The sequence below is a fragment of the Vanessa atalanta genome, chromosome Z (assembly GCF_905147765.1).
Source record: "Vanessa atalanta chromosome Z, ilVanAtal1.2, whole genome shotgun sequence".
In the NCBI taxonomy this organism is placed as follows: Eukaryota; Metazoa; Arthropoda; class Insecta; order Lepidoptera; family Nymphalidae; genus Vanessa; species Vanessa atalanta.
Window position 1 is genome coordinate 1334339 of NC_061902.1, and position 277615 is coordinate 1611953.

The 277615-nt window shown below is 32.2% G+C and overlaps 4 protein-coding genes and 1 long non-coding RNA gene across 14 annotated transcripts; 3 read left to right on the plus strand and 2 right to left on the minus strand.

Annotated features, from left to right (window-relative positions):
- Window positions 1-44133: 44133 nt before the first annotated feature.
- LOC125075900 (cyclic nucleotide-gated cation channel subunit A-like) lies at window positions 44134-69679 on the plus strand. Of its 2 annotated transcripts, XM_047687749.1 has the most exons (9): window positions 44134-44187; window positions 46584-46767; window positions 64856-65089; window positions 65416-65575; window positions 66555-66700; window positions 67194-67316; window positions 67405-68310; window positions 68649-68830; window positions 68988-69679. In XM_047687749.1, exons 2-9 carry the CDS (start codon window positions 46729-46731, stop codon window positions 69247-69249), a joined length of 2052 nt encoding a protein of 683 aa, XP_047543705.1. In that variant the 5' UTR covers window positions 44134-44187; window positions 46584-46728; the 3' UTR covers window positions 69250-69679. The 2 variants fall into 2 exon arrangements, with proteins under 2 accessions (XP_047543705.1, XP_047543703.1); XM_047687747.1 differs by lacking the exons at window positions 44134-44187; window positions 46584-46767 and adding an exon at window positions 55841-56180.
- A 15110-nt stretch (window positions 69680-84789) lies between these two features.
- Window positions 84790-190542, minus strand: LOC125076134 (forkhead box protein L2-like). 3 transcript variants are annotated; one of them, XM_047688108.1, is made up of 11 exons: window positions 190246-190542; window positions 180543-180685; window positions 145111-145219; window positions 114576-114726; window positions 114021-114352; window positions 113173-113389; window positions 99533-99680; window positions 90129-90201; window positions 89400-89516; window positions 87710-87823; window positions 84790-87029 (listed from the first exon to the last, which is right to left on the minus strand). In XM_047688108.1, coding segments are annotated over exons 1-11 (1476 nt in total). In that variant the 5' UTR covers window positions 190247-190542; the 3' UTR covers window positions 84790-86958. The 3 variants fall into 3 exon arrangements, with proteins under 3 accessions (XP_047544064.1, XP_047544063.1, XP_047544065.1); XM_047688107.1 differs by having other exon boundaries at window positions 114021-114355; XM_047688109.1 differs by having other exon boundaries at window positions 114021-114355; window positions 190242-190542.
- Window positions 190543-200835: 10293 nt separating this feature from the next.
- Window positions 200836-221766, plus strand: LOC125076135 (major facilitator superfamily domain-containing protein 6). Of its 2 annotated transcripts, none has more exons than XM_047688110.1 (14): window positions 200836-200880; window positions 201600-201677; window positions 203296-203434; window positions 209880-210099; window positions 210615-210786; window positions 210990-211210; window positions 211638-211839; window positions 212019-212116; window positions 212588-212741; window positions 213635-213819; window positions 214625-214880; window positions 215193-215404; window positions 215913-216105; window positions 221407-221765. In XM_047688110.1, the coding sequence occupies exons 2-14, from the start codon at window positions 201620-201622 to the stop codon at window positions 221508-221510; spliced, it is 2214 nt and encodes a 737-aa protein (XP_047544066.1). In that variant the 5' UTR covers window positions 200836-200880; window positions 201600-201619; the 3' UTR covers window positions 221511-221765. The 2 variants fall into 2 exon arrangements, with proteins under 2 accessions (XP_047544066.1, XP_047544067.1); XM_047688111.1 differs by lacking the exon at window positions 200836-200880 and adding an exon at window positions 200960-201058 and having other exon boundaries at window positions 221407-221766.
- A 15548-nt stretch (window positions 221767-237314) lies between these two features.
- LOC125076020 lies at window positions 237315-243688 on the minus strand. The gene is made up of 4 exons (XR_007120274.1): window positions 243564-243688; window positions 242083-242120; window positions 239888-239974; window positions 237315-237648 (listed from the first exon to the last, which is right to left on the minus strand). It is a non-coding gene; the product is annotated as an uncharacterized LOC125076020 (long non-coding RNA).
- Window positions 243689-245118: 1430 nt separating this feature from the next.
- Window positions 245119-275120, plus strand: LOC125075977 (DENN domain-containing protein 1A). Of its 6 annotated transcripts, XM_047687884.1 has the most exons (15): window positions 247034-247306; window positions 247958-248113; window positions 248708-248845; window positions 250239-250422; window positions 251045-251302; window positions 251867-251968; window positions 253047-253159; window positions 257323-257431; window positions 259702-259890; window positions 264035-264067; window positions 266772-266878; window positions 267541-267739; window positions 268317-268706; window positions 272955-273059; window positions 273295-273432. In XM_047687884.1, exons 1-14 carry the CDS (start codon window positions 247290-247292, stop codon window positions 273009-273011), a joined length of 2052 nt encoding a protein of 683 aa, XP_047543840.1. In that variant the 5' UTR covers window positions 247034-247289; the 3' UTR covers window positions 273012-273059; window positions 273295-273432. The 6 variants fall into 6 exon arrangements, with proteins under 6 accessions (XP_047543837.1, XP_047543840.1, XP_047543836.1 ...); XM_047687881.1 differs by lacking the exons at window positions 247034-247306; window positions 272955-273059 and adding an exon at window positions 245119-245150 and having other exon boundaries at window positions 273295-275112; XM_047687880.1 differs by lacking the exon at window positions 272955-273059 and having other exon boundaries at window positions 273295-275112.
- The last annotated feature ends 2495 nt before the right edge of the window (window positions 275121-277615 follow it).

Here is a 277615-nt window from a genome sequence, read left to right on the forward strand (position 1 = left end):
CTCTCCCAAAGGCTTCTCGGTTCTCTGACTTCCATCTTAAGCCGGGTCCCTACGCTGGGTGACTTACGCTAAGTTTATCGATCCGTGGTCCCCACTCTAGTAGTCGTCTACTCTTACTCGCGAAATACGAAAACCAGCCTACTATAGATTCAGTCTGCCAATCATACAAGCTATGTCGGTAACATCTGGTCTTCCCGAGAAAACCTTATTTCTGATTTTATCCTTCAATGATACCCCTAACATGAAATTCGCTCCACGACAATAACAAAGACAGACTAAAGATAAGATACACAAAAGGCCCGGACATGTTGTCCGTGAGGATACAAAAGTAACATAAAAAGTGAGCGCAAAGATCAAACCTTCACGTAATGTGCAACCGAAAACTCTGCGTATTAATGTCTGTACAATTTTATATTTGTGAATAAAAATTATCATTTTCTAAAATTGCTTGTATGAAGAACACATTTACCTACATTCTTAGTAGTTACGTTACTTGAAGAATGATATAGGTGGTACAGTACTGTGCGATTAAGGGTCTCTTAATCCCTTTTTAAACGCGATAAATAGATGACGAAGAATAATGAGGTCCATTATCGTTTGTTTGCTAAAGGGAAACTAGCGACTTTATAAATTATAGCACGTCTAGGGCATGTAACGATTGCCTTCAGTGCTGGTCAAATAAAAATATAAAAGTATTCAAAGTCTGTTAACAATGATCAGTAAACATTAAAAAAAATGCTATGTATTTCTAAATCGTTTCTCTCAGGTCCTAGGTAATCTTTCTGTCTAATCTAACAATTTTATATCCACGTTTTTATATTACACGAAACATTGACGAAATAATGGCGAATTAAACATCTAAAAGTTATTATTAAAAAGGTTTGGCAGGCGATCTACGACAAATCGATTCTAATTGTTCTTTCACTAACACTAATTCTTAAAACATAAATGTTCCGGTAGTGCAAGCGACCATAAGTCACACAATAGTGCCACGCCCAATTGTGTCATTATCGTAGGCAAAAGTAAGTCTAGCAATATTTGATGCGATAAACAGTTTTACGCTCCTGCGACAATGAGCGTCCTTTATACTTCCAATACATCTATACAAATGGCATTGCATACATAATTTACATCAATGTGACAATGATAGACTTATGACATGACATGACATTACACAAGCTATATTCAGACTAAATATCAATATTAGTTTACAGCAGGTTAAATATGAAAACATTTGTACATCTAAATAAGAAGACAAAAGGAACTAATCTATAAAACTTAAACCGCTATTTTGCAGGACTGTATGAGTGATGAATATTTCGAAAAATAAATTCCGTTTTTGCTACGAGACCCTAACTGTGTATCAGTCGAAATGTTCAAAATCAATTACGCTCAGAGGCCATTCATTTTAATGTGTGTACCCATATTTTAAGTTCAATAATTAGTCGTTTTGCTTATCATTTACTGATATTTCTAATATATGATTATATTGAAACGAATTGATAGGATTTGAACGAGGGTTTTATTAATATAAAAAGTAGGAACTCTGACGATGTTATAGTTATATTATGTTTTGTATTTTTCAAACTATGTTTCACAGGAAACTACATTAAATAGGTCGTATAACATTCTCAGAGTTCAGTACAATAATGTCCAACGTATTTAATTAAACATGTCGAAGTAAAATTAGGAGCGCATCGGGCTTGATCCGCCTGCATCGGCGAACCAAACTACTTTACCATATTACCTCGTCAGTGTAATATCAGGTTTGTTGGGGAACTATTCGCTATTCTAAAAACGAATTACTTTATATCCTCGCTCAGGTATTCCCGGACAATATATTAGAGAAATGTTTTCAGTTCGTAAAACATATTTTATATATGTTTTTTATACCTTTTATAGTTTGAGTTTTAATTTGTATTGTTGTCATGAGATTTAAATGTAACAGACATTTAAATCCCATGACAACAATACAATGATCAAACAGGCTTATTATTCAACAAATGACTATACTGATAAAAAGCTTGGAGGTGGTCGATTTTCATGCAAGATGAATAATAAGTTTCTTGTTAGTTCTGCTAGGTTGAAACTATATTCTGGTCGTATACAAACGGGTTTTGCGGCAAAAGATCGGCTGTGGATAGGTTTGGGTATAGACACGTAGAAAGACGACAATAGGTAGTCTGGGTACGGTTGAAACAAAGGACGGTTGAAATGCGGGGAGTGAAGGGTTCAAAGGGGAAACGGAGTGGACAGTAGGTCCAAATATGAAATCAGTGCCACGCCGGTTCCCACACGTTGTTGTTATGTGCAGGATGCCACCTTGTTTTTATCACTCAAAAGTAAGTTTTTTTCTTCTGACATTAACGCTTATATTATTTGTTCAATAAGGGACAGTGACTATTCTTAATTTAGTATTATTAGTGTCGTAATTATAAAGTATATTTTACCAAAAGTGGGGAAACATTTTTTGTGGGTACGATTGAAAGAGGAAATATATTAATATTTATCTTTTGTAGATGCCCAAGGTTAGGGCGAGGAAGACTTTCAGAGGTAAAATTCACTTGTCGAGCTATAGTAACTTTTATGAGGAGGTAAAAGCTGAAGATTCACTATGAAAAGCGACTGATCATGTCAATCGACAATATACCGAAGATTGTAGCGTCTGCTATAAAGCCCCTCCCTATGACATCTGCTAATATTCAAGCCGGCTTTCGCAAAACGGGCATTCATCCATTTAACCGGAATCTGTTTACTGAGATCGACCTAATCCGGAAAATAATATTGTGTCTGCACTTGTTTCTATATCTAATGAAAGTCCAACTGAAAATAGAACACTACCGTTATCGCCTTCTCATTTAACTGAAAAAAGCACCCCAAAATGTAATAAAGATATACCAGAGATTTACAACACGTCAAAGACTGATAAATGTTTTAGGATTACATATAATGTAATCCTAAATAAAACATGTTTAATTAATATTTATTGTATCATTTGTATGTTACAAACGCCCATGCCATGGGGACGGTTGAAAAAAAAATGTATATATCTGAAATTTTATATATTTCTAAAAATAGTAATCCGGCAACTATAATGATACCTGTACGAACAAGCGCGTATAATGAAGTACTTAGGTTGCATTTTCGTTGTGACCTAATCACATCACTTTATAATTTACGCTTATATTTTATAAATCAGTTCGCTATCGGTCATCAAGAGTACCTACTCCGCGTAACTCACCATTCGCATTCCGCCATTAAATTCATTACAGAGTAGTTTCTTTTATAAATCTTACAGTTTTATATAATAATTTTATTTCTACACATACGTACGGACAGCCCGTACACAACTATATAGTAAGTAAAAGTATAACTTTGAATTTCACGTGTCATAATCGTAATTTGGTTAATAAATAACAACACTGTAAGCGATACAAGCTAAATTGTTTCAGCCGTACTCAGTAACCCTACGGCTACGCCAAGCATACATACGTATGATAAAAGTAAGGAAGGAAGAAAACAACAAATAATATTTTTAATACTACACTACTTTACGCGGTTATGATTGATACAGTATTTTAATATTTTTTATATATAAATATATATAATTAAGGCCTTAATCTAAGTAGCTCTTAAATAAATAAGTATTTTTTTTAAATATTATAAATACTTATATTTTTTGTACTTTATACTTTGATCTTGAAATATAAGCATCCGCTGCGTGTTTTGTAAATTACGGGTTCAACCTGGGCTCGTAGCGCTGTTTCTTAGTGTATGTAAGTTTCTTTGTAAGATTGAGGTATAAGTCATTATGTAAACATAAAAATTTACCTTTAATTAACAATTAAAACATCGAACCGGATGGAAGCATAGCCAACCCTACTCTAAAAAATTGGGTATTAGAGATATACTAAAAAAAGAAAGGAAGATTAGTAAATCTTGAAAAAATTTAATAGAAATGTGAGTGATAGTTTATATGTGTCTTTGTGTGAAAACTTTCCTTTCAAAAACTCTATAAAAAAATTTCAACTTTAGTATAATTTAATTGTGATAGAGTATCATTCATTATTAAAATAAACGATAGTAAATGCTTATGAATTTTTTTAATAAGCATCTATTATCGTTGGACTCAAATTGTCCTTATCTCATTTATTTAGGGCGCATTGCATTTTATAACGCTCCAAGGATAAAGAATTGCCGGACTACAGTGCTAGTCGCGTCCCAGACGCCAACGCTTCCTCGGAAGCGTATGAGTAAGTCTTCCGCTAGCATACAGGATGTTGAGACGCTATAAATAAATCAAAGTTAAAGTTAAACATATACCAAATAAAACTGGACTAAATCGATTCCTATCTGAACTTGCACGAATAATATAGCAAAGTTGAATTAAAACCAACACCTTCTACTCCATAATAACATAATAACTGCGTAGAGTTGGAATTTTACATGTTCAAATTCGATGACAATTAATAATTATGACCTAATTCTTCATTCAAGGGTCATGACTATAATCCAATGGTCATGACTATAAGCACAAAATTACGTAACTATTAACTAATTTATTTCAATGATGATGCTGTTGATAAATGATCCCTTGGAGGGATCTAACGACACCCACCTCTAATAGTGTACACTTTCTATTTTGTATCTATGCATGCATCACCAGATTACGGAATTCAGGCGAGATAAATATTCGCTCAGAATAAATAGGGACATGCTGTAAAGATATTCGCCGCAGCGGACACTCGGACGGCTAGATTAATTAACAGAGTACCGTATGCCCGAGAGCGTTGAATCTGTGTCGCAATTTTTGAAAGGGCTTTATAGTTACGACGAGATTTTATAGGTTTCTATATATGTATGCGTTTTATTAACATTGAGATCAAAATGAAGTATTCATTGTAGAAAAGTTTCGTAGTTAGTTCGTTGTTTTAACTTAGCGCTGAATGCTATGGGATTATCAAATTGGAGGTTCTAGTTCGACGTCTAACGTAGGCGATAATGTAAGGTTTCATGTTGTGCTTTTTAGATATATAGTTTATTATTTCAACACAGCAGAAAGACAAATTGTCGGTTCGAACGCTGTCGAAACTTTAACAAATATAAAAAATAATGATATAATGATTTTTTTTTATACTTATTAGATTAATTTACACATTCAATGTCCACAATAATTGTCCTGTAATTTTAGAAATTTAATCAGTTATTGAATTGTAAAACAATGTGATTTGAATAATGAAATCATAACATCATTAATATGATTATAATGCATTAGTTTATTATAATAAATTTTAATTAGCGCATGAATAAAACATTTGTGGCGTGCATGGGCTTTGGGGGGAGGGATAAAAGAGGGTGCTTTTAAACCTCCTACCTTTTGTTATGAAAGTCAATCATTTCGAAGAAAATCAACGGTTGTCCGAAATTATTCAAAACATGACCGATTTCAGCGCTCCAGTACCAGTTTCCTGTAAGTACATGTACAGGCCGCTTAGCCTCGCGTTTTCCATCGTTGACTGATTCCAAGTTATCCGCTGGAATAGTTAGGCCAATCTCGCATACCGCTGGATAAACGTATTATCAATAATTCGCTTTACCGCTGGTAGATTATCTGCGTCGTTCGCTGGCGTTTCAGAGACATTTTCAAATATCCACATGATTTGAATTTACCGTTAATTTTAATGACGAATACTTTTATATACCTACCGAAATGATAAAGATGCACTGTTCTGAGTATTTATCGGTGAAGACGCCGGTGCACGTCGGTGAATATAATCCTGTCGGCGCCCACTCGCGTGTGTAAGATGCACTATTAGCATACTACGTCAGTATGTATTTATTAGTACAGTAAGATATTCATTTAGTTCGTTCATATCGATATGCATTTACTAGTTTCCGTCCTCAGCTTTACCCGCGTATTATCGGGAGGAAAGATCAGGTATTTGACCTTTTATGTGCCAATGTAAACGTGTATGAAACATCATCATGTACGTGACGTACAATCATAATGAGTTAAGACGTGAAGTATAACAAACAAATAAATAAACTTATTTTCTCATTAACACGCTTATATTAAGATTCACTTGTAACTATGTATGTAAGAAAATCTTGGAATATTAATTTGACCCACTTCCCGGTCTTCGATTAGGATAAAATTTTGCACACACTCTGAGTTCTGATGACAATACATGACTATCTAAGGAACGTCATTACAAATCCAATATGGCGGCCTCCCCAAGATGGCAGACTGGCTGTTTGAAATCCACTCCCATGATATGGATATCAAATGAAAGGGTTTGCTGTCAGGAATACGAAAAAAATAGTCACGTGACTTAAATCCAACATGGCGAACATCCAAGATGGCGGATTGGCTATTTGAAATGCACCCCCATGATATGGGTATTATATGAAAGGTATGCTTTTGTAATTTTTAGTGCGTGCTTAAAGCGTGTTTGACGATTTGAAAAAGAGTAGCTAATGAGTTTCTTGCCGGTTCTTCTCGGGAAAATCTACGTTCCAAGCTGGTAGCTTCACTTGATATAGGTTTTAAAAAGACGATTCAAAAGTGATTATAAAAGTCTACTTGAAAAAAGTATATTTTGATTTCGGTTGTTAAATATATAAATATCGATAATATTTAAAATTACTGTACTGTAGTCATCTACGTGCGTAATGTTGAAATGCAATTATGAACTTAATATGAACAATAATGAATTTGACATCATTGTAAAAATAACAGCGGTGTCCTTGAACTTCATAGGTAGGTGAATTTGGTAGTAATTGACGACATTTAGTGTTTTAAAAATATATTAAAAATTAAAGATTAAAAAATTAAACACATATTATTCAATAATGATAATGACAATAATATCAATAATTTCGACCACAGGATTGAAGAGAAAAAAAAATTTTTCTTCAGCGTTTTCATTCCGAAATATTTTTTATCCGTCATAATATTGTATATGTGTAAAAAGATTATATATGATTAGGGGGAATTAATATATTTTGTAGCGACGTTTTAAGAATAAAAAATATTACTTTATTTTTGTATAGTAATTCCATTTACATATGTAATAGCTTGCTCGCAGTACCATCATCAAAAGAAGCTAAGCTATTATTTAATATATGTGAATAGCAGTTTTTTAATAATCCCTTATATAAGAAGAAAGGAACAGATTATTGATGTATAATATTATTATATTAAGGAAGTCATATTAAGTTAATTAGATTCTAAGCTGGTTTGATTTTTATTATTGTAAATAATAATAATAAATAAATATTGGACAACATCACATACATTACTCTGATCCCAATGTAAGTAGCTAAAGCACTTGTGTTATAGAAATCAGAAGTAACGACGGTACCACAAACACCCAGACCCAAGACAACATAGAAAAGTAATGAACTTTTTCTACATCGACTCGGCCGGGAATTGAACCCTCGGAGTGGCGTACCCATGAAAACCGGTGTACACACTACTCGACCACGGAGGTCGTCGTATTGTGTTTTGCTTTTATGGGGGTAACATAGTCAATCTGATGACTATACGCCCAGGTATAATAAAAGATAATATATATATATATATATATATATATATATATAACTCATTATATATTCATACACATCAGATATAAAACACTGCCGAACATATTTCATATCTACATAACATTTATAACTTTTAAGCTTTCCCAGCGTGGAATTTAATAGTTTCAAAACTATTAAATTCCCTGTAACAACGGGAATATTGAATAATGCACGAACTTATTGTAATGCATGATTATATTACCAGCACTGACGAATATTAAAATATTAGTTTTTGGTAATTATGTAGTTTTTTTTTAATTAAAAGCTTCTATTTTGATACACTGATTGATAAAAAAAAAAACATCGGTTATCCACAAAGCATATGAAACGTTACTCTCAAACAAGGCTTAACGTAATGTATTAAGAAATCTTTCTGAAACAGGTCTTTACTTCTTGTGACCCAAGTGGCGCTCACATAGCTCAAAGGTTCGCAGGGATAATAGTGCCAGCTTGGGAACAAGACGCCGTCTCAGTTTCTGGACTTCGTATTTTTACAGTATAATTCAATTTTATTCTGTTTTTTCATTGTAAAATTAATGCAATAACGGCTATGCGTTCAGATATAAATTGATCCCTTCACTTATTATAAATAATATAGTCTGATAAGTATATGTCTCGAAAAATCTTAATATTTCTCTTTATAAATGGTTTCCAATATAAGACGATTGACGTCTACTGACATTGCACTACACATGTAGACCTATTCACAAAGAGGCGCACCACGTTAAGTCATATTACTGGCATGCATTGGTTGAGTGAGTGACGCTCATTCTCACAAGAGTGTTAGTTGGGTGAGACGACAAAGAATAAAAAAAATACAAATTAGATTATATACCAGCTTGCAGTAAGGCTTTCGACTAAAATATTATATACGTAAAAATATTGAGCACTCGTGTGGTTATCTTGAGCAGTAAATGGTTTAATAGTAGACCAGATCGTATGTGTACATTTGGTTACTGTGGTTTTTTCAGATACGTAAACTTTCAATCTGTAAAGTTTCAAAGCTCTGGTCTGTTTTTGTCACCTCTACTACAAACATTTGTTTTTGCTCGGGTACGTAACAACGACAAATTCGTAATACGTTTATGAATAAATAGTAACTATATTTTCATATAATTTATTTTAACGTTTTAGCGCCAGCACTAATAAGCACCTCAAGCACTACTTAGTGTTTTTGTGTTCCGGTTTTAAGAGTGAGTAAGATAATGTAAATTTTTCTGACAAGAGACGTTTTTGTAACTTCTTAGTTTCCAAGGTTAGTTGTGGTACATGGCAGTGGTAACTCTTTCAAACCATCGGGTAGAGCATTTTTCAATCCACCAACTAAAATTAAATAAATATAAGGCTGGTACGAGACCCCTGGTAGATGAGAAATATCGAAAGTGATGGTTATAAATCTGTAAATAATCATACTTTTTATTTAATAACATAAATACATTGCATTGGGAGCCCAAATAGAGCTGACGATGCGTCCTGTGAGGCTTGCCCTTTAGGGGCAAGTAGGTAGGTAGGGAAGCATTCGCGTCACGGCAAAGGAGTAGTGCAAAGATAACTGAGCAGATTTTTATTCTTCTAGAGCCTCAACACGCATCGGTGCGGCTTAAGGATAGTTTCAGCGTTAGCATTCGCTACAAGTAGATCGACTGAGATTTCTTCAGGGGGTTCCCCTAAACACCTCACTGCTCCAGTGATAAAGATAAAATCGTAAACCTTATCTGTATAAAGAGTATATGACTGGCGTCCGGTTCTGTTTTTAAAATTTCAATACTTGCTTTTAATTATTATGTAACTTTAATAAATTGGAACCGTTTAAATATTTGAATAGCGAAGTTAAAACATCAACTACCATGTTTATAGTGCACAAAAAAACTTAAATTGAAAAGTACGCACTTTACATTTTAATATTAAATAGTTAAACAAATAGAAATTCTGTTAAAAGGTTTCCGTTGAACAGGCTAGTCTGTTTTGAGCTTGCTACATAAAGATTAATTAGTTGTTCAAATAAATCGATCAAAATTTCACATCACACTGCATCTAGTTTCACAATCAGATAAACAGATATTTTAAACGATTTTAAAGGAATATTTCTCACGCTATGTTAGTAACTAACGTTACTGTGTACTGGCTTTCGATAAAAGAATATCTCATATATTCTTTTATAAAAAAGCCAATCTTTTAACAATAGCATCAGTGCAACACTGTTGTTATTGTTAAAAATATATACAAGAAAAGAAAGATTTTGGGTTCATTAATTCATTACGATTATGAACGCTGATAGGAGCTGTTTTACTCGAAAATACTATGAAAATAGAATGAGATAATTTTTATTGATTATTTTAGAAAAATCATCTACATTTGAAGAGCTTTTGCGCTGTCTCGGAGCGGACTAACGTGGCGTCAACAAGTGTGACGTCATATCGCCGGAATGCGCGATGCGACTCAGATCGGATATTCTTGAGTTGCATTCATGCGAGCTCACAGATATTTGCGATGCATTGCGGATTTGCATTTATGTTATAGCCCATAATCCAACATAAGATGGAATACGATCTCCGTGGTCGAGTAGTGTGTACATCGATATTCATGGGTACGCCACTCCGAGTTTCGATTCCCGGCCGAGTCGATGTAGAAAAAGTTCATTAGTTTTCTATATTGTCTTGGGTCTTGGTGTATGCGGTGCCGTCATTACTTCCGATTTTCCATAACACAAGGGCTTTAGCTACTTACATTGGGATCAGAATAATGACAAAGACAAAAATTATATAAAGTTATAATTTTATCTTTATATTGAGAGGACGATTGGAGGTACAGAAAGAAAAAAAAAAATTTCCTCTTTTTTTTTCCTTTTGTTTATGGCTTTTATTTTTGTTTGCTTTTAATGTCATGTGCGAATTTTAAAACATCAATGATCATTGAAAACCAAGAAGTAAATTAATAACACTCCACTCCATAACTAGTATTTTAATATTAAAAAACTAACAAGATTTAAAAATCTTTAAAAAATAATTCAAAATAGCTGTCAGCGTAGCGGATTGACAGAACGAAAAAAAGACAGACAGAGTTCCTTTTGGATTTATAACATTAAGTATAGATATAGAACGTAGTTGTTTCAGTATAAATATAAGATACCGTCCAAATCGACCGCTATTTTACTGTTTAACTAAACGAGTTAAGCTTAAGGAAAGTTTAATGAGATACTATAAAAGTACAGTGATCTAAAACGAGTGGGTCAAGGTATTAACCGTAATCTTGACGTTGAGGACGACCACGAAACTAATAACATCTTTAATATTATAGCAAATAACGTAATCGAGATTTTCTCTATCATATTTGTATATACAATCAAATCAAAATATACTTTATTCAAGTGGGCGTTTATATTTTATAGTTTTTATATTATTGTTTGAGGCTTTATCCTCGTGAAATTTACAAAACTTTTCCTATAGCACACACGTCACAGAAATATCCACATTGCCAGACGACTGTTTTGTAATATGTCCTTTGTGCATGTCGTTACACTGGCTCACCCTTCAAACCGAAACAACAATATTAAGTACATACTGCGGTTTGACGTTATAATAAATATTATAAACCATACCTCAAACACATTCCGCTTAATCAACAAAATGTATCGATGTAAATAATTCTTATGTAAATAAATAATTCCATTTATTCAAATAAATATATCCACGAATGTTGTTATATAGCGAAATGATTTTCGATTTGGTTATTCCAGTATCAACTAATGTGTAATAAAAATAATACCGTTGAAGCATTTTTTTTCTCAATAATTTTTACTTTAATTGATTTTTGTTTTTAATTCTTAAAGTTGCGTAAAAAGATGTAATGCACGTCTTAGTGTACGTCTGCGTGTTTTGTGATAGTATATTTTTATTATTATTTATGGCAAACCGATACTTAAACTAAATTTGATATTTGGCTTAACAAAAGTTGCATGAGGTACAACAGGCGGCATTGTCACTAAAGCAGCGATCACCAGGTAATCTTTGGGCAGAAATGTGTTTGTAAAATACATGTGGGAAGGGGTACAATTACCCTTGGGCTACTGTCGTCCCCACTCCTAACACATGTGATAAGCCTAAAAGGAGGCATTAATAGGAATATTATTAACGCCTCTCTTACTAATCTTTTCTGAAATAAAAACAATACAGTAATACACAAGAATATGTGCGTAAACTTGATTGGTTTTAGAGTAAATGTTTGAAATATTTATTTGATGTCTTCCTTGATAATAAAACTTTTTTTTTTTTTACATATTACTTAAATCGTGAATACGTCAAAGGTCAAATGCTGAAAGTGACGAAAATAAAAAACGCATGTAACATTTCCTCTTTGAATTGCAATTTCGATTTCAGTTCATAGAAGCGTAAAATAAACTACATTCGGTCATATATAAAAAAGCGGCTAAGTGCGAGTCGGACTCGCCCGTGAAGGGTTCCGTACCAGCAAGTAACAACGGCTTATGTTTATGAAATTCAATTTTTTATTTTTATATTTGAGTTGATTCAATGAAAGGTAAATTGCAGTTACGAGTTATGACGTATTAAAAAAAAATTGAGTTTCAGTTGAAGTATGGACCCCCAAAATTTATTGTATTTTTTTCTATTTTTGTGTGAAAATCTTAATTCAGTTTACAGAATACATCTACCTACATAGTTTCAACAGTATACTTTGTATGGTTTCGGAAAAAAGTGGCTGTGACATACGGACGGACAGACAGACAGACATGACGAATCTATAAGGGTTCCGATTTTTGCCATTTGGCTACGGAGCCCTATAAAAAGCGTATTTGAAAATTGCGGTCTGTTTTAATGGGTCGTTTTTTTATTATTTACTATTGAAATGAGTTATACTATTATTAAGTTTTTATACGGTACAAACAAATGAGAGGCAATTCTACCGTCAACCAATTTTCTTCCGTCGATGTAACGGTGAAGGGTCAGTGAGCAGTGTAATAAGACACTTACAATTATTATTATACAAATCTATTATATAAATATATATTAAATTAATTCAATTCAACAATTCATTTAATTCTGGTCAATGATCAAACCATTAATTTTTTTTTTAGCATTAGCAGCCCGTAAATGTCCCACTGCTGGGATAAAGGCCTCCTCTCCCTTGAGGAGAAGGTTTGGAGCATATTCCACCACGCTGCTCCAATGCGGGTTGGCGGAATACACATGTGGCAGAATTTCATTGAAATTAGACACATGCAGGTTTCCTCACGATGTTTTCCTTCACCGCTGAGCACGAGATGAATTATAAACACAAATTAAGCACATGAAATTTCAGTGGTGCCTGCCTGGGTTTGAACCCGAAATCATAGGTTAAGATGCACGCGTTCTAACCACTGGGCCATCTCGGCTCATTAATTTATAAAATTATAATTACCCGAGTAATTAGGAAAAAAACACCAGTTTAAGTTATAATTGCCGCACCATGAATAAACTAATGAATCGATCGAAATCAAATTTGATGATAAAAACATAAAAAAACAACAGCCTGTAAATGTCCCATTCGCTTCGATTTCGGACGATTAACGCTCAGAGACGCTAAGACGTAGTCATGGTCTCTCATATCATCTGTTGGCATGGCAAATTAAGAATACTTCTGTCTGTCTGTCAGGCTGCTGCAATAAACGTTGACATTCTGCGATTTGTTCCAGGGGATCGAGATTTACTTATCTCGATCAATAGTGTTGTGGATCTAGTTAAACAGGATGATTCTACTATCTATCCAGTTGAGTTTTTGGATTCCCTGAGCGCTTCTAGCCCGTCAGCTCATAAGATTAATTTGAAAATTGGCGTACCTATAAAATAACTCCTTAGAAATTTAAGACCCCCATCTCTGTGTAACCGTACTAGTTTAAAAGCGAAGTACAACGCAACGTGATAGAAGCAGAGATTTTAGGAAGATCTTTTTCATTCCAATAAACTTTACATTTAGTTTTCAATGAGTTCAGTTTATAAAAATATACGTGACAAATTTTAACTAACAAGATTACATAATAAGTTTAAGACATTCGATTGTCATTACTATAATTTTTAAATCGATAAACCGCTTTTTATTGTTTATGGCGAAGAATATGCTAAAATCAGTCAACAACAAACACAAAAAATCATAATCGGTTCATCCATTTGGGAACTAAGATGCCACGACAAACACACATATATGTCAAAAATATAATACCCCTATTTTGAGTTGGGGCTTAAAGTCACGCGAATAGAGTCGCGGACACCAGCTAATTTTTATAAACAATTGCAATAATAACAAAAATGCTTTAAAATACCTATTAGGTATTCGTTTATATGCAAGACTTGATCGATTTTAATATATATAAATAATAAGCAAACAATGTAAAAACTTTCGCGACGTTTCGCATGAGAATGTATGACATAAGTTGAGAAGTATGATTGATAATACCTAAACTAAAAACCTACACGTGACGTCACCTGATTGTAAATGAAAATGCCTCGTTTTTATTACTTATTCCTCGTTCAATCCCGTTGTATAAGGGAAAATCACGTTCAATTAAAACAACAAACAATCAATTCGTATTTACACTCTGGCCTTTGTTCAAAACAATGTGCTCGATTTTAATCCTTTTAAAATTCAATTACAACAACATTGTTTACATAGCATAGAAAACCTAGAGAAGTCCTGACTTGTGAAAAGGAAATTAACATTAAATATTGCATTTCTCTCGCGAATCGTTCACGATTCGCAACATAACTGACAGTCGCACCAAGATGTCGTCGTAAACTATGGAGGTCGTAAAGTGCAGCAGGGCTGTCTTATATCGAGTTGACATATTGCGACGGAAATTAAAAAGCCCTGAGCGTAGAAACATGGTTAGACTATGAAGGAATTTATTATCTCAATCTTATTTACTTTTATAAAGAATGACGTTTAAATTGTGTTATATTCACAAGTCGAGAAATTCAATAATCGTGTTCTTGGAGTAAATTTCCTCGAGATTGTTTTGCTATTCATGTTTACATGACACAAAGCTCCGTCACTTCATATGTATCTTACGTGATGAGAACTGTATGACAATTCGGTACTCTATATGTTATAAACCGCATTTAAATCCAACTTCTGGAGCAGTGAGTCGGAAAATGAGCTGGAAAGTGGTCAGCGCTGTATATGTCTTGGGCGATGCAACGATGTATGTATGTAGTTGTAAAGTTAGTATGAAATACATTAGAAGTTTAGACGGTACTGCGTAATCCTTTGATGTAATATATTCTCAAACCAAAACTACGAATAGAATTTAACTAAATTATTTAACTAAGAATATCGTTTGACGAATATATTCTTTATAAATATTACTCATAAAGAACGGTTTCTGATGATATTTCAATGATCTATCAATATGCGGACGCATTGACCGGTCTGAGGATAGATTTTCCGTGGCATTTTTTCACGAGAAAAAGTTAAAAACAACTCATAGAATCAAAGCGCTTCGCTATCCTATAGAAAGTTACAGCAAAATGTGGAAAAACTTGATAAATCAGTTCGTCATCAATCCATGTACTAACTACTTCGCTTTATCCATTAGTTCATACATTAACATATAATGTAGGATTTATAATTGGTATACACGACGAAATAATTCAATAAAAAAACTCTATTACTATGAAAAATGATATGCATGTTTGTCAATACGCAGTCGTGGAACGAGACTGAACAATAATTAAAAATATCAAGAAAAACATCCAGTAAATATTATACGTGTTACAAAGATTGCATTGAATCATTCGATCGTGATAAAAGTCTGAAGAATTCGCATTTTACTCGGAATACGCCCGCTTCGTTGAAAAGAAATAAGATCTTTAACGTTTACTTTACTTGAATCCTTGTATTTATTTCATCTTAGTTTCCTTTCTCGTAAGATATTTTCCGTCAACAATGTTCAAACAACACTCTCTAAGAAGTTGGTACTTATAAAATTTCCTATTAAATCGATAAAAGAAAAGAATATACGACGTGCATATTAACTGAAGAATGGAAATTCAAGCATCACTGAACTTTTCAAGTGATAAGTATTCACAGTTCATTCGTGTTTGCTTCAAAGAAATGTATCGCGAAGAACTTCCATAGCTTACATATTCCAACATAAATGTTCCGCACGTGCAAACTATATTTTTTCTTATCTTTGAATTGCGTCATCATCATCATATTAACGCCCTATTATCGAAAATGAATTTGGCATCTTAAACATAAAGACATCCGATTGGTAAGACATTGTTACAAAATTTTACCAAATGACGTCATGATGGTATCATCCTGACAGATTTCGGCCATGGCAAACAATCTTTAGGGAGACACTGACAGGTGCGCTCTTCATCCCATCACTGTCATTATTCGATAGGACGGCAAATTTGTCACGATCGGAAAGATTTCAGGTACAGGACCATTGACTTTTGCTTTCCGAGGCTCGGGAGTGTACTCACAACTTACTGAGAAGTTCTATAGAAAAAAATCAATTACTATTTTACTGGCGTGACTTGGGGTCCGAGACCACAATCTCGGGATTTGCGGCCTTAAATCTAACGAAGCACTGATTTTAAGAGTAGGTAAGAAGAAAAATATATATATGTATGTAATGTAATGTAATGTAGGTTTCACAAGCACCTTCAAATAATTATTTTCAATCAAATGAATCGATTTAAATAAATATAAGTAAAGGTTAACATATAGATAATAACCGGTAAGAGGTTGAGCTTCAATCTCAATTGAAATTATATAAGTAGATACCAATTTTACGCTGTTTTTCGCGTGAAACTTCGTTTGGCGCGCGTTGGGGTAAGATTGACTCATGCATCCTGTCTGACGCCTCTACCCCTCGCGCGTATACTTACAACATTTTGTATATTTCGTTACTATAAATATTATTATTTTATATAATGTTTTTATTATATTAGCGAAATAGTTTTTACACCTTATTATTTATTTATTGTTTTTTAAGCAGTCTAATATTATCCAACAGAATCGTAAAAAAAAAGTTTGGTCGCGATTTTTATTTATTACAGTTTTAATACTATTAGGGCTGTAGTTAATATGTTTCTTTCCTTCTTACTTTTATTTCAAAGAATATAATTTTTAAATGAAAATAATGTATAGCTTCTGAAAAAAATATTTAATCTTTGTCTGAAATATTATCAGCCATTAAGTTGTTTACTGCTATGATATATAAATATAATAATATCTATTACGACACCGTGAGTCTGTCCATTGTGCAAGTATTGTGCTGCCTGACGTGGAAACTGATTGATATTGTGTATGGATTACAGTGTGGGAGGAAAGGATTTTTCATTATTTCTAGAACATTCATGAATACTTGTATTGTATTAACGCTTTTATTAGAAGAATGTCCCATTGTTTTGCTTCAGAATTTCACTCAACAACAAACAATACGTGTTACGTGTGACGTGAAAGTCTAAAGGCGATGTGAATGGTTAACAGCTGAAACGTTATCTTAATGTCTTTCCCATATTATTTTAAAACATTATACTCAATAGTTTTTATACCAGAAAATAGGAGGGAGAAAGGTACTCAGAAATAATACGTCATAAAATTTACAATTTCCTGCGTATTTTTCGTGAGAACTTCTACAAAATATTAGAAAACTTAAATAAATATATGTAGTATAAGTTAATGCGTGGAATATAAATTGCGCCAACCCGCATTGGAGCAGCGTGGTGGAATATGCTCCAAACCTTCTCCTCAATGGGAGAGGAGGCCTTTAGCCCAGTAGTGGGAAAATTTAGAGGCTGCTAATACTAATAAAAAAAAATGTATCTGTAAAACAAATCATATAAAAATCATTGCTTTCTACCCTGATGCTCCATAAAATGTTTATCAATGACAAATCTCACAGTCACTGCGTACTGTATAGGAAACATATAAAAGTCGTATTAAAATGTAACAATGCTAAGTAAACTTAGGAGTCGTTTTACTAATTTTCAGTTAAACGAGACAAAGGCATAAAAAATAAAGCTCACAAATCGATCGCTTCCCTGATTATTCTAAGTGGCAGGCTTCGTAGCAATCGACCGCAAACCTGCGGCCGCATCAATGCAATCAAAACGATTATCACGAAACTCAACGCTCTCAGCTTACCTTAATACATACATTTTATTTCTAACATCATCTATTTTAATGTATTTCATAAAATGTTGCTTTTTGTTGTACATATTAGCAGCCCGTAAATGTCCCACTGCTGGGATAAAGGCCTCCTCTCCTTTGAGGAGAAGGTTTGGAGCATATTCCACCACGCTGCTCCAATGCGGGTTGGCGGAATACACATGTGGCAGAATTTCGTTGAAATTAGACACATGCAGGTTTCCTCACGATGTTTTCCTTCACCGCCGAGCACGAGATGAATTATAATCACAAATTAAGCACATGAAATTTCAGTGGTGCCTGCCTGGGTTTGAACCCGAAATCATCGGTTAAGATGCACGCGTTCTAACCACTGGGCCATCTCGACTCGTTGTACATATAAGTGGATTAAATTGTAATATAAGCTAATGATTTATAAACAAATTTATATCTATTCTAATATTATGAATGAGAAAGTAACTCTGTCACGCTTAAACCGCTGAACCGAGTTAGATGAAATTTGTTGTAATGATAGTTTGAGGCCAAGAATAGGACATAATCTATTTTTTTAATTCACCTCTCGAGGGGGTAAATTTAGGGTGACTTTTTGTGTGCTAAAGTTTTATAAATTTTGCTCATGTAAAGTTTAGGTTTTTAGCTAGTTTTTTTTTTACGTTATAGGTGGCAAACGAGCAGGAGGTTCACCTGATGGAAAGTGACTACCGCCGCCCATGGACATCTGCAAAACCAGGTTTAATTAGTTTTACAATAAAAGTAATATCAACGTGCAGCAACGTGCACGAGCCTTTGGTGTGAATTTTGTAATTTATATTTCGTCTAGGTCTCGGATTAACTACTTTGTTACCCGTGGGCCCAATCGATCATGATAGGTAACCATAGAAATTGGCAATTTGATTTAATCACCAATGCAAATGCTCGGTGCGTTGGAGCCTTGGAAACTAAATCATGCCTCTTGTATATTCGAATTTCAAACTGGAACACGGGAATACATCACTAGACGAAAACCCGGCTTCGCTCAGGTAAAATTAATAAAACTTAACGGTTTATCATTTACTTTTCATGTAACATATAACTTTTTCATTAACGCTGTGATCATCTAATGATGATACTAACTAATAGTAACTATTAGTTAGTGAAAAAAAGGAAGATTTTCCGATCAAGCCCTTTCCGATCTGCTTGATCCTTTGGCTTTGCGTAGAGATGTTGGATCGCTCTGCATCTTCTACAGAATTTATCACGGGGAATGTTCCGAGGAATTGTTCGGATTAATCCCGGCTGCTGAATTTCACCTTCGGACATCTCGTCAAAATTCCAAATATCACCCGCACCACCTAGATGTCCGAAAATCCACAACAGCGCGATTTTTAAGACATTTTCTGCCTCGCACAACCACTCTGTGGAACCAGCTTTCGCCGGCGGTTTTTCCGAACCGATACGACTTGGGAACCTTCAAGAAAAGAGCGTACTCTTTCCTGAAAGGCCGGCAACGCACCTGCAAGCCCCCCTGTGTTGCAGATGTCCATGGGCGGTGGTAGTCACTTTCCATCAGGTGAGCCACGTTTGCCACCTTATGACATAAAAAAAAAAATGTTGTTTTTCCTATTCACATAACGTTAAAATGTAGGAAGTATTCGAAAAGTTCATTTAGTCAAACATGGCCGCCCGTTGAACTGTCATGTCATTGAATTTCACAAATTTAATATCTCGATTATACGAATTTAGATGTATGTTGTCGACTAAAGTCATTATTTTATGATTTAACGACGTATAAAATTGTGGATAGGTTTCTTATTATATAATATTTATAAATATAATTATTACTATATATTGTTATTTTATGCATGTATAATTAACAAACAGATACCCAAGTTGGATAAGCCCTTTTTACGCAGCTATCCACTGCGTGAAAAAAGTGGGGCGAAATAAACGCTGTGATGGCGTTTCGGTATATCTTCTAGTCGTATGGCAGCACGAGGCCAGGCCGACTGCTATTCTCAGGACCGTCTGAGATAGGAAATTATGACGGTCTCTCAGAAGGACATACGGCCCAGCACACCGATTTCCTGTGGAGCATCGTTGTCGCGATTTCTACTTAATTTCTTAAAAGCCACACACTTGTAAGATTGTTGAGTCTCCTGTTCGATTGCCACTTAAAAAAACCGAGAGGTGTCATTGGACGAAGTTGCTTTTACTATCGATTATGTATTAAATAACAGACTCAATAAAATTAACATAACAACAATTAATAACGTTTGAGAATAATTAAATGATGACTGACTGAATAAAAAATAGGTTTAAATATTACTTAAAACCTTAAACAATAGAAAGAGATAGAAAGAATAATAGGAAGAGATAGAGAGAAATGTCACCTGGGCATAACTCTTTTTCCTCATGTGACGTATAACAAATTCGTTTCATAAATATATTAAAATGTATATCCATGTCTCAACCTTGACGTATAATTTTTCACCGATTATTAAACAGTCTCTATTTAGGCAATGGAAAAGTATTTAATTTAAATTATAAACTATAAAACTTGAAACAAATATCATAAAAAAATGCAGTACTGTAACTAAATGTCTGAAATTCAATTTTATCATAAACTTACCACCCTTGACACAGACCTTTCCTGTTTATATTTTCTGGATAATTTGCATCAGGACCTAGATTTTATTACGTTTTATAATAAACGTACTCTAATGCTATATAAATATGCCGGTAGTAGAGCTTGGCTAGGCACTTGGTTGTATGGCTTTGTGCAAGCCCGTCCGGGTAGGTACCACCCACTCATCAGATATTCTATCGCTAAATAACAGTACTCAGTATTGTTGTATTCCAGTTTGAAAGGTGAGTTAGCCAGTGTACCTACAGTCGCAAGGGACATAACATCTTGGTTCCCAAGATTAGTGGAGCATTGGCCATGTAAGGATTGGTTAATATTTCTCACAGCGCTATTATCTGTAGACGGCGGTGACCACTAACCATCAAGTGGCCCATATTCTCGTTCGTCAAGCAATGCTATAAAAAAATGCGATAGTTACTCTGTTACCTCTTCATGCATAAACTACTAAAACAATTTAGATGAGATTTGCTGTGAAGATAGCTTGAGACCCGAAAAAAGACTTGGATTACTTTATTAAATCCACTCCTCTTAATAATTATAACAAGGAAAAAAGTATTTATTAATACTGAAGACTGATAATGATACAGGAGAAAATGTGGAGGGAATTAGAGTATATGTCGGTAAAATTGCTTGACCGCAACTAAATGTTTGCAAGCGACAAAAATAAACACATAATCCCATTGTTCAAAATTGGTTGATTTTTGAACTATTTAACAATAAATACATTTTTGAAATTAAGTATACATATACATATATATGTAAATCAATCAAATATAAATCTCCCATTTCCCAAATTCACGCAGTATTCTTTTCTACATCCAAACTCAAACTCAAATTCTTTTATTCAATATTGCATTGCATTTACTTATTGATAGTCAAGTTAAACACTTCAACCGGTTCGGAAAAGGAAACACCCTGACCTGAGAAGAACCGGCGAACGAAACTCAGCGGGTCCGAAGCATTAACCTTCAAAATTGAGAAATGAGAGCCGCTTAAGCATTCAGAACATGATATTGCCAGTTAAAAGTTAAAACCTATTCAACACTCTATAGTTAAAGCTTAGACGTCTTAAAAATATGTAGTCATAAATTTTACAACTTTAATGAGTAACACGTGTCACACATTGGACTAGACTTCAAACCCAAAAAAAATGCAAGGTTCTATGCAAGCCTACCTGGGTAGGTTACTTATGCCTTTTTAAATTTGCTTGTATTATATTTTCCGACACAAATTCATCTAAAATTCGTAGAATGATATGGACGTTGATTTGGTGTGTCATGTGTGACTGGCTATAAAAAAGTCGATAGTATAAAAATCTTCTCCACTAAAAAATAAATAGGTTTATAATTACTTATTTACTTACCGGCTTTATGATTTTTAATAGGCAAACGTGAAATTGGGTCATGTGATGTAAGTGGTCACCATCGCCCATGAACACACTCAGAAATATCAAAAATCATACATCACTAATGATTCACCAAGCTTGCAGACTAAGATATTACATCCCTTGTGCCTGTGATGACATTTTCTCACTTACCGTGCAAACCGTCCGTGTGATTCGCCCAATAATACTAAGTATTGCTGTATGACGGAAGAACATCTAATAAGTGGTATGATGGTACCTACCCGGAAGGGCTCGCGCAAAGACCTACCATCTAGTAAATACTTCTACAACCAGTAATAAATATTAATTAATTTCGATCATAAAATATTTCAATAATTATCAGTTACGATTTTTTTCATTTGATGACTATGTAAATACTTAAGACATATCATAATATGTTAACTGTACACCAGTTACCCATATTTAATGTAAGCAGATCGCATGTATCTTATAGTGTTAAACAATTAGCATTTCAACAAAGTTTATCAGTGAACCGTCCAAAAATATACGGACTTCATTAAAAGGTATTGATGTTTGGGGAGGTTGTAATTGAGTTGTACAAAACCAAATACATCCTGACACTGGAAAACACAGGAGAATGACAATAAATCCGCCTATTGTAGAGTCATTCATTAATAGTTCACAATATGGCTCAGGCATAGTAGCGATGTTTTGTGTTACGCGGTATATTCGTCAGTTAAAATAAAAATAAATATTATATTTATATAATAGAAAAGAAGAAGAAAAAAAACAATACATAATTAATTAGCTACGGAAAATTTGATAACTATGATAAAAGTCTACGATGTGCGCCCCTCGTTAGTGCTACGCAGGGCAGAGCGAGCTACATAGACTACCTCCGTCGTCGTCAGATGAGTTCCGCGCTCCGTGAAAGGACGACGCGCGCTCATGACCAGCCGCTTAAAAACTTAACTTGTAATATTTCAGTGTTTGGACAATATATTTTTTTTTAATTTTTTTTTATTGCGGCTTTGTGTCGAGCTGTTTCGTATCGATATTAAAAATCCAGCCGTGGCAGAGCAGTGCAGAGCGGAGGGTGGTAAGTATAATAACTGGTTGCATTTTCAGATATTCGAGTTCGGAAAACTTTTCGAGTAATACAGATGCATCTCGAACTTTGTACTGGAAGAACGATTGCGTACGGAATTTAATAGATATCGTCTGCACACGCCAGCCTAAATAACAAAAAATAAATAACGCTTTTGAGTATTTAAAAAAAGAAGCGTATATAAAGAAATAAATTAAATAAGGCTTGGTTCTCGTTTCTAACTGAAAAAATTTAAGTTTCTATTCCGACGGACTTTCATTTGAAATTGAACTAGTTACGCGATTTTTTTTAAATAGTATGACACACGTAGTTTATTTGTAACGTTTAATTTAAATTATATTTAAATAGATTAAAATTAATTTCGTTTTTGCGGCGGGAATTCGCGTTAAAAACTTGTGTAATTGAATTAAAATATTCATATTGAACGCACAGCGTGTGTATAATGAAATCAAATAATTTTTCATTACAATTTTTTCTCGTGTCCGTTAATTCCAGTAAAACGTCTATTAAGTAACAAAAATGTACCCAAGTGTACTTACATAATTGCCACAATTCCATCTCTCACTCGCCGGGAAAGAATTGAACCCGTAATTAATGAAAATTACCTCAGCTGGGGCGTTTAGCCGTGGCCAATGAGTTTCCAATTTATTCTACCGTCGGACCTATTTCTATTAACAATTATAAATATCTTTCGAAAAATTTTTAACGAACATAACACTAATAGTCGATTTACATATGTAAAAACGATAAATTGTAATTCCAAAAACATTCTTTCAACAATAATTCTAAAAATTTAAGCAATTAATTACACTTTAATATTTTCGGTAATATTTCTTGTGTTAGAAATCATAGAATGAAATAAAATTGATCCTCGCGGCAAGTAATGCTGGTCTGAATATGAAAAAAGTACCATTTTTCTAGTTATAAAATGTAATGCTTTGAAATATCATAGGGATATTCATCCGCTAGGGCTAACATGCATGCCTCCGACGGCGGCACGTCATCACACTGTAAACAAAAAAAATAATAATCATAGTCAGTAAAAGATACTTTGAAAATAAAATGGAGGCTCATACATTTTCAAAAAGTCATTTTACAAAATTATAATAAATTTAAAGCTACCGAGTCTAATCGGCAAGAAACTCAGTCGTTAAACTTTTCGACGAATTAAATTACAATTTTTTTTATTAAACTAATCCAAATTAAATTATTAAAGGATACAGGATAGGATTTTCACGAAAATCAACGGATACTAGATTTTTTTATCATCGTTAATTGTTTATACTTATGAAATAAATAGACAAATTTCTTTTTAATAACAAACATACAAAAAAAAGGGAAAAATTATAAAAAAGACGAGGATTCATTAAAAGGATAATCGTAATTATAATATTATCCTACTGCACCGCACTTTGCCGTTTGGCTTAATGTGCGTTTGGAACTGAGTGACAGCGCACCGCGCAGACGTATCCTTCAGCATAATGTTATTGTCCATGTGCTCAGAGGCCAAACAGATTCAAATATTTCGATACGTTACGCGCGTGGCGGATTCCGCGAGTGCGGTTAGCGGTCCCTCGAAACGTTTTTTATCTATTACAGAAAGTTGCAGTTTATATGCGATTCCGGTGCGGCTGTGGTGCGGCCGACGTGCGATTTTAATAATTAATATTCAAGTATTCTAGTCTAGAGTAGGTTCTGCTGCAGCGTGATGACATATGATACTCATGAAGTCAAATGAGAGAACTTTTTTATGTATATCAACTCCCACCAAGGAGTGCAAGGTGCACGTGAGGCTGTTTAAAAAAAAACAGCATGTTCTTATCTCCTATATATTTGAACCTTGTGGACGATGATCTTTACGAAACATATTTATAATTTTTATCCGTATGCGGGTTGATCAAATAATTGAAGTTTGATTTTCTTATGACATAGTATTGAATTGGGCTTGCAATTTTGCAATATATTGTTGAAAGAAATACAAATTTTTGGATGTTTTTTTTTTTTTTAATAAGTCACAAAAATCATAATAAATTGAGAAAGTATTATTAATAAGTAGAAACATATACATTTTGCAGTACTTCTTTGTGAGCGTTCCGAAATATTTGATTTCAAAAAAATTCTTTTAAATTTCTCTCGCATTAATAAGAAGTCTTTATAATTGGTACAAATTTTGCTGAGCACATATACATATTTATATCAATGACAAAAACCCATCGAGGTTGTACAGATATCAACTCCCACGAGGGTCGTTCACATAATATTCATTAAAGTAAATAAATACAGTATTTCCAAACTTTAAGATATAATTCTTATTAATTTTATATTTATAATATTTTTCTATCTTTGATAAATCGAATAATGAGAACTTAGCCATTCAAGTTTCAATTTTGTCAGACTAATATCTTCTTAAATAATATTCCTGGAATAAGCGTTTATCTTCAATAATATTGGTGATAATGCGTCTTGACGGGTTAACATATTCTCTGATACACATATCATTAAATATTAACAAGAACAACACACACCACTGGAGCAAGCTTGTTTAATCGAATAAGTCAACGATTCAAGATTTAAAATATCTATTTTATGAAACTCAGCTTTTTCGTAATTTTGATCTCTAATTGAGGAAACATAATAAAAGTAACTATTTAAAGTTTCGAACATGTAAGAGGAGGTGAGAGGAGTCTAGGTAAGGATAGTGCGCCACCTTTGGGCCCATGAATTCGTGAGGTGGCCTCGGATGTCCTATTTTAGACGGCCCAGAATCTTTTAAACGGTAACTTGGACAGCCTCGCACTAACCATAAGCCGCGAATACGTTCCAGTTGCTAAGAAACCCACATAACCTGGTTTTAGCTTCTGGACAAATAAATGTACCCGTTCTGCACTTTCCACTTCTGGTAAAAAGAGACAAGATCATAGTGCACTATGATCTTAAGATAGAGGTATCAACTCTGGACAAGTCACTGATCGCTGAGCTTTTATTTGCATACCTAATTTGTTTATTATCGTGCTTAGTGGTGAACTTTCAAATAAACAGTTATGATTAATAATCTCTTATAAGAAGAGATTATTAAATTATAAGAATTCTAAAATTTATATACATCTTAAACTTTTATTAAACTTACATTTAAAATCGTGAGAAGATTTTTTTATCTCTTTTAAAATATAACTTTAAAACATACTGTTCCAAGAACCTATTACAGAACCAAGGGTTCTTTAACACGAATCAGGGTGCGCACATTTAAGATTTTTCAAGTGCGTATTAAGTATGCTCGGATTGCGTTGAGAAAACGTTGCAAAGTTTCTATGCTATCGGTTGTAAAATATTTTTTTAAATCTTGTATTTCATGTTTAACATATAAAATTTTAAGACCACCCCAAACAAAGGATGACCTTGCTCACTCCCACACCTGACGTTACTTAACTTTTGTTTTCGATATATGTTTTTATTGTTGGTTAAGCTCTTTTTTTTTAAATCTTAGCCAAAGATATTCAAATGAACTAAAATAGTAGAAATAAATTTCAGCAAATATTTTTGGAACAAACGATTTATATTCCAATAGTTTGTTGTATAACGTCGGTGTTTTACAATATGATGATTATGTGCTAATCCGGCTAATAGAGATATTCCTACTCTATTCTCTCTCTATTATAATCCAATGGGATGACAATCTGAAGCGATCGGAGAAAGTTCAGGTACACGACCAAGGCTTTGCTTTCTCACATTTATAATTGCGGGACTAAGAAGGTCAAGTTGGTGCATTTGTCACATCTGCTAAGTGGGATCAGTCCCTTCTCAATATCAAGACACCGACTTCTCCTTGAACACAATTGTCTCACAAAGGGTGATACTGACCTCCAAGCTGATTTTCTCCGAAGCAAACCCGACTTATAACGATTTCATATACCAGAGTCTGCTTCTTTGCATCCCACAAAGAGAGTGACAGCGTTTATTGGGCATCAAATTAGTCGGCACTAATTTGATGCCCCATCGGGTAGTGGCACACCGTTGTCGATTCATGTACACCTACTCGAATAAATTAGTACGCGACTTGCCGCTTTCATCATATTCAGGCTTTAAAGATTGGTGGATGGCTTCAAGGATGAGTTTACTTGCGTTTAGTTCCTGGAGGAGACGGCTTCGCTATCCAATGCTGCCGCTGCTTTAAAGCTTCGAGCGCAGTCGAAGAAGAAATGTTTTTGCCGTTCTGACGGAGACGATCTTGTCTGCTGATCTTGCCGAAATGGATACCTTCAATCATTTGTAAAAAAATATTTGGATTTTAATAATTTCCATATTTACTATCATGACATTCTACTACTCTCTAAATAGATACTACTCATACTAAATAGTTCAACTTAACAAAATACAATGAAAAAAAAATCCAAGGCGAAAGAACAGGTATTCAAAACGCGACATCTGGATTTACGATTGAACATGGAATATGGAATCAGATTCGCATTCTAATGCGGCTCTCCGCCAGGTCTGAGAGCTGTTTAATATTCAACTCGAAGATTCAGGCTTGTACTCTCAATAAGAGTTATACTTAAAAATACTCGAAGGGCCTTGATATTACTTAATAGAGACTAATTGGTCATTGAATCGCTAATAGAAAATTGTTGTTCACACTTATCGAGCTAACATTTTCCAAGGGAGATTTTAAGCTTAGCAGAACATTCAGTTCTTTGTAGTCATTTCTAATTTTGCATCAGTATTTTCATAGATGAACTAAGCATAGTAAGAAAAGATCCTCGAATTTAAATATATTTTGCGAGTATTTAATGATCTTTCTTGAATTTGAATGGCATTGTCAACTGACACTCGAATAATGGACACGTCAATCGCGAAGATGTTATATTCAAATCAAAAGTTATCGTTAGTGTAAATTGAGCTTAGTTAAATTCACATCATATAGGACTTTAGAGAACGCGCAAACGTTTCTGTAAAATCTCGCATTAACCGAAGTATCAGAATACAAAGGCCAAATTAACGGAGCATAGCAGAACACAGCTCACGGGATACGAACAAATTTATAACGTGGCTTAGTTAATATTTTATTACGTAGTTAATCTTCGAAGGCGTTATCCAGTTACTCAGTATTGCAATTCAGTGAAATATTTTTTATAACCATAAATACTCTACCAAGCTTTTATTTGCATTAAAATATTATTTCTATTTTTACCGGCAAAATAATTAAAGTTATTGAGTCTTTGATGTGGAAATTTATTGGAACGACTTGGGGTTATAATTTCCACGCTAGGCAGCAAGATGTGCTATATTGAAAATGTCGCTTTTTGGAAAAGTGTCATATAACAGAAGAAGGCCGTGGGAGGTCTGTAGACCTTCGCTTACCGAAGAAGACCAGGAAGAAGACATGACGCTATGCGCACCTTCTCCCGCCCTGTACTTATATCTACTATATCGTTCGTATGTATTATAATACAAATACTGGCTTTAATCGCGCGAAATTTATAAAACTTTATTCACACAAACATTTATTGAGTCCTCATACCAACTTTTTTTCACACCCTTTGGGATTCGGGTCTTATGAAAATAACGAGATTTTTTACTTGGTGGTGGGATTTTGTGCAAGCCCGTCTGGATAGGTACCACCCACTCATCAGAAATTCTACTACCAAACCACAATACTTAGCATTGTTGTGTTCCGGTTTCAAGGCCGAGTGACCCAGTATAACTACAGGCACCAGGGACATAACATCTTAGCTCCATTTTCCCTTTCGTCAACAAATTACAAAAAAAAATGTGCATCCGGTAAGAAAGGATTTATGGAAATCTCAACATTAAATAGGAGACATGAGAATGAAAAAAAATTACCTGATATATTGACCGATAATGTGATGAAATAGAATCAGCTATAGTAATGATCTCTCATATAAAAGAACTGCTAGAACGGGTGAAAAATATGTACGAATAAAAGAAGGATCCAATATGAGTATTCAAGGAATAAGTAAAAAAAAAAGTGTAATCTATTTAATTATTCTGTTTCTATTTATATTTATTTAAGATTTAACTTTAACTCGTGATAAGTAAATTACACAAAGAATCAATTAGAAACAATGGCATGGCAATTGACTAAAATTAAAAAAATATACGAAGCATTTATATTTAACGATAACGTTGAGACTGACTTTATAATAACCGTCCATTGTATTATGCGCAGGAGGCACAATACTGCACAGGTGTGAACATAAAGACATATCCCGTCTTTCTCACCTACATACTTCGATACGACTATGTATCGACTCCATCGATGACAGATCAGGCACAGCACGTAAAGTCGTTTCTTTAAGTTGTTATGCCACAGACTTCGTAAGGAATTGGATCGTTTCTTGAATTCTGTAACCATTAGTCTGTAAGCAAATAATGCGATCAATGCTACATGACATTAATCAGTTTGTTCAGTTCAGTTCAGTTTGTTTGATTTTTCGAAATGTATTTTCATGAACATTTAGGCATATTATATAACTTGGTAAATAACCGCTAAACGTGATTGAAAACGTTTAATATAAATATTAGTATTTCGTATTTCATAAAGGGCATCTATTTCATATTTAGTAATTTGAATGTCATCGATACATAAAATACGAACGCTGATTTTGGTCGACGTCAAACGCAGTATTGGTTTTTCCTGTAAAATCATATTCTCTAAAATCCAGTTATTGAATTTGGTAAAGCCTTTAATCATTATCATTTTAGTTTATGAAACATATTTCGACTAAAACTAGCTCGGTCAGAGTGTTCGTATTTGAAGAGAGATTAAATTGGGAAATATTGGGTGTTTGATGTTACGCAACTTTAAATTGAATCGAATTTATTTATAAATGTCTCGACTTTGTACGGATAAGATTAAAAAAAAACTATTTTAAAATAGGAGCAATAGGTAATCCAGAGTATGCAACAAAACCTATTTTATCTTTAATCTTTATAGATTAAATAAAAGCTGAAGATTTGTATGGAGAGAGAGAGAATAAGAGAAATAAAAAAAAGAATGATTATGTTGCATGCTCTGTAAGAGGCCCTCGTCCAACCTGGGTTGATAGCACGTATTTTGATACCACAAAAAGATTAGAATCTTTTTATGTCATCACGCTGAAACAATTTTTTTTCCTTGGAAGATCAGGTTAGTGCAGTAGTGGGGTATTATTGGCTATCGAGATAATAATACCAATATATACTAACTATTTGCCGGATCTTCGATATAATCTACGTTATGAATCGCTGGGTACTAAATTTAAATGAATCTTGTATAATTTATAAATATATTTCGATTTTGATAACAAAACAATAAGCAAAAATGTGTTCCTTAGAGCGAAATTCTTTCGAATTCAGAAATCGTAATTTCACTATTTTAATAACAAAATTGCAACTAGATGATAAAGGGAAGGTCCTCCATTTGATTTTAATTCGGATTTGTCCTATTTGAAGCGCATCCGATTTAATTATTTTTACTTTATAACGGATTGTTGTTTGAATAGTTGAATATTACGGTAACATTAAAGGTAATGTTCTGTATAATATTGATCATTCCCCTTTTAACCGTTTTTAATGAACGGCTTACGTGAGATCAATCGTATCCACGTAGGCGATACATATCTCGACAATATAGCTTATTATAATGTATAGTGAAGATGAAAATATACTTTTTTTTTAAAGATTAATTCCGAATTTCGTAGAAAAGCTTAACAAAGCATTGAGCACTTTGTAAACTTTTTCGAGGTTAAGAAATGGCCTTAACGAACCTCATACACCCAAGTAATACCTACCATAGTGATATTAAATCCGGATACATTTCTAACGGCCTACAAGTTTAAAAAAGTATATTCTGATACAAACAGATAAGATAGTTATATAAAAAAGTATCAAAATTCATCAATTTCTTTATAGTCTTATAAAAACAAACACTGTAACAAAAAGCAACAGTATTGTATTAAAAATAAGCTTAAGCCTATGCGAAAGTTCGCATCAATGCTACTGTAAATCCTTTTTCCGTCGAAAAACCAATATATTGTTCGAATGCTAACAATATTACGCTTCATTTGTGCTCAATATTTCAATTCTCATTTATATCCAGCGCAGTACAACAGTATCAATGTACTTAACTCCGTTAATGACGATGGCTTTTAATACGCACGTGATTTTAATATATTTTCACCTTATTTGATGTAAACAAATCTCTTTTATGGTTTTACTAATTATTTTGAACGATAACGAACATTGTGTGCGATTAATTGAATATAACATCATTTCAGTATTGACGACCTCCGTGGTCGAGTAGTGTGTACACCGGTTTTCATGGGTACGCCACTCCGAGGTCCCGAGGGTTCGACTCCCGAGTCGATGTAGAAAATGTAAATTAGTTTTCTATGTTGTCTCGGTTTGTGTTTGTGCTACCGTCGTTACTTCTGATTTTCCATAACACAAGTGCCTTACCTACTTAGGTTCGGATCAGATTAATATATGTGATGTTGTCCAATATTTATATTTATTATATTTAAGAGCATTTGACATTTATATCCGACGTCCGTAGAGATTCTTAGAAACTCGTAAAGACGTATGATTTCTCGATCGGATTATATGATATTGCAATTAGATAATATCGGTGGCGAGCGTGGGATGCATATTTTTATTGAAATATATCATAAATTTTATGTATATGACTTATTAGATTTAGACTTATACTTGGTGGTAGGGCTTTGTGCAAACCCGTCTCGGAAGATACCACCCACTCATCAGATATTCTACCGCCAAGCAGCAGTACTCAGTATTGTGAGCCAGTGTAACTACGAGCGATATAACATCTTAGTTCCCGAGGTTGGTGGCGCATTGGTGATGTAAGGTATGGTTAATATTCTCACAGCGCCATTGTCTATGTGCGGTGGTGACCACTCACCATCAGGTGGCCCATTTGCTCGTCCGCCTACCGGTACCATAAAAAAAAAGAAAATACTTTGAAAAAAAAAAAACAGATAGACAATGGTAAAAAATATAAGGTTGACATACCCGTTGGAGTTCTTATCAAATTCGTCTGTTATCAGCCATTGTTGTCGAAATCAATCAGTGGTATCAATACTCACTTTGAATTATCTGATTTATTTATTACTATATACGATAGTTCATTATCATTTTTGAAATCCCACATGAGTTTTTTATTAAACAAAACGGATACATATATTTATTTAGTATCAGTAACGAATTAACAAATGAAATAACGTTACAATAATTTAAATAAAAAATATAAATACTCATGCCGTAACAAGTCAGTCTTGCCTTCAAAGATGAAGCTATTACAGTAACGTTGTTATTAACTCGCTTGTTTGTAAGTAACGGTTTCTTTGCTTACTGGTCGGTACAAATACAATCGATTTGGTACATACTCCCCTATGAGCTACAGACAAACGGTAGGTGTAACTCAGAAAAGGTATGTCAATTCAATACTAACTTTATTTCTTGCTTGGGTGTCTGTGAGTATTTTCAGTAGAAATTGAATCGATTTTTTATATTCCTTGTCTTTACAAGGAAGATAAAAAATCGATTCAAGACTCTTTAGTCTTGAAGCTTTTATCACAAATCAGAATTTGACTATCAAACTATTTCTTTATTTGTTTGTTAGCTTGTTTATTCAACAAAAATCAATCGATTTTTAATTACCTCAACACTGATCTGAAACTTTTATCACTGAATAGAACTGAAAGACAAATCTATATTGACCTGCTTCCTTGTCTGTTTGTTTGTTAGTCTCGTTGGTACAAACATCATTAATATCAAACTTAACCTTTGATGTTTGAAAGCTTAGGAACAAAATAGAACTGGATGTCAAAGAAACATTGAGCCGCTTCTTTGTCTGTGTGTTTGTTTGTTTGACAGTTAGGTTCAAAGACGTTCGATTACTTCCCCGTGAGAAAAATACTCGAAACTTACATTTGGAAATCGTTTCCTAGTTTAAACTCACTCAAACAACCGGACAGATTTATCTGAAATTTAATTATTCTGTATTTTAATAGCTATGTAAAATTTGACTCAAAAAAGTGGGGTGCAGGCAATGGGTAATAGATTATAGTATTCACGGAAAGAAGAAATTATTTGATTAGTCAGTTTTAAAAAGTCTTGTAGAAATATTCAAATTTTGAAGACTCAAAAGTGTATATGATGGCTCATAGCCAGTTGGATTAGCGAAAGGGTGACAAAAATATAACAGAACACCGAATATTTTAAAAATTTTGTCCAAAATGCAATCGCATTTTTACCGGCAGAGGCCGGTCAGAACAAAGGCTGCTGTAGAATGATCCGTTGATAACATTACAGTCCATATCACTCGCTGCTAAGCTGATTTCATCCACATATTTCTCTTTGATAAAAAAACCTGTCAAGACTCGTTTATGTTACCTTATGGAAATAGTTTTTTAAAAAAACGTTACTTAAAAAAAAAAATGAGTGTGAATGAGATAAATTAATCTACCATTAAATATCAGCATAATCTTTATTGCTGTGCTAGGTCCTAAGAAAGAGTGAGCCAGTGTAATTACAAGACATAACATTTTAGTTCCCATTCCTGAAGAATTGAAGGCCCAAGAAGTGAATTATAATTTAAGAAGTTAAAATATGGCGACGATGACACTTATTATAACTAGTACATAGACTAGTCTACCTTTCTGAAATATAACAAACACAATTTTTGTATATTGTTATGAAAAGACAGATTCTAATTATTTAAAAATGGCTCTTTCTGAAAACTCTGTGACTAAAAATTAATTAACTAATTTCTTAAGACTCGCTTGAATTTAACGGCAAATAATATTACAACTTAGTAATATAATAAAAGTACATAAAATAAATCTTCAACTGGGGTATGTTTATATCCGGAGTTCTTTTCAAAACATTATTCTTCATATAACTTAGTAACCTTTTCATGATTGTACGAAGAAATCCTTGGTCCCGATAAACAAGACTTCCAAAGGAAATCAAGATTAAAGTTTTCTCTTAAGTAAATACTAGAAATAAATAGAACTATTCGCTTTATATTTAATTCCTAGAATTTAACTAGCAGCATTTCCTATTTACACAATGAAAAATCTTCTGAAAGGTACGGTATTAATCTTTAAGTAAGGATCTGCCGTTGAACTTAACTTCATCACAAGTTCACTTCTAACTTTCTGTTTAACTTTGATCTTGAAATTGATTACCATTTCGAATACAGAGATCAAAGGAACTATTATATTTTCTATAAAAACTTACTTGATGCTATTTCACTCGAGGTGGCTTTGTGCTCTGGATATTCACCACTGACTTACCGTAGTCTAGCACCAAACAGGAATACTTAGTTCTTGTGTTTCATTTTGACGGGTGAGTGAATTAGTGCAACTACAGGCACAAAAGACATACTAAATAACATCTTAGTTCCCAAGGTTAGTGATGCATTGTCAGGGTGAGAATGGTTCAAATTATTTATTGCAACAATATCTATGGATAGTTATGGCCACTCACAATCAGGTTAACCATTTTCTAACCCACCTATTTACACCACACAAAAACAGCGTAAGGTTTGAAAGTGTAAAGAGGGTTTAGGTAGAAGAGTCGGACTGGTGGTTACGATCTAAGACTATTATTATAAAAACCATTAGTAACCTTGTCTATAAAGCTTGTTAACTAAATCAAAACTAAACTACTATCCTTCGTAATAAAATTTGATAAAGAGGTATGCCAATGCAACTACATGCACCAGATACATAGCATATTAGACCCCAATTTTAATGGTGCAGTGAAGATGTTAATATTTCCAGTTCCATGTTTCCATGTTTGCGACGGTGATGATCATCATTCAGATGATCCAATTTTCTATCCGCCCACCAATTTTATAAATATTAATATTTTTCTCGGATACTTTTACAAGTAAATTTGAGTTGACCTTAAATTTGGAAACAAATATTTGATAACCATACTAATTTGACGATGATAAATATTTCGATTTTTTGTCGTTTTGTATGTCTTGGAAAACGAAAGAGAACTTTATTTTATTTAATTAATAAAACAAAAATTTACTACATTACTATTAGTGGACGGCTATCTGCCAATCATAAAAGTAATAACTTAAAGACCTAATTGAGGTTAAATATAAATTATTTTTTCCTATCGTAAGGATGTGTTTTATCCCGAATAATGAAAATACTTGCTTTCAACAACATCCAGCTCAAAAATTGTTTTTTTTTTGTAACGCTACCTTGGAAAATAGTTATTAAAAATGTATCGGATATTTTTATCGGACGTAAGGTTATCTTGATATTTTAGCTTGATGTTTTCATCACTATTCTGTATAAAAAATGCGTTTTTGATGAAAATAAAAATTGTAAAAATATTGCTTGTGAAAATTTTTCCCTTCGTGGTAATAACTTTATTAAGGTTATACCGTGTGCTACCTAACATGGAGGTTTTTTGACTTATTTTAATTTGAAGCCAGGCAACTCAGTTATCGGTTATCGGGAAATAGAAAAAGATTTTTTCCCAATTTATCTCTGATATGCGAAGCATTGGTACACTCCTGGTGGCATCCTGGGGATATGTGCTGATAAGTTTGATATCAAATACCACGCGTGACAAAGTTATTTTACTCATAATTTTAGACCGCTGATTATTTAAATAAGGTACCAGTAATGTGGGCTAGCTGGGAATTACAATGTGAGCCATGATAGAACAGTGTTTTGGATGCGTAAGGAAGTAAGGAAAATTGTACATTGTGGGTAAAACTCCAGGCTAGCACCATTGCAGTCTCGTCTTCGGCGCTGGGGTAAGCCATCTGAAAGCTGTTTGTGAATTGGTGCAGTGTGTTGGAATAGGCTCCAAATTCCCTTCAGGAGTGGGACATTTAGAGGCCATACTTTATTACTTTATTTTTTCACTTGAACGAAATTTGGCTAAGTTTCATTTAATATAAATGTGTAAAACTTTGTTAAAAACTCGTTTCAAATATTTGAAAAAATCGAGCGTAGTATGATATCTCGTGGAAAATGTTTTAATAAAAAGTATTTTGGTCTAGGATTTTTCAGTTTTACGTGGACGTTACGATAAACTTAATTATAATCTCTCTTCCGTCGCCGGCGTTCGGATAGTACATTAAGCTGTCAACATCCTTTACAATCAATTTTATCAAAATACGAATATACTAGGAAAAATGTATTCGTGTTAAAGTCTTCCCGTTAAAATTTAAATATATGGACCAAATATATGTACTAGAAAACTTTAGTTACATTTGATATGATGATTAAAAATATATCGAATTATTCCATAATTTTGTAATTAAAATAAAGCGAGCCATACCAAAAAAAAATTCCTTCCTTTATTATGTCTTGACAAATGATAGATGTCCGAAAAAGGCACTCCCATAATGCAGTACTAAAACTGTGTTTACGTGTTAATCAATACTCATCTTCAACGAGCGGCAATTTGTTAGCGACACTAATAAATGAATACATGGACTTATCACCAGTTCTAGATATTTTAAGACTTTAATTTTCTTTCTAGTTTAGTAAGGTTTAAAAAATCGAACTTCTGTAGAAACATAACAGTTGATTTTTAATTAAGTCAGGTTTTTTCATTATTATTAAAACGTGTTTTTCAAGATACGATTTAAATTTAATGTAATATAGATTGTACTGAGTGAACCGACAACAAACTTAATTACTTTTTTATACCATGACATATATCGATTAAATTCCAATAATATATAGCAGTACAGCCATTATTTCATTCAAAGTGAAATTATGCCATGAACGGATTTTTAACCGTTTCGTTTGTCTAGTGGCTACTAAATACTAATAGTCTCAGTCGAATAATTTTGTTTTATACTTCACCGTTGAGCATAAGAATTATTATTATAAACACTAATGAAGCAGACAACCTCTCCCGAGCTTACTCATTCGAACTCTGAATCTTCAATGAAGTTCACTTCTTCCAAAAATCAAACCAATTACTCAAACTCAAATTTCTTTATTCAATATTATTATTGTAGAAGCATTACACAAATTTATTGATAGTCAAATGAAATACTACCACCGATTCGGAAAAGAAAACACCCTGACCTGAGAAGAACTGGCGAAAGAAACTCAGCGGGTCTTTTTTAGTCTATTTTATTATTTACACATTTGAATATGAATAGAAATAGCCAGGAGGCGATCGCTTCATTCCCATGGTGTGTGTCAATCATAAATTCACGAATTGTATTATTGCCTTTCGCACACAAGCTGTCTTTAAGATTTTTTTTTTAATTTGGCCACAAAGAAATTTTGAACGCTTTCTCGGATACTGTTGAACCGTATACATTGCCCCACAAAGGAGTTACAGACTCTATGTGGTCGAGTAACGGGAGTAACAAGTTTGTTGCTATAAGTATCACATTTTCTCATAAAATCATTAATATTTTTCCGTACCTACATAACATTACAGAATATGTATTGAGAAGCAACAGTTAATATCTTGATTTCTTTAAATTTATACCTGAACTATTCTTTCCTAGGTTATAGATTACTATAAACTTTACGCTCTATTTTATATTTTGGAAAGATAAACATATTAAATAATTATAATTACCGAATAATTATTATATTATTTAAGCAATTTGATAGATATTAAAAAAACAATGTTTATAAATGTAGCAGTATTATAAAATTAAAAAACTATAAAAAATTTATCGGCAAATGTTTAACATTTAGGTGACTTCACCTTTAATATAACCTCTTGTCTAGAACTTATTCTGGGTCAGTTAAAATCTAAATATAATCAATTCTATCGAATCTAGAATATTTTAAATAAAATCACTTGACCCGATTTCTCTATTAAAAGTCACAGGCACTTAGCCACACTGGTCATCTTCTAAATTTAATTTAGTTCTTGAATAAGTTATTGGCTTTGTATCTTTTGTCTAGTGTATCTACTGTTTGGTATTGAGAATTTCGATAAAATCTTACAAATCTTTCTAAATAGCTAGCATACATGCAGCTGGTATAATAAGCTCAGTAAGAGACCAGCTGATTACGAGTACCAGTACGGTTTTCATCGGGTTGGCTCACTCGGTGATCTTCTAGTTTTCCTTATAAGAAAAAACAGCTGTTTCAGTTTAAATCTGACATTTACAATACAATGACCATAAAATAGATTTAGGTAGTCTCAATACTTGAATACATTGTGTAGTAAAGTATCAACTTTTTAAACTCAAAAAATGACATCAAATAAACTGTACAGATAAAATTATTACTTATAAAACGACACATACAGATATCTTGTAAGATCTAACACATATATCAAATTGTATGCTTGAGAAAGCTAACTAAGGAGCCAATCCTACAATACAATATAAATTGGATAGCACATAGAATAGTTCACTGCGTTTATATTCAAGGAACGTTGCTTCCTGACATCGGATACAAGAAATTGACCTACGAGACATGCTCACAAGCACAATAATCAAATTGACAAAGACAACATAGCTATGAATGGAGAAACGATTGCCTATATGGTTTTCGTATATTAGACCACAAACATGGACAAGAATAGAATCTTGGTGGGCAAGGCAAGTTAAGTTTGAAGTTCGTAATTATTAATCATTTAGAACAACATAATTATGTCAACGACTTCATTTTATTTAAGCCACTTGATCAAGCTTTTATAAAATCGGATCATCAATTTTGTTGTTAAATCAAGCCCCGAAATGTCAATGAATGTCAAGGTTGACTGGTAGAGAATGCCTTCAGGCATTAAGTCCGCCTTTTGTTCCAACTTTTGTTGTTGGTCAATAAAGTTTTTAAATAAATAAATAAATAAATAAATGTTGTAGGTAGTGGTGGCGTAATAGCTTGGGTAGATCAAATCTGGTCATCAATCAAATTTAGTCTACAAATCACACAAAGCGGTTTATTATTTAAATAAATCGACGAAAGGTAACTTTGTTTAAGAAAACTGACAATTTAAGTAAACATTTGGGTGATAAACTTAGCTTTCAGCATTTTGTTAGCAAACTTACTAGGAAGGAAGTAGTCGTTGACACTATAACAAATAAAGATCATCATTACGGTTTTAAAAACGTCTTTGACTCCAGATCACAGATGAATAAAATTTTATCTATGATTTGGAGTCAAAGATCATATTCAAAGTAACGAATTCTCAGTTCAAGTGCTCGGACTATAACTGCTTGATAGATTGTTAGTCTCTTTTCAATACGTCATATTTTATTTATTTATAGTTAAAAAACTTTTATTAAAGATATTCCTCTTATTGCCTCAAATGGTGACATATGCATGCTTCTAGCGTCGTCTAATCTTGTAACCTTTCCACTTGGTCATGATTTTTATTAAAATTGGTTTTAATTAAATTCGTATTAGTATTTTAATGAATACGAACTTCTTTTCAAATCTTTGTGATAAAATTCTAATCGTAATAGTAGGGTATAATTTTTTTATTTTTATTTATTCATTCATCGTTCTATTTTCTACTGATCGACTGGACTGACTTCGTCTTCGGTATCTCTCTATTACTTTTTTAAGGTTAGTAGTTTTTATTTGCCTCGATGTTTTAATTTCCAAATAGTATTGAAATCAAAAGGTCAGGGTTGCAATTTCCTTTCAATTTTAAATATGAAATATGAATGATTTCGTTATTACTATATATAGCATCAGCTTAAGACTTATGAACATAATCAGAGCGCAATGCTAATTGAAGGAATGTGCATTTGATGAAAAATTTAATCAATATGAAATGTTAGTTCCTTCAATATGGAATTAGTCTCTAGCATACATAACTATTATGTACTAGTCTTTACATAGTCTTTACATAGTCGGATTAACGAATACATTTACATGGGTACACAAAAAATAGCTTTTAATAGTATTAGCATGGGTCTGCTTGCTCTTATTGTATTTAAAACATTTTAATATCTTCACGTGGATACGTTTAAGAATTTACCCTGATTATTATGTATATCGATATTAAATAATACAATTAGTATCATAAACGGTATCTTCGCTCGTACTCAGCTGACAATCAGCGCAATGGCTCGTTAGCGAAAAAGATTTCGGCTTAGACCGATTTTCTAAAATAAGTTTAACATCTATGGTTATCTTGTAATAAATACTTATTTGGTGGTAAGTCGTCTATCACCTACTCAACGGATATTTTGCCACCAAACACTGAGTATTTCATTGTTCCGGTTTGAATGATTTTAATATACAGCGCTAATGGTTTTATTGGCGGTGTTGATCAATTACTATCCGGTTGTCCAATGTTTCACATCTGTTTTATAAAAAAAATTGACCCTACTTAAGCTAGAAAAGGATCTACTGAAAATGCTGTTTATTTGAATTAATTAAATTTCTTGTAAAATATTTAATTAGCATTAAAATTTTGTAACTCAAAAAAATAATTCTGCTACTTTTTTAATTATAATTTAATCGGCTAAGAACAAATATATCAAAGTAAATTGAGCTATATGCTCGCTCATTATAAGATAAATTATCGCATAAGCGCTCTATTTCATTGTTAAAAATGAATAGAGGCCTACTTTAATGATGCCTAGAATTTTGTGCACAGTATAACCAGGCATAATTATTCTGGTTGATTGAATTTCCGAATATTCTACAATGCCTCATTGTTCTCATTATTAAATTTACAGCAAATTATTTTATTGGATCATCTCTTTGAAAAAAAGGCCAAGTTCTATTTTTATTTTATTTTATTTTTATTTTTATTTTAAAACGATCTCCAACAGAAATTACAATTGTATTACATAGGTACTTAATATATAATTTACACTCATGATAATTGTATTTCTTTTTATAGGTAATCACAGCATGCATCAAATATTCATTAATTAAAATTAGATATTAAATTTATTAATCATTATTAAAAAGAAATTAAATTAATTTACATTATTATTACAAAATTAGCAAATATAAAACGAAAAGAAAAAAATGATAATATTGAAAAACAAATTTGAAGCATTCATATAACATAATAATTATTATTAAAGAATTTTAATAATTTAGATTTAAAAACAGTTAGACTATCACAAGCTATATCAAGGCCAGAAATCTTCGAGGACAGATCATTGTAGGTGCGAGCTAGTCTGGCTAATGGGGAATACTTTCCTAAGTTTGACTTATATAATGGTATGTGAAATAAGCCGACTGGTTTACTGGTCACTTTTACTGGAATGTTAAAATAGTTGTAATACAATTATATTATATTATCATCATATTTTTTATATATAAAAAAAAAATCATTATTACATTATTTGTTGATACTTCCAATGTCAATTATTGTTTTACTAAATCATCGTACATTAGTATATTCATTTTCAAAAATAATTATTATTTTGTAATAATCTAATTAAACTAATGATTAATTTGTTTCCATTTTATTAAATGAGAATATTAGTCGACACGACATCCTAACAAAAACAGCATAAAAAGCACAAGAAAACAATTCTGCCCGTTCTAATATAATTCTATAAATACTAAATCTATAAAAATCTAATTACATGTTTTTATTTCTGATTCACAAAAAAAACTTACCACTTTAAGAGATTAGGTTCCATTACAAGGGTCTGCTGCATGCTTGCTCTTATTGCATTTAAAACATTTTAATATGTTCGCAAGCTCCTTTTTCCTGTAATCCGTCGGATATATCCCTTTTATCCATCCGATATTATGGAAACGACTTCATAATATCGGATGACAATATAAAAATCAATAGTGATTAAAACGTTGCAGTGGAATAAGATATATGAAAAAAAGTGAAATAAATAAATTTTAAGCCTTAATAATTTCAATAGAAAATAATGATGCTATTGTTTCCTTATAAAGTGATTCTTTTCGTTTTGCAGTTATAGTAACAATAATGTATTCAAAAAGTGCCTCTTTTGAATCGTATTTATATGATCCTACATTATTCATTCGATCCAATTAAAATTATTAATAATTTTTGCGTGCACAAGGAACTCTATGTAGAGAGCCAGTTGTATCGAAAAATAATCCCGTATTGTGTTATTTTATGTCATTTTTTATTTTTTTAAATACATTAATCATTTTATACTGTATCTTATTTTATTTTCTCGAATAATTCAATGATTACTTATTACAAAAGCGTATATATACAACAGATAATGAATGTACTAAGTAATGTAAATTTGGAAATTTGAAAAAACTTTCACAAAACATTGAATTACAATTTATAAGGCTGAGCTAGCAATCATTTGAATTATAATTGATGTGTTTTATATTCATGAATAGAGGTAAATTTGGAGATAAACGCCATGTATTTCACAGAACTTGACGCTGCACTACCGTGCGCTCAAAGGACTTATACCTATATTCCACGAAAATCGCTCAAATGGAAATTAATATGAAATGCTAGTTTCGGGAAAGCATAATTAATAATGATTTTCGGTAGCCAGTTTCGAATGTTAATTTTGAATATTATACATAAATTGAATGTTCATTTATTTAAAATAAGTAAAGGTTACATTGAAATGCATATTCGTATACCACATATTCCAATTATTGTTTATTGGACCGAAAACATGGACCGCATAGAAATTGTAGGTATCTTCCTGAGAAATATTAAAAATTCTCCGCGAATCAAATAAAACGGTTAGCTGAAGTCTTTTATATTTATTCGTCTCGGCATTGCGCGGCTAACATCACATTATAATATTTATTTCGTTGGACAAATACATAAAGATTTATTTTTTAGCAATCTTAGCGTGAATACTCTGACTTCACTCAAGTTACTCAAAGTTTAATCACGATCAAATGAATTAGGAAAGCTTGGAGGAGAAACAAATAAATAAATAATTATTTTTATTTGTATAAAATTATAAACAGTATAAGTAATACCCTTTATCAAAGCCGAGAAACGGGTCCTCATCTCTTGAGGGGTTCTAGAGATTACTTCTATGATGTGCGAACATTCGAAATACTAGTTGCCCGGCCCGACTTTCTAAGATTATTTTCTTACTGAGCGTCTACGTCGCGTAAGAACTATGATAAATGTCAAGTCGATAAGACACGTAGTTTCCAAAATTTCGTGGTATTTTATATGGATTTCAAAATAAAGTAAATATTCAATATATCTCTCGGATTTTTTGTTTTTATATGAGATTAAAGCTTTTCCAGTGCTTTTTTGTTGAAAATACTATAAACACATGAAATGTATTTGCTAAAGTCAAGTTTCATTTGATACTGTTATAGGCTTCGTGTTTAAATGTTATTTATAAAATACTTTTAACGAACCATATATCTGAAATAGGTGTAAGGTAAAATTTTAACGTCCGTAATACTTTTAGTACTTCCTATATATTTAAAAAAAAAAACGGATTAAAAAAGAAAGTTACACTCTATTGCTCACTTATGAGCTAAGTCCTCTTCTTCCAAATTAAGAATCATCCGCTAGGATTCACTAACTTCAACTACTGGGCAATATGCCGTTATTGATCATATCAGAGGAAGAAAAGTCTTAAGCGCCGAATGGTACTTTTGAGAAATGAGGTTTAAAGTTAAATTAGTACATCTAATTTCCAAAAATTATCGTCTCCTCGCTTTAGCAATTCGTCCTTTTCTTTCATTTCGAAAAATATTTGATGTTCATCCTAACTTTACTTTCAATAACTAGTTTCAGTGAATCCGTTTTATAAATTCAAGTATCTCACGCGTAGAATAAAACTACTTTGATTTTATCTAAAAGTTTTCGGATATCAACTTCACACTAAATTTAAGTTACAAGGCTTACACCGGATCGCTATTTCGTTCACGTGAATTACGGAAATGTGAAATAAAAAAACATTGATTTCGACTCATGTATTTTTTTTTGTTTTTCAAATTTATTCGTTATTATATATCAATATATGTTATTAGAGTACATAGATTACGCCAAGAAATTAAATGATTTTTTTTAAAGCAAACACACATCAAAATAATGATAAAATAGTGAAGTGAGTTTTTACAGAATAACACTAATAACTCTACAGAAACACTAGACTTCAATGAGCTGCGCTGTTATTGAGAAACGAGTTTATTTTGCGTTTTACTGATTTCATAAAACAACCTATGAGTAAGTCAAATAATTATTCTATCGAGATTTATATACGATCACGAAATTCCTTTCGTTCGATGGACAAACGGAAATGAAATCTCCCTTAATCATATGTAAAAAGCAGTAAGATACTTAATATATATTTTGTTCACAGGAATCGATGCTGATGCTGTAGTTTGCCAATACTATGTATAAATATGTGGCACCGCAAGGACGTAACACCCGGAATCCTCGTCCCCAGCAGCGAAGATCAACATCAACACCCAATGAACGACAGCACCCGTAATTTTTTTATTTTTATTCTATCGAAAATATATTTACTAGTAATGCGCTCGTTTGATATTCATATTTAAGTCGACGAAGAGCGAGGCCATACGGGTTGTATTGTGTTGCGTCGACTTAGCGTTGACTGTCCGTCCTCATACAAATATCCATGGTATGCCACATGGTGTGATGCAGTGTTCAAACGAAGCTTGGGTCACGGACAAAGAGACCAGATAAAGCAGGTATATTGGATTGTTACATCAGATTGGCAATGCAAAATAATGTAGATACGGTTTTAGTAGCAGCAACAGAATACTCCATTTTACTCCAATGTCGTTCAAAGACAGACATGATTTACCTATACCAGAACATGCGACGCTCCAGTACGGCAGTACTACGTCGCAACGTCGAAATGCTGATGTGGCACTCAATGCGTTGAAATCATAATGTACAGCCAATGCTCATATGGCCTCACTCTTACCCGACGTCTAATACATAAGAAGACTCCGAGCTCAAGTCCAGACAAACCACCCTGTTTTCTAGTGCTTAATTTTTCTATATAATTTATCTCCTGTTCGAAAAAATGCTCCAAACATAAGGCCAAACATAACATTCAGTTAATATTATTGCCGGAATAAGAGCCATCATATTAATAGGGCGTGACTTTTAACAAGTTGCCTAGAATAAAAAGGTCCTTAGCACAATTCAAATTATATATCTTTTATTCCCTTCTTTAAGACACCAAATCGTATAAGAATTTTTTGGATTTCATATTATCCGCTTATTTTACTATAAAAATATCTTCTCTTCCCACTGAGATGGATTGGAGTTTGTTCCATCAAGCTGCTATACGATTTGATAAACACACATTTGGCTAAGCTACGTTCGACACGTGCATGTTTCCCGGGTTTGAACCTGCAATCATCACGATAAGTTTCACATGATTTTGCTATTGGGTAATATCAGATCCATTATTGTAATTACCGCTAATCGATCATTAATACTTCGTATTGCTATGTTCTGAGTTGAAGGGTGAGCTTGATTAATTACAATTAATAATCGCTAAATTGGTAGCCGTAATAGTAAGGAACGATATATATTTTTCATAGTGATATAGATTTGTTCACGAAAACTCACGAAAGCGCGCATCTCCATATTAAATTATAAACGGCGTGCATTAGTATGAGTGAGTTACGCTCGTGCTTAAAAGATTTATCTTAGTGTGCGTGAGATGATTAAGGGTAAATAAAATTGTATTCGTTAAATTTATTTTATCAAAAAATAGTTTAGGTCTTTGGCGACGATGGTGATGACTTACAGTCAGGTGTTCTGTTGGCTCCGTTGCCTTCATGTGATTAGTAAAATAATTCAAAAATATTAGTATAATTATATATGATTGTGGAAGATTTCTATACAAACAAACGCAATCATAGCGTGTAACGATAAATAATTCAAATGCATTCTACATTTATAGATAAAGGCAAAAAAAACGTGACCAATTATTTATTACGCGCTTTGTCATTAACATTGTTTACCGGAGTTTTTATAAGATCATTAGAATTACGTGTAAATAATGTGTTATAAAATTTAATTGAAATAGTATTGGGATTTATTTTTTAATTATAGTCCGTATAATCATGAAAAAAGTTATTTTAAATTGAGAACATTAGTGACTGTTTTAAATTTAGAACTTTGTCGCCAAGTCTACTAAAAAAGTATTACTATAGCGATCGAATCTAAAATGTATCGTTGGCTTTAAATCGTTTTCATATTCATCTAACACAATAATTCAGTTGTACTTATGTCGCCGTTTGATTGGATTATGCTCGGGATCGTATCATTACTGATATAAGAAAGTATAGACACTCAGTTACGATTAAACCGAGTTTTATTTTTGTGAGGAATAGAAAAGTCGAGTCGAGTCGATTCTAGTTGTATTTTAAGCCCGCGTCATCAATAGCAGCCAAGCCAAGCAGATCTAAGATCAGGTACATTAAGATCATAAGTTACCTCTTACGTCATTTCTTTCAATAAATCGGTTTGATGGTTCACTTTTTGCCATATTTGAATAGTCCTTACATATATTAATGGCTTGTAAAAAACAAACACTTCGACTATATAATACGCAATCGCAAGGATATATTGCATTACTTGTCCTACACAGCTTACTGGTCTCATAAAATTTAAAAAGAAAGAAAATAGGAGATTAAATAAAAGTTCCTTTTGGCAATTATTGAGTTTCTTGTATTTTTTTTTTATTCATAAACAATGGATATGCGATGTTCATATTTTTGTGTTTTGAACAAACAATTGTTCTATAAAGCACGTTGATAATAGTTATGTATTTATGATTATTATTATTATTATTTTGACTTTGACTTAACAAATCATTATACAAATTTATTTTGTTACAGTTTACGCAATGGTAAAGTGTTTACGATCACAAAAGTATCTTCTACCAAACCTACATCGTTAAATTCCGGGGAACAGCCTAGGAATTCGAGCTCCCACACTAGAAGAGTTATCCCTCCGAGACAGAGTCGACACAATCGCTCCAATATGATGATCGAAGAGCGCATCAACCCTTTTGATGATGAAGTAAGTGAACATTTTCATTTATTATAAGTAAGTTAGGAAGAGCCTGTAAATGTCCAACTACTGGGGTAAGGCCTCCTCTCCATCTGAGAACAAATTCATGCTGCTTTATAATATAATATAATAGATGCAGATGTATGGATGTGGCAGAATTTCATTGAATTTAGACAAATGCAGGTTGACTCACGTTTCCTTCACCGCCGAGCACGAATTGAATCATCAGGAACCAAGCACATGAAAATTCAGTGGTTAAAAACTTGCCTGGCTCTGAACCCGTAATCTTCGGTTACAGTGCACAATTTCTCACGACTTTTCTCGGCTCTTAATTTATTAGGCCATAAAAAAATCAATGTGCAAGCCCATTTTTGAAGGTACCAACCACTAGCAGTAATACTCACTATTGTTGTGTTCCGGCTTAAAGGGTGACTGAGCCGTTGTAACTACAGGCAAAACATAAATAACATCTCAGTTGTCAAAGTTGGGGATGCAAATTTTGTAATGTAAAATCAACTCAATTAAACAATAATTAACCAAAAATTTAACTAAATGATACTAATTACGCTCACTCAGTTTGATTATTTGTAAACAGACTTACGACTTGTCGAGTAAGTCGATCCGAGCACTCGTTCCGGATCTAAGTAAGAATTGGAAATTGTTCTTACGTATGTAACTAAATACAATGGATTTCAGTATCATTACTGAACACTTAGGTTTGTTCATACATTTTGTGACATATAGTTTATTGCAACTTAGCCGAAGAGATTTTCTGGGTATTGCCTGAAAAAAATATAAGAACTTCGTATAATAGTATCGATTTCACAACTACAGATAGTGATATTTCATAATTAGTGATTTAGGACACGTGAATCTCAAACGAAGAGCGTAGATTCAAAGACGGGCCGTTGTCAATGAATTGAAATAATCTTTATATCAATTTAACTCCTGTATTGTATCAGTATAATGATATAAACTACAAAAACCTCAAAAGGAGATCATACGTTAACCAACACTGGGCTATCTGGTTATCCAAAACATATAACTATTAAATATTTGGTGCTATTTTACTTATATCATTTTGTTTATTATTATTTTTTTTTTTTTGTCTTAGAACATTTTCTAATAGTAACTGCACGTGCCAACGTCAATTTTAATACTGTCGGAGAACTTAGTTCCAAAGTCGAAAGCCTCATTCGTCTGGTGCTGGCGTCCCAACTTCAGTACACAATGTCAGCTTTACAACTCACTGACAAGTCACTTCTGAAACTTTACCAGTAAGCTTGTAAATACGAACAGAAGTGTTAGTACTTTGTAGTGCCTCTGCATCGGAATTTAACAAACATATTATAAACATATATTATTATACATTTTGTGTGAATAACGGATCGTCTTAAATAAAATTGTTACCTTAAAGGATCTAAAAAATTTCATTATAATGCATCTATATTTGAAATTGATTTATAGATTGGGTTTTCATTAAAAAACAGTACTTACGATTTTATTGTCAAGTGTAAATAAATAAATCGTCAGTGGCGCTTCGTTGTTTGAGAGCGGTTTGACCCCGCTGAGGTTAGAAACAGTAAACTTTAATCAAGCATAAAATATTTCATTTTTATTTCGTTAATGTAAAGATCGCTGAATTTAAGTAGAATGATAATTATCAAGTTCATTTAAAATTTGTTACGGATGAAATCAGAGGTTCTTTTGGTTTCTTGAGCTGCTTGACTTCTTAAGCTCGCCACTGGGTAACAATTTATACAAAAATAGCCAAAGTTCAAAGTTAATATTTACGAAGTTTGCTTTCAATATAAACTGAATTTTAGCTTTATAATAAATAATCACGTTTTTTTGTACATATTCTGAGTAGAATTAAATTCATCGATATTTATATTAATAAATCAAAACATATCAAATTATATAAATTAATTAGTTTACATGACTTATATTACAAATTACAAACATGAAAATGTTTATTGAAAACATTCGAAAACAACACAAATGTAGAATTCGTTTGTTATTGACATTTCAATCTCTGAACCCGAACTAGAAATTCTGAATCGCATTACTAGGTACTACGCGATAGAATCCACGCGCACAAACTACTTACGTACAAACTAGTTCAAACTGGTTCATTAATTTGGTAGCTACATAGCAAAATGAACAAATAATTTTTCGAACTATTTATTAACTCGAAAACGCTGAATTCTATGCAATAATGAAATCCGGTTAAACTCTCTTTCGCTTATATTTGAACATACGATGGAATTCGAAAAAGGAAAACTTGTCAGGAATTTTTAATTACATTTATTTTCACGGCATAAAGATGATTTTATTAAATAAATATTAAAATATTGGAAAACATCATATACATTACTCTGATCCCAATGTAAGTTGCTAAATCACTCATGTTATGGAAAATCAGAAATAACGACGGTACCAAAACACTCAGACCCAAGACAACATAGAAAACTAATGAACTTTATCTACATCGACTCGGCCGGGAATTAAACCCGGGACCTCGGAGTGGCGTACCCATGAAAACCGGTACTACTCGACCACGGAGGTCGTCGAATTTTAACACACTTGTATAAAGTGATCTGATATGAATATATATTTGTGCTTATCATTTTTTATCGAGTTTATTTTCACAGTTTTTTTTTAGCATTAGCTGCCTGTAAATTTCCCACTGCTGGGCTAAAGGCCTCCTCTCCCTTGACAAGAATGTTTGGAGCATATTCCACCACGCTGCTCAATAATGAAAAAGTTTCAGGATCTTTGTTTCAATAGGTTCTAGGTCCTTGGAAGTAGAACAAGTACTTATAGTGGCTATAATAACGCAACTATTATGCTTATGCCTGTTGGCTAGGACGAGGGAAGCTAAAACTAATATTCTGAGTTCAAATACATGGATGCATCTTCTTTTCGGCGTTATAATCCATTTCACGCTTATTGTTAAAACAACACGTCATATGGACATTTCGTCGAATGAAAATCTGCCAGATATAGTGCACTCTGTATTAAAGCAGCATTGTAAATAATCTCCAAGCCTTCTTTAGAAACTTTTTTTTCTTGCAATGAAAACCTTTAGAAACCCCTTGAACCGGGTTATGTGATATTCCTACCATTACCTGCGTATGTCAGAAGTCCTGTAGAGCAACCTCACTTAAGCCTGGTAATGGTTTATTTATGAGCTGTTACTTTACTTTTGCTCTTTTAATATCGAAAATCATTCGTTCCTTTAATTCCTGACCGACTTCGTATGAAGTTTCTATTTTGTTCTCGAAGAATAGCCCCTCAGGATCAATTCGGCTGCCAATGTCTTTAAAAACAAATCCACGCCACTGACTACACTACATCACTAACGCGTGTTACGTTGAAATTTTAGTCAGCTCTATGTCGAACTACGAAAACATATTACAGATGGTATTCTGTCAATTAGGCGACGTATCCAAACAAATGTCTGTATCGAAATTTTAGATGTGATGTATCTGTTCTGCAACGGCCAAGGCACTATCGCCTAACGAACGTCAAAATACTACCAAACATTTCAATATTTATCTTGGTGGTAGGGCTTTTTGCAGGCCTGTCTGGTTAGGTAGTACCTACTTATATATATATATATATATATATATATATATATATATATATATATATATATATATATATATATTCTACCGCCAAGCAGGTGAAAAGGTGAAAGGTGAGTAAGCCAGTGCAACTATAGGCACAAACGACATAATATTTTAGGTACAATATATTATTTATAATAATAAAATGCTATAATAAAATTAATCAATACAGCTAAATATAGTTTTATGTTTATAAAAGATCGTGCACTTAACTGGAGGTAGAAATATTGAGTGTTCGTCGGAAGGAGCGTGTTAGGCGACGTCAGAAGCGCATCCGCAACGGCCGACTCTTTATTGAAAAAAAGTATTGAAGTACTCATTCAGCAAATTAATACTCATTTAGAAATCGGTAACGATGAACATTTTAAATACTTTATTTGATAAACATTTTTAAATAATAATGTTTGTATGAAATATTTTTATGTTATTTATCTGGTCGTTAGGATTTTAATGTAACTTATGCAGAATTCCTCGCATAAATTATAACCACAAATTAACCATTTGGAAATGTTTAGTTCATGGTTTGAATAGTTACATCACAATCTTCTTTAAAGATTCAGATGTTCTTAACACTTTCCCACCACGACTAGGAATAAAGTCCTCATTGAATTATTAGTTAAATTCGCCTAATATAATTCGGCTATACTGTCGAGATTCGAAGTTCAGAACTACCAAAGTACCCTTAACAGATTCAGCTGTATGCAACTAATTTTGGTCTCACACGAAACGAAATATTAGCACAAACAATCATTTAATTTGGCTTTTTCAAATGCGTCCAAGATCGCTAATTCTTAATTTGAATTTCTTTAAAATTGTACAACACTCTTTTTATTGTATACATTTAAATTGAATTATAAATACAAAGCGTTCCTAGCGCTAAAAAGCGAGCATATCCAGACAATATTTGGACATATCACTCAACGAACAGGCACCGGCCTAAACGAGTAAGTGTGCTCTACGAAATTACTAAGAAAGTATATTGAATAAATAAACGTATTTTTTATAATTATAATTATTACTAATATCATGCGCTAGTTAAGTAGCAGACATAGTGTCTGTCAGCCTGTCTGTTGCTTTTCGCGGACAAAACACTGAACCAAATTAAACTAAACGCGGTTTGAAGCAAACCTGAATTCCAAGGAAACCATACTCTACTTTTTATACACCTAACACCTAACGACCAATCCCCAAAATGTGCGTGAGGCCTGCAGCTAGTATCGAATAAAACTGCCTAATTTTTTCTGCGTTTAAACCAAGCATATTGTGAAATATTATGTAGTTTTTTCTGAGATGCAGTCGGTTCTAAACGCTTAAAATTTTTAACTTGAGAAGGTCTTAATGTAATTACTGTAAGCGAGGCCTCCTTAATTTTTGCTGTATTTAATGCTTTTCATCTTTTTTGTACTCTTTAGACAAGTATGGTTTTAAATTTCAGAATTCCATACCTAAATATTTGAGCATACAAAATATATATATATTTATTAGGTCAAATATATATATTGTAAAACACAATTTGAATGTATTACCGATATATATTATATATATGATATATTATATTATCACTTTGTATATTAATCATTACAAAATTATTTATAATTAAATATGCAAGAAAAACTAAGCAACATCGTTTTGATTCTGAGTTATAGAATTCCTTCAATATCGACATTTACGCACGAAATCACATGATTTGTAATAAACCAAAACCGTGTAACATCGATTGACTTTAGAATTTAGATTAGACCAATCATTTCGTATGCATACATTATGCGTAAGAGAAATTGCTCTTTATAATATTGTGTTTTAGGGTCCGACTATTTCCGCACGACAAAGCGAAGCGAAGGATATTCTCAAGGTTGTATGGTCACATTTTTACTGCTTCGCTGATTCTGTTTTTAGCTAGTTTATAAGGGCACAGATCTTAATTTCCTGTAATGAAACTCTGGGTAGGCCATTAATAAGTTGTTGGTTTTTTTTTTATCAAAAAAATCTCATTAGCTGCCAGAACTTCGTTTAGATCTTAATATTGTTGTTTTCCGATTTGAAGGGTAAGTTAGTCAAAGCAGGCACTTGTAGTCAAAACAGTTACATGGTGGTAGGGCTTTGTGCAAGCCCGTCTGGGTAGGTACCATCCACTCATCAGATATTCTACCGCCAAATAACTGTATTGTTGTGTTCCGGTTAGAAGGGTGAGTGAGCCAGTGTAATCACAGGCACAAGGGACATAACATCTTAGTTCCCAAGGTTGGTGGCGCATAGGTGATGTAAGGAATGGTTAATATTTCTTACAGCGCCTTTGTCTATGGGCGGTGGTGACCACTTACCATCAGGTGGCCCTTATGCTCGTCCGTCAACCAATGCCATAAAGAAAAAAATTCTTACAGCAAAAATGTATGTGTGTATTGGTGACCATTTGGCAGTTGGCCCATATCTTCGACCTATATAAAAAAAAACACTTTTGTTTGCACACACACTTGTGATTATATGCCTATGATTTACGATACGTAGTTGGTCAGTCTCCCTTAGGAATTGCTTCAGTGCAACAATATATACAACGAGTCTTTCATACAAATGCATACACAATGACGGCCTCAGTTTCAACGCATACAGATACGGCCTCCACTCCACAGATTATCATCATAGATCGAAACGCTTCACTTATCACACGAGTGTGCTCAATCCTTTTTACGTGAACGATCTTGAACCTAAAACTTTTCCGTTCCCTAACTGTTACATTCTCGTCTAAAATTAAACCTTCAATGTATGTATCCCTATTTCTATTAATACTGAGATTATATTTAATCAAAATGATGAGATTGGTGCTTCGTTTTTTTTAAATATATAAGAACTATTACTATTGAACCGAGATGGCCCAGTGGCTAGAACGCGTGCATCTTAACCGATGATTTCGGGTTCAAACCCAGGCAGGCACCACTGAAATTTCATGTGCTTAATTTGTGTTTATAATTCATCTCGTGCTCGGCGGTGAAGGAGAACATCGTGAGGAAACCTGCATGTGTCTAATTTCAACGAAATTCTGCCACATGTGTATTCCGCCAACCCGCATTGGAGCAGCGTGGTGGAATATGCTCCAAACCTTCTCCTCAAAGGGAGAGGAGGCCTTTATCCCAGCAGTGGGACATTTACGGGCTGTTAATGCTAAAAAAAAAAAGAACTATGGGTCGTCCCCGAAACGTATGAATTTCAGATACAATTCCATAAATTATATGTCTATAATGCGTATAGTTTAGCAGTGTGATGTTAAGCAAACTGTTTAATAAGTGGAAAGTATTTCTTACAAACCCAATAAATGTAATCGGTTGTCACCACTTACCATTAGGTGTCCAGTATTGTCACCGGCCGAGAGAACAATCTTTTATATCCCTGGCAGTATTATGTTTATCTATGTTTTTTTTTTTTAACTTTTGGAAGATACTTAATTTGTAAATGCAACTTGCAAATTCACAGATACATACAACGTCACTTCTTCACACGTAATGTTTAAAGATAACAGTTTCATAATAATTTACGAAATAAATTTGTACGACCGACAACCCTAATCTTACTATTCGAATAGTACTAAAAATGATGTATATTAATGGCAAAACTTTCATCAGTTGACAACCCTATTCTCAATATTAGGATACCAGCCTTACTGGACTCAACTATGACAAATTACTATTTGATGAGTGTGCACAAAACCGCCAAACATGGAATTCTAGATCAATTTGAATTAACAGCTTATCAGTTATTATTTCTTAAAAGTAATTTATTAATGTAAACATTATGATATGTCTGATGTGGAAATCAGGTTTAGGTGTTATACTTTAAGTGATAATTAGAAAATCGAATAGATTTATCGCTATTATTAAGCAATGGGGGTGGTTAAATTTCCGGAGCCTATGTGTGTATGTACGTTCCGGCGTAGATATCATACGTTGACAAATGAGGCATCGTTAACTTCGTCGTTGAATCCCACGTATCCATAGGCTGTGACGTCATGTTAAATTCAATATGGCTGATATGTCTTTCATAATATTACATATTACACTAATTCATTATAAATTATATGAAAATAAATTATATTGAAGAACGTAGAATAATTAAAACTTGGAAATAATTAACTTATTGAATTCCATTTAAGCGTGTCAATACTTACAGTGAAATTACTTAGAACTAAGTAGTAAACAGGAACACGGGGTTAATGCATATAAGTTTTCAATCTATTGATCGAGTAAACTTAAATCAGAGCTTTAAAGGACTTGAGGCGTGACTTCCAAACGGTTAATTATCAGCAATACTGCATACTGCGAACTATCTAACTGAGTATGTAAACTAACGTAACTGTCATAGGGAAGAATTTATTAAAATTTGATACGGCTTCAAAATCTTCGGCAGTGGTGACCACTTACCATCAGGTGGCCCATTTGCGAAACTCCAATCGATGTCAAAAAAAATTACGCTTTTTCGCGCACTGGCACGTATAGAAAGAGTTTTTTTTTTTACAAAATTCATATTTTTATAAATATGATGTTAATATGCAGAGGGCTAATATTTTCTCAATGCAACGCTCACTTATCGGACCTTATACGTCCAGTTTAACCACTACAGTACACAACCACAGTATTGCAAGTTAACTTTGTTCGCTATACATATGTGACTGACTTAAATAAAAACAGTAAAACAACAGCTCCTCAATTACCTACTGACCTTTTGAGTATAAAATTTGAAGTATAATCGACCACGCAGCGTCAGTACCAGTCATTTTTATCAGTCCATAACGATTATTTCTTTCATTTGCAACTGAATTAAGAACACAAACTAAGCACATGAAAATTCAGTGCTGCTTGCTAGGGTTTGAACACGTATTCTTTGGTTAAAATTAAAATTTTCTGAAAGTAAAAAGTGTTGAATCGAGCGGTTGAGATATATTTAACATTAAATTATTTCTAAACAAGAAATAATTTCTTATAAATGATTATTAAAGTGTCATTATTCTACGATTCAATTCTTTTTTTATCCATAACTTTTGATATTATAATTATAAAGAAATTCCAATAGCATATCAACTTGAATATCAAATAAAATGTAATATTTGAACGACTTCGACATACTTACGTATTGACTCAAAAAAAATTGAAAAATTAAATAATTTGATAACTTTCCACAAAAAATATACAAATAGTTAATTTATTCCGAAATTTGCGGAAGAATTCAAGCAATTTACATAAAAAGTCCGAACGTATGGCATCGAAACTGATCAACTTAATGCATACTGTTTTAAAAGGGCAATTACACTTGCGACGGCCTACAGCGCGCCATCACTATTTACAACGGACGGCGAACGCATCATAAACCGTCAGGGAAGTCGGTACACATCATGGCCTATTGTTCAACTACCTTGAACACGCATAGACTTTGTTAATCTTTAAAGTTGCTGCTCATTTCGCCCGTGAGAGCGCTAGTCTTCGGAACTCCAGCGTCGCACATAGTGAGCTACGATAAGGCCGTTCTGTCCATTCGAGAACACCTCGATGGTGACATCGTATCAGTAATTACTAGTGCTGACTAAATTTACTTTAATTGGAGTTAGTGGCGAGGCGGTGTCGTGACCCAACCTTCTACCAATTACAGATAAAGGATCTTTCATTTCACGAAGGTTTTAATTACTCAATGTCTTATAAGAACTGCAATGTGAATGTGTAAGAATTAGTCGAGTGAGTAAGTCAGTTTAGCAACATGAGTCCGGTTTTTACTATACAGAAAATTGGACTCGGGATGTCTACGGGACAGGTGAGTTAAATTTTATGTAGATATGATACTATAATATTAAAAAAAAAAATTATAATTGATTTAAATTAAAAAGTATTATATATATATTTAAAATAAGTATTTCTTAATTACATTGTCATTGAATGCCAGTGTTGACGAATTTGAAAATAACAGTTTTTTTTTCACAGAGCTTAGTATATATATATGTCAATGATTATTTCTATGAGAAATTTTTCGTTTTAAACTCATCTGCTGTTTTGATAGATTATCAATGTTCGGTTAATATTTCTCCTAGTAAAGCCACGTACAGCTTCATAATAAGCCGTAGGTCTCGTAGCAGTCGATTAAGAGTTAATGAATCCTAAGTATTTTTCGCAAGCAAACGGCTGATCATAAACATCTATCCGTCACTTTCAATGTAATAAAAAATATGGGGAGGAATGACGATTTCATTAACATGTTTTTATTTTTATTAATCATATATTTTATTGAATACGATATACAATTAAGTTGTTTATTAATTCCATAGTCGATTTTTTTTTAATAAATAAAGCAATAAAACTACAAAACGGATCGACTTAAAGTACATGCTAAGAACTTCAGATGTATGTTTCGAAAATCGATAGTACTTGACAATCAGTAACCTCAAGCGACTAAGGAAAGTGCGCGACTAATCGCCCGGTTTAATAGCTGAGCAAATGAAGGTTCGTGTCTGCCGTTCATATAAACGAGTTGGAATAACAATTGATATATATTGCGCAGGAATTGATCTGTTAGACGGAGATAGTTTATTTCACCACGAGTTACACTGTCCACGACTTCGATGAATTTAAATATAGAATTAAGTTTACCTCGTAGGGAAATTAAAACGTAATATCCACACGTCAATTCATGATTATCAATGGAGTTGACACTTGCTGGACCACCCTTAGGAAACGTAGGGAATGCCCTATGGCGAGGTGGCTAAAGGGCTTAAAAAAGGTGACATGTACATAATGAATGCATGACTGCCCAAGATCAGGATTGTTGGCGTTCTATCTGAAAAACGCCAATTCAATCCGTTCATATGTATACATGATAAGTATAAATTCCATACTGGTAGTTTCACTAACTTTACCTTGGGGCAAATCCTTAATCAGTTATTCTGTAAAAGTAAAATACATTTCAGTGCTGTTCCAGTATCTGTTGTAGTATCATACGCAACGACAAATTTGATTCCATTGTACAAGAATTAGTTGATATTTTTTATAGTGATAATATCAAAGATCACTTGAGACGTTGATCATGTGTCTGGTTGGAATAACAAGGAAATGAAAAGACTGGCACACAAAGAACTATTTCCACATATTAAATGTACAGACACGACCAATTACGGCTCTATATAGACAAACGTTATTGAGCTTAACAGCAGTCTGATAAGAATGTCACCAGTAACATAGTGGTCAAGTAAAGTTTTGTAAATTGTACGAGAAAATAATTTTATATATAAAAATTGTGGCATCTATAAATGTACTTTGATCGTGATAATTTATCGTACTATAATATCTAAAACCGACCATTATAATATTTAATTGTATAAATTTCACAAGTCTCCACAATACGCATTTGAAAAATATTCGACTGACACACACAGGTGTCCTCGAGCTGTTGTCCTTTGCCAAAGAACACGAGGTGAATTAAGAACCCAAACTAAGCACATGTTAACAATGATTGTTGTACTTGGATGCACCCTCTGGATCAACTCACGTGGATTATAATCAACTCCTTATACTGTTAAAGAGAAATATTGAAGAGTATAATTCCAAAGTGGGCGGTTCCGACTAATATTTAGGCTCGTCTTAAGCTGGAGTGCTATATAATACTTCTCCTATGATAATCAATTCTTGGAACATCAATAATATGGTCTCTTAAACATATTTTGAGGCGAAGAGAAGATCGCCATAATACTTGTTGTGCTAAAGCTTATGTCACTTTATGTCACTAGACTTGTTTACTCGGTAAATTTTCATATTTATCGAGCTAAAACATTTAACGTTGTTTACAATATTATCTCTGAACGTTGCAGTTAGGTCACCTTAATAACATTACTATAAAATTGATGTTTATAAGTGGTGTGTCGGGCAACGATTAATTTAGTTTCTTCCGTGCAAGGTTTACCTCAATTTTTAAATCTAAATCCACGTTCATTTGAGAATCTCAAAAATCAAAATATACTTAATTCAAGTAGCTACCAACCTGGATCAAACCAGACGAAAATTAATATAAAGAGCACTATATTACGCGCCACTTATTAATTAGTTGAATATTTTAATTAAAATAATAATAATAATAAAACTATAACCTGTAAAATTAACAAATACAAAAATCTAATGTTTAAATTTATTAGCTTCAAAGTTACATATTCTTGGAAGGTAATTCAAAAAGCTTCAAGTTCAAATAGCGCCTATGAAGCTTGGGGTGTTCCTTTTTAATAAGTTCCACCTGCACCTTGTGGACTTTAGCCATAGAAATAGGTTTCGAACAAAGAACTATATATTTCGTGCTTTTTTAGTGTTGCCATATATAAAAACACTGAAATTGAAATGAAAAGATGTGGAACATAATGTACATATAAAAAGTCCATTGTGACGAATATTTAATGTTAACATATTATAACACCCACGTCTGCCAGATTCTGCTAGTTTAAATATAAAAAGACTTCTGCTTTAAAATAACATTTTGATATTTCAGCCGAGCGTGAATAATAAAATAACATAAAATTAAAGGGAACTGCAACCGAACGTATGAAAATGTAATTGCTTTGACATCGTCAAAGGCATCATACTTTTAATTAATTTAAATTTTTGTTCGAATCACTTTGAACAAACAGCCAATTTAATTTATTGAATCCGACAGCCTGTTCGTCCGTGGCTGTCTTCGTCACGATTCATTGCTCTTTGTTAATGAGGCAATTGTCAATCACGCGGCGTTATTACGATCGGTATACGTCGTTAATAATACACCCTTCGGACTTATTCTGATGTCATATTATATGTATTTGCATTTTTATTACGCGAGATCAGTTTCGCATTGTTTTTTTTTTTAGATAGTATTTAAGTACTTGGTTTTAATTTCGAGTAGACTTTGAATATGAAATCGTGATAGGCTGTATGTCAGTTATGACGTTATATAATATGTTTGTTTGATTGCATCGTTGGTATTGTGAATAGCGTATTAGGAAGCAAATTGGTTCTGGGCTCGAACATCGGATCAATCCAGTTTTATGTCGAGATATCCTTAATAGCAACCTGGAATTTGAATTATGGGATTTGCAATCGTATTGGATTACAAGCAACCCGTTCCAGCCTCCCACAGATGCAATTTAATACATACAATAAATAATAATAAAATTATATGATATATCATATGTAACAAGTCTATTTATAAATATAAATTTTAATACTCGTGAACTATGTAGATTTCTACCAGTAAACATATATTAGCTTAGCTCCCACGTCCAAAATAACAAATGTCATCTTCTTATTATATTAGTATCGATGAAAATCAGACGATAGATACTTTTTTGGTTGTTGATTTTCATTTTAATATATTATAGTACTAACAAGATTTATCAAGATCTCATTTATATGTGCATTGTTCCGTCTACATTTGCAATATAATATTAGAAAATAATTAAATTAAATTTATTACCAATCGTTAGCGAATTCTAAAATATTTTATCATTATTAATAAATTTCTCGACGTTGTTACGTGTATAGTGTCGCTCGTCGTTTTCAATTTGTAATGATTGTAAACTTTTCTTCATATTAATCACAAGGACTTATATGGTTTTTACAGTTAATTTATTTTACAAGTCAAATGAAAAATATTAAAACGCTCAACTAAACAAACACAAACGTTTCACTCAAACTTTAGAGATAGCAACGCTGCAATCATTCATCATCATGTTTTTATTTTAAAATTAATGTAAGTCCGGTTGAAGTTTAAAAAATTGTTAATTGTTTAATACTTCATGACTTCTTCGCAAAACGTAAATGACATCTATTTCTTTAATCACGATATATTATAATCGTGATGAAATAGTCGTCGGACACTTTTTAAATCTATTCGTTTTACTTGGCATAATTTATTTTACAAAAACGTAAAACATCAATAAAATTTATCTATCTATTTATTTGGACGTAATTCATTTCTAATATACTAATTATGGAACATGGAATACGCACAGATAAAAAAAATATGTATGCATACCAAATATTTTTTACATCGAAGTCGATTTATTCAATTAATATAATTAATTTATTATCATTATTATAATTTTTATTTCATTTTAACGCGAGCGATCAAATAAACCGTCGTAATAAATTACGCTAACAAGCATTGCATTGTAAAAAAGGGATTTGTCAAACCTGGTATAACCGACGCGTCCATTTGTAGAGTTTAGCTTTTATATCCCTTTTTACAATATCCAATACGCCCGGAGCTATTCAAAGTATTAACCATTCGACGACAGAACAATCAGCTAATGGCTACCTTACCACACGTGAATTTAAAATTGTCAATATCTTAAAACACAATAAATTACTCGCTTAACTCTTACACGTGGAAATGTTTAGGCTTATTTATATTCAGAGAGCATATCCATCGCCATGACACCGCCATGGTCTTGATGACAATGGCGAATAGTTTCAAAACTACAAGGAAAATTACATAAGATAACTCTTTCGAGGAAGCTATATTTAAATAGTGCGTGTATCGAATTGCTATTGTACTTTAAAAGTGCCAAGGTTCAAATTCGATGGTTGCATTTTAAACTTTAAATTATGATACGTAAACTATAAGTAAAATGTGTAAATGACGTCACAGGCGCTCCGTCAACTGTCAAATACTTAACATTATAAAATCGAAAGTAATTCTACACGTTTCTCTGTCTGTTACGTTTTCGCTGCTTAACCTTTGAATGATAACTAGTTAATAATAATTAAAGAATACTATTAAATAAATAAAGTGTAAAATTAATAAAAATATTAAGAAGTATATTTTAGTAAAGGCGCCACGTATAGAAAAGACGGGGGGGGCGGTATAAGGTGGCGGAGGAGATGAAATGATCGTCATGCCGTTTGCCGTCATGGCATACGAATATATCTTAACCACAGGGCGCACCAATAGATGCTTCACATTGATTAGCATCGGGGAATTTTACGCTTGACTAAATAGATGCTCATAGATGTACCCACTGTAGTGTAGGCTTTGCTCACATTTTAAGGGTTTGTCGTCAGGCGTCAGTCGACGTTAGTCTAGGGCCGAATTTCTTTAAATTCGTTTATTGGCTTAACTGTGAAAGAGCAACAGACAGACAACGTAACTTTCACTTTTTTAATATTAGTATAGGTTATGTCTGTATAAAAATATGCATGGCTGATCTGTTTTGTGATTCTAGCTTATAAGGCTCCAGTTCCTTAAGTCCTAGGGTCAAATCTTAAATCGGACCAAGAATAATGATGTTCTGTCATGAAATCTGTAGCAATCTATTGTTGGGAAGTTGACAATGCTCGGCAGTGCACGTGAAGTTATTAGTCTCTAAAGTCCTTTCGACCAGTGTCAATAAAAAAAATTTATCGTACTTATTCCTATACTTAGTAGACTTTAGTCTCTGTCTCCATTTTTAAGTTTTACATAATATATAACGTACACTATGTTTGTTTCCTTTAAAATTCATATTATTATACAAACTAAAATGATTTTAACGGTTCGTTTGGATAATCTAGATGGATGCAGCCGGCTTGCAATTTAAAATTGAAAATAATCTTTTTTGTTTTTGTAATTCAACGTGTAACCTCGCTAGGAATATAGATTTTAGAAATATCGGATACGAGCCTACTTTTAAAATTTTTTGCTAATGCTCTTAGTTTCGGATTATTTCATTCACGCCCAGTTAAAAATCTATCCTATAGAATATTTAATGAAACCTAAAATCACGATAAGCTATGTACGAAACCATTTTAATTTGAACCGACACACAGACACACAATAGCTTAACCAAATATCCCTTAATGTAAGCGGTTACATGGAGGGTAGACTGTTCAATATAGGCCATTAATCTGACAATATAAGATTTTAAATTAACATGGTTATTTTTATTACTATCAGTATCCAAAACGGGATATTTACCATGTTTTTTTATTTTTGTTTGATGGAGTTCGATATTTCGACATTATCTACGAATGTCTTCTTCACGAGACTCAGTGTCTTGTGTACGAATGTCTTGTTCTCGAGACTCAGTGTCTTGTGTACGAATGTCTAGTTCTTGAGACTCAGTGTCTTGTTCTCGAGCTCCACCAAACATTATTAAAAACACAGTTACCAATATTTCAACTCGTTCCTATTATGACTTTTTATGGTGATTTGTTTATTATTATGGCTTATTTCTTAATTAAACGCAACAGTTTGAAAAAAAAAACATCCCAGGACAGAGAACTTACAACTTTAAATCATACTTATTTAAGACATAGTATTATCATTTCACCTTGAAACTTGACACTAGTTCGATCTGAAATTTCCATATATATCAGAACAATATCCAATTTCTATGTATTTACTTGTGAAATTTGGAATACAGACTTACATTGATACTTTTTTTACATCCTTAAGCCGTTTTAATTATAACAGTGATTGTCGCTTATCTCCTACTGACAATTCACGAAAAAGTTCTTCAGTAAGTTACATATTCGTTTTTATAAAAAAATAATTATTGAGCTTCCGTGTGAATCTGAATTTTCGAAACAAATTAAAACAATACAATGCAATTGAATTTCTCTTTTCATTCATCAAGTTAAACTACTGAATTGTTCGAGATAAATTGAAATTTCATCACGACTTCCAAGTGGCATGCCTGCCTTTTTAATTTCGATAATATAACTTTTTAACATTATATTTAATGATATATGATATAAATATATGTGTATATATATATTAATATATGTTGTGTAATTTTTCTTCTTCTATATTAATAATTTCGTGCAGGTCTGCGACAGACCCGATCTAAATCTATTTTCTATTATAGAGCGTTCATATACAATGATTTTTAGTCGACAAAATATAATCGCAAAATTCGTATTATCGAGATATTATCCATGAATTTCAATGACATGACAGTTCAACGGGCGGCCGTGTTTGACGTTTGCAGGTGCGTCCAGAAAGCTGTGTAGCGAATGATTATTGTTAGTTTTCACCACCTAAATATAAAATAGAGATGTTTGATACTCAAAATGTTTATAAAAAAGTTATATTAAAAGTAAATGATAAACCGTATTTGTTTAATTTTATATATTTCACCAGAGCGAAGCCGGGTTTTCATCTAGTATGCGTTATAATTACTAACAAATGTGTATTAAATTTTAGTTACTGCATATATAACTACAGCAATTATTTCATTATCTCGATTCCTTATATTTTCCTATTTGAAAGTTTGTAAGATATTATTTAAAATAACAAGACGGTCTATATACTCCCTAAACTAAATAAATTACAGTGTATTTAACTTTCCTTTTAAATATTGTTGTGGTAACGAAAATATTTTTCTTTCTTTTCTTTTCTTAACTTTAATCTCACAAAAACGATGAATATTTTTCTTTTATAAAATTATATAATACCTATACTAAAATTAATACATTAATTTATTATTCATTACAAATAATAATAACTAATTATTAACATGAACATAGAACGTTTATCACTGGAACTAAAACTAAAACCATCTTCCACTCTATTTCTATCATGTATATATGTGTATGTAATATATATATGTTATACGTCTCGCGATTGTTGGATGATTAAATAGCTATATTTTATGGTCGTCATAAACCTCCCTCGATGGCTAGATGCTCAATACTAGAACTTTGCCTAACGTTTTTAAACTACCGTGACGTTTGAGTTATAAAAGCTTTATGGTATTTACGAAGCTGAAGAATGTGTACTCGTCAATTGCACATAACGAGAATTCGGGTCATATTCCTCACAGTTTCGACAATATTAAAAGCCAAATTTTTAAAGCCTCCTCGATAATTCAGCATCGATTTTAGCAGATTTATCATAATGTACTGTTTTTTTTATGATATAAGGCGGATATACGATTGGGTTACCTTATGGTCACCAATTCCGATACATTGACGCCGTAAAAATTATGGGCGATGTAATCATGCTTATATCGTTACATCGCCTATGAGCCACCAAACTACTGGGAGCTAAGATGTTATGACACTTGTCTCTGTAGTTACCTACATAGTTACCTATCATCAGCGTATAAGTATAATATTATTAAACGTGTAAATGTCCCGGAAGACAATCTTCATTCATTTATTGATTTAACTTAAATTATGGTTTTGGCTGGTAATAAAAAAATAGGCACAGAAAGTAAATTTACAAATTAAGGATAGACCATAGGAATGGACAAAATGTAAAGGTACCATTGATAAGTTACAATTGATGACGTAGTAGATGGACATTAACTTCTTGTAACAGTATTCAGTTCGAAGTGACTGATTGTCTAAAATAAATCTTAATTTTACTTAGCATTAAAAATATTCGGAAATCTTGTTCAATATTTTTTTTTCGCTACATCGTAGTCTACCGTTTTTTTTTATGATGACAGAAATGTTGATAAGGTAGCAATTAACGTTTTATTAATTTTATAACAGCCGCCTAAAGATGATGAGCCAGGATGTTTTCGACGGCAGTTTCACCGGATTACTCGCAATGTCCGCCAACGGATTAGTGGCGAGGGTCGATCGAAACCACCCGATTGGTTCCTTGATAAGTTTTCGACTCAAACCTTCACCGACCCCGAAGAACCACTGTACCAGGCAAAACGATCCAAGTTCCTTTGTGGACTTAAACTGGCATTCGATCCAACTGAACAAGCGCATTATCGGGTACGTAGAAGAGGTTTTATTGTAAATAATTTCTTATTTAATTTTGTATTTAATTTTATAGATTACTTTATTTGTAACATAACCAACATAAGTATGGCCGCTTAAGTATACAATTAATAGCTTATTAACATCAATCATAATTACATCGGCCGGCCTTAACTAAGTATCGTCGAGATATTCGCAGAACAGTAGAAAATATCAATGGTGAACAACTTACGCAATTATAACCATCCTGTACTGTGACTAATTTCTGACCGGTCAACTTAGATGGCAAATATGATAATTTGATTTCTTCTTATCTAATTTGTTTACTATATCTCTGCTAGTGGCTCACTATCGTCTCCCTGGCCATACTGTATAACGTCATATTCGTTATTGGACGAGCGGTTTTCTGGAAGCTGGACGAACTCACCACCATGTGGTTCGCGGTCGATTACCTCTGTGACATCATTTACTTCATCGATACGATTATACATGCGCATGAAGGTACGTTTACTATCTTATTAATTATTATAATCTTGAGAACAATATTGAATTAATAAGCTTATTTTTATATAAACATAGTATATTATTTAAGATGACTATGCGACATTATGCGAATTTCTAATGAAATATGGATTTTAGTTATTTAATAGCAAGCGAATGGAACGTCTTTCGTTGTTGAAAATTTTCCAGGAAAATGCGCTCGTGCTTACAATTATATTGATATCTTGTGTGAGAAATACGATTTGAAATAAATTCCAATCAGTTCATGTTATTTATCATTTGAAGTTCATTCCTTTCTGTTCAAACGGACGCTGCATAAGCAACCTTAAACTTGACTATTTCTTATGACTTATTATTCATAGATTTAAATCGAGTGTAGTATTCGACATAAGGTCGTAACTCAACTATTTGACATCCACATACATTGGGCCGCGCCTTGCGTCATCAAATTTAGCTAACGCGTGGACAAACAACTCACCCCGCCCTCACTTTCCGCACAAATACTCTGAATCGAATGATCTTGATATCAAAGGACTATTCGATATGGTGAACTAAAAAAAATACGTAATTTCTAAATTTTTCAAAATATGCTTATTCGGTAATTTGACAGATGAGTATATAATATTTAATTTTAATAAAATTATGAAGCTCAGAAGACAATAATTTAATTTTACCATTCGAATTGAACGGATCCCGGTCACTAGGATTTTTAAAATTCAATCGTGAAGATTCAACGACTGTAGCTAATGTCACTAGTTTCCGAGAAATTTTCATTTCGTATCTATTATTTGTTTCCACTTAGACATAAATTGTGTTTATTGCATAACGAAGTGTTGAAGTAAATATGTGACATATAAAAAACTCTGAAAGATTAAATGTTTGATTTAAATAAGCTCGATTTAAATTTATTGATACATTTTTAATGGACTGAATGAACGTTGAAGTCTACATATTGAAAATGGTAAGATGTAAATTTCAGGTTATTTAGAACAAGGACTCATGGTAAAGGATTCTCATTACCTTAGGAAAAATTATATGAAATCCGACGCATGGCCCTACGATGTTCTCTCCCTTTTACCGACGGACATAGCTTACTGCTGGTGGACTCCAGGATCCTGCAGCTACGTGAGTCGATCATGTCATTAAAATAATAATGTATTTCGTTTGTATGTATTTCATCTAACACTTTGGACTAAAACAAATGTTTCGCCAATAATTCTGTATTAATGATGAAAAGATAGGCAAGCTTCATAAAATGTATGGCTTTGTTTCACAAAGATAATTCAGATTTCTACTGTGGATTTAACACTATTTTGAACAGATCAGACTTTCAATACATTTCTATTGTGCACTCTTGTTTCTTATGGTTTTACAATGATGAGTATATTTATCATTGTATAAGCGTACTACACTTCGGTTGATAAAAACTTAGGGTCAATATAAATTATCGCATATAGCACAACCAGATTTACAATTAAAGTCATCTCGTATTTTAGATTTGGTAAATAAGTTCAGGGTACCTACAAGGTGAGATAAATCGAACTACAATAAACATTCCAACCAAACACATTCTTTAGCTTTGTTATTACTGAAAGTGTCAATATTGGTTGTGTTCCAGGATCGTTTGCCGTGCCCTGTTATTGTGCGACTTAATCGGATATTTCGCCTGCCTCGAATGTGGGAGTGGTTCGACCGCACCGAGACCGCGACTAGTTTTCCGAACGCTTTTAGAATTTGCAAGGTCAACTAAAATTAGTAACAACAAACTAATTAATGATTATTTATCATTCATCTAAATAATATAAAAAAACTTTATTTTGATATTCTAGGTCGTAATGGCAATCTTAGTCCTGATTCACTGGAACGCATGCCTCTACTTTGCGATCAGCTACGCTATTGGATTTGGCACTGACAATTGGGTATATAACATCACCGGAGTTCAGAATGAAACGTTGGCACACCAATATATTTACAGCTTTTATTGGTCAACGTTGACGTTGACCACTATTGGCGAGACTCCCCAACCAGAAATTGATGTCGAGTATGCATTTGTAGTGGCAGACTTTCTGGCAGGAGTTCTTATTTTTGCAACTATAGTAGGCAATATTGGTTCCATGATCTCTAACATGAACGTGGCGAGAGTTGAATTTCAAAACAAGATGGACAGTGTGAAACAATATATGGCTTTTCGAAAAATAACTGGTGACTTAGAGGCAAGAGTGATCCGCTGGTTTTCCTACACATGGGCGGAGAGTGGAGCTTTGGATGAAGAAAACGTATTATCATCTTTACCGGACAAACTGAAAGCCGAAATCGCTATTCGGGTTCACCTCGAGACACTGCGCAAAGTACGGATTTTTCAAGATTGCGAGCCCGGTTTGCTTGAAGCTTTGGTGCTGAAATTGAGGCTGCAAGTATTCAGCCCTGGTGACTATATATGCCGCAAAGGCGACGTTGGCAAGGAAATGTATATCGTGAAGCGGGGTAGGCTTCAAGTGGTAGCCGATGACGGTACAACTGTCCTTGCTACTCTAAGTGCAGGATCAGTTTTCGGAGAAGTTAGTGTTTTGGAGATTGCTGGTAACCGCACTGGTAACAGACGCACAGCTAACGTCAGGTCATTGGGCTATTCCGATTTATTCTGTCTGGCTAAGAAAGATTTATGGGAAGCTCTTGCAGACTATCCAGATGCCAGGGCTACTTTAACTGCACGCGGTTGTCAATTACTGCGTAAGGTTTGTAAGTTGATCTCACCTAGTCCGATCGTGTGTTTACACCGAATTAAAAGTTGTAAGTTTTGCATATAAAAAAAATATTTTTATAGTCTGATGAAATTAATATTTTTAACATTTATTAATCTTTATTAAGACTATTTTATTCATTTTTATAATATCATTGCATTAGTTTTCGTTTAAATATAATTATTTGCCGATATATATCATATAGATCTTTTTAGTTAGTAGGTAGTACAAGTAGGAGTAATACTAGTACTAGAAGTTGTCGTTGTTTATTTATCTCAAAGTTTAACTCAATCAATTTTTCGACACATATTAATATAAAACAAATTTTATAGGACGGACTACTCGATGAAACTATATTCGAAAACGCTCAAACGACCCAGCAAAGCCTAGAGGATACCGTTCGCAAATTGGAATCTACTGTTATTAGTTTGCAAAATCGTTTGCAAGTATTACTGGCTGACGTTGGAGAAAAACAAGCATTGTTGAAGCAGAGATTAAATAGACTTGAGACAAGGTAATTCTAATATTAAACCGTTTACATTTAAGACATTTGCACTGTTTCCATTTGTATTTGGCAAAGCGAACTTTTAAATTGCGACATCAGTTTTGCCTGGCGAATTATAAAAATCACTTTGATTCAAATCGATCTATTTCAAATGAGCATATTTCAGGGCAATCGAAGCTGAAAAAAAAATGAACTCTCTTGATCCAGAGGAATTACGCCATCAGATTGTCAGGTCATGTGAAGAGACAGAAACCATTGGAAATGCACAAGGGGGTTCTTTCAGGAGCTTGAACCAGCCAGCCGGTCCAGCTAGGGAACGAGGACACTCCCTGAGTGTTGAGCGTAGCCCAGGTCTATTGAATGTCAAAACTGAGCCGAGAAGCAAGTCATTACGACTGAAGCGGATTCAAATTGATGCTTCAAAGTGAATCTGTACAATCGTAAAGTTTGATTAATTTAGAAATGTTATTGTTGGTTTAGGAGAGAGTTTTCGAAAATTTACGTATTTGTAAATTATTTTTGATACCTGGAAAAGGCTTTATATGAAAACGTTTGGACTCTAAATTTAAGAGATGATTGTGAATTATACTTTCGTGATGGAACACGGCTTGTGTTGGTGCTGAAGGGATATGTTAGAAACGTATTTGATTATATATTTTTTTTTTAATTTTGATTGTTTTCATACCAAACAAATGTTATGGTATGAAAATAAATGTCAAATAAATGTCAGCCAGTGGTTTTGAAAACGTATTAATCGTTCGATATTCATCGAGATTTATTTAAACCTATGTTGTTTTAGAGCTCTATTCAAAATTCGATGGTAGTGAAGATTATTCCTGAAAGTAATTTTAGCTGATCGATATTTTGCTCATAGTTTAAACTATTTATTGTATATCTTTTCTATGTATACATGTATTTTTCATATGGATTTATACTATATATCACAGTCAATGGTGCGTGGCTTTAAATTACATGGACGTAATTAATATTATATTTCCTATCCTAATATACACTTCTTTTACATTATATATAACTATATACATATATATATAAAGTTATACTTGTGTATGTTTAGGAATAGAATTCCACTTATAATCGTCTAGTAAAATAACTACATAGTCTCTATTGCCAAATATATTACCAAAGGTTTAATGGTTATAATTAAAAAATATTAAAAATGGTAAAAAAAATTACAATTTTAAATGTTCTAGTTACTTAAGTTATGATTCAGTAATAATGCTCTAAGTCTGCGATAATCGAAAGAATACCTTTTAAGTTTATAGAAGTTTTATTACAGCTAGGTTACGCTACATATTATTTCAGGTATATAATCGTTCTATATAAGGTTAATTTTATGCCAGTTTGTTATTTTATTATTAATTAGTAAAATGATCTCAATTATTTAGATATATTTTTTTAAATATATTATATCCGATTTGAGCGTTTGATTTGAATTCAATTACTTGCGAATTAAAAGTACTTACGTTATATTTTTATTATTTCAATTACATAATATGTTAGTTATCACTTAATCAATATTGATAGGATAAATATTTACTCAAAACATAGGATTATTATTCAATTTCCTTAGCGGTTAAGATTATAAGAAATTAAAAAAAATATAAAAGCACAAAAAAATTCTCTTTATATTCCATATTTTAGAAATATATTCCAGTTTTTTAGAAATATATTCCATATTTTAGAAATATATTCCAGTTTTTAGAAATATATTCCAATTTTTAGATATATATTCCACTTTTTAGAATTATATTCCGCTTATATCGACAAAACTTGGGCATTGTGGACTTTGACCGATGAATTTTCCATTGAATCACGCTTGTTTTACGTTTATGAGTTTGTGACAATTGTTTTGAAATATTCATTTTTTCTTACCGACACTGTGACACAGTAAATGAAGCGTGAATGTATTTAATGCAATTGAGGTATTATATAACTTAATCTATTATTATATTCCTGAATTTTATGTCATAGATATACTGTTCCGCTAGTTTAAGTATTATGTGTTTGTTGTGAAGTTGGAACCCGTTGAAGATTTCATATGTCTGACATCGCTCGGCGCGCATAAAATTGTTTCTTTGATTTTTTATGTAACTATAAATTATTCGATTAGTTATATTTCATCTTTAGGCCGAATGATGAAATTTAATTAAATAAATAATTTAAAGTTAACGATAGTCAAATCAAAGTGACAATATTTATGTAAAGATGAAGCGTGTGTAATCTTTAAAAGGAGCTAGCTGTATAACGACAAACATCGTATATTTCTATATTATATAATATTATTATATTTAGTGATATGTAGTGGTAGAATTCAGTGTCTATTATTACTCAAATAAATGTTAGATAGCAATATGACTTTCATTTCTGATTCCAACTCCTCTTAGTTAAAACATAGAATATACAATCGCTAACACTAACTTTTCTTTGTGTATATATCAATGAATCAATTACATACATGCAGTGTTTATATATATATATATATATATAAAACACTGCATATATGTATATTTATATAATAAATGAAATTCAAAATCGATTGCAATTGAATCAGTGTCAACGTGAGTTTGATTGTTAGTTTAAATATGTAGGAGATTATCATTCGAAAAACATTGCCAAGAATTACATTAAAAAGTCAATTAATTTTTTTAATCAATTAAATTAATAGTTAATTGTATTAACATCAATATAATATAAACTACATAGCCGGCTTCGATCGGATATAATATGGACAGAATAATGGGTAAAAGGTTTCATCTTTAAAATTTATATTTAAAAATAAACAAAGACAACTTTGGGCTTCTTCAGGCTTACGTCATGAAGACACACAGTTAATAGAACAGTGGCAATTTTTATCTTATTAAAGTATATCTCATATAAAAAATAAAATCGTTTAATTTTTATCAATCAATAAAAATCGTTATAGTTTAAAAAAAATTGTATTATATTATTTATTGTGTCATAGTCACTATGCAAAGTTTCATAAACTTCAGTTTTAACAAATTGAAACTTTTAGAGCCTCGATTGAAATGTTATGATTTTGCACTTTGGTCCATGTATATAGCATCTACCGATAGATAAAAAAAGGATTGAAACATTAAGGGTGCAATATTCATGTGTTTGCGCGACACAATCCAAGCACTTTATTTACGCACTACAATCGTGTGCCTTTAACAAAAACAAATACTCTGAAGGTACAACTTCGAAAGAAATTAATAAAATAATAACCCAAGGAGCAGTGCCAGGTGAGCGGCATTCACCTCATAAACGTGCATCGAAACCGTAACTGCATTGAGCTAGCACTGAGCCCAAATAAAAGGCTTGTATCTGTACAAACTTAGTAACTGAGACTGTATTTTGTCATATCTACATTCGGGTAGGCAGACGAGCAAATGATCCTGATGGTAAGTGATCACCATAGGTGGCCGTAGACGTTAAAATGGTATTGTAAGAAACGAACCCTTCCCCACATCACTGTTTATGTATAATATGTGGTGATGGGATGTGATCACCACTGCCCATAGATAACACCAAATTCCGGAACCAAGATTTTAATTCCCTTATGCTAGTAGTAAAACTAGCTTACATCCGACCGAAATAAAAGATGTATATAATAATTGTAATATATTTTGCGGATAAAATCTTGTAAAATTCGACATTGAGAGACTTTATATTTAAATCTCAATATCGACTTGTTTTTTAATATTTACATATGTAGTTTGAAGTACTTACATATGTAGTCTGAAGCATATGTAGTTTGTTTTGTTAACTGTACAAGGCGGAAATTTGGCCTCACGAGGAAAACTGCTTCGGACATCGCGACAGAATTCCAAGTTTAGTACATAGATTTTTATGTCATTTTTATGTCATTTTTAATTTTGATTGGAACCTTCAAGAAAATAGCCTACACATTCCTTTTGGCCCGGGAAATGCAAGACCCCTCGTTGTTGCAGATTTCCATGGGCGCTGGTAATCAATTTCCATCAGGTGAGCCTTCTGGTCTTTTGTCATGTATGCCATAAAAATAAATGAGAGAATATGAATATAACATTATTATAATCGTATTATAAGGAACGAGCTTTTCCTATTCTGGTTTGAAGGACCTACGAGGGGAAAAGTGTGAGGGAGACATAACGATTATGCGGGCAGCTGTCTGCCCTAGTCATTACAGACCCACAAAACTGAGACTGATGACCGTAAAATTGTTTTGTCTCTTTCTAGATAGTGGTGAATTGTTGCGGCTATTACTCAATCAATTATCTCCTTACAATATTCTAGTTTTATTACTGGTAATCATTTAACTGAGGCTAATAATACAGTGGTTCTAGTGATATTGAAGATTAAGTAACGTGCGTTGCACATTCTTCTGTGGAATTATTAAAATGCTAGAATGCGTTTATACGCACGGCACACAGAACAAAACAAAGTAATTGACTTAATACTTCTCTTATAATTTATTATTTTAGCCTTTGATTCGAATTGATGAGAAAAAAAATACAAAACTCGCATTGGTCAAACACTTCATATACATTTCTTTCTTCTTGAATTCTAAATTAACTAATATTTTATAGTCCATACTTATAAGAGATTCGTGTGACGGTACAGGTTCGAAGCCTAACGTTTTGCAAACTTTGCACAACCGAATGAGTCAGTTGATGTGTTGTTCCCTTAAGGGAATATAAAATATTTGGAAATTACTGTAAGTGAATATACTTACAGTACATCGGCAGATGAATTGGCAGAATTTATCCGATTATTCAACCAAATAAATATGTCCACTAATTACTATATTATTATGTGCCTTGTGGAAAACACAGCATCGCATTATGAAGAAGCAGTGTTAACTCACCTTTATATTTTTACTTACGCCTGTGTGTTTTAAGCTGAATCACATTAACCCTTTGCCTTATTTGTATGCTCTGTCACCGCAAGGCGGGAACCGGCCTGTCAAAGTCATTGCGTGTGTTACTCGCCGCCTAGTTGTTTGTGTTTTTTAATTTTAATAGTTTTTAATTGAAATTAAAATGAATGAAAACGAGAGTTTCGTTCCAAATGATAAGGAAAATAATCCGAATGTAATAGTTTCGAACGAAGACGGTTCGGACTCGGATTCGTCGTCAGGGTCTTCAGTAACGGAGAGTGAGAGACCGTCTTTTAAAAGGAGAGTTTCAAAAGAAGACCCACGCTTAGAAGCTCTCATTAATCAGGTAGGATTTTTATCGAATATTTATATGCAAAGTCTCGGCGGCTCGCAAAATAACCATCCTATTAGTTCACAGAGTATAGGTAATCAGATTGCAAATGAATCATTTTTAGTTCTTCCACAAGAAAAAGAGACAGTTCTTAATTTAGGCCAGGTAGCAATTGATATAGATGCAACTAAATTAATAAAACCAGCGCTTCCGGAAAGGGTTGACAAGATAAAGTTACTTCAAAATTTTGGCTTACCTACCTGGCGTAATGTGAGATACTGTAAAACATTACAATCATTTGCTGCCACACCCGGCTTTACTGACTTAATAATAAATGATGAATTGTGCCACCTCAGTAAAACAAAAGATTATTTAGCGGGCACTGAGAATGTTATGGCTGCATTGTCAAATGCAATATTTGAAAGCAATGAGTTGCTTCGGACTGGTTTGCAGTCTGTAGTTGATTGGGCTTTTAAATCTCCGGAAGAATTAAAAGCATCAACTCTTGTAGAAAAGATTACCTCAGCGGTTGGTAAAGGAACACCATTTTTTAAAAATTCTGAGGACATATTACAAGTTGTATGTGGTAAGCGGGCTGAGTGTATAGAGACTAGAAGGGAAAGGTTGATTAAGGAAATTCCTAACAAATGCATACAGTTGGCACTTAGAAATATTCCTCCTTCAGAAACATCCTTATTTGATCAGATTAAATTAAATACCTTAATTCAAAATTTTGGTGGGCCACAGCATTGGTTAAGTTCTCTTGTCTTAACAGACAAAAATACAGTGACTCCCTTTAAAAGGAAGGCTTCTTACTCAGCCTCAAACTCATTCCCCAGCACAGCCCCAAAGAAACCCAAATATGAGGCTCCTCGGAGGAACTTTAATTTTCAGGGTAATGACTTCAAGGCCAGAGGCAAAGGTAAGGGGAGAGGTAAAAAATCTTCCTTTCGTGCCTTTGATCAGTCAAGACAGTGACGCCAAACTGGGGTTCAAAGGGGGCCAATTAAAGAATTTCAGGAAAAGGTGGGAGGAGCTCGAAGCAACTCCCTTTATCCTGAAGGTTATATCAGGGTCTCGGATACCCTTTGTTCAAAGACCTCCTTTAGTGTACCCTTCACCAGCAGTAGCAAAGAATTATGCTACAAAGCCATCTGTGCAGATGACTTTACAGATCGAGGAATTGAAGAGCTTGGGAATATTGGAAAAACCAGTTTCTTTGACTCCCGGTTTCTTCTCCCGGGTATTTCTAGTAAAGAAGAGCGATGGTGGCTTCAGACCCATTTTCGACCTTCGCGAGCTGAACAGATTTGTGAAAACCAAACATTTCCAACTTATCAGCCACGTAACAGTACCCGAGTTCCTTCAACCAGGCGACTGGTTGATAAAAGCAGACATATCTCAAGCTTACTTTCATCTGCCTATAACTGCCTCCCACAGACCATTTCTGCGCCTCTTTTACAAACAAGAAATGCTCCAGATGACCTCACTGCCTTTCGGCCTATCATCAGCTCCAAGGCTTTTTTCAGCAGTCACTTGCTGGGTCGCGGAGACTCTACGCAAGAGAGGGATGCGGATTCTGGTGTACCTCGACGATTTTCTCCTGGTACACCAGAATCCCTCCAAATTGGCATCACAGGCCGCGGAGGCTGTGGACCTTTTGGAGTCCCTAGGATGGAAAGTAAATTACTCGAAGTCAGCTCTGACTCCTGTGAGGTCACTAGACTTTCTGGGCATCAATTGGGATACAGAACAAAATATCATGTCACTTCCAATCAAGAAAAAGATGTCAATTTCTACTGCCTTAACAAGTATGTTAACCAAGAAGACTTGCAATCTTCGGGAGCTACAGCGCCTCTTAGGGCAGTTGAATTTCGCATGTTTCGTGATACCGAGAGGCCGACTTCATTGTCGGCACCTGCAGATTTTTTTACGTCAATTTCCTCGCAATCTGCCAAAAGTAAAATTGGACATCCCGCGGAGGGTGATGAGAAATTTACATTGGTGGCTCGGAGCCGTAGACCTAACAACTCCTATTCATTCGGTAGGAGTATCCCATTTTCTGACCACCGACGCTTCAGACATCGGTTGGGGTGTAGTACTGGACAAGACGACAATGTCGGGCTCTTGGACAACTCAGCAGAAACTATGGCATTGCAACAAAAAAGAGACGCTCGCAGTATTGTCTGCAGTAAGAGGCCACGCGAAGAGTCTCAGGAACTCACACGTGTTGCTACAGATAGACAACAAAACAATTATTGCGTACATTCGCAAGGAAGGAGGCACTCACTCGATAGGCTTGCTGTCTCTGACGTTTCAACTCTTGACCCTTCTAGACAAATGGAACATAATTCTATCTGCACAGTATCTCCCAGGCAGATACAACGCCATAGCAGACAGACTGTCAAGGAGACGCCCAATACCCGAGTGGCATCTACTGCCTCTAGCTACCCGGGAGATCTTCAGGCGTTGGGGAAAACCAGACGTAGACATTTTTGCGTCCAGAAGGTCGGCAATAGTACCAGACTACGTAACTCTCGATTCACGAGACTGTTTCGCCATATTCGTAGACGCTTTTTCAAGAGACTGGAATTATCGGTTGGGGTGGATATTTCCTCCACCAAATCTAATACCAAGGGTACTATGTCATCTCAACAGGGCGAGAGGCACCTACCTACTGGTGGCTCCGGATTGGAATCAACCCTTTTGGAAAGCAGATCTCCAGGCTCGAGCCCTGGACCAACCCATGATTGTACCCAACTTGCACAGAGCGCTAGTGGACCTGACAACAGGGCGTCCACCTCCACAGATAGACCAGTTAGCTCTGAAGGTTTGGAAAATTGGGGGTGGGCGGACAAGATAGCCACATGGTCGCAGGCTGAAAAAGACCTTCTCAAAAAGAGTTGGCGTCGTTCGACTCTTGACACATATGAACCAGCCATTAAGAGATGGATAACTTGGTGTAGCGCTAGAAGCTCAGACCCGAAATCGCCCAGACCAGAAGAGGTAGCTCAATTTCTTGCTGACACCTTTCTAAAAGAAGGTTTAGCTTATGGCACGATGCTGGTTCATAAATCAGCAGTGGCAACATTTTGTGGACAAAATAGTGTAATATCTTCTAACTTTATGGTGAAACAAGTGTTGAAGGCCATCAACAATTCTAAACCACCATCATTTAAACCACCAATTTGGGATGCCAGACAAGTGATAGAGTGGCTAAAAAATAACCCCAACAATAGTTCATTATTTGAAATTGCAAGAAGAACTGCAACAATCTTACTCCTAACGTCAGGGCGTAGGATACACGACCTAACTTTATTAAGAATATCAAAACAACATTTTACTGATGATGGACAAGATATTTGTTTTTGGCCAGTATTCGGAGCTAAAACTGATAGTGGATCTAGACGCCAATCTGGTTGGAGACTTCTACCTAATCAAGAAATTAATTTATGTCCAGTTCGTTGGATTCGTCTTTTGATTCAAGCATCTGAAAGTAGGCGGACAGAAGATATAAAGCATCTGTTCATAACAATAAGAGGTATACCAAAGTCAGCTTCTAAGACTTTAATAGGAGGATGGGTGCGGTCTGTACTGAAGGATGCAGGAATTGATGCCTCACCTGGTTCATGTCGATCAGCAGTAGCTTCTTTGGCTTGGCTAGAGAATAGGCCCGTAGAGGAAATTTTAGAAAGAGGTAATTGGAAAGCTATAAATACTCTAAGAAAGCATTATTGCCGAGAGATTGATACACAGGAACGCGAATATGATTATAATTTATTTGATAATTTTAAAACTATTTAATGTGATGACTTCATTGTGATTGTTTTGATCTCAGGTAGATTTATAAGGCATTATATAATTAAAATTTAGATTCTGCTTCGGAGGCTTTGTATGTTAAATTTTATAGTTAATGTTTTTTATCTTTAATTGTTGCAGAGAATTTATTATGTTGTTTTTTATTATTTGTAATAATAGATAAAGACTATTCTGTTTTTAATTAATTATTATTATTTTTTCTTTTGTTTTTGTTTGGGTCAAATTTCTACAATTGCATTGAATAGAAATTGACTAAATTAGGTATATTCCTAATATTGTAGAAATAAGATAGAGTCAGATATTGGAATTTTATTTGCAGGAGGATAGCAAATAATAATTAATAAAAGTTATATCTTTTATTTATTTATTTTTTATTTAATGAAGATAATAAGACTGACTGTAGGTTTTATTAGTATCTACTCTTATGTTCGAGACATGTAATTTTTAACACATTAATTATTCTGCTTAACTCAACATTGCGTGTGTTTATTTGTCACCAGCAGATATCAAACACGTCGTCTTCATAATGCGATGCTGTGTTTTCCACAAGGCACATAATATAAACGTTTTACATAACAATAAAACGGTTATTATGTGCCGAAAGAAAACACAGCATCGCAGGAACGCTCTTCCTGGTGAATACTCCAATGACTTTGACAGGCCGGTTCCCGCCTTGCGGTGACAGAGCATACAAATAAGGCAAAGGGTTAATGTGATTCAGCTTAAAACACACAGGCGTAAGTAAAAATATAAAGGTGAGTTAACACTGCTTCTTCATAATGCGATGCTGTGTTTTCTTTCGGCACATAATAACCGTTTTATTGTTATGTAAAACGTTTATATTTTCTAATATATATTATCACTTCTCATTTATCTTTTCAAAAATATGCTGCCAGGCCTAAGTTACATAGGTGAGTTCACACACTTGGTTTGTTCTCCCTTCGAGGAGAAGGTGGCCCAAAACATTCTCGTAATTCAACTTATAACTACTTATGAAGATTTACGTTGATACATGACAATAAAAGTAAAGTTTCATTTGAACTTTTTCCTGAAAATTTGGACATCCTTAGCGATGACCATGTTAGAAGATTACACCCGGACACTTTGAATTTAGAAAAACAATATCAAAGCGATAGGGCTACGTAATGCAATAGAGTTCGTGTATGCTTGTGGATTGTTGTAAGATATTTAAAATGGAAAAAAAACTGGGACAAAATACAGAAGAAATTATCGAGGCAGCATTTTACCAATACTAATAATAATAACCTCATTTTTGTAGAAAAGTTCTATATGGAAAAATGTTTTTTATTGAAAACAGTGTAGATTATATGGATTATATGATTATAGGTGTTATTTATTTATTTCATTCATTAGGACAACCAACAGTAGATACAATAGTACATTAAAATATACTACTACTTACAGGTAGTCTCACCATGAACTATAACATTGCACAATTTGTATTAAAAATATAAATTAAATATAAGCAATAATTAGAGATAAGAAGTATAATACATTTAACTATTATATAATTACTAAAACCAATAAGATTCTGTTAATATGCAATTTTTGACACGGTGACCAAATTAAGTAACAATATTCTAATCTGCTACGTACGAAATAATTAAAGAGGCTTAAGACAGTTGCACTCCTTTCCAAGTCTTTGGAACATGTTTGATCGAAGCCTAGTGATGTATTTGCTAAATCAAGAAGGTTGAAATTTAATTGACTATCCAATATGATGCCTAAGTCACGAATCCTGTCAACTTCCTTTAATTCTATATTTGTTACATAATATTTGTATGGTATAATTTTCTTTTTACGAGTAAATTTTATGTGATAACATTTGTCAATATTCAGAATCATTTTATTGTATTATTAACATGATAAACAAGACCAGACAGAGATTAAAGTCACTGGTTCAGAAATAAAACGACTTACGTACTTGTTGCCCGGTCTTTGTTACTTGCTGACTTCGTAGAACTTGTTTCTGATATTTTTTTCCATACAGTATTCATAAAATGATTTCTTCGGAGTACACGTGTACTATTGTTGGTGCGATTTGTTGCGTAACTGTTTATAATAAGTTATTGAAACACACATAAATATAAGTACGAACACACTAAGGGTATTATTATTGAATAAAAATTGTTTCAAAGTGCAAAATACAGAGCAAAATGTTATTCCTTATTACAACCAATTAAAAACTAAACTGTTCCGTTTTAAACTCCTTTTTAATGAATAGAGATTTATTATATATATTTTTAAGAACGGCGTTGTTGTTTAAAAGTGCAATAAAACAGAGCTGTGTAACATAAATGATTTTTTTAAAGGATGTATTGGCAAATGAACCACCAGAAAGTCATCATCATATCAGTCCACAGAAATTGGCACTGTATGATACGTGTGAAGTGGCGTGTTATTTATCTGTAGAACATGCGATGAGTGGAGGATATCTACATAGACTTACATCAAAATCTTCATCATTAAAAAGCGCGCTGTTGTGGATTTTGTGTCAAACATTGTGGCACAGTAACAAGTTGGCGCAATCGAAAGTAAACCAAATTGAAATAAGACCCCACTGTGAAGTATGGCGTTATTTGCTGCTACCGTTTTTTGAGCGACGCGTTATGTAGTGTTATTGTTGATTGGTGATTTTTAGGTGATGAATAAATGGGCCACCCAAAGGTAAATGGTCACCACCGCCAATAGACAATGGGAACCGTCAGAGATTTTAACTATTCTAATACGAAACAAACCTTGGGACGATGTTACGTATGTCCACGTATTTTTATCATCAACATAATCTTCTTTTGAATAATATACCTTAGCTATTAATATTTTTTTTAATATTTGCCTTTTTTTTTAATAGAAACGAATACGCAATGAGGATTTATTGTCTTTGCGGAGTTGGAAACTTGGCATTATAAACTTAGATCACATGTCGTACGATGATTATCACTGATTCTATCTATCGAACTAAAAAGCGTGGAGTTGATACTTGTTGACTTCCAGCCCTGATTTATTACATACATATTATATTTTTAAATATTGAAAAAGAGTAACTACTGAGTTTCTTGCCGGTTCTTCTCGGTATAATCTACATTTCAAACCGGTGGTAGCTTCAGTTAATTTAGTTTGTTAAATTAAGATTCAAAAGTGCTTATAAAAGCCTTCTTTAATAAAGTATAATTTGATTTTGATTTTATCAAAGTGATCAATAATTCTTTGAATATACATAATATTGCTGTAAATATGTAATACAACACTTTATTAAAAACATCCCGAAGGGAGTTAACATTGAGTTATCTACGCATGCTGATACACCACTCGTCTTGGATAAAAATGTTGGTATCTTATATTTGCACAAGCGACCTACATGTGTTTAAAATCCACGTGTCTTCAATAGGAAAAACACAGCTGTTTATCTGCCGAGAGATCTTCCCTTAATTCAAATTAGTGTTCATGATTAGTCTTGTAAACGTTTATACAATAGAAATGGGCTTGATTCTATCGCTGATTGTTTATTCTGACGGTCTAGTCTTGCTCAATTACTAATTAGACATCACATATATCAGCTCTTAAAGAAATATTATATATATTAATTTATATTATGTAAAAACATATTTGAGTAAGTATTATAATAGATATAAATATATATCTATTATATCTTGTCGCGTAATAACCTTGTGTAAATTAACTAGTACCATATCATTTAGTAATTTAATCTGCTAAGTTTATTTTTTCTTTAATTTCAGTTTAATTAAATACTTCTATGTATGCACTTACGAACAACCTCGCTACAAACTTTTATGATTAAAGAAATTTTGTATAATGAGGTTATAAAATTAGTTTAAGAATACGAATAGTATGGTGTAATTTTTATCTGCTCATTAATCTCCTTAATATAATAAAAACTATGCGCTTTCGTAATGATTAAAGCGGTAAAAAATCTGAGCGCTTTTTAAGCCGCAGCTATTAAACGGTGCTCTATATTTGACTGCCAATGGTTATCCTATTAGAAATATATATTCATATCCGATATCTAAATAAGTTTTATCTTATTTAACTGGAATAAGTTTACGATCTCAAGGGATTTTTATAATAATAAAAAATACCATATTTCCCTACTCATATATTCCAATCCCCATATATACGTATAAGTATTACTATATTTTCATATATTCTTACTTAATACTAAATCTAAGTCAATCTCAACACAAAGCTAAACAACTATTCGTTAACATTACAATTACATTAACAACATAAGTGTTCGCACTTTGTATAAATCTCAATGAACTCATTAAACCGTTTATTATTAAAATCAAATGAACTAATATAACAAATAGGTAAAATACAGTGTCACACTAAAACTTTTACTGTTAAATTATACCGTCATTTCACATTTGACACATATGACACAATTTATATCATATAAAAGCTTGTCAAACTTGCATTGTCATTTAAACTGAACGTGTATTCAAAATTAATTTATTTATATATATCGGTATCGGATATCGGTATAAGAGAATTAAGTGAGGTCACGTTATTTTTCGAGTTATTCATAGCAAGCCCTTTTATTTGATGCAGCATGAGAGCATTCATAATGATTGGTCCGCCATTTTGGGTAAGCCGCCATGTTGGATATAGAATGACGTCACTCAGTTAATATGCATCGTCATCCAAGTTGAACATGAATACAAAATTACAGCTCAATCGGTTTAAGGTATCTGCTTCAAAATCGAGTTGCAAGATTTCACCCGTAGGTACATATTTTATTAGTATCTTTAATATTATGTGAACTACATGCATGGAACTTACTTTTAACTAAGCAAAGTATCAGTTAACATCACGGATTGCAGATAAAGTTCCGCAAACTAAAGATTGTACAATAACAGTTCGAGATTCATATTAACGTTAAATTAGTTAGCAGTCCCGACGTTTTACATAAAGTACTATTTAACCAGAAATATCTACGACAATTGTTAGCAAACATTCAAAAACGACACAATTAGAAGTTAATCACGAGCGATAATCCATATATATACATATATAGTAAGTAGTAAGCAGACAAAATTGAGAAATACAAAAAACGAAAAAGGTATATTGTATTATGAAGCAAATAAACTACATTCTATTTTATTACATTGTTCAAAGAGCAATGTACTATTGTGAACGTATTCCATAAAATTGACTAGCTTTGTCCCGTAGTTGTACATACTATTAATTTTTATTAAAAATAATACTAATATTTAATTTTGAGTCGTTATATTATAATTCATGATATCCTCAATCGTTTTAATGGAATAAAACTAATTAGTAACTTGGATTTTTTTTTGGATACTATCATTTTTTTTTTATTATAAGTTAGACGAATAACTCAATATTTATTTATCTAACTTATAATTAAAAAAAACAAAAGCCGTTTTGATAATTACACCGGACAAACAGGCTTAACCGGTACTTATTAATATTGTTGTTTTGGTAACACATCTTAACATAAAAACTAAATTTTAAATCACAGACAAACGCTTTCATTTTATTTATTTGTATAGATAAAATTATTTTATATATAGTAAACCGTACCGGACGTCGAGTATCCGTCCTGTAGCAACGGCATCTTCCAGACCAGTTCAAGGTATTGATTTGTGCAAACAAGACTGTAAATTTAATATAGATAACGCAATTATCTAAATACAATTAATATACTTCGACTAGTTATAGAAACGACTAGTTATAGAATCAATGAGCTGAAATTGGTTAGAACGTCTACATCTTAACTGACGAAAGCGCGTCATCTCGGCGGTGAAGGAATATATCGTGCGGAAATCTGTATGGGTCTAATTTCAACGAAACGCATCTGCCACATCTGCCAAATTTACTAGGCTAGGAGGCCTTAGCCCAGCAGTGGGAAATTTACAGATTAGTGTATTAATTTATATTTTTTTATATGTAATACACTAATCCACTTAACTACTTATATCCACTTTAATTTTAATTTCGTCGACGATCAAAATGCCATTTATTTCGAAAATCCGTACTAAAAATCATATATACAATTCAATGGTACCGCAACAATTCAATTTAAAAAGTTGTTTATTTGACTATCCTTTTGCGGTGAGAATAGAATATACTTAAGTACTTAAATTATTAACTCCGCAGCGATTTTTAGCGATTTGTATCATAAACAGTTTTTTATTATATATTATTTGGCAGTAACTATGTTTATTTAAATTAGAATTATTCCGAAACCGGTCCAATTTACAACTGATGACGTATTTAATATATCTTATTTATTAATAATATCGACTGTATTTAAAGTTTTAATGAAATCTAAATAAAAAAGATGCAATCATTCTTTGCAACTAAATGTTAATAAATTAGTAGTTTGTACAGTTGACATCAAAAACTGTCACAAGGTTTGCTTCAATTCGATTTAGTCCACTGTACAATGTCTTTTAGTGAATAATCTTTTTTATTGTATTAAGCGTTAGTTGTCGCTTTTGACTTCGGTCATGGCTTGGTTGTCTGGTTTTAGGTATAAAAAATAGCCTATATCCTTCCTTGGGCTCCAGCTTGCTTCGTACCAAATTTCAGCATATTCGGATCATCAGTTTCCTCATGAAAGAGCAACAGATAGACTATATATTATATTTTTTCAAAAACAATAGAAGAATCACTATTTAAGTAAAATAATCAACGATCACAAGTTTTATAGAATTACTCCAAAATTAAAACACTATTCCGATAAAATGCTACATTTTTTATGTTATCTGAGAAATGGTACAATTAGTGCAAAGGTTCGTTGAAAGTTATGAAGATGTAGTCATATTTTATAATGGTTCAGTTATTATATAATACTACAGAAGTATGATATACAAACTTCACTTTCATTAAAACTCAATCTACTCAACAAAAGTACACAACGTCATTTTTCAATTCACTTTATTAAGATCTTGAATAATATTAGCGCACAATAATTTTATAATTAAGCTGATCAACAGACTTATCATAAAAAAAAAAATCTTGACAGAACAACAAAAATCACATTGACTTACAATAACTATAAAATCTATTGCACCGAGGACGCCGATACACCAAGAATTATTGTCAAGATATGACTACACGGTAATAACATCAAGAATTCAAAAATCTTACACATTGACTGAACTATCACTAACAGCAATCTGAACAGGATTAAGTAAATCAATGGACTAAGTCCAAAAAGTAATATAATAGTCATATTATGATAAAATAAAACAAGAATCAAATCGAATTTGTCATAGTTAAAAAGTGCGACCACGCATGGATGACTATCACACTTTAACGTACTATAATATGGATACAAATAAGAAATAAAATACGACTGTATTCTCAAATAAAAAAAGAAAACAATAAAAACTGGATAAGACAAACATATCTATACAAAGTTTATAATTAAAAAAAAATAACCACTTACTATCGAAATATTAATTTACCTAATTATAAATTACAAACATCTACATACATTTATAACGTCGATCTCTAGAAATTGACGTTCACTACGAAAGCACAATAATTGACGAAATTAACTAATATTACCATTCTTATCAGTACAGAAACGAAATTCAGCAAAAAATTAAGGAATGCTTGATCATTTTGTTTGTTAGAGATCGTCCGAAACAGCGACTGAGGTAAATGTATACAGATTCAAAATATACGATAACATTACATTATCGATAAATAGTTATGACATATACAAAGGTCATAAGACAGAAGGGGGTCCCATAGAGTAACTATATCACGTCATATCTGTGTAAATTACTTTTGAAATTCACTCGTACAAATTATGAAAAGTTAAACTTCCAAATTATCTAAATTTTTTATTTTTATGACTTATAAAATTTTTCCTTAACATTTGTAAACTTTTAGCAAATTTTACTTTGTTACCAATTTAACCTAATGGACCCACAATGGCTACTTTTTGGCATTCGCTTACATTTGTACGAACTAGATGAAAGGTGCTGAAAATAAATAAGTTAATAATAAATATACTTACGGATTGAACATGTATTTGCACAATTACACATAGAGATTCAAAAATTTTTAAACTACTAGAACTCTCTTACGAGCGACCCTGTATCCGCCTTCCTACGAAAATAATTTTAACGCCATGACATATTAATAACATGATTTAAATGCCCCTCGATATTATTTTTATCGGTGGGATGTTTTGAACGATTTGTTTATAATTTTAAACTTTTACATTTCATAGGGTCAACTCTGTTTTAGAGCTAGCTTTAACAATGACTTGGAGGTTAATATTTGTAAATACATACGTTTGGTGTATTTAATTGGAATTTTATCATTTATACAAATAGCTGCCTTAAGACGTGGGTATACGTCGTTGACTTCGCTCGATAAGCAGTTACCGATAAATAACAAAGTCTTGTCCCGCACTGAATTATTAGGTAACATAAGAATTGAATCGCGATTGGCGCATATCAATCATGTAAAAAAAATATATTTAAAAGTTATTCAGCAAAAATAAGTCGAAGGTTCCCAGATTATCGTGTTAAGTAATATTCTAATGTGAATAACAAAATTACGTTACAGATATCTTAGGATAAAAAAGCTAATAACAACAAATTCAGAGGGTACTTTACATATTTATTTCTACTTCTGTTGTTTCGTTTATATATATTTTTTAAGTAATAAAACCGAAAAAAAAAGAATCATTGTGTTCACGTTTATCCACGCCTTAATCAGAAATTAATCGTCCACAATTTCATTATTCAGTAACTTTATCTATATATGATCGTATAATACCTACGACCGCGAACATTGTCCGTCTAGTGACGCCAGAACAACATGTGGGATCGTTATAATTTGTAATGTTCATTAATATACATTACAATCGTTTAATTTTTAATTTAATAATAAATCATTCAAAATGTACCTAAAGTATCAACCAGGTTTTTTTAAAGCTAGCTCTCGTCATCATCTTTATAACTAACTTATACCTATACACCGACCACATAACATAATATTATAAGCTGTCTACTAACAATATTAATGCAATAGATTGATTAAGTTAAATAGCCTCGGTCTTGGATACGTTCGTAGGATTTACATGAAGCATTTGGAGTAGGAGGTCGCGTTGGAGAGGATGCTGGATGACGATTCTTCTTTGACTCCAACTGAAAAGTGATAATATAGCTGTAATCTAATACCTTATTCAATATATTGTACATTGTTTGTAAGAAATACTGTAAATCCGCAATATGAATATTTTTTTTTGATTCAATACGATAAGTTGTGTCTTCACAAAATAATAGTGTAATTTTTTGTACTGTCAGTTTATTTGACGAATAAAGTTTCAATGAGATCTTTAATAAACAATTTCACCGATTCAACCACTTGGAAAGAAATTTGTACAAATTTTTGTGTTGATGTCATAGTATTTTTTTTTTTTTGTATAATATCAACATTGGAGCGGATGGACGAACGATGGGTCACCTGAAGTGATTACCACCGCCCATGGACATTGGCTCTGCAAGAAATATTAACAATTTCGTATATTGAGCTTGTGAGCTCAAATGTTAAGTCCCTTGTGAGTGTACACTGGTACGTTCACCCTTCAAACTGATCGGATATATGGATATGGATGAATATCGGATGAGTGAATGGCCACCACCCACGAGCTTGCACAAATCCCTACCATTTAAATATATCGGCGTATTTAGGTGATAGAGATTTGTGGTACATACTAATGAATTGTTTAATCCGTGTATGATCAAATGCGACGTAATAAGTTGCGATTAAAGTATTTTATTTAGTCTTAATTAAAATAATATTTTAATCATTAAAGTGATCTCACCTTCTGGCCAGAAAGTAAATCGTCCAGCTGTGTCTGATGATGTGACTGCATCATGACGCCGAGGAGAAAAGCTGCTTGTAGACACGTAACCAGCATTGGGGCTTGGAGAGCCTCCTGAAAAAACGGTTTATAAAACTTTATTATCGTAATAATATCAATAGTAGTTAATAATACGCGTAATCGTTCGCTTTTTCTTTTAAGAAGTAATAAAACATATGTGCGTATCTGTGAAAACATTTAAGTGTATTTCATGGTTTCGACGTCGAAAGTAAATCAACGCCATCTATTGGAATTTTCATCAACAAATAGCAGTCTGGTTCGCATCGAAGGGTTGGTAATGGTGTTTGTTCTTGAAAGATGGCGCTAGTAGTAACTGTTGACGATAACATACACCAATGTTATAAATGCGTTGGTATTAAGAAGGCTTGAACATCAAAGAAGGACATGGGCTACTCTTTATAACCTAACCTTACAGGTTTGCCAAACCTCGGAAACCTGCATGTGTTTAATTTCAACGAAATTCTGCCACATGTGAATCCGCATTAGAGCAGCGTGGCATGTTGCTAACCTTCTCCTCAAAGGGAGAGGAGGCCTTGGCCCACCAATGGGAAATTTACAGGCTGTTACTATTATTGTATTCATGTGTAAATATCGCTCTGAATAATTTCAGTTACGGCGGATTTTCAACGGAAGACTGAGCATTAGTGAACAGGTGTGCAAACACACAGATTCTCTGTTATCTTACTCCTGAGAGTATCTACGAAGGTAAGCGGCTTAACGTGGTTTCTGTGGCACGGGAGAGTGTAAAATGACCATTTAAAAGTGCTTGTTTGATAACGTGTATTTTGATTTTAATTTTGAAAGCTGCTTCGAAACTCCGCTAAATGAAAATATAAAAAGAAATCAACCAGTTTTTACTAGCCCAGGCCGGAGTTTGAATCTATTAGGACGGATGCATCGGCAGCCTTTAGTCAGACTTCATATATTACGATAAAACTATTCATACATTGACTATGTAATTTTTATTTCCATTTAAAAATATACATTATATTTTACATGCATTTAATAGTTTTGTTTTCCTCGAGATTCTAAAAATCCAGGTATTGCTTTTAAAACCGCTGAGAGGCGCAAACAACGGTTTTTATTACTTTATTGATGTTTTATTAGTGAGAAATGGTTAAGCACTTATGACTTATTTGTTGCCCCAATAGATCTGTTGTTTTAGTATTATTATACACTCCTGTTGTAATTTTTTTTTTATAAATAAAATAAAATTTGATGAAAACGCACTCGGTTATTTTCTTTACATAGTATACAAATATCGAAAGGAATTTTTGATATGACAACGATATATGAAAAAAAAGCTTAGAACGTTTTATTTAAATTAAAATAAACACTTTTATTTTTATTTCGAAATATTAGTGTTTATTTAAAATAAAAGGGGCCCTGGGCTTACACTACTTAGGGGGCCACCTAAGACATATCCGAACATAGACTTGAAACCATACGATCTGTTTATTTTAATAACGTTATGGATTCTTTCGCATTATCGTCTATTTTTAACTTTGACAAGTCAAGACTTAGCTGGGCCCCCTTGAACCCACGAGGACATGGGCTGAAGCCCAAAAAGCCATATGGTAGATCCGGCCCTGCTTTCAATCGGTGACTAATACTGTGAAAGTGAAGTTACCTTCAGGCCAGAAGGAGAAACGTGAGACGGCGTCTGAAGATGTCACGATGTCGTGATGGCGGTTCGGTGAAAAGCCACCGGTGGCTGCGTAGCCAGATCCTGGACTAGATGATCCATCTGTAATAAAAAAAATAATTACTTTAGTAGCATACAAATGACTCAATCCTAATGTTAACAATATTATAAATTAGGAAGTCGAACGATTGGAAGAATTATTATTAAATGAATAGAAGTCGACACGTCATGAATTAGTACAGAGGGCGGTTATTATTTATTTATGTTAAATTTGAAATAAAATGGTATGATCCTAATTTATACCTAACGGAGCGGAAAGCTTCTAAATATATGGTACTTATAATTAAACATTAGTAACTCTGATACTCCAAGAAACTTACAAAAGTATTTTTGTTTGATCACAAATTAATAAAAAACTATTCGTTTGTTGTTTACTGAACAAACAGTTATAGGTTGGTTGGATTTTTTCAAAATAAAATAAAGTTGAGAGGGTGTTTCGATTGTTTTATTATTTTAGAATTCATTTAGTAAGTATTCATTTCCAGTTAACATTATTAACACAAATAATATTGTAACGGTTTTTGCAGGCTCGTCTAATTGTGAGAGTATTTTACAGAATCATCGCGATCACATCCATTCAGTAAAACTTTGACTAAGGTTTTTTTACTAAAATTATCTTATCTCTCGTCTGCTATATACTTTTCAACATCTTACCAAGAGGTGGAACGTTGATCGCGTTGTAACTATTCATGGGCATCGGCTGCATCGACTGCAGCTGGTTCTGGAGCTGAAATAAATGACGGATACATTATTAATATACATTATTATACATTTATCACTTTTCACTTGGCATTTGTATATTTTAATTATCAGGTTACTATTCAATCTCATCCTCACACAGTTTTAATAGACCAGAAGCTGGTGATAGAATATCTTAAATACCTTATTGCGTGTGTATTCAATATTCCTAAACACATAAAATAGTTCTAATTTTTGTTTATTGATTTTTGTCAGTTGACAGTATTCTGCTAAAAATAATATTTATATATAAACGAAATCTTCAAGTTAGTTTGAGCCACGCCCTAGCTATTTCAATGATGAATAATTATGTTAATTGCACTGGTCGAGTCGAGGTGTCGAACTTTTATAAATTACTTTAAATTTTCCGGCACTATCTCCCCGTCTATAATGAAACTGCCTATAATAGATCTAACACAATTTATGCTTAAAAATTTGATCATAATATTTGAAATAATTTTCAATCTAATTTTACTAAATGTTTTGCACTCATAACAAATTTGCGTCGTTTTTTTTTAATTTTTTTTTTTTATCCAAACTTGCAGTTCGTTTGATAAATGGTAACCACTGCAAGAAATATTAACCATTCCTCACATCGCCTATGCGCCACCAACCTTGGGAACTGAGATGTTATCCAGCACAACAAGTATTGCTTCTTGGCGGTAGAATATCTGATGAGGGTGTTTGTTACCTATCCGGCCTGGCTTACACAAAGCTCTACCATGAAGTAAATAATACATGTACTTCATGATTTCAATGACCAGACTAGAACGCTTGTTAGCTTGGCAATGACGAACAAACCACATTATTGAACAACTATGTAAACTATGTAACAGATAGTCGATAGTTCAAATATTTACCATAGAGTTAAACATTTGGAAATGCATTGTTTATTACGTCAAAAACGTATTGTCAACACTACAATACACCGCGAATTTCAGTTCTAGCACGTTTCATAATAGCCAGTTGTTTAATTATTCTATCTTTGTTCATTTGAAACACTTGGACTTTGGAGTAAGAGCGCAAAAACCTTTATGAAACAAAAAACACGACGTCCATTGCCAGCATTCTATTTTGATATCGGTGTTAATAAAAATATTTCCATACAAGTATCCGAATTCTAGAAATCACTTTGTATGGATATGTCCCGACGGACGTCGGACGACGGTACGGGCCAATTATAAAGTTTTAAAATATCTGTCAAAAAATTCACAACAGTGAAAATCCCAAGAAGTCAGTACTGCATCTGATATAATAAAGATTATTTAATATCTGGAACTTTTTTTTATTGATTATATTTACAATAAAGTATAAATGTTCTTTTATTGTATATCAATTTTCACAATAAAAAAAATCTAAATTAAAGTAGCACGTGAATTTTATATGTATGCTTGATGATTAGGTTAAAAAAAAAATGCCCCCTTCTTTTCTTAAAATTATATGACTATAATAATGTATATGTGATAGAATATATAGATCATTCTTGGTAAATGAACCAAGAATGATCTATTTTGTTCATTGGATAGCTTCACTTAATATAATTTGTTGAATAGCGATTCAAAAGTGTAAAAGGCTACTTTAATAAAGTATATTTTGATTTTGATTTTGATTATTCAGCGGAATATTCAGCTATCCGAACGAATTAGAATTGATCTCTAGTCACTAGTAGCAAGCACTAACAACATGGACTCTTGTATCTAATATTTTAAACGCAATTGGTTTTTTACCGCCGGGCCTATCCATAACAACCTTTTGCATTAAATAGTTTGTTTATTGAGATAATTTTGAAGTTGTAACCATACGATACGACTAAATACGCAAAGTGATATCTACAAAATCCCGTCCGATCAGGCGACTTTGATGCTTTAGAGGCGGCGCGCGGGGTTAATATTAAAACGTGAAAAGCCAAGTCTAAACTAAATTTTAAATCGAATGAAATCGAGAGGCTGTTGTTCTTTATTTACATTTAATATACTGAATACACAGGTTATACAAAGATTGACATTTACAATAAAATTTTCATGGAAATATTTGAACTCGTAATCAAATAGAAATTTCTGTCGTATTTAACTGTTTTTTATTTTTGTACGAAAATAAATATCGATATACAAATTTTGTTATGATTTTCCTGTGAATTATAAATAAAATAGATTTGAATTAAATATATCATATATTTAATAGAGAGTTTGAAACAAAGTGGCTTGAAATTTACGGGTACACTGTTTGTTTACCCAAAGCCTATGAATGTTCATAATTATATTTAAGTTGAAAAATCCCAGAATATTCTTTAATAGATTTCGGTATCTGTTTGAGTTTTGCAAACTTCGACACTACCTGATTGCTTATCATCAAAGTTGCATCATAATAATAGTATATATTTTTCATGAGATACGATTTTTTCATATACAATTTGTTCGCAATGCATATCATCAACTTGTATACAGTTTGGTTGAACGTATCGTATTCGGGGTCCAGATGAGTATTCAGTGATATTTAGCTCAGTTTTGTAATACTGATAAACAGATTAACTTTAAAATTTACATCATAACTCACACACTAAATAGATACGACTAATTAATACGAAAACTTAACAATCAATATGAACTCCAATTAATTTTTATTGTGATATTTTATATTATTTGATATAGACATAACTTCAACATAAAACGTTCATGTTAAAAGTCCAATTATAATTTAGTCGAGGGCATCACTCCTGTTCAGCGTAATAAAACTACTATTTTTTAATAGAATATTCACACTTTCAAGGACCTAATAATTCCAAAGAAACATTTATAATGTTCTGAGTCGAAAACAAAATAACAGATAAATTAAAAATATATATATATAATAAATTACTTTAGCGTCTGTGCTGTCGTCATACGGTTGTTATCATTTCCAATAAATTTTATTCTAAGCCGTAACTAACGGCAACCGTTGCAGTATAAAGAATTTGTCGAAACAGTCATTGTGCCAATTTGCAAGCACTTCGGTTTTATAGCGTGTTGATACGCAAATAAAATTTTAATCTCATTTTGATTACAGCCATAAAAATAATATGCGTTTGATACTTGATATCGTACAGTGCATTATTAGGTTTGCATTTTGTCTGGGAATAAAGACACGATCTAGTATCAGGACCAAAATGGCTTTAGAGCGTTAATTACTCATTGACTTTGATGCCTTTTTCACTTATGTTGATGATGACAACCATTTTCAACGAAGCATAGCAATACCAATGTTATTTTGAGTAATTAATAAATATCAAATAGGCCACCAATGGTTAGAACGCGTGCAATGGCCCAGTGGTTAGAACGCGTACACCTTAACCGACGATTTCGGGTTCAACCCCAGGCAGGTGCCACTGAATTGTCATGTGCTTAATTTGTGTTTACAATTCATCTCGTGCTCGGTGTTGAACGAAAACGCGAGGAAACCTGCATGTGTCTAATTTCAACGAAATTTTGCCACTTGTGTATTCCACCAACCCGCATTGAAGCAGCGTGGTGGAATATGCACCAAACCTTCTCCTCAAAGGGAGAGGAGGCCTTAGCCCAGCAGTGGGAAATTTACAGGCTGCTAATTTAATGTAAAAAAATAGGCCACCATGTCATATTCTCCTAGTGCCATTGCATAGCGGATTCCAAGAAATAAAGACAACTTTTTGAATCGTAAATGTATTGCAAAATACCGGATCTCGATACAATACACTAACTCACCTTTCACACCGAACATAGAACTGCAGAGTAAAAAAAAGGAAAAGTTAAAGTTTGGAGGAAGAATAATAGGGTAGGCACACCTACCGCGGTCACCGTTTGAATTCTGAATTTTCATATATTCAAAGCCTTTCCGGTGACTTCTATTCAATTAAAATGTATTTTAAATTATATATGAAATAGCCAGAAGAACGAATCAGTAATAGAACTAAACCGGCATTTATTAAAAAATTAGCACACGCATCATTAGGGAAATTTTCCGATTTTCCTGATCCGGGATGTTCAAAGCAGTTCCGTTAATGATATGTAAAATTTATTTGAAATACATAAATACCTTAATTGAGACCGCATAATTATTTGAATAGGCTCGCTGATAAAATTTAATTACGAAAGCGAAATAAATTAATAAAATTCCACCAACGTTAATTTTTACATAAACCGTGTTTCGTACATACGCTATAATATATAATGTCTAGTTATTTCAAAATATATTTAATTTGGTTTCAAAGAACTGTTTTTAAATTTAAATCTGTTTTTAAGTAGTGAGTAGGTACTCTTAATAAATATTTAGATCACCCGAGCTCACCCTCAAAGTATTGACGACAAAAATTGGCTTTGAAACTACGCAAATTGCAAAAAGAATGAAGAGAGTTCGTTAGCTACGGAACCACAGACACTCAAATATAGGCAATCTAACACCCAGCCCTAAAATTATAACGCTCAAATAGTTTGAAATAAAATGAAATCAAACACTATGAAAACAACGAGTTCTGAAATAATTAATGAAATATTATTTAGATCATTTTGAATGAAATTCATAAAATAATTGATATCAAATTATACAGAGAACAAATCCGTTTATGTTGTACATATCGATACAATACCATTAAACTTCATAGACATTAAGTTCGTTGCAAATATGAATACGTAATTATCCAAAATGAACATCTGCTTGAAACATTTTTGAAATTCCTGACTAATATGCAGCAAATTTTGCACAGGAATTCCTTATGGAACCAAACATACATATGTATCATATACAATCACGATTTTTCAAAATTAATTTACTCGGGGAGTTGCATGGGGGAAGTTTATGAATCAATAAAAACAAATGAAAGTACAAACAGTAAAAGTGATAACTTCACACGGGAGAGTAAACCGCTTCGTTACGTAACGCGTTACGGTGCCAGTCTATCTTCTTTTCCTCTTAATTACAATTCATAAATATGTTCAAGATTTGTAAATAAGCATAAAATATATTAATCAATAAAATATTTTATTAATAAATAACCTTTACTTTCATATAAAATTTAAGTAATAACTTAAGCTTTTCTCAAGTTAAGCAATTTCAATATGTAATAGTTCAACTTAGATTAGCTTAAGTTATCACTTCTGTCGGGCGTCGCGAGACACACACAGATTTTTTATTATCAATTAATCGCCCACGAGGCTCAAATTGTGGATGCAAGTCTTATTCGAAGTTTGCCTTATTCAAAATACGCTTGAGTTAAAAAATCAATTAAGGAGGTAAAATTTGGCTATGGAAGCTAGGCATAATCTTCACATTGGTTCCTGTTGAAAAATGTAAGGTTACGTTTAGTTTTCCGATAGGTTTAGTTCATTATGAAGAAAGTTATCTCGTAATATAAAAAGATAAAAATGGTTGTTTACGTTATTCAATGATTTACTTCGCTTAGTAGTTTCGTAACGATTTAATTTCATTCATCTTCTGAAAAAGTAGGTCAGTCAAGAGATTAGTAATATAAATTAAGAACAGGATTTATTCTTAAGAAAATAGAGTTTTACAAATTAAATTTATACGTCGATATTTCGAATCTAAGCAAGTTAGTAAGCCGGGATTATAAAATAATTAAATTAATACGTAAGTAATGATTTCGTGTATGAAAAAAAGTTGTTTTTTTTTTTAAATAAAATATTATATACACTAGTTTCTGCCCGCGGCTTCGCTTATATTTAAGGGGTCAGTCGTCAGGTACTAGATATAAAAAATAGCCTATTAAGCCCGTTAACTTATGTTCTACCCTGGAGTTCAGCCTTGCTTCTTAAACACTCATCAAATTCGATTCAGTGGTTTGGCAGATAAGAGCAGTTACGTTCGCCTTTATAATTTTAGTGTATATTTAATAGATGCGCCATTTCAGTCTCGTAGTAAATATGATAATTCTTTATTTTCAACAATGAGAATAGTACCCCTTTTCTTAACAGTAGTGATCAATACTTAAGCAGTTTTATCTGAACGGAAGATCGCGGCTTCATATCCAGTTCAGGAAAAAAAGCTTCGACGGTAATTTTACTGAACGAAGTCATTATTTATACCATAAATAACTAATAAGGCGAGACATATCTAAGTACATAGTTCAACTGTTTTTTTATCGCTGATGCTATTTCGATCAGTTTTTATGTAAGTCCTCCTTTCCTAGTCGTGGTTGGGAGACCCAATGTTACGAGTAGTACATGAGAACACATTATTTTTGATAAAAAAATTACTAGCTATTCATGTGAGTTATTGAAAACCCCTCTCAAAATGACCATATCGTTTAAGTACATTGCTAAGTTGATCGTTGTAGATTGGCACCGAATTCGAATTCGGCAATTAACCACCAATCCTGTGTTAAAATCGACATATCAGAGGGAACTCGAGAACGCAAAGCTATAATAGCTAGACGGCAGAAAAAGCAAAAAATGAGGTGTTAGCGATTCGGCAGGCCACACTATCAACTTTCTATTTAACGCCTCGTGGACAATATTCACCTTATTTTTTAGGAGTGCTGTTCTGTTATCAAAAAAATATTCTCAGGCGATTTTATTGGATTAGTTTTATTATGCTATTTAGCCGACGACTCTAATTGCTTAGTAGTTGATATAGAAGATAAAAGTACCTTATATCTAAGTTTTGAGACTGTATATTCGCATTTAAAAGTGTTATAGCATCTTCAATCCTTGGAGCATTTGACACTATGAGAAGTCGTTCATACTTCCTGCTCAACGGTTAAAGCGACTACTAACTGTCGAACATCGCGTGTTCTGTCTTCATAAAATAAAATAAAATAAATAAAAGGAAAATAATTACCTTGTACATGTCCTATGACTGAGCTGATAATTACTCATCAAGATTTCACCTGACACCTGCAGATTCCCTTACAATGATTTCGTTCACCGCCAAACACGACTTCAATTTATAAAACAAATGAAGGACATGAGAAGCATTGAGGCTCAGAAACAGCAATCTTCTTTAAACATTCAGGTGTTCTAATATTTTTTAATATAACCATTTATATTAAAAAATATATAATAATATCTCCTTACAGAGTTTATCTAATTGCCTAACGTTTTCTGTTCGGGCGACCGCCTACCTGGCGCCAGCGTTCCTTGGGAATGTTTTTGCTGGTGAGTGTTAATGTTATCTAATATATAAAAAAAAAACGAATATATACATTGACTGTTATGCAATTTTCAGTAAGGTTACCTGATATTTTAAATTTGGAACCGAAATTAATTTCATGGCTATACGAGGAGAAGAAATGTCATCGCTGTGGTCTTGTTGGTTTGTTGTCTCATGGAACTGTGACGGTAAGAGTGCCTCTAGCCTTACACTAATTGCTCCATAACATTTTATTTTTATTTGTAATTACATATTATATTTACAGTATTTGTGATGAGACATAAACATAAAAAACATAAGCAGCCCGTAAATGTCCCACTGCTGGGATAAAGGCCTCCTCTCCCTTTGAGGAGAAGGTTTGGAGCATATTCCACCACGCTGCTCCAATGCGGGTTGGCGGAATACACCTTTGGCTGAATTTCGTTGAAATTAGACACATGCAGGTTTCCTCACGATGTTTTCCTTCACCGACGAGCACGAGATGAATTATAAACACAAATTAAGCACATGAAATTTCAGTGGTGCCTGCCTGGGTTTGAACCCGAAATCATCGGTTAAGATGCACGCGTTCTAACCACTGGGCCATCTCGGCTCGGTGATGAGAGTTCGTTACAAAAATTTGATTAGGAGGACATTATTTCTGTACCATCAGATCAATTCAAATCATCATAATCATATAACAGATTCCAGATTTGAAATCCTTCATCAATTTAATAAAAAAAAAAACAATTGACAATCGAAATTTCCAATTTATTAAACGAGTCGATAAACTAAAAATGCTATTTTTGAATTAGCGGTGTAATCTTGGTACGTTTGGAAAGTCAACGTTTCCTAATAGTGTGTCTACGTTCCTGACCTTGTTGTCAACACAAATGTCGCTTCATTTAATCAGCAAACTACAGTCAAAGCCAAATACTTTGAGAATTAAAGCGTATGGTTGAATGGTAGATGTAAATTATAATACATTCTTTGACATAATTCATTAAAAGAAGTTATTACAGAGGTATTAACCCTTATTATGAACCCTTAACAAGTCCTCCAATGTTGAAAATCGAATAGGTGTATATAATAATGTCTGTCTACGGCTTCTTAGCTTCAAGCAGATTACAATGCCGTTGTTGTCGTAATTGACTTTTTAATCAGGGTAGTTTATACGTGAATTTAATTATAGGTATATAAAATGTTTCCGACTTTTTAAAGGTTTAGCTCAATATGGTATAGTCGCACGACTCTTTTACAATGGGCATTGACTAAAACATCTTTTTTTAATTTTATAATGTCAATTTTTATAAATAAAAAAAAAATGCTTGTTTTTTTTTTGTTCGTACTTGTTCTATGCATTTTAACATTGTCATCCGATTGCGTTGAAACTTTGTACAGATGTTGGGGACTTATACTGATTGATCCTTAGTCTATCTGGCTACAGGCATCGAGATTAGCTGTCTATTAGACGTCTATTAGACGTCAAATTTAGTACCGCGAAAGGATTATTCTCGTAGTATCGTCGATAGTTGCAAACTAAATAACGACTTTGCAATGCTGGCTAATAGCTAGTATTTGCAGCGAACCAATCAAATAAACTTAAAATAAATCGAGTTTACGAAATATTATGTAATATATATTCACACGATGCAACGCGTCTTTGTAAATGTTTGTAAGTAATTTAAATGCTGTAATTGCGTCATAAATTAGTATACAGTCAACATTGACTGTACAATACAATTCTTACTAATGTCCGGTTACTATATTCGAGAAACGATAAATTTTGCTTACGCGTCGTGCAACCTACGTCGCGTTATTCAAAAGCATCTCTACAAAAAACGTTGCGCAATTTTCGAAAGAGAGTTTCGATGCTCGTATCGCAAAAATGATCTGTTGTTGTTTATAAAATAACGCTTAATTAAATATTATATAGGAAACCCGTATTTTCAGTGCAAAATATTCATTACCAAGTTATAGGTTCTACGAATAAACGTAATTTAATTAATTAATTAACGTAAATATTTATTTTTTTAATATTATTTTAGTTTGTCCTACTAAAATATTAAGTTACAATAAAATTAATAAGATAAATTTATTCTTAAATAAATTTTAATCTTTCGAGCACTGCTTATTTCGCACTAGTCGTGATCATATTTATTTTTCAGCTACAATTAAAATTAAATAAAATTTAATATTTATTATAAAAATAAATTCCGTCTTACCTGTCCCTGTATCTGATGTGTAGCAAAAGGGTTGACTGACGGCGACTGGTGAGACAGTGCGCTGTGAGGAGAGCAACCAGGAGGGCTCCGACCCATGGTGCATCCACTGCTATAACCCAGTCCGCCAGTGGGCTGAGCGAGCCAAGATCTGTTTAAGAGATTTTTTATGGTACCGAATTATATTATTATACAAAAGAAAATGAGTGTATGTTGTAGATATTTTAGACATGTTTATATTTATTTTACAATAATTAATTAAACATAATAAAATTATCATGAAATAAAACCAATAAGGAGTAAAATAAATACTAAAATAGTTTCATTAATACTATAAATATGTGTGACTACGAATACGAAGAACGCACGGCTGACAGCAGCAAGATTACCTACGAATTTATCTTACCCCCAAGACGCGCCAATAGATGTTTAATATCAAAAACTTATCCAAAGTGAAACGAATTAATGGCAGAATGTCTTTATTTAAAACCTTAAATCTATAAAAATATGTAACATCTGAAATAGAACGATTCCATCATTGACAGGCGGATCGAATACCATCCATCAAAAATGCCACCAAGATTGATTACACAAAGACAGAAAGATATCCATAGAAGTAAACTATAAGTGTAATCCTGAATTTAGACTGTGTTGCTAACAAGAAAGTATATGAAACTTCTAGAATTCATTTCATAGCGGATGGCCTACGAATTAAATTAAGCATATGTTCCAAATTTTAGTATCAATAGTTTTGACTGTGGCAGTCAGCACAAACGATTTAAGGAGCACAAGCCAATTACGTAATGATAAAAATAATTACGTCGTTTTATTCATAACTGAGCTTTGCTTTTATAAATAATGGTTATTTGGCAAATAACAGTGAAAACATTTTTAAATAATCAAAAATTATACGTGCATTGGAATATTTCATTGCTCATTATATTTATACTAGGCGTGTATGGGGATATCCCACCTGAAAACAGGGGAACATTGTTTTTTTACTTTTAAACATATTGCGAAAATTATTTCCATTTGTCTAAGATCGCAAAATTGTGAAATTTGGTTGGCCAACCGACCCAAGGTTGGTAGCACGTTGGTGATGTAAAGAATGGTAATATTTCTTACAACGCCAATGGCTATTGGTGGTGGTGACCTTGTGGCACATTATTCCATCCGACTACGTACTTCATAAAAAGGCAAGAAAATAGACAAGTAATTGTATAACATAGATAGTATAGTTATAGGATATATTCCTTTTTTATATAGCAAAGGTAGACGGGCGGGTAAATGGGCCTGTAGATGGTAGAATCAGTTAATTTCTCAATTTATCAAAAGAAAAATAAATCATTGCTTACTTCACCAATCCGCCACCAACCTAATTATGGCCAATTAGCCTATATGCTACAATACAAAGTAGATCTGTAATTGGTAGAAAGCTGAAAAAGACTTTTGTAGTATTTGGCCAAGTTATAAAGATGATTAAACATATATTAATGATATTCAATTAAGTTTTAGGCTTTGAAATAGGAGGAGTTTTTTTATAAAAAGCAATATTTATATAAATATTGTAGTCAACAATATTGTGACCGAAAACAGCGAAAATGTAATCAACGGATATATTCTAATAATTTGAATAAGTTGATCACAGCATCAGATTACTGAAAAAAAAAAACACGACTCTTTAAGTTTAAGGTTCATCAATTAAATCAGCGCTGTGGTTTTGACGTCATTTTTGTCCGATAAAGAATATAAAACATTGATCAATAGAGGGACATAAATGTCCGAAACAAATATTAAAAAAAAACTATATATAAACATGAAAACTATGTAAAAAATATTTCAATAAAAATGATAAAATATTTTTTTACAAATAAAATGAAAGTAATCTTTCATGAAATTTGTTTTTAAAAACCCGATACAAAAATGTTTTGATAAATTTAGGATTCCAAAACGGTGAACTCTATTACAAATCATATGCCGTCTGTCTGTCACAAAAGGAGAGCAGGACATATAAAAATAAAAGGTTCTCCATTTGATCTGTATATTTGTGTTTATGTATGTTCGTATATCCGTGTACGTTTTCTAAAAGACTACTGATCTGATTTGAATTTGATTTCTTTTTCAGGGTAGATTATAGTGTATAATGTTAGGGTCTGATGAAGATGATTGGAGATATTCAAGGTAACTATAACAAACAGAAAATATCGAACTATTGCACGCTTCTCAGTTAAATTTTATTCCATTAATTTTGAAGTTTTGGGACGAAGTTGATTTGCACGCCTGACAATTGAGTGAACTGTCAGAAATCGTTACGTGAGGAAAACGCGTTAAACCCAGACGAAGGTCGTCTCTCCTCTATCTATTGTATCTAGCTTAATGTAACATTTATATTCTCAAACATTTTTCATTCATTCCATTTTTTCTGTTATTCAATACATCATATAAATCGAAGGTAATCTTTGTTCAAACGAGGTGTCCCAAAAAATATTATTCTTATTATTCATTAGAATTAATCGTTCAAGCTTAGGAATAACTTTTGAGTTTTCTAATTGTATTTGCTCGATAGTCGCTAGCTGGATATATCAATCACATTCCAATAGTACTTCTAAACGCCTCCTAGAAAATTATAATTTTCATTTAATTCATAGAGTATCAAAATTCAAGTGATTGTTAGTGATAACTTTAAAATGACTCGTAATTTTTTTTTTCTTTTGTACTTCGTGATAGTAAAGCACGACACACACATCCAAATATCGTATCTGTGTCGTAAACGCGTCCATGTAAATGGCGCATTTATTCCAAAGCCGCAGGCAACGGCTCGTTACGGATGAATACCGCAACGTAAAATGTGGGTTTACTCTAGATTAACGTAAGAAATGGTGACGTAACCCCGCCTCCTACAATTCTCGACCAATAAGAACACGTCACAGTAACCGACTATTATCCAATAATATAGTATCATTATTATAAGAAGATATACAATGTAGATTTTGTACAACGTGTACATATGAGTGAAACAATTGTTTCAATGCTGAGCTAGTTTCAAACCTATTCTAATTTATTTCTAATATTTGTTTATTAATTTTTGTTAAGGTGCAAAATTTGACAACAGTTTGGCATGATAGTTTTTACATTTGGACCAAGGAAATGTTTAACAACAAATAATTAATATTAAGTTTGGCGTGTACGTTGATAGTAAATATAAGTCCAAAAACTAACATGATTTATAAAACACATATTTATATATAAGTTTTTAAATTTTAATGTCAAATGACATCCACGTTTTCAAGACGCGTGAAATTTTGACATTTCATAAGAAGTTAAAAGCACGATAAACAACGATCGGTATGATTTTTGGCCAATAACGCGACCGCGTTACGAACTCATTTGTGTTTTCGATGGCCTCCAGAATCGAGGCCCAGATTATGAAACAGAAGGTAGATTGTGGCTTCACTATAATATTCCGTGCGTTCTATCTGCCTTTTGTATTTTATTATCTGTGGTTAATACTATGAATTTTTGACAAATATTACATGTAAAGTTTTACTTTCTGCACTGCTTCTCCGCTTAATCAATATATAATAGTGTTTAAAGACATTACAGTATAGTATGTGCTGTACTATAATATTCTAGTTTTAATATTCTTGACGATGATGATTTTCTCCTGAGCGATTACTGCCAGACCAATCTCAAGGAACTATGTACGACATTTTATAGGGCACAATAGTGTGTGCGCAAAGTTACTTCACTCATTATTCCCTGATTCTTATGGCACGGCAAATCCGAGCGGAAAGAGTTCAGGCGCAGGACCAACATCTTTCCGTGTTTTTAGTGGCCACCTAGCAGGCTGTTATAAGAATGTGTCGTCAAAATAACCTAAGATTTTTAAGTGGCATTTGTCGAGGCAAATAAATCTTGATGTGAACCCATTATATCTCGCCACTAGACCAACGAGGCTTTTTCCATTCCTAACAATATGATAAAAATATAGAATTACTATAAAGCACAACTATAACTATTATTCAAAATAAAGTAATTCTAAATGAAGGACGTTATTTAATCTGACACCTATGCGGCGTGGCCGAGCCGCGAATAATTTTGGGTTGACAAAATGTTGGTGTGGTGTTGACTATGAGAAAAAATTATTAATATCACTTTTCAACTTTTATTTGATCCATCATTGGATCTGACCAATTAGATGTCGTATCAATTAGATATCGTAAAGTTTTATATTATGAACGTTCTGGATATTAAGTATTAAATTTCTTTTAGTTTATCTATAAAACTTTTACATAATGGCCTATAGGTATAAATAGTATACAAAATACTGAATCGATGACTTCGTCTGCGTAGAATCCCAGGATTATTATTGATTGATGGCAAAATCCTTAAAGTAAATAAATTGAGTGATAAATTGAAAGAAATTGTTCAAAATTTTAATTAAATCTATATGTGATGTGAAATGTAAAATTTTGATCTTAAAAAATCAAGAATACATAATTTATCAAGTTTCATCCTCTAATTTAATCAATGGAGGCTACTTCCGACATGCCTCATTATGAGTTCACATTTATATCGTGAAACTATTGCCTCACTATTGGTCCTTACAGTTTTAACCCTTGTTACTAGTTCTATTATAAATGGAAATTCCACAAACCCCTTTTAAACAAATGTAGTAATTTTTTTCAAAAGTCTGTAATGAAAATCCCTATTGATATGAAAATTTACCAGAACTTTTAATTATAAAACGTATATACAAACCTTCAATTGGTCTTTCCTTTCCAGGAGTTCAAACCTACTGCGTCGAATTTAATCGAAATGTTTTGAAACAATATTAATAATACTTTTTACATACTGAATATTATTAAATAATGTTTATTAATAAAAAACAATTTTACCTATTTCAATATAATTATTGATTAAAATATAAATATCAAACCCGGATTATCATTTCAATAAATAAAATTATTACTTAACCGAATAAAAACATTGTCGATTATGGCGTTCGAGGTAAGACAATTACATCACTTTATTATACGAAGCAGATATATAATTGAGATATATAAAAAAAGGAACATTAAAAAATACTCAATATTAAAAACATGCATATCCCTTCCAGAACTTCTTCCAGCACATCCAAGAAGCATTTAAATAGATAAATATATAAGAAATGGAATCATACAAAAACTATATTATCATCTTTAGTATGTCTTTATTTCTGATTACAGTACAATAGTTAGTAGTAGTAAAACATATATATATATAATAACATGTCCTGATCGAATGGTTTATCATCGATGAGCGTAAAATATTAAAGTTAGGATTCAATTTGGCGAGTAGTATTGTAGTGTATAGTATAGTAGTAGTGGGTAGTATTGAGTAGACACTCGCTAAGGAAGGAATTTTGGAAATTCTACCTCTAAGAGTGATATATTCCGTATTTAAGTTCGGACGTGAAAGTTAATTTTTGGGATACGAATTGAAAATAAAACGTTATGTTTTTAAGTGTTTCTGGATATTGTAGTCCAAAGGGGGTGAAATAAGGGGTTGAAAGTTAGTATAGAAGTCCGTCTATGCCATAATATGTATGAATGACTGGTGAGGAAGGTTTAGGCATACAATTCGTTAATATTTTGTTTAAAATATGATAGTGATAATCAATAATTTTACCATATTTCTTTCTTAGCACACTTATAAAAATCAATATTTATGCAAATAAAAATCGTAGAACCATTGGTTTTTTTTATTTATTTATTTTAACGGCGTCAGACAGGTAAATGAGCGAGGGTATCAACCTGCGCCCACCGACATCTACACTGTGGGATATAAAACTCACAAAGTCAAAGCGCTCTCAAGCTTTTTAGCTAACACATTATTTCCTTTGTACCAGACCAGCCCACACATCAGAATAAATTATTACTAAGTGTTATAAATTGACAACTGAATTATTGGCATGTAAGGGATCCAACCTAGAAAGGACTAATATACATCTAGTGGATACGAGCGTTCAGTGCATTTAATAATCATTATATGTATAAAATATGAGAAAATATTTTTTTTATTATATAGGACAGGCAAATGGACCACCTGATGTAAGCGGTTATCTTATACAGACATTGGCAGTATTGCTGCTTAGCCATAGAATATCCGATGAGTGGGTGATACCTACCTAGAGAGGCTTGCACAACGCCCTACAACCAAGCGAAGGTTACGAGCGTTCAGCGCCTTTAGAAATAATGATTGTAAAATTGAGATTAATTCATACATGAATTTGGATGTTTCGAACATATTTTCCAATTTTATTTCCATTATTTTTAGTCATGGTTCTGAAGTTCGTCAGCAATAATTATACAAAAAAGATTGCTTTAAAAATACAAGTGAAAAAGTTTCTGAACCGTTTCCTTTTTGCCTATTTATGTATATATAGATTATTCCGTTGCAGAAACCAATATGAAATAAATTGATAACGAAATAAAGAGTATCGTTTAAAAAAATGTCAGCATAAGCTGATAACTGAATCATAGTTTTGCAGCGCTATTTGACCTCCTTGCATCGGTTATCAGGGAATATCAGTCACGTGTATGCAATCTGTTGCCAACCGTCCAAACGACCTTATAAAAAATAAGGTCATATACCTGATCGATTATAATATCTTTTATAATTATATAATAAAGTTAAAAACATGTTTTAGTAAATAATAATAACTTTGAGATTTATGTCACTAGACTTTTAAATAATCACATAAGTAGCTATACCCTGTTCAAGTTAGTTTGATCTTTTTGACATCGTTTGAACTGTTTTTGGGCCGCGTATCGCTATAAAAAACAGGGTTAATCTAGACCTACCGTTCAAACTCGAAGGAAAAACAAGAATATTAGTAATTCCTTATCGTAACTGTTAAACATTTTCGATGTACCGATTGATTTAAAACGTATTGAATAATAGCTATAATATAATTGTATCGGCTAGTGAAAGGAGTTCTGGTTTGTTTTACGTCCTGTTAATCGGTAATCATCACAGAACTGCTGCAAATATTATTGGAACCATTCCTTCCATGTAGTGAAATTAAACATTAAAGCCTTATTCATGTAAAAATAAAAAATTAAAATAGTTACTGTACAAATTACCGCGTGGAATGACAGCAAGATTGAAAACAACATTTCCCATTCGAATCGCAACTCCGATACACAAATAAAAATAAGCCTATTTATGTTTCGTATTAAAAAACACTCTAAATCAAACTAAAAACTGTAAAAAATAATAGGTAATGGACATTCTACCGCCAAATAACAGTAATCTGTATCGTTGTGTTCCGATTAGAAGGGTGAGTGAGCCAGTGTAATAAAACAAATCCCAAGGTTGGTGGCGCGTAGGTGATGTAAGGTATGGTTAATATTTCTTACAGCGCCTTTGTCTGTGGGCGGCGGCCCATATGCTCGTCCGCCAACCAATGCCGTACGAAAAAAAAGATAAAATTTAATTTTATAAACACAGTTAATTTAATAGCTAAATAAGTATCAATTTCGCATTCGTATAGTGCCAGATTACAAATGGTTAGGGTACCATCAATAATCACGAGTACATTAGTGAGCCAATTTTGATCCTCTGAATTAAATTCAAATAGTTTGCGAATAACAGAAATAGCAGTGTTATAATTGAAACAAATTAACAATAGCTAGTCTGTAAATTCTATGTTACATAATTTCTGACAGCAATTGTTATATTTGAAATTATCATCATTTTCAACCATCGTACAGCATGTACCTACATGAAAACAGTTGAATGTCAAAAGAAAAAGCAAATAACGTATTTTGCAATGACCGAGAAATTTGGAATTTTCGGCTGCTTTCAACGCATTACGTTCGCACGTAATTACATATGTTACACTGCTGTTAATTATATTGAACAATGAACAATCCTCTTATAATCCGATCGAATGACAAATTCAATAAATCTGAAAAGGGAACTCTAATTAAAAGCTAGTTGGATTGTCAAATACAATTTTCGAACCAAGAAAACAATCGATATAATTTCTACGATAATAATACAAACATACATTGACTTAACATTGCCGATAATATTCGGGGTTTTTTTTATCTGTCTCGAGTGACCTTTGCGTAATTTTTTTGTGATACAAGTGATCAAACCATCACTGATATATATTTGATTCCCAAGTGACTACTTATACTTTAAGCTTAATCATGTATTTTGTATTATAGTATATGATTATTTGTGTGAAAAATACAAAATATTTGACGCCCTCCGTGGTCGAGTACTGTGTACTGTGGTCGAGTACTGTGTACACCGGTTTTTATGTGTACGCCACTCCGAGCTCCCGGGTTCGATGTAGAAAAAGTTCATTAGTTTTTTACGTTGTCTTTTTTACTTCTGATTTTCCCTAACACACGTGCTTTAGCTACTTACATTGGGATCATAGTAATGTATGTGACGTTGTCCTATATTTATATTTAAGCTACATATTATAATATACCACAATTCCACACTTCAAAGCTTGACCAATTAAAATTAAAAATGTATTATATTGAAAACAATGAGCGGTGACACTGATTCAAATCATTCTAAGCACCACTGAGCTTAAACGTAAACACGTAAACTAAATTTGTGCTTATGTAACTAATGCTCAAAGTTGGACGATAACGACATGAAAATCTGTGTGCCAATACGTATGAAAGTCATTATGCATCTGATTTTAATATAATAACCATAAGGAAAACGTAATACTTTAACTTTAGGCGTTCTTGTTTTAAAAAAAATGTCAAAAATCTTTTTAAACAAACATTTATATATTTTTGGGTGCAGTACATTTTTTGCCGCTTCACAGTGAACCTGGCGCTCAAACGCACAATTGCTTTCGGTATTTAAAAAACGCTACCGGTTTTTGTCGTTCGATTTCATCAACATTCAACTTTATCCCTTTCATTGTGTTCTCCTCTTCCATTCATCTCCATGTCTTCTCGTCTTCTTGCTCTTTAGTTATATCACTACATAGTATAAAACAAAGTCGCTGTCTGTCCCTATGTATGCTTAGATCCTAAAAACTACGCAACGGATTTTGGTGCGGTTTGTTTTATTGATATAGTGATTCGAGAGGAAGTTTTATATGTATAACATGCATTATGTAGTTGAGAAATACTGATAATTTTTGTTTCTAACGTGATGTCGTAAATAGACACATTTTTTGCGCTTAAATTGCAAACTCTGGCTGAACCCTACGAGATAGAGCAAAATAATGTATTACAGTATTGTACACCTTAAAACGGTCCGTGATGGTATGTGTCTTAGGGACAACCCACATTGCACCCGTACGAAGCCGGGGCGGTTCGCTAGTATATGTATAAATTACTTTCATCTTTTAATGGTCATTACTTGGCTAAAATTAATATCTTGTAGAACAAGTGTAGGAAAAATACTGAAAACTTTGTTGTTACATTAGTTTGTCTATTTGTCTGATGGTACGGAACACTCAGAGCGCAAGTCCGAATCGCATTTTGCCATATGCATAACGAAAACTTTTATTCCTCCGCGTTACATGACCAATGACCATATAATGACAAATAATAATCTGTTTTCGTTGAAGTTATTATTGCTGTAACGTCTTATTATTTTATCATCATACAAAGTGGAATAACTTTGAATATTTAATTTTAATTATTTAATTATTTATAAAGACAAACCAAGTGAGCATTAGCTACATATCATGTTAGTCAAATAAAATTATTGCTTTAACGAGGACGCAACGCTGACTCCATTTTTTAAGGGCGAAGCAATCGCCTATAATGGTCGTTGATAAAGGTAAGTGTCTGTAAGTCGAAGACTATATTGAATATCGATTGATTAAGTTTAACAAATTATATATATATATAAAGATATATATATCTTAAATATTTTATCGATGCATATATATATATATATATATATATACATCGATAAAATATTTAAGAATTAATTGGTACAAAATCAGTTACATATTTTTTTTAAATTAGTAATAGTGTTAATAATTTCTAAATAAACGATTCTTAAGTTAGCTAAGTTGGATTTTAAAAATAAATGATCTTATTCTCGTTTAGGAAACAGATTTCGAAATAGACTGTGTTCCAGATTAGCGAATAATAAACAATTTGCGTAAAGAGATAAATCAAATAACTAATCTGTTTATTGCCATGAATTAATTCATTTAATTAAAAAATTTTTATAAAGTATTTCAAGAATATGTTATTATTTAATCGATTAAATTCATTCGATTTTATCTTTATTTTGCACTTATATATATAAACGGTTACGATGTTCGTTTGTTTATTAAATATAATAACGCACATATGTAAATATTTTCGTAATTAATCAATTTATCTTGACGTGTTAACTAATTAAATAATTACAATTTTATTGCTCTACGTACAAATTGTGTAAGTACAATTATTTTTTGAAGAAACGTTTGTGATTTTTTTTTTTTAACTAATAAATTTGTTTAATTTTGTTTTAACAAATGTTTGAGTCCGTTTGGTACCACCCCCTCAACAGCAGTAATCTAGCCAGTGTAACATAACATCTTAGTTCCAAATGACTAATATCTCTAACAGCGCTACCGTGTATATGGCGGTGGGGACTACTTACCATCAGGCGATTTTCGCGTTCGCCTCATAAAAATATCATACAAAAACAATCATGAATGATCATCCATTCTAATATTATGATAAAGTCTACTGTACGCTCTCACAGCTAAACCACAGAAGCTATTTCGTACGGAGTAAGCTTGAAACCCAGGAAAGCAGAGGCTAATCGTTCAATTCACCTTTAGAAGGAATACAAGCGTTGAAATTTAGTATGTGAAGTCATCCTACCTTAAAGTAAGCTTTTGAAATTTTCATAATAAGTTTTTGGTAATTTCATGCGTAATAATAGCCGAGCCGATGAGGAATTAATAGTTTTGTCAAATAAGCTATTATAATAATAAGCCCAAATATGGTTATAAATAAAATTCGAAATTAATATTGCTTATTTTAACAAATAATATATAAAAATACGTTTTTTAAAAGGTTCCAAAATCAAAATCAAAATCTGGATATACTATATTCAAGTAAACTTTTAAAAGCACCTTTGAATCGTAATTTGACAAACTATCTTAAGTGGAGCTCTCACCGGTTCGGAATGCAGATTCTAACGAGAAGAACCGACAAGAAACTCAGTAGTTAAATTTCAACATTTAAAAATACAAATTACAGGCGGCCTGAAGGTAACGCCCCTACTGCTACGATACGAACTAAAGGTATTCATTATCAAGAGTCAGTACATTAACAGCCTGTAAATTTCCCACTGCTGGGCATCCTCTCCCTTTGAAGGTTTGGAGCATATTCCGCCACGCTGCTTCAATGCGGTTTGGTGGATACACATGTAGCAGAATTTCGTTGAAATAAGACACATGCAAGTTTCCTCACAATGTTTTCCTTCACCGACGAGCGCGAGATGAGTTATAAACACAAATTAAGCACATGAAAATTGAGTGGTGCTCGCCTGGGTTTGAACCCATAATCATCGGTTAAGATGCACGCGTTCTAACCACTGGGCCATCTCGATTCTCGAAGAGTGTGTATATATCGCTAACATCTATCAAATATTTAAATTGGCTCAGTATTATCTAGACTTAATATTCTAAAGGAGAATTAATAGTTTGTAATCTAAGGAACAATTAGCGTCGGAACATAGCCTGCGTGGCTATGTTCCGACGGTGTTCCTATACACACAACACACACGGGTCTCGTATACCGTAAATAAACAAACACAATATTCATCATATTTTCGAAACATACACAATTAATCCAAATTTTAGAGACGGCTGAAAATCCGAGTTGAGGCGTTTACGCTTTCACCGTTTACTGAGCGTATGAACAAATACAATATCTATTTACTCATTATTTACATAGCTTTGAGTTTTTATATTTATATTATAAAATAGTAAAAAACATGGGTTACTTTTGGCTAACACCTAACGACCAACCCAAAAACGCGAGCAACGCCGCCGGCTATACCAGTTGTTTTTATCAATGAGGAGATTTGAAGAAGAATCTCATTGAAAAGGCAATTGAACAATTTTAAACCCTCGTGCCTGTAATTATACTATCTCAGCCAATCTTTGATTAGCCTTACCTAGTCATAATATATGATATAAATGTCATGTCAATTTATAAGTAATTTATCCTTTTGTTTTGCATGAGGTGTTTACCTTAACAGATAACAATGATTGAATTCTCGCGTACATTGTTATTATATTACAAACTAATGATTCGAATGATATTCGAATGATTTTCAAATTATTTTTAGATTTCTAGTAGAGGAGCTCGTAATACTTTCTTTCAGTTTCCAACCACCAGAATGCTTTCAGTGGTGTAACTGATAAGCGTAGCAGATAAGTTAGATACGTGACATTTTCTTTTTAAGTACAAAGTTTTAAAAATAGAAATATTATATATTTTTTTTATAATATACTAGCTGAAGCCCGCGACTTCGTTCGCGTGACATTAAACCTCAAAAGTCCCGACTTTTTCCCTATTGTATGGTTGACATATTTGTGTATCTTTGCGTCTGTCGTGGCATTGTAGTTCCCAAATGGATGGACAGATAATGATTTATTTTGATAGATAACTTATTTAAGTGCGTTTTCATCGATAAAAACCGAACCAAAAACAACCAAAAGCTTTGAAATTTATAATTTAATCTTGTAATATTAAAAAATATAATTGTCTAACTGCGCTATGTATATTACACGATATTACACGTAGTGCTGTCGGGGATTAAAGCATAGATTTTTTTTCAGTTGCGAACACGCTACAGAGCTACACAAGGCTAGCCGTGTGCAACGGAAACTGGGCTCGCTTAAAAGTTAACGCAAAGTTTTTTGAAATAAGAACGAACCGGGGTATAAACATAAAATCATCTACGCCGTACCTATTTACATTTATTTTCTAATGCAAATGGAAAATTTAACACCACTGAAACTCTTTAAAAAGGTTTTTAACCTCTGGTTCTACAACAGCCTGATTTTAATAAAACAATGTTACCTATATGTATACCGCTATATGTTACCCCAAGGCTACTACAATAAATCATTGAAAACCGCATCCAAATCGGTTACGCCAGTTTCGAGATTAGCAGTAACAAAGGAACAGATAAACAGACCAACATTCTAATAATCATATTTATGTGATATATTGTGTTAATAGATACCTCCAGTAATATTTTTTCTCAAATATCTTCCTTGAACAGATTTCGATCAGTTATGATTTTATTATCGGGAGAGCATCGTTGTTGTTACGACATAACAGCAGGCTACACCCAAAATTAGCAATGTCAAAAATCAAAATCATTTAAAACATAAAAATATAACAATGCAATGAATGCTTAGTATATGTGTGATTTGCTAAAATAATGGAATAAGAACACGTTCTTAAAAACTAGCCTTTATATTAAAAAAATCGTGTCTTTACTGTTGATCTTTGTAGAGTTTCTTCAATGATATACTATATATAAGAGGAGTTTACTGTTTATTTAATGAGATAGTTAGTTACAGTAAGGGATGTATTTCACTGAACGAAATAAATTAAATTCTAAAATTGTAAATTCAAACTTACGTATCGTAGCGCGGATACGACGGCGGATATGGAGAGGTGGACCCGAAGTAGTTCCTGTGGCCCAGCGAGATCGACTGCATGTGCGGGTGCTGTCCCACATGCGTCACGTAGCCCTCTCCGAAGAGGGTCTTGGGGTAGGGCGTTGCTCGGAAGGGCCTCTTCATCCTACGCCTCCTCTTATAATTTCCATTCTCGAACATATCGACGCATTGGGGATCTAAAATAAGTCTATATTCACAGAAACTGTACCCAGTAAAAACGTCATAAAATAAATTGAATCAACCAAATCAACTGGATTCGTATTTAAATCAAAGGCGTTGCAAAACGAACATACAGTTATCAAGCAGCTGCATTGCGAAAATAATATAATTAAGCTATCGCTCAATAATTATAGATCGTGAAATTAAAAATATATATATATATTACAATAAGCTTTAAATAAATTAAAACCGAAAATTTGTTGAGCTTGTAAATTCCATTTGTATTCGCGAGCATTTTTGCGCGGCAAAGTTTCGCTGGCTACGTTATTCGCATAGCATATAGAAACAGGGTATGTATACAATCGCAACCAATGTTATGACTAAATTTCACATTAGTAACGATAAACAAACAAAAAATGATTTCGTTCTTTAAAGCGCGGAAGCAAATTAGAGGAGTGATGTGTGTATGCAAATCGGGTTTGAAAATTGAAATTTATAAGACGGTACAACATGAGATTCGCGTTTTTCACATAACGGGCCTTTGATACACAGCACGCAGATACTCGCAACCAATCTCAGTAACGCATCACCTAGGTGGACTCCGAGCTCTAATGCACTTCCACGCATCGAGAACAAATATCAACTCACCAAGAGTCCAATAGTTGCCCTTTCGTTCACCGCCGCCCTCTCTTGGCACTTTGATGAAGCACTCGTTTAAGCTTAAGTTGTGCCTGATGGAGTTCTGCCAACCCTTCTTATTCTTCTCAAAGAATGGAAATTCCTTGGTGATATAAGAATAAATCTCGCTCAAAGTTGCGCGTTTAGTCTGGCTGTTCTGTATAGCCATTGTTATCAAAGCCACATAGGAGTATGGTGGCTTGGTGAGGACCTGCGAAGTTGGCGTCGTCGACTGGGGCTTCATTTCAGACGCACTTCCTGGACTAGCTGGAGCCGGTGTATTTGGTTTATTCTTTGTATCGCTGCTGCAAATAATACCCTGTTATTTATTCACTCCATTTACTTATTATCGTTTTGAAGTACTCAATTTAAAAACAGTTATTATTCTTCTTTAGATATGCATTATAACTTCGCGATTGCATTAATATTATTGGGATGTTTGAATTGCTTAATAAAACATTCGCAGCGATTACAAAGTATCATAAATAAATTTTCAAAATATTCCATACAGTGATTTTACATTACCTGTTGGAGTTGGCTCCTTCCTCCCGTGATAGAGGTGGTAACGTTAGAGTCTGATAAACCCTTGATAGCTCCTCATCGCCTTTGAGTATGGGGTTTTCGGAGGTATCGGGGCCGTCTTGGAGACAAAGGCGACCGTCGTACGCCGATGTACCTGGTGAATAATTGCATATTACAACCAGTCCAAAATTGACAATCAACACAATAAGGTTTTAAGTAAATTTTGAGTCAAACATCAAAGGATAAATTAAAAGGTACGAATACTGATTTAAATGTTTATTCGTGAATCAATGATTGCTGATTACTACACTACGTATTTCAATAATTAATTAGTTTTTAACTGTTCACCTAAGATACATGAGACGGAAAAAATAAGAAGACATGCTTTCTAAACAAAAGGTCTATAATAAGTAAGGATCTATTTATAAAAAACTTCATTAATTACAACTCGCGCGTGTTTCGCTTGTATAAGTTTTAATTATAACAGTTGTTTACCTATAAAATATGTTTTCTCTTTTATATCAAGTACTTCACTTTTTTTTATAACGTCTGTTTTAAATTTTATTAAATCATAACATTAAATTTTATATCAAAAAGTATTTCCTCCAAACATTACCTTCGAATGAACCAATCATCAAACTTCAATTAAAAAACAAAGTATAAAGCGTCCTATTATAATCACTAGCAAGCTATAAGCGGTCCGTAATGCCCATCCCTACAATGAAAAAAGAGAGCTTAAAAGAAGTGGTCTTTAAAAGAAAATATTGTCTATTAAGTTTCATCGTCACAGAATATTAGATATCGTTATTAACCAGAAATTAGATTTTAACAATACATTCCATACTATGGAACATTATGTTATTAATGTAAACATAATGTTAATGTAAGTATACGCACGATTTAGCCGATCCTGCGCGCACGTGCCTCCGAATACGGCTTTCTTGGAATCGTGGCTTAGTATTGGTAGCCGCTTAAACCTAAACATTTTTGCCCCTGGTAACTATAATACTTATCATTGTAAATATACAACCTATGCATATAATGTGCCTTTATAATTCGATGTATTTGTACCATCTCGTTTGGGCATTATTATAACCTAACCTATAATTTCACGAACAACTGAAATCTGATTATGAGTTTGACATTAATCTAAACGGTGATTGGTCGGTATCAGATGCTGACGCGATAGGCGACCAACGAGCGTTCAGTGTTCAGCCAAATTAGTTAATCTGACATTGCATTACCGCGAGTTTTTGAAATGTTAATTTCCGTCTGGCTTTATACTTGAACTAACCTATTGCGAATCTCTTGCACTAACCCAAAATTGTTAAAAAAATATACATTTATTTAATATTATATACTGTTACTTACATCAAAAATCATGAGTATATTAGGTAAAGCGATCCGTAACATTTTTTCATGCAGAAACGTTTAAATAAATAATTCTTTTGAATGAATATTATTTATTCCAAAAACATATACAAATTTACAGGTCTCTGTAAGCTTCTTCGAATTCACGTTGATATATTTCAATGAAGTAAAAACAGTCGACACTTATTTGTAAATCAGCAATGAAAGATATATGCAATTAATTTTACATTTCACTGACAATAAAAACAATTTTCAGTAACGTTGAATTCCTTAAATAGCAATTAACTTTGATTATAATGTGTAACAAATGAGATATGCTATTGATCTCGCAAAATTTTGTTTATAGATAGTACAATCCACGATGACGCGCCTCACTTTTTCTTCCAATCGCTACAGTGCAAGTGTGCAATATGTGCTGCTAAAGTGTGAGTTCTATTTCTATGATCAGTGTATCTGTGTGGGCATACACACGCTAAGTTAAATGACAGAAAAGATTGATAGTCAACTGGAAATATGCTCTACTACATATTCCTGATTTCAAATGACGATGTTATTTATTCCATGTACAATATTCCGTATTTTCTTTTGAAATATTTAATTTAAAATAAAATGATTTTATTTATAATTGAAAACCTTCAAGGGCCTCCACAAATAATATTTATTATGATAATTGCACCACATTTTAACAGGTCGAATATTATAATATTGGATGATATCAGAGATTATATCAACCTTAACGACAGCGAAATACGATTTTGTAAAACAGAAATATTTAATTTTAAATTCGCATTAATGTTTGCATCAAACGAAATATTCATAAGTCCAAAATAAGTTCGAATAAGCTTAAAAAATAAATACCCATGTACCAACATATAAGTATATAATATACTACATATAGTTATGTCTGATATGAATGTACACTTTTTTTATACAGAACTCGGTGACTCTTTTTTTCAACGTATTACCTCAAACGTCAATTATGAGTTTCGAGTTTTGGGTTCAGGGCCCGGTGATAAAGGATCTAGCGTAATGCAGTGAAACTATTCCAAAAGTCATGGACTTCGGTCTCTCTGAGTTGTTTTTATTTTTACAAATAAAATATTACTTGCGGATAGCTACTTCTGCATTGCTAATTTCCTGGAAGTCGGTATATTTTCCGAATCCGATTTATAGTAAACATTATTCGAGACTACTATGTATTACATACTTCGAATAATTTTTCATACGTTTATCATTAAAAACTTGTGTTAGAAAAAATAATACTAGAAAATTAATTAGATAAACTTCACCGATGACATTATCCATGGCAAAGTGAATGTAAGTAGCCTTGTACATCGAGCCGTGGTTGACTCGAGACTAACATAGTTTGAACTATCCGCACCCCGCGTTTTACTCTCACGAAATAGTGGGGCACGTCGTCGCGGACTATTTAACTAACTTGATTACGGTGACGTATCTATAAAAGTCTAGTATTCGCGTAGACATTTGACAATATTTAGTATACAAAAATTTATTATCGCACGTTCACCAAATGTGGCCCCTCGCTCCGTGACTATTGACGTGTGGCCCAGCGCTGGGCTGGGTCCAGATGGAGTTCCAAGACGTGACGCCATGAAACACCTAGGAGGAAGGCTTCGGGAACTGTTTGACGAGTGTCTTTCCAGTGGACGGTTCCTAAAGCTATATAAAGAGGGAAAATTGGTCCTGTTGCCGAAGGAGGGGTCCACCAGACTCTTCTTCGGCATGCAGGCCGATTGTGCTGCTGAATGAGTAGGGCAAACTCTTCGAAATGATTCTTGCTGCTTATCTTGTTAAGCACCTCGAGGAGGTGGGACCGGGTCTCCCCGTATCTCTACCCCTATTATCCCCTAGGAATTCGAGGCCCGCAGAGTTGGGCCTACCGTCATGACGTCACGGTAGTATGCGCAAGCGATCCCGTGACGTCCCCCCAAAAGTCGGAGTGGGTACCGCTGCTTTTTTAGTGGGTATTCCGTAGCCTTCAGCACCGACGAGCCCCACATCATGTGGGGGAAACGCGTAATGCTTTCTTTCAGCGGAAAAAAAGTTATCAGGCGCAGGAACAATGTTTTAACGTTATTCCGAAGCACGCAATTATAAGCCCAACTAACTATATTTCTGAATTTGTACACGGAAATAAACCGACACTTTTTAGTGTCTCGACCGGATTTCGAGTCTCATGATATTCAGACTAATAAATAAACCACACAAAAATATAAAAGTCATTTGTACACATGTAAGTTACACCACCGATTTCGTTTTGATATATCCATAGACTTTCAGTTCGCACACAAAATCCGATGCCTCCTAACGAGCTTTACCAACCTACAAAACGCCCGGACTGCAACATAATATTCACATAAGAAATGTTCAATTTATGCTCCAAGCTTTGTTAGCCAACATATAAGGTAATCCAGATAAAGCTGATAGCCCGGCTAACATTGCCCTGCTGCAAGTATGACTGAAGGCAGACATTTGAAATTCGAAATCCGTTAACAGAATTACCAGTTTTTCGTATATATGTGTTGCAGTTGCATTTGTGTGTGTAAAATGTACAATGTCATATTTGTGTGTAATTACGTAAACTGTTTTTTTTATTGTGGAATGAGACGATATTGATGCATAAAAATTATGCCTAATAATATTAGAAATGGAATGTACTTATTGCTGTAGTTTCAACAACATCTAAAAGTAAATTTTAAATAGACACCAAACATTTAAATATAACAAGTCGGAGCGGGCAGTGAGTAATGGCTATGCTAATAAATAATTGATTTTTGATAATTGTTATAATTATTTTACTTATATTCTTCTTTGTAGTTTATGGAAATATTCATGTTTATTATTGAAAAAGTGTAGATTTTTTATATAGGGCAACAAACTTTAGTGAGAATGTTAAAGTCTTCTTAGGTCAGATTTATTAGGGAGTGTTCTCTACTAATTCTAAAATATAATGAAAAAAAATCCCTGCACTAAATGGATCGCGTAAGTCTTACACTCGCTTTTATAACATTTAACATTGTCTTTGGCAAACTTCAATACGTTAAAATTCGATTCTGCTAGATTAATTAGGACTTAACGAAAATCGTAGACATTTAAACATAAATAATAATGTAATTATAACAATATTTTTGCGTAATTCAGAAGATAGCTGTTTTTAAATCGCTTATTTTGTTATATTATAATGACTACGTCACTGGACGCTATAATTTAAAATTTGTAAACAGAGCATTGACTTTAAATTTCCACTGGTTAGGTTTGTATAATTATATTACAACTGTGATCGATCGGTATTTATAATAATGCGGTAACATATATAATAAATATATTCTATGTAAAAATGCGAACACTTTCCACTCAAAGAATGCGTCAGACAGTATAGGGTCCGTATCATGTTCGAACGCCGCCAGGGCATTGTATGCTATGAACAATGCGTATTTATAAAACATTACAGCCGTATCGTTCGCGAAATTAATAACAAATAACAATTGTGAAACGTTAGTTCGGCGAGAATTACCCAGGCTCTTGTAATATGGACTTTCAGTTTTGTTGAAGTATGTTACGGGTATGATGTGAAAATTATCAGACATTTCTTAATATTCCTAAGAATAGATTTGAGATTCAATCACTATCCTGTGGCATTTTTATATAAACAGCTGCGAAGTCTGAGGCAGTATACACGTTTGAAAAAAGAATGTAACCGATATGTATGTTTGCCTTGTATATTTTTGTCGCTTCCGTTGCAAAATGTCTTGCAACACCTTACTTTTGCGGTAATGTCTTAGTCCTGTTCATGGCGATTTATATAAATTTAAAGGCAAATATTCCAGTGCCTTGATTCTTCTTTATTTACTATTTGGTAGTACCCACTCATCGCAACTACCACCACTAAGCAGCGATATTAAGTATCGTTGCGTTCAGGTTTGAAGCGATGATGACGTAAGATTGTGGTTCCCAAGGGTGGCGATGTAAGAAATTGACAATGTATGGTGACCACTTACCACCAGGCCTATTTTGGCCGCGTTAAATTTACTAAAACAAATAACACCTCGTCTAATTGCAACTTGTAAGGGCTGATATATTTTTGCATTGGGCTGATTATTTTCGAAATCACGATTTAAAGGGGAAAGCAGTTTGGCCAACATTCCGCGCGGTCTTGAACAGTAACTATTTTTAATTTTGATCCATGTTGCTAAGAACTCAATATAAATTATTCTTATTTAATACTTTTTTTTATTTATGTTTCTTCTTAATAGTTAATATTGAAATCTATTCAAAAGCTTGTTTGTATAACAAGTTTAAGTATTGTTTAGTCCGTATGTATGTTCAAGGTTATTAATCATACATTATTTAAAGAGCCAATAGCTTGTTTTTGGAACAAAGTTTTTTTCGCGAAGAAGAACGTGGCTTGTAGCAAAGAGAACTGACAAATATTATCAAATGAGGAAAAAACCTGATGGGGGCAAAACTCTTTTCAGTCAACTTTTCCCCCTCTTTCCCTAGTTTTATATGATATTATTTAAGCCTATTTATATATTAAAACTAAATTTTTATTAAAAATTTGTCATTATCATTCAATTATTCTCAAACGTTGTAAATTTATTCTTATTACATTTTATGTACACAGCGAAAGCAACTGCGTTCCAACTTTGTCTCCCACGACATCGCCTTTTTCACCGTTTTTTTTTTCATTTTTAATATCTATTAAAAAATACCTTAATTCAATAATCTCGTTTCTAATAAAAAAAGTTACATGAGGTTTTTCTTTAAACTTTGAAACTTTATTTACGTTTCATAGAAATCCAAGTTTTCATCGCTTATCTTACTGATATTATAAATGTATATATAAATGTATGTATAGATAGTTTGTATATAGCTGAACGGATCTGATGATGAAATTTGTTAAGTGATATAGTCTGGAATAGAACATAAGTTTTACCACACACCTGCATCCGCCCTAACACGCAGGCGAAGCCGCGGAATGAAGCTAATCATACTATAAATGTGTCATGATTCATATAAAATTCAACAGAATATATATTTAGACAATTATCATATCATACCATATCAACCCAGAATTTTATAATATTATTGAATATTTTCATAGAGTGATAAGTTAGGCATCTCGTAAAAAACTACGTGTCAATTTTCAACTGAATCGAGTATTAGGAAAACGGGCTCAGGTACATACAGCAGATAACACATAGGACTGTAGATTTATAAGCCGTCTAATATGTTATAACCCACATATGCTGTTATTTTTTTTAAATATATATGACGTATATTTTAATATGACCCTACTGCTGTACTACAGTGGCTTCAAGAACTTTACGATATGACATAGTTTGAATTGTAATCTATTTCAATTGCAAGCAAGGTGAAATATTATAAACAATTTTGGAATTGAATCGACGCGATGTCATTGGTTGAGATCGAGTTTAAGTTGAAGACGAAGTTGTGAACTTGTATCGCATAATATATCAGAGCTATTAGCAAATCAAATGGATAATGTAAATCTAGTTCTTTTTTTAATTATATTTAGTCCTACTTCGATTGGAATAGAGTAAAGTTTGTTGGGGCATTCAATACCGAAGGTTTAGACATTTCTATTATACTAGAGTAACTAAGTTTTAATTATATCAACAAGCCCACTCTTCAAAACGTATTCTGTGGGTAAGTAAAATTCGACGAAGAATTTGATCGTATGACGTCGAATAGATGACGTCATTCGTTATATTAAATAAAGAAAAGAACTTTCTTTATTTAATAAAAAAACTACACGTAATAATTGCCTATGAACCTGTAAATTATATCGAAATTTATTTAAAAAAAAATTATGTAGTCTGGTGTGTGTTTACAAACGAGCAATTGTCTACGTCGTGGTTCAATTTAAATTATCCAATGATTTCGTGCGTGGTGCATACAATAGCAGATATATGATTTTGATTTATGTTTTGTAAATTAAATAAGAGTACATTTCATCGTTTACAAATACATTTCGGGTAAATACAAAACGCGAACACGCTGATCGTTTCGTTTATGCGTTTTTGAGACTCCCTTCGGTATGTTTATAACGAAGTAGGAATAATTGCAGTTAAAACACAAATTAATTATTACGAATTTAATATTATGTAAGTTCATAATAACGTTGATCATTTCGAGGGAATTTCGGAATCCGCAAAGTCAATAAGTCAGTATATTGTAATTGTAAGCTATTGACAGCATTCTGGAGTTCCAGGACAGTTGACATGTGCCCCAAATAAAACCGTTGATTCTGCGCCTGAACTAACTTTAATTGTGTTTATATTTGCCATCCTAGTGATGAAACTGAACGATCAGTGTTTGAACTTATTTGCGCATCTCTTTGAGTCTCACCACTACCCAGCCATCAGTAAGGATTCATCAATTGACATTTGTATAAAAAAAATTAAATATAAACTTATAATTTAATATGATTTAAATAATAATAAATAAATGACACCCACTCTGTAAGCGATGGTTACTATTTCTTATACCACCAATATCTATGGGTACCAGTTACCACACCACTTAAGACGAACAAATGGCAATGATTACAATTCATTTGTCAAGTATTTACCTGCAAAAATCGACGGAAATTGAAGTTCGTTGTTCTATTCAATTAAATTAAAACAGAAATATGTTAAAAGATCGTATAAAACATCTGTAAATGCATACCTCACAGCCCCCGGGCAAGATATACAAGCTCCAATTAGCGACATTTGAGGGGGTGAGGTGACGACCTTAGGGCATAATTATTCACCTAGAAAATTGTATTGAGAATTATCTGTGGATTAATATAAATACGGAATATATATAAGATACATATGTACTTGTTTAGACATGCGATATTATTTCTGTCTTATGAAAAACTGCGATATTTAAGAATGTTACTAAAATAAGGTACCCACATAAAATAATAAACGATAATAAGTACATCATCATTCAAATTAGCATTTATAATTATTTTATGCTTCATTAAAGTAAAGTAAAGATTATGTATTCCTGACTCATTCGTTAGTGGCAGCCATTTTCATGAAAGACTATTTGACAAACTGTTTGACAGATTGGATGAAAAAAAAAATTATATCTTTGTTTTGAACCATTTTCATTTCGTTGAGATTTAAATCGCAAAATTTCTAAGGACGTTTTACTTAAAAAAAATAGAGATTATACAAGCACAAATGTACTCTTTACTTTTTTATGTCATAGGTGGCAAACGAGCACGAGGCTCACATGATGGAAAGTGACTATCAATAATAATAATAGTGATAGTAATTAGTATTCTAATCTCACTATTCTACATAATCAGTAACGTGTATAATAAATTGAATTTTCATAATGCTACGACTTTATTATCAGTTTTCTTGTATTATAAGTTTCGACTCCGTAGACAAAGAAATCAATATATTAAAAAAGAAAAGAACAATTAAGAACTCCTTTCAAAATAATTTAAATTTAAAAAAGTTAAGCCGTAGAACGAACTAATTGTCGGGCAATTAAATCAGACTTTGACACATTTTTACGATTACGTATGTGTTACCCGGGCTTAATACCGATAGCAATACAAAGGGCGATTGTTCTTTTAAACAATAAAGCTTTATAATGCAAAGTTCTAGGTAAGGTTACTATAGACGTTAGATAATAAGCGGTAAAAATTACTCGAACGAAATTTAGCCTATTTTTAAATTTAGAATATTCATTCGATTTGTTTTTTTTTTTTTCATTTCGATAAAAGTAGAGCAAGGAATATTCGGTTCGTATCCGATATTCTTATATACTACTAAGATTTTTTAATGAGAAATGAAGTATTACATTATGCCTATATTTTTATACAATAATTTATCGTATTCAATACAATCGAATTGAGTTGAGATAATTAAAAAAAAAGGATTAAAATCATAATTACAAGACAAAAATATATATTGCAATCCTCGCTCTCGGTGGATTAAACTATTCGTAGCGACTCTAATTGAAATAATATTTAATCAATAAACGCATTACTGAAAATAACTTATAACTTCATGATTTTTATCATTTATACATATATTATTGTATCCATTAATGTTTTTTTTTACTTAACTTAGAAATTCAATACATTAATAATCAGTGAGCCGAGATTGCCCAGTGGTTAGAACGCGTGCATCTTAACCGCTGATTTCGGGTTCAAACCCATCCAGGCACCACTGAATTTTCATGTGCTTAACTGCCACAACTTTTTCCCACTGCTGGGATAAAGGCCTCCTCTCCCTTTGAGGAGAAGGTTTGGAGCATATTCCACCACGCTGCTCCAATGCGGGTTGGCGGAATACACATGTGGCAGAATTTCGTTGAAATTAGACACATGCAGGTATCCTCACGATGTTTTCCTTCACCGCCGAGCACGAGATGAATTATAAACACAAATTAAGCACATGAAAATTCATTGGTGCCTGCCTGAGTTTGAACCCGAAATCATCGGCTAAGATGCACGCGTTCTAACCACTGGGCCATCTCGGCTCTGCATAATTACACATTGAAGAAAAATTATGCCGGTGTCACTAGCGAGATGTAATATACGTGCAAAGCCAATGAATGTGCAGTCCGAAACCATTTCAACTTTGAATTTGTTCTTTAGAATTCCTGAATTCTAATAAAATACTATTGTTTTTGAAAATCTTTCAACATTCAACTTCGATCGTACTAGTGAGAATCTAGACAGTGATCCTGTAATATTCAGCGAGCTATACCTGATAAAATCATGTTTGGTTTCGTGGAAAAGCTCAAACATTTTCCAGGAATGTTCTTATACGTTTGGAAATGTTATATCAACGGAGAAATGTCATTGATAGGCTTGAGAAGTTAATGCCGCAGCTAAATGTATGTAATTAGACATTTTTTCTTATTGAAAAACGTTGCTTAATTTATATATATATATATATAACGAAACCTCAGTAACTGTAACACCTACAAATTTGAAATTTGGGTGGTTTCTTATAGGATGTAGACATCCGCTAAGAACTGATTTTAGGAAACTTCATCCATAAGGGGTACAACGTGGTTTGGAAGTTTGTGTTTTATAAATTTCGTGCGGGTAAAGTAGGTTCAGCTAGTTACTACATAATCCATACTAATCACTAGAGCACAGCCTCAAAACGTTTATACATAAACGCGATATCAGAGTCGCCGAGGCTACTCTCTCTGAGGGCCCACTGGATCGCAGTAAATAGGATTAAAGGGATTATTTAGATATTATTTATGAATGAAATTGATGGATTTTAAAATGAAAAAGTCCGTGTGGGCTACAAGAAAACGATGAGCTTGAAGTCCAGCGAAGATCTGCTGATGTTCAGTAAAAATATAAAATATAAAACGCCAGTAAGTAGCATAAGCTGCATGTTGAGTCTGCCTGCGAAGTGCATTTGTTTTTAATTTAAATTTAATCATAGAATTGTTTTATTATATTCTTATATCATTGGAACCCTAAGTAAATAATTTTACTATAGATTTGATACAAAATATACTTTGCATAAATCTTTACAATTCATTTTTAGTTAAAATCTGTAGATGTCTGTGTGTGTATTGTATGTGTGTGCGTATGAGATAGAAACATTTGTGAATTTAATTGAAACAAAAGAAAATTACAATTATGAAGACAATAAAAAAAAACATATGAAGTAAAGTACTCGAGTAAAATATATTTCGTGTAACTAGAAGGACAGTTATTTTTAGTTTAAGTTTCAGTATCGTGACTCAAAATATTTGTAGCACCGCTTCGCTGGATACAAATCAAAATCCATCCCCTTTGCACTTGGTTATTTATTGCAACGATGATTTTTCATATAGATCCCGAATAGTTATCTTATGTTGAAGATTGAGTTTTTTTTTTTTAATTTGGAGAATACACTCACACATGCGAATGAATAAATTTTATTTATGAGATCGAGAAGTGACCTCATTAGCTCAACGGTTGCACTGTAAAAATCGCAGGTAACATTCGAACACCTTAACGCGGTATTCGAGAGGAAAATGTAAATGAAATCGATTCTTTTAAAAAAATTTAGCCATATATTTAAAATAAATGTATATTTTGTTTTAAAAAATTATTAACAAGAAGCTTCTATCTCACGCTTCTATCTGGATAATTTAAAAAGTGAAGTAACACTCAGACATATGTATGTTCCAATTCTACACTGACACGTATAGAAGTTCGAAAATGAGTATTTTGAAGGAGGATACGATTGGTATTTATTTCACCATGCATACATTTGCAAGTTCCTAATTATATTTGGCGATTAAGGGACAGAGCGGAAATTAAGTATTAATAACTATATGACGGTTATTAGAAGTGGATAGAACACATCGTGATCAGGTCATGTGTGTTTTTCATTTACTTCTGTTTAAATTTTAACATATTTTTGATACCGAAGTATTTTTTATTGTTTTTTCATTTTGTTATCAATAAATATGTCTTTTATTATTGCAGTATTTTCGAATTGTAGTAGATAAATTCTGCCAAAAATATCGCGCCAATCTGCAATCGAGAAACACTGGCATTGGATCAAGCTTCAAGTTCTTCCATGGAAGGTCTATGGGATTTTATTTCAATTTAACTTTACCGATTCATAAATTCAAACCATTTGTTAAAAAAACCGATAAATAAAAAAGCAAGATTCAATACAAGAATGATATTCTATAAATGATAAAAAAGTGAAACTAATACTTGTTGGCTTCCAGGCAGGATATGTTATATACAATTATACATGTATAATATTACTAACATAATTTTGTATTTTAAATGTTGAAAAAGAATAACTAATGAGTTGCTGGTCGGTTCTTCTCGGTAGAATCTACATTCCGAACCGGTGGTATCTTCACTTAATATCATCATCATCCTCCCTTATCAAAATTTAACTTGGGGTCGGCGCAGCAAATTTTGTAAAATCACGATTCAAAATTTCTAGTAAAAGTCTACTTGAATAAAGTAGATACATTTTGTTTTTTCTCCTTATCGATTTTACTGGCATAATTAATTTTGACGTTAATTAATCCTATAAAAAATACTACTTTTAAATATTTGAATGATGAAAAAGTTTTCATCTTAAAAATTCACATATAAAAAACGAAACAGCTCATCTATCTAAGAATAATTAAAGCTTGCAAACACTAGATAATATACTTTGAAATTTGTAAAACATTTAAAAAATATGCAAATTTTAAGTTTCAAAGTAATTTTAAGCCTAGCGTAAATGAAACTTTATTTACAGAGCGAGATATGGTACTATTGGGTGGAAAGCTGAGAGCCTGGTATTTTTTTTTTTTAAATTTATTATATATATTATTATCAAAAGATTGTTTCGTAGTAAACGCTTGTTGCTTGTTTTAATAATTTTATTCCTTTCGTTAATCTTCAAGAGTTGGGATATGACAAATTAACTTTTTTTCGAATCACTATTATTTACGAAAACTTTTAAGAAATTAATTATATTGTATCGATATTACATATTTTTTTTTAGAAAAATTCTAAAATTGTTAGATAAACAAAGAAAAAAAGTACTAAACTATTTTGCCTCTGCCTATAATATACCCTATCTCTATATATTAATAAATATATTATTGCTTCATTCGATTTATTAAACAAATAATAATACCAAGCACACACGTCATAAATATATCTTGTAAATTCGAACTATATTTGTTTACAGACTATTTACGGTAAAGCAGTGTTAGACATTTAATATGGTTTAACGCAGTATGACGTAGAGGTGTACATCACACAATTGCGCTATTGACGAAACCGTTGTGTTGACATAATTTATCAGGACGGGTCCATTATTAATGTACGATTTCCTATAATAAAGATGAACTCCCTTTATATTATCAGTCCGTAGTGTTTATTCGGCAGTTAATACAAATATACTTTGTTTAAAATTGCGAAAATATATCTTTAGTACGCTTAGATATTTCTATGATATCTTAATGGTTAATACATTCGACGGAAATACGAACGTTTTAATGTTTCAACAAAAGACCTCGCCGTCAATAACTTTGCCATCGTCTGTTAAAAATTAATTACAGTATAAATCAAAGTAGGCGCTAATAGAGTTATTCAATGAAAAGAATTTAATTAATAGTTCGATACAACGGCAGAAAGATTCAAAAATTTCGTTAATGTTGCATCATTTTCCATAAAATACTTGAACGTTGTTATGATCTGTAATTTACACGTGCATATTTGCTGTGAAACGAAAAAGTACATTTTAAATTGGAAACAAAGCTAGCAGCTACACCTGATAACCTCGAAAACAAATACTAGTGTACATAAATAACATTTTTACATGTACTTTTACGATATCGAGAATTTAAAGGCATATAAAACGTCTTTGGGCAATGAAAGGCAAATTTAAATACAACGCTGGTATTTACTTCTCAGGTTTCTGTCAGTTTTGTCACAGGAGGCACGCCATTCAAGTATTTATTTACAACACAAGTATTTTTGTGTTTGAAGAGTAAGTGCGCCCGAGCACAGGCACAAGGGACATATCATCTTCGTTCCTATAGTTGGTTGGTCAATTTTTATCGGTAGTGGTAACCACTTATTATAAATAAATAAATTAAAATCTTGACAATTATATTTTGGATTTAAAAATCCAAATCCACATTGGAAACCTCTTTAACTCTGTTTTGGAATTATTGGGACGTATTAATTTATTAGACGTATTTATATACTTATGTATGTTTACAAGTATTTAAGGATATATGCTTTTCACTTAAAAATTTAAAATATAATTAATTAAATTATCTCTTATACGGTTCCAGATAAAGCGTATATAGCTCAAGTAATGAGCTTTATCGACGTACGGAAATCAGCTGGATTTACCATATAAAAATATTAAACCTCTTTTTGGAAAACAAAAAAAATGTTTTGGACATCAAAACTATATTTTAATTATCTGTGCATGAAATACATCAAAAGCAAAATATCATGCATAACCAATGCTGAAGCAGGGCGAGAAAACCATCAATTTACTGTATTTTTTTTCAAAATTAAAATCAATATAATACTCTATTAAATGATATCTAGACTCTCGCAAACACCTTTGAAACATAATTTCAAACAAATATTTAAAATTAAAGAAAAAAAGTAGAATTACGTACTTATTTTAATATTTTAATGTTTTATAATCAATCGGTTCCTTGAATACATACATACATATCAGCCGAAGGACGTCCACTGCTGGACATAGGCCTCCCCCAAAGATCGCCACAACGACCGGTCCTGTGCAGCCTGCAACCAGCGGCTTCCCGCGACCTTCACCAGGTCGTCGGACCACCTTGTGAGGGGCCTACCCACGCTGCGTCTACCGGTCCATAGTCGCCATTCGAGAACTCGTCGGCCCCATCGGCCATCGAGCAATGTGCCCCGCCCACTGCCACTTAAGTGTGGCAATTCTTCGGGCTATGTCGGTGACCTTAGTTCTTCTGCGGATGTCCTCATTCCTGATTCGATCTCGCAGAGAAACTCCGAGCATAGCCCTCTCCATTGCCCTTTGGGTGACCTTGAGCCTTCTTATGAGGCCCATTGTGAAGAGCCGTAAGTCATCACTGGCAACACACACTGGTCAAAGACTTTTGTCTTGAGACATTGCGGTATATGGGACGAGAAGATTTTGCGTAGCTTCCCGAACGCTGCCCAGCCGAGTTGGATTCGACGGTTGACCTCTTTATCAAAGTTGGACTTACCTAATTGGATCGTTTGTCCCAGGTATATGTAGTCATCAACAACTTCGAGTGTAAATTCACCGATTTTTATGGGAGTGGGCACAACATGGATGTTCGACATAATCTTCGTCTTATCCATGTTCATTTTAAGACCCACTCGTTCGGAGGCGTTACCCAGGTCATCGAGCATTGTGGTTAGGTCTTCCATGGTTTCAGCCATGACTACTATATCAACCGAATATACTACCGAACCTATATAACTGAATATATACTATATCAGCAAACCGAAGGTGACTGATATACTCGCCGTTAATGTTGATGCCAGATCCTTTCCAATCCAGAAGCTTGAAATCATCTTCCAAAGCAGCAGTGAACAGTTTCGGAGAAATAACGTCTCCCTGTCTCACTCCTCGCTGCAGTTGAATAGGTTTCGAGTTCTGGTCCTGTAGTCGGACTGACATAGTGGCGTTTTCATACAAGCATTTCAGCACTTCGATGTACTGATAGTCAATTTGGCACCTCTGGAGAGACTGTAGCACAGTCCAAGTCTCGATCGAATCGAAAGCTTTCTTATAGTCCACAAACGCTAAGCATAATTGCATGTTATACTCTTCAGTCTTCTGTATAACCTGCCGCAGCGTATGTATGTGGTCTATGGTGCTGAAGCCTTTTCCTTCCTGAAGTTCCTTGAATAATAAATGATATATATATATTGAAAGTGCATATTTAATTTAGCCGCATATTAATGTTAAAAGAATTCATGTCAAATAACAGCTATGATTATAGATCATTATATAGCTGACTCTTATGCGTGATATGTTAATACCCATACCTTGATATTTAAAGGGATGAAAAGGGATAATTAAACGATTCCAAACAACACACACACACACACACACACTCACTCACACACACACACACACACACACACACACACACACACACACACACACACACACACACACACACACACACACACATATCAGGTGGCCCATATGCTCGTCCGCCGAACGATTTTATTTAAAAAAATTATCATTCAATTTAACAGTCTACAAAATCAAATTTAATGACAATAATTGAAAAGAGTGCTTATTACATCGTTAAAATTTATTGATATCGATAATAATGAACGATCTACATAACAGTTGCATAGTTATATTTTTCTTAAAATACTTTTTGAATATCGAATTAATCTTAAAAAAATATTAACGGAAATATATTGTAAAGAACAATACATTAAGAAGTAACATATTTTATGACATAAAAGTTATAATTTATGATCTTATTGATGAATTAAATGCACTTGTTCGTTAAATTATTCGATTCCTATTATACAAAATGAATTTCAAACCCCATGATGTAGTTTTCATTAAAATCGGCTTCGATACTAATTTTAGTATTTTTTGGTACATATTTTTGTTTCGGATTTCGCCATCGACATCCTATTAATAAAATCACCCTGATCAAATAATTTCGGCCACTCGTGGACTAAGAATCAAAGTTAAAATATATATAGTAAGTTACACGGGTACTATCTGCGCGATTGGACAAAGTCGAAGGCTCCTACGGAACTAACTCTACTACTAACTCAAACGGAATCCTTTATTTTTTTCTGTTATTGGCACTACTTTCAAGCTTCCTCTTATATATTCGTTTCTCTCTCTCATCTCTATCTTATCATCCCCATCTCTGTTACATTCTTTTCCTTCTTCTTCATGGTCCAGCATTCCGATTGTATCCGTGGGTCACACGTTGTTTCTAAAAGTGACTTACGATAATGTTTAAAATTACTTCAAATATATTTTCTGAATTCGGACAAATATTGCAAATAGTAAATTCGTATTTGTTGGACGATATATTTGAAATGTTTGACTCGAAATAAAATAGTCGTACAAGTCGAATATGATATTTTTAAACGTCTCCAAACAGTTAATGTGCAAGTATTGTTTAATTGAATATTTCGTTTTTTTTTTTCTTCGAAAAATTATTTCCGTTTATATTTGGAATGAAGTTTAAAATGAGAGGAGAATATCTGAGAGAATGGGGACAGAACGCTTCTACGATTTAGTTGTCAGGTCCATTGTAAATATAACAATTTTTATCCGACAAAGTTCGAAATATACAATTTTTCCTACAGTAATTAGTGCCATTATAAATCCCTTTGATGTCCGAAATAAATAAACCAATTTACAGAAGTCATATAATTGAAGGTTCCGCGAAATAAATTTATCAAAAACTTCAAAATTTTAAAGTTTAATATCAGCTTTTACTGAGTAAATTACGATGAACATATTTGTTGTATGTTAAATACTAAATGTGGTTGTATGTACATTTATTCTGATATCTTATATGAAAAAGCAATCGTAAATGAATTATCGCTACGCGTTTAATCGATTACATTCGATGTCAAATCAATTAATGTGTAAACTGCGGTAAGCTCTGCCCTATATTGCACGCAATATCAACACGTACGTACGTACAAGCGTCCTACAAGCATATGCAGGTTTCACACGATTATACAAAACAATAATTTGCCTGTACACATACCTTAATATTCGATACAAGATTGTATTGACGATTAAAAGTAGAGTATTAATATTCGTTGATTTTCACGGAAGATATAAAAATAAGTGTTAATAATTGCTTATTTTCTTTCGGTTCCATACAGTGGTAACTTCGTTCCGAACAAATGGTTCACATTGAGCTACTTGTAAAAAAAATCGTTTTTGACAATTATTTACATTTAATTTTTATCACTGTATATCGATACAAAATAGTGCTTAAAATATAATAGCAACACATAGCGTACAACTAGATGCTTAAATAAATCTCACTCCAGTGAATTTTTTCCGTTTTTTATAGTGAAATTTGTATCTCCACAGACTTGTTTGTCTTTGGAATGTCTTTCCTTTAATTCGTTTTTTTTTTTTTTACCTTAGTTGTATCAGTATATTTTTAAAATTCTTAACACTTGATACCATAAAAAAGTTAAGCTTGAATTTTTAATATAAATAGTTCAGTTTTGTAAAGATTAATAATAAAATATTCATGTAAATAGTATTGACCAAATTTATTTAAAAAGGAACAAAGGTAAAATTTTAATTAAAATGAAGGAATAATCATAAATATAATTATGATTTTGTAAGTACTCATTACAGTCCATTAAAATTAATGTACATTATATATATTTTACTGATTATCCTGTAGTATTAAATCTAAATAAAAACTGAGTTCGAAGACCAAAACCCGACTACGGAAAAATCACAATCTATAAACTATGAAACAAGGATATATTCTTATTGTTGTGTGCAAACTAAATTGTCATATTTTAATTGTTATAACATTGGTTAGTGAAGTTGCGTATGGGCCACCGTTGTTAAGTGTTAACAACTACCCAAAGACATTACAGATCGTCATTACGCCACCACGGGATCAAAGATGTTATGTCCTCGTGCTGTAGTTGCAAATAGCTCACTCAGCCTTCAAACAACACGAACTTTGAAACACGACAACTCTACTTACGACTACTTCTACTTCCTCTACTGTTTTTAGAATATATGTGGGTGGTACACTGAGTTTATGTACTCAAATGTCAATAGTGATATTCCAAGGAAAGCCGCCGTCAGTTTGCCCTAAAGCTTATGATCGCTCACTACTGTTAATAATGTATGAATGTGTTGACTGGGAATGTTTTATATCTTTTTATTATGGTACGACTAATTTTGACTATATATATATAAACATACAGGTAAAAATCATAACCCTCGCTGTATTCAGGTGGATAGGATGCCTTATTTATCTGTAGAAATATGAATTCAGCGTTACAGCGCTCCGTTAAAGTGAAATCCACGTATCATGCAAAATACTCGCTGAAAATACGACTAGCCGACAGCGTTTACGGTAACTGTAGAACTATTTTGTAAGTACAAATTCGAAACTCGCCACTGTACACCTCCGTGAATTGCCAGGGAAATCTGAGTTTGGCTATGGGTACTTATTATAAAGTTAAAACGATACACGTGTCAAGTTTTTAATTTCAAATATAAGATACAAAAGTAATATCTAATATAAAATAAAGTTTTTTTTAATAAGCGAATAGACTGGCCCTATACCCACCCGGAAATAGTAACCATACAGCTAATCTTATTAAAAGAAGTATAAAATCTTTTTAAAATAATATATATAGGCCTAAAAAGAAACATTCATTCAACATCGTTAATTTGTAAAAATATCCCAACAAGTAGACGCTAATATAAGATACAAGGATTTAAAATAAAGCAGATCAATATTACAATGTTACAAATAAAAAAAAACTTTAAAATAATATACATAATATTATACTTATATAAACATATTAATAACAAGTAAACAGGGTTCGTCTCGCTCTAAAATGTTTTCCTATTTTAAATCTTATTAGTGCATCTGTGGGTTGGTAACGGTTTTGAACTAAAGCGATACATACTGCATTAAATCGACTAACTTTAATTTTTTTTAATTTACTTGGTGGTACGGCTTTGTGCAAACCCATCTGGGTAGGTACCACCCACTCATCATATATTCTACCGCCAAATAACAGTAATCTGTATTGTTGTGTTCCGGTTAGAAAGGTGAGTGAGCCAGTTGGTACGGCTACAAGGGACATAAGATCTTAGTTCCCAAGGTTGGTGGCCTATAGGTAACGTAAGGAATGGTTAATATTTCTTACAGCGCTTTTGTCTGTGGGCGGTGGTGACCACTTATCACCAGGTGGCCCATATGCTCGTCCGCCAACCAATACCATAAAAAAATAATAACAAATGTGCACAACAGATTGAACTGGTCAAGAGAATTTGCATAAAAGCTTGAAAAACAATGATGTTTGTCAAAGACACGGCCGTGTTGGAAAAAAAAAAAGTATAAAAAGTACAAACGTTCACATTAAACTGCGTACGTTTCTCATTTGTATCTGATTAGGCACGGGCTACTTTACGATCCTGTAGGTTCAATTGATATTGTTGATTGCGACTTGAGAGTGTTTACACTTGCCTTTCGTATATTGTATTCCATTCTAATATGGATAATTAAAAATCGAGATCTCTATCTTGGATCTCGAATTTAATAATTGGTTATCAGAAAAAAAACTTTTACAAATATGAATATTGGAAAACGTCACATACATTACTCTGATCCCAATGTAAGTAGCTAAAGCACTTGTGTTATGGAAAATCAGAAATAACGACGGTACCACAAACACCTAGACCCAAGACAACATAGAAAACTAATTAACTTACACACTACTCAACCACGGAGGTCGTCAAAATATCTATATAGATAAACTTAAGAAGGTTTTATATTTATATATAGAAGCATTTCTCATTAAATTTCATAAACTAATTTAAATTATACATACAATATATGATTGAATAATAATGTTAATTAATTAACACGTCTATGTTATTTCTTGGAAAAAGTTATTCTATTCAATTGAATGATGTAACATGACGATACAAAATATTACGAGCCCACTTCAGTAAACGATATATTCGATTTAATATTTTACGTATTTGAAGCAATTATAAATATATAACGTAACATATTATTTATATATATATAATACATTTAGTTTGGAGCGGCGATCCCAGTAGTTAAGCATGTGACTCTTAAGCGAAGATAACAGGTTCAAATATGACCGAGCACCACTGAATTTTCATTTTTTATTTTTATTTTAGAGGTGGCAAACGAGCAGGAGGCTCATCTGATGGAAAGTGACTACCACCGCCCATGGACATCTGCAACACCAGGGGGCTTGCAGGTGCGTTGCCGGCCTTTCAGGAATAAGTACGCTCTTTTCTTGAAGGTTCCCAAGTCGATTCGATTTGCACATGTGTTTATAATTCATCTCGCTTCGTTATTGTTATACCAATCAAATATAAATATAATATAAATAATATACTTAAGATAGCTTTGTAGCAGTTATAAAAGGCTTCGTTTTCATATAAAAATTGTATAAAATCATATTTTATTTATGAATAAGCTAGTTAATCATTGGAATGAAGTTGCTTTCAATATAATACACCTGTTGATAACAATTACAATACTTAATTGAAAACTACGTAAGATGACGACGCTTGGAATATAAAAATATTTGAACTTACATAATACATGCGACGATAGTAATATTATAATAGATTTAAAATAATATTTGTTAATTTTAAGATTTTATTTTTTGTGTTGGTGTTGGTTTTTAAAATTTTTAATTTTATTTTTATTTCGTCCTTTTTAAAGTAGGTATAAATATTAGGAAGGTATTTATAGTGATTTGTTAGTTGAGTTAGTTACTTAGTTAGGTACTAGGTATCATAGGTATAAATATAGTGATACTTGAGACTAATTGATTCCATTTAATTTCTTATCATCGAAATCTAAACGGTACCCTAACATGTCTTATTTGAAGTCATGGTTACCTTACCATGTTCTTTCAATATCATTGAAGTAACACGGAACCAAATTTCGAATCGATAGGACGGAAGGTAGTCAGATATCCTCATCAACTATTAAAGAGCTGATGATCTTCAAACGGTTAAACAGATTTTCATGAAACATGGCTTAGAACACTCCGGATAAAATGATCTATGTTTGGGAGCTGCGATACCACAGACAGACTTACAGATACACAGACACGTTAAACTTATATACCCTCTCTTTTGGCGTCAAGGGTCAAAAACATTATGAAATCGATATAACCTGTTTGTACTTTAAACTGAAAAATAGCGAAATGAATATAACATATAATCGAGTTGAATTCGGATACGCAGAAGAGTAATCGCAGAAACCCCGGCTTGTCCGATCCATTAAGATAAAAATGCGAAAAAACTGTGGTATTATTAATGATACGTATTAAAATTTATCAATGAGCTCTTTCAATTAATCTCTCATTATAAAACACTTGTAACTTAATATGGCAATTAGTTATTTTAAAAATGAAATGTATTTAAATAAAGGAACATCATTTATTATTTTCTCCGAAAATATTGTTATAATAAATTTATTTTTAACCATATATTTATTTCGTTCAATAAACTTCACAAGTATATACTGAATACTATACGACCTGGTGAACATCTTGTCAACTACACTTTAGTTTTTGTCATAGTGTAGATGTTACCCAGAGAAGTCTGAAGCAAACGTTAATTGGGATTTCCTTCGTGTTTTTTCGAAAGATTTACTAACGGAGAAGATTCATGTTAATGTTTACGACGTTGGCCGTGCGAATCTGTCCACTGCCTCCTCAAGCCAAGCCGTCTTTGAATTTCAGCGAGACTAAAGAACAGGAATGTTTTTCTTTTATATTATATATATATTAGACAGATTCAAATCTATACATATAATAAAATTGAAGTGTCTGTTTGTAATATTAAAATAACATTTTTTACAATTTTTGTCTGTCTGTCTGTTTGTTCCGGCTAATCTCTGGAACGGCTGAACCGATTTCGATGGGACTTTCACTGGCAGATAGCGGATGTAATAAGGAGTAACTAAAGCTACTTTAGACTACTTTTATTTTAGAATTATATATAAAATAAAATCACGCTACAATATCCAAATAACTTAAATTCAAACAACGCACACGAAGTCGCGGGCACAGCTAGTTATATATAAATTTGGATGTAATTTTGTGGATTAAAAACGGTTAGCGTTGCTTTTCTTGCAGATTCCTCCTGGTGGAATTTATGTGCCAATTAGTAGCTTTACATTTAATTTAATCTTGCAAAATGAACATTTGATTACACTTTATTTTGTTCGTTTAATTCATACATTTATTTATATTTTCTAAATTTTAATAAATATCAGTTTGATGCAATTAAATTTAGGTCTTACGTGAGGTAAAAGCCAATACAAATCGAGATAGGTACGACTGAACTAAAGGTTATTTATTGATAGATGTTGTGATCTATTAAATACTAATACAGAACCTTTTCTGGATTTTTATGCTAATACAAGGAGGTTTTATTGTTTCTAAAATATTGCCATGCAAGTCGGCCATTAGCTGGTATTATATAAAAAAAAAAAACTATCGCAATGAGCACGTCAACGCAACGGTATGACTTGTATGGTGATGTCACTACACCTTAGATGGTTCGAGTTAACATAAACAACGAAGTACTTTGTACTTATATGCGCTTTTGTCATATAATATTAAATAAATTACAACGTCTAAATATTGTTTAAAAAGAGCTGTCACGGTTCAATGGCCAAAACATGTGAATTTTAACAGGTGTCACGATTGATATCAAAAGTATCTCTTAACTTCGTTTTAGGAGTTAGTATTTCAAGTTATAAATAATATCAGTTTACCCAAAGACAAACATACTTATCGGTCGTAACACGCATGGAGAATAATATAGCTAAGAAATATGTTTTAACAAATTAGATTTTTAGACACACACAAAACATATTTGTTGCGAAAATCAAATATACTTATATCGATAATAATCATTACGAAAAGAAAGTTGAGAGGTGTCGAGGGACGCCAGGATGGAACGATGTTCTTTTCGATTAATTAGTGAAGGAATTGTAATAATTTTTTTTTTTTAAGTTTTAATAATAATAATTATTATTTTTTATTATTTATTATGTACAAAAAACCTGTATACACTCAACGCAAATAATCGTCGCGACACCACACTATTCAATGCGAAATAGAAATGAAAATATCTGGCTTGCTTTCTATAAGAGAGAGAGAGAGAGAGAGACAGACAGAGAAACGTGCGCACGCCGCACAGCTTACAATAGCAAAAAGTGTTGTTACATCTTTTCGTGAGAATTTTTTCCGTCTAGCCCCCCCGTCACAACGCGCGATAAGGAACTTCGTTCCAATAATATCGATCACTAATTGAATTAAAAATAAAAGTTTATGACGTTATAAATCTACTAAATGAAAAAAGAAAAATTTATTCCCTTGTATCTATTTGTAGCAGTTAGTTTCTGTTAATTGTACGCGAAAGTCCCTAGTCACACAAAATCTGTTACACTACTACTGCACCGTTACATCACAGTTGTGTCAACTTGAATGTTTGTAATAAAAAAGATAATAATATATACGGGGACTGCGATAGATCAGCGGCACGCCCTTCATCTGGTACAGGGTACGCTTCTGGTACAGGGTTCATGGCGTGGCGTAGGTCTCAGGCAATTAACCACAACGAAACAATATGAAAATTCTTGTACTTTATATCGGTAATCAGCAATCACAAATTATAAAGTAGGTATATTATAACTATCCGAGTTGCGTGAATCAACGGTCCTGTTTGGAAGGCCCGAACTGTATCGCTCTCTATAATAATATTAAGCTTCCGATTTAACGCTCTCGAAAGAATTAAAAATGTGACAGTTGTCCCTTCCTTTTCCTAACGATTCCATTCACGTGACTCGTTATGTCACGGCTTTCACCAAGTTAAAAATTAATCATAATCGACGACATATATTATAAAATCGACAGCAAAAAAGTTATGTTCGATCACCATATCGGTTAAGCTAGGATTATCTTAGTTTTTCGTGTTGAGAATAAAATATTATGAATCATCATGAATACAATATGTTATTTTAGCAAGTATATCACTATTATACAATATATAATGCAGTTAAACCGATATAAAAAGTTTTAATTTCAAATATGCTGATGGAAAATTTTGATCCATTATAATACCTATATATATAAATAAACAAGTAGAGAATATCATTGAATCTGTAACAACAATTGGATACAGTAAATTAAATTAAATACGACAGAACGAAAGCGTTGAAAACGAAAAATGTATTAATTTAACAGAAAAAAAATTAGGTACTGAATAATTAAGAATTTATTCATTACTAAGAAATGATTCACGTGAAGCGCTCTCGCAAAATCTTAATATTCTAACGTATTACTCGACCTAAATCAAATTAAATTCAAGAATCATTATATGAAGACTCAAATACAACTCAGCTTTTGACATCTTTGCAGACTTACACATAGTCTGTTTTTTAGAGATATTGTCTTTGATTGCTATTTAGTCCAAAACGAGAAGGACAAGGTCCTCAACATCTTGTCCGATATATCTCGTGGATTGATTGTTGTAATCCATGTTAAAGTAATCTGATTTGCTTGGTAGTATGGCAAGACAATAGCAATACAGTGTATACAAGGTGCACTGGTGATGTAAAAAAATATTTATATTCCTTTATGCACTGATGTATATAGATGGTGGTGACCACTTAACTTCATTATATAAAACTTTATTATTTTATAAAATACTTATTTCTTAGCTTAGCCCAGCAGTATGACATATATCACTACATTTTATACACAGGTAATCAAGTCAACAGAATGTCTCTTAAAGAGATGGATTGGATTTCATCCCACCGCGCTGATCCAATGAGGGCTGGATATACATGTTTTCTGCTGGTTTACATACGACACGTCTAGATTACATCAAACGCAGAGACGATTTATTGTATTTTATATTCGTTACTTTCGCTTAAATATACCTTAACATTAAAAATAATAATTATGGATAAAAAAGTATCTAACAATAGTAAATCGACCCATATTGTACTTTTCTTAATAGTAAAACATAAATTATAAACAAAACCGCGTTAAAAGCTAGTGTTAATCTCAAGCAATAAAGCGCTGCGTAAAGCGAACTTGAAACATTATTTACGACTGTGTATTGTTCATTGAGTTCGAATTTGATTGCCAATATGTGTCAACTGCCGGAAACTCATTGATAGGTTTAACGTCAGAAATAGTGGGTTTGATACCCGGAGTAAATTGCGCGGTCATTAATGCCGTCCGGTCTGGCTTGTACTTAATTACTATTTTCGGAGTACGAGAGGCTGGATTTGAGGATTGATTTTTTCTCAGAGACTGTTTCCCTAGGTTCGTCAGTTTTAATACTTTATACAGTTTTATAAATAAACAACATAAACGGCGGTGGTCGATGGCTCCAAAAAAAACTGTCTGTTGGTTTAGTGGCTACCTTATGACACAGTCTTGAGTTCCCGGTTAAAGTCCCGATTAAGGTCAATGAGAATTTATTGGGATTTTCTGATATACTCAGTAGCAGCAGCTTGGAGATGCTTCGGTGCTTCAGATAACTCGCAAAACCTTTTTCCGTGGCTCTGAGCTCTCCTCGTTCGCGCGATGTATATTAGAAAATATAGACAATACCCTCATTGTCACACACATTTCAGAATTATAACTAAAGACTTGGTGTTTCTGTGATACGACTCAACCATCTCTCCACGTAACGCTCGAATATCAGCACAGTTATTAATTTTGACATGCATACTTTTATGATTACTCGATGTGTGAGTTTTCGTGAAGGTCAAGCTGCGCTAAGATTACGCTCTGAAGATTTAAAACACACAAAGAGAATACGCTTGTCTCTCTAGATTCTGAGGATTATCCTTCGAATGAATTTTGCGGATTCGACCTGAACGATAATAGTAGTGGAGTGTAATTACGGTGTCCAGTCGCATCCCCTAGATTGATTTTAGATCCTGTCAAGGCTGCTTCTGTTATCGGGCCTATTAGTTCCGATATAAAGTCGGTCGGTTTGTAGCTCAGGAGGCATAGTTCGTTACGACTGGTCAAGTCATCGAGAATACTATATAATTTCTATTCAATGCAGCAGCGCTTCCTATTATTTGACCGGTGAATAATGACATCTTAAGTGACCAACAATTCTAATAAATGGTTCAAATCTCGTTCAATTGAAATACTTGGTAGGTATATTTTTAAAAGTAAAAATATTAACAACGATGACAAGAAATTAAATTATTAGTAATTATACCATATGAATATACCATATGAATAATAAAAAAATAAGTTATTTAAAATTCTGGACCGAGCAGGTCTAGGTTTAAGGCAAGATTTAAGGGATGGTTAATATTTCTTACGGTGGACTCATACCATACGATGGTAATAATGCTAGTCCGCCTGCTTATTATACATTTCCGTTTGTAGTGTACAAATAATAATACAATACATACAGGACACCATAGTGGTCGAAATTCAGCTGACATTATTATTATTACAAACGCTATATGCAATACGATATGTTTTGTCATTTCGTCTATTTTGTGCCTATTGTATATGGCTATCAGTCGAGTACGATCAAGAAAACGCATGTTCGTTGTTCAATTATCGCTAACAAACCAACAATAGTATGCCTCGAATGAAATAATAGAACATACGAATATAAATCAAATGATATGATTTAATTTATAATAATATTTAGTATTGATTGTTAATATTAACTTCTGATATTATTGATGAAAAATTTTTGTGGTTTATATTTTCGGTCTGTGAAATATTGACTGTTTACTATAATAAATGATAGACTATGAATAAAAAATGTAAAGTAGAGCTATTCTGTAAGTAGAAATTCGTAACTCAACGCAGAATTCAAGCGTGGAAAGTGAAATGTCAGAATATATTCGTTTCGAATGTCAATGGATGAAATTCAAGGTGAATTTCTACAGAAATGCACTGCAGCTGTTATTTAAATGCACAGAATAAAAACGCGTTTATATAACATAAGAAAAATGCTATAAAATATCATTAATCACTGATAACAATATAACGATGTCTACTGCAGAACTTCTGAATATTCCAACAATTTTTAAAGTCTATTATTAGTATAGAGATACAAATTCATTCAATTTGTAATTTTCACATTCATACAAATTTAAAGACACAACATCCGAATGAAAATGCACGATCATTGATATGGTTTAAAATTTCTATAAAACGGGCAGTTAATTTAGTAGCTGAACAATTTTAAAGCCATATAATAAAAATGATGTTATGGAATGCTCATTTCAAACAAACGATGAATACCGTCTGCATTTTCACGCGATTAACAAGCGATGCGCGATACATTCCCCGTATATACATAGAGCTGTTTTATTGAAATATAATCTCAATGTATATTTAATATAGATCAAATGAAATTGTTAAACAAATTCCAGATTATTAAACGAAATTCTGATTCAAACAGACATAATGTCCTGCGTTAACGTCTGTTGAGAGTTCTTAAATTCGACGGCAATATATCGATCGTAAATTATAACCGCGGGCTAAAGCTAGTGGAACATGATTAGACGCTCGCTTTATTGTAACGCGATACGTTATGGGCGTTAGTTACTTACCGCTGGCTACACGAGATTTTCGACCCTATTATGTTTACACTTGCCATATATAACGGTTATGAATTGTTTTAAACGTTAATCTATAAAAAGATTTAGCCAAATGATGAAATAAAAAGTACGAAGCTAAAGTTTGAATAGGAAGGAATATGATGATTTTAAACGTTTATTAATTCGCTGGGTTATATCAATAGCAGTGCAACAATTTGTCAAACGAGAAGTATTTTGTTTACAATTAATCTCGTACGTGAAGATAGAACGTCGTTTATATACACACAAGTTACCTTACAGTGTATACAAAGATATTCTGTAACATTTATATCGTGAAAGATTAAGAATTTTAGTTTTTACCAGGTATCTTTGTATGTGTGTGGGTGTTTGTTTTTGTGGGTGTGGAATTTCGAGGCTTAAGTTTTTGGGTTCTACTCAAAAAATTTTTAGAAGCTCGTTTTTTAGATAATTAACTCTGAGTGTAAGACAATTTTTTTTTGATGGGGATCAAGATTTTGGATGCAATAAATATATAATCTTTAAGAGCATTTTTTGAGGATTACTTAGAACGGACACATTTTCATGTAAACCAAACTAAATCATATTAATGTGGCATTATATATTTCTAAAGGGATTGTCCGTCCCTTTAGACACATAATTCGTGTTAGTTTGTAGTTTTAAACTTTAACAGTTATAAATTTTTTTTTGTCACAGACATAAAAAAATTCAGATTTCTTGCATCGCATCAAATAACGAAAATACATAGTTTGTTACTGTAAAAAATAATTGTAAAATGTGACATAAAAAAAATCCCGCTGAGTTTTTGCCGGTTCTTCTAAGGTCCAAGGCGTTTATTTCGGAACCTGTGGTAGATTTTTATCAATAAGAAACTGTAGCACTTATTATAGAAAAGATTTTTACTTTAACTTGACTTTGAATAAGATATGGACCTACCAGGACTATGTATGGTAGCACTAACTAACCTAACGTACAGGCAAAGAACACTTATTTATTATGTACACATCAATTGGTATTTTAATAAAAATAATAATAAACACATACATAGATAAATACACAGCTATTATTAAATATTTGCCATTAAGTAACAAAGGGAAACTTCCTCAATATTAACAGCAGTTTTGTGGTTTTTATTGTGAGTACGAAATGAATTGTTTAAAAATTGAGAATATTTTGACAAATTGAATGGGTACTGCAGGTACTGCAGTATTGCAATTCAATTTGCCAAGCCAACAAAACCTACGAAATACAGTACAAACTACTCTCTTTATCAAACAATTGAATTTTGTAAAGCAAAATTATACATATGTAATATATATTATATTCACTTATTTATGAATGAATCGAAAATGAATGTTTGTTGTAAAACATTACAAAGAGGCTCTTTTCGAATAGTTAGATGAACTTAAGTTTCTACGTTTGAGGATCATTGTATAATTCATCTTGTAGGCCTACACAAGGTGAGTTACTGGGTGAGTTACCCAGAATAGCTTGACTGAAATGAATGAATTATACAGAAATAAGCACGTGAAAATTCAGTGGTCCTCGCCCGTTTTCGGACTTCAATTATCACATCCACTCATCTTAGTTCGCTCTCCAACGAAACAACATGCGGGTCTCGGATAACCTACTAATATATTAGGTTAGTAGATAAACAATATTTTTTCTAAAAAGTTAGAAACAACAGGAATGTACAAAAGATTAAATAAATATATCTAAATATACATTAACTGATGAAAAATATAATAGATTATTTTAGTAGTAGGTTGTTATTATGAGTAGCATTAGCACTTAGCATTAGCAGCCTGTAAATTTTCCCACTGCTGGGCTAAAGGCCTCCTCTCCCTTTGAGGAGAAGGTTTGGATATTTCCACCACGCTGCTCCAATGCGGGTTGGTAGAGTACACTTGTGGCAGAATTTCGTTGAAATTAGACACATGCAGGTTTCCTCACGATGTTTTAGTTCACCGCCGAGCACGAGATGAATTATAAACACAAATTAAGCACATGAAAATTCAGTGGTGCCTGCCTGGGTTTGAACCCGAAATCATCGGTTAAGATACATGCGTTCTATTTATTATTAGAACGCGTTATTATGAGTATTATCTTCTTATGAATATTACCCGTACGATATGAGAACCCGGTATTTAATTAAAATATATTTAATCGTCCTGTCATGGGAAGCCCCGAACATCCAACCAAAAGATCGACTGTCATAAAACTATTGGTTTTTAACATTGCTAAAACATACCTGTATGAGGCAAGGTGATTGTGCACATATTGTTATTCGCTAAGCTGTACGATGGCTCATCTTTTGGCTTCAACAGCTCGTGCGTTGACACAGCGTGAATTGACAGCTCCTGTTTGAAGAGAATTAAATATGAACATCGAATAATAATATAAATTGTTGAATTGGTACCAGCAGTACTTTGTGTGGTTGTGTGAAGTGTGAGCACGGGCCCTTGTGCCTGTAGTTAGACTGGTAACTACAGGCACAAAGGACATAACGTCTTAGCTGCCAGGGTGGTGGAGCATTGGTGTAATGAATGGTTATTATTTTTATTAGTGTCAATGTTTATAGGCGGTGGTGACCACTTTCCATCAGGTGGCCTGTTTGCCCTAAAACCGCCTACATTAAACATAAAAAAATGCTAAAGGATAAATTATAAACTATTTAATATTTCGATATTTCTATAATCACACCGTCGACTTAACTAAGTCAGGAAGATGATTTTTTTAACGAATTAAAATATCGATACATCACAAGAAACTAAACTATAATACACGTGTATTCAATAGATCTAGAAAATGAAAAGGGAAAGACATAAATTTTTTAATATTATACAACATAAATCGTTAAGACGATAATTCCATAAACTCTGATTTTATCCGAAATTTATCTAAGGCTTCTATGGTGATAAGATATTTTGGATAAAACTCTACAACCTGACCTTCGCGGACATGTGAAATATGACATGACTCGAACTACGAATGGATGAATTCGTGAAAAAACAGAGAATTTAATTTCAGTCTATTGTACGCTGTGCTCGCCATAAACAAATGTCGATATCCTTTGAGCTACAATCAATGACAAATATTTTGTTATGTATCGTTAATTCAGAAATAGTTCGATAGAAAGCCAGTATCGTGCAAAAACCGTCGAAACTTTTATGTATACACATACAGGAACTTAATTATACATTTCATATCAATTTGTCTTTTCTAGGAAGCCTTGGCAAAAAATCGCTAGTAAATACTACGTAATAGAACGTAATATCAACAAATTGAGTTAAAAACATTTAAAAAATTGCAGCTTTTCGTATAGTCTTCATAATAACTTTACTTGGTGGTGGTTCTGCAAACCTGTAGGTACCCACTCATCAGATATTCTGCCGCCAAGCAGCCGTACTTGGTAACGTTGTGTTACGGTTTGAAGGGCGAGTGAGCCAGTGTAACTACGGGTACAAGGGACATAACAGTAGTAATCGAACTGGCAGTCGAGGTGTCGAACTTTTAAATATTGCTTTAAATTATCCGGCAATATATCCCAGTCTATAATGAAACTGCCTATAATAGATCTAACACTACGTATGCTTAAAAACTTGATCATAATATTTGAAATAATTTTCAATCTTTTTTAGTAAATACTTTGCACTCATAACATATTTGCATAAACGTTTTTTGTTTACAAACTTGCAATTCACCTGATAAATGGTAACCATTAGCATTTTTTTTTAAAAAAGCCGAGATGGTCTACTGGTTAGAACACGTGCATCTTAACCGATGATTTCGAGTTCAAACCCAGGCAGGCAACACTGAATTTTCATGTGCTTAATTTGTTTTTATAATTCATCTCGTGCTCGGCGGTGAAGGAAAACATCGTGAGGAAACCTGCATGTGTCTAATTTCAACGAAATTCTGCCTCATGTGTATTCCGCCAACCCGCATTGGAGCAGCGTGGTGGAATATGCTCCAAACCTTCTCCTCAAAGGGAGAGAAGGCCTTTAGCCCAGCAGTGGGAAAATTTACAGGCTGCTAATGGTAACCACTGCAATAAAATTTAACCATTCCTCACGCCTATGCGCCACCAACCATGGGAACTGAGATGTTATCCAATACAACAAGTATTGCTGCTTGACGGTAGAATATTTGATGAGTGGGTGGTAACCAGACGGGCTTGCACAAAGCCCTACCACCAAGTAATAGAATTATTATAGATGCGGTCTCAATTTTAAAGCCAGCTTAATTATAATTGGTCTATCACATCGCTGCATCAAGCTCATTATTTCTTTGGTACCGTTAGTAAAATCTGTTAACATATGTCATTATAAATGTATTGGTATGGTTATTTTTAGTATCAATTACTATAAACTCGTTTTGTTTCATTAACTGTATTGTTCGATGATTAAATGGAGGCAATTAAATTTATTCTACTATGAAATGTGAAATAAATATTGATAATTTCGAGCTAACTAAATAGCTTGAACATTATCACGTCATGTTACAGAAATTGATTTGAATGTAATTCAGGAATACTATGATCTGACATGATACTCTTTTGGAAAAAAAAATTATGTTCTATTATAATATTATTTTTATAATATCAGCCGAGCCGAGATGGAGCAGTGGTTAGAACGCGTGCATCTTAACCGATGATTTCGGGTTCAAACCCAGGCACCACTGAATTTGTGTTTATAATTCATCTCGTATTCGGTGGTGAGGGAAAACGTCGTGAGGAAACCTGCATGTGTCTAATTTCAACGAAAATCTGCCCCATGTGTATTCCACCACCGCATTGCAGCAGCGTGGTTAAATATGCTCCAAACCTTCTCCTCGAAGGGAGAGGAGGCCTTAGCCCAGCTGTGGGAAATTTACAGGCTGCTAATGTAAAAAAAAATGTATATAATATACAAATATTATATATATATAAAAAAAATCCTGGTTGGTTATAGAGAACTAATGTATTTGATATTAAAAAATTCATTTAAAAAAGGTTTCATCAGTTTACAATTAAATCAAAACAAAACCTGTCATAGGTTTTGAAATACATAAAAAATATTTTGAATAAACTCGAAGTTTCGCGGGCGACCCACTAGTATCATATTTAAAACATCCTTTCTTTTTTATGTTATTGATGGCATACGAGCAGGAGGCTCACCTTATAGAAAGTGACTACCACCACCCACGGACATCTGCAACACCGGGGCGTTTTAAGATGCGTCGCTGGCCTTTAAGAAAGGAATACGCTTTTTTCTTGAAGGATTCAAGTCGTATCGGTTCGGAAAAATCGCCGGTGAAAGGAAAAAATCTGTTTGCACGCTCTTGCGGGTAAAACCACTCGTATATCATGACGGTTAACGACACGGTTTCTTGCAGCTTTCACTCCTATAGTACGAATATCACATACAATAATATACATATATATATATTTTTATCGAAATTATATTTTTTTATTTATTTTACTGTCTTTTGTTAACTTTATTTGTAAGTCCAATCAATTATCATCAATTTCGATGTTCCGCTAAGCGTAACGTGACGGTCATTTGTTTATTGATACTATAAACCACAAATTTATCCGCGTATTGAATGATCATTACGATTCTAATCTTTCTATAAATATCGACACAGTGTTAATAAAATACAATTAAGCCTGATTACTGGCTGGCTGTATATTTTAAAACCGTCATACATACTAATACAGATAAAAATAACGCAAACTCTGCTAGCTCAAAAATTTCTCATGATGATAGGTGAGTCATTAATACCAAGTCTTAAATACACGCTGCACGCATTCTTATAATTTGAGATGGTTTATTGAGTATTGAATACAAAGAATCAACCTTTGTACAATCTGCTGACGAGTTTCGTATTTAATATAGGCTAGATCCATAGGCGTCAAAAATACAAATTCCGTCTATATTTTTCTCATGTTAATATTAAATCGAATGTTGAATAGCTAATAAATAAACAGCAATATCTATTTTTGAATACGTGGGATGCTTTCTCCAATCTTGAATGAACGACAGTCGACCCTCTGCGTAATGTGCTTGTAACACCGTCCAAACGGGGAGAGACTAGCGACTCTAAGAATAAATAAATAAAAAAAAAACAATTTAAATATTAAAAAGTTTTGTGTCCGATTTTTGAAAATCGAAATTAAATGATCTAGTTGGCGCGTTTTGTGGTCTATGGAATTCGATTTTGTGGTTTACAGAATGACTTCTGAGCGCGTGTTTGTTTTCCGCGATATAGACACGTACACGCAAGATATATGTACGTACGTATGTTCGCGAATATCCCACTTCGTTTATCTTCGAAATAAATAAACACCTGATTATATGACTTATGATGAATTAAATAGGCTTTAGAAATTTAAATAAACTATATTAATATTAAGTTTTTTTGTCATTCAATTTATTAATGATTTATGTTATAACGTGAGTAAAACAAAATACGTCCATATCAAAAATTATGTTTTTTTTTTATTCTATTTGTCTTGGCTTTCGAATAAATATGATTAGGTAATAAATTTTAAATTCTTATTCCATGAAATTATAATATAAGTAACAAATTTGCGTTGCGTCATAAAATTAAACATCTTAACGGTCTTTACAAAATGACGAGAATCGTTATCTGTAATCAATTTCTGGTGACGTCATAAATATCCGATGACATTGAGAACAGTTCTAAGAATCTAAAACACTTCATTCGGCTCTGTGTAAGCGCGTTACGGACATTGGTTGTACCTATTGTAACTTTGCTGTTTAAAAACATAACTCAGGTCTCGTATTACAAAATTATCGCTCAATAAATAAATCGGTTAAGTGGAACTGAAAACGAACCAATTTTATACTATTTTAAATATATATACTTGATATATATTTAAATGAATACACCGAAGAAAATAAGCAAGACACGAAATTGATCTCTCTATACAAATATTGAAAAGGCGCGTCGTTTTTTGTTTAATTAGCAAAGCGTAAATATTACGTACAAATACGTCCGTAAAACTATAAAAATTTAATAATATGGTAATATTAATGGTTAGTTCCATAATTTGTATATTGTGTGACAATTCAATTAACATTTAAAAAAAGTCAAATTTTAAATTTGACAATGAAATACTGAATACTGCGATTTATCTACGAGTATTAAAGATAAATATCTTGGCTTAACAAAAAGTTTTTTTGTAAGCGTTTATTACTCACAAAGATTTCTTGTTAATTTTGTTGGTTTATATTTTCGAATTAAAAGTTCTCAAACTAACAATTTCGTACAATACTCCCACTAAACGTCATTTACGGAAGAAAAAAAAATGAGTGAGCTCAGAACGCGAAGAGTTAGATTAATTCGTTAAAGTGTTTTTAAAAGAGTAACACTTCGAGCGAGAAGGACGATTGCGTACAGTTAAAGACTGAGGGGATCCAGTTACTATTTACAACATGTCACAAATCCTTTCTTAATGTGACTCTACATTAAGAAACAAAAGATCGTTCCTAATTTCAAGCCTCAATGTTTTATAGTTTAGTGTGCACTGATGCAGTCAGAATTTAGCTCTTTATGATATCCGCCTGAAAGATCGACCATCGAGATCGAGACATTAGCCAGCTGCGTGAGACACATTTTAATCCACATTTGTGTGCACTATAATATGTGCCTTAATATCATAATTCGATAAGACGGAAAATGCAAAAACACTTCCGTGGTCGAGTAGTGTGTACACCGGTTTTCAGGGGTACGCCACTCCGAGGTCCCGGGTTCGATTCCCGGTCGAGTCGATGTAGAAAAAGTTCATTAGTTTTCTATGTTGTCTTGGGTCTGAGTGTTTGTAGTACCGTCGTTACTTCTGATTTTCCATAACACAAGTGCTTTAGCTACTTACATTGGGATCTGAGTAATGTATGTGATGTTGTCCAATATTTATTTATTATTTACTTTTGACCCAGGGTTAGCATTTTAACGTTCTTTCCAAGGTTAGGGACTGTCAACAAAGCTAATTTAAAAAAAAAAAACCCTATACCTTTTTATATGCCGTACTTGAACACAAGACCTCAGGTCCAATGGTCCCATCAGCGTAGCTGTTGACTGAGGAGTTAATCACCTATTATATGAAGCCTATTCCAACTAAAAGAGAAATAACAACTTTAACATTAATTTGACGTGATGTCATTGGTCCAGATCTTGAACAATCCGTGGTATTCATTATGGATTTATGAATAAATGGTAGTTTGAATGTCGACGATGCTATTATCGGAAACGAGTATAAGTAGTTAGGTTTAGGCTTGAAGATCTTTATTTCTTAAAAAGATTTACAAAAAATCACTTACATGAGAAACATAAAAAAAATACAAAAAATTGTAGTTAAGTGGAATGATATTGTATTGTAAATAAAACTATTACGTTACATTAGCAGCCTGTAAATTTCCGACTGCTGGGCTAAGACCTCCTCTCCCTTTGAGGAGAAGGTTTGGGGCATATTTCCACCACGCTGCTCCAATGCGGGTTGGTGGAGTACACTTGTGACAGAATTACGTTGAAATTAGACACATGCAGGTTTCCTCACGATGTTTTCCTTCACCGCCGAGCACGAGACGAATTATAAACACAAATTAAGCACATGAAAATTCAGTGGTGCCTTCCTGGGTTTGAGCTCGAAATCATCGGTTAAGATGCACGCGTTCTAACCACTGGGCCATCTCGGCACCATAAAACTATATTAATCAATAATACTATGCAGTTCATAAAGTAATACAGCTATTAGCAAAAGGCGTGGGATTCGAAAATCTGAGGATTTTTATTTTATGTATAAATAAAATTAATAATCTTTATGTTAAAATATTTAATTGGTGATAATATCATGATATAAAATTATGAGTACATATTACATATCATCATCAAACATCAAATTGACAAGCATAAAAATAGAACATAAAAAAACGAAAATATTATTTCCGTACAACCGAAATTATGTTTCATCTATTTGTTAAGGCGTCAAAAAATGATTGAGAGCAAGCCTGTTAGCCAGGGATAACAGATGTCGTAATTATAATCAACTGGTTAGCCAATTATATTACTTGTCTTTGATTTGTTTAATAATTGTATTCAATCCATTATTATTTTTTGTAATTCTAATTCAATAATATGAACCCCTTAGCCAAGTCTTGGGCTACGACTGCGCCATTTCATAATACTTAGCAAAAGACCTGCACATAGACCGATGACCTGGACGCGTGATCCTTTCTGGAACTATAGTACACTATAGCTCTTCAAATTTGTATTTAATTAGACATAGTTACAAAGGTATCTTGTTTTTATGATAAAAGTAGACTGACGAGCAAATGGGCCACCTAATGGTTAGTGATCACCACCGCCCGTAGACAATGGCGCTGTAAGAAATATTAACCATTCCTTACATCACCAGTGCTCCCCACATTGGGAACTAATATGTTATGTCCCTTATGCCTGTAGTTACACTGGCACACTCACCCTTCAAACCGGAACACAATAGCACTGGGTACTGCTGTTTGGTGGTAGAATATCTGATGAGTGGGTGGTACCTATCCAGACGCTAGCACAAAACCCTACCATCAAGTAAATCATCTTAAATTGTATTCTCAAGGTTAGCTAATCGAAACTATATGTATTCTTATTTGAAGATCTTCTCTTCGACTTGCGAAGTCTTTTCTCAGAAATCAATCTCCTAATCCCATATGTGCTTAATATAATCGAATATATCAAAGACAATACCTGCCATCGAAATCGTATATGCTTAAAAAAAACTTTCAACTAAATCACTTCACTTCATAATACAATAATCATCATATACTTAAACCAGATTTAAGCAAACTATAATAACACGAGTACCTAATTTTCTTCATAATTATAAAATATTTTAAAACTAGTTTTCATGCTAATTTATAAATGTTACGTTTTAATTGATACACATATCAGTCTGTGTTAAAAAAAACATATGTTTATCTTATTTATTATGAAATGAATAAATTATTTGTAAATATCCTATAATCTTTTTTAAATAAATAAATTACAATAGATCTTTATTGCTTACACAATACGAATTAATACATTCTCTCTGGTCGAATATACCAATATTTTACAAATAGTTTTGAAAAGCAATGCGTGCTACAATAAAAAATAAATTCAAATCAATCCTTTGAGTGGCTCTAAAAATTACGAATAGTTACACTTTATGTTATCAGTTTGAATATGCAAGACCGATTCTTTAAGGCATATATGACTCAGGCCCTCCGTTGACGAGTAGATCGTATGTCAATCGCTACATGAGTAAGTAACTCGTAATTATATTCTAGAGTAAACATAGAAATATTTTACAAAAACTTTTAATCATAACACGGAGCGTTTTACGCGGTAACGTTTTGTGTATGGAAAAAATCGGTACGTGTTTACACTAAATATCAATTTTTAATATAACATATTCGGACAATACCGGTCCAAACGTAGTATTGTTTTATTCGCTTCTATAAAGCAATATAATACTCAAATTGTATGCAAATGTTTTTCGATAATTTTATAGAAAAATAAAGTTTTAATACATATATTTATGTTTCGTATTTATTGTTTTTCTTTTTGTTTCAAAATACGATTCATAATTAAATTACGTATTGAATACAATAAGAGAAATTGTTATGTAATAATTCAATGAATTGCACAAACACAATGTATTCAAAAAATTAGGAAATTAAAATTAAAAAAGTAAAAAGTATGTTTAATTAATTTATTTTTTTCTTATATTAATTGAAAATCACGATACTCAACTCTTTTGAAGAAATCGCATTATACGGACGACGCAAACGAACACGGGGTTTATAATATCAACCTTTACTTTTGTAAACCATTAGAAAAATGACACCTTGTCTGTACCTGTACTTATGTACATACATCTAGTGTTAATATTAATCAATGATAAAGTAGATAATAATCTACAGTGCCATGGAATATCTTTACTAATTCAATTTGAAATTTCGAGTTTGAATTTTTCCATACAAATTTTGAAAGATAATACAGTCTCTTAAGAAGACACACTTTATAATTTTTTACTCAATAGTTTTCTAATAAAATAACTTTGAATTACGATAAAAATTGCACGTGTGTTTATTTATTAATAACTTGTTAAAAGTATATTAATTTCAATATATTTGTCGTCTATAATGTTATAGGATTTAATAGATAAAAAAACTAATTGAGAACAAAATAAAGGGTTTTCGAGATTAAGCCGAACACATGAATATAATCGAAAAGAGGACATCGCCCGCCGCTTCCCTCTTACGCCGAAGTTTTAGCTTTTTGACAGAGTCAGCTATATCGGAGCTGATTTGTACGCAACAGCTGCGTGTGCGCACCTATTAACCGCTGATACATGTTTGTCAGGCGGCTATTAGGGAGAAAGAGATAAAATTTAAGAATCATTTATATGTGAGCGAGATCGATTCACTTCTCCGATTCGACCATATTTATTTGCTGCAGCATGACACTCCAGAAAATATCCCTGTGAAAAATTCAAACTGGTTTATATAAACGACGTTGGCAGACAATTTCTCTTTTCTATATAAAGATATATTGGTCAAGGAACGTTCGATTTCATTTTGAATTTCGAATGTTTCATTTTATTTTACAGATATGTCTGTAATATTTTTCTGTTATAACATGCTCTGACTAATTATCTCGGTAATATTTCATATATTTTTATCTAGTCTTTTTATCCAATTTGTTTGATACATTTTGTCATATTGGGTGATCGGAAAGGTTATAAATTTCATTGCCTTCCTCAATAAGAGTTCATTTAATCCAAACAGAAATGGCATGTTGATTCCTGAGATTACCGCAAACAAACTGACCAACAATGTAATAATATATAAATAAAGATAATTAATTTAAAATGATACCAGGAATTAATGTTATTTAAAATGAATATATTTATAATTGTATTACGGATATAATAATATATCCGATCATTCATTAAAGAGATTTTAACGTTAATTTAATTATAAAAAAATCAACTAAAATATTAACAATTTTATTAAAGCTGTAACCACTATTTGTGTCGACACTGGGCTTAATTTAATCGGTACATAATTTATACTGAATATTTGTTGTAATACATACAAAAATTAATAAAATCAAAAAACGATGCGTCTGAAATGTTTCACTCAAACGTTACACGGTAGAAATGTTGCAGTCGTTTATTTTTTTAAGACTTATCGAGTCTGAGATAATTTTAATTTACATAAAGATAACTCTATTAATATTTTGGAGAAAATAAGTAGGGCTTAGGTAAAGTTAGGGCACTTAGGACAGTTTGCTAACTGACAACTGTATTAAAAAAAAAAAGATTATCCATAACGCCAGTTTTTACGAATTGTTTTTGATAATATTTCAAAGTAAAATCGCATTTCGTTTCAGCAAGCTTAACACATTTTTATTAAAAGCTTTCATAAGTTTTTTATTTTGTATCGTCTAAGGTTACTGCCGGCTCTGAATATAATTATCGAAAAGAGATGAACCCGTGATATAATCAACATGTAGGGCAGGAGTAAATTTATTATGAAAATCAAGGCAATTTCATGTTAAATTTAACACCTTAAATTTTTCATAAATGTGTATTTTTTTTTATTTGAAACAACTATTGGTACAACAGCCGAGATGGCCCAGTGGTTAGAACGCGTGCATCTTAACCGATGATTTCGGGTTCAAACCCAGGCAGGCACCACTGAAATTTCATGTGCTTAATTTGTGTTTATAATTCATCTCGTGCTCGGCGGTGAAGGAAAACATCGTGAGGAAACCTGCATGTGTCTAATTTCAACGAAATTCAGCCACATGTGTATTCCGCCAACCCGCATTGGAGCAGCGTGGTGGAATATGCTCTAAACCTTCTCCTCAAAGGGAGAGGAGGCCTTTATCCCAGCAGTGGGACATTTACGGGCTGCTTATGTTATTGGTACACCTCGTCGTTATATCGACACTTGTGTCGTGAAGGCAAACTACACGTCAGTCACGTATGTCTCCGCCGCTCTTTAATCCTTTCACTAACACAACAATCTTCGTTGCTAAGTATATATTACTACCGCGACTTTACGTTTTAAGGTTTGTTCGTTAGATATCAGATAGCCTTGGGGTTCAAGCTTGCTCCATGCAAAGTGGCATCAAATTCAGTTCAATCGTTTGGCCGTGAAAGAGCAACATACAGATAGACTTTGGCATTAGTCTAGATTTTTTTTGTGATATCGATAGGCGGACGTGCAAATGGACCACCTGATGGTAAGTGGTCACCATCACCCATAGACAATTGTAAGAAATATTAACCATTACATCGCCATTGTGCCACTAACCTTGGGAACCAAGATGTTACGTCCCTCGTGCCTGTAGTTACACAGGCTCACTCACCCTTCAAACCAGAACACAACCATACTGAGTACTGCTGTTTAGCGGTAGAATATCTGATGAGTGGGTGGTACCTACCCGGACGGGCTTGCACAAAGCCCTACATCCAAGTGATAAAAATAATAATCGTCGTCTATTTTTTGTTTATTTAAACACACATTAATTAATTTGTTTTATTTAATTATAAATGATTTAAATCATACAAAGTTTCAGATCGCGACAAGTGACAACAATTGTCATGTAAGTTATACAGTTAGCAATAACCTCCGTATCTCTTAGCAAACTCGGTCTTATGTTCGAACAAACTATTCTATATCTAACCGAGTTATCTAAGTCGTGCTTTTCTACTGGCGACGCATGACCAGTGAATCTCACAGCGAATGTATCTCTGGGCGAAGGTGTCTAGCCGTTGTCTAGTCCATAAGAAGATTATCTATGAGAAACTCTTCAAAGCCATTTAGTAAAACACATATTTCGTACAAAAAATAATTAGTAAATTCTTCTGAAAAAAGGAAGAGGTTGTGCGGATGTACAATTTTTTTTTAAGTCTATTACCTCATAAATCCGTCATTTATAAATTGGAACATATATCTTTTAAATTCGTCCCATTTAAATTTAAAAAAAATTACCAGACCTTCAATTAAAAAATATATAGGTATTATTCGAAGTCGGTTTGTTTTAAATAAAACGTTATTTAGGGGGTGATAGAGAGCGGAAAAGTTACTGGTCGGTTAGAGAGCGGCGCTGCTATATAAGAAAAAAGAAAAATGAAAACGAATAAACATTCTAATTGATATTAAAAATTTCATTTAAAAGAGGTTTCATTATTTTGGCGCCAATTGTATTTGAGTGACTTGCAGTTTACAATGAAATGAAATCTAAACGAAACCTGTCCTATGTTTCGAAGTTCCTAAAAATCTTTTCACTAGTTTCAACTATTGAATACAAATAATAATTAATGTGTTATAGAGCAGTACACTCGATAATTTTAACGTGGAGGTCTTCGTAAATGAATAGATCTATTCATACTACGTATATAATAAAATTTAATCATCTTACATTAAACGAAATATCACCCGTTCGAACAATTCGACGGAATATATAATTTAACATTGAAACCGCTCGCCGTGGAATCTGATATATAATGTTCTGTTTTAAATTTATTTAAACAAATATTACATATTTTTTTAAACGTAACGTAAACTGTATTATAATTAACTGATATTTAATTTCAAGTCAACTGTACGCTATCCTTTAGCCGCGTAAAGTATTAAATAAGTTCATAAGCGAGTTTCGTACAATTAACATCAAAAGTGTTATAAATAAATGTTTCTTTACAAAAAATATCCACAACGTGTACATAGTGACGAGGAGACAGCAGACTGCGGGGTAGGATTAAACAAAAATAGATTTGTAATTAATAGACGCTTGAGCCCACAATCTCGTAGCGAGAATTCGAGATTTTCATTTAAACAATCATAATAAATGACAACATATCGTATCGATGCAATTTTTTTCCATTAATATATGTGTGAAGGTTGAACTTTCTTTTATTTTTAATTTTTTATTATCTTTCCTTCGTGGAAATTTTATGAGACCGATCATCGCTTGTGAACATTATTGGTTTTTTTTTTTTTTTATACTAATATATAATTGTTGTATATTTTTATTCGCAGGGCTTTACATAAGTGCGTCTGGGTATGTTACCTCCCACTTGTCAGTCTCGATACGATATTTCAGTACTTTGTATTCCGTTTCTAAAGTGATTTTTCTTATTGCTGTGTAAATGGTGGTTCAAAAGAAATTCTTTAATATTATAATAGTTCCAAAGGCGTTGGTAATTAGTAAACATGTGAAATATTTACGCTCATTGCTTATAAAAAAATACATGAAAAAAAATATAGATATACAGTACAAACTTTTTGGTTTTTGATTTTTTGTAATTAAACGATACTGAGAAAGTTGCCAAATGAAAATACCGAAAATGATTTTAAAAAAAAAATCAGACAAAAAAACGGTTATCATTGACGGCAGAACTTTCTGAACTATTTTGTTTGTTTTTTTTTTTACGTCTCTACTCACTTTAAATCATCTTTGAAAGTATAGAATTGATCCCCATTCAAATAAGTTTACAACGGTATGTATCTAGTATCTTGATTCTGTAAACTAACAAGAGTATAACTAAAATAAGAGAAAAAAATATTCCGATTGTAAAACACTTTTTGATTCTTTATAGGGAACAACGTTCGGCGTGACGTCGATTTATTTTTACATAAAATAAATACATTTTTATCTCAGTCTTAAAGATCCAAAACCGCTACGAAAATGAAAAATAAATTCATTCAATTAATTCAAACAAATCATTCACTAAACATTTAATGATATTTAAAGACTGACTAAATATATATATATATATATATATATATATATATATATATATATATATATATATATATTTAGTCAGTCTTTATATATATATATATATATATATATATTTTCTTAATATTGATTTATAGCACATAACAAAAAAACATATAAGATCTCTTCCGTGAATCCATCCTTCTGCTACAACTTATTTATCACAAATAGGTATACTCGTAGAAGAGGTGTACCTGACAAAAACTATTGAAATTTATATTTTATAAAATTCAATAGTTATCAAATTCAATAAATTTATATATAGCTTCGCGATTGGGTATCACTGACGTTTTGCGACGTATTATTTACAGCCGAAGCCAGTGCGGGTCGCCATTATACATATATATTTCAACTAAATAAAAATCCGATATGTTAATTTCATATTTTTATTTCACATAACACTTCATTAACAAATTCTTTTTTTTTTTCTTAATAAATTGGTTTACAGTTTTTCTAAGCCCTGGGTAACCAATTATTACGGGTTAGAGACAGTTTAATTTGTGGGAAGGTTATTCAAATCAAATCAAATCAAAATATACTATATTTTACAAGCACTATTGAATCGTCATTTAACAAACTATATTAAGTCAAGCTACCACCGTTTCGCAATGTAGATTCTACCGAGAAGAACCGGCAAGAAACTCAGTAGTTACGCTTTTTCAACATGTAAATATACAGTCATTTTAGTTAAAAACAATTATATATGTATGTAATATATCCTGCATTCATATTCAACGAACTTCCCCGAGGATTTATTGAGAACTCGCACAATCAATTAAGAATTATTATGATCAACTGGAACTTAGTAAATATCAAATTAAATGGAATTAACTTGTAGTGTGCTTAGTTAAATTATATTATTTTCTGTAATATAATATTCAAAATAAATAATAATGCCATTGATGTGATATTACCTCCAAATACAAAAATAATCATATTATTTACATCGCTCCCTTAATTAGGCGCGTATTGGATATATTGTTTTTATAACCATATCATAAAATAAACATTCCAATGACAGCCGACATGACCCGATGGCAACATGGCCCATTGGTCAGTATACGTATGTCTTAGCTGAAGATTGCAGGTTCAAACCCGGCCAGTTTCACTGAGATTTTATTTACAATGTGCCTTTTATCTCGTGCTCTTATAGGGAAACAGACTGAGAAATGTTTTGTCCATCAATCCACATTGGAGTGGCATGTTAAAATATACTCCGAACCTTTCAAATGGAGAGGAGCTTACTTAGATTGTGGAATGTACATAGGTATATATATATACAGGCACTAGTGTTATGTCATCTTTGTTTTGTTAACAGTGTACAGTATAAGCTATGATTATTAAAATAAATGCCATGGAGATTGACCCAACTATTCCTGTGATATATTACTTATAAGATATTTAATATAGAAAGTTTTACTATATTGTGGGCGTCTTATTTCGTTATATAGATATATATTCAATTAAACTATTTATTTATGAATTAGGCTATATTTTTCTTCAGATTATAAACTATTTGAAGTCATAGATAATAAATTTGTGAAGTTTTTGCCTAGAATAATCTCATACGTCTGTCATAGGTCTTATTTAAAGTTTCAAATGATATGTTACGTATTATAAATGCGAAAGTAACTCTGTCTCTCTGTCTGTCCGTAACTCTTTCACGGCTAAGCCACTAAACTGTATTTGATGAAATTTTATTATGAAACAAGCTTGAACTCCAAAGAAGGACATCGGCTACTTTTTTATGGCTAACACCTGACGGCCGAACCCTAAAACGTGATTGAAAACGCAGGCGACATGCACGTTACAAAAAACAGTAACTTTGTTTGTCATTCTTTATTACAAGAGTACATTGAACTCAAAGGAATTTAATATAAGCTGCTTTGCTGTTTATTAAAGTATGAAAACCAGCTCGATTGCGTTCCCATCCGAGTGACAGAAATTGGTAAAATTTGACCAAGGGTTTCTCTAAACGATTTTGTTATGAATTAATCAATCCATCAACAGAATGTCTGTTATACTATCTTCTTGTCACCTATATGCTGTTTGATTTACTCTGCTGCATCATTTTCTAATTTGAGAGACGCAATTGAGCAGATTAATGGTGACTTAGCTGCTATTAGCAATTTGGCTATATCATATGGCCTGTTAAATAATCCTCTCAAATCACAGACTATAATTGTGGACAGTTCAATTAAAGTGTCCAAGTTAAAGGATGCTGTAATATACAAAATAGAATTTAAGACACTGTCATACCGGTTTTTTTTCCGTTGGACAAAAAATCTGAATGTCAGTTTTGATCAAACTTTTATCCTTAGTTGCTTAATAAGTCAAGAAGTATCTCATCGATTATTTATCATTCAATGAAACAGTTTTAATTTTTTTGTCAATTGAATTTATATTCATGTTGTATATTATTTATTTGTCATCATTAAATATATATTTGGTTGGTTACTTCATAACCATCAGGGTAATACATACATACATACTTTTTGTATGTATGTTCTATCGCTGTTCCTATCTACAAGAGAGTTTTAATTGATTATCTGAGGTGATCAAACAACAATCTTAAGCTCGCACATAAGTTTATCACGTTTCTACTCTAATTCATTCTAAATAACAGCTGTAAAACTGAGGAATACTCCTTATTTTTTCGCTATACACCTTCTTATGCATCTTTTAAAGCGAACACTGTAGAACACTATGTATAATTATGATGTATGTATATATAAATACATAAAATCATTTATGTACGTCATTTTGAGTTCTTTTACATATATAATATGTCGTCATCGTCGGCCTAAATGATATTATCATCAATATTTATAGTAATTTAACTAAGTACAAGCATTTTTTATTAATTAAAATATAATAGAAGTTCTAGATTATTTTGTATAGTAAAGCTTATTATGTATGAATTGAATTATTTAGTATGTGAATAAGAGATTTAAATTAAAAAAAAAATTAATGAAAGTCATTTCAGTACTAAAAAGTTATTTGCAATACAATTTAGTATATTTGCCTACTCCATACCGTGTGACATTATTTAATACATGTCCCGACTGAAGGCCAAAAGTGTTAATTTATAGCAAATGCAATTATTATTCAAAGCGTATAGAATAAATAAATAATATTGGACAACATCACATACTCAAACTCAAACTCAAATTCCTTTATTCAATATAGAAGTATTACACTTTCTTATTGATTGTCAAGTTAAACACTACCACCGGTTCGGAAAAAGAAAACACCCTGACCTGAGAAGAACCGGCGAAAGAAACTCAGCAGGACTTTTTTTTTTTACGTCAAATAAATTATATACATAATTGTATATGAGTAGAAACAGCCAGGAGGCGATCGTTTCATTCCCAAGGTGTGCTATCAAACATAAACTCACTAATTGTATAGTAACCTTTCGCACACAAGCGTTCCTTAACAATTTTTTTAAATTTCGCAACAGAAGCATTTTGAACGCATTACTCTGATCCCAATGTAAGTAGCTAAATCACTTGTGTTATGGAAAATCGGAAGTAACAACGGTACCACAAACACCCAGACCCAAGGCAACATAGAAAATTAATGAACTTTTTTCTACATCGACTCGGCCGGGAATCGAACCCGGGACCTCAGAGTAACGTACCCATGCAAAGCGGTGTACACACTACTCGGCCACGGATGTCGTTAAATATAATATATACAATGTGATTTCTAATTACTATCAGAAAAGACAAGATATATCTTAGAGGTAGTCCTGACCTACTAATACCGTGAGTCATGTTTATAGGGCACCAATTCTTTTAAGAAATTGTCACATTGGAACGGAAGAATATAAACGTTATCGTTGCCGTTCAGCCGTTTTCCTTTTCAACAAACACAACAATCCAGTTGCGGTTCGATCGACGTTGGATAGGAATATGATCGGCATCGTATCATAATCGATATAAATAAATAGAATCGGTCCTCAGTTACGATTAAGCTGAATCATAATTGTTATATGTTAGTAGAATTGACCCTCTGCTGCTAACACTATCAATGAGGTGCCAACGTGCCTAAGTTAGACCTTTACCCTGCATTAAGAAAAGTTCATTCACCCTTAAAAATGGAGCACAGGTCCTATAATAGTTTTTTTTAATATTTTATATAAGTTAGATAGGCGGACTGACAAATGCGACACCTGATGGTAAGTGGTCACCACTGCCCATTGATATTAGCACTGTAAGAAATATTAACCATTTCTCACATTGCCAATAAGCCAACCTTGGGAACTAAGTGGTATGTCCCTTGAGTCTGTAATAACGCTGGTTCCTTCAATCTTCGAACCAAAACCAGCAGTTTAAGGTATTTCTGCTTGTCGGTAGGATATATGATAAGTAGGTGGTACCTAGATGGGCATGACTTTTGATAATTATTTTAGGATATTTATTTTGTAGCATAATTTTCAATTGAATCTTGTAGCAGTATTCAAGTGCTTATAAAAAACCTACGAGAATAAATAATATATTGACTTTGATTCCAAGTAGAATCCTTATACTCTGAGATAAAAATAAAACTGTTAGTATTGTGTAAAAAATGCTTTTAAATAATAAAATATCTTGACTAAAATACTAGGAAGCGCGGCCCACCTAACTGTACCTTCATGAAGTCTATCTTCGGATAACAAGCATAAAGTACACAGAACAACACGATCGTGGCCAAAATATTTGCCTCAGCAAAATAAAACTCGACTAATCAGTCTCAGATGTCGAGTGTATCAGTCTATTCGACATATTTTTCGATTTAAGCAAGAATGTAGTAATATTTAATTAACGTATTTTATTATCTTACAAAACTACAAATTTAGGTTACTTTATTCAAAAAACGATTCGTTTTTTTTTTAAATTAAATAACATAATTGTCTAAATGACGTTTAAATTTCTTTATTAAAACGCTATTAATTGTCATCTCCATACATTTACTCTACTGTCCGTTGTTAACAGCCTTCTGGTCCGTGCGCATCAAATCAATGGTTCTGAATTACGCCTCGTATCTATACATCTTGAATATAGTAACCAGTCCTTAGAGAACTAAAATGAAATATTATTAAAAGTATGAATAATCAAGAAAAGAACTCATAAAATTTATTATTAAATAGCAGAATATTACCATTAATTAAAATATACTGTACATTGCCAACAAAATTAAGGCACAACATCTCAGTGAAATCAGCTTAAAAACGATAATAAAAAAGCGTTACGTTGTTTCTTTTGTAACGTACTAGAAAATATCTATGTACCATGTTCGTAAGTAACAATTAAAAAAAAACGCAACAAAGTCACCCGCTCGTGAAATAGGTCCATTGTTACGCACTTGAGACCGAATTAGCATTGGCACCAATGCCACCGATAAGGAGATTTCACGCCCTATTGACCTTACACTCAACCCTATAAGGTCGAATATCGTGTGAACGCGGTCTGAGGACCCGAGAGTACCGGAGTTATACGTATGTAAAAATGTACCAGAGGGCCACCCACGAACAGCGAACGTAATGAACAAATGCACAAACATGCAATATCCCCTTCACGTGCATGGATCAGCTAACAACGCTTTCAAGGGATATTCAGTTTAATTGTGACATTTTTTTTTAAATTTAGTTGTACGAAGGAGACTCCCAACTTCGTCCGAGTGTAGAAATAGGATAGAAATTTATTTCTGAAAAAAAAAGGAACTCCGACCTACCATAACATTACCTACCAATTTTCGAAAATAAATTTAATATTATAACGGAACAGGGTATGTTTACCATGAGAGTCACACTAAAGCCTGAGGAGTATGGTAATAATAAATAATAGCAATAATCTTTAAAAAAAAAAACACACGTAAAAATATTGACTACATATTATATATAAATATTAATTAAAATCAAATATTACTATTTAATTTAATCATGCATATCGTATGATGACGTTTTAATACATTTTCGCAATTCGCTGCGCAAGCGCTTGGCCGCTTACGTAGCTAGAAAACTACGGTCACATAAAACTTTACGTTAGCACAATTTAATCAACACCACACTTTCAAACGGGGTCAGGAATTGCGACACTCATAATTATATGTATGCGTTTTAATAAAATTTGAATTTATGTTTGTGGGTCACTGTTCGTTCTGTATTCAAGGGCACGGATTTGAAGCTACGAATTATATTGAGAATAATGGATAACGAATTCTATTTTTTTTTGAGCTTCATAAGCGCTGATAACCCAGTGGTAAGACCGCGTTACATGATAATCGGTTCAAACCCAAGCTAGCTCCATCGGATTTTCATTTGCTCATTAATTTATGATTCATTTCGTGCTCGGTAAAGATAAACGTCGTGAGGAAACCTGCATGTGTCATTATTTATTTTAATCTGCCTCATGCCTTTACCAATCCAAATACCCGTCTACAACCTACTCCTCAAAAGGGACGAGGCCTTAGCCCAGCAGTAGGTGGCTATTTCGACGTTTTCTTATTTTTATTTCAAGGTCATTTCAATATACCGTCTTACCGATTTAGTTGCAAATAATTACTTATTTCAGACAATTGTCAATTGTTTAATGGAAAAGCCTTTCGGTGAGTTCGTCTGTAGTGCATTGGCGAAGTACGAATTGTTTAATATTTCTTACAGTCCCAATGTCTATGGTGGTGACCACATTCCATCAAGTGCTCCAATTGCACGCATCAGGTTCCCCATTTAAGTTAAGCTTATTGATTCTTCTACTACTCTATATGATTTTATTAAAGAATCTCAGTCATCCCACCACAGCCTTCTGACATGACACCTTACTCTACCACATAAAGCTGAGAATTTATTTTTATTTTTGAATACAAAAACAATATAATATGGTAAATTGAACTTGACACTCGATTTCCGTCTCCATAAAATTCATACACTGGGTAGGTGCTCGTTTCTACAACAGGAATCCTCAAGCTCTTAGCTTTGCCAATTAATAAATTTGAATCACATGCTAAGAATACTTGGATGACAAGGATGTGGGGGTTTTTATTCGTTGCCATGCGGAACAACTAATAACGCACTTATAGTATCATGTAATGTAGTATTAAAAACCTTGTAACAGATTGTCTTAAAAGTGTAACTAAGGAGTTTCTTGCCAGTTTTTCATAAATCATCTTATACATCACCTATGCGCCACCAACCTTGGGACCTAAGATGTAATGTCCCTTGTGCCTGTGATTACACTGGCTCACTCACCCTTCCAACCGGAACACAACAATACAGAGTACTGTTATTTGGCGGTAGAATATCTGATGAGTGGGTTGTACCTACCCAGGCGGGCTCGCACAAAGCCCTACCACCAAGTAAGTAAGGTATTGTTTTAATTTAATTTTGTAAAGCGAGGATTCAAATTTGCCCGCAAGAACCTACTTAAATAATATAAATGTATATTTACATATAAGATTTTAAATTAACATGGTTATACGTTATTATTATGGTATTCGGTTCGAAGCCTCGTGAACAAGACATTCGTAGATAATGCCGAAATATTGAGCTCCATCAAATAAAAATATTGTAAATATTCCGTTTTAAATACTGTTAATATATTTAGATTTTTTGATTTCAGATGTCCTTGCCAGTTCTCGGTAGAATCTACATATTAAAAACAAAAGTTAAGTTTAAGTTTAATTTACTTTGTAACGTCACGATTAAATAGCACTGGTAATATACTTATTTAGTAATTTTGAAGAGAAAACATATGAATATATCCGATATTACTATGTTCGATATCTCTGGACTTTTAATCTACAGTACTTAACGAATTCCGGATCATTCTTTCCCTCATAAAATGAATTCACAATTTTTAAACCGACATTTCAAATAAACTGACTCTCTATGTATCTTTCGTATTGAACAAATAAATAAAAAACAGCAATATCGGTTACTAAGTACACAAATATTTCACGTAGTCGTTACATAATAATAATAAATATAATTTTTTACAATATACTATAGTAAAAAAAAGTCTTATGTGGCATTTTTTTATGTATAACATCTTTTGGGGCGTTTTTGGCTTAGTCTCAATCCGCAGCTGGTATTTACGACCTTTTGTGCGCGGAATGTACGCTTCTTTATTTTAATAAGAAAGACATAATAATTTTATAAACGAAACTCTCTGCTTTATTTCTTAATTAAATATTATTGCAGTTGCTTTATGTCTCGTACATTAGTCACTAGAAACAATGAAGACATAAATTAATATTATAATGATAAATATAAAAGTAACTGATTTTCAATGTACCACTGGCTTGGCTTAGGATCTTTATTTTTAGAAGGTTTTGTGCTAATTCCACTACGCTTTTCCGTTGCAAAAAAGTGGCAGAACTTAATCCGACATATGTAAATCTCTTTACGTTTTCTTCACTGTTAATCACCTGAAAATTCATAGACTTACTAGTTCAATAACCTAACCTAAACTAACCACTTAGACGTCTCGGATTAATTTCTTATATATCGCTTGCTTAGTGGTAGGACTTTGTGCAAACTCATGAGGCTAGGTGCTACCTACTCATCAGATATTCTACCGCCAAACAGCGATACTTAATATTGTTGTTTTCCGGTTTGAAGTGTGAGTAATCCATTGGACTACGAGCTCAACAAATGCAACATCTTGGCTCCCATTGTTGGTGATGCATTGGCGATGTAATTAATGGTTAATATTGCGGCAATGTTTATAAGCGGTGGTGACCACTTCCCATCAGGTGGCTCATTTACCAGTTCACCTAAATATATCTTGAAAAAAAAACATCATCTTCCTGCTCTTATTCCAATTTTACTTGGTGTCGGCGCAGCATGTCTTCTTCTTCTATACTTCTCTGTCGGACGTCATCTCACAAGTAACATTCTTTCTAACCATATCGACTTTCACATAATCCATCCATTGTTCCTTTGCTCGTCCCCAACCTCTATATCCATCCATATCCATTCTCAAAACCTTCTCACAACATGGTCCTCATTCCTCCGCATAACATGCTCATACCATGACAGCCGGTTTCCAGATAGCTTCTCGGTTACTGGTGCCACTTTCAAACTTCCTCTTATGTACTCATTCCTTACTCTATCCATTCGCGTAACACCACACATTCCTCTCAGCATTCTCATCTCCGCCACACGCAATTGCCTTTCAGTCATCCCTTTTGTAGCCCAACACTCTGATCCATATAGAACATGTGAACAAATTGAATAAAACATAAGTTGAATATACTTTTGATGTCGCTGTACAACACGCGTAATTGAACATACGACCTTTTACTCTAACGGTAGCGATAAGCGTATTGAGGTATGTATATTTTGAATTATTTGCCACAACGACCACAATCAATTAGTATATAATTTAACGGCATCCTAGTATCGTATTAATATGAAACATGTCAGTTTCGTTACAGGGATTCTGTACTGTGTTATATTTGAAGCGATTTTAATTGTAAATATTTATTTTATAAATATATTTTATTCAATGGAAAATCATCAATCAAAAAATGAGCCGAGATGGCCCAGTGGTTAGAACGCGTGCATCTTAACCGATGATTTCGGGTTCAAAACCAGGCAGGCACCACTGAAATTTCATGTGCTTAATTTGTGTTTATAATTCATCTCGTGCTCGGCGGTGAAGGAAAACATCGTGAGGAAACCTGCATGTGTCTAATTTCAACGAAATTCAGTCACATGTGTATTCCGCCAACCCGCATTGGAGCAGCGTGGTGGAATATGCTCCAAACCTTCTCCTCAAAGGGAAAGGAGGTCTTTATCCCAGCAGTGGGACATTTACGGGCTGCTAATGCTAATGCTAATGCAATGGAAAATTTGAAATAAATTAATAATGTTTTATGTCGAATTTGAGCGCAACGTTGGAATCATAAAACTCTTCTTAAACAAATAAATAAAAAATAAATTTTCGATACGTAATAGAATGTAATATTTTTTTACTCATATTACGTATTAAAGAGTAAATTTAAAATCGGATTGTTGATAAATAAAACTTTTTGATAGCGACATTGTTTAATATAAAAGATTTAATTTGATTTGAATTTATTCTACGTATTGCCTACAGGAGAAAAAGTCTTTGCAAAATTTCAACTGAATGGGTAAGAAAACATGCTTGAAAATTTAGATGAAAGCTTAACACACACACTGACATTTGAATTTAAATAACAGTATCAATGAATATATGGTAACAAAAATTGCAACATAGTCATATATACGAAGTTGCAACATCCACGTAGCGATCGCCATCTTGTACGCGATACTAGACACGAATATCTGTATAATCTACAAATATTAATTCCTACTCTACATTGTAGAGTATATCAGAATCATTGATATTACTAAATTGAATTTCATTTCTCAACAGTTTCATACATATATATATAAAAATATATAACCATAACGATACCCTTTAAAGGATATAATATATTAGAAATCTTTCAATTACGATTCATATTCGTAACAAGAGAACGATAGCCGAATACAATCGAGAGTCGTGAAATGGCATACTTTAAAACGCAATGCCTCGTACATTTGTCACAGGGCTCGTCAAATTACAGATTCATTCGAGTCGACCGCGTGCCAGCCAGCTGACCAACACGATAACGAGGGCTGCCATATTATAAATGTAAAGTTTTATTAATAAAATAAATATATTAATCTAATTATTATAATAATATATGTGCGAGGTATATACGCAAATATACATATGTCACGGCGTTCGAGTCCATGTTACCTCAGAGATCGCCATTGATGTTTTACATCAAAAATTAATATTTTACGTTAATATATTATGTATTCCAAATTTAAATTAATAATTATTTTATAGTACAAAATTCTTGATAACGATATATTGAATTTGTTTAAACTTTGACAAATACTCGTATAATTAATTATTTTCAAAACATTTTCAGTAATACACAGGATTAAAGTAATTATTGTAATTATTTAATAATTATATTATAATTTGTTTATATATCAACTAAAACTATTAATCAAAAACGTTAAACTGGTTGTGCATACTATTAAAGTTCAAATTACTATTTAAGTTTTTTATTTATTTTGCTTTTTATATTCATTAATGTTGTTATTAACACATCGATATCCTTAACTAATTTGTTATAAATAAAACAGTCGTATCCACTAACATATTTAGTTTTAACAAAGGACATTAACCATTTTTTTTATGTTATCGGTAGGCGAACGAGAAAATGGGTCACCTGATGGTAAGTGGTCACCACCACCCATAGACCACGGCGCTGTAAGAAATATTGACTTCAACCCTGCTGTTTGGCATTAGAATATCTGATTTAATTGAAGGGAATTTAAAACGAACAAGACATTTGACCAAAATTTTATAAACTGATCATAGTGTGATCATATGAATGTTACTTTATATTTGATAGTGTAAGTGACACACGGACACCTCGCGCACTATTATATAGTAAAGAAATTTTTATTTACTTTTTCATCTATATTTTACTTAGACTCGTTCCATCGTCTAGACTGTTTCTTCGTTTCAAATGAATTACATCTAGTTGACCTAATTCCTTTTTTAATAATTTCGATGAAGCATTTATGCCAGGAGGAGAAAATAAGATGGAAATGAAAATTTTCATATTTCGAACATTTTTTTTTTTTAATTAATAAAGATCAAGAAGATCGAGGAACATCGGACATAGAAGTACAGTATTTTGCCTTTGATGCGAATATAATCTAATTTTAAAATGATTTCTAGACAAATATTGGTAACCCAATTTCATTTCTCCGAACGATAAAAAAAAAACTCCAATTGGATGTTACCAGTGGAGGTAATAGGATTATTAAATTAGTTTATTTTTTCCAATTCCATGAAAATGCTTATGTAGTGAATTAGTTAAATTGATTTTTTATTCAAAATGATTAAGTTTATTTATTCGACAATAATGTTAGCGGAAATACCGTCGATATAACTATATATTAAATCAATTAATTTAAACCTAACACGGGGCTTTGACACGCGGGCTTTCAACGAAACTTTATTTTGACGGCATCTGTCTAGATTATCGGTACACTATTGATTGAAAAGCTAATTGTGTGTTTTAGCAATACGGCAAATGCATTCATCGATGGAATTCGATGTGATCGTTGCTAATGTTTTATTTAATGATATTTCATTTATAGACGATATTAAAATTGACACTATTCTAGTATATTCATGTAGTTAGATTACTAGGAATAGAAACAGATTTTTAGTATTGCAAATATATTCAAAATATTTTTTAATGTTATCCTATAAATAATTTTCATTAAAATATATGCTATCAATATTTTATAGATTGTAGCATTTAACAAAAAGCAACTGGTAACCCTGACATCCCGTCACCGGGTAGTAACTATTTCAGTGCGGTATGACTTACATAAAATACCTCAAATTTTAACATAAACGTCGTAAAAGATTTGGAGCAAAAGTGTACTTATTACTGGCACAAAAAATAATATACAAAAAAGCGTTCATATTTTATATATATATATATATAGGTTGTGTAAAATTAATTGGTTTATGTAATTATAACTACATGTAAGGATTACTCCTTCCTTACTTCCAAATATCTTATTGCAGTTTTGTAAAAATTTTTGAGGGGAAGGGCACTGCTTGCACTTGCACACTATGACCTGAATTACAGTGTATAATGTACCTTATTAACAGCTATCCAAGTACTTTTTTTGAATTTATTGTCTGAATACCTTATTATCGAAATATTTCAAACTAAGTTATGTACTAAGCCGAGCGCTTGTATATTAATTTACATTATATTATAACTGAAGTTCAAATTATGCGTGCCTATTACCCTAGGGGGAAATATGGAATGGTAGATGGACAGTAAAATTGATAGAAATACCAATGCCCATTACTATTTGCCGACAGCATGGCGTATTGGTTACTCAAAACAGACTTGCATTTTAGCGTTGACGTATATTATAGTTTAGTATATGATCACGGCAATTATTATTTTATTTTTTAATTTTCTATGATTCTGTAAATTTATACGGAACCCTCGATACTTTAAGTAGAATCACCATAAACAGATTCCATTTCTTTTCGAGCAATATTTCATCAAATCGACACCGAGTTGATACTCGATGTCGGAACAAAGAGTTCTATTTATTAGCTTCGCTGTGTTACTGTTACGTTAACTACACACGCACACATACATTATAAATCGCTTGATTGTTTAGGTTAATAATTTGACAGGTCTTTTAACTATAAATAATGTTTACTTCCAAAGAATTTGTGAGAGAGTTACGTACATAAGATTTATTTATTAGTTGTGATATAGAATGACAAATGAAAAGATTTGAAGTATTTCTCATTACAAATTAGTTTAAAGAGATGTTTATAAAACTTGAAGTTAGTGTTGTTCGATTTTTATACAGGACGTATTAATTTTGTTACTGTTATTTAATCTTGCAAAACAACAAATGAAAAGCGCTTGTACTGAAATAAAATCTATTTTTATTTTATTTTCTATCGTTGTAGAAAATATTATATTTTGAATGTAAACTAACGCATTTGCTAGTGAATATTTTATTTTTATGTTAAGCTAAACGGGTATGTATAATTTTACGCGTAACAAAAAATTGAAACATGCAAATCTATACTAATTCACGAGGAGACTTTTTTTTTAATTCCTAAAATATTACCGGAAAATACAGCGCGTTTGATAGTGGGTTTGATAGCTGCTTTCAATTTCACTCACTTAAAATGTAGTTCATGTAAAGCGTAAGATTTATACACGAATATTTCGTAAACTTAAACGTGGTGCGTTACGTTAAATACTTACACAAAACCGTGAGAGAAAAGGGAGCCAGAGATATGTAACGGGACATTAAAGTTGTTAAACTAAGATTATTGTTATATAAAGTTCTATTTATATTTATATCGGAATCGAATGGAAACGTAATCGTAGCCGTTCAGTCGTTTTTGTTTCGAGTTGCGGTTCGATCGATAAATATATATATATTATATATGTAGGCGGACGAGTACATGGGCCACCTGATGGTAAGCGGTCACCACCGTCCATAAACGATGGCGCCGTAAGAAATATTAATCACTCCTTACATCGCTAATGCGCCGCCAACCTTGGGAAATAAGATGTTATGTCTCTTGTGCCTGTATTACACTGACTCACTCGCCCTTCAAACCGAAACACCATCAATATTGATAACATTGATAATACCTACCTAGACGGGCTTGCACAAAGCCGATACGAATAAGTAGAATTAGCTCTCAGTTTAAGCTGAGCAGTTTATTATTGAGTAATAGTTGAAGTACGGATCAGATAAGTTTGTAACATTTCCCTCCAGCTTATAATCAATTGAATATATAGAATAGTAAAAGTTAGGTATATTTAAATTGAAGTAGGCAGAGGTAACGTCTAATTTATACATTTTTTTTTTTATGATAACATTTAGTTTCATTTCACTCGGACATGAAACTAAATGACGATAAAGCTAAGCGTTAAACATTGTCCGAACACGACAACTTGTAGACCTATTTAAATGTATTTGCTTCGTTTGCTGAATTATAACAAGTAATGCAATCAGCAAATACGCGTTTTCGTCCACTTGTCGATGTTTAGTAGTATACTAAATACAGATACTTAATATTTCTTGTCTATACGGCAGCGAGTTTGATAGTTTGTATTAATGCTTGGTTTTGTTTTCAGGCGATGTCACAATTCAAGATTAAGTTTTCTTTTGTGTATTCTTAAGTGTCGGTTTTTATTTAACATTGAAATTGTTTTTGGGTCTCTGTAAATGTGTCCGTTATACGTGGAAATGCGCCAAATAATTGCTAGCTTTAATATTTAAGGTTATTTTCATTGCGGTTTTAGGTATGGTTGCAATGTACTACTGATAACTCGAGACGCTGGTTTAGCCAGTAATCTGTGGTTATGCACTATTATAAAATATTATCTGGATACCTTTATTACCTACTTACAACTTTTAGCTTTGTAATTTTTTTTAAGCATACTAATGACAATATATCACACTGAATGATAAAATAGGAGTTTTTTGTTGTCACGCGTTGGTCGCACGTGTGCTCGACTTTACCCTAGTAAATGAAAATAAAGCCTGATAGTTGACTTAAGAATGTATTCAATTTAAAATTCATTGTAAGTATTTGTGATCACAAATCTGACGTTATAGTATTTTATTTAACTACAATTATTATAAAAGACAGATGAGATATAACACTTTTCCTTCGTTCCATCCACGCATAGTTCCATGAGACAGCAATACGACACGGTCACCTATTTCACATACCTTACAAAACACGGTCAGAAAAACAATTACATTCAAATAAACATATAAAAAACAATATTTACGCCGTATAAGATACACATGGAAGTTTTATATGTCCTTCAATTCATATTATCGATTCAGGAAAAACTCTATAGTGATTTAATAACTAATATCTTTCCCCAATTATTATAATACGTATTATTTAAAAACCAAGCAATGCAAACCGCTTGTTTTGTTTATCTTGCGTCCCTGACACAAGTTCATGAGACGAGTGATGATCGGTTAGATACTAGATATTTCTGACGTGCGATTTAAAAATGTAAATGATGAAATATTATGAACATATTAACATCACCTATTATTAATATTTTTTAACATGAAAACGTGTGCGACTAATATCTAAAACTGTTCATAATATTATTATTGTAATCGATATCAATAATTTATCTCTAAACAATAATGAATTTCGTCGACTCGGTTAACACTGGTACAGTCAACGTAATCTCTCTTACGATGTTATTTCTAAAACGAAAAAAATGTAAATTGTCAAATATTTATATATTTAACTACCTCGTTGGCGTAGCTTATAAGGCTGAAAATCTCAATGGGCCGGGTTTAGGAAGTTGCCAATGACATAACCTTGTCTCGGAAAGCACGTAAACCCGTTGGGCCTCCGCCTGATCTCTTTTTAGCCGGTTCTGTCTGCTGCCACAATGGACTATGAATTTAAGAGACTTGATATATGTATTCTGCACAGACGGTTATTTTTTATAAATTACCAAAAAATCCACATTTGCGTCCTTGCGTAGAACATTTACCAAGTTGCTTAAAACTTATAAGTGGAAATTCATTTGAAATATATTTCTTCGAGACGGCATTTGATGCAATTTATAGCGTAACATCAGAGATATAACAGCCAAAGTGATCAAAAATATAGTTAAATATACTAAATAAACGCCGTGATGACCCAGACAATTAATAATTTAGTTACATAAGTCGAATCTTAGCCGATGATTCTGAGTTCAAACCCGAGACTAAATTTTTGTATTCATAATTAATTTCGAGTTCGACGGTGCCTTATTAGCCCAGTAGTGGGACATTTGCAGGATGTTATCAAACTAGATGAGTCCAAACATGTGATGCTTTCTATTGAACATTATTAAGTTCACTATCCACGCAGGAACCAAATTATTACAACCTCATTCGAATTATATACATTTGCAAAGTTGCAAATTTCGTACTACGATTAGAAGTAGTTTAAAATCTACTTCCTAGATTTGTTTACATAAATACTTTGTTACTTTATTATAAGTGCAACCAAAATACTAACTTATTGGGCATTACTTTCATATTTTTTCTTGATTGGATGTTTTAATGAAACCAGCCTTTGGTAGTTAAGACTACACCTGCTCTTATAGCATTTAATGACAATTTTAATCGGTTTAATATTATGTGTAGCCTTGCTTCTCTAGCGAACAATTTAATGAAAAAAAAAAAGTTAGAGCTGCAAGTTAAAAAAGGAAAAAAGGTTTTACTCAGCGTAAAGAAAATAAATGCTTTAGTAAAATTTGACCTTGAAATTTTATTCACAGCCTGTTCGAGAAGCTTCAAATTAAAAAAAAATAAACGATAAATAAAGAATATTCTCGATTGACATCTCCTGTTCCTAGGTTAATGCCTACACAATAATATTATTACCCTGACTTTACATTTACGCACGAGATGTTTACATCAATCGCCAAGATTATATGCCTAGAGAATTATCTGAAAGGGCGTGGATTTTGACTGATTACCAATCATCAAGCGAAGGTTGTTTTTATCGTTTTTTTTTTTTTTATAAATTCTCTGATTAATATACAAATTATTTTTTAAAAAACCAAATACGACATCGGATCGAGTCGAAGCGAAGACTTTATTTGTTCAATATGACTATTTATAAAAGCAATGTACAGAGTGCTCGAATGATACACTCATCCGAATCGTATGAGATCGTTATACAACAAAACGTATACAAAATCATTATAATATAGGGTAAGAGGAACGTAAACAAAATTATTGATTAAAGGCTGAATTAAATCTTAAATGTTATCTAAAGACAAAAAAACGTTCATAAGAATCAATTAAAGCATAATAAAGTATTTATTGAACTGAATATAAGCCAGTGGCGAAGAAAAACTGTGTAAGCTGAAATTGTTTGCCTACGAAATTTTGCCACCGCAGTCAATGTAGCTTGATTAGAAAACCATAATCACGTAGAGGCCCGCATATCTCCATTGGTCTGCATGGAAAAACTAACAATATTAAGTCAGATACTCTGTGGTACTAAGTTCTTTTTTGAATATTGAGAGGTCCTATAAAATTATATAATATCTTAGATAGACGGTCACGAATTGACAGTAAATGAGTGATTTTTTTTTAGTAGAAGTGGCTACAAACCTGAAATCAAAACACGCCCAAGTTAAGATGGTTAGATAGCATCAACAAAATATGAAAGAAAACGGTGTGATTAGAAACGGAGGGATAAGAAAAGACAAAGAAAGAACGAGCTTAAAACATCCGCCAGTGACTAATACTGATGATTATAGTGACGATGCAAGCAAAATGCCGAAAGATTATGCCTATAAATATTCCACAGCTGAGCTAAAGCCAGAAAAATCATGAACTATTAAGCACCAAATCCAGTGGCGCTTGCCCGGGCTTGAACTCATAATCTCCGCTTGAGATTCACGTAATCTGACCACAGGGACATATCGACTCTAAAAATAAATGACAATATTGTTTTTTATCATTAAAGAAAACAAATTTTGGTTCAGTTCTTATTGTTTCATTATTTACATGAATAATTTATTATTATTTTCACAGCGTATTCGATGTTGATAATGTAATGTAGTTTTATTTTAATAGGTTTCACTAAAGAGTTGAGATAACAAAACGTCTCTACAGCACTTAAAAATGATAAAAACAAATATTATGTAAAAACCGCGTGCAAAATTTAACACTTGACAGGCGTATATTCTATTTTTCATTATTCTTCGATATTATTAAAATGTTTTAAACAACACATATAGTCAAACTTATACCAGTTTAAATGCCAAGCTAAATTATTAACATTTAATTAGATTATTCTTTTGTCTTTAGAGATTAAAGATACTCCTCTACAAGAATCGTAGAGAGCTTGAACTGAAAAAAAAAACTTGAAAATAATAATACAACAGCTAAATTTTTATAAATAAATAATATATACTCAACATTTAACAAAACGTCTTTGAGATTACAAATACATTTTCGTATTTTGCAAGAATAAATGTCAAACAAACAAGGTCGGTGATGTAACTGGTGATGACGGGAGAACAGATAACACGGTTCACATTGATAGCCGCTAGCTGTGAGAACGTCACCGTCGCCTTATTATTGAATAATTATATTCAATTTAAAACATCTTATACCCACTATTTTCACACTGTAGCGAATTGAAAATCAAAGGCGGTACGAAGCGTCCCGTGTAGTGAATGACGTCACTAAAATCAAACATGGCGCCATGTCGTATCGCCATGTCAACTCATTACAGGCGTTTGCGCTAAAATAGTGCCAAAAAAACAATAAATTTCAATCAACACATTTTTTTATTTAAAGATAAGTTAGGAAACACTAATGTAATCATGAGTATGTTAACGGCTTTATAATTAGTATTGATAAATTAATTACCGGAAAACATTGTAATATTTACAAATACAGTGCCCCGCAGCTTAGTCGGCAACAACCTTTATTTGTTTTACTAATCAAAACTGTGAAGATTATTTGTCAATAACATTTATTTTATAGCTAATTATTATTAAAATAAGCAACAATGTTGAAATCAATTTAATTTCGATAAAAACTTTTCATCGTTTACGTTTGAAACCATATTTTAGATTGTCCATATTATGAACACCATAACGGCCGTGCGTTCCCAATTTATTCAGTCAATACATTTTGTATTAATCTCAAAGGTAAAAAATATGAGTGATATATTTCAATAATTTTTTTTCATATGGAAACCCACGCTTATTTTCTCATTGGTCTATTAATACGTTTAAATCTCATGTCAAAAATACTGATGAATTAGACTTATTACTCTATAAAAGGCTATAATAGGTATTTAGTCTGTAAACTATACAAAGATTATTATTATATTATAAATCATAAGTAAGCATGGTGTCAGTATTCATTAATTTTTAAGAATAATAAAATATAATTGGCCTTAGACGGGAAAGCAGGAGTGAACGACCCGCACGCGCATTCGTTCCAAATTTTGGCCAAAAGTTGCGTCTGGTGGGTACAAACTCACCCCAAATTACAACCTTGTAAGAAAGGAAGAAAATAAACACAATTCTTATTTTTGGAGAAGATATTTTTTCTCAGAACCTACTGGATCGAGTTTCGTAAAATAAATAAAATAAAGGCGTTTTATGGAAAAAATCAAATATCTATAAATAATATACAGTCTCACGAACGAAATTTCCCGAAAAACAGTTTTTACGTGGAAGTATAATATTCAATAAACATACTTATTTATGTATATTGGTGGAAATTTGTAACAACGGTGTTTCTTGTCGGTTCTTCTAGGAAGAACTTACATTTCGAACTGTTGGTAGCGTTATACTTAATTCTATAGTAGAAAACTGCGATACAAAAATGTTTTTATAATCATATTTGAATAAAGTATATTTTTATTTTGAGAAACATAAACTGGACTTATTCGATACAATGGTCATATTCAACTCGTAAAGACGACGTTCTAATAACCTATATTAATAAATTAGGAGACTCTTTTTGTACTATGTTATTGAATACTGACGTTTAAATGATACTTAATGAATTTCAAAAGCTTCTTCTAAGAGGTAGCAGCAGTGGGATAGAGTAAGGCAAGCGAAGATCGAGGTAGGCTTTGTGTAAGCAAGTTTGGGTAGGTAACTAGCACTACTAAATATGTGTTCTTATTTAAAGGGTGACTTAGCCAGTGTAACAACAGACACAAGAGGCCTCATGTTAGTTCCCAAAGTTGGCGTATTTGATGTTGGCGTGTAAGAAATGGTTAACATATCTTGCAGCGACCATCCCAACATACATCCCGTGTTCTATGTTAAGGAAAATCATCCTAAGAAGACTTGCATATGTCGGATGAAATTTTGACACATGTTACAACTAAATCGCATTAAAACATGCAGATTGTTGTGTCTCCAAATCCTTTTCCAAGACGTGAATTTTTTTTGTAAAATCTGTCAATTATTTTTTTCAAATAAGTTTACCATTTCAATATCTAATTTGGTAGAGATTACTTTGAATAATAACAACCGGAGTCGAGGGTACTGTTACTGGCTGTGTAATAAATAATATCAGAATGATTCAATTCCCTCACAAACGCAACCGAGTCGAATGGCCACTTGCATTGGTAACCCAACGCCGACATTAAATCATTTATTTTCTTTCTCACATAAGGTTTTTTTTTCAGTGTTTATTGTTTTGTGACAAAAAAGATTTATTGTTTAATGCACATTTGTTTCCAATATTTTATAGCCTTGACACATTAGCACGTTCTCAGTTTCAGTTCAAATAGTTAATTTAAGTTTATTGAAAAGTTTTCTTATATATATATAATTAAATATAGTTTTTGTATTTATGGCTACGGTACTTCCGCGTGTTCACAAAGTCAGCATTATTTACGACCTTTCACGTTTCGAACGGAGACAGTGTGCCAAATACCGATCAAAAAGTCAAAAGATTTATTATATATTTAATGTTGACATATTAATCAACTCAGTTTATAACCAAATCACGAACGCTTAATAAGGGATATTTCGTATTTAAATATTCACCGACATTTGAAATCTTGTGTTTAATGACAGGACAATAACGGAACTCTGAAGCGCTTTAGTTCTCGTTCAAAATAAATTGTCATTCTTAGTTATTTTAATTAGTCAGAAATCAAAAACCTAATGTATATATTTTTATAACCAATTAGGTAAGGCGTATTATTCTATATATTGTTGATGACAAAGAGACCAGGTTCGATTTTAATCCACAACTATATGTTATATTTAGTTTCGTATAAAAAATAACGATAAAGCTACTTATGAGTTCTTGTTAGTAGTTATCTATATTCTGTATCAGCAATAGCTTCACATACATCTTGTGACAGTTCAATAGTGCTTTTAAGAGCTGAACCCATTTTTCAAAGATGAGTCGAATTAAATAAATAGGACCAACTATGTCAGTTCATTATTATTGGACTATCTCATTTTTACAGCTATGAGTAAGATGCAGGACCTCCTTATATTTATAGTTATAAAACCATTTATCCTGACTTACTATCTAAACTAAACTACTAAAATAGATAGATAGCTTAAATTTGGAACATATGTTTATGGTCTAACGTAAACATCCGCTAAGAATCATTTTTGATAATTTTGTCTTTAAGGGGGCAAATAAAAGGCGTAGCTTTGTATGAATTATACCTGTACGAAGTCTTAGTTTAATTAAAGTAGTGATAAAGTACTTACAGTGTGATGAACTTGTGGCAAGTTGTAGATCATCCTACGCGCGTCGTACACGTTTGCAGGGATATCGTTCATGTCGAAAGGCAGCGCGTCCGGAGTTAAGCGCTGAGCGTCGCCGCCCTGCCGTGCGCCATCGGCGCGGGCCACTGGGAAAATCAACTTCGTTGTATTTTCATATTGGAACAAACCCTCGCCTTATTTATTATATTAACAGCACAGGTAAACGCTGGACTGCTAAAACGCCGCCAGCTATGGTGTTTAAGATATTATATTGCATAGTCTTACTAAGCCTTTAAACTTGAATATGATTGAATATACGAAGTGGTTTGCTAGTATACTAAGCTGCATTTAAACGTTCCCCGTTGTTAAAAAAAGGTTTGATACGCTTTATACAAACTCTTGAACTTTTTATTATTTTATAGGTAACTTGTTCACATTCGACAGGCTAGTCGTCAGACGTAGGGTATAACAAGTAACCCATGTCCTTACTTGGAGTTCAAGCTTGCATACTATGTTGCATCAAATTCGGTTCAGTAGTTCAGCTGTGAAAGAGTAACAGACGGACAGACAGACAGAGCTACTTTCGCATTTCTAAAATAAGTATAGATTAGACTTAGCAGCGTAACATTAACGTATTATTATTTATGTATTATAAATGACTTGACAAAATTATATATTATTATTTAGAAAATAAAACTCGTCAAACCGAAACACCAAATCGATGTATTGTATATGTTACTGTAAAATCTGGAACTAAGGTAAATCTTAAGATTTTCCAGTAAAACCTAAGATTTACCGACATGAGTTGCCAAATGTAAGTATTTATTATAAAGGGACGACATTTTCGGACTTTTACCATTCCAACCTAACCTAATCTAACATGTAAATCCTAAGAATTCGAATCCCAAAGATTTATGGACATTTACCATTCATAATCGGTAAAGATTAGGTTTTACTGGAAAATCTTAAGATTTACCGTATTTCGAGCTTTTACAGTAACATATATATCGTTTAATCATCGCTCGGTCGCCAATACTATAACAGAGGTACGTACTAACGGCTCGGCTACGAAGCGACCGGACAACTTGATTTTTTAGATAGAGTTAGTTAATATACCAGAGAGGCTTAGCGACTTATAATCCCAAAAAAAACGTCCAGTATTAAGCCAATAGAATTATATTTTAACAGCCTGTAAATTTCCCACTGCTGGGCTAAGGCCTCCTCTCCGTTTGAGAAGGTTTGGATCATATTCCACCACGCTGCTCCAATGCGGGTTGGCGGAATACACATGTGGCAGAATTTCGTCGAAATTAGACACATGCAGGTTTCCTCACGATGTTTTCCTTCACCGCCGAGCACGAAATGAATTATAAACACAAATTAAGCACATGAAAATTCAGTGGTGCCTGGATTTGAACCCGCAATCATCGGTTAAGATGCACGCGTTCAAACCACTAGACCATCTCGGCTCTTCATAGATAGAATTATATAGTAATTTTTAATTATTGAATATTCTTTAAAGAAGATTTAATTTAAATGATATAGTATCTTATTAATTTTGGATTCAACAGTGTTCATTAATATTTCTTACGAATTACTTTCAAAAGATTTAGTTCATACAAAGTTTTAACGATTCATAAAATTATGAAAAGACACTCGTGTCAGTTGGAACGACATGGACACTGAAATAAATAAACAGTGCTTGAGATAAAATTGTTATTAAAAGTTATTTCTAAAATTCAATACAATTATTTCACTTAGTAGGTCATGAACATAATATTAACTAGCAACCCGCACTGGTGCACTGCTGATACTAAATACACTACATATTATATATATGTATATATCTTTATATTATACTACGATCACAGCTTTTTCAATCAGTTCGTGGTCATATAGATCTATATTAAATGCACAATGAATTTGGGGTACTTAGTAGGACAAACATACACACAGATACACACTAATTAAATTTAAGTCTTTAGCAATATTTTATATTTAATATTTTCATATAAAATTCAAATTGAAAGTATCGAAATTTATAAATGAATAGTATCACCTGTGTTTATATATACAAGTACAAACAAAGTTTTCCATAATTTATAAAATCACAAATATTATATTCAAATATATTGGAATAAAACAAACAATTGTTACATAAGTATGAACTTCAATAACTCAAATGTACTCCACACAAACGAGAGCTATAAAGCATCTGACACACCTACGTAGTAAATTTTAACGAATACCATCGCTATGATGTTCATACAAAATTGTTATTCAATGAGAGTTAAACTGTTTTCTCTTTGTTCGCTGAAAACGCGGCAAAGGTGTTGATGTAGCTTTACAAAAAGTTACATTCGCGTGTGTTGAAGTCTTTACTTTCACGGATATAATTGATCTTGTTATTAAAAGCGTTCAGACTTTAGCTGCACGTTTTGTTACTGTCGCACATATACGATGACGCATGACTAAGAAAGGGACAGCACATCAATAATTGTCCCTGACTTCATCCCAAGCTCGTTAATAACATTGATATGCAGACTTTCTACCAAAATAAATATCATATAAGTATATAATAATATATTTTTACGTGATATCTAATACTAACTGCGGTTATCATATTTTAGAATCGAATATAACGTATGTCAAAGGGTAATTTTAATTCAATAATTTAATACTTATAAAGCAGTCACAACATATCATAATATCCATTATTATGTCGAATAGGTGCCATATTTTAAATCCAGGTAAATATCAATGGCCAAACAACTATCACGATAATAACCATTCAATTTTACAAAATAAAATACAATATCGTCATGGCGGACATTATCCGTATTGAAAAACTTATTGCAACGTTTTTGTAAATAAATGGTAAATCCATGGGTTGTTATAATATGAAATCAAAATCAAAATATTTTTTATTGGAGTAAGCAAAAGCACTTCATGTTACAAATTATTGTTGAATTAAATTTAAAGCTAACGTCGGTTCGGAAAGTAGATTCTAACGGGAAGAACCGGCAAGACACTATTTATTCTTTTTTAATTACAGAGTATATAAATACAGTATAATGAAATTTGCATACATCCAAGCTTTTTTTATCATTTACACAATCTTGTAACATGCCTTATTTATCAATATTCACGTGAGATTAAAAATTTTTAATAGGCCAAGGTAAAAATAGCCGTGGAATCTCATTATGGAAACGAATGCCGTGCCTCAGGAAGGATGTATTAACTATGCGAATCCGGAAACCAGGTATTATTAGTTTACCTTTCCTCCACGTGTGCATACAATGATTGACACATTTTCCTTCAAAAAGTTCTAAAATACGAAATTATAACACGTATTTGTTAAAAAGAAATATATTCAACGAATAGTTTATCCGTTGTATTAAAATATTTCCAACTGTACAGTGGAAATCGTGCACGAAGTTTGCCATGTTAATTTTCACTTATAAATAATGGTATAATTTTATGTAACTCTTGGCGGTTTTATCGTATCGTTTATTATGTAAAAACTGGTTAAGAAAACTAGTCGTTTCGTTTCAAATAAGTATTTTTCATGAGCAATGTTCAAGATATTTTTATCGCTGCCGAATCCCTACAGAGTAGAATGGAGAACAAAAAAATGTTTGTTACATATAAACATAATTTAATCTCATGTAAAAAAAACTTATTGATTGTATGGACGAGGGTAGCTGCTTCCTACGGATGATTAATAAATAATAATTATTTTTATTTAATTCCTACAAAAAAAAGTTACCTAAGACTGGAATGAATCGAATTGGACCAATCCACAATAAAATTCATCAAATTTTAGTAATATTTAATTCAATTACTTAAAATACAGGTAAACAGCGACGCGGCCCGGCTTCACTTAAAATGATTTTATATAAATATAATTTACACCCAGTAGCACTCGGAAATAATTATTATATCTTTTAACCAGTGAAAAACATAAATAAGTTTTTGATCCTTAGTCCTCATTACCCGCTATATACAAACAAAAAAAAATTACCTCTATATAATATAAGAATAATTTTAATTGGTGGAAAATAGTCTTCGAGTTGGAAGTGTGTAGTCTTCCGTGGCTCGGAAAACACGTTAAGTCGTTTAGTCGTGCGCCTGAACTGTTTCCTACTACTGTCGGATTTGCCGTCCCATTGGATTATGAGAGTTAGATAATAGAAAGTGCAGCACTGTCTGCGCAAACACTTTGGCATTATAATAGGTCTTACTTAGTTGGCTGGTCCCCATTGAGGTTGGCCACCATGGACGAAATCATCATATTTACAAATATTTTTTTATAGTTGTAACGGAATAGGCGTTTGTCTTCCATCTCACCTGATGGAAAGCGTAGATGAAGACGAAGGTGGTACACGTCCATCGAAACGAAACCTGTTCACTCTCTTCTCTTAAAGGCTCCAGAGTTCAACTTATCAGGAAAAATAGATACAGGCAGGTCGTTCCATATCTTGGCGACTCTCACAAAAAACGAGCCGTCGAACCATTTAGTTCGACTTTTGGATATGCAACACAAAGTATACAATATTTACAAATGACGACATGATATGAAGTAACTAAAGTATACGCACACATTATAAAACAAAATGAAAGGAATATTATAGTGAAAAAACAAAATCGTATACAAAAACAAAAACAAACGAAAATCCCGGTAGTGCGGAATGACGCGTCTTTTTGTTAATACGAACTTTAATTATTAATTATTGATGTATTAACCAAATTGTTAATTACTACACACTGCATTGTAACGCGCGCCATCCTCGCGCGTCACCTGCCTTTTGTTTTATAATCTGAGGGGATGAGAGTTATTATGAATTCTCTTAACACGGATGCCGCATAACTATTTGTTAAATAATGAGTACTGTAATATAACAGGAGTCAAAGAGTGTAGGTTAATTAATATTCGAAAAGCCGCAAAAGCTTGAATCTGTTCCTTTGAACGAAATTACAAGAGCAAACGTGAGCGTGAGGCGACCTTCAATAGCGAGGTTCAGAATATATAAAAAAAAATTAATTAACTCTTTATTGAAAATTGATGCAAACTTCAATAAACTCTTTGTACATTACAAAATGAAATAATTACTTTCCTTCAATAGGGTTAATAAGACATTACTGAAAACATTCTGTTACCGACTTTAGATATTTCGTTGTTTTAATAAATCACAAAACTATATTCTACAAATGTTTTAGTGTATCGGTTGATTCTTTCCGTTTAGATTAAAATATTTATTTTGTTTAATAATATGGTTTTTATTTTGACTCGAAATTGTATTTATAATAAAAGTCGGAATATCAGCCATTCGTTTGCTAGATACCGTGTAAGAAAAGTATACCAGCACACCTTATATAAATAATTATAGCATATAGCAGTTTGTGTGAGCAATATAATAGGAGAAGGCCGTAACAATTGTAACAATGTTTCACTTCTGGGCAGAAGTCTACTCCTCCCTTGTAGAGATGAGAAACCTTAGAACATATTGCGCCTGGATACTTTAATACTGCTTGGTGGACTTGTATTTAAATGCAAGTAAAATATCATCTAAAGCATGTTTTCTCACGGTGTTTTACTTCACCGCCGAGCACGAGATAAACTATATACACGAATTAAGCATAAGCAACCTCCGCGCTCTTCTTTGGAGGCTCCCGTTCCGCTCCCTCCTCCTAAGACCTTCAATAGCCTTTTACTAAGCATTTAATAATATGCTAGCCATTCTTTTAAGCCCTGTCAATTAAAATGCTAACTAAACTAGTTGACTGCATATTTATTGTTCATTTTATAAATAAACAAACATATCCACAGTAATTTTAATTTTAAATCATTTATATACGACCATACGACATGTACGACCTACTCGAAATACTTTTATTATTCGATATTAATATAAAGATGGGTACACATGCATGCATCTGCATGTACACAAGTATACTCTCCATCCCCTCATTCTCATAATCTGATGGGAAGCTAAAACACACAGACCACAACAAAGTGACACGTACTCTCCGAGGCACGGTAGTGTGAATACCACTTACTAGCAGACCGGGCTGTTACTGACGCAGTAACTCATAATTTATTTTTGCTCAACCAGGGTTTTGAACTCAGGATCCCAGGATCTTCGGCCGAATATGTAGTCACTGATTATTGCATTCAACCTCACCTTAATCTTTGAAGTAAGTTAAGTAACAGACCTTTTGTTGCTCAGCTGAAGCCGACTGAGGTCAAAAGGTAATCTAATTAAGAAATGTTTTTGAATCATGCTAAACATCATGGCTACATAATATTTCTTTGTTACTACAAAATTTATTTATTATATTTCTCATTGTGAATCGGCAGGCAGACTTGTAAATTGGCTACCTGTTGACGCCCGCCCATAGAGATTGACGCTATCACAAATATTAACCGATCCTTATATTGATATAACCAACTATTGCCGTTGACGGTACAATATGTGATGAGGATGTAATATCATCCAGTTTTTTTTTTTACTTTTAATGTAATTCAAATTGTGATTATTGATTTCGAATATCAATCTAAATTAATTATTTTTTTGTTATTGTTTAATGATTAATAAAGAAATTTAACTATTAAATTTAAATTATAAAACTGATATCGGTAAGAACAATATCGCTCTCTCGCTAGCTTTCCAACTCACGTCACTTCCGACGAAATCATTCAAACCAAAATAATTTGTACCCGTAGTACACCATACGAGATAATTATTTACTAATGAAAATATGATAAACTTATTGATTGTATCTATTACAATGTGATTAATTTGTAATACATATGTTTTCCACAAAATAATTGACCGAGTTAATTTAATTATCAAAAATCATTACAGTTTTTAATTAAGTTTCAAATTGTTGCCATAAAATAACTTGAGGTGATTGATTTATGATGATATATTTTTTTTTCTATCTATCGCATTTCAACTTTAACGAGATGGTCACTAGTGCTAATATTTCTGATAATTAAATAATTACGCCAATAAAGAAATTTTAAGACTTTGAAACGGAACGTAAACTATTTGCGTTTCCAGATCAACATATACCAAAACGTTTAATCGTACATAAATATATATGCAGTATTTTGGTTCACTATTAAAGTTCTGCTACTGAACCACACGATGTATTTATATAATACTTTTAATAAAATTTTCTGCTGCCCTTTACTTTTTTAAAGACTACAATACACTACAAGAGTACTGATAAATTTTAGTAACAACAAAACATCTTGTTGTATGTACAAGACTTGTTTTTACAAATGACCAACCTAGTGGTAAGTTGGGACCATATATAAAAATGGGTACGGTAGTACATTGACAAAGCCCATGCGCCACTAACCTTGAGAATTAAGAAGTCAGGTCCCTCGTATCTAAGTTACCCTATCTCAGTCGACCTTCAAATCAAACACTACTATGACGCTGTTTTGCAGTTGATTTAATTATGAGTGGGGGTACCTTCGGGTGAGTGTGACCTACCGAAATGGGCTCGCACAAAGCCCTACCAAAATTATCTAGTAAACTAAACCTCAATGTCATGTCACTATTAATAGTATAATAATAATACATATTATACAGTTTATATTGCCGTAGGTCCGCGGGTATCAATAAGCCAGATACTTATACTTATGTACAGTAAATAAATATAATTAACATAATTGTATGAAGTAAATAAATTGATAAATAATTTGTTACACTATTATTAATAGCTGTAAAGTTTGTATCAGCTTACGATTCTCTGGGGTCTCGGGAGTAGTCCTTGTAACTATTGTGATTTGTATATTTGAGGGTTTTATTTTTAATTTAATTTGTTTAAGTTATTTAAAATATGTGATTATGATAATCTCTCTGCCTCAGTGGGAATTCATCAGAAGCTACATATAATGCCCAAGTGTATTTTTTCACTCTCATAATCTGATGAGGCTTCAATACGACACGGCCAGAGTTCAAGTACATTAGTCAGGACGAATGAGTTTACGTGCTATTTGACGTACAAGAGTAGGTATATTGATTCCATTCTTCAAAATTTCGGAATGCTACCGAGAATTTGTTGACTGAAAAATACGAATATCATCCTATTGTTTTGATTGAAATTCGAACCAAAAACCTTAGAATTTATAGTTTTATAAAACACAAAGCACACGAACAACGCAGTTAAAAAATATGCTTAGAAGAAACGAATATGTATCCTTCGAAATGGAAATTCAATTGAAATTATTAGACTATTACGCGGTACGAATTCCAAGCAATTCGTATTATACAATGTATTTGCTATAAACCGATTATTTTCTCACAAATGAAAGAAACAGTTCTCGAAATATTATGAATCTGCAAGTTCTATTAGAAGAATTTTCAGTGGGTTGATTTCTGCTTATTGCATGCAATTGATCTTACCATCTTCGTAACAGGCTTTCGAGAAGTCGGCTTTTCTTTTAACATATCACGTTACGCTGTCTTACAACTTACGACATAGTATTATAGGTCGTCTGGTCTCAACATGACCAACTGAGGGATTACAGTATATTATAATAAAAAAAAAATATTACAAATTTATAAAGTTTATAAAAATATTCTAATTTATGGATGTATTTTTTTTTTAATTAATGCGACTTATTTTGAGTTCGACGCTGTAGTCATATAAATACTTTTATGTAAAGGAATTGTACCACCGATGAGCCAAGCAGTTTATGTTTCTACCACACGGCTCCAATAGTGGTCGGATTGGTGGATGAAAATGTGGAAGATTTTCATCCAACAAGTACAGGTCATCCCATTATGTATTCCATTATAAACACAATTAATCCCATGTTTATTCGATTGTAATTGTCCGGGTTTGAAGCCTCGACCTTTGTTTGAGAGTGTAAGAAAATAATCGTACATTTTTTTAATACATAAAAAGGTCCTGTGTTATTCAAAGATAGTAGGTAAATGTTTTACAGTGTAAATTCTTTACATCAATTAAAAGACTTTTTTTTATTTAACGTAATTAAGCATGCTACATAAAATGAAAGCATATATATTAAAAAAGAAGAAAAATGTTTGACACGTTGTCATTAGTCATTAAAAAAAAAAAATATCAAATCTAAACAAAAAAAAAAAAAAAACAAGAAGAAACTTTGCAATATAATTTGTTATTAGGAAGTGAGCATTGAGCTAAAAATATATTTTATATTTCTATTATTGCACATATATACACAAATAGTATTGTTGTAAATATATCTTAACTAATATATATATATTAAAAATAAACTTTACTCACAAAATCTAATTCATAAACGCCATTGTTTTTTTTTATTAAAATTTATGTAATAAATATACTTTTTTTATAATAGCTCAAAGTACAAATAATTTTATACCAAAATCATACGTTAATTTTATTATTCAAGATAACTTATTAAGAGTTCGTAACCTTTCAGATTGGCGTATAAGACCTCTTATAATTTTTATGTACTTTAAAAAAACATTATAATAATCTATTAAACTAATCTATTCATTTAAATAAAATAACATACCAACTTAGAAAGAGAGAAATGATTTCTAATGCTTTAAATAGTTTGACCATATTTTTTTCCAGACTTTACTATTTATGAACTAAATAAAAATATATTCAAAATAACCGAATATACTACTTAATAAATAAATTAAAACTAACTACAAAATCAGTACCACCTACCCACTTTTTATTATATTTTCCGAAGTTCAGACTGCTCCTTTCAACTTTAAAAAGAAACTCCAGGCGAAACGATTTTCAAAAAACTTATTATGTTCATTGTTAATCACAATTATACACTTTTAATTAATTCGAAATAGTCCAGTCCTAAAAGTTACAACACTTTGAAACTACAACGCGCGTTTCGACGTGAGAGCGCTAAGGCGGGCGGACGTGCAGACGCGTCGGGCGCTAGTACGTTAAAGCAACGCAGATCGTTCACGGTGCCCCTGACGTACGTCGCTGTCAACGTGCACTAACTGTGCCGTAGCCCGCGCTACTGTTCTGCAAACAACGTAAGTTTGGCGCGTAGGCGGCAAAATACCGAGCCGTTCGTCTGATCGCAAAAACTTAAAAAAAAAACACCTTTAACGTTACTACAGCACATTATTTGAACGTCTTGGCTAGTAGTCATGAGTAGGAAATGGTGCGTTTTCATGTTTAAGGAAAATGTAATCTTAGTAAGTTTCGTCGAGTGGGGAAGGCCGTGGTCTCATTGGTTGAATTGAAGCGGCCGAAGCCAATGGCGTTTGAAGGTGGAGTCGCAGTAGATCGCTACGAAATTCGTTAAGACAAATCGCCTCCCTTATTCTAATCTTTCAAATCTTGTCTCAAAAACGGAGTCGGTCTTTGCGCACGATGGGGTAATACGAATCTTATATACATTGTATATAGCAGCTTAAATCAAAATTTATAGTGGTTGCTGTAAAGTTTGAAAGTGGTTAAGTTCTGGTACAGTTTAGATTTTGAAATTAATTCGAAAAAAGTGACTGTTGCTTTATTTCCATAATATAAACCTATAACTTCAAGCAGTTTAAGGTTTCAACCGTTTACAATTATAATTAAAATTAACATAGAAAAAAATCTGGAATAATTATGAGTCTGTAATTTATATATATATTTATTTATTTACCATAGCTAAAAACTATTTACAAAGAATATATACAAGTGTGTTTGAGTCTGTGTGTGTATGTGCGTGTGAGTGTGCGTGTGCGTGGACGTGTGCGTGCGTGTGTGTAAAAATATATGATTTCATAATTCATACGATGCAGTTTATCTATATCTTTTTAAATTGTATTTTTGTCAAAGAGTTAACTCAAAATATTGATATTAATTGTTATAAATTCTTGCCATACGAATAACTATTGAGTTTTCTTCAGTTTTCAGAATTGTTTGTGCTTACATGATCGTAACACGCGAGATATTCGAAGAACACGCGCATCACAGTAACTAAATAAATGCTTTAATTTAAATTAAGAGAATTCGAATCTCTTAATTGACTAAGTTCTTACAGAAAACCACCTCTGGCAACGATATCAGACAAGTGATGAAGTTCTAGTTTAGTATTTTATAATTATTGTGCTTAAAATAAAATGAATCGGAAAAACTATTTCAGACTAAGAAATTGAACTGTCATGTTTTATTACATCTGCCATTTTTTCGAAAAAGGAATCAAACAATTATAAGACTAACATAGACTAGATAAGTTAAAAAAGATATCAAGGAGGTCAGTAAACTCTGATGAGAGCCGAGACGGCCCAGTGGTCAGAACGCGTTCCTCTTAACCGATGATCGCGTATTCAAACCCAGGCAAGCACCACCGAATTTTGAGGTGCTTAATTTGTGTTTATAATTTATCTCGTGCTCGACGGTGAAGTAAAACATCGTGAGGAAACAGGTATGTTTCTAATTTCAACTTAAGTCTGCCACATGTGTAACCATCTCCTCAAAGGGAGAGGAGGCCTCAGCCCAGCAATGAGAATTTTACAGGCTGTTACTATTATTCGTATATTTATAATCTCTTAATAAATTACTTGCAAATCTAAGTCCGCGAGGGAAGAAATCGTGCGACGAAAGCATAAGATCATACTTTGGTGGACTTCAATCTTAAACAAAGAATCAAAGAAAACTATTCCCTGAACTAATTTACTCTGCTGCTTTATGTTCAGACTAGACTTTATTACGAGAGCGTACCTCGTACTATGAATGTGTAAAGCTATCACCTGACATTCGAATATGCTAAGAAAAATCACAGTACAAAAAATAAAATAGGTGTAAAAATTTAAATCTTTTAAATCAAATTTGCTAGCCTCGTTGAAGTCTAGAAGTTGAAGTGGAATGCAATAAAGTGAGATACCGGATCGGGTTAATAAAGATTATTATCAGTCTACAAAGTAATAGGACCGTTGCCGTGGTAAGAATATATATACTAAGTAATAGCTGCGCCCGCGACTTCGTGCGCGTTTGAATTTAATAAAAATAGCGTGACTTTATTATTATTATACATATACATAATTCTAAAATAAAAGTAGCCTTAATTACTCCTTATTACATCAGCTATCTGCCAGTGAAAGTCCTGTCAAAATCGGTACAGCCGTTCCAGAGATTAGCGGGAAAAACAGACAGACAGACAGACAAAAAATGTTATTTAGATATATGTACCGTGTATACATACATATGCATTTAGTAAAACGCGGTTATTTAATATTACAAATAGACGCTCCAATTTTAATATATGTATAAACAGGTATTAATATAGACGTTATCCTGCGTTTTTTCTTATCACGAGCACCTGTAGAGCTGCAGCTCATTTCGAATCGGGTGGCGCCCGGGAATTTTGCCGACGAGATTAGTAACGGGCAGGAAATACTACTCCCGTGATTCGGAAAGCACAGACCGTTTTCGATATTGGTCTTATTGGACTATAAGTCTGCCTCTCCGTTTTTGTTATTAGCCATATAACGATTTTCATGTATTAAGTTATGGTGGTGATGATGTCATCCTAACCGATGGACGGACGGATGGACGGCGGCTAATATCAATGGAAAATCTAATAGGTAATATCAAGAATAATGCACGAATTTGTGCGCACAGGTGCGCCCTCCCATAATTTTAACCCAAAACATCGGCTCTGTGGCTTTATAATATCTAGATATCATATTTTAACCGGCAACGCACCGCGAAGGCCCCTCGGCGTTACAGATGTCTATGGGCGATGGTAGTCACTTCAGGTCAACGTCCTGACAGTTTACCGCCTATAGAACAATTTAAAAAAAAGAAACAAAAAACAAACCTTCAAGACCAATTTATCCGAATCGCAGGTGGTATAATATTTTCTATAATATTCTTCTCAACAAATATTATAGAACATGCTTTTGAAATACTGAATTCATAAAAGAAAGTTCTAGAATCAAACTAATAATAATTATTATACTGTGCATTAAAAGCAATAATACATAGCATAATCAAACGAATTAAGAATTTAATGTCATATGAATCGTTAATACTGATGTTAGATGTTTTTGAAAAAACAAGTTATAAGTATAATTAGGTTTATTAGTAGACAGCTGTTACAAGGACTAATTACTATTTAAAAAATGAGAGGTGTCTTGGTGTAAAACAAAGTTGCGTTCGCAAATGCATGCAATAAGAGACACAACAAACTAAATTAACGAAATTGGAAAATAATAAAATGATAATTACAACATTTTTTATTAAAAATCCCGATTGAATCCGAACAAAGACAAATAGATACAACCATGGAAGTAATATATACTACGTATAACTGGAAGGTTCACTGTCAACCAAACGCGAGCCGAGAGAGAATGACTATTAAGGCGTTCTGTCTCTCTCTAAAACTGTACCCATGATTTCAGAGTTCCTGATACTTTTTGAGAATATTCACATCTCATGTGAGAGGTTCTGGGTTCGAAAGACCCTATAAGTAAATTACCTATCATTAATTTCATAGTAAAAATTGCCACTAGCTTTATGACGAAGAAAATGAAAAGCATCGCGAGGAAACCAGCAAATCCAAGAAACCATCAAGTTTGAGGACTTGTGATATCCAACAAGCAGAAGTGGGCTACAAGTTGATGTGTATTGTGTAGACAAAATAAAGCAAATAAAAACATGTTAAATACGTAACAATTTATTTACTACACTGAAAACTTAAATATTACTAAACAATATTGTTTTATGTAATTTCTGCCGTAATGTTGCGCGATTCCCCAATAAGTTCACGGTCTTATTTTTGCCATAAGTCGTCATTCTAACAGTTAAATATTTATTTAATAAACATTTTACAAGTGCAATATCGTGCCTATCTTCACAAGCAATTGAAATAGTTGGATGTGGAGGATCGAATAAAGATTCTAATTTATTATAAAAATTTTGCACGACCAGTACAGTAATTTTACTTTTAGTTGTTTTTAACAAGGAATCCGACACCATTATTGTAAAAATTTTTTCAGTGTAACATATTACTTCAAACGCAAATTTTGATACAAATTTTAGGCCTCTTCTGTTAACAAATGAAGTAAATGAGGAGTTTGAATCTATATCAAGAACATAGTCGTGTTCTGTATTTTTTGGCCTGTCACTCAATAAAGCGGTTTCACAGTGTTTACATGTAATTTTTACTCCTTAGGGATAATTTTCGGCAAAAGTGAAGGAACTGCTTCAGGTTTTAGTTATTTTCTAGCTTCCGTTATATAATCTTCAGCCTTAAAATGTGAGCTGCATACTACTGCATATTTGGATAATTTTCCAGATACATTCAGTACCTCAGTACACCTTTTTTTAAAAACTTGATTACTAGGAAATCTGAAATCCACAGAATAAGACAGATATGAATAATGTCCTAAAATCTAATGGATACCCTATCTAGTATTTTAAAACAAAATGTCGTTACCTGTGAAAGGACAGCCCACAAACGGGATATGCCTCTTTTTTACATCCGTTCACAATGCAAGTTTGAACCATTTTATATTAGATTATTGGACTTACAAGAGATTTAGATTACAAATGAATAAACAAATAAAATACTCAGCACTTTCCGGAATCACAAAAGATCCGCCATGTTTGTTTATATCGTAAACTGGAAGTGTTACCAGAAAATTGCCGCTAAATAATTATTATCTCTATTAAAATTATACACTGGCAACTGTGCGACAGAGACACCACGCCATAAAAGTAGGTCTTTCTCTAGACCGTTCTTAAAGTTTAAAAGAAAGTAGACCTTAATCACGTGGAATAAGGTTTAGTTTATTTCTTCATTAAAACTGCAGTGAACCTTCCAGTTATACGTAGTATATAATACTTCCATGGATACAACTTACTTGGCGATTTTTGACAGTTTACTATACTAAAAGCCGTGAATGAAACTACATTCCAAAAATGTTGCCATCACGAGACACTCCAATGTGAAATATCGAAAGTGATGTTTAATTAAATTATATAAAATAAATATGAACTAAATTAAATAAAAGCATAGGTTTAAGTCACTAAAATAGATAAACTTTGGCTAATTTTGTAGTTAACTTACTTACACGGATACTTACACGGAAAAGCAACGAAGTATACGCGTCACGGACACACGAAGGTGTAGACGGGGCGGGCGGTGAGCAGGTACGACTACAGAGGAGAGCGTCATGCCGTTTGCTGTCAATGCACGCGATTCATATCTCAAACGCGCGCAAAAAAATGTTCACATCTATAAGTGTGTATTTGATTCTGTTTAAATATTACTATTAAAAAAGGAATATATCGTATTATTAAAAAGCAGTAAAATGATCAGACAATGAAATTATATATATATGTATACCTAGCTAATATTTATCAGTATGCCAGAAGGCTATGAGAGAAGGATCTGTATCTGGACTCTGAAGTATTAAACAAACTAATAACTCAATAGCGATAATTATACACGGCTAAAAAAATGAGAGGTGTTGTTTGGAATACAATTAAATGAAAAAAAAAACTTAAAATCTCATGCGAATAAAACGAAAATAAATAATAAGTTTAAATACTAAGAAAACGGGCAGACAGAGAGAGCGTAAGACAAGGTCGCCTTGAGGCATAATGTTGTTTCCTATCATAACGATTACTACCAAAGAACTTCGTTACAAAAAAGAGTGGCTATTAATCAGCACTTCTAAAGGGAATACAGGCCATACTATATCTGATTAGATTTACGTCTTAGACTTTAAAAATAATAGTTATTATAATTATCCTATATATTAATAGCGTAAGCCGAATTTGTCCCAGTGATTATGGGACGATAGCTGCACATAAAAGTCGATTATGGTCTCATTTCAAGAGCTCCGGCCGTTGATGTGCAGAATATTAAAGAGGATTTTCTTGATTGCAATTTACTAAATTGTTACGATTTAACAAATAAGGCTGGTTAGAAAGCGGTGCTACGTGTCTATAAAAAAAAAAAAAAAACAAATGAAAAACGTGCGAAACTTCAACGACACAAACTAACGTTAACTATTCAATATTAAAAAAATAATTTAAAAAGGTTTCATCATTTTGGCGCCAAACATAGATGAGGAATTTTCAGTTTACAATGAAATGAAATCAAAACAAAACCTGTCAATGGGTGGGAAATTCCTTAAAAATTATTGAATAAACGCAAAGGTACGTCCCTTTGCCGTTTCCCTTTTACCTTTGCGTAAACAGAGTCGAAATTCGCATATTTTTCATTGCTATGCAGCAAGCACCTGAACTGTATGTATACTGAGGTCTTAAAAACTACGCAACGGATTCTTGTGAGTGATTCAAGGTTTACGTAATAAGTATATGAATAATATATAAAAAAAAAAACTGGTAATTTTAGGGGTTTCTAATGTGATGTCGTAAATAAACACATCTTTTACGTTTACATTTCAATTGCTACTGAATCCTACGAGATAGATCGAAATAATCAAATTAAGTACATTAAATTAATTGACCATTTAATATAGATCAACACGGCCCTGAACTGACTGAAAAGGCTGTAAAAGTTGTGTATAAAGATATTCTGTAATTCATTTAGTATCAATATTGCACCCGTGCGAAGCCGGGGCGGGTCACTAGTAGAATATATATTATATAAACTACAATCACCAATTACTCATAAACAAACTCTGACTTAGCGTTGTCTAAGAAGTCTTCAAAAAAAGGTCTCACAATTAAAAGCGCCTAAGTCTATTTCACGTTTTTAATTTTATTTAAAATATATTTGCATTTTTAAAACGAAGGGGTCGACTTACTTACTTTTCGAACTGAAGGGTTAATTAAAATGAAACTTAATCCTATATTTCAACACCCCGCACCCCTCACGTATCCTGCCTAAGGTGATCTCACCAATTAAGCTAAGTAGGTATCCCTACCGGCCATGAGGAAATTCTAGACATTCTGCAGCAAATGAGTACCTGCTTAAGTGTATTTCGTAACATTGATATTCTGTTTAATTTAATAATTAAATCTACATCTTTGTTCTTTTAGAAATATATTAATAATAAAAAAATATAGAATTTACTTCTTCATGAAAATGTATATAACGCAAGAGTTAGGACCATCATAGTGATTGCTTAAACGGTATCGAAGTACATTGGTCTCAAACAAATATACCTTTACTGTATTCCAACTATAAGAGAACAGCCAAATATACAACATTTAACAGCAAATAGACGTGATGTCATTGATCGAGAGCTTGATTAATCTATGACATTCACTATGGATTTGCGAAACGCATCGGTTATTCATTTTTTTAATTTGGTTGATCCTTACCCCTTCTTTGTGCAGCGAAGAGGTCGGGTAACATTTAGTGCTAAAATAAAGAATAGCGATGACAGTTCTTACTCATTTTGAAAATGGAATAACAAACTTTTTTGTTGGTTAATATATAATTGCCATACCCTTCATATTATTTTATAAACAGGAATTTTACTTACGACAAAGTATATCTTATTCAAATATTATATTACTTTGATTATTAATTTCCTTACAAATATACCTAAGCGTTTCAAATTATTTTCTCTTTTACAATTACAAACTTGAAAGTTCATGTTGATTTGTAACTACGAATTATGACTATTTTAAGATTTAAGTACGAATTTTAAAATGTATACAGTTTGAATGATTTTCGAGAATTTCGAAACGAAATTTTAAAGTCAAATGGATTATTATAGGTATTTCATTGAATATACAGGATACTAAATTATTAATCAGACCAGTAGTTGCTCACGTCCCTGCAATATCTAGAAAAAACATAATGATCTTCACACAGAGTAACTTTATTGATCAATAAAGACAGTCTCGATCAAAACATAACACCCTTTTTGCGACAGAGTTATTTCATAACATGTTTACGAAGCTTAATACGAAAGCGCTATAGAAAATAATAATCGGTGCCCGAATCTGAGAAGATAACTAGTCAAAGTAGAGCTCCATTGTCCAGATTCGGGCTCTATCATAGGTTGCATCTATCTGGTAATCGTTGTCTTCGTAATGCAGTGTAACGGATACATATGCAGTTTTTCTCAAGATGTTTTCCTTCGCCGAGCATAGGACAAGTTATGAACTCAAATGAATCACATGAAACTCAACGTTGCTTATCGATGTTGAAACTTGAAATCTTTTATCAAAAAATACGTAGTCACTTGGCCATGCCGGCTCCCTCTCACAAACACTTGGAAAGTTTCAAATTGATGGAACAATAAAAATAGAAGTAAATAGTTAAAATTAAACTTCTTATTTACATTTCATAAATATTAGCTTATTTCTTATTTTGAATGCCTTAATAATAATTTCAGAGTGCGTAACCTATGTCCATTTACCGCCACCGGAATCTTTATGTTCGTCCAATAAGTTTTTATTGATAGGAAAAGTTTTTGTTCACTGGGCATAGCAAAGAACATAAAAAAATCTTCCTGCTATGCAGTTTTGTAGGTAGTTTATATTTGAACAAGATTTTTTTATTAATACACGTATCACGAGGTAAATGTTTAAAATGTTTCGACTCTGCTTATAATATTTTACAAACAAAAAACGTTATTAATATGGTGATAAATTGGCCACGACTTCTTAAAAATAATAATCCCCAATTCATAATCTTCAAAGATCCTAAAATTCTATGACGTTAAGAGATCTTTCCATTCTCAGAAAAAACGCAGATGGAGCCAAAAAGCGACATAATTATGAGTATCTTCGAATACCATCATAAAAATCCTTATTTTTTTATAAAATAATTACATACTACATTTTATTCATTATGTTGCCTACACTGCGAAATTTTAAATGATCTTGTGTATGTTGGTAATAATTATTGATTTTGACAGATAAAATGAGTGCTGCCAGCTTAACATTTTTTCCCTAAATTTATAAATTTTATAGAAAAAATGTATTATATTTTTTTTCTTTATTCAATATTTTCCTTCACATAACAAAAAATAAGAAGGAAGATGCATTTAAAAAGCTTAATCAACTATTTCACATTTATTCACTTAAGGTATAGAAACTCTAGGGATAAAAAAGTTATCTGCTCAGGTTCACTACTAAACTTTCAGCAAAGTCTATAATAGCGCTAGACAAAACTTATTTGTAATGAAACAAATTAGTCAAGGCCGGACCTACCATATGGCTTTTTGGGCTTCAGCACAGGGCCCCGTGGATTTAAGGAGGCCCCAGCTAAGTCAAATCAAAATCAAAAATAGACGATATTGCGAAAGAATCCATAACTTTATTAAATTAAGCAGATCGTAAAGTTGGCAGCCCTGCGAGTCCTGCAATTAATCAAACTCATTCAATGAATTTAATTCAAGTCTACGTTCATATATGTCTTAGGTGGGCCCCTAAGTAGTGTAGGCCAGGGCCCCCTAAACTTACGGTCCGGCTCTGAAATTAGTTTCGTCAGTTAAACTGCAGGAATGGAAAGAAGTACATAAGCATCCCTACGTTGGCGGCAAGTAAATGCACTGCATGCTGTTTGAGCATAATCGTCGAAAATTCTACGCAACCTCCGCAGATCGTCTAGCTAATTGCTAGAAAAGGTCCGCATTTTTATTACTTTTATCAACTACACAAAATATTTTGAGACGAGAAGTATATTCTCTAGTATGACCTGATCAAAGTGTATTAATCCTTAAAATCATGTATAGAAGGTACATATTCAAGGTCTAAAACTCTAAATCTACTTTGAGACGAATATATATAATGAGGTCTTGATGCATAGAGAAGTCACAGAAAATATTATAAACTAGCTACGCCATGCCATTTGGTAGAATTTAATGACACTTATCACTTCTAACCGGTAAACTATATGGGAGAAGAATGTCTCAAGCTTTTAACGTGGTTTAGATAATTACCATACACCGTTCGCATAGTAAGTACATTTTGATTGCACAATTGAGCTCATTGGGGAAACTTATGAATTTCTGCATTATAAGATTAGGTTGTTAAGGTGCAGAACTACCGAAAAGGAAATCATGAAAAAATACCGACATGGTGGCGATCCCAGTGAGTCTCTCAATCACTGTGATTCGACTAAAAACTACTTTTAGGTCTTAGATCTGTCATAAAGACAGATCAGACACATAAGAAAAAAATATTGAACAATGTTTTTTGTAGAAAATATAAATAATAATAATGTTTATTTGGATATTAAAAATATTAGTAAGATAATAATTATATCTTGATAATTATTTAACAAGAGTGATTTTAAGAATATTTTAGGGACATTTAGCTAGCATTACCTGGCAACAACAAAATTTTATTTATCGAGTTCCAATTTGCATTTTGTACAGTGGAATCTGGAATGCTGTTACTGCTCAAGCATGTGAGTGAAATCATGGCTTAAAACATGTGTTTTTCTCAAATGTGTTAATTAAAAATAATAACTAAAATTAAACGATAAATTGTAATGTTTAGTACAACGTTTTAAGATCTTAACGTTATATTGTTATTACAAAAAAAGTGATATATAATTTTTCTCATAGGAATTTGGATTTGTTAAGGTAATAGATTTATTAATTATACTGTTGCATAAAGCACATATTTTTACTAAAACGCAGCAAGCGAAAGAAGGACGTGATAAAATTCTGCAAGGCTTGCTTTTTTTTTATACTCTTCGCTCAAAACAAGTATAGCTTTCGGCGAAGGTGATTCTCGGAAATTTATTTTTGAATAGTTGACCTGCATGACCTGAACGGAGCGATTTGTTTGTCCTTTTTGTCGATGGCTAGTGTGAAAACTTTTAATAGAGAAACATTATTAAACTCATTATGAATGCAACTCAAACAATTGCTTCATGAAACCGACAAGCATTGCATTTCCACTTTTGTTTAAGTACAAAAAAGTAGTAATCAATAAATTTAAGTACAAAGCAATAATAATTGTTGCTAGGCAAGTAGTCCAAAGTTTATTGGTTAAGATTCACAAGGCTAAAACAATCTTGCAGACGATGGCGAATTTTTTTATCTTATTAAAATTGATGTACAAGTAGTTTGTCCTTGGTATAACAAATGACATAAAGTAAAATGTAATCGTTTATTTCAGAATTAAAGCTGTAACCGAAAATGACCATTAATAAAAAGCTATTGCCCATAAAGGGGCACTTTTTTCTGTTCAATGCAGGTAAATATTATTTTTTATTAATTCCATATTATATTTACACATAAACTTAAAAAATATTTATTTGTAGGTATAAAACACATATTTTAATTTATAAACAACCCTATTTGTGCATTTATTGGTATATATTTTGAAATATTACACAAAATATATAACAATAGCTTTCCACCGATGACAGAAAAGCTGTATTTTTTTGAACCAGGGAACTGAAATACCGAGTCAATAGGTATATCCTTCATGCTACTGTTGATTAGTCATGCGTTTTACTAATAATCAATATTTTATGTTAAATAATTGGGTTTTACATAACATAAAAATAAAATAAAATGTGTACCATCCTACACCATATTATTCCAACTCTACACTTAGTTTGCTACAAAAATATGTACAGTGATTGTACCTATTCAATGACTTAACACAAATATTAATTATTTAGACTTTAAAAAAATTTGGTGATATGGTGACCATATCAATTGTATAAGAACATGCTTTTCTTTCTTTAATACTGGTAAAGTAAATCATCATCCTACCCTCATCTCAATTTTATTTGGGGTCGGTGCAGCATGTCTTCGTCTCCATACTTCTCCGTCTGACGTCATCTCACAAGTAACATTCTTTCTAGCCATATCTTCTTTTACAAACCAACCATTGTTTCTTTATATTATGTAATGCTGATTTCAAATTGTAATCCAGGAATGCACTACTGAATTTCATGTGCTGAATTTTTGCTTATAATTCATCTCATGCTCGGTGGATTAGGAAATCATTGCGTAGAAAATGGCATGTTGCCGTTGAAAATTTACCAATGCAAATTGGAGCGTGCTGGTACCCTTTCTTAAAAAAAATTGTAGAGGAGCAGTGGGACATGAACAGGCAACTTTTCTTACTTACTTTACCAGTATTATAAAGTAACGACCATGAGATGAATACCGTGGTGCTTGCCTGGATTAAAATTTGGAATCATCTGCTAAGTTTGACATCTAACCACTGGGCCATCACAATTACTAAAGTTTTTATATACTAAACATAACACTTTAACCTCGATTCCCACATAATTTGACACTGCATCTATAATAATTCACAATTTCTATTTTGAAAAAAATTAAGAAACTTAGTTGTTTAGGAAAGGATTATTTTTGTGATATTTGTGTTTATACACTGAAATCACAAGTTTATAGAAATTACTAGCGAATGTTATAATTGTATCGGTGACTAGGAAAATATATTGCATCAGAGGTGACCTATTTAAAAGGGTGTTGTAAAATGTTTTTAAATATTTGTATGGAGAGTTGGAGTTATCTGATAGTTAAATTATCAGCTTAGAGAAAAGAAAACATTACTCAATGAAAACATATCCTTACAGTAAACACATCCAAATTTTTTTTCTTAATAAACAACGATAAATAATTTACTACATACATATACAATTCAAAGTTTATTTAAAGTAATGATTAGTTTATCGACTTAATTTTTTATCAGACTAAACTAAATAATATGATTGATAATACCAGTATCATTTAACACTGGGTCAAAGAACTGGCCTACTTGTTAAAATTAGATCATCCATCATCAGTAGGGTTTTATATATATTGTTTTTTTTTTAAATATTAATCGTTTACAGGAACTGCTCCACTTGTACCGTATTTGTCGACGTATGCTCGACAGCTCGGCTTCACTTCTGCAACAGTTGGCTTGATTTACACCATCCTGCCAATATTCGGGCTCGTCGCTAAACCGTTGTTCGGTGTCATTGCGGACAGGTAAATATATTTTTAATTGTAATCTTTAAAGAATAGTGATACGTCTGCATTATGGGTATATGGTGTTAAAATTATTGTATAAAGGCATTCTTCCTAATTAATATTATTAATGCGAAAGTAAGTTTGTTTGTCCCGCTTTCACGCCTTTACAAAACTCATCCGATCAGCGTTAAATTTTGCATACATATCGTCAGGGGTGCGGTAAAACATGGGGTAACCCCTGATTTCATAAACGGGCTTTAGACGGAATATCGTGTTCGATCTTAGAAACAGTTTTTTGAAGGGTTTAGTATGGTCAGTAGTATCGCGGCGTCTAGACTCTTGATCTTGAAGGCGAATTTGAGGTCCCATAGGATTGTGAGAGTGAAGGATTTTACATTTGTTTTTTTTTTTACGTACACTACAATGTCCTGCACTATTGGTTAGAGTAACCGTAGATTTTTTTTTTTTTTAAGAATACATTTTATGAATCACGCTAACATTTGGATCACTCACACACACATATAAGTATAGTGTATTATAGAATTGAATTTATGGAGGACAAAAAAATTATTGTTAATTTCGATCCTATATTTAAATACAATATACTGGCTAACCGTCCCGGCTTTAAACGGCTACAATTTGGATCTTATATATGTACACCGTTTGGATTGCGGAACAATATAAAAATAAAAAGTTTTCTTCTGACTAGAATCTGAAATTATCTGCATTATACATATAGACCTTCCCCGTGAAACACCCTGTTTATTGGTGAAAACCACGTTAAAATCCGTTGCATGGTTTAATAGATATAAGCGTACAGACGGGTGCGATTTTGGTTGTTTGACTTTGCTTGCCGTGAGGCCTTCATAAAAAAACTCAGTTGTTTTTAATACAAATTTTAGTTATTTCAGGTAAATAGTACATCCGTGATATAGTTATGATTTTGTTTTCATAAAATAATATTAACAAAATCAATCACAAAACACGTATCAGATTTTAGATATCATTTACAAATAGTAAAATATAATCAACGGTAGTGCCCGGCTAGAGTTTCGCAGAATATAATAAAATCGATACTTTCAACTAGGGCATGTTGACGTAACGGGCAGGTCAGTAAAAATCCGAGTTTTCATTTCATTTGTAGCGCGCGTCAGAATTTTCTCTCTAAGTAACATTCTCCGAGCTACGGTCACTTGAAGAGATCGAAAGGTTTTTCTATGAAAATAACAATATTTACAACATCCCAACTATGTTATTGATATTAAAAATGAAAAAGTAAGATTTTTTGTTAGTCACATCTAAACTTCTGAACGGATCATTCAATATTGCATACATTTTGTTATGGACACAGAAAAGAATGACCCTAACAGACGATAAATCCTCTTTTCTAACACGCAGCGAATCCGCGGGCGGATAATAAGTCCTTTATGAATTTATATTAATTTATGGGTTATTTTATTTTGGGGATCAGGAAAATTAATGTCAGGGAACTTCTTTTGATGCAACTAAAAATGTTTTAATTTTTTATTTATTTCACAAAAGCGCACTCGTTCACGGCACGGAGCCTATTTTAAAAACGAGCAACGTTTTTAGACTCAGTAATAAGTCTATATCGTAACATACAGATCTTTCGGTTTACTTGGTGGTAGGGCTTTGTGCTAGCCCGTCTGGGTAGGTACCACCCACTCATCAGATATTCTACCACCAAATAACAGTACACTGTATTGTTGTGTTCCGGTTAGAAGGGTAAGTGAGCCATTGTAATCACAGGCACAAGGGACATAACATCTTAGTTCCCAAAGTTGGTGGCGCATAGGTTATGTAAGGAATGGTTAATATTTCTTATAGCGCCTTTGTCTATGGGCGGTGGTGACCACTCACCATCAGGTGGCCCATATGCTCGTCCGCCAACCAATGCCATAAAATAAATAAAAATAAATACAACGTATATGCTAGTAAGGCTCTCTGGCATTTTTTTCCAACATCTTCAATAATCGTCATCGGTAAATTTGTACAAGATCTTAATATAATACGTCCAAACCTCATGGATCACTTAAATCATTTGGTTAAAATCGCATGAAAATCCGTTTAGTATTTTATCATTTAATCGCGTTCAGATCGACAGACGGCGAAACGTCTTTGTTTTATACATGTTGATGCTTTTAATTTTATATATTTAAAATATAAATAAAATAAATAATTAAATATTTCTATTTCCATCCTACGATATCAGAATTGGTATATTTTTGCTATACTTTAATCCGGTTTGGTTCATTTCACTCGAGTATCGATCGAGCGTCGAGGAAATATTGCGTGGGCGATGACCAGACACCTATCTGAACACTGATAAGTTAATGGTTCTAGAAGGGAGATCGTTATAAGGAGATTATTTTTACCAAACGTACATTCCTCGAATCTTGTGACCAAGAATGACTTCAGAGTGCTGTTAAAGCGACATTTTTGATCCTTTGACATTTACATATTAGATTGCGACCCAGAAATTCGAAATCTATTAGTATATAATATTTATATAAGCACATAGGTACTGACCTATCGGTCGATAGTTTATTACGTAGGGTTCTTAAAGCCCGCAAGTCGGATTACAAAAGCGTGATTTTTGTCATCGAACCATCGCGAGTGATGACGTCAGGAACTGCTGTCGATAGACCTCGACTTGTGTTCCTAACATTCATGCGATGTACTTAACCAGGCTCATAAATTTAATTATAAAATGAATCACCTGTTAGTATTTCATCAAGGTGTTCTGCTAAGCTATATTTTTATTCTGCTATACGGATCTTGTTGTCACAGGCGTTTTCTGATCTCGACATTATAAACATGGCTGTTATTATCTAAGTTTATATATATCGTCTCACCTTTCATTCTATACAAAAGGGTCTTGCATTACCAAGTCTTGGCGACGTAAGTTCTGACAGGTAGAACAAAAGATTTAAAAGTAAGTTTTTTAAATAATTTGATATATGAAGGAAGTGAAAAATTTTTTTGAGATATATCTATATAAGTGGTATATATTAAGCAGACGAAATAAAATATGTCAACAAGCACGTGGGACTTAAAAAGACTTTTTAGCCTATTGGGTAAACATTATCTTAAAATGACATAAAATAATTAATTATAAAATAACATACAATCAAAAATATAATTGCAATATAATCATAATTAAAAAAAATAAGGGAATATTTGACACGAAATGAAAGTAATAGTCGATTGAAATAATAATAAAACAATATATTAATAAAGATAATCGCTAAACAAATAAATTATTCGCTATAAAAATTGATTTTTATCTAAAGTCGCTGAAATTTACATAACGATTATTTTTTATTATAATTTATTATTCAACAATAATGTAACATTAAGATTATTAAATCTTCGTTCGTTTGTAACGTGTTTTTCTCGTCCATATGTCTCTAATCTAAAGTAATTTTATTATATGTATAAAATTTAAGTTCGTCACGTCAATAATTTAAACTCACATAAAACCTTCGAATGCCCTGTATCTTTAAGATATTTTATTTATATTGGTGTCGTCAGGATTATGTCAGTTTGACATTATAAAAAAAAAAAAACAATTGCCAAATGAACAATATTCACCTTTGAATTGAAGCGATATCGTTGGTCAAGAGCTTGAATAATCTATGATATACACTATAGATTTACGAAAAAATAGCGTTTTGAACGTCGACGAAACTGTTATCGGAAGTATGGAAGTGAAATTAAACTTGATATAAATAGTTTAATGGAATAGTATTGTATTATAAATAAAGATATATTAGTCAAAAACAGTTAGTAGCACAATATAGCTAATAGAAAATCGGGTGACAAACGTAAATCTAAGGTGCTTATACCTTTATTGATTCTTCAATAGTAATACAATGGTATCTCTGTCGTTTGAATTACTATCTAACACCCATAGTGTCGTGTCATATTAATGAAAAGGTTTTAAAATGCGCATACGTAGCGACGAAATCTAATCTAGATATAAAACATAGATAATACAATCATCTGATGATACCAATCCCATAACATAACGAAGACTATATTTTAAACCATCATCAGAAGATTAAGATAACGTTTGATAACATAAACAGTTTCTAACTATTAAGCAATTTAATTGTATAGCAATACTTATTGTTTGATTACAGTCTGATAAGGAATATTGTTGGATTGACGTAGGAGACTAGAGAACGTTATTAAAATATAGCTAACATTTTTGCTATGTACAATTTATACAGTATGTTTGAAATTTGACCACGATCTCTCGTAATGAGATTTCGAATATACCTCGGGGACATGAACTATGAACTATGCCAATATGCAAAGGGCAAAGGTCTCGCAGTCCTCAACAATATGTGTAGAACGTAGAACGAATATTAATATATTATTATTAATATAATATTGCGTCCGTAACTTCTATATATAAATAGCATTTACGCTACACTGCACTTAGTGGTGGGGTATTGTGTAGGCCCGTTTGAATAGGTAGTAGGTACCACCAACTTGTCATATTTTCTACCGCCAAGCAGATATACTTAGTTTAGTCGTATAACGAGGCACAAGGGATATAAAAACGGTCGCAATATTGGTGATGCATCGGCTATATAAGGAATGATTAAATTTTCTGACGGCGCCAATGTCTATGGACGGTGACCACTTACCAGGTGGCATACTTTTCCATCTGCCCACCTATTTATACCCTTTAAATCACTATATATGTATTAAATATTAATAGATTATATCTGGCACAGATAGCCTGCTGTTGTAAATAAAAAGACTGTCATAACTGTCTGTGGGATAATTTTTAACTAGTTAACAGTAATTATATATTTAATTTTAATGCTATCATAGAAAACAGGTTTGAACCATTTTTAAGTTAGGAGTTCAAAAGTGTTACCCCGATTTGCCTCTGAATGTAACTAAAGTCATTAATCCTGTAACAAAACGTATCTTTTTATGGTTTCGATTACTCAATCACGCTCGACGGTACATAATTTGACGCAAGGTCTTTTTTGTCATAAAAAATTTAGATTAAAAAGGTAAGGTAATTCTTCATAACATTTATACTTCAAGATTGACGAATGACGTTGGACGAGAATGGAAAATATTTTAATAGATGATAAGTTAATCAGATTATATTTTGTTCGTAGAGTATTTTTAATTAAGATATTATTTCTAATTCAAATTTTCATAATATTGACTACTGGTTATGCCACGACGATGCTTACCCTCGGGTTGCGGTTGGGTTCTATTCTCGGGGAAGTACCACAATTGCTCTTAGATTCAAATAAAAATAATTAAAAAGTGAGAGTCCGGAGGTCCAATCCACCTTCCTCTCTAAAACATGATGGATCTGCAAAATTTGTATTTTTTTACCCCAGTGATACTATCAGTGATTGCGTTGGAGAATCTCTTTCGTTCGTTCGACAAGTACAGCAGGCATCATAAAGAAACCCCTTCCACCTTTTTTTACCGAGGCCCAGGTATGCTCTCCGTCTGATACCTCCTGCCCACGGTGCAAATTGGAACATTCCTTTGTACCGTAGGCTGGGGTGTGTGTTTACGTCAGAGATGAAATCTGCTCTCACGCGTTAGCAGGCCTACCCATTATCTGGACTTATCCTTTATCTGGCTACGCCTAGACTGTGATGATCATCCACGAATCTACGTGTACCTGTATAGGTCCCATAGCGGTAATGTTGAAACCGTCTGACTCGTTGAGCACGTCCAACTAGCTACAAATGCCGTACTGCAGTAGATCGCACCCGCTGAGACCGTAATTTTAATTCTAATGCCTACCACCAAATAGCTTGGATCTCGCACCACTGATCATGCGAGTACATGTTCTTGATCGCCATAGCTATAGGATCTGTGATAACTAGTCACCTTGCCAACGCGAATACTGGATTTGGAAAATCATACATCTTCCCTGTTGGACCTTCTACTGATCTCTCATCGTTATCGTCGATCCCCCTCTGGACTCATCGGACCACTATCTTATCTGAAGTACAGTTCCGGGTGAACGCTCCTCACGGCCTCGCTTCGTGGGTTGCCGGATTTTTAAGGCTTCTTCTGTTGCGCACAACCACACCGTGGAACCAACTTTCTTTTTCTGAACCGATGCTGCTTGGGAACCTTCAAGAAAAGAGCCTTCACATTTCTTAAAGGCCGGTAACGCACCTGCAAGCCTCCCGGTATTACAGATGTCTATGAGCGGTGGTAGTAACTTTCCATCTGATGAGCCTCGAACTCGTTTGCCACCTATACCATAAAAAGGGGGTGGTGTTTGGTTGGAGATTATTAGGTTTAAAAATTAAAAAAGATTCAAGGTTTCTAAGCACACAGTTTGGTCGTGAAACCGTAACAGGCAGAATTGCTTTCAGACTTATAGTATTAATTTAAATAGAATAGTTTATAAAATACATAATAAAATTTATAATTTCAGGTTTAAAATTCAGAAAACTCTATTTATATTCTTCCAAGTTGTGACGATTGTGAGTTTCTCGGCCATATATTTCATACCGGAGAATGCATCGAAGGCATCCGTTGACCTGGACTGTGGTAATGGCGCTTCCACCCTTAGAAGTTGTTACCAAGACGCCTCCCTGATAGACCAGTGTAAAGTGACCACTCTGGGCAAGGATAACTCTACAACTATATGCAAAGTATGTACTGGTTTTAACACTTTATCATATAGAAATAATATCTTACAAATAAATTCGTTAAAGCCCCGCTTTAACCTTAGAGCCTTAGAGCCGAGATGACCCAGTTGTTCGAACGCGTGCATCTTTGATTTCGGGTTCAAACCCAGGCATGCACCACTGAATTTTCATGTGCTTAATTTGTGTTTATAATTCATCTCGTGCTCGGCGGTGAAGGAAAACATCGTGAGGAACCCTCTTGTGTCTAATTTCAACGAAATTCTGCCACATGTGTATTCCACCAACTCGCATTGGAGCAGCGTGGTGGAATATGCTCCAAACCTTCTCCTCAAAGGAAGAGGAGGCCTTAGCCCAACAGTGAGAAATTTACAGGTTGTTAATGTATAGTGCAATTAGAGTAATATTTGACGGTCGAATTTGAATCCAAAGTTTCTATTTGTAAAGAATAGTTAAACAAGGAGTTTTCACTGTGTAAAGTGTACTTAATAGCTAATTTTTAAATACATCTCTATCAACAGATGAAGTGCGACATGGACTCCCCTGAAATGTGGCAGACGGTGTGCGAACACTGGCATATCCCTCGCTACTGTTACAACAACGTCAAGTCGATAAAATACACCGCGAATATAAATCAAATCAACGAGATCGATGACTGTGTCGACATGAGCTCTTCCTCTGTCGTGCTCGATGGTAATTTTATTTTTTTATTATACAGTTCGACATTTTTTTACGTGTATAATTATTTATAGCTGTGTGAAATTCTCTATGCATTTATGAATCGATGTTTGTCTCTACGATAGTCGATATTGTGGATAATTAACGATATTTGGCAGTAGGTCTACCTATTTGAAAGATTATTTTTTTCATTGTTATTTTAATATTTCTTGTTTCAGGCTACAAGTACTCACCGAAGTGTCGGAACGGTTCCGGTTACGTCAATCTTAACGAGCCTTGCTCTATGAACTGCGAAGACAATGCTCTCTCGAATCTCATCAACTCGACCAAAGTTAATATGACTTGTGAAGACCAAATGCTGAACCTTCGTCTCTGTTCGTACGATTTGAATGCCCTGGTGAATGTTACCACTGGAACCGAATCGATTGGTGATTGTGAGGTATGTACAAATATTATGATAGATATATTTTGTTTGTACTTGGTGGCAGGGCTTTGCGCAAGCTCGTCTGGGTATGTACTACCCACTTATCAGATATTCTACCGCCAAACAACAGTAGTATTGTTGTGTTACCATTTGAAGGGTGAGTGAGCCAGTGTAGCTACAGGCACTAGCGACATAACAACTTAGTTCTCAAGGTTGGTGGCGCATTGGCGATGTAAATAATGGTTAATACTTACAACGCCATTAAATGTGGGCAGTGGTGTCCACTTGCCATTATTTTTTTATATATCCTGTCTACAAGTCAATAAATACTAAGACCACGCTTTTTTATCTGTAATATAATGTGCCTTATTTATCAACATTTTTTTTGAATTTTTTATCGGTCTCACCGTCATCTCGGCTAGTATATAATGATTATTTTTAGGTAACATGCGCTATAGACTCCCCGTTGGTGATTATGGAGATATGTGAAAGTTGGAACGCTGACAAAGCTGTTACTTGTAAAGCGAACAACGTGAACAGCTTGCCTTCGGACCTGAGCTTCGACGCTTCATTGCTGTTGCACAAGACGATAGCAGAACACAAATGCTTGTACATGGAAGTTGAACATATTAAACTATCGGACGGTGAGCTGGTAGTCTTAGTTTTACACTCTGCAGTGTAAATATATATATAGTACTTATATATGTGTATATAAATCATAATTGAATCTCTGTGATGTGTATTTTATCCCCGTGCAAAGGTAACAAGCTTGTATATAATAATTGTGATAAGATATATATTATTATATTTAATTTATTTTCAGGTTCTATACACTATCCATACTGTGGACCCAAAGCTGATTACGAGCCAAAGTTGAATGAATTTCACTCGTTTTGTAAAATTGAGTGTGATAATGATATGGTATGTATTATATGGCTACTATTTCAATGCAAAATTAATTAATACAGACTATATTTATTGTTGAATGATCGTTGGTGTAGTGGCTAGATACATTCTGCAGATTCCAAGGCCGTGGGGTCAAACCCGGTCGGGCTGATAAAATTTTATTGGATTTTCTATCAATTTTTTTTAGTTAAAGAACGGAGTCTTGACAAACAAACAAACAAACAAACAAACAAACAAACAAACAAACAAACAAATTTGGGCCCTTCATAATATTAGTATAGATACAAAATCATTCTAATATTTGTATCAACTTCATTTTCACTTTTGAGTTCCGATTACGACTTTGCCTAAATAAAAAACGATAGTTTTTCACATTTCAAATTCATAAATAAAACGCAAAATAAGCAAAAATAAACTACAAAGGAAGCACAACGTCATAGTTGCTAAATAATATACGTCCCTTCACAGTATCCTTATTTTTATTAGGTAAATGAATTATTAAGATCCGGTACGGAAAGTCATAAGAATGAGACTCAGTACACAAAGCAGTTTTGGATGTTCTTCCTGATGATGATCATCAGCTGGATCGGGCAAGCCGTTGTGGTAACATTTGCTGATGCCATCTGCTTTAACTTACTCGGTAAGATTTTCATGTTATTTCTTAGTTTTTTATTTGACGTCCTTAAATGGACGACCTTTATTATACCTTTATATCAACTTGAGAAATTTATCAATCATATAGTTTTGAAGCCGAGATAGCCTAAACGAACTCGTGCATATTAACCGATGATTGCGGGTTCAAACCCAGACAAGCACAACTAAATTTTCATGTGCTCAACGTGTTGATAATTCATCTTGCGCTCGGCGGTGAAAGGAAAACATCTTAAGAAAACCTGCATGTCATTTCAATGAAATTTGGCCACATGTGTATCCACCAACCGTATTGAAGCAGGCTTGGTGGTGAAGGCTTCAACTCTTCTCCTCGAGATGGAGAGGGGGCCTTAGCCCAGCAGTGGGACATTTAGAGGCTGTTGCTTTTAATTTACTTATCTGGTTTTCACTTGTATGTATATCATAGCAGAAGCATCAAGGCAGGAGAGAATAGGCATCTTCTAGGCAAACGCGTTCCATCTTAGACTATATCAGTTCAAATATGAAAATTAAAAAAGCAGGGCTTTCAGTAGCTTCGTCTGTGTACTAGGGACATAACATCTTAGAGCCCGTTACCCTGTAATAATTCGGAGAGTGATTCGTTTCTGATAATGTCAATTACTTATGGATAAAGATAAAAATCATAATATACGTTCAAACAGGCTCCATTTATAAGGTAATTAACTATACCTAAAGTTCTCCTCGAGCTAGTTTAATTACTCGTATGTGAAATGTCCTTTATAAAATAATTTTATCTCTTACTCTGTAAGGATCAGTTAATTTTTCAAGGTCAATAGAGAATGATGGGGATAAAAGAATATTGATACAAAAAAGAACACCCCACAGCACATTAAATATGTGCTCAACTGATATCTATTTCAGGTACAAAGGTTGCGTCATATGGGAAGCAAAGGCTCTGGGGTTCGGTGGGTTGGGGTATATTTTCCCTATTGACTGGAACCCTCATAGACTTGTTCAGTGGCGGGGTATCTAAGGACTACACCGTCGCATTTATACTGATGTTCGTCTTCATGTTCGGCGACGTGATCGTATCCTGCTATACACAGGTATGTTAATTATATTTGTAATGAAAAAACAACATCCTGTAGGTAAGCATGTCAGCTGTTAAAGAGGTTTAGTTTATGTCATAACAATGTGGATTACTTAGAAATGTGAATGATGTCACCCGACATGTGGGTCGGGGATTTTTGTAACAATAAATGTTTAAAATCAAATCAAAATGTACTTTATTCAAGTATGCTTGTACAAGCACTTTTGAATCGTCATTTAACAAACTATTTAAAGTAAAGCTACCACCGGTTCGGAATGTAGATTCTTCAGAGAAGAACCGGCAAGGAACTCAGTAGTTACTCATTTTCAATATCTAAAAATACAGTCATACTAGTTAAGTACAATTATATATGTATTTAAAAAACCAGAGTCAAAAATTGCATAGGTGTTCACATTACCTGGAGGATATCGCCTGTTTTAAATAATAATATAAATTAGGCATCCAAATTCTAACTTCGGGATGTTTTTAACGAAGTAGGAATCACGGTTTCGTGTCAATATATTTACAACAATATTATATATATTGTGACATTGATCACTTTAATAGTATCAAGGATAATGATTGTTTGTAAACGAGACATAAGGACAAGCTTATAACGCCATGTTACCGACTCCGCAATGGCAATAAATCCTTCGTGGGACAAAGTATCCGTTTCTATAATAAAATTCCGCAGATATTTTGATTCTATATCATTTTAACGAGGATCCATTTGAGCATAATTTTTGGTGTTTGTTTATACCCTTTTGGTACATACAGGTTTCCTAAAAAACATTATAAAATCTTATGTTGACTTATTATAGGTTGATTCAACAAAAATGTCGATCAACATATTAGCCGATGTCGGAAGTCTACTTACGTCTCTGCCGACGTTTGCCTTCTTGCTCTGGACAATCGCGGTCGGCCTATGCACTGGACTCTTGTGGCAATTCTTATTCTGGCATATCGAGGATGTTGCTGGCCAGTCTTGCGATGGTTCCAATTATGTGAAGACTTTACAAGGATTAGTCAGTGCGATCCAGACCTTCGGCGGCGAGATACCCTTCATGTTTCTATCTGGTAAATAAATCCTTAAATATACATATTCTAGTTGTCGGTCGAGTCCTCGCTCGCGCTTTAGGGGTAAGTCAAAAACGTGACCCTATTAATCCTTCCTTGAAGCTTAAGCTTGCTTCGTTACAAATATCATGGAATTCGGTTTAGTGGTTTGGGTAATTTGGTGTCAAACAAGCTTGAACCTCAAGGAAGGACATAATTTTTTATACCTAACACGTTACAACAAACCACTAAACCGTGAGCGGAACCGCTGGCGACAACTAGTTTTAATAAAATATATACAATATGTTAATCTCTGTTTAATTTATTTTCCAGGATATCTTCTTAAAAAGATCGGTCACATCAACATGATGACTTTGGTTCTGTTTGCGTTTGGCTTCCGCTTCTTGCTGTACTCCTTCCTGACCGACGCATGGTGGATTCTACCGATTGAGATGTTCCAAGGTATAACGTTCGGAATGTTCTACCCGACTATGACGTCATACGCAAATGTTGTGTCGCCGGCAGGAACCGAAACCACTGTTCAGGTAATATGGATTCTTAATTTTCATGTTACTTAGTATTAAATATATATCATTAATACATATTGAATATTAGTCAGAGTGAAAAGCTTAGCGGGAGCGTTTCTTGTGTATCTTTTTTTATCAATAATTATATTTACAGTGCATTTTATTATATTTCATAGCCAAGGTCCAATCTAAGAAATTATTATTATTACAATATCCTTCAACACTCAAATGTTCCTGCTAAGATCGAAGTATCTCCTGATAGAAATCTTGAGCAAACCATTTTTTTTTTTGTGTTTAATGACAGTATACTAACTGACAGTTTTAGTATTATCAACGAGATATTTCATCTTAGTACTAATGCTCTATAGAAAATTGCATCTTTTTTTTTAATTTAACTTTATAATAAAATTTCCATGTGTCGGTTTTTAGTTTTTGATATTTTTACTGGACCCAGTTATTCATTCTTATAAAGCCAATCCGACTCGAATCGTAAAAGTCAGTCATAATACATATTTAAACATTCCAGGGTCTCGTCGGTGCTGTTTTCGAAGGAGTCGGCTCGTCCCTCGGTAGCTTCATAGGGGGTATATTGTACGAGAACTATGGCGGCTGGCACACATTCCGATGGTTCGGATACGGAGCTTTCATCGCCTGTGGGCTTCACGTCTTAGGCCAGTTCTGGTTGAGGAACAAACATCAACATGTCGGAATGACTCAAGGTAACGCATCATTAGAAAAATAAATGTATCGATTATTCTTTCATGGTCAATGTACGAATTTAATGTAACTATTGGAACATTTGATGTTGCCATTAAGTGTAATGTATAACCAGTATTAGATGTTAGATTATGAAGAACAAAGGTAGCTTTAAGCTTTTTATAAAACTATACTACAGTTCTTAGCACTGTTATATTTAATATAATAGTATACTATTATCGATAACTGTACTAAATCAAGAAATATAGGCCATTTCAATGAAATGTATGGAAATAATTCAATCGCGTGTGTTTGTGTGGAAGAGAGAGTGTGTTTATGTGTGAGTGTATGTGAAAAAATAAGCGTAGTTTAGTGTCAAAAACGAAATGTCACACTCAAATTTGACCTTGAAATTTTATTCTCATGTACAAAGAAGTTTTACTTCAATATACGTATTAAATGAAAATGGTCTATACGAGGCGTTATGTGGATTAATTACATACATAGATGCCAAAACGTAATTCGATGTGTCCCTTTGGACATAGTCTGTGCTGTTTTATGATTGGACATTTTTACAAACTCAAAATTATTTTGTGATTTTTCAAATAATTTTCATGTCAAGTAAATTTAAAAAATTATTACTCACTTGAGATAACAATAAATTTATTTGTATAGGAAATAAGGTCACTTAAAATATTCAATCCGTAAGGACGTATGTAGAAATCAAAGCTTTTTTTTTTTAATTTAGTTATTCGAGAACGCCATTATATTCTTCACATGGTATGGATACGATGATATTGTATTGAAAGATGCTAGACATGATAATGTTGAATAATAAAATCGAATATATTTACGTAAACTTACACGAGACAAAGAATCGATTTTGACTATAATATAACAAAAAAATAAAATTAAATATGTTCATTAAATCTTCATTTATTATACATTCAATTAAAAATTAAAATTCTCTACAAATCGCGGAGTCCACTGAATTTAATTATTATAACAGTTAATATTTAAAAATCGCCGAATGATTTTGTACACTTTTCTAAATTCAATTTATTTCTATATTCGAATTTATATTCATCGTTGTCATTGTCCTCAAACGGTAAACGTTTCATTTCACGCACAAATTATTATGGAATTTTATAGTGCTGGTTCATTATCTATGTTTTTATTTTTAATGAAACATGCGTGTAATATCACCGTAACCATGCCATTTGAATGCCATTCGATTTTTTTTTAACTTGTAACACTATACGTAATATAGTTTAAATACTGCATTTTAGAAATTAAGTTAGATATTCTGTGTTACGAAACTCTTGCCATAGCTTAAATATACCCTATCGTGATATCAAGAACAAAAGATTTCTTTTTTTTTTAATTTTTATTTACTTTGTTACTAATACTATAATAATTTACTTGTATAAAATTTTACAAATCTAAGAACAAACTTGGTTCCTATAACTACGAACAACAACAAAAGTTTTATTACTTTTTATTAAAAGTATACGGGCTTAATTTGAGATTTTCGAATATTTTCATATCAGTAATTTTTCTGCTTCTATAAATATATAAAAAACTGGCAACACCATTTGAGGTTGCTTTATTTTTAAGCGATTTTGAATTTCGAATATAAATATAGACACTAAGAATAGTGAAATCAAATACAATTTTTGGCTGTGCTTTTATTTTATCAAATATTTTATTTTTGGTTTAATTTCAAATAAAATTTTTTTTTTGTTTACCATTAATGTTACAAATATATATACATCGAATATCTAAAGTTATATTACGTGTGAGTTTTAATCGACCCATAAGTAGTATTTACGAAAATTGGAGATCTAGGAAGCAAACAAAATGAAAAATTATCAGTAATAAAAAAATTAAATATTTTTAATAATTGTTGAACTATCTGTCCTATCCTATAACAGACGGTTCTTTGGGGGCCTATCTGAGCGTGAAAACAATAATTATTGGTCGATTAAAATACGATAAAATCTATGTAAAACATAATTATATAATTTAAGGTTTTATTAATCCGGTTAGAACTGGTTTTTTGTGCAAAAAGAGGTCACCGAATCATTATATAAGTAGTTCAAGTACTAACCGTAGCATTATATTAATTATATTTTGATATTTGCAAATTTAAAACATTCCCTTGAAATAGTATGTATGTAATAAATGAAGCTCTAAAATAATTGTTTTCATATTTTATATAAATGAAAAATTTAATAATGAATTTAAATTTAATCTAAGATTTAATTAAATTTTTAATGATGCAGATATCAACAGTGATATTCTTTGAAATTTAATTCTATAGTCTGATTCTAAAACGGCAAACGTTAATTTTTGAGTAAAATATAAAATATTGTCAATTACTATAAAAATTATTCAAAAAAAATAATACATTTATTTTTGTTGAAACGGCTTAAGCTTGACTCTAATACGCAAAAAGGCATACGTTATCTGAAACAATCGTCATCCATTCATAGTTTTATATACTGATGACCGAAAATTACTCGTAATTGACATAGACCATTTCAGCACCAGACCATAGAATTATTATTAGAAAAATTATTGAATTAGTACCATTCTATTGTACAATAGTACTAATTCAAAAATCTGTTTAAATTATACTTTACTATATATTTGTATTTAAATACGTAAAAATATTCAATCAACATATATTATAAAATTTAATGAATATTGTAAGAAAAATCAGTTTATCAAGTTTGTGAATATAAATATCGTGTCAATAACACTGAGTATTTAAAACGGGATATTTACCATGTTTTTTATTTATGGAGTTCGATATTTCGACATTATCTACGAATGTCTTGTTCACGAGACTGTACTAAAAAAAGACAAATAAAAAAAAAAACATGGTAAATATCCCGTTTTAAATACTTGTAGTAATAAAAATAACCATGTTAATTTAAAATCTTATATACAATAACACGAAGTTCGTTTTAAAAATAAATGTATCGTATATTTTTTATAATGTAATATTATGAAATGTTTACAGTGTACTTTAAAGTTGATAGTGTTATTTACATGTGATATTTGACGTTGTTATGCATGTGCATGGATATTAGTGAAATGACACAGCACTGTTTTATTAATCAAATACAATAGTAATGTTATTGTCTGCAAGCATGCAAGCGCTAAAATAGTTTTAACTAACTACTGACTGACTGACTAGTGAGTTCAAGGTCATTGCCAAAACGACAAAGGCACCAAAATCGCTGATGATGGTTTGAAAATGCTTTAAATATCATTTCGTAGCTAATATTGAAATGTACTTTTTAGAGTGTTTACATTTTCGATTATTTTTTGGGCGTTAAATTTATAATCTAATGACTCGCATTCCATACCTACACGTGTTCCCGACACATGAGACATCGTTAAGCTGAGTAATTAAGAAATTGGCAACATTTCGTGTTGTCAAGCTTCTAATAATTTCGATTTTAGAATCATCAAATTTGATACGATGTAATTGTTAGCGACTTTCTGAAAAATTTCAAACACAAAATAGCTGACTAGCTGGTGGAGAAACACCAATGCAAGCATGCTGTTTTAGCGCCACGATCACGCAATCACTGAGCGACAGGCACATCTAATAAAAAAGATCTAGGTAGCTGATCATTATTTTTAACTTTCATAAAAGCTTGGAATTTACTTTGCATGCAACGAAAAATTAACTAATATTTATAAAGATATTTCACTGAAATTTGCAAATTTAATTAGTTTATTGAAATTGCTTCGGACAAATATGACTACTCCATCATGAGGACCCATTTATTAGAAAATTGAGTTGTTTCCAACTGGGATATAATATTTTATACTAATTGTAGCCCGTTTTGTCTTGGTAGACACTATGACGTAATCTCGAACATTGTTGTGTTCCGGTTTAAATCTGTCTGAGATTTAATTACAGCCACAAGGTACATAACTTCTCCAAAGTTTGAATTCCATGTAAGGGATCACTGATATTTCTTCCAATGCACATGTCGGCAGTGACAATTGAGCATCAGGTCCATTAGCCAATGTACCTACTCGGTATAAATAATAAAAATAGTTGAGTATCTTTATAACCTGCATCATTACAGTAAATAATTGATATTAAATACCCAAAATCCGTCCAGTTGTTCCTATTTGTAACTAATAACTTGTAGCCATCATATAATTCTCAATATCAACAAAATATAGAAAACGATTCGTTTTGCTTACTGATGGGAGAATTTTTTGCATAATTCAGGGGGTTTCCACTTAACTAATAAGGTACAAATATATTAAGATGATTGGTTCTTATGTCCGCATGTTTAACGAATCATTTTTCGACGTCACGGTTATTCATATATGTGCAATTTTGAGAAAATATAGTCTATTAGAAAATATTTATCACTTTTATAATATTGGAAACAACTCAATTGTTTTTGTACATCTTGCCTTAGATTAATGAAGACTGAAATTTGAATTACAACAGTAATATTTAGTTCCAGTCACTGCCGTCGAATATGGAATAGTCAATTTTGTACTTTTCTTACAACAAAAATAGTAACCATAGACAATATAGAGTCTAGTTATTTTTTTTTAATTTACAAAATATTTATAATCTACATTAAAAAATAACTAATGAATTATTGAGCTTATTTTATACTTAGAACAATTATTATTTATGTTTAATTTTTTTATTGTTTAAACTTATTCCGCGGAAGTTGTGCTCTATGTTCCTCGCTCAGTATTATTTGAATAGTTTTATAATTGATAAATATATTTTATTAGCAATTACAAAAGTCTTGTTTGATTTTTAGTTTTTCCTTCTAATACATTACAATGATTATTTATAATAAAATAAACACTATGGTCTCGTAGTTCGTGGACATTTAATGCAATACTGTGCTAACCTTATGTACTCTCGTAAAGGTGGTTTCGCTTGTGAATCGTCTCCAGCGAACAAATCGGGGAATAACGAAGCAAGTACATTCCAATCTTTTAGTAAAATTTATTTAAATGTTTTTTTTTTACATGTAATTTGAGCTTAATGTTGCTATGAATGTTTAAATCAGCGTACGAGCGACTGACCTCTCTCAAAATTACAATTTGTACAAAATGTAAACAGTGTGACGTAAGCGTTTGTTGAAATTATTTGTATCGTCATAAATTAATGTTATATGTTAGTTGATATGTGTAAAATGCAACGAAACAATCGTTATATGACTGTTGTTGTATATGTTTACGTTTTGTTTGAATTTTTTAATTTTCTATTGACATATATGTCCTATTAACGTTTTTGTACTGCGATTTCTGCCTTATTACAGGTTTCACGAACGTTGTGCGATACGGACAGGGTACCGACGGCGCCGCAGTGTACATGCTAACCGACGTGGACGAAGATCGGCACAGTAATATCATATATCAGTAATATGTTTTATTCACGTCACGATTACTGAAGATATATCATTCCGTATTACCAATGGCATTAGTACTTAATCGATGTTAGTATTAATTTATTAAACACGTCATGTAATATCGGCTACGAGCAGTGGCTTAGTGGCAGAAATTAGTGCGATTATTTCGTACAATTGCAGTACTGATTATATTTATCGTCGTGTGCCTGTGACCGGTATTTATTGTACGATATTAACTATCATTCAGCTTCGTAGGACAGTTTTGAGTAGTTGCAATTGAAAAAAAAAATACATATATAACCATTAGTTAGGACAAAGGATTCCTTTTCTACCGAAATTGTATAGAATTGGAACCGGAAATAGATATAACATAAATTATTGGACTTCTTGAAGTATTTATAGGGATGTAGTTCTTGAATGTTATGTCTAACATAATTAATGTTACTACTCTTATGTACTAAATAGCTATATATTATCTGATAATTAAGATATATAATACGGGTTTTAATCTTGCCTCGTAATATATATTATATACAGAATTTTAAATGGGTGCTCATATGGTTGTCTCCTTGAGCTTAATTAAAAGGGAACTTAAACTAGATTCTAGGTGAGACTTCCCATAAAAAAACTAACTCGCGTCCGACTCAGTCGACGCGACGTTACGTGAAACACTATTGCGTCAGAAAAGTTTTAATCGTACGCTACACGCGGTGTTTCACGATACTTTTGAAATTTTACCGATTGATAACCATTGCGGCCAAAGAAGTTAAACTTCGAAATATATATATATTTATATCAAATATATTATGTCAAGTTATCGTATATATAGATAACTTTTAAATTATTATTATTATTATTAATTTACAACAGGATTTAATCTCTTCGTATCATGACAATTCCGAAAGATATTATGAATTTGTGCGATGGTTGTAATAACAAGACAGTATTACAATCCTATTTACCGATTTTATTTAATGTTTTTTTTTTTTAACTATAATATTTCATTTAAATTATTCCAAAGATATATACACAGTTTGTGAGACAAAGTTCAGTTTAGGTATGATACGTATGTCTATTAGTAGTTAAGTAACTAAAAAAAAAAAAAAAAACCTTCCGAAATTTCGATTTGAGAAAGTATGATTATCAAAACTATTTTGTACGAATATAAACCGGTATGTATTGAAAAAAAAAATCATACCGATATATTTAAACTATTTACATAAAAAATATTTAAAATCGCACACGATTTTTGCTCGAAAAGAAAAATAACAATTATTAGAATATAAATCATATGACAATCTTATTAACTGAAATATATTTAAAATATAATCTATCTATGTAAGTTAAATCACCAGTAACTGTATACTGTATTACTGGATTATTTTTAAAATATTTAACGGTGTTTAAATTGCTTTAAACTGTCGACCTATTTATTAATAGCGATCTTAAATTTAGTTATAGCATTACAGTCTTCTTTCGTGATCACGTTGGAGTCGGAAGATGAGTTTTGTGAATTATATGTGCTCAGTGAGCGTATATAGCGTCTGTTATGATAAGTACGGTACAAGGATTTGTTAATATTTCGGACAGTGTTAAGTTATTTTAATTAAATAATTATATTTATGTTAGTTACGTCTAATTTTTTTTAGAAAAATGTACAATTTTATTTCAAGTTTCGGGATTCAACGTCAACCCACTGCGACGCACACTCACCCGAAAATGCATAGACAGAAACAAAAATGCACACACTTACATTATTTTGACATAACGAATTGTTTTTTGACAATTTAACTGTTTCTTCCTATAATCTTCTGAAATTACTTTAACATAAATTTTCCTGTGTGTGACTTAAGCACATTTTTTTCTGTCTTCTCCCGCTGTCAATTATTTATATTTAAAAAGTAATAAATAATTCGATAGACACCCGGGACAACACTACCGATGCTCGGGATCCGTGCGTCACTGTGGTTTAACGAACGAGTCCGGAATATTTGCTCAAAATGATGCATTTCTAATAATGTTTTTTAATTATAATAATTAAGTCTTAGTTCGTTGTTTTGTATTTCGTACAGAATGTATTTGTAGGTGATGAAGATTTACAGTTACAGTGCTTTTATTTCCTGTTGAAATGTTTATATAATATGTATTGGTCTATTGACTTGACTAAATTTTTAACACATATCTATTGACACACGGAACGTGCAGGGACCGGTAATGGAGGATCATCACGAACGATTGACAATATTACGCACAATTATTATACGTTTAAAAAGTAAGGTTTTCATATGGAATAATTTACATTTGACAATTTTTCCTACTTGTATGTGATATTTTTGAAAATTGTACTTCTTTATTATTTATAACTACCTAATAAAATACTTAATTTATTACTTGGTCGTTTCAATGATATCAAAAATAAATTAGCATCAATAGAGAATATAACTTTTTTTTTAAACATTAACCATTATATTTTTCGTAAATTTTGTCATTTTTTTTTTAAACTTTTGACTGAGATTTGCCCTGTCTTTGTTATTTTGTAAGAAAAATTAACTGTATTATAGAGATGTCTAAAAGAAAGGCATGGTATTTAATTAGACTCTGATTTATTACATTAAACCAGTACTTATGCAGGGTCACTTACTCAACATACACGTTTAGTCACTCGATCATACACGAAGGGTGAGAAATCGAAGTGCATCCAACTTCTTAACTCGAAGCAGCTACTAGAAACACTGGCCATAATCGGACTACAAATTCTGGACCCAAATTATAATCGTGTATCGCAATCGAATCGAACAAAATGTTTGCGTTCAGCCCTTTTGATATTCTATAGCCTATTCCAATGGAAGTAGGAAAAAAGATAAACAGACCTGAGATTTACGTATTTCATGCGATTTGCTAATAACTCAGCTATTTTGTGCACTACTGATAGTTTATGATTGATATATTTTTATTTATAATACAACACTATTGCAATTACTTATTTCCATTTTAATTTAACTTCCGAAATTCCGATAAAAGTTTCGTCGACGTTTAAAACCCCATTTTTTCAAATCAATAGTGAATATCATAGAATAATCAAGCTCTCGACCAATGATATCGCGTCATTTTGCTGTCAAATGTTTATTTGTCTTTTTTCCTGTTACGCAACCATGAAACATAATAGAGTATACAAACGCAACGATGCAGTTTCGTTTCGTTCATAGTTGGACCAGAATAAGATCAGGATCGTATTGTAAACGATATAAATAAGCAGAATTAATCCTCAGATACGATTAAGCTAAGGTTATTTTTTGTGAGGAATAGTTGAAGTAGAATCGTACGTATCATTACTGTAATAAGTTTGACATTTACAGCAATTAGGCGGCTAGCGCCATTTCAGTCTACTTCATATGATGGGAAAGGTATGTATTGTTTATAAATGTTGACAGGATAATTTAGACAACATTCGACAAGACTCGTAAACAAGACATTCGTAGATAATGTCGAAATATCGAACTCCACCAAAAAAAAAAAAAAACATGGTAAATATCTCTTTTTAAATATTGATAGTAACATTCGACAAGCACCTCTTTTTTTAAGGACTGCTTAAAATACAATGTACACTCTTAACGGTGAAATTTTGCAAAGGATTTCCTAATGGAACGTAGGTGTGCAATTTACATCATGACTGAAATAAAAAAAAAAATCATTAACTTCTTAATCTTTATTAACATTCACTTAAATACTAAGAACTACGAACAGACAATTAATACAATATTTCATTTATTACATTTAATGTTAGAACCTGTGTGTTCTACGAAACTTTATTTGACAATGTTAGCCTTTGAGCTTATAAAGTATAGGGAATATTAGATATGATTGTAATTGTTATCTAACATTACAGAAGTACTTATTGTATAATATACATATTATGTTGTATATAATATGATCCAGGTATATATAATATGAGCAACATTATACTTTTTTTTTTTAATTTAATGGTATAGTTAGCAAAGGATCATGTACATGCAACACCAGAAGGGTTACAGATATACCTTGCCAGCATTTAAAAATGAAACCGGTTTACTCAAGGTTATTAACATTTGTAAATTATATATTGTTGCCCAATACAATAAATGATATATATAAATGCCATTTTTTTTTCTGGGGCGTGTAGATCAAAAATGTTCTAAAATCATCACACCCTTTTATTTTATCCTATATTAGATACACAGAAAACGCAACACGCTATTCAATACGGACACTTCACAGAAATTCGTTCATTCCATTGGTAAGCATTAAATTCTTAAGTTTTCTAAAATCAAATATCCCTATACATATAATCGCTAATATATATATGTATTTTGAAATCGTTTAAAGTAACAAAAATGGCTTACGTATCAACTTGTAGCAAAAGCAACGAAATGACATTCCTAAGTTTATATATAAGTATAACATGTAAGATATTTTTGCCCTACACATTAATAATATCACAAAAGCGTCTATGTTTTAAAAAAAAAAAAAAATCTTTGGTCAATTTATATTTTTTGCGCATGTTCAACGGGCTCAACGGAGTATTAAACTAAATCATAGCCAAAATGCTACTTTCTATCTACTCCTACACAATAATATAAGTAACATTAGCTACATCTAAAAAATATTTTTTTTTTTTTCCTAATATAAAATTGACCCCAATCACAACAGCACTGTTTCTCTTTTACTTGAAACTTTAAAACGACTACACCCACAATTATTTAATTAACTATCGTACTACTTTGAAAAATACCAACAATCTACAATGACAAAGCATATTTTCAGCGAAAACTATTTAAGCTTGCTCATTTAAATAATCTTTCATATCTTCATATAGTATTCAATATCTTAATAAACGCCAAGAGTCTCATATTTCGTCTGTTGGTCGATTAAACCGTTTATTTTAAATATATTTTAAATTTTTGGCACAATTCTAAAATTTTGTTTCATTATCACGACGATTCGAAATCTCGAATTTTAATCTAAAAGTGAGATAAATTACACTTGTTTTAATTTTTTGATGTTATAATATCTACTAGATATATAATATATGTATATACCAGACTGTTTAAATACAGTACAATCAGTCCATAAATTTTTTTAAAGGACGGTTTGTCTATATATAATTCAGTACCGTCTTTATAAAATATATATTTAGATAGACAAAGACCTAGAGTTCCAACATCAAAAATATTTATATAGTAACTATATCTTGTTTAGTTTGATAAATTATTCAGAAGTTAGAAAATAGACTTCTTTTTCACAAAATACTCTGCATTTTTATAAATATTACATACAATATAAATAAATAAATAAATAGTATATACAATGTAAGAGCATTGTGAAATTTATATATATATATATATTTATTTGTGTTGTTTGTAAAATATATATTAATTTTAAACTACTAAATATTTTTCAAAAATACTCAGTCATATAAAATCGTTTAAATACATTTACAGACGAATTTTTAGATATATATTTATTATTTATATATAAAATTTATATTGACAAAGTCATGTGTCTGTAAATACACACTGATTGACCATAGAAGTCGAATCACATCAATTGACTTTTACTTTAAAGTATTCGAATAATTAATCTGTGGGTGATAGGATTTCTGGCAACCCTCATAGAAACAATGACATTTTCAATTTAATAAGTGTTTTGTTTAGACGATAATAACTATTTATAATATATATTATTTCTTCTATGTCTATTGTATAATGTAAATATTAAATTCTCAATGTCCAATTACTTTATAATAATATCTGTCGCCTGTTATAGAAATTGTTTTTACAGACGAAAACTAGCAAGCATTTTTATAATATATTATACATATATTAGTTAGTTTTTTATAAGCATTATATTATAAAAATCAGTAAAACGATATACATTTCAAACGCACGGTAACGTAGACACGAACTACTTGTCTATCCCTCATTATTATTCTCAGGGATATTACAGCTGACACAACCAATATTCAAAATATCTTAATGTAAGAATAATCGGAGTATAATATCCCGAAAACATATCAAAAATCTCAGTAATAACTAACAAGGTGTGAAAAACATAAATCTCAACATTAAATATTACTCAGTTGCTAAAGAAAATAAGTCTTGAATTATCCGTGAAGGAAATCAAATAATACAAATAATTACGAGTGAGTTACTTTGAAGATGCAGTAGCGCGCTTGGCTTGACTACGTGTCACCCTTTGACCTGTCCCTTCGCCTTCAGGCCTGTTTCTAGATACCCTCAAACGCATCGGCCTCTCTTCAGGCGTGGCTCTGGCTGTGCGAATATGTGCTGAAACGAAATATTTATTTATATGATTTCGGAAAACAGCTGATGTTTTTTTGCTGAACTATTTTGAAAACGACCGCTATTATTACAATAAATTAAATAAGAAATGAAATAATGACGAAACTGAACCCATAATCGGTTCCGATATTACAAATATTAATATAATCAAACATTTAAAATGGCATGTCGAATTAAAAAAAAATGCAATTTAATTAAAAGAGAAAGAAATTATCAAAAAAAAAAATAACTAAACACTATTATATTTACATAAAACTAAATAAATAATAAAATCAACATTCCATTTATTAACAAATTTAGTTTTCGTTTTGGAAATATAAATTGTATGATTTTATATCTTACAAAAAGATAGTTGTATAGGATAAGACATAATCAAACCATTCCATGTGGGTATTATGGGAAAGCAAGCAGAACAGCATTCCACATAACTACTTATATACGCTTTGATTTAAATTTTAAAGTTGTGATGACAACATCGCCGACTCTCAATACGCCATTTTGTTTAACGAATTCATAATGAATACCATAGATATTCAAGAGCTTGAAATATTACATCACGTCAATTCACTGTCAAAGTTGTTTAATCAACTTTACATCTAATGTGATCAGAATGGTTTACACATAATTTATACCTCGGTATGCTTCAGAGCCATCTCTATTTCTTAATTTCGCCTGTAGCTTCTTTTTGGCGGCCAAAATCTTAGCTTGCACTGCAATAAAAATACTTTTCATTACCTACTTTGCGACACAGGTTCTAATATATTTCTAATTTACGACAAATTAATTTTGATAAATGGCGATGAAAAAGGCCTAATTTCTTATTCCTAGGGGTTTTTAATTATAGATATTTAGCATAGCATTTTTAGACAAAATTCTCGTAAATAAATTACTGTTTAAGATTATGGTACTGGCTATTATGATTAACAAATTTATGTTAGTAATTGCTACAAACAATAACGGCCTTTTAATTTCATATTTAACTTAATGTGAATGATTTAATTTAATTTCTATCGGACCTCGAAGTCGACAAATTTAAGTCCTAACTAACAGACAAACTCTGCCTCTAACAGATGAACTCAAGTCTGTAGTAAATAATTTTCAGTTGAAACACTTGTGCCTTGATCACTTTCATTAAAAGTATTAGATACACCTCGCCTTATTGCCTGCGCTGGTGAGAGGAGGGCTGGTTAATTTTTTTGCTCAGAGGATCGGATCGGGTTTTTTACCTTCAACGGCTTCAACATTTTATCGCCAGTTGACAGCTATTGTAAAGTATCGTAGGAACATCATTGAAACAAATTAACACTTACTTTTAACATTTTATTAACATTCATTTAAAACCTTTAAGGTTATCTATAAATACGATTTTTTAGTTTGCCAAAAAATATTTTTTTTTTTTGGTATCTGCTACTTCCGAAATTGAGTACAATTATGTACTGATATGGGTTTCCACAATACATTGCTTTCCAAATTAAACTTTGATTCAGTGAAAAGTTAATAACATTACTGAATATCAATAATCTAAATGAAAGTCCTGTGATACCTTTGTATTTTGTCTGTAAGTCTGTCAAAGTCGTTTACATAAAACAATTTCATAATTTATATACTACATAGATTTGAAATCGTGAATTTTATATAAAATAAGTATTGTTTTATTAAAAATTTCATTAGTATTTAATAGGTTATTTCAATCCAATAAAGATATCAGCTGATTATTAAGATATATGTATCTCGCATATTCCAAGGGATTTGCTTGCTGATAATAGCTCTTCTGCTTCTTGTACATCTTTATTTACAAAACTCTTTCACATTTACCGTTACGAGTTTCGATAACTTTGCTGAATCTATGGTGAACGTCATATGATATCACATCTCATATCAATTTAAAAGTCTTGTATTGGTCTTCGTTCTTCTTGTGGTTGGAATGGGGTATATTTGTTTTTATCGATAACATTCGAATTGGACCTGTCGTGTATTGTTTCAGTATCTTAGCATTCGGAAATAAATAGAATATTTTGTTAGTTATTATAAATTTAAAATTAAAAAACAAAAAAAAAAAGTAAACAAAAACAATAAAGTAAAAATACTATTTTTAATTTAATAGAAATATAAATATTTTTCGAAAAATTTCCAAAAATATTTATAATAAATGTTTTATCACGGTCCTTTCAAAAGAGTGATCCTCGAAGCATGTATATCATTAAAGTACTTAAGATAAAATCTTGAACGAAGTTTGCGAACTGAACCTTCTTCCTCAGCAAATGATAAAACTAGATACAAGTCTTGACTTCAAACTGGATATCAGCAGTCTATGTAGCATATGTTTTCATCTGGTCTTCATGTCACTTTCGAGATGTCGATTTCGTCTTGATCGGTCACTGGTAACGAACTTTTGGAATTGGTCTTGATGAATGAGATTATCAGCACTTTACAAAAATATATTGAATTTTTTAGTTTCAAATACCAGACTTAAAAATATTTTGTACTTCGTATTTTAAGTACGGGCAAAGAAGTATTTTGTTTATTAATGAAGACGGATTCGTAATAGGATACCGGGACTAAGCTCAATTCTCAAGTCTTAAGAGAGCTATGGGTAAATATATTGAACTTAAGGAGTCGTTTCGAAGCCAGTGGCGTAGCTATCGTAGGGTCAGATGGTGAGTTCTTGCCCACCTAGCTACGTCACTGTTCGAAGCGTTAGGATTGTTGCGACTATCGCAAAATGGAATATCGCATTAGGAACCTAGGTGGGCAAGCTTTTAATAAGGAATCGGTTTACTACGTGTACTACGTTCAACTACACATAAAACAAATATATAATCTAATTTGAATTTTGTTTTGTTTTTTTTTACCATTATTTATTACAATCGTGTCACGCACACGAAGACGTTTTGTAAGGCGGCCATTTTCCGTTCCTGCGCTGCAATATAAATACTTTTTATTACCTACTTTGCGATACAGGTTCTAATAGATTCTTAACTAGTACTACTTAATTTACGACAAATTTATTTTGATAAATGGCAATTCAAAAGGGTTATTTTCTTATTGCTAGGGGGTTTATAATAATAAAAATTTAGCATTGCTTTATTAAAAAAAAAAAATCACGTACATAAATTACTGCTTAAGATTGTGGTGCTGGTTATTATGACTAACAAACTTTTATTAAACTAAACGCCTTTAATATCATATTGAATTTAGTGTTTGAATTGTTTAATTTATTTTCTGTGAGACCTCGACCAAATTTCAGTCCTAGTCCTCAAATCTCTAGTAAATAATTTGCAGTTAAATATATAATCTAATTTGTATTCTTTTTTGCTGTTTTTACTATTGTTTAAATCGTGTCACGCACACGAAAACATTTAATAAAATAATGAACGCCGGCAATTTAATATTTTTCTTTAATAAAAACAAATGTTGTGTATATTAGTGAGTGAATAGATCTATAAATTTCCCAAGGCTGAGCTATATTTTTTATGAGTTAAAGGGTTGGAACTTAGTCCTTGCTGTTCCAATACTGATTTTATAAAATATTTGACAGATTTTCCCCTGACACACGCAAGTGTCCTTAAGATATTTTTCTGCTAAATCGGTTTGTGACTATAAGATACATACGTAAATCTCATTTTTTCATAAATTAAATTTATTTTATTACACTTCTGCATAAGGTATCTTAGAGTGAAAGAATTATTTAAATCGATTCAGTAGTTTTAGAGTGAATTGATTACAGAAAAACTAATCTTTCCTCCTTTTATTTATCGTCGAGGTAAATAAACGCGTAGGTAATAATTGTTGTTTAAGATTTAATTTAAGCTAAGTAACAAAATGACCTTTTAGCTATAAAAAAAATTAAATGTTTATCAAAAAAGTTAAAAATAAATATAATTAGTAAGTGACAGATAAGTGTACAAAACCCTAGAACACGGAATTTTTTTTATATAATACCCATTATATCTATCTTTTTCTCTTTAAAATGTACTCGGACCAAAAGAAACTAAAAAACTAAAAGTCTAGGAGTTGCTTTTGGTCCTAGACGAAGATGTATTATAATTCTCATCTCTAAACATTGATTATGTTTAATTTATATTTTTAATACATATTGTGTAATGTGATAGTGCATGGTGAGACTATGTACCTGTAAATAGTAGAACATTTGCCAAGATAATTTTTGATATGTATTTTTTTTAATGTGATATTGTATCTACTGTTGGTTGTCATGTCATGTCTGTAAGATGTAGCGATTCTCGAAGAATGCTTTGATTATATTATTGACGTCACAAATATAATTTTCACGTTCTTGTATATATACCAGAGGAACCAGCTTAATTAGCCATTTGTTTAACAGCCTAACCTTCTTATTAAACGGCGCCTGATTGAACATCAGCAGCACGAATGACAAGAAACGAATAAATCTTCCGTTACTAGAGTGGAGTAATTTGCTCTACTCTCCAGGCCAATATAAATATTTGTCTCTGTCTATCTTTAACAAGCCACGAAACGGCTTAATTAATGCAATTTAAAAGTAATCGAATTATCGAGTACGTAATACCTGCACGTTTGGTACGACTACGCGTCATTATCCAATGACCATTCCGCTCTGCCACAGTATCTTCAGCATTTCGAGCTGAAAACAAATAATAACCTTGGAAAATACCTAATATTATTCTCTATTAATAAAACTATTAGTATGCACATAGTCTGAAATTTAGATATTACCGAGTAGGTACATATGTATTATAAAATATGATCAAGCAAAAAAATACGCTGTGTCGCGTTGCACAAATGCTCGACAGAACTCGACTAATATTGCATGACACTAAGTAAATAGATAAATGATTCTAGGTTTTATTTAAATTTTATAAAATACATCACATGACTAAAAATGTAACACTTACCTGCAGGATTCCTATTTCTTCCCCCAGGGGCTACATCGGGGACTACATCGGCGCTAGCTGCCGCTAAAAATAAATATTTTTAACATTAAGTAAGTAGTATTTGTATTATCGAAACTTAGATTAAATCTATATTAAATATTTGATTATTATATAAATATATGACGAACAGTATCAGTTGATTGTGGATAATGCGTTGATATAAAATAAATATTGTACAACATCACATACATTACTCTGATCGCAATGTAAGTAGCTAAAGCACTTGTGTTATGGAAAATCAGAAGTAACGACGGTACCAAACGGTAACAAACACCCAAACCCGAGATAACATAGAAAACTAATGAACTTTTTCTACATCGACTCGGCCGGGAATCGAACCCGGGACCTCGGAGTGGCGTACCCATGAAAACCGGTGCACACACTACTCAACCACGAAGGTCGTCAATAGGCTATTTGACTGGTTTTTAAAATACACTTTATACTATTTAGTAGAGATTAAGGAACCCAGTAAAAGTTGTGTTTTTTTAATTCTAGTACATATTTATTTGCTGATAAATATCAAATTTAAAATTCAATATTTAAATTGCGCGCGAAAACGCTACTTAGACAATATGGCGCTGCAATGGGGTCGGTGACGTCACGTGTATTGTAATCACATACAGTAGGCGAACGAGGTTATCAAGCAAATGACGTCATCATAAGCCCGACCAATCAGGAGCGTTTTGTGTCACGTGACAAACGTTTAAAAAAATGCATTTTTATTTATAGATTTTTGAATAAATTAATTATTATTTTCAACTTTCGTTAATAAATAACCATATGTACACTCATAACATATACTGATTACAATAATTGACATTTTATTTTTCGCATTGTCAAATAGCCTATTGTAAATTGCATTCATATCATTTTAATGTAACAATAAAATAGATAAAAAGCTTGAGTGCTTCATACAGTTAACATGACAATTAAATTAGAATAACAATTACTTAGGTATCTTTAGTTATTATCGTAGTTCTTGATTTTTTTTTTTTTAGCATTAGCAGCCCCTAAATATCCCACTACTGGGATAAAGGCCTCCTCTCCCTTTGAGGAGAAGGTTTGGAGCATATATTCTTGATTAAACATACATAATAAGAAAATCTCTGAATACAACATTTTATAGTTATTGAGTTGTTAGATGAGACTTAAATTGTTGGGTTTAAGTCTTCTAAATTCCTCTCATAAGGGGGTGAAAGTTTTATGGACATTTATTAAAAATATGGGAACTGGTAATCAAGCTTATGTTAATAACTTGACAAATTGTTAAAACTGATTTGAAAATTAATTATTCAAGAATTTTTTTATGGTATATGTTGGTGGACGAGCATGTGGGCCACCTGATTGTTATTGGTCACCACCGTCCATAGACAATGGCGCTGTAAGAAATATTAACCAATCCTTACATCGCCAATGCGCCACCAACTTAGGAACTAAGATGTTATGTCCCTTGTGCCTGTAGTTACACTGGCTCACTCACCCTTAAACAACAATAGCCGTAACACAACAATACTGAGTATCGGTTGGTGGTAAAATATCTGTTCAGTGGACGGACCCAGACGGACTTGCACAAAGCCCTACCACCAAGTAATAGATTGTAAAATTATGGATAAGTTTGTATGGAATTAATTTTGAAAGTTAATCCATTACCCAAGAGGGTGAAATTTGGGATGAAAGTTTATAAATAGAAGTTCTTATTTATTAAAATGTGAAAAGTTACGAAAAAGCTCGTATAATGTTCCCGATAGGGCATCCCATCGGGTAGACGCCAGTAAGTCTAATAAGTGTTACAAGGCTTGAAAACTCACATCTCGTTCCATATTTACGATACGAACATTTCCGAGAGACATTAATAAAATACATGCACTATGATATAGGTGTACCGTTACTTTTGTATTGTGGTAACGTGATTGTATATAACTACGAACATTTAGAATTAAAAATAATATTGCAAAAAAAATACATATAGAAACACAAGCAAAGCAGTTTCAGACAATGCCTGCGGTATTGCCGGATTCAGCTCCATCATTACCGGTCTTCAATCGATCGAGCTACAAAATAGAACCTTTTGATGTTTAATTGAATACAATCTGCCTTCTAATCTCGCAACTTTTAAGTGCGGTACATTTAATTTTCTTTGTAAAATGACGATTCTATAGTGCATGTGACATTCACTTAAATCAATATTAATTTAATTAAAAAAAAAAACTTTTTTTTAAAATCAACATATATAATTAAGAATATTTGACTATAGACACATAATTACTATATTTTAATTATTTACAATATTGTCATTATAATGGTATTTAGTTCATTAAAGAAAAAACTTCGGTGTTAGAGATGTGACAAATAATTTTAATACACGTTTTAATTATCTGTGGGATCTTAGATAAGAAAAAAAAAAACACTGAGACACATTATGTGAGAAGGTTCTATATTAAATCATCCTCCTGCCCTTATCCCAATTTGATTTGTTGTCGGCCCAGCATGTCTTTTTCTTTCATACTTCTCTGTCTGATGTCATCTTACAAGTAACATACTTTCTAGCCATATCTTCTTTCACACAATTCATCCATAGTTTCTTTGATTGTCCTCTACCTCTTTATCCATTGACGTCCATGCTCAAGACCTTCCTCAGAACATTGTCTTCATTCCTCCGCATAACATGCTCATACCGTGACAGACGGTTTCCGCATAGCTTCTCAGTTAACGGTGCCGGTGGAAGGGCAGCACCATCAAGCATATCGCTTCAGGACCGGAGAGACCGCCGAAATCGCAGAACACGTATTCAGTATTCATTCTACTGATTTTCAAGCAAACATTCTCCAGTTTCTGTGGCCAATCCTCCAATCTGCTCTGGATCTCAAGAACATTTTCACCAACCAGTATAATGCCGTCAGCAACCATCATGCACCAGGGTGACTCTTCCTGTGTGTCCGCCGTTAGTCCATAACCAACAGGAAGAGTTAAGGACTTAGACCAAACCCTTGGTGTAAGCCTACAGCCCCACTGAAACGGTCGATGTTGTCAGCAGACCATTGGACATGTACTGGACATGGACTGTACATAGCACGGACTAACTCCACATAGTTCCCAGACACACCTTTCTCTTTCATGGACCACTATAACACTTCACGAGGCACTCTAACATAGTCTTTCTTGAGATCACTGAACACCATGTGCAAGTTCTTGTGAGCAAGTCTGTACTTCTCACATTATGGACAGAGTGCAAAGATAGCATCCATTGTCCCTCGACCTGGCATAAACCCAAACTGATTTTGGGTAATCTCACTCTCTTCCAACAATCTTCTCTCTATTACATTCTCCCATACTTTACATTGTACTTATATGACATGAGCTTTATCCCTCTATAGTTGTTGCAATCCTGTACATGCCCTTTATGATGGGCACTAGCGAACTACTGCACCATTCTTGCAGGATGGTTTCTTCATGCAACAACTTAATGAAGAATAAAGTCAACCACATTCATCCGTCACTCTTTAACACCTTCCATACTTCAACTGGTATATCACCTGGACCCAAAGCCATTCCCATTTTCTATGCTTTTGGCTGCTGCCATTATTTCATCCATGCTTATTTCTCTTACTAATCCTTTATTTCCTTGTGCCTTTTGGAGAATACCATTCCAGTCATTATCTTCATTCATAAGTTTTTCAAAATAAACCTTCCATCGCTTGCGTTCAAATTTTTTACAACCTGCCATGCGACTGCGACTGATGCTTCGCCTGGCAGGCGGCAGCACTTATATAATAAGTAGTGAATATTTATTTATTTATTCTCATTACATTACATTACAGCACCGTACAGTAAAGTAAAAACTGGATGTTGATCGGACAAGGAATATCGTTACAATCAATTCCAACCACGAGAGTTACACTTATACAAATTAACAACTTTGATCATTGTTCGAGATCTTATATAATCATTTTATATGTTCATATAATTTCAAAGTAACAATAAAATATATGAATAGCTTGAGAGCTTAATATAGTATCATGACAGTTAAATTAAAACAACAATTAGGTTCATATAGTTATTATCGTAGTTTTTGACTAAATATATAATAAATAAATCTCCGAATAAAATTTTATAATTATTGAGTTGTTTGATGAGGCTGTGTCAAATCGTTGGGTTTAACAGTCTTCAAAATTCCTCTAACAAAGGTTAAATTGGGGTTAAATGTTTTATACTTTTTATTTTTTACCCAATTTAACCCATTTGTACACTCATTATAAATATGGGAACTGACAGTTAGGCTTATGTTAATAACTTGAGAAATTGTTAAAAATGCTTTGAAATTTAATTATTCAAGATGGCAAAATTATGGAGAAGTTAAAATCGTTGCTTCTATACGTTTCAGAAAATCCAACACCCAAGAGGATGAAATTTGAGATAAAAGTTTATAAATAGAAGTCCTTGTTTATTTCAATGTAGAAATTTACGACAAAAAGCTCGGATAATGTTCCCGATAGGGCATTCCATCGAGAAGACGCCAGTAAGTCTAAAAGATAATTACAAGGCTAGAAAACTCACATCCCGTTCCGTATTTACGATACGAACATTTCCGTGAGACATTAATAAAATACATGCACTATGATATAGGTGTACCGTTTATTTTGTAGTGTTGTAATGTGATTGTACATAATACTTATATCTATTTTTATATAAAACAGACTACGAACTTTAAAATTATTTATAAATAACATTTAGAATTAAAAATAAATTTGCAAATAAATTTATAAAAAAAAACACACTTAAAGCAGTTTCAGACAATGTATAACCTGCTGTAGTGTCGGGTGTAGCTCCATCATTACTGGTGCTGGTCTGAGCACTTCTCATTCTGGCACGCTCAACCACTCGAGCTGCAAAATAGAACTTTTTAATTTTTAATGGAAAACGACACAATCAACCCTTTGATCTCGCAACTTTTAAGTTCGGTACGTTTAATTCATTTTGTAAAATGACAATCCTAAGTGCACGTGAAAGGGTTCACTTAAATCGATTTTAATTTTAAAAATAAAACTTTTTTTTTTAAACATAAACAGATAAAATTAGGAATATATGACTAGAGACACATTACTATAGAGATAATCAATTAATATAGAATGCTGTTTGCCGAGAAATTTATAATTAATAATATTAAATAAGTATATAAAAAGAGTACATTTACAAGACGATGTACTTAGTTCATTTTTATACGAGTATGAAATAAAATTAAAGAACAATTGTACTAGAACGACTGACATGACGCTCACACCCGTCGGCATCTCTTTGAAGTATGTTCACAAATCTAAGTATATATGGATATGACTACAAATACATATAGCACCTACTGACTTCACGCTACGCAGGTGCAGACGTGCCCTTTTTGATGTTCACCCTTCTGTCGCCTTCGTTAGTGTGACGTCGTATTGCCTAAAGCTTACATAAATAATGTGATTGGTTTCTATACAAGAAATTCGCAGCAACATTTGAATTAAATCACATTTAGACACATTTGATGTATTGAAAAGCGATGAACACATTAAACAGTTTATCAAATATAAAAACATGCCATGCTTTGTTTACACGAAACGATGAATAGTTGGATTAAGTAATTCAGAGCATTTACACCTTAAGCGCTAATGTGTGTTTTATGCAAGCACTTAGCCGTTTTATATATTTTAAGCATTCGTCTTTGTATCCTTTATCCTGTAATGATATTATCTATATCAAACTACATATATTTACTGGAATCGATAATGAGACTAAAATTTGAATTCTAAAACTAATCATATAACCACAGAGTAATAAAAAATAATTTAATAGTATAAAGGTACTACTTTTTTTTTTTAATATTTGTATTGTAATAAAATAAACAGATAAGAATTGATTCCAAGGACTTGAAAAGTCGTCTATCGAATAAGTTATGTAAAATTTAAGCATTTCACTTTAGTTTTAATCCTAGGGTTTCCTAATTTTATTCCTTCAATAATAACATACAATAAATATTGAATATTAATTTCTTCTCGTTACATTACATTACATTACATTACATTACATTACATTACATTACATTACATTACATTACATTACATTACAATACAGTACAATAAATCAAGAAGTGCATGTTGATCGGGCGAGGAGGAAGGAATGATAGGAAGATTCCTATAATCATTTCCAACAACGAGAGACACAAGAAATTACTTTGATAAAACTTTGATTATTAGATGAGATCTTAAAAATTAATTTTATTAGAAAATATGTCTATAATATCGACGAAGTTCTTATCGGAACTTAAGCAGTTTAATGAATAGAGATATTAGTAAAATGGAATAGCGTTGTATTTTGTATTCTAAGGTTTGTTTATATTTATTCCTTCGTCGACTGGAATATACTATGTATAAAATATCCTAAAAGAAAGAAAAATTTTTGTTAGAAGCATGTGGTCCGGGGAATCAATATCACTAAACAAGGTAAGAAATTGTCATCCTACAAACATAGTATACCTACTACACAAGTGACGTAGGATGACTTTGATTTTTAAACTTCGAAGATTCTAGTGATGTAGGTGAAAAAAATATCGATCGATTAATTCAATATTACAAAAATGATTTTACAACATTACATTATCTAAATTAATAATCATAATAATTTTTCATCAAGAATATTATGCTAATATCTAACAATCATTTGACATAACAAATTTTTCCAGGTGATATAAAAACCACCCAACTACTTTTTCATATTGAAACCAAAATGCAAAGAAATGTGCAAAAAGCGCTGACATTAAATGGAGCTTAGCGTTCATTGCAGGTGATAGTGTAGAATAAAAACTAAGCAAACTATAGAACGTACATACATGTAAGTTGTGATTCATTGCCGTTCGTGAGCAGTCGTTCTATAAATTCTCATTGAAATTATCACCAATTCGTGATTTACCACACTGATACTTTTTATTACTCATGGTAGTATTAAATTACTAATGGTTCTATTTCTGCACACTGTTCCTCTTTCCCGATTGCACACGCTCTATAATTTGCTTATATAAAAAAAGATGTTTCTACCAAAAGCAACAAACATGAAAGCTTTTTGAGTGTCACTTATACGAAAGATTTTCACCTTCTAATTGATCATAAATGTCGAGGAACACAAAAGGCTGGAATTCCCTTCTATTCTCTAGTGGCTCCTCGGCCATGGTTGGTATCGCTGTAGAATAATAAAAAAATATATTAATCGATACTTAATTGTTATTTATTTAAAAACACTTGATTAATGTTGTTACACAAAATTTGTTGTTGGGAAACGTGACACGTCTAAGTGTAAACATTGTTTCTGAAAATCATTTTAAGCTATGAATAAGAACAAAAAAATATCAGAAAATTATATTAAGTATTTATCGTACTAGATTATTTAGTGTTTTCCAAATTTCTAAATATTTGATACTTAATCGTATTATATTTACTTTTAAAATGATTCCACCAAACATTTGTATCCATTGATGTAATCAAGAGTAAAAGCAAGCTAAACCCGGTATTATTAAAAATTTTAAAAGACCTAAAATATAATCGGTAACTTAATAATAAATACTTAAGCTCATTATTTTGAGATTGTAAGCTATCAAATCAAAATCGTACTGTGCTTTAGAGGCCATATATACCTGGCCCTTAATTCATTGATATAGCGTGTCATTCGGTCGATGGAAGTTGAGAAAGTCATAATGTTTTAGGTCTTTGTCTTTTTCCATCTACCCATGAGAACGGGTATATAAAATTTCATGATGATCGATTGACGTCTAAGTATAAAAAATAAACGATCTCATTTGCGTATTTTTATATTATACAATTTCATTAAGAATTGTTAATGGCAAAAAAACCTTCAAAATTACAAAATAACATTGCATATTTTAGAAATACAGAAAGAGCCACCCAGAAGTGCATTCCCAAGATGGCCTGAGATAATTAATCCGGCCTTGAAATTTGGTCTCACAATAGGGAACAATCGATAAACATGTTTTTCTAATTTGGCAAACCTTTTTCATTTGGAAATGATAAGTAGTTTGACAAGAAACCGACACGCGACAAAATTTATTAATTATTATTATTATAGAGAGATAGATTAATTTTCTGAACAAACATACAACGAACTGTCCTAAATTTTTAAAATTCATATTGTTTTTCAATTCTATACCATATATACCACCACACAAATAGAAACACAACAGACCACACATTTACGCTAGCCATTAGTCAAACCAAATGTCAGAATACATTGACATTTGTGATTTGACACATTCGAAATGCGTTTTGAAAACATAAATTCAATGCACACGACAGTCGACAAGCAATCTTTTATGATGTAATGCCTTGTCAGGTTCTTGTCGAACTTAACAAAACTCTTACGGTGTTATATCTATTTGAAATGTTTACGTGTAGTTTATGATTGCTTTTTAATTTTCTAAAAAACGGTGCATTTGCATTGCCTCTTTACTTTATGCGAGCGATATCGTTGTGATCAAATCATTTGCAGTTGCTCCAAACTCTTGCTACCGGGTACTAAAACAAACCCTAAGTATATGTATTATAAATCAAAATACAGACTCAATGTAATATATTAGAAAATGATAAAGACTACAAAGAATTGAAAAAATGTTGTAACTGACAACCTTCATTCTGCATCAGGTCATCAAATAAGAAATAATTCTTACTCAGAAATAAAAATCCTTTTGCTCTCACATTCCGTAGAAGACTCATTCCCAATGTATTTTTTTAATTTATTTTTATTAAATAATTTAATAAATCACTTTTCACAATAATTAGTATCAATCATTATGTTATTTAATATTTTCTATGTTGGCACAAAGCATGCATTATAACTAATAGAAAAAACAAGCGACAATAGCGCAATGGGTTATTGGTGATGTAAAAAGTCTGACAACCTCCATGGTCGAGTAGTGTGTACACCGGTTTTCATGGGTATGCCACTCCGAGGTCCCAGGTTTGATTCCCGGCCGAGTCGATGTAGAAAAAGTTCATTAGTTTTCTATGTTGTCTTGGGTCTGGGTGTTTGTGGTACCGTCGTTACTTCTGATTTCCATAACACAAGTGCTTTAGCTACTTACAATGGGATCAGAGTAATGTATGTGATGTTGTCCAAGATTTATTTATTTATTTTCAGAATCGAGCCTAACCCCTTGGGCTATTGTCGTCCCCACTACTATTACAAGTGATTAGCTTAAAAGGAGGGGTAAATAGGAATATTAGTTATTCCTTAATTAACATGGGACAGTAATAATAATATTTAAAAAAAGAATTTACTTGGCACTCCTTTGTGTTGCACAGCAGGCAGCAAAGATCTGAAATAAAAATCTGCATTCTGACATTACAACTATAACTTCAATACATAAATTAAAGTGGTAAAATATTAGCTGTTAATTGTCTAATTGGCCTCGTCTCCTTTTGAAAATGTTTGATTACCAAGCTCTACCAATGCGGGTCAGTGGATACATATTTAGTAGTTTGACATTCAACACATTTAGATTTCCTAATAATATTTTCTCTCACCATTGTGTGCAACATGCAAGTAACAATATCATTGTAATTTGTATGTTGTAACTACACTGAAGTTTTTTAATCTCATCTTCTCTGTTCCAATAATATTTATTTTTTTAAATTAAAATTTGAAGATTTTAATAAAATGAAAAATACATTAAACAACCAGACTTAAATAACATACAGATATTATGTTTGATTCTGGCCACCTAAATGTATAAGTAACCTTTTAGGAGATCCTATAGAAATTTTGAAATAATAATAAATAACTGTATGAAATAAAAATTCAAATATCCAATGGAATATAATTGTTAATGTAATTAAATTATATACATATTTTTATATAGGTCCATAAAATTTTACAAGCTCCTCGATATCTTATGTATTTTACATTAGATATAACCATCCTAATAAACACAAATTACTTTTACTTTTTAATCATTTGCAACCTACTACTTTATTCAATTTTATAATCATTAGTGATGATTTAATCTGGTAACTGAATGTTTATTTTCATTGGCTGATATATTGTTATACTTAGCAGAGCCGCTCCCTTTATAATATTTGCTTGTATACTTGTCATGTTTGTCTGTGTGCGTTTGTGTACAGTATATATACTTTATATCTAATATTAGGAACCAGTTTATTGGCTCTTGAGGTATTTTTAATAATGGTTTATCTCTTAAATTAGTGATTTATGCATATTTTAATATATTAAGGGTTCTTTCAGGTAAACAATGACACATTATGTTGATTCAATTTTATTATTTGTGTTGCTATAGCCATATATGTTTTCAAGGCATTTTGTAAGATAATGGTTTAGATTTTAATGTTATTGTCTTTTAAATCAAAGTAGGTACTTATGGAAGAAAGTTTTTGACCTTGAGAAAAGATATTATCTATTATATTATATAATAGAATTAAATATACAACACATACCATCTATAAGATTTCCTGTTGCATCTCATGCGATTTTTTCTAAATTATTTTGTAGGTATATTTTATTTTCATTTTTATAGTGCATAGAAGTATTAATATAATATTTCCCAGCTAAAGTGACATTCAACTTAAAAATTAAATATATACAGAAACCATTTTTAGTATTTATATATTTAACTATTTAATCAGAAAAAAGCGAGTAATTAAATATTCATAAACCAAACTATTAACGACGTATTACTTAATGAAAGTAAATTCAAAATGATAAGTCACGTAAAATATTTTAAAATAATATTTTGAAGCCTCACCTGTAGCTGCTTCGCTCTACGTTCCGTCCTTGCAGTTGGCGCTAATAAATCAATACGCGCATATAAATCACACTACGGCCGTGTAATTTTGAATTGAAAACTCACTTTATTTACCTGCTACTTCCTTACCTGTCATAAACATAAAAATGAAGTTGAATGAAAGGGAGCGTATTTCATTACTTTTTTTATTATTTTGGTTACTATAGTAGGTAATTAGTTATTATTAATATCTCATATTTATATAAATTTTAAATAAGTATATACTACTATTTTGAATATTCCGCCATATTGTATTAATATGAAATTCATACATACTTCGGAATTCGGATTATTGTAAAAGAGTACAAGAATGCAAAGCTTATTGTTCGATCTTAAATGAGCTAAACTCATTAAGAGTTGTAAATTTCAAAACTGTTAACAACGTCGATACCTATTTACTTTATATACTATTTCTTCAGAAGTTAATTGAACTATTTCTTTATAATTTTGAACTTACCAGAGGGTTTTTTTTCCTATATATACGTGCGAATAGCTTTCGATTGTTATTATTGATCGATCGATAGATCGATTGATTCTTCAAACTTGAAGGTAGCGCAAGAATCGTTTTTTATTTCGTTAAAATAATTTTGAGTAGATATAATGAACATGAGTGTTTTTTAACTTTCATCATTTTACAGATTTATTCGTCAGATACACCTGGCCTCAAATTTATTTATTTCTTACTTCACAAAGTTTTTTTATATACTTACTTTTTATGATAAAAATGGTTGATATATGTTGGAGTTCACACCATAAAAACCCAAAACCCGTAGCCCGGTAGATCCCAAAACAATACTACTGTACTAAGGATACTAGATAAAACTTCAGCTCAAAATTCGGTTATCAAATAGCGGAAGTATAAGTTAGAGATACGTTTGTTTTTTTGGGAAATCTTCGTATGAGATGATCCAAGGGGTTAACTGAGCTAGAGCTATGTGGGATTCCACCCACCCACACCCACTAAAAGCCCTGCGATGTCCGTCCTCGAAACAAATCATGAGAAGTTGCGAGATCATTTTCGGCTGACCCACCCGTGGCATGATTTTCGTGGCTTGGCGGTGCATTTCTCAAGTGTAGTAAATTTGGTATTGAAACGAGAAAAAAAAAACATTACTCAATGTTTTAAAACAAAAAAATTGAATCATATAATGAATTTTTACTTGACTTATGACTTTTATTTAAATTTTTCTGATAAAATAATAATATTTGAAATTGCAAAAACAGTTCCAATTCGGGTTGAATACTGTGGCAGAATTTGAAGACGTGTTAGATTATATAAAAGAATAAAGTGGATCTTGACTTGGTTCTAATCCGATGCATAGACGTCCTAAGTCGTTCGAGGCGTGAATGCTAACTCGTTAGGTTACACGTTACACACACACCGAACCCGCCGCGGTCAAGGTCCCGCTTTCATTACCATCCGCGCTTAGGCATTTAGATACGGGGTAGGTATACAGTACACTATGTCCTCCCTCCAAACATCCGCCAGAGTCTTCTACGTCTCATCCACCCGCCCGGTGATGCTGTCGAGGTCAATATGGTCAACAGGTACGGTCAATTCGAAAGGAAAAATCTTTAGTTGAGATTCACGTGCTCTAGCTTCTGTATAGGCTATCTCTATTCCATCTCATCTCATCACAATCAAAGAAGATATTGTGAAACATTCTGGTTTAAAAAACATAAGCTTGTTGTTTTTTAAAGTGAACCCGTTAATTTATGATCTTGGATTGTTATGCATTAAATGTAACAGTAGGTAAGTAATACTAACATTTCATTACATTGATACATCATGTAAAAGAGATGATGTTTGTCACTTAAGCTTATTGCTCAGAGCAATTAATCAATGCACAATTTGGCATAGACGAACTAAAACAAACAAATAGAACGTCAACTATTTTAAGCGGTAGTTAGTTTAAAAAAAAACCGTTAGCTTTCGTATATTTACCAAATTTTTGGTTAACTACCCGCAAAATGCAATTAATAATGGTTAACATACAATATGTTACTTTTTAATATATCGTTTTAATATCATATAAAATTGTATAATATATCAAAATTATTAAACGAATATACAAAATTTCGTGTCTCTGCTGTTATCTGTTAAAGATCGCAATCATATCATGGAAACTTAATTATTTACAAAACATTTTGTCTCTGTACTGTTAACCGTTGAGGATTTCCACCGTCTAGAGGTAAATTGATGTTGTATGAGCAATTTCATCATAAGTGGAAACGGATCAAATATAACTTGCAAGATTAGATTATCAAACCTGGGACTAGTGAAATTACATTAAAGTTATTAAATTTCTTTTAACTTAAACCATCCCGCCACCCCCACCAACGATCGGCAAGCTGGCATTATCGTGCAAAACGCGATAAGCATTTTAAGATGTGTCGAACTGCTCGATCGTTACATATTAAAATAGAATTTCAAATTCTAAAAAAAGATTCAAAACTTGAAAAAAATACATTTGATTCGATTTGATTTGATATCTAAGCATTTTTATTTGATATATACGTACTATGTGCTCTAAATTCTAATATGTCTATAACACAAAAGCCCATAGCTTGTTTGACTCGTATTTATCGAATTGAGATTAACAATTTTTTGTATTTTTTTTTTCTTTTTTTATGTTATATTATGGGGGCAAACGAGCAGGAGGCACAGACATCCAAATCTTAATAGGGTCCGGTTTTTTCCCTTTTTGTACGGAACCCTAAAAAGGTGCTTTCTGGTTTAATGCGGAGGAATTGAAAATTGAAATCTTACCTATGTATTTTATATCAATTTTCCAATTTTAATCTGTTTGGATTTGTCACTGGGAAAATATTATTTATATTTTATGTTATTAAATACAAATTTACAAATAAACTTCTTGTTGTCTTCTTCTTGTCTAAATCTTTGGATTATTTATTAAATAAATAAAACAGAAGGTCCTAATTGAAAGATTATTAGTGTTCAGCTTGCGCACGCTTATAAAATATTATTTTATTCAATTGTTCAATGTTTATAATGTTCAAGCTGCAGTTATGCTGAATTATTTCAGACTGTAATCGAAACTTAATTTTTTGGAATACTGTTACAAAAAATAGTAAAAACTGCAATCTAGACAAACAAATAACAGAATCTTATTATTTTTTATACATTAAAACTTATAATTCTATGTAGCACTGGGTTAATAATTTAATACAGACATTTTTAGTAAAAAAACCCTCTTATAAGTTAACGAGAACAGATTTTAAATATGCTCAAGTTTGAAGCTATGCTCTAGTGTTGATTTAAAGAATCATTCACTCGCCTGAGTCAATATGATGGATCGCGGACGTGACGAACCGTTATATTTGTTGTCAGCTATGACAGTCTGTGCTTAAAATATAAAAGTAGCTACTTTTTTAATCTGTATCAGTTCGAGACGTTCTCGGCTTGAAATGAAGTGCAGTGTAAAGTGAAACAGGCAATAACTGCAATAAGTCTACTAATAAAAAAAAAGTTAAGACTGACTCAATAACATCGTCTTTCATAATAGTTGGAATGAATCAAAGGAAAAATCTATAAAAATGTTTGTTGTGAAACGAAAGTGATATCTATGGCTTGTGATGTCTCATAATAGGAGAAATCTTCTGATATTTGCCAAAAAATAGTCATAGTAAGATGTAATCAAAATTTTAGAAGGTCCACGTCCAGACATGGGTTCCAGATTACGGTAAACAAATAATCATTATTAAATCATTCGTGACATCTCTTAGTAACTTTCTAAGTAATAATCGATCTGATTATATTCACTGCCAAATCATTTAACCTCATGTAGAGTGCCAATCATTTTGTATTATTATTTTATTGTTTGTTTCTAATTCCGTTCATCGTTATCACTTTGGTTTTAATAGACTTTTTATTTTTGCTCTGACACATATTTCCTGCGTCTAATCATAAACGTCATTGTGTTCAGCATGTAATTGATAACTCCCACAGTCTCCCACTTTTGTAAAAGTAAATGGCGATATAGTAGCCGAAACCTGTGACACAAAAAAAAAATACATATTTATATATGCACAATAACATCTTATTATAAATAAATTGAGATGGATTTGTTTTACAAGTTTTATTCTTTGTAAGATAATTTTTATTTATTAATTCATAATAAACCTATCATTTCTAGGAACATTATGTTTTCATTAAAATTCAATGAAATATTTCAATGCTTAGTGTTTCTTTATACGTAATTCAAATAGAATTTAAAACGAAAGTAAATAATAATTGAAATGATTATAATTTAATTACATTTGTTTCATTAAATATTAACTCTTTATTTACCAATAATATTTATATTTACCACAAAACTTGTCACTGCTTTCAGAGATACCGTTCGCTTCCTATTTGAATTGTTCTGTGAAGTATCCCCCGGTGATCATGTAAGAGATCCATATGTAGTACGAAAATACCCAGAGAATTATAAAAATGAAGAAGAATTGAAGAATGTACCCAAATTCACATTTCCATGTCAATTGGAGAAGTAAGTGAATATATACTATGTTTGGAGCGTTAATAATATTACCTGCTTTACAAGTAGTAATAGAGCTTTCTGATACCTATATATAGTCTTATGTTGTTATAAGGTATTAAAAAACAAAGATATAATATCAGTGTCTGTCCGTCAAGACCCTTGTTTTTCTTATTAACATCAAAAACAAACTAAAGATCTCTAAATCTATTGATACTTTTAAATATACTTAATATAAATATTATTCAATAATACAGTTTTGCTTGGTTTCGCTTCCATCTATATATTACAAATACATAACAAGTTTCTCTTGATCTAATTTTCAATTGGTACATGGCACAATGTCAAGTGTCAATTGAATCTTAATATGTTATATACATATATATATACATAGATTTCAATGTTCTATTCTAACTAAAACTAAATGTTATATGACTATTATTTCTAATTTGTATCAGATTGAGTTTCGTCATCATAATTTTTTATATTTGTGTATAAAAGCTAGTTATGATGAGTTACTCACTATATTTAAACCTTTTAATTTTTATTTATTAAGTATATTATGTGTATATCTAATATGCTCATTCCTGTTTTTATTATTTTCAGTACATTTGTTCAACATTACTCCTTTGTATTGACGTCCGTGGATTCGAAATATACATTTTGTTTTTGTCGTTATGATCCAAAAGCAAATACAGCACTAGTGCTGTTATCCCACTTACCATGGCATGATATATTTTACAAGTAAGTGTTAAGATTACTTATGTACATATGTTTTTATTATTTTAATGTATTAAATAAAATTAGTTAATAGATATTTGTGGAAACATGTATTTTATGTATAACCCTAAATAAGTTTTTTATTGTTTATTGTTCTTATGTTACTGTTCTTTTACTCAATTTTGTTTGGCGAGTGATTTAAATGTTTTTTTTAATGCCTCGCTAAGTTTATGGAATACATATCACAAATGTATCAATACATAAAACTAAGAACAACCAATGCACTTTTAATATGTTATTGAAATCCATTTTTTGTTTTGATATTTAAAAAGAATTTCAAGACTTATTATGCAGATATTTTTTCCTTGCAACATTGTTTAAATTTGTTATATATTTACATCATGCGCTAATGATAAGAGTCTTTAAAAAAAGTTACTTAATACCAGCGTCCTCTCGTTTTGCGTGCGATGCGATATTCTGTGTAACAGTAATATTCTAGCGAAGCGATGGGAGTTTAGTCAAAGTTGAATTTATGCGAAAAGCTAATTACTTTGGAAAATTGTTTTATAATCAATACATGCTGTGCAAAGATATATAAACAAATTGGCGAATTCAGTACTGTCATATTTTATAATTTCGTAGCTTTGTTTAAATTTTTTAGTAATATAAACACCATGAACTTTTAGATATTTTGAATCAATTTGGAATGATAAAAAGATAGCTATTAAAGAAAATCATGTCGGTTTTTCTTGGTAGAATACTCATTGCGAAAACGTGCTTGCTTTAAATTTATTTTCATGTCAAAAGGAGATTTATAAGTTCTTCTAAGAGCATTCTTGAATACAGTATGATTTTGGCTTGCTAATATATTAATTACATGCTAGCTTGCAAATAATTTTTATTAACTTGTATATATAAGCGAATTTATTTTCAATTAGAGTTATGTTGTACTGGTATGTTTGTTGTATATTCATGATAAAATATTAATTATTTACAGTATTATTTCATGTAGTTACATCAAACGCTTAATTTGGCTAAGTTGTAATATATTTTAAAAAAATAACAATTATGCTGTTGACAATTTTTTATGTTTTTTATATACATTAATGATACATTAATTACGGAGAGAAGTTTTTCTATACAACTTTTTTTTTAATATTTAAATAATTACCAAATTACTATTATTCTCATTTATTATTGCAATATCTTATTTGTTTGTTTGTTTCAATGTTTGTAACTCTCGAACAACTGAACAGATGCTTGTATTATTTTGTATGGAAACATTTTATTTATATGAAATAATTTAATAATAAGTGCTATGTTAGTAAAATTATTCGTAATAAACAGTTTAATATGTATGTTTGTCCATCTATTGTGTTCTGAACTTTAACTATATAAAGATGTGTACATATTGCAGGTTACTAAATAGTATAGCGAATTTACTAAACAGTAATGAGAGGGGAGAGTTGACATCGTTCCTAGAGGCATGCCGTATTAGGCCTCCTATGCCGGGGCACACACTCAAAGTAACATACAATGCTGGTCATAGTGTTTTTTCATGTCAAAGCCCAGATAATAGATTACCCAGTATACCGGACAATGTGAGTAAACGTTTTAATATATTAAATAATTGTCAAATAATATATATGTGATTAAATGATGTAAAGGCATACATTCTATCAGTGGTAGGCTTATGGTCAGGTGTATCTAGTGAGAATTAGCTCACCAATTATTATTCTACTGATAAACACCAAGACAACTACAATATTTTTGTCTTCTTGTTCGAATGATCTTTAAATGAAAGTGTAAAAATCGCTTTTTAATATTTTCACTTGAATAAAGGAATTTGCTCATTATTTTCTAACATTAAGAATTCATTTAGTGAGTTCGCCCTCACTGCGGTCTAATAAAAAATATTTCAATATCCATCTTGATAAACTATGGGAACATTATGTGGTTCATTCCCGATATTTCGAATTTTTAGAAGTATCGATTATAATATCTTGTAACTTTTCAAAAGCTTTTTCAGACGAAGGGTACCGAGCAATGAATTAAAAAATGTATCTTTGCCCTCTTTGGGGTCAAGCTTAAGTGAAACAGGCAATTACTTTTGCATTTATAATATTAGTATAGATATCTTCATTCAATTATATTTTATAGTAACAAAGAGTTTGGTCACAAATAAAAAAAATGGGAAAGAAATAATTTTTTATCTGTTTCAAGTGCAATCTCACCGAGTACTTCAGCGCTATGGATACAAAATGCATGGCAGGGCTTTGGGCGGCGTTACTCCACGAGCGTCGGATAGCGATAGTCGCGTCGAAACCTTCACGTCTCTCAGCCTGCGTCCAAGCCGCCAACGCAACTTTGTTCCCAATGTCGTGGCAACATATATTCATACCGATACTACCGAAGCATTTGGTTGATTATCTTCTGGCTCCTATGCCGTTTCTTATTGGTGTTCCTAGATGTGTGATGGAGGTTTGTTTTTTTTTTAAATATATATAGATAAATGATAATTATCAAGTTTTTAATCATGAAAATATTATTAATGTTTTATAAATTCAATTCGTCTGTTAAAGAAATATTAATAAACACGGGATTATTCAACACAAAATTATATTATAGATGAAAAAAAAGCGTGGAGTTAATACTTGTTGACTTTGAGGCAGGATAGGTTCGGTTATTGTATTTCAAATGTTGGAAAATAGTAATTACCGAGTTTCTTGCCGGTTATTTTAGAGTAGAGTCTAGTAGAGTAAAGTATCTGATTGTATTTTCAAAATTGTTATTTTTTTTATTATTATTATTAATAATATCAAATAATAGCCTAAAAATAAAGTTAAATTGTTACCTTGTAATTTTTTTCTTTTATAATTTCTAAATAATATAATATCCGTAACTGAGATTTCAAGAAACAATCGGATAATCCGTAATATTTTCGTATCCATATCTAGATTCAAAATATACATAACATCACTGATTTATTGATACACTATTAACACATATTTATTAAAACTAACTTAACTTGGATTGTGATTACAGACGGTGCGGATGTCGGAAGTTGGTGACGTAGTTGTGCTAGATGTAGACGCAAATGAGCTGAAATCTCCATTTCACGACCTAGAAAGTCTTCCTCAAGATATGGTAAGCTATTGAATATTATTTCCGTCTCGTTATATAAATTTATTTTACAATAAATACATTTTTGTAAGTGATCTGGTTGTACCAGGAACTCTATAGGATTCATTATATGGTAATTCGACGTATTCCCGTTAGGAGGTGATGGGCGTGACTATCTACTACTAACCAAAATAATCCGTTCCTGACAGTTCTTTGTTGTAATGGATGATGTAACTTTTGGGCGAAAATTGGCGATGAGTGTACGATAAAGATATTATAAATGGTTTACTTATATATCGAATAAAATGATATATTAATAACATTTTTAAAATATATAAAAACATTATTTTTATAACCATACTTAATTTGTGTTTATAATTCATCTTGTGCTCGGCGGCAAAGGAAAACATCGTAAGGAAACTTGCATGTGTTGGTTATGCATTTGTCACCAACCATTGACCAGTATGGTGGAATATGCTCTAAACCGTCACCTCAAATGGCCCAAAGTTGGCCTTAGCAGTTGGATGTATACAGACATAATGTTATATGTTACTATATTTATCTATAAGTAGGTTATGTGCAGTTTTATTAATTATGGACTAGGTTGTTTTTGGGTTTTGATAAGTTAGTTTCGAATGAATAACGAAATATATCAAGGAAAAAAGGACTTATTACACTTTATAAAAATTGACAAATGTCCTATTACATACATCCATACATTGAAGGCCCTATTTTAAATCAGACTTTTTTTTAAATAACGTTATGGATGTTTTTTTTAAACAGAATTCTAACCATTTATTTTTAAATTTTTACCTTAAAAATGTTAACTTAATCCTAATTTTCTTACCAAAAGCTGATACATCTATATTATTGATAAATCAATCAATGTGCTTAATTTTAAAAGATACAATTTTCCATACATTTTTTAATGTAATTAAGCTCCTTAGGAAGCTTTTATATAGTGCTATATAAGGAAATTTCTGTGCAAAATTGTGTACTTGTAAATTCAGGCTGTACTATCTATGCCAGCGTTAAGTAATTCTAAGTGTTTTATAAAGTTAGGGATATTTATTGTTTATTTAATATAATATTTCTGTTTTAGGTAGCGAGTTTAAAAAAGGCTTTAAGTGATAAAAATGCACTCGGCGACGCTGTATCGAGGGCGTTTCTACGTGCGCTAGTCTGTCTGATCGGCGGCTACAGAGATGCTATCAGGTAAAAATATGCGAATATTACTTACAAACGCCCCGACTTCGCACGGGTGCAATTTATACGGTGTATCCTAAAGCACTCTGGAGTAATGTTTTAGGTTAAAGGATACCAGTGGTTTTTTGTTGGAATTTGATCATTAGTTCCGGAGATTACACCATGTATACAAAAAAACACGTGAAATAAAGGAATAAATTAGACAATAGTCGAATAGTACAGAATGATAAGTCTCTAAACTCCAGTACGATTGCTTTCCCCCATATCTGTCTATCTGTGTATAAAAAAGTGTGGAGTTAGCTTTCGTTGATTTTCATGCAGGATAAATAATAATTATATGCTAGGAAGTAAATCACTAGAGTTTCTGGTCAGTAATCCTCGGTGTAATTTAAATTTCGGACTTAAAGTTAAATTTAGTCTTTAAAAATAAGTTTAAGGTTTATTTAGTCTATTTTAATTAAGTATGTCTCAGATAAATTATTGAAGTATACTTAAATAACACTGACGGTTTGGATATTTCGAAATTCGAATTCAAAAATAATAACAAAAAATCACATATTATATATTAAATATTATTAAAAGTATATTATATTCAATGTATTCAACACCAGGAAACAGCTTGCACGCTTGATAATGTTTTGATTGCATAAAATAGTTCTCTTATTGACTCAAGCACTTGTTAGCGCTGGTAATAATGTATCTGTTCTTATATACCATGTACATACTATATATATTATTCATGTTTATATGACGATGATCACGAATTTGCTCATTTTCGTAAATGTCGATATCACGTGACTGTTGCTATTATTGAAATTTATCTTATTAATCGTTTTGTCTTGGTTTATAATAGTTGGAATTTTTTAAAGCTCATTGATGATGTCATAGGTAGGCAGGCTGGCATTTTACCTTCTGGAAAAGTGGTCACCAGTGCCCATAGACAATGGTACTGTAAGAAATTATAATCATTCCTTATATTATCAATGCGTCACCGACCTGGGGAACTAACATGTTAAGTACCTCCTGCTTGCACTGGTTCACTCACTGTTCAAACAATATCAACTATTTCTGTTTCGCGGTAGAAAATATAATGGACGGTACCTACCCAGACGTCCTAGCACAAAGCCTATTTAGTTAATTTTACGTCATCATCAACCTTGATAACTTTGACATCGACAGACAAGGGTCGCTTATCAAGTCAAGTCAATAAAGTTGTTGTCGTAAAGTTGGTTTAGGATATTGAAGCGCGGACGACTTCGAATTAAAAATAAGATACGACTAAGGCACGGACATATCTGTTGAGTTACAAAAACACAAATAAATAAATTTAATTTTAATCTATACATATAATAAAATTGGATTGTCTGTTTGTAATATTAAAATAACCCATTTTTACTAAATGCATATGTATGTATACACGGTACATGGCATATGTACCGTGTATAAATAACATTTTTTTACAATTTTTGTCTGTCTGTCTGTCTGTTTGTTCCGGCTAATCTCTGGAACGGCTGAACGGATTTCGACGGAACTTTCACTGGCAGATAGCGGATGTAATAAGGAGTAACTTATACTATTATTTTAGAATTATACATAGAATCAAAATAAAATCACGCTACAATATCCAAATAACTTAAATTCAAACAACTCGCACGAATTCGCGGGCACAGCTAGTTAAAAATTAGATACGACTAAGGCACGGACATGTCTGTGGAGCTACAAATACACCAATTAATAATTTTAAACAATAAAAAATTGGATGAACTTTGTTTTGTGTCTAAGAAAATACATGTTATTACATTTATTGATCTTTAATTTGTTATTTATGATTGTAATTTAACACTTGTTAATGTCCATTCGAATCGTAATGTTTTATTTTTAAATATTTACATCACTAGTTGTGATCATGTCGTTATTGGGGAGTCGTCTTATAGTCTGGCAGTGATTTTATAGTTAAAAAAAGGGGAAATTGTAAAACTACTGGTATCAAACTTTCAATGTACCGCCCGATTTAAAGTTTGACGCTAAAAAAAATTTCAACCCAAAAATGTCGTCAATGTGCCATTTGAGAACTAATATGTTACGTTCATTGTAGTTTGTGTAGTAACACAGTTTGGCTTACTCGTCCTTTTAACTGGCACGCAATGTTACTGACATAAGCTGTTTGGCGATGATGAATGGGTGACAGCTACTTAGAAGGGTTTGCAGAAAACTATATTTCTTTAAAATCCAAATTTAAAAATTAGTTGTAATTAACATGATTTTTTTTATGAATCATATTCAACTCCAAAATCATGCAGGAATCTCCGACTCCAGCATAAAGATATCACGTTCCATAAGATCCTCTAAAATAATGTTTAAAAAAAGATTGCCCTAACTAATGTACCGATTACAAATTTGATATACAATCATGAACATTTCCAGAAATTCATACAATAACATACATAACATAACATAAGCAGCCCGTAAATGTCCCACTGCTGGGATAAAGGCCTCCTCTCCCTTTGAGGAGAAGGTTTGGAGCATATTCCACCACGCTGCTCCAATGCGGGTTGGCGGAATACACATGTGGCTGAATTTCGTTGAAATTAGACACATGCAGGTTTCCTCACGATGTTTTCCTTCACCGCCGAGCACGAGATGAATTATAAACACAAATTAAGCACTTGAAATTTCAGTGGTGCCTGCCTGGGTTTGAACCCGAAATCATCGGTTAAGATGCACGCGTTCTAACCACTGGGCCATCTCGGCTCTCCAATTCAATTCATACAATAGTCGATATATATTCAAAGGGTAAGCGTAAGCTAGTGTTGACCTCACAATAGACGTGACCTTGATCTTAAACTAACAAATATAAAAATATCATTAATTGTAAACTTATTTCGGGAAAAAAGTTATTTATATGAATAAGTGACTTTGTTACGTACGAATAAAAAACCTGCCATCTAATTGTATATGCTCCATACTATATAGTTATCTTATACTAATATTATAAGTAAAAGTTTGTATAGGATGGATGATGTTATAGATTGGAATACTTTTATTCCGAAAAAAAATTACCTACCATCTGCCAAAAAAACACAAAACAAAACAAAACACACACACTAACACACGGGCTAAAACTAGTACATAATATATTTATGACAAAAATTGATAGATACTATATGGATATGTATGTATATGTTTTTTTTTATGTAGTTTTATATAAGTATATGCATATATTGTTATATATTGTTAATTAACTTTTAATTAATTTTTAATTACCGCCTTCATGGTTTATCTGTTTGACCTAAAGGTTGACTGGCAGAGAATGCCTTCAGGCATTAAGTCCGCCTTTTGTCCCATTAACTTTATGGTGGTCAATAAAGCATTTAAATAAAAAAAAAATTGATTACAGAGTCAATTCTTTGTAGAATTAAAATACTGAAGCAAATGTAAGCTTACTTAATGTTACATTTTAAAGTGGCGCTTCATAATTGCTTGAATAATTGATATATTTGTTTATATATAGAGCCGAGATGGCCCAATGGTTAGAACGCATGCATCTTAAACGATGATTTCGGGGTCAAACCCAGGCAGGCATCACTGAATTTTCATGTGCTTAATTTGTGTTTATAATTCGTCTCGTGCTCGGCGGTGAAGGAAAACATCGTGAGTAAACCTGCATGTGTCTAATTTCAACGAAATTCTGCCACATGTGTATTCCACCAACCTGCATTGGAGCTGCTTGGTGGAATATGCTCCAAACCTTCTCCTTAAAGGGAGAGGAGGCCTCCAGCCCAGCAGTGGGAAATTTACAGGCTGCTAATGTTGTTTATATTGTTGTATATAATAAACTTTCTCACTTTGTAAACGCGATGCAACGCTACAATGTATTTTAGAATGATAGCGATCGTTATTCAATCGCGTTATGAACAAATAAGTCCCGAGTGCTTAGTCTATTTAACCCCTTGCAGTACTGAGAATTGTGTCAATTGCTCCGCGATAACTCGACCTGCCACTACGCACTGGACGAGCGACCGACGTTGTCCGTTAAGGGAAAGATTTTTTTCTAACCTTCGTATGAAACAAACGATATCAAACGAGTAACGTAATAAGTGATAAATACTTCAAAACAGGAATTTATGTGGTTTGAAAAAAGTTTTTAATTATAATATCGATTTCCGTTTCAGGATTGAGAAGGGTCAATTGATAACATTCAATCCAGAGGCGTTCGTGCGGACGAGGAAAAACATGCAGCCTTTTCTGCGGAAGATTCTCCAATCGCAAATATTCCAGCAGGTGAGATGTTTACCAGATATTTATCTGAAATCAATTCTCTTTGCTGAGCAAATGACGGAACGACGGCAAAAGCGATTTAGAATATACAAGCGAACTGATTCTGATAGTATTGTTGTCGATATTGTTATATCTAACAACCAATTATAGATAATAAATAATTAAAATGGCGGAATATCTTCCTACTGGAAATGAAAAGGGTACTTCTCTTACTGATTACTGTCCCTAATGTGTTATTATGAATATTCTAATCACCTTAGTTTCAAAGACTTGATTTTATTTATAACATAGGTAGGAGATAGGGGAATGGATCACCGACGGTAAGCCGCACCCCACTGCCCATAGACATTGATACTGTGGGAAATTTTAACTATTTGAGAACTCAGATGCCTCCTTGTCTGTGGTTAAACTGGCTTCACCCTTCACATCGGAAAATAATAATACTAAGTATTTCAGTTTGTCGGTAGAATAAAGGTTTACTTATCCAGACGTGCAAAGATGCACAAAGCCCTAGACTAAGTTATCCTCTCCTTTTGAGGAGACGTCTTGACGGCTGTTCTAATGCAAGTCGGTGGATACAGGCAGACTTCATCACGATGTTGATCTTCAAAGTCAAGCATAAATTTTAAACGGAAATTTATTATATGAAATTTTAGAGGTGCTTTCTGCAAAATTGTAATGTTCAGTATGTTACCGCTGAAAATGCAGTTTCGGGAGACATAACGTCTTAAATAACGCTTATAAATTCTAAAGATACAATTAAATTACTTTACATACATTTGTAAAGTTATGTATGTAGCTGTGATGCAGCAGGTGAATGAATATTTACCATATAAGACCTAAAAGCCGATTAAGATCATTCGATTCATGTAACGTATTAAATTTTATTATTAAATATACGTGCTACTAAGCACACACGAATGAATCATAATAATAGTAATCCATTCTGCACTGAAACAGCAGTTAATTAAACCCAGCATTTGGAATTATAGATCTAAATTAATCATCGCAGATTCACCACCATCCCCTTCTATATAGGCTTATTTTTGTGTGTAACATAATAATGAAACAAATAAAAATAAAAATAAGATAAGATAAATATACTTTATTGTACACCGAAACAAAAAAAATATAAGAAGCAACACAACAAAATAGAAAACACGGTACAAAAGGCGGTCTTATCGCTAAAAGAGCGATCTCTTCCAGACAACCTTTGGATAGAGGACATTGAATACTCTAAGAAAGGGGTTCGGAGGTGTACACCTTTTAAATCATATATACACAAACATAACGTATCTACATAACATACATACATACGATTAATACATGTTATATATAGCATATAAATACGTGTATAAACAAAATAATACATATGTTTTATAAATAAATTCAAATACATAAAAATACATACTTATATATTATAAAGTATTATTATATTTCTTAAATAAAAGTACAACGATTTACAATGACAAATAATAGTGTTTTAGAAGCCTCTTAAAAGCAGCAACGAATTGTGCACGTCATACAAATGTAACTGTATTAAGTAGAAAATATTTAAAATAAGTATGTTTTGGTTGAAATTCCAAAATATGACTCGCAAGTCGTATTCGTAGTCGTAGTCGAGCTGGTTGATGGATTATTTTACTCGTGTTAAAAAAATTATGCCCACCTGTTTATAAAGCCAGTACTTTATATTATTTTTTTAAATGTTTATGGTCGCTTATAACATCCTCGAAGTACAGTTTTGCAATATTATTTTAAAATACATAAGAGTTGACATTTTTAATAATTATATTAAAAAATAACACAGATGTTTTCCTCTTCAGATAATTGTATATCTAGACAATTGTTGTCCGTGACTATGGTATAGAGTTCTTATAAATGTGTCAATGTTATTTAAACGTTTATCTATGTTTTTATGACCAAGCATTATCACAATATATATATTTGGTTACTATATAACACTTACCACTTTATGTATGTATCTCGATTACTAATAGTATAGATTTGTATCTATAATAATATTTAAAGATGGTAAAATTTGATTGTTTGTTTGTAGGGGGTTATATTCGGTACAAAATATGATCTAGTTCTGAACAAAAAAAGGTAAAAAGCTATATTGTTCCAGAGTTCTTAATAAATTATATTGGTATCATATAATTTTCTTTTTTAATAAATTGAAGTTTAGGCGAAGCCCGGGCCTCACTTCATTTTTCGGGTCACTAGTTATAAAATAAATAAATAAATATTCTTTGTGTATTTTTCTCCAACAGTTCATAGACGAAAGGCTCGAGTTACTGAACTCAGGTCGCGGTTTCAACGACGAATTCGAAGTCGAATGCAACAACTACGCTGAGAAAGTTAGCACCGGAAGCGGTCAGAAGCTGAAACAGCAATACCGGGACTGGGCGAAGACCGTCAAGAAGGAGGGTGGTGCCTTCTTCAAAACCGTCAAAGATAAGGTGATTTTATACGATAGTCCTTGTTTTATATTAATAAAACACGGATTTATTTAATTTTTATTAATTATAGTTTAGAAATAATTGAATATATACGACATCACTAATAAGCTGTCGTGTTAAGCTAATATTCAATTAAAATCTTTGTAATATTTAAATGTAGTATCGTCTTTTGATTACCAGTATTGTATATTCTACCAAGAACAACTGAAATGGAACTCGATGGACTCTTATTTATGGAAATTTTGTCACTTTTTGGTAGGGCTTTGTGCAAACCCGTCTCGGTAGGTACCACCCACTTATCAGGTATTCTGCCGCCAAACAGCAATACTATCGTTGTGTTCCGGTTTGAAGGGTGAGTGAGTTAGTGTAACTACAGGTACAAAGAACATAACATCTTAGTTTCCAAGTTTGGTGGCTCGTTGGCGATGTAAGGAATAGTTAATAATTCCCACCGCTCTTATGTCTATCAGCGATGATAACCACTTTCCATCAGGTAGCTGGCTGGTAGGTAGCTTACTCATCTGAATACCAATTACATAAAAAAAAAATGTAATTTTTTTTTTTGGTTTCCTGCATGAAAACAAATCGTTACTAATTCCTAGAATTTCATCATCTATATGCATCATATATTTACGGTATATTTTATAATGTTTATTAAAAATTAAAGTTAAAAAGTATATTATATTATTTAACGGATGGACCAAATTAAGATAAATAACAAAATCTTTAGTAATTCATCAATACACCGTACCGACTAGGTACACGAATAGTATGGGTAAATATTTTTCGCAAATTGATTAAAAATTGATATCGTCGTCTTAGTTGTTATCCCAACCCGAAGCGTAGTAGAGCATCCCAAATTAGCGGTGGGATTATTCAGTGCTTTTGTTTTCTTTTTTTCAAGAACTTGGTTTAATTTAGACTATTCAGCCAAAGGCTCTAACTATTCATAATTTTATATGTAATTTATAATCTGTGGTCATATATGTACGTATTGAAATTAATATTCAATAGCTTTCTCAAGTGAAAATTATAAAATAAAAACTGCCTTGTGCTATAAAATTATTGGAAATATTTAATATAAGAATCAATGATCACTTATTCCACGTAAGTCAAAAATAACAGAATAACAATTTATTAGTAAGGAAAAAAACATACTTCAAACATGAAGTTAACTAAGTGTCAGTGTTGCAATGTTACAAATTTATTTGTTTGGGATCTTATTATATAAAAAAAAACTATAATGATGTCTTAGTCTGTATAGTGTTAAAAGAATTTGAACCTTTAGACATTCAATATTTAAGAATGATTTTTGCGTGATTTTTATATGTTTTAAATAATAAGAAATTTATGTGAAAAGCTACTCATTGGTAAGATGCCTCAGCTATTTCTACTCTAAATCAGTGGACATTATTTTTATTATTAACAATAGTATCTACATTAATTGTTATAAAAAAAATGGGTACGAAAAAGCTTAAGTTAAGAAAATTAGAAACTTAAGTATGAAAATTAAAGACATCTAATATTGCCTTTACTTGTGTGAGCTTTGGGTAAGTTCGTCTGGGTAGGTACCAGTTACTCATCAGATAATCTACTGCCAAACAGCAATACGAAGTGTAGTTGTGTTCCGATTTGAAGGGTGAGTGAGCCAGTGTACTATATGTATATGGGGCATAACATTTCAGTTCGCAAGGTTGGTGGCACATTGGCTATGAAAGATATGGTTAATATTTCTTACAGCGCCAATGTCTAGGCGGTTAAAACCACTAACCATCAGATGGGTCATTGGTCCGTCCGTCTACCTATGTAATATATAAACAAAATAACTTTTAATATGCCTTTAATAAAGTAACATTCTCTGATAAATTAATTTCTCGCTTATTAATTATCGTGCATCGTTACATGATTTGTGAGTTGTAATCGAATGGTATCTAATGCATTCAGGGTTGCCAAGCTTAATAAGTAGACGAATAAGTTAAGTAATTGATTTATAAATTATTTTTGAAATATATAATTATATGCGTGTCACCCTGTATGTATACGCATGGTGTGATTGTCTACGAGGCGTAATACTAGAGATACCATTGGCTTGCTAATTGCATATCAATAGGCTTCGAATTAATGAATTAAAAAAAAAATTGCATGCTGATTTATCTGACTCGTTGCTTCGTACTAAATATTGGTTATATCTAAATATGAATAATATAACTATATACCCTATATAGTAAGTATAATGAAAATCAAATATTAGTCATACATTCAGTACTTTTTGAGATTAGTTGGAACGCAGAGACACGTTTGTGGAGATCTTTATGCTATTATTTAATTATTGAAGTTAAAAATACAGTAATATATTATGACTTATGATATGGTTACATGATCGTTGGTCTTAGTCGATTCACGAAAGAACGCTTCACCGATTTTTTTATCCTTTAATTGTTAAGAAGTTAAATATATACAATATTTTAAGTATTCTATCTCCAAATAAGTGTCTTTGTTGAGCAATATTTGTAGTTTTAAGAGTGTTATTTATTATTATTTATATTGTTAAGAGTTGGGCCATTAATCAGCTTCGCAATGCGGGTACGCTTTGCAAACCTGCTAAATAAAAAAGTACGCCTCAGCCTGTGTCTAGTGCTAATTTAACAATATTTTAATTTAACCTGTTTTCATATCAACAGAATTTGTACGAGAAATCGTGTTTGTATTAATTATTAAAAGTAAAATAATTAAAGCTATATTTTTTATAAACTGAGATTACGATTTAATGACTTTTAACCAATATAACATAAATTTTAATGTTGTATTTTAAAGTTTCATTGAACGTTTTTTTTGACAGATTTGATGTTGCGTCGAAAGCGTTACGCTGAATCGTTGCAAGCGTTCAACTTTGATATATCACTGCAAGAGTATATTCTATTTATAACACATATATAGGAAAGGTTACAAAACAGTTGACGGTATAGTCTACAAAACAGATACAAAATTGTGATAATTTTTTTAATGTAATAAAATACCATTTTATAGATTGTTCACTCACGTAGGGTCACGTATCCACTGTAAATTCTTTATTGTTTTCATTAGTCATCTCACTCAAGCATCTTGTAAAGACGAGGCTCATACTGTAGATAATTCGATGTGGAAGGACGCTTCGTTGTGATAAATGATCAAATCTATAGCGTATTAAGCACAATTGCTTGTATGTGTAATGTAAACTATAGCGTATTCCGGTCACAGAACAAGAGACAAATAAACAACTTTGACTAAAGATTTAGAGTAGGCTAGATACCATAAGCCGTACGACCAAATGTGCCCGAAGTTTGTGCTTTTCACAAACTCGACGCACTTGTTCGTGTAACTGTACCGTAAAACTGGAAAAAAATTTATATTCTAATTGATGTAACTTATAAGCAATTTTGTTGCTCGAATAGCTGTAGTTTAAGTTAAAATCATTTCATTATGATGTTTAAGTAGTCTCGAGTGACGTCATCGTAGGTATAAAATAATGATACACGTTCTTCGTGTTATCTATGTCTTTGACATCGAATGAATCGAAGTGATATTATTGGTCGAGATCTTGTATAATCTATGAAATAAAGTAAAAAACGTCATGCCTATTTTGACGATGTTGTATTGGATCTTTGGAAGTAAAATTAAAGTGGATATAAGTTGTTAAGTGGAACATTGCCTTATAAATAAATATGTAATTAACAATAGTTAAAAGTTTGTAGTGCATAGAGTTATTAGGAATTGGTATTGACTAAGTAAATGCTTATCTCTATGTCATTTGATTGGGTGTTTATAGAAGTCGTACTTTAAAATAATTTGTTCATTAATAAGATAAAATGTGCATACAAGCTAATGTAACATTTCGCAATCACTAACGTGTAATGGTAGCAGAAACATTAACATGTTCAATGTCTAATGATGGGATCTCGGATTCATCGTGTCAGTAACTGTCATTAGGACGGTACATTCAACCTTCGTTGTTGATTCCTCTCGTAACGTACAAATTCTATTGTTATGGATGGTAAACATATTGTAAAACTGTTGCTATGGTCAATGCGTGTTGTGTTGTCGGTAATTGTGTTGCATGCTGTAAGTACATGGGTTTTTATACGCTTTAAATTGTTAATATTTGCAGGCGAACCCCGCGGTACAATCGGCTGTGAAAACGGTGAGTGAACCATGAATGTTCATAAGATATCGTCACTTTATTCACTAATTAGTGGAATGATTTTTATTATTGTTTTATTTAAATTATTTTTTACATTATGTAGACACGTGCTAAAGGTTTTCGATATTGAATCTATTATTTCAATCACATAATAAATTATGTCGCATTATTTCAGTACAAAGACGTTCATTAAAATATAAATAGCTTCAGTACACGGACGCTGTAATGTAAAAACCGTAGGTGCGAATACGGTATAGATGTACATTTTTTTTGTTTGTACGGGTTGTTTTCCGGAACTACTGATAAAATTCTGTTTCTTTTTTGACGTGTCTGTTCTTGACATGAGTCATTTTTTTCCGGTATAAAAAGTATAACTATAATCGATCGACTATAGTCGATCTCTGTGTCAAATTTCATTCAGATCCGTTCAGTGGTTCTTGCGTGATTGAGGTAAAAATTCATTCTGAATTTTGACATTTAAAATATAACTAATACTCGGAACGAAAGCAACACACGTTGTCCTTAACAAATTTCATCTCTAATATAATTATTGTCTATATATAGCTTGTTTACATTTTGTATAAATTAATTTCATGAAACATTACCTGTTTCTATAGAGGTTTAATGTTTATACGGGGTGTAGTTATAATATCTTGTATAATTTTTTGATTATTTCAGTTTTATTTATGAGAATATATGAATATTTTCCGTACAGGTATATTATATTTACATCCGATATATGTAGTGTATTTTTTATATAGTAGCTTTTTATATTTTCATTTATTTAATTTTAAACACTTTTTTATGTATAATTTTTATTATCAATGCATGATTATTTATTTAGTATTATTTTTAAGTATTTTTACAGTTTCAATGTTTAAGTATCGATGTTACTATAAAATACAATTGCCTTAATTCGCATATTCATATCCAGTTTTTGAAACCTCGTCATACCACAGATTATATAACAGCAGAAAGATAATGGAGCGCGCGCAACATTATAGTGAAGTAAAAAAGACGAATACAAAATCAAACGACGTATTAACAATTAGACGTGTCACATTCGCTTTTGTTTATATACTGTACTTTTCTATGTTTCGCACGATCCATTTGTCTTTTGTTTTATATTCGGAGAGTTAGATGAAATTGCCCTTATTATACGCTCATTGGTTTATACGTCACTGATTACGTCATGACCTGCCGCCGACCAATGAGAATTTAGATAAAACTAAATGAATTAATTTTGATACTGACAGCGGTTTGGAAATTGGAGATAGTAGTCGCATTCTTATATATATGTTCATATATTAAATAATTTCATTATTACACAATATTTATACATATTTATTTTATAGTTTCGATTAAAAGTAGAATATAGAAAGATATTAATTTAAAAAATTCCACAAACTAGTGAATATAGTGCGATGATCGAAATTATATAAAATCTAAGTCTATCGTTGCACTGGGTTTCATTGTATGTGTAAGTATTTATTGCATGTGATTTAATTACGTATTAAATGTATACATAACGAAACTGTTACGAATTTAATTTTCGAACATCTAACTCTAAATCCAATGGAACACCGAGAGAAATGGTTCGTCTATGTGACTGAGGATACTATTAGAGAGATACAGATATATACATTCATATATACATATGAATGCAATAGAAATACACTATCCGTTCATAAACAGCGATGACTTATTATTTAAAGTCGTTATAGTTTTCTTATAAGTTTATATTTCGTTGTTTTACTATGAAAACATTTTTGTAATTTCATAAAACTATCTAGATATGTCTGTTTGTTAAATTATTGAATATTGTGTGAAACGATACTTACAGGGAATGGCTGAATGCATTTAATCCTTTATCATGTCGTCGTTTTTAAACTCATTAAGAATATAAAGATTCTGAATAAAAACTCGATCTGTGTAAAGTTTGGAAATATCTTATTTTCAATAATTCATAAACATTAAAACAATGATACATACATACAGCCATTTTACACAAATGTAACATATCTATATATAAATCGTTGTGTATGTGTGTATGCTTAATCGTCATGTATAACACTGAGTATGCTTGTGTAATGTTGAAAAATTTAAATATTTTTAAGCATAATGCAACGTTTCTAACGCCAAAAGGTTTCACTTGGGTCACGTGTACTGTGCTGCACGCTTTTGTGTATTATTATTATTCGGTACTTGCACGTTCTACTTTATACGTCCTCGCACGCTACTGCGGTAAGTTTAGAGTTGCAACAATCTCTATGGTATACTATTAAAATTAAGTAACATTATTTATCTTATTGTTAAAAAAATTCTTGCACAATCTGCACTCAATCGGAACTTGTAGTTTGCCTTCAAGCTTCAAGCAATTAAACATTAATAGTTTTAATTATGTAAACACTGATATATTTTAATAAATTGTTTTTATTTTTACTTTATTAGGGAAACAAACAGTACAAGTCCTTCTTAAAGCTAAAGCATAAAAATTAGCACATATACCAGTAAAGTTTCCACTTATAACTAAAAACATAATAAGAGCAGAACAAAATTAATTATAATATCTAATATAATAATAATAAGAAAAAACAAACCTATGAAAAAAAAATTATGAAAATATATTTCATTGTCTTCTAAATAAATGTTGCCACATTGAATTTTATTCAATCTTTTTAATAATTTGAGCATCCAATCCTAGGTCCGGCAAGGTGGTAAAAATATGAAGTCAGCTGTACGCGGCTTAAAGAATAAAATGCCCAAAACAGGTTCACGGCCCTCGTCCATTAATACCACAGACGATAGCAGGTAATTATAATTTACTTACTTTTTTTTTATTAGTTTCCGACTGTGGCTTCGGCCGTGGTTGAAGGAGACTTAGGGGTGTCTAAGATATCGTGAAAGAATAAAAAATTATTTAATATTATATAAGATCTACCAGATTGGACTAGAGAATGATACTATACGCCATATTGGAATTGTAGACGGCTCACAGCTTAAATAGGTTCAAGGCCATCTATATAATTCATAATCCTGTCATAAGATTCTGTGTGTAGTGTCTTTTTGACAAAACGTTGTTTTATATTCAAAGTATTCCCCGATCATACAAATCGTTTATAATAAAGTTTGTGTGACATCATTAAGAGTTCAAATGTAATTTCATTTTTCAATTCAATTAAAAATTACAATTTAATACATTTTTTATTTCTTAGCGCAGCTTTATTGCGTAAGTAATATTGAAACCGTGTTTGATATTCATTTTTCTTAAGCTATCCGTATGCTATATTCAGCTATAATTATTTGGCTAATGATTTGTATGGGTACATGCTAGGTGTATCAACGATAATAACGGTTTTTCTTAGAAATATGTGTCGATGTATAAAATTTCTAAGAATAACAATACGTTCTGTAGCAGAGATTTTTTATTTTAATGTGTCGATATTAAGCGTGACTGACATTTGTTTTAACAGGTTTTCATGCGGCTCAGCCACCCCAGTTTCATCTGATTCCTCCGAATCCTCCCCCTCTCATGACATGCCACCTCGCGAGCCACCCCCAACTCTACCATTAGATCTCCTCACAGAGATGGAGTTTCTCTTTCCAAATAAACGTCGTGATAGCTTTCCTGGCAGCGCGCTCAACTCTGAAATCAGCCTCCCCGACAAAGCCGTGAGTATTACGAATTAATAAATGCCTAGTATTTATTTGGTCTGTGAATTTGGACGAACGGTACTGGTTTTTTTTAACAAATATGTACATATTTGTATCTCAAAAAAATTCTCAATCATTATTTTTAAGTATTTTTATTCACGATTGAATAACGATATTTGTTAAAAGATACGAATTCATTGAATGTGTTCATATTTCAAGCATTCATACGTCAAATGTACCGCAACTTCAAATTCTCGACTGTTAGGCTGAATGCTCGTATCGGAAACGCTTTCCAATCATAGCTTTTGATACATACTCTTAGTATGGGCAAGTCTTGGTGTAAATATCACTATGTAGAGTCGTAGTGTCCGTTACTTTCACCTGTCATCAGTTTATAGTGTCAAAAGTTATGAAAAACGTATACCGCGATTGGGTGTCTTTGATGTTTGATCCGTCAAGGTTCAAAGAGTCACTCCGTCATGCGTTGCCTATCGTTGGACGTCGCTTTACGTGTTAAGCTTGTATCACGTGTAAATGTATGCGAATGACCGCTCTTAGGGGCACCGTGGCACATTATTCGAATTTTATTTTGCAGAAAACCCTGTCACCATGCCCCCCACCCCGGTTACCGGAACGTCCCCACCCCCCACTCCGTTACCCAATCATATCGACAAGGAAACTAGTAGATTTGTCCGATGCGCCCGCGCCTCCCCCGAGGTCGATACCGGCGCCCTCGACAACACACTTTATAAGTAACATCACAAAGAACGACGCGAACGTCACTCAAGACTTCCACACTAGCACGATTAGATTCACCGAAGGCAACGACAAGGCTAAATTAAAACTGACCCTATCGTCCAATCAGAAGAAGGGTCAAACTAGCCAGCCTTGTAACGGCTCCACGATCAGACCGGTGCCCCCTATTGTGCCCAGACCGGTCCCAGACAGGCCTAGACCCAGACACAACAAGGGCAGAACTCAAGAGGTAATTTTAATATGCGTTACTATTGTCATAGCGATACTATATTTTTCAGTCAGAGATATTGCATATATCCCATGAGCAACGAGTGAATTTTGTTTGCACTAACATTGGAGTAATATGTATTTATATAGATGATATTAATATATTATTGATTTATACAATTATTAATATAATATAATTATCTAACATTGATAACTGTCCCATTATTATTTTGATATTTAAACCCTTCGAAGTTATATTCGTAAAATGGTATCCAACTAAGAGATAAGTACATAAAAATTGTGATAATTAAAAATGGAAACACTTTACAAATGGAGAGAAATAAATGAAATCAGAGTGAGTGGACTGTCCTTATAAAGGTATTACGAATGTTTTATCTAAATATATAATATACTCACGAATTTCATACTATTAATTACGTATACATATCCATTAATAATAAGTACACACAGCCCTATACCTCGCTTATTAAAATTATTGTCATTTATATTTATTTGGAATGTTTTGGAATGATCTGTCAAATGTTGTTTTGTTTTTTATATGTGTCTACGCAAACATTTCCATTGGATAATATATATTTATTTGCGTAATAAAACTCATAGTCGTACTGCACATCGAATAAATATTTTTTAGTCATGTTGAGATTATTAGTTGGTATATTACTAGTGTAGCTTGTGTTACGTTTTCGTTAATAACGTTATCGGAAAAATAATTGAGAATTAAAAATGAGTGAACTCCTTTCAATGTTTTATTATATACGTAATAGATTAAATGTTTTTTTTTAAATCGGATTTGCTATTTGACGTTTTTTATATTATATTTTTTTTCTTGTTAGTTAATTAACTTTACAAATTATAGAACGTTTTCGTTAAATCGTTTTTAGTAGAAACATTTTTTTTCTTTTATTTTAAAACGACATCCAGTCGTGGCTATAATTACTTTTACTAAGAATTATGTTTAGTTTAAATAAATTGAATATTGGAACTCGATTGACACGGTTTTTTTTGTAAAAATAACGTATTTCGTATAAATTATAACGTTAATAATAAAGAACAAGTTATATAGGCCTCATTAAATAGACTTACTGTCTTATATAATCCAGAATTATATTATGTTTGGGGCTACAAATAAACTTATAATTTAGCAAGATATGATTCAAATATATTTTCCTAAATTATTTATACGTTTTTTAATATATATGTGTGTAGACTTGATTAATCTTAATTCTATTTATTGATGTTGAAAATATCATCGTTTAATTTGCGCTTAAAGCAATAGTTTAAAGTAATTTGAGATGTTGTTAAAAATAATTTAATAAAAAAAAAAGTAAGTATATTTAATATATTTTAATGTACGTGACAAATACGAAAATCGACCTTGAAATTTCAAACTTATCGCGCCCAACGAATTATCAATTCAATAAAAGGGCCGTATAGCTGCACATTTAAGAAAGTTTAATAACGCCATATTATACAAATATTTCAGTCGGATTCGACCTTGAGTTTTCACTCCCATCGCGCCCAAACAGTTTCACCTAATAAATTTAAAGATATTTAAATCTCATTTGCATAAGCACAATTTCATCCGTATTCGTAAATTCAAATTTGAGATGTTCATTACTATGTTAATAAATGTAAAATATCTTCTTATATATCTGAATATTTTGAAAGTATCCTACCTACCTTCTTAATTTATAAACGTTTTAAAAAGTTATTACCCTTAGACCGTAGCATCTTAGTTCGAGATTACGATCGTTACTTAAATATAATTTCAACGTAACGAGCGGGTTATTACTTTCAAGGGGTTTCATTATTTATTTATTATTAGAAGTCAAACTTCTTTATGCGCAATTAGAGTTAAATTTTAATGTTTAATTTTAGTACAAGTCTTATAAGTAACGTTTAAATGTTACGTTTCTGACGCGATAACGTTTTACTGGTGTTACGAACGTAACTACGTTGCATGTTTTGTGTTAAATGAAAAAGGAACATTCCAGACATTGCGACATAGGTGAAGTATATGCTGTTATTAATATTATAGACATATATTTTTATTGGCATTAAAAAAAAATATGACTTTGTAGCTGAATAGGATTGCAGTACGATTTAAAAATTTTGCAAATATATATACAATGGTAATGTTTGTTAAAACATGACGTGTGTGTTATATGTATATATTTGTATATGGTGTTCGCACATATTGTTTCTTAAAATGCATGTACGCACTTAGTGTTATGACCTAGAATTAATATAAGGCCGATCGTTCACATGATACGTAGCGATATTACTAGCGATATGTAGCCGTTTCTTTTATTGAAATAGTATATAATTTGTCTTCGTTATTTTGATGTCAATCGTTTTTATTTATTTAATTTGTTAATTGATTTATTCACACGCGAAGCAAAACCAGTCCACGTTAAATTATTATTGGCTAGTATGAGTCAGTAACTCACGCTTACAAGATGTCTTAGCTTGCATGAGATAATTAAGAGGCAAATTAGAATATAAAATTTAAGTTATTTTTATTAAAACGGCGATAATTTAACGCGGAGCTCGTCATCGTCAGTGAATATATCAATACTGAATTAAACTAAGTTAAATATAAAATTATGATTTGGCAATTCTCACAAAGTTAATATTTATAAAATATTTTAGAAGAGATATTAAAAAATAACGATAAACAACAGTCGTATAATCGTATTGTTTGATCGTTAATAATTTCATGATTAAATAAATAACTCACGTTTTGAAAAACGCGTCTTTATATTATTTAGTAAACGTGAGATAAAACTTAAAATAGAAGTAATTAACAAGATTAATCTTTTCGATTATGAACTGTCATCGCTACAAATAATAATATAATAGCTCAGCTATGCTAGTTGACGCTATGTATCATTTGAACAATCAGCCTTAACTATGCCGAGTTCAAACACTGTGGTCCAGAACGAAAGGTAAAGGTTACATGCGAACCCGACTCTTAATATTAACCTCCAATATTAATCTTAGTCTTAACATATATGGATAAATAGTTATGACCGGCCACAGAGCTCACATACTCACACATTGACAACTGAGGGTCGCTGTATAATCTGTATATTATAACTCGCGTAATAATATAGAAACTGAGTTATAAATATTTTATATTATTTCATAAAATGGAAGATCTGTGTTTAAACATAGGATGTGTCAATTTAATTGATACAAGGATTTATTTATTTCTGTATTTTTTTTTTTATATTTTACATCTCAATAAAAAAATTACATTAAATTTTAATTTATTAATTTTTTTTTCATAAAATCCACCACTATTATAAAACTAATTTTAAAGCTCCTAATTCTGCAACGTTTCTCAGTAAGTACCGAAAAAAAATTTAAATTTCAATATTTCTTTAAAAGCGGTCAAGATCGATGGGTTCCGTACAATATTACCCGAATTCGAAATTAGGACGCGTTCATTATAAATTTAGAGTTATGTACATGTTGACTGTTGTAAAATTAAATATAAGACAGAGATATTTTAAGAAAACGTTCATAATTTACAAAAGAGACAATATGATGCCAATTGATTCGGTAACAGTTTGAAGTTTTTGTTTGATATTCCTAACCCTATGTTGCTGTGTCCATTGTTGGTCCCGTGTGTTATCCACAGTTCCTTTTGACTTATGTTTTGTCTCAAAAACGTATGTGCTAGTTTTTTTTTAATTCTGACTTTTGCATTTTCGGGGTTTTACTTCGCTTTAATACACGAACGATTTAAAGAGGCAGGATTTTTTTTGGAATGTATTTATCATCAAAACAGTTTTATTTTAAATTAACATTAATTGAAATATTTGATTTAAATTGATTTGCTTTTTACTGGCATTAACTAAAGCTTAACCGCTTAACCTAGTAAGGGCTTAAATAGGGTTTTCAGGCTAAAATGCTTGATTTGGAAAATTGAAATAGTTTTCGATTTTCTAGTGACACACACACATAATTTTTTTTATTGATTTTTCATTAGATTGGGGTGAACTAAGGTCATTCCAAAAATGTCGATGACATCTGATTATAAACATTCATAATTGTTATCCTGAATTTCAGGTATAACGTTTGTATTGGTAAAATGTGTTTTAAAGTAATCTAGAACACAAACTTGTGAGAAACCTAATATTTAATACGAGGTATTAACGGTTCTACATTATATTGTAGGTATAACTAACGTACGGAACACTAATCGTGCGATGAATTTTCGCACTTGACCGTTTTTTTTCAGACACTGTTGAAATATTTTACTCGGGAAATAAGAAACGGAGAGAATATTTACTTTTGAAAAAAATTATAATAATTTTGTCGAGTTTCGCCTGTTTTATCATTTGTGGTAAGTCATTTCCAAGCGTAAATATATTTAAATGCTTATATTTGAATACTTTACTTCCTTACACATACATAGTTTGTAATATACATGATATTGCTGATGGTCCAAAGAAGTCCATATCAAAATCGATCGCGTTAAAATAATAAGCACCTCTATAGTGATCGGTATTGAGAGAAGGTTGCATAATTAGGAGCGCAAATGAACTCTCTGGTATTAAACTAATCAATGTATTTTTCAGTCATCTGGCTCTGATCTCATACAACTGGACGATACGCCCACGGATCTAGAAGATTTCGATCCCCTTAAATATCGGGATAAGAATGAAAAGGAACAAATTAAAACATCCACGGATAGCGCTTTGTTGCATGAATACGGGTTAGATTTTAGCCAATTCGGCTTATCTGATTTCACAGCTAGCTCGAGCGCGCCGGAGACCTCTGCCGTACCAAAAGGATGGACTACATTCAATTAGAGCTCTATCTCGTGTGACTATATCGTTCTTCCCATTGGTAACACTGAAGCGATACATTTGTACGTTATTCGTGCGCTGAAAGTAACCCTCGTCTGAAGTATTTTAAATAATCATTTCAAACGTAAAAAAAAATATGTTTAATAATTGTTAAATAGATTTTTTTATAGTCCATTCTGTTATTTCGTTTTAATTAAATTGTAACGCGTTATTTTGTTTTTTTTTTTTTTTTATTTTGCATTCTAATAATAACGTTCGTAATAACGTATCGTTGTAGCGAATTCGCTGTCCGGCTACATTAACTGTCTAAAATGAAAATCTATTGTGAGGGAAGTTCGTCTGACTGCGCATTTGAATGTTTAAAGCAACCGCCCACGACTGTATTCACTGACTCGTTAATAAACACAATGCAATAAGTACATTCGTGGAAAATACTGAACTTGAAAATAAACATCTATTTATATTGTCGTTTACAGTTTAATTATTCACTCGTTACATAATCGTTATTCCTAATGGAATGGACGCACTAGGACAAATGTTTAATTTAAAAACAATGAGTGTTATCCCCAAGAGTATTAAAATTACGCAGTGACGTAACTTATCTTTGATATTAAAATTAATGTATTTATTTTACTTGCTTTGTACTTGTTTTATTTGGATTTTGTTAATTATAAAATAACGTTAAATTCAAAAAAATATAGGCGTTATGTATCGACAACGGTTGTTGTTATATCGATAACGTGATTAAATAAGTTACTTGCATTCACATCGTTCCAGTGTAAGCTGTGAAATATTCGTTACCTGCAAATGATTAAAGTAAAATAAAAAAAAATGTATAAAGTTGTCCCCAAAGGCAATAATAACGTACAAATGTATGCGCGACTCAATTCCATTCTTTTCGCAATTCGCTTTTATAAAAAATAATTCTTTTTTCTAAAATAACGAAGCGAAAGTGGGCTGTGAATGTCGATACTTTATTGTGAAATATATTTCCGATTTTTTCATCAGACTATCGAATACATTGTTATTCAAATTATAAAACAATTTACATACAAACATGTACATAGAAACTATAGATTTTTAATAACGCGGAATTTTTTTTGTAACATATACAATAATAAGCCTAAACTCACAGATATGTGACTAGTTGTGTCAATTCAACGCTTTCATCCGTGCCTTAAGATAAAACCAACTTAGTACGTTATTGAAAATAAAACGAAGAAAATATTACATAAATGAAAGTTAATTACGGAAACTCAAAGCTAGAGGTTAGAAATGGATCGGTAACGCTTTAGTCATTAGTGTCAAGTTCTCTCGATATTCGATTTGCCTTTTAAGTTCATTGATTATTTAATATAAGCGGTCATCAAAATAATTAGATTTTTTGCAGCAACGTAATGGATTTTAGTTTTGATATGCGTTAATTTTTTTAAAAATTATTTATTTAAAAGCAATTATCATCTTATTAATTTTATTTTCTGTTGTGTTATATATCGAAATATGACTTGCGATAGTATGGAAAAAAATCGGATATGTATTCTATATAGATATACCGCGTTAAATATATATATATACGAATAGTTTACCGATTTACAATACGCTTTTCTAGTACTAGTATAAACTTATTTATTTCGCGAATTTCGAATCGTTTTTTTTTATTTTATTGTATTGTACATAATGTTACATATCAATAAATTGTATATTTCGTCATATTTTTTAATCATATAGATATTTGTATATTAGAAATCTAAGTTATATTATTTGTAATCTAGTTGTGCGCTGTGAGAAACACATTATTTGTAATTTGAATTATCTACGTAAGGATTAAAACGGTCAATGTGTGCGAATTAAAATTTTGTTTATGTTTATTAGTTTTGGGTTTCGTTGTGAATATTTTATTGAAAGCCGTTATGTTACGCTACAGTTGTTAAAATAGATCTCAGCGAGTTTACAAGCGGTGCATCCATGACAGACGATCTGTGTATAATGAATTGAATACGGAACCCTGATACTACTGATTACTACCTGATCGCTTTTTCGCTATTTTTCAGCGATTATTAAATTGTATATATTTTCTATACAATTTTTGAATGACGAATATTGTGTATCTCATTATGCGTGGAGATTAAAACGAGCCATTTTACAAATAGTTTGTGCTATTGGTTCTTGCGATTTATTTTTGTTCTGTTATTATTTTTTTTTTTGTTATCTGTACGTTTTTTTGTAAATTCTCGAATGTTCTCCGGCGGTGCTTTATGCTAAATTGCATTTTGTTATACACGTTATATATCTTTTAAACATTTTATATTATAACGTAGGTTTAATGTTTTATAGTTATTAAAATACGCACGCACGACAGTGAGGTGGTCAAGTTCATTTACTCGAATTGTTTCCGCCGTTACATTTTTTTTTTTTTATAAAAATATTGATGAAATTCTTGCCTCGTTTAAATTATTTTGAACATATAATGATCAATCTATATATGTAATTATGATTCGATCCTTTTTCCTGATTTGATGAGTTAATTGGAATAATATTAAACCGGTTTGGAATAGGTTATAAAGTACATTGTTTTTTATTTAAATAACTATACATAATGTGTACTATAATAATATTGTATGTTTTAACAATTGACATTTCTTATTTAATCTGTGGAAATCGAGTGAAATATTCCTTTAATTAGAAATTAGGAATGAATAGATTTTATTTTAGATTTAAAAATCGTAGCACCCACTTGGATCTCATTACTCATTAGTAAAGTTATTTGTGGACTCGTTTAGTGTTTTCATGTTCAATTAGCTCTGAATAAGATCGCCAGATAATCTACCCCTCATATTTTTTGTATTAACGTCACCTGTTCATTTTTAAGATGAAATCTTTATTTATAATTAACTATAATATTAAAATAATACTCCTTTCTTAGTTACGTATGTTTTTCAAAATGTTTGTACCGATTTATTGCATTTACGTGATTGTTTTTCATAAGATAATAATTTAATTTTGAATAAAATAGCGTAACTAAATTGCGTTAATGTTAACAATATAATCTTTATAAAATAACTGTTACAATGGCAGTTGTACGAAAGTTGAGCTTAAGTCGTTTATAAAGACTTGACTCTGAGCCGACTTTGAGACGTGCATGAAACTTGTCATGAAGTAACGCAATTTAATTATGAATCACTTAAACTATGAATAGCGTTTTACTGCAAACTATATCGTAGCTTTATATTAGCTGTGTAATCAATTGGAAATAAATATTACTACTTAATATATACTGATATTATACGTTTTCCTACTATTTTCTATAAGGCTGTAAAAATAAGGCCAAGTTTAAATGTTTTATAAAAAAAAAAAAACCAAAACGGTTACGAGTTGACATTAAAATACGAATAAACGTTTTCCTTTGCATATTACACTAGAATGTTTTGTATCCTTATCCTATTGTCGATAATATCTATTTCATCTGTGAAATGAACAGGCTGTAGTCGAAATTAACAAAAGAAATCAAGGGGATCGGTTGTTTTAAAATCAACGTCGTAATGTGTAGTTAGGTGTGTCGTCTAAGACTCCAATATTACAACATATAATATCTAAGGTTGTTTCACGAATAATATTATTTAATTTACGTAAAATATGCGGTGAGTGCATAATATTTATGTTAATTTAATAAAATTTTAAAGCTATAAATCAATCTACTTTGTCACAATGAAACTGCGTAATAATGTCACGGCTGTTAATGAAAATGCTCTCAGGTAAGTCAACAAAGGGAAGTCGCAGCCGTGCGCCAGGCCGGGTTGGTGATTTTTTTTTTTTAAATATATTACAAACTCTTTTTATTTATTTTTTTACTTTTTATCATTTGACATTTACAATCTGTTTTAATACTTGAGCTTACGAATGTGTTGTTAAAATACTGTAAAGTCACTTGTAAATTTTATGTTTTTTTTTATTTCGTGTATATCTATGGAGTTCTTTCTGTAATGTTGCAAAGCGTAAAGCACTGCCAAACGATGGAAAATTATTTATTTTTATATTTATTCAATGTAATAAAATTAAAAGTACAATTAGCTGTTTTTAGATATAAATATAT

Coding starts and splice junctions, on each gene's coding strand:
- LOC125075900 (XM_047687747.1), top strand. CDS start 56,127: ATGAGTCCGGTTTTTACTATACAGAAAATTGGACTCGGGATGTCTACG. Junction 65,576..66,554: donor GATTATACATGCGCATGAAG/GTACGTTTACTA, acceptor TGTAAATTTCAG/GTTATTTAGAACAAGGACTC. Junction 68,311..68,648: donor GTTGTCAATTACTGCGTAAG/GTTTGTAAGTTG, acceptor CAAATTTTATAG/GACGGACTACTCGATGAAAC.
- LOC125076134 (XM_047688107.1), bottom strand. Junction 145,220..180,542: donor TGCCACAAGTTCATCACACT/GTAAGTACTTTA, acceptor CTCTTCAAACAG/GAGCTGTCAATTCACGCTGT. Junction 87,030..87,709: donor ATTTACTTTCTGGCCAGAAG/GTGAGATCACTT, acceptor ATCACTTTTCAG/TTGGAGTCAAAGAAGAATCG.
- LOC125076135 (XM_047688110.1), top strand. CDS start 201,620: ATGACCATTAATAAAAAGCTATTGCCCATAAAGGGGCACTTTTTTCTG. Junction 211,840..212,018: donor ACATATTAAACTATCGGACG/GTGAGCTGGTAG, acceptor ATTTATTTTCAG/GTTCTATACACTATCCATAC. Junction 214,881..215,192: donor ACCCTTCATGTTTCTATCTG/GTAAATAAATCC, acceptor TTTATTTTCCAG/GATATCTTCTTAAAAAGATC.
- LOC125075977 (XM_047687880.1), top strand. Junction 248,114..248,707: donor TTTCCATGTCAATTGGAGAA/GTAAGTGAATAT, acceptor TATTATTTTCAG/TACATTTGTTCAACATTACT. Junction 257,432..259,701: donor AATCGCAAATATTCCAGCAG/GTGAGATGTTTA, acceptor TTTCTCCAACAG/TTCATAGACGAAAGGCTCGA.